The sequence below is a fragment of the Haliotis rufescens genome, unplaced genomic scaffold, assembly GCF_023055435.1.
Source record: "Haliotis rufescens isolate VD_foot unplaced genomic scaffold, xgHalRufe1.0.p SCAF_12, whole genome shotgun sequence".
In the NCBI taxonomy this organism is placed as follows: Eukaryota; Metazoa; Mollusca; class Gastropoda; order Lepetellida; family Haliotidae; genus Haliotis; species Haliotis rufescens.
Window position 1 is genome coordinate 33,975,243 of NW_025963802.1, and position 288,358 is coordinate 34,263,600.

The 288,358-nt window shown below is 40.8% G+C and overlaps 1 protein-coding gene across 2 annotated transcripts; it reads right to left on the reverse strand.

The window, feature by feature from the left end:
- Positions 1-13,672: 13,672 nt before the first annotated feature.
- Positions 13,673-215,699, reverse strand: LOC124112450 (neuropeptide Y receptor type 2-like). Of its 2 annotated transcripts, XM_046472559.2 has the most exons (3): positions 215,038-215,699; positions 135,553-135,589; positions 13,673-16,600 (listed from the first exon to the last, which is right to left on the reverse strand). In XM_046472559.2, the coding sequence occupies exon 3, from the start codon at positions 16,533-16,535 to the stop codon at positions 15,288-15,290; it is 1,248 nt and encodes a 415-aa protein (XP_046328515.1). In that variant the 5' UTR covers positions 16,536-16,600; positions 135,553-135,589; positions 215,038-215,699; the 3' UTR covers positions 13,673-15,287. The 2 variants fall into 2 exon arrangements, with proteins under 2 accessions (XP_046328515.1, XP_046328514.1); XM_046472558.2 differs by lacking the exons at positions 135,553-135,589; positions 215,038-215,699 and adding an exon at positions 64,701-65,079.
- Positions 215,700-288,358: the final 72,659 nt, after the last annotated feature.

Sequence of the window (288,358 nt, forward strand, 5' to 3'; positions counted from 1 at the left end):
TAGTTTAAGCGGTTTCACTGAGAACGATACAGACTGGTTCAAAGTGGTTTCACTGAGAACGGTACATTCTGGTTTAAGTGGGTTTCACTGGGAGCGGTACAGTCTGGTTTAAAGGGGTTTCCCTGAGAACGGTACAGTCTGGTTTAAGGGGTTTCACTGAGAACGCTACGGTCTGATTTAACAAGTTTCACTGAGAACGATTTAGTCTGGTTGAAAGGGTTTCACTAAAAACGATACAGTGTGGTTGAAAGGGTTACATTGAGTACGATAGTCTGGTTGAAAGGGCTTCACTGAGAACGGTACAGTCTGATTTAACGGGTTTCAGTGAGAACCATACAGCCTGGTTGAAGGGGTTTCACTGAGAACGGTACAGCCTGGTTGAAGGGGTTTCAATGAGGACCATACAGCCTGGTTAAAGGGGTTTCACTGAGAACCATACAGCCTGGTTGAAGGGGTTTCACTGAGAACCATACAGCCTGGTTGAAGGGGTTTCACTGAGAACCATACAGCCTGGTTGAAGGGGTTTCATTGAGAACCATACACCTTGGTTGAAGGGGTTTCACTGAGAACCATACAGCCTGGTTGAAGAGGTTTCACTGAGAACCATACAGCCTGGTTGAAGGGGTTTCACTGAGAACGGTACAGCCTGGTTGAAGAGGTTTCACTGAGGACCATACAGCTTGGTTGAAGAGGTTTCAATGAGGACCATACAGCCTGGTTGAAGAGGTTTCAATGAGGACCATACAGCCTGGTTGAAGGGGTTTCACTGAGAACCATACAGCCTGGTTGAAGGGGTTTCACTGAGAACCATACAGCCTGGTTGAAGGGGTTTCACTGGGAACCATACAGCCTGGTTGAAGGGGTTTCATTGAGAACAATACAGCCTGGTTGAAGGGGTTTCACTGAGAACCATACAGCCTGGTTGAAGAGGTTTCACTGAGAACCATACAGCCTGGTTGAAGGGGTTTCACTGAGAACGGTACAGCCTGGTTGAAGGGGTTTCACTGAGAACCATACAGCCTGGTTGAAGGGGTTTCAACGAGGACCATACAGCCTGGTTGAAGGGGTTTCACTGAGGACCATACAGTCTGGTTGAAGGGGTTTCACTGAGAACGATACAGGCTGATTTAACGGGTTTCACTGAGACCGGTTCATTCTGGTTCAACGGGTTTCACTTGGAACGGTACAGTCTGATTTAAGGGGGTTTAACCAAGACAACCAAGACAGCTTATAAACCACAAGGTTTTGTGTTTTAACAAAGGAGACTTTCTTCAATGAGTGAACTCCTATACATACACCAATTGGCCTGTGTTATTGCATAAATGTACAAATATTGATAATATACGTGTTCTAAGAAAGATTGAATGATTTTTAATTTTAAATAAATTTGTAACAATGCATTCCATCTAAAATTGTCACTATTCGGCCCAATGGCAATAGCAACGCTCTCAGACGTAATATAATTCCTTCAAATAAATAAGGCGTCTGTTCCAGACAAAATAAGTCAGAAACTATTAAAGAAAACAGTATCAGCATTTGTAGTGTTTTATGTGTGTTGTTCAATCATTCATTTACTGAAATGCACATCCATCAGAATGGAAAAGAGCGCATGTTATTCCTTAATATAAGAAAGGAGGTCCTTCAGTTGTGTAAAATTACCGACCGATATTACTCATTACATTTATTGATAAAGTGTTTTAGAGAGGTGTATTTATGCATCTGTATAACTATTTTCATGACAATAATTTGTTATATAAATAGCAGTCAGTTGTTCAAAGAGGCGTTTTCGCTATCGATCAATTAATTGAATTGTATATTCAAAGTTGTATATTATAGATAATCGAGAAACATATTTCATGTTTTTGTGATGTATCAAAAGCATTTGATCGCAACTGGCACAAAGGGTTCATGTAAAATAAGAAATGTATGGTGTGAAAGGGAATTTACTTCAATGTCTGAAATTACATAAGCAATCGTCCTCAGTCATTATTTGTAAGTGGGACTCTATCCAAGCCAGGGATTTGGTGTTCCACAGGGGTCGGTGTTTGGTCCCTTTTTATTCATTGTATTTGTTCACGACAATGCTGATGAAGTAGATTGCGTTACACGATTCTTTGTTGGCGATGAAGCAAAGCTTTGTAATTGGGCTAAGAGCTGGTTAATTAAATACGACCCTGATAAAACAGAAGCAGTTATATTTTCATTAATCAGACCTTATTACCTTGTACTTGTTATGAATGTAAAGATACGAATGTTCAAAGTCATAAAAATTTGGGTATAATGTTTGCATAGGACGTGAAGTGAGGTGAAATGGGATTTAACGACGCGTTCACGATTTTTATAGTACCAGTCCACTAAGATACCATGCCGCAGTCTAACATGAGTACCCCACTGAGACACAGTATACTCCTAGCCGACCAGTCCTTTATGCCGAGCGCAAGACTGGGTAACAACGAGCATATCTTTTAAGATATATTGGTTTGAACGGTCGGGGATCAAACCCCGGACCTTCCGCTCTCCGGGCGGACGCTCTACTACTAGACCAATGACTGAGTTAGTGAATGAGTTGGGTTTAACGCTGCTTTAAGAGTATTCCAGTTATATCACGGCGTTTCAGCTTAATGTTGGAGGAAAGCCCGAGGTGATGCAGGTCTCAGACGTGGACCACTTCGGTGAAACCAACGGTACTGACAAACCTAGAAACATAACCGGGGCGAATCGGGATTCGAACCAACAATCATAGGTTTCTGGCATGCCCAAGGAAATCGCGGAGCGAATCGCTGCACCTTAGACGACTGGACCAGCCTGCCCCCACTAGACCAATGAGGCGGTCGTATCAAACGGCATCAATGGATGTAATAATTCGGGACATTTCACAGAACGCCGCGAACAAAATTGTTGGCTTAGAGTTACGTTTGATGTGAATGTTTGTCCCTTATCGAAAATCATCATATATTTAAGGCAGTGCAAATGTTAATAAGTCATTCAAAGAGATTTGGATAACTCATAAATGTAAATACCAGTCTGTCTGTTTTAGATCCCTTTTATATCTAAACACCTAGGTAGTTAATAAATGTAAATACTAGTGTTTCTGTTGTAGATTCCTTTTATATCTAAACACTTGAGAAGTTAATAATTGTAAATACTAGTCTTTCTGTTGTAGATTCTTTGTATAACTAAACACTTGGGTAGTTTATAATTGTAAATACTAGTCTGTCTATTGCAGATTCCTTTTATATCCAAACACCTATCTACTTATCTGTTCTCCTTGTGAGTGGTTTCTGTAAATACCTCGGAGATTTGGATAACTTGTCTTTATATCTTGATGATCTTCTCGTTGATATGTCTACCGGCCTGGGGGTGATTTTCCTCAAAGAGACTGCCCAATGGAACCCGTCATGACATTTAGACGTTCTTGGCCTTCATGCGACGCTTCCTGTCGCATATTTTGGACATTTTCTCATAGTGTATTGACATTTGTTCGGCTTTGTTTTCGCATGTATTTGTTTCTTTAAATAATTATTTAACGTTGGTAATCCATGTGGTTATATTCAAAGGGAACGTATAGACTCCATGAGGATGTTCAAAACAACAATCGGGGTCCGTCCATACGCTTTCTGGATTAACGAGGTTAATCTCGACGGATCAACAAGGTCTGGAGTCTTAGGGCAAACGTATTTTCCGTACTAACGCGGATTCTGGACTACAATGTTTCCTGGACCGATGGAGTCTTCGCAGTAACGAGGTCTCCGGATTAACGCTGTCACCATACAAACGAGTTCCCCGGACCAACGCCGTTTCCGGACTAACGTGGACTCCGGACTATCGTGGTCTCCTGACTCACGCGGGTTCTGGACTAATGAGGTCTCCGCACGAACGTGGTTTCTGGACTATAGTGGTCTCCGGGCTAATGAGGTCTCCAGACTAACGTGATCTCTGGACTAATGAGGTCTCCGCACGAACGTGGTTTCTGGACTAAAGTGGTCTTCGGGCTAATGAGGTCTCCAGACTAACGTGATCTCTGGACTAATGAGGTCTCCGGACGAACGTGGTTTCTTGGCTAACGTGGTCTCTGGACTAACGCGGTCTCCAGACTAATGAGGTCTCCGGTATTCGGCCTAACGTGGTCTCTGGACTAACGTGGACTCCGGACTAATGAGGTCTCCAGACTAACATGGTCTTCTGACCAACGCAGGTTCTGGACTAATAAGTTCCCTGGACCAACGTGGACTCCGGACTAATGAGGTCTCCAGACTAACATGGTCTTCTGACTAACGCAGGTTCTGGACTAATAAGTTCCCTGGACCAACGTGGACTCCGGACTGATGGAGTCTTCGCAATAACGTGGTTTCCGGACTAACGTGGTCTCTGGAGTAACGTGGTCTGCGGACTCATGAGGTATCCGGACTAATGAGGTCTCCCGACTAACATAGTCTTGTGACTAACGCGGGTTCTGGACTAACATGCTTCCTGAACTGATGGAGTCTTCGCAATAACGTGGTCTCCGGACAAACTTGGTCTCTGTACTAACGTGGTCTCCAGACTAATGAGGTCTGAAGACTAACATGGTCTCTCGACTAAGTTGGCTCTGGAGTAATCATAATGAGGTCTCCGGAATAACATTGTCTCCGGACTAAGACTGGTTCTGGACTAACATGTCACCTGGACTAACGCAGACTGGACTAAAAGGTCGATGGACTCACGGGGTGTCCGGACTAGCGACCGGGTGCTTCAGTGTATACACGTGTGAAATGCATCAGCAGCTGCAGTGGCACATGAGACAAACACATACGTTGACATGTCAACCAACACGCCAGCATCAGGTGCTTTCACAGAGTAGACGGTAGTAAAGGTTCGTGTAGGGTGGGCTTGCTAAACGCCGTTTTGAGCAGTATTTCAGTAATGTTATAACAAGGCGTGTCATTCCTCTTCAAGCATATATATATAGTCCGGCAGAATGTTGACATGACCTTGCAATTTAGGTCCCACAGTTGTTTTTGCATGATTTCATTTGTTCAGACACTACATATGAATAAACTAATGGATGCCACTTTGGCACCCTTGAGGGTTTTGAAATTATTTATTTTTTTAAATTGGCCCAATTTTCAAAACCATTATGCATTATTAAGTTTGTAAGGTTGCCGTTCGTCTAGGCTTATCTACCACATACAAAAACGGCATCAACAGCCTTTCATGGCGATTGAAACCATCAGTAATAATAATGATGCCTATCGCGTGTCTATAATGGGATGCATGCTTCAGTGAATATAGTTTATGCCACGTAAGTGATTTAAAAATTAAATTGAAACTGAGTGAGTGAGTGTGGTTTTACGCCGCGTTTAGCAGTATTCCAGCAAAATCACGGCTTCACACATTGTACCCATGTCGGGAATCGAACTCGGGTCTTCGGCGTGACGAGCGAACTAGGCTACCCGACCGCCCAAATTGAAATTAAACATTGCATTAGCAAATAACACCACTTAAGAATAACGGACATGTATAACATGACCTTCTGATTTGAGATTTCCTTTGTAACGCAAGCCCAGTTTTTTCTGGAGCTGGCTAATGTATTACTGCCACTTGTCGCAATTGAATTTACAGACTTTACACGTATTGCACTCCCAATAGTGTTAGCCAGTAGTCCATAGATTAAAAACCGTGTGTTTTTCATCTCAGGCGACCACATGTTTTTTAAGGTAAATTGATAAAACATTTTTTCCACTTGGTTACTTCACTTCCAGGACGGCGGGTTGTGTCGAGGGTAACACGTTAACTCGTCACTCCGAATTCTTGGCCACAATGTGTCAGACATAAATTGTGTCCGTGACGCCAATGATGCTGTGATACTGACTTAAGTAGAGTTGCTATTTGAAAAGTCGTTGTGACACGTGGTAACGAGACTCGGAAGATCCTCGGAACGCCAGACGTATGATGTAATCCGTCCCTTCAGGACTTGAGCAACATTCAATCAGAGACGCGTGTGTGCTTGGAGATTATGTGTGTCCGTGTCAGAGATGCCATTGGAACAGGAAAAAAAGACGTCAAATGAATGTTTGTCCTGTCGATGTCTCTTAGATATCTGTAAACGAGTCCATTAAGCTGGACTTACTGTCGATTCATACCACTATGGTGGCGAATGCATGGCGAGATGGAACCTGTGACAATTGTGTTCAGATCCGTCGTCAACGTTTGTGACAGCAGAACTCATATCTACTGTAAGGACAAAGATGGCCATGTTGGAGCTCGGCTCGTCGTCACATCGACTGCGTGCAGGTTGTACGGCCTGCTCTTTTGTAAGGACACTTTTCTCCAGCCGAATCTCTCTTCCATCACATCGCCAATGTGAAGGTTGTACGGCCTGCTCTAGATATGGGAAGGGACACTTTCCTTCAACGGAATCTCTCTTCCATCACATCGCCTTCGTGAAGGTTGTACGGCCTGCTCTAGATATAGGAAGGCACACTTTCCTTTAGCCGAATCTCTCATCCATCACGTCGCCTTCGTGTAGGTTGTACGGCCTGCTCTAGGTATGGGAAGGGACACTTTCCTTCAACCGAATCTTTCTTCCATCACATTGCCTTCGTGAAGGTTGTACGGCCTGCTCCAGATATAGGAAGGGACACTCTCATTCAGCCGAATCTCTCTTCCATCACATCGCCAACGTTAAGGTTGTGCGGCCTGCTCTAGACATAGGAAGGGACACTCTCCTTCAACCGAATCTTTCGTCCATCACATCGCGTGCCCAATGGTTGTTGTTTCCAGTCTGGGGCATGTAAAGTCAACGCGTAAGCAACAGTTGTATATTAACATAACGATTTCGTGGTGACACGTTATGAATGAACGTGATCAGAAAGGATGATAGCCATGGGTGGACGTCCTTTCCAGGCGTCTATAGACAGTGTAACTTATTCCTATAATAATTAAATGGTGTTCATTGTAAATCCTGCATTCTGATTTAGCTGAATTTGTTACGTGTTATTGCTTTCATTTCCCAATGAATGTAAAAAAAAGACACGCCAACCGAAGCAGACTTCTTTTATAACTACGGAATGTCGGGGAATCCCAATATTACAGTCGAGGGTAATCCCTTTCTGCTCACGTGTATCGTCATGCACAGGACATTTAGCCAAATTCATGCATATTCATTGTCCAAACTACCCTTAGAGACCGAAGGCCGAGAAGGAATTAAACAGCAAACGGGCAGGCCCGCTCGCGACTATTTGTCCGCTCGCCTTGTTTCCACAAATTTCATGTCTTCGGGTTTCTAACCTGAATTTGTCCAACTGTGTCTTCCCGTTCTCGAGGAACTAATGTTTGAATCTCCCGGTAACTGACCATATCATGTGAAACAACCGCTTTCGCCAACACCCCTTATCTCCAGCACCATGTTATCTCGAGCACCCCTTATCTCCAGCATCCCCTTATCTCCAGCATCCCCTTATCTCCAGTATCCCTTTATCTCCAGCATCCCCTTATATCCAGCATCCCCTCGTCTCCAGCACCCCTTAATCTCCAGCACCCCTTATCTCCAGCACCATGTTATCTCCAGCACCATGTTATCTCCAGCACCGCTTTATCTCCAGCACACCTTATCTCCAGCACCATGTTATCTCCAGCACCATGTTATCTCCAGCACCATGTTATCTCCAGTACCCCATTATCTCCAGCATCTCTTTATCTCTAGCATCCCCTCGTCTCCAGCACCCCTTTATCTCCAGCACCCCTTATCTCCAGCACCGTGTTATCTCCAGCACCCCTTATCTCCAGTACCCCATTATATCCAGCATCCCCTTATCTCCAGCATCACCTTATCTCCAGCATCCCCTTATCTCCAGTATCCCTTTATCTCCAGCATCCCCTCATCTCCAGCACCCTTTATCTCCAGCACCCCTTTATCCCCAGCACCCCTTATCTCAGCACCAATTTATCTCCAGCATCCCCTCGTCTCCAGCACCCCTTTATCTCCAGCACCCCTTATCTCCAGCACCATGTTATCTCCAGCACCCCTTATCTCCAGTACCCCATTATCTCCAGCATCTCTTTATCTCTAGCATCCCCTCGTCTCCAGCACCACTTTATCTCCAGCATCCCTTATCCCCAGCATCCCCCTATCTCCAGCACCCCAATATATCCAGCATCCCCTCATCTCCATCATCCCCTCATCTCCAGCATCACCTTATCCCCAGCATCCCTTTATCTCCAGCACCCCATTATCTCCAGCATCCCTTATCTCCAGCATCCCTTATCTCCAGCATCCCCTTATCTCCAGCATCCCTTATCTCCAGCACCCCTTATCCCCAGCATCCCTTTATCCCCAGCACCCCAATATATCCAGCATCCCCTTATCCCAAGCATCCCTTTATCCCCAGCACCCCAATATATCCAGCATCCCTTATCTCCAGCACCCCATTATCTCCAACATCCCCTTATCTCATGCATCCCCTTATCCCCAGCACCCCCTTATCTCCAGCATCCCTTTATCCCCAGCATCCCCCGATCTCCAGCATCCCCTTATCTCCAGCACCCCGTTATCTCCAGCATCCCCTTATCTCCAGCACCCCCTTATCTCCAGCATCCCCTTATCTCCAGCATCCCTTTATCCCCAGCATCCCTTTATCCCCAGAACCCCATTATCTCCAGCTTCCCCTTATCTCCAGAATCCCCTCATCTCCAGCACCCCTTATCTCCAGCATCCCATTATCTCAAGCACCCCATTATCCCAGCATCCCCTTATCTCCAGCACCCCTTATCTCCAGCATCCCTTTATCCCCAGAACCCCATTATATCCAGCTTCCCCTTATCTCCAGAATCCCCTCATCTCCAGCACCCCTTATCTCCAGCACCCCATTATCTCAAGCACCCCATTATCCCCAGCATCCCCTTATCTCCAGCACCCCTTATCTCCAGCATCCCTTTATCCCCAGAACCCCATTATCTCCAGCTTCCCCTTATCTCCAGAATCCCTTATCTCCAGCACCCCATTATTTCCAGCACCCTGTAATCTCCAGCACCCCATTATCTCCAGCATCCTGTAATCTCCAGCACCCCATTATCTCCGGCACCCTGTAATCTCCAGAACCCCCTGTCTCCAGCACCCTGTTATCTCCAGCATCCCCTTATCTCCAGTACCAACAACCCCTGCTCTTGTAGCCAGACCAATGTGCATGGATTCAACATGCATCTGAAATTTATTCCACCAATTCTTCTAGAGGGAATACCGACAGCAGATGGTTTCCATTTGGGTAATACATGAATAATGTTACTTACACTATTATACTTTGTGATTCATAGTGAATTACTGAGGTAGGACATCCGTCCTAGATATTCGTGCATATGTAATCAGAATGAAGACACTAAACAATTCCTACATACTAGTGTTTATGTAATGAGAGTGCATGCTCACCGCTATTCCTAGATATTGGTGTGTGTAATCAGGGTGTATGCTCATCGTCATTCCCAGATATTGTGTGTAATGAGGGCGCATGCTCTACGCCATATCTAGATTTTGGTGTATCTGTAATGAGAGTGCATGCTCTACGCCATTCCCAGATATTGGTGTTTATGTAATGAGTGTGCATGCTCTACACCATTCCAAGATATTGTGTGTAATGAAGGCGCATGCTCTACCATATCTAGATATCGGTGTTTATGTAATGAGGGCGCATGCTCTACGCCATTCCCAGATATAGGTGTTTATGTAATGAGAGTGCATGCTCTACGCCATTCCAAGATAAAGGTGTTTATGTTATGAGAGTGCATGCTCTACACCATTCCAAGATATCGGTGTGTATATAATGAGGGTGCATGCTCTACGCCATATCTAGATATTGGTGTGTATGTATTGAGAATGCATGCTCCTCGCAATTCCCAGATATTGGTGTGTATGTAATGAGAGTGCATGCTCTACGCCCTTCCTGGATATCGGTGTTTATGTAATGAGAGTGCATGCTCTACGCCATTACTAGATATTGTTGTGTATGTCATGAATATGCATGCTCTACGCCCTTCCTGGATATCGGTGTGTATCTAATGAGTGTGCATGATCGACGCCATTCCTAGATATTGGTGTTTATGTAATGAGTGTGCATGCTCTAAGCCATTTCTAGATATCGGTGTGTATGTATTGAGAGTGCATGCTCTACGCCATTCCTGAATATCGATGTTTATGTAATGAGAGTGCATGCTCTACACCATTCATGGATATCGGTGTTTATGTAATGAGAATGCATGCTCTTCGACATTCCAAGATATTGGTGTTTATGTAATGAGGGTGCATGCTCCTCGCCATTCCTAGATATCGGTGTTTAGGTAATGAGAGTGCATGCTCTACGCCTTTCCTAGATATTGGTGTATATGCAATTCTATTGCATGCTCTACGCCATTCCAAGATAGTGTTGTTTATGTAATGAGGGCGCATGCTCTATGCCATTCCTAGATATTGGTGTATATGTAATGATATTGCATGCTCTACGCCATTCCTAGATATTGGTGTATATGTAATGATATTGCATGCTCTACGCCATTCCTAGATATTGGTGTATATGTAATGATATTGCATGCTCTACGCCATTCCTAGATATTAGTGTATATGTAATGATATTGCATGCTCTACGCCATTCCTAGATATTGGTGTTCATGTAATGAGAGTGCATGCTCTACGCCATTCCTAGATATTGGTGTTTATGTAATGAGAGTGCATGCTCCTCGCCATTCCAAGATATTAATGTGTATGTAATGAGAGCGCATGCTCTATGCCATTTCTAGATATCGGTGTGTATGTATTGAGAGTGCATGCTCTACGCCATTCCTGAATATCGATGTTTATGTAATGAGAGTGCATGCTCTACACCATTCATGGATATCGGTGTGTTTATGTAATGAGAGTGCATGCTCCTCGCCATTCCTAGATATCGGTGTTTAGGTAATGGGAGTGCATGCTCTCCGCCATTCCAAGATAGTATTGTTTATGTAATGAGGGCGCATGCTCTATGCCATTCCTAGATATTGGTGTATATGCAATGATATTGCATGTTCTACGCCATTCCTAGATAGTGATGTTTATGTAATAAGAGTGCATGCTCTACACCATTCCTGGATATCGGTGTGTTTATGTAATGAGAGTGCATGCTCAACGCCATTTCTAGATATCGGTGTGTATTTAATGAGGGTGCATGTTCTACGCCATTCCTAGATATTGGTGTATATGCAATGATATTGCATGCTCTACACCATTTCTAGATAGTGCTGTTTATGTAATGGGGGCGCATGCTCTACACCATTCCCAGATATTGGTGTGTATGTAATAAGAGTGCATGCTCTACACCATTCCTAGATAGTGTTGTTTATGTAATGAGTGTGCATGCTCTACGCCATTCCAAGATATTGGTGTGTATAATGAGAGTGCATGCTCTTCGTCATTCCAAGATATTGGTGTGTATGTAATGAGTGTGCATGATCCTTGCAATTCCCAGATGTTGGTGTGTATGTAATAATTGTGCATGCTCTACGCCATTCCTAGATATTGGTGCTTATGTAATGAGGGTACATGCTCTTCGTTATTTCTAGATATATAGAGAATACTACACTCATTCTCGTTAGATACCAATTTTACGAAACGAGTGGACTTTCTATGGTATCTGACCGAGCGAAAGCGAGTAAAAATGGTATCTAACAAGAATGAGTGTGGTATTTTATTGATTACCCACGTTAAATATATATTCAAGTGTAAATACATAACAACTTTCGTTCGTTGACAGACCAAACTGAAACCGGTTGCAAAATCTGGTTGAGCATGAATATTGATATATGCCCAAATATGGGCATTGTTGACATTTCTATGCATACGCATTAACAACATACGCCTGCAGTTGTGTTTGCAAACAAAACAACACTGACGCTCAAGATCCTTTTGGAAGAAATTCTTCAACTTATGGTAATTCAAGCGCCATGTTGTTAGTGCGAAGGACACCTATATGAAAATTTGAAATGTCACATTAGCGCCGCTCTTTAAAAAATCGGACTAACAGTCGGTCACTCGCACTGCCGGTGTCCCGTCTGTGCAATCAAAATGATTCGGTTTCCTTGATCTATCAGCTGAATTTATATCATGTTCGTACCATTTTGGAACAGGGAAATCCGAGTGTTCGCCAAAGATATTCATGTAAACTGTACCACCCTATACTGAAGACGTGAAAATCAAACAAACTCAAGTCTGCTTGCATGTCAGTGACAGCTTCGAACGATCGAAGGGCAAGGTCACCACCGGAATAAGAAAAGACAACCGTGATCTAGGCCAACCAGCAGCATTTTACGCGAGAGATAGGGAATGTTATTGTTCACATTTGGGATGTTTGGGGACACAAAATCAGAAGTTAGGCACACTTCCACTGAGTTTTCGAATGATTTGTATCAGAACTGTTCACTTTTAGTGATCTGGTCGTGCAGTCGTGTACGTTCATTCATGAACAACACATCCCGAAACAACGCCACAAAATACGCTTCGAAGGGGACACTGATGGCACAGCCGGATCATCCCAAGTAAGTCCAAATATCTGTCCAGATAGTTTAAACAGACTTCATTTCACCACGCTTATCCTTTACGTTAAATCAAATTGAAAGTTGCGAAAGTGGTCGGGTGCGTAACGCTCATGGGGACCCTCGCTCTATTGATCAGTAGTCGTACATTCTAAATGGATATAGCTCTATTATATTATGTCTGTAGAAGCTCTATGCATAACTTATATATAATGCAAACCGAATTTGATGCGTGTGACTATTTTGTTTGGTTTAATAAAGTGTTTGTAAATATCTCTCGTTCTCATTAATTTCTCCAGTTCTGCCTTGTAGTTGCAACATGAATGACGTCTCGCGATTTTTGATGAATGAAAAAAGTAGTCCCGGTGTGACAGAGGTCACGGTTATCCAATCAAAACGAATAAAACAAGGTCAACCTTGTACGACACACGTATGACGTACGGATTTAGTATCTTACGACCTGTATCTTCTACACGTGGGTAATAATGGTGTTCATGTAATGAGGGTGCATGCTCGACGCCATTCCAAGATATTGGTGTGTATCTAATGAGGGTGCATGCTCGACGCCATTCCAATATATTGGTGTGTATCTAATGAGGGTGCATGCTCGACGCCATTCCAAGATATTGGTGTGTATCTAATGAGGGTGCATGCTCGACGCCATTCCAAGATGTTCGTGTGTTTGTAATGAGGATGCATACTCTACTCCAGGCCAAGATATTAGCGTGTATGTAATCAGGATGCATGCTGTAGGCTCTTCACCGGTCCAATGTATTGGTTTGTATGCAATGGTAAGTTGTTGTTGCGATAGTAGAAGTATAAGTAGCAGAGGCATTCGTAATAGTAGTAGCAGCAGTAGTTATAGTAAGACAAGTAGTAGTAGTATCAGCAAAAGTAGGAGGAATTGTAGCAGTAGTAGTAGTAGTGGTATTAGTAGTAGTGGTGGTGGTGTTTGGAAACATTTCTCGTGTACATCGAGACGTCTTCAGATGCGAAAGTATCGTTGATAAATGTGTTGGTTTTTTTCATTTTTTTCCAATAAGGCACCAAAGCCTTTCTCACGGAAATGAGACGACAGAAAAGCTTCGGAACAATTGTGTGTTGTTTGATGACAATAACAGCATACAACGCAGTTGTGTAATTTAACACTTTTTACTCAACATCAATTATCATAGTGTGCTCAGAAACAAAGCCATGCAGACATCAACAGTTTCATCACCACCCCGGCCTTGGGGGCCATTTTACGATTTTTATAATTCAATGAAACAATTTTAACCAGTGAAAATATGAAACTGAATTAAAATATATATCACTGCCCATTGTTAAATCAAATCTAATAATTGATGCCAAACAAAATCATCCCAAAAAAACCTGATCAGATTCATCGTGATATTGTTCTCGATTTATGTTGTTTCAAAAACTAGAGAAAATCACTAAACATTAAAACAATGTATGCCAATAATGGTGAATAATGACAGGAACAGTTATACCCAAGGGATATGTACCCGAAACTGCGTCACAAAACTATATCATAAATAAGACTACACCAGATACTTATAACTGTAATACGGTTCATGTAATACAGGACTTCATGGTTCCACAACGACATCATGTTACTGCGAAAACGGGAAGCAGAATTTCAACGTGAAACCAAAATAGAAAAACCAACGGGAGTTACCTCCCCTTTCGTGTTCTTATTAGGGGTCAGTACAAGAACACGTACAAAGAGAGATAACTCGGCTATCAACTGTGTGGCTCTTATGACTTAGTACTATGGCATTCGATAGAATACTTTTGTTAAAAACAGACAAGACATTGTTCGAAATTTCAGGTTTCTAGTCCATTGTACAAAACATTTTTCAATATTGATTACTTTATAGTCTTAAACAGTGGCATGCTGTTTTCATTATAAAACATCTTAAGCTACGCCGGGAGCGTCCTGAAAGTATTTAAACAGTGTGAAGATTATGAACAAAATATCGACATTTCGACATGCTTGTGTGTTTGCCAGCAACACAGGCTAATTTCTATTGAGGGTTCACGTTGTCATGTTAGATCACTTTTATTTATTAGCACACGTCACATCGGTACACACAATCTATAGACACTAATGCATCATCACCCTCCAAGGGGTCAACAGCAGGTCACTGTATATGCTTTACATATCTCTGGCTTAATTAATCCCGAAGTAGAAGCGATATTCCCAGCTCAAAACAATCAACATGTTTTGCACAATATTGTTAATTCTCGGTCGTCAAATCCATGATCAGGCGTCCATGTGATCACAGTTTATTTGAGGAACAGAACGCTATGCTGGGCTTACGTACATGAATTGAGCAGCTGTCAACATTGTTCAAACACTTGGCCTTAAAGGCGCAATGCAGTCTGTTTTGATTCAGCCATCTTAAGGCTGTTTGACGCGGAAACGTGCAAGGTGACGTTCTCAGTCCTGTTAACTTCCCTGAGTCACCAGTTTCGTAATGATTGACATGTCCACCATTCACTTAACATGTCAGTGAAAACGATTATCAATGAAGTTTGAAATGTAGGTCTTTGGTATATATACATCTTGTTTTCACGAACCTAATATGTTTTTTACCCATGACTGCGAATTCACAAACTTGTCAAATCGTAGATCTAAGCGTTCAATGGTAGCCATCAGACGTCCCTCATGTCCAATCACAGTCGTCAGTTCAATTCAAAGGTAACGTTCAATCTGAGCCATTGCGTCATTCATTGAAGTAGTTCCCAGATCACGTGTCATCAACTCTATTGTCCTCCTCCGCAATGTTTAGGTGGACTTTTTCCGAGTCTGCATCGTAAACCGCTTTGGTTTCCTTTGCGCAATTGTCATTGCCATTTCTCACTGGAGAACGGTTGATAATAACTGATGGCTGTGTCTCCACGTTGGTGTATTGCGTATAGCTGTTCGAAGTACTGTTTTGACGTGAAGTAAAAAAGAGGCATGGTACTACCAGTTTGAACTCTTTCTTAAAGTTATCATTCATCCAGGCATACAGGAAAGGGTTATATATCGTTGAGCTCATTGCGATGACATGGGCAATGAAGAATATCAAAGTGAAATAGTACCACACAGCAATGGTAGTTTCATACTCCCGGACTAGATGGACTACGTTCAAGGGCATCCAGCAACACACAAATATCGTAACCATGGCAATCAACATTCTGTTGGTGCGCTTTTTCCGTTTAATTTCCAGTTCATCCCGCTCCCGCGTCCTTGACCCGCTGCCAATCTTGACCTTCGTCCTTTTCTTCAAGGCCAGGGACACCATCGTGTAGCAGAAGGTGATGATACTGCAAGGCACTATGTACTGTAAGACAAGACTGGTTACAGTGAAAAACTGTCGGGCTTGAACTCTCGGCCATTTCTCGGAGCATGCGTAGCTGTCCGTCTTATTGGTCACCTCAACTTCGTGGTATATTCCAAGCGGTAAAGAAATAGACACGGATATGATCCATATAGCGATTATCATCAGGAGACACATGTAGATCTTCATACGCGGTTTGAAGGGGTACACAATCACGAAATACCGGTCAACGGCAATGGCGGTGGAGGTCAAGGTCGAGACGTAAACGCTGATGCAGAGGATCATGGGAACGATGTGACAGAGCCCCTCCCCGAACACCCATGAATCCAGGAAATACGATATGGGAGTGAACGGTACAGCTAGAAGGGCGATCAAAATGTCAGATACGGCCAGATTGGTGATGAAGATGTTGGTGATTGTCTGCATGGCCTTGTTTCTGAGCACCACGTACACCACGAGGGAGTTGCCGGTGATGCCCAGGAGGAAGATGATACAGTACAGGATGATGAACAGGACCATCAGCCAGGTGAGACGCATTACCTGCTGATTGTCCTCGGGGTCCATCAGGGGGTAGTAGGGAGAGACGCTCTCATAACGGGGGGCTTGTTGGGTGGTGCTGTCACCCCCAAAACGACTTGCCACGTATCCGCTGGATGACGTAATAAGAGACATGGTGGCTGTGACGTCACTTCCGCTCAAGATAGTAGATTAGTGGGCAACACTGGTTAAGGGCATTCCTGAAACATATGAAAAGAATGAAAACGATGAAATATATGATTGCATACCAGTTTATATCTTACAAAAGTAAGTGATAATGATAGCGTTAATTAGTGTAAAAAAGATATTGTCCTGACAGATCAACAGTCGTATAGTCCTTGAAGAAACATTCGTTTTAGGGAATTTCTATAAATATAAAGCCACTATAGCTATCGTTGATGCATTAACATGAGTTCAATGCAATCAAGGTGTGTAAATGTTATAAATGAAATAGTAATATGGGCCAACCCACAACTTAATTTTAAAACACCACATATTTGCACCAAACACATCTTTGAGTGAGCTATTGAATGACAGACATCTACATAAGGAAACACAAAAGTCATTCGCACCGACAAACGATAGCACAGAATAGTCAACATGTCGTATTGTATCACTAAGTATGTAATTTCCCTCTTTTAAACGGGTTTAAACTCTCTCTTTGGGGTTATTCCGGGGCAAGGTGGCCCCATCTTCCCGAGGCAAGGGAGTCAATTGACTTTAACAGTCCAGTTTCAATCCTTGTCGAATTCTACTGGTATTATTGAGTTATACTTTGGCTAAACTAACGAGTCTATGCATAGTCCAGTCAAATCGCGTAACGAAAAAGAAATCAGGTTCGTAAACAACATGGCGACTGCTGTGAAGATTTCGTTCGATTGCAGTATTTGCAAAGCATGTGTACCGTCAACTTAGCGAAAACAGAAATTTTCCAAATCTTTTCTTGTTTCTCATCAATGTGCTCACGTGATTTTATGCACTTCGCGAAGTAAGACCCGTTTTATCTTGACTGGGGGTAGCGATTGACGTGAAGCAAATGCACGTGATATGAGAGGTGGAATCTGATTGGTCAATAGGAGCGACATAGAAGGAACTTTATCGTAATAGCCACCGGTGGCGTTACGATCGAGCCAAGAAATTTCAGTCTCGTTTGACTAGGGTGAAAAAGGGACTTTTACAGTTAACTCCCTTGTCTCGGAAGCTGAGGTGGCCCAGTCATCAAAGGAACCGACATTCGCCATAAAGAGTTGTCTCCCTTGTATGTTCCAGAAGCATGTGGTCAATGGGTCGAATCCAATTTGCCCTGATTATGTTTGTCAGTACCATTACCGAACCCGTGGTCTAAGGAATGCATCACTTCGGACTACTAGCTGACTGTTCGAGGCGGCAATAAACCCAACCCACATGCGTGTACGTCCTACATCACGCTGATCAGTTTAGGTGCTCAGCTGGGTAAGCAACGAACAAATGGACGTTCGAAATAGGTCAGTAAAATTTCAACACGTTCAAACAAAAGCCTAAAAAACTTCTAATGAGAATTTCTTCTCATGAAACGAAAGCCAAGTGTAGTGTAAGACCCTTAAAGTAGAGCAGGTCATGTAATGCCTTCCTGAATTACACGTATCCTTCCTGTTCCACGTATGTGATGACTCTTTGTGGAGGAGGTCTGACACAATTGAAGCTATGAACCCACATGGATCTTCTCAGATGAAAGCTCACGCACAACCACACACATGAAGACATCAAAGATCTCTACTGCTTTGAATCGTAAGAACTCAGTGTACTTCTAAATATAAAAGCCGTTCTTCTTATAACATTCGCACAAACACATATCTGTAGTACTAGTTCTTGTTCTGATGGTTCAGATTATCATCACATAAGTGAAAGTTTAACCCAAATGGTCCCACTCGCATTGTGAAGTGGTTCGGTTTGGTTTGGTTTGATGTTTAACGCTGCACTCAGCTGTATTCCAGCTATATGACGGCGGTCTGTAAATAATCGAGTCTGGACCAGACAATTCAGTGATTATTATCATGAGCATCGATCCACGCAATTGGGATTGATGGTATGGATCAAACAAGTCAGCGAGCCTGACCATCCGATCCTGTTAGTCGCCTGTTACGGCAAGCATGTGTTCAGTGCATCTTCAGCATCCCATGCTTGCCGTAAAAGGTGACTATGCTTGTCGTAAGAGGCGCCTAACGGGATCGGGTGGTCAGGCTCGCCGACTTAGTTGAAGCATGTCAGCGTATCCTTATTGCGTGGATCGATGCTCATGATGTCAATCACTGGATTCTGTGGTCCAGACTCGATTATTTACATACTGCCGTCGTAATGCTAAAATATTGCAGAGTATGGCGTTAAACAACAAGCAAAGAATAATCAAACATGCATACGGCGCGTATCAGTATTCAGTATAACCACATGAGGAAATAATACTAGTCCCAAAAAGTTCATTCGCCTCCTCATTTTGGAGAAAACAATTGGATGTTTTCAAGCGTTGAATAATCCCCCAGACTCGATATTTTCAAAGATTTAATGTATGTCAGAGTTAGACAAGACTTGGTGTATGTCAGAATCTGTTCTTTACTTATTGTTATAGTGCAAACCATTTCAATACTTTTATTTATAATTGTGCAAACCATTTCAATACTTTTATTTAACATTTCATTTATCTAAATACCTAACTGGTTCAATATGTTTCCAAGTGCACCGAAATTCTATGCCCTTTGTCTGTTTAATATATTCAGCAAACATTCGGCGTATCCCCTCTTATCATAAGCCCCTCCGGGCGGGACCCTTAATCTCCAGCGCTATCTATAAATTTCAATTAACACCTCCTAACGTCGCCGGATCTTACGTCTATACATACACGTGGGACAATGACCTTGCCACACGTTACGTAATACCTCGCTCTACAAAACCCGACTGACATGGTCAGTCAGGGAGACAGCCTGGAGACAGCCTAGAGAAGAGCCAGAAGGTAAGTGACAGAACGGTTCTCCCACCCGGGAACATTGGCCACTAGGTCCCGGTGTGCGTTCTGTCACGTTATTATCAACATGTACCTTTTCGACTCATTTCAACCATCAACAATAAATATGGCTGCTGTCGTCTAAACTTCACCCCTGAGTTTTGTCTTCCGTCATCACCCTGAGCTACCATCCGAGGGCCGAAACTTACGCCCTTGGACACTTAGAAAGTGTTATCCCAAATATAACATTTGTAACATTTGGCCACTTTCTAAATGACCATTGTGGGTTCATAGTTTTCGGTCACGGGAGCCATGCAGAGTAGAGGGATACACAAAGTACGTGATCTAGACTATCAGTCGTCGGACTTTCATATTGAGGAACCCCGGTGGCTGAGTGGGTCAGATCACTGACTTTGTGTGCGGGCGATAAGGCCCCTCACTCTTGCAGTGTGGGTTCGAATCCCGGGCGGGACAGAACCCCAAATAGTACTAGAATCTGAACTTTACTAAGAAAGTGTTAGACAAGACTCGATGTATTTCAGAGTACTCCGTTAGAGTTAGACAAGATTCGATGTGACTATGTCAGAGTGCTCTATGTATTTAAGGGGTAGACAAGACTCGATTTATGTCAGACTTAGACAAGACTCGATGTATTTCCGAGTACTCGGTACTTAGGAGTTAGACAAGATTCGATGTTTTGTTTGTTTGTTGTTTAACGCCGCACTCGGCAATATTCCAGCTAGATGACGGCGGTCTGTAAATAATAGAGTCTGGACCAAACAATCTAGTGATTGACATCATAAGCATCGATCTAGGCAACTGGAATACGATGATATGCATGAAACAAGTCAGCGAGCCTGACCACCCGATCCCGTTAGTCGCCCCTTACGACAAGATTCGATGTGACTATGTCAGAGTGCTCTGAGAATTTCAGGGTTAGACACAACTCGGTGTATTTCAGAGTTAGACGTGACTCGATGCGTTTCAGAGTGAAGGATATGTGCACTTATTAACATCATTTTTCGTTGGCAGATGACACTGACACAGCGATAGGGAAGAGGAAAATGACAGGTTCACTGGTTCAATACAAACTAAATTGATACCATAGTGACATCCAAGGTTCCCTATATCAGAGACAGTCATTCAGTGTGACAAGCAGAACGAAATCCAATCAAAGCAGTATCTCATTATTGGGATGAGACGAGTGACCCTGTCTTGCTGCTTGTTTCAAGGAAGCTGGGATTTGAGCTACAGGTGCCACACGTGAGGTCATCACTGTCACAGCGTGATACTCCATGCCGCAGTGGGGGATGGACCTATGCGTATAAAACACATTGCTCTGTTGTTGCTAAGGACATTTATCTTGTAATGGTTAGTGTATTGCTGATGCGATAGACACATCCAATAAACTTGGGACCACCAGAGACCATAAAATAAATTTATAGTCTCTGGTACGATCCGATAAATATGCAAATGAGGTCACCAAGCGGAAACTAATTTCAAGTTCTATACATCGATGCACTACATTCAAAATAAACTAAGCCTGTGAAGATCCGGGTTAGCATAGGTCTTCAGCAACAAATGGTTGGTTGGTTGGTTTGTTGTTTAACGCCGCACTCAGCAATATTCCAGCTATATGACGGCGGTTTGTAAGTAATTGAGACTGGATCAGACAATCCAGTGATTAATATCATGAGCATCGATCCACGCAATTGGGATCGATGACATGCATCAACCAAGTCAGCGAGCCTGACCACCCGATCCCGTTAGTCGCCTTTTACGACAAGCATAGGCACCTTTTACGACAAGCATGGGTTCCTCAAGGCCTATTCTACCCCGGAATCTTCACGGGTCCAGCAACAAATGCTTGCTGTGAAAGGTGACTATGCGTGTCGTAAGAGGCGACTAACGGGATCGAGTGGTCAGATTCGCTTACTTGGTTGATGCATATCATAGTATCCCAATTGCGTGAACAAATGTTCATGACATCACAGGATTATGTGGTCCAGACTCGATTATTTACAGACCGCCCTTATATAGCTTGAATATTGCTGAGTGTGGCGTTAAACAACAAACAAACAAAGCAAAGCATCCTACCCCGACGGTGCATCGCAATATCGATCACGAAATTCTCTGGTTTATACTCGATTATTTACTGGCCGTTGACATAAAGTTGGGATATCGAGCGTGGCTTTAAACCCCAAAAGCTGTATATATGTTAAACACGATTGCAGTGGAACTCAAGAGTTATCAAAACCAAATTGAATCAGCCATGATTCATCTATCTATGAAACGTATGGCAGCCCCGAAGACGTTATATGGAGTCGATCCCATCACGTGACTAATGTAATATAATTGCATCGTCTACAGGCCTAACGTCTCGCAATAAGAGACAGTTATAACGCTGATGTTTTGGTTTTTTTTAATGTCGGTCAAATAAAGTTTGCATAATGACGTTCCCCTGTGTATAATCCCATAAGACAGATTGGTCAAAGTTCACCAGCTTGAGCATTCAACTGGACTGGGGTTTGTGGTTATAGCTACTCAAGACACAGTCACGTATTTAATTATCACGTTGAGAGGGGTCAGTCAGCGACTTATCAGACGCGGCTGGAATGACCACCAACTGTTGTGGTCGTCGGACGTAGTTGCGTGTCCGTCTTTGAAATGTAGCTCTAGTGGAAGAATCACCCGAATGGCCAAGCTTGCTTCATAGGCAACTAGTTCTGAGCGACCAGATCGATGACAACAAAAGTCAGGTAATTGTACGAAGGAATGAGCAACGCCAGGCAAGGATACAAATAGTTGTCTGATTCAGCATGGACTTAGGCCAGTAGAATGAAGCTTCACAATCAAAAGACATTGATACCATGCCATGTATAGCAAAAGGTTGCGTGAGGACCGTATGAATTATTAATGACTGGAATTAGCCTGGTAGAGCTGCCTGGTAATCCAGGCTATGCCTGGAATCTAAACCTGAATTGACAATTTGACAGCCGCTGCTGTGGGGGTTTCTAATGCTGGGTTATCATAACACAATTACCAATTGCTACAACTGTAAGTTGGCCCTCTCCGTTAGTATTGACACCATGACATTATACATAGCGTATTGCCTTCCATCGCCAACTAAGATACGACTCCGTCAGACTAACATATAGACGCACATTACTCTCTCCTAATTTAATTTTCTGTTGCAGATTCCGGTATATTGCTAGCAGTTCTTGTCTATTTTGATGTGGATATTTTCATGGACTTGATTAAATTAAATGCATCTATTTCGCAGTCCTGCTGTTGGACTAAACCTCCATGTATACACCACCTCCAGGGGCATTTAGACAGTTCGTGACCAATGATATTCGTGATTGTTACTCCAGAGTAATTAGATCGATGTAGATATAACAGATTATTCCTTGACAACGATGAACTGATGTCCGCAATGAACTTATCTAACACAACGCACCTGGAGCATATCGCACGGTTTACTCCGTGGACCTCACATACAGACATATTTGCTTCGGGTTACTCTTCGTGTTGCTCACAGAGGTTCAGGAACCAACACGTGCCCGGTACTTTCGCGTGACGTGAGAGGCGAGCTGGCTGTGTCATCCTACAATTGTGCGTTGCCCGTGCTATGTACTACTGGCCTGCCTGGCCCGATTCTGTTACTTAACTGCCGCCGTGATATAACTGCCACCGAAATATAACTGCCGCCGTGATATAACTGCCACCGAAATATAACTGCCGCCGTGATATAACTGGGCATCTGGAGTAAATCTGCGTAAGACCAAATTCCGTCACTAACTCGACATGTATAGTAGTTTTTCATGGAAAGCCAGATATTGTTTCTGAGTATGTGGGTCCGTGCGTATGTGTTTGTGCGCGTGCGTGTACGTGCGTGTGCGTGTGTCTGTGAGTGTGTGTCAATGCTTGTATGTGTGCGTTTGCGTGTGTGGATGTTATTGTTGGATTAGTCGTTAGTTGCTTGGATTGTGTGCAGAACACGTGTTGCGTCAGTGTTGAGGACGATGACTCCCGGAACCCCCCATGAACACTCCTGAGACAATGTTCCAACGTTTTATCGTGAATGATAAAATAATGATTTTTTTTGCAGTATATAATAAATTTGGCTAACCTGTATTGAAATAAATGACAACCAGCGCTGCTAAAACACCTTCCACAACACTTTAACCACCGGCCACTGCTACAACGAATGCAACGAATACAACCAACCAATTAAACCAATACAACCAATACACCAGAGTCATTTCCGCATAAAACAAGTATTCAAAACAATGCCAAACAAAATACCATCATTGGGTATGTTCCACAAGTAAATGTGCCTTTGTTAGAACTGTTTCAATGACCATTAGTTACACGTTCTTTGTTACTGATTTATCACTCAGAAAAATATTTTCTTTAGCGCCCATTTACTTTGACAAGCTGTCATCACTCATGATAATACCTTGCACCAGTACCAACGGCATCACCTTGACGATAATGTCTTCGTCCACGGCCACATAACAACGGGAACTACTGTGACAACACCGCTACGTCTTGCACGTAGGAGTATCTGCAGCGTTGAGACACCCTGCTCCAGAGCAATGACCACCTTCTGGCTACCAGCATCTTCATCACCATGTTCCTTCAGGGTAATGAGTTTACATCTGTGGTCTCACCTAGGTCAGGAACCAACAACGTTACAATCAGCGCCACCTGCCGGGCATCTAACCAAGTGATGTCTGCACGTGTATGTCTCACGGTGTAGGTGGCGCTTTTGCCCGGGAAGGTGGTCTGACTCCAGACGTGATTTCCTGACCTCATTACTCACACAACGTTATTTGGACTGATGGATGAACGACAACAAACCAGCGAACACAGTGACTGTTTTGTAGCATGCACACTGCATATGTGATTCTGTTTTTTTGTTATTGCTGCAAATGGAAATGACATAAGACTTAATCTTTGAGGAACACCTGTGGCATTTCAATTATTAACACAAAAACTTAAATACTTGAATTAGGAGGTACGGATGGCCAAGTACTCGTCCAAGGCGCCGCGATTCGCTGTGCAGATTTGCGTCCCCTGGGCACGCCAGAAACCTATTATTGTAGTAGGTTCGAATCCCGGTTCGCCCCGATTATGTTTCTAGGTTTGTCAGCACCAAATCCGTGCCCGTGGGTTTCACCGAAGTGGTAAACGTCTGAGACCTGCATCACTTCGGGCTCTCCCCCCCCCCCCCCCCCCCCCCCCCCCCCACCCCCATATTTAGCTGATATGCCGTGATATAACTGGAATCCTGTTAAAAGCGGCGTTAAACCCAACTAACTCACTCACTTAATACTTGAATTGATAACAAAAACGTACAAGTAATTAAAACACTATTGTACTGAACCTTATATCTAACATTGAAAACAGTCGCTTAATTAGCCAAGCAGAAACACAATAGACTCGCGGTAATAATTTGGTTTTGGTACTGTTCTGTGGAGTTCAATATCCCTCATGGCAATTCCTCCATTTACATGGCCACACAATTACGATTTGGATGTTTGTTTGTTCTCAGTAAAGAGAGATTATTAGCGAAGTGCGTTTCCATGTTGTACAAATCATATGTTAGGAATACAATTTTTTTTATTTGAGCCTTTGACGAGTATGCATTGATAGTATTTCGTACTTCAAATATATGATATTTAGAATACGGAAATCACGAGGGTAGTGATGTCATGCTAAAAAATCGATGGTAATGGCCTAATTTCCTTCAATGAAATGTCATCCGTAACTGAGTGGGAATACACCATTTGAGTGATCCGCTCAATTTATCACATAATGCAAATGTCGTGCAGCGGCGACACATTGGGTAACACCTATCTTAGCGTAGCGGGAAAACTGGTCATTAGTTTATGGAGTTTTTGTTTTGTTTGTCTGTTGTTTGAAGCCACACTCAGCAATATTCAAGCTATATGACTGATGACTGTAAATAATCGAGTCTCGACCACACAATCCAGTGATTGACATCAACCAAATCAGAGAGCCTGACAACCCGTTCCCGTTAGTTGCCTCTTACGACAAGCATGGGTTGCTGAAGACTTTGATTATTTACAGACCGCAATCATGTAGGTGGAATATTGCTTCATGCGGCGTTAAACATCACACACACGCACGCACACACACAATCATATAATATTGTAAACTAAGGGATATGTTTTGTGAAGTGAACGCCCAGCAATCCCAAAGCCTCAAGTTTCATTTCAAACCCGGGAACAGACAACGCCATGACTGTACGACATGACACTGTGAACACGCACACGTCACTCAGACGCCGTAGACTCTTCCATAAACACTAGGCCGAGCGTATAAACATACAGAGGAGAGGAAGTAATTGCCATGGCTTGAACCATTAGTTAAACAGCTGTTGGTACGAAACAACCTTCATCCATTTACGTTCATACACCCATCATCCATCAATCTGGTCATCTATACAACCACAGACCAAAAAAAAAGATTTTTATTAAATGGTCTCTGATACAACCAGCTATCAATCACATCATGCACGGACGTCCACGTGATGTCTTCTACAGAAGGAGTATATCTGTGATAATGTTGAAACGCAGCATCAACATAAAACAAGACTGTATATTTGTTTGTTTGTTTGTTTGTTTATAGTTTAAGGCAAATAGTCCAGCTGTATGACGGCGGTCTGTAAATTATCGAGTCTGGACCAGACAAACCGGTGATTCATATCATGAGCATCGATCCACCCAATTTGGATACGATGACACGCATCAACCAAGTCAGCGAGACTGACCACACGATCCCGTTAGTCGGCTCTTTCGCCAAGCAAAGTAGGTTTTTACGGCAAGCATGGGTTGCTGAAGACCTATTCCAACCCGCATCTTCGAGGATCCAAGACTGTTTAAGGCATATTTTTACAACAAAACTTTGCATCATCTGCAGAAGGAATATATCATTCTATAGATGATAAAATGGAGCTTAACAAGAGACAAGACGTTTTAAGTCATATGATTGCGTGTCCACAAAAATCGAGGTCGAGAAAATAAAACACGCTGACGATTACGCTGTTGACAGCTACCATTGCATCAATACATCGCTGTCCCTCTCACCACTCACGGGGAGACAGCTTAAAAGCATCTTAGTCTCAAGGTATTATCACGGGGGTGGTCTAGGAAGAGCTGTAGACCGCGGGAATAGGAAGTCGGGGGGTGGGGGTGGGGGAGCACATGATGCGAGGCTTAAGCCCGGGGGGCAGGTTGGTAACAGATGTGTCTCGGTACTTACAAAACAATCAATTAAACACGTCAAGACGCGCTAGTAATATTTAATCCGTACCGCGGCTGACGTACGTCTTGCACGTGTTAGGTAATGTTAACCACGACTGATATATCCAGCGTAAGAGTGAGTGAGTGAGTTGGTTTATAGCGCCGCTTTTAGCAGTATTCCAGTTATATCACGGCGTGTCAGCTTAATGTGGGAGGACAGCCCGAAGTGATGCAGGTCTCAGACGTTTACCACTTCGGTGAAACCCACGAGCACTGGTATGGTGCTGACAAATCTAGAAACACAATCGGGACGAATCGGGATTCGAACCCACAATCATAGGTTTCTGGAGTACCCAAGGGACGTAACTCTGCACAGTGAATCGCGGCGCTTTAGACGACTGGGCCAACCGTCGAAACCCCTAGCTTGAAGAATAATATTGAATAATGCTAAACATCAAACAAATCAAACAAACTTATTTCCCTATTGCTTTATATTTAATTATCGCACCATGGCGCAATCCTTTTGATGTACCACAGACGAGCATCGCTTAGCAACTGATCCTTAATTCACGCTGATACAGATGCTTAACAATTAGTATGACTTCAAGAAATATTTTCATTGAGAACGAAATTGCGTAATATACCACAAACAACTAAACCGTTAAACCCTTAAAATCATCTTTTTGTGAATTGTTTGATAAGCATTACTCAGAAGTTGACGGGTGACAAAGTAGACACAATTTTATGGATAACAACTTCTTATTACAGCATTAAAGAAGTTGTTATCCATAAAATTGTGTCTACTTAGTCAACTTTTTTGTCTTTAAGCCTGCATATACACAGTGACTGTAAATTAGGCTGATTCATTTAACAACATCATGCCAACTGATGAATTTGACGATTAACAGATGAGTAAATATAAGCAAAAGTTCTACATACCCGTTTGGGGTTGAGAATATGTATATGTTACACTAAACCAGAGTTGGTGAGTTCTGCGCCGTCAAAGACTAATATCCTGAGAACAATACAATGTGTTAGTCAATCTATTCACGCTGTGTCGACAGACGGGGCAAAGACCGCTCAATCACCACCTGACGCAAAGGCGGATGAATTAACACGAGGCAGCATAAGGACACATCCACGTCAGGCGAAGCTAATATGTTGGCTTTCTGGTCATGCCAATAACAAAATGTTTGTTGGCAACAGTACAGTGTCCCGGTCAATTGTTTGCACGATAGGTGAACGTGCTAACATCATTTAGCCAACGACACGCCAGCGCTCTCGGATATTGCCTCGTCAAAACCAGACGTTGGAATACGGCAGCCTAATTTTGCGAAATGGTATTCATGTATCGCCCATTGCCGTATCACTTAAATCATTGTCGACACATGCCTCGTGAAGTGCAGTGTACATAAATGTCATAGTGGATATATTTAATGGCTGATGTAAGTGACTCGGGGATATTCGTATTCATATCATTGTCAAAGTAATAATCCAAATTCATATTCACAAATGAATCATATACGTGTCAATATGTGCACAACGTTCTGGGGTTATTAACACATGTCCTCTTTTACACACGCCTACCAGTAGAGTGAGTGAGTGAGTGAGTGAGTGAGTGAGTGAGTTGGGTTTAACGCTGCTTTTAACATTATTCCAATTATATCACGGCGTGTCAGCTTAATGTTGAAAGGAAAGCCCGAAGTGATGCAGGTCTCAGACGTTTAGCACTTCAGTGAAGCCCACGATCAAGGGTATGGTGCTGACAAACCTAGAAACATAATCGAGTCGAACCGGGATTCGAACCCACAATCATTGGTTTCTGGCGTACCCAGGGGACGCAACTCTGCACAGCGAATCGCGGCACCTTAGATGACTGGGCCACCAGTGCCCCGCTACCAGAAGAGCAGGACATGCTTACCCTTTTTGCGACCACTGATGTTAGTAATCCATTCATATAACAGTCATCACATTTGTGTGCCTTTACGCCCTATGGAATCCGTTTCGGCAGATTGGTTATTCTCTGGTGATGATATTTTTAGTAAACATGCTTATGACACTAGGGTCATTATTGTGTGTTTCAATAATTTATTATTACAGACTATCATTATAACCCTAATCTATATATACTGTTTGCCTTGGTTAGGCCATTAACGAACGCGTTCCTGATGTGACGACAGTACACAAGATGCACAAGATAGTACAATGCGACTCTTTTTAAGCAGCTGTTACAAATGATGAGCATCTTTCAAAAGAAAACTTTCGACTCGATTAATCGAAACTGATTCTGAAAGCACCAGTCCTTCACACCTTGGTTAATATGCAGATCGATGACATGCATCAACCAAGACAGCGACCCTGACCATCCGATCCCGTTAGTCGCCTTTTACGACAAGCATAGTCACCTTTTACGGCAAGCATAGGTTGCTGAAGACCTATTCTACTCCGGAATCTTCACGGGTCTCGATACAACGTGAATAGATTCATTTGCCTAGAGCAGTGTATTCTTCTAAGGACCAGATATTGGTCTTCCATGGCGCAGAACTCACTATCTCTAGTGGAGTGTAAGATACTAGTACATATTGCATACATCAATTCAGTTCAGTGCCTGAATTCGAAAGCCATGTAAACTTTTCAGTGATACTGCCAAAGGGAAACTAGAAGAAATCAGTGAGAAGTTGGAAATAACCAACATCTCTTCACAAGAAATTCAAACGGACGCCAAGAAGTCAAATAATGCACTGTGAAAAAATGTGGTGAAAAACATTAACGAAAACGGGACCAAAGAAAAAGCGTTCAACGAAGAACAACTTTTCAAGGTATGTGAAACTTAACTGGAAAACAACCTAACATTAATATGTAAACAAACACCTATGTCATCTTTGTCAGATGATAATGAGGCATATTTGAGACAGAATCGCATGTATTCCGAATGGCAAAGTAACCTAAGTGAATGAAGATTCTATAATGTTTACAGCACAAGACGCAAGGTAGAAAGTTATAAAGACTGGCTTAGCAAGGACGGGCCAGTACTCCTACGCAAATTGTGCATTAATAAGATCCTGGGTGAACAGACGGAAGAGACAGACACACGTAAAGAGTTGGCCGTTAAGAGGTTCCAACCGAAAGTAAAACTATTAGGAAAAGGTCTGTCGAGATACGTGATTTGCATTTCAGGACACTTCGCCTTAGGTTCGGACTTATAAATTATAGAAGGTAGACGCTGCAAAAAGTCGGCGGTAATATGGAGTAGGAGTGAGTGAGTATGGTTTTACGCCGCTTTTAGCAATATTCCAGCAATATCACGGCGGGGACACCAGAAATGGGCTTCACACTTTGTACCCATGTCGGGAATCGAACCGGGTCTTGTAAGTGACGAGCGAACGCTTTAACCACCGGGCTACCCGACCGCCCATGGAGTAGGAATTTAAGGAGACATAGTTCTGGCATTACTGTCAACTACTGCGGAGAAAGGAAAGGTGTGAAGGAAAAAAAGAAGCAGCAATCCCCACCCTAAAATTACAAAGAACATGAACCGAACTGCAGCATAGAACCCCGGCCGGAGTTACACAAGTGTGGTTAAGTGTGACGCGCAGCAGCCATTCCGCCAAGTCAGGTCAGGGCGAAGTGACAAACAAAACACTCATGAGGATCAGGTGATTTAAACCAAGGAAGCAACCACGTGGAAGATACATGTAGGGTCGATGCAACATAGTCACAAGAGGAAACAGTTGGGTTTCCCTCCTCGAGGTCAGCATCTTCCCGAGGCAAGCGTGTCCACTAGCCTATACCAAAGCCTAGTTTCTACAAGACTTTGATAATTGGATGCTCTTGCCTCGGGAAGATGCGGGGTGAGGGATTCTGTGAAAAGGTGAACCGCCATGGTCAAGAATATAAATGACAACAAAAGAGAAATAGAAATCATTCTCATAGAAATTATGAAAACAACCATACATTAAACTACTACCGTCTTCAAAGAGTGAGTGAGTATGGTTTTACGCCGCTTTTAGCAATATTCCAGCAATATCACGGCGGGGGACACCAGAAATGGGCTTCACACATTGTGCCCATGTCGGGAATCGAACCCGGGTCTTCGGCGTGACGAGCGAACGCTTTAACCACTAGGCTACCCGACCGCCCCCCGTCTTCAAAGAACCCGATACGGGTAAAACCAGTATCACCAGATTCCGAGAATCCCGAAGGTACACGAATTTATCCTAAATCTCTCCAAAAGAAATTTAACAGATACAGGGTCAACAAACAGTTCTAAGTGATATTGTCAACTCACAGCAAGGTGCGACACTAAACGTAAGTCATGATTGATTTGTAATCGTCCTTTATTAAGAAACCAAAGTGGATTTAATCCTAAACGAAATAGAGACAAATGTCTGGATGAATTTACGGATACTATCGAGACATTTCCTTTCAATAATTCCAACAGAGTAAAACACAATTTATCGTTTGAGGAGATAGAAGCACTAGCGGGAATTAAATACGTTTTAAATTCCATTGTGATCAAAGAGGCTGGTAAAACGTGAAGCGGTGGCATTATGGATTCTGCATTCTTGGAAAACTAAAGCGAATGAATTATTACATGACCGGGAATTCTATCGGGAAACTAACGACCGAGAAAATGCAAATAAAAAACAACATGAAACATAATTGTAATGAGCTCAATCAAAAGGAACACGATTATGTATGTAATTACAATCCTCAGACTGCATACTTTTATGGACTGCCAAAAATACACAAAAGTCAAGAAAAGAACTTGTGGAAATGTGGAAATCAAGATTCCGAAAAACTTATCATTTAGACCTATTGTTGGAGGCCCCAATAGGCCTTCTCACCGTTTGTCATACTGAAACCGCAAGTCATACCAACGGTGATGTTCCAGTGACCTTTGACGTGAAAAGTTTATATACTAACATACCCCATGATCTGGGACTTGACACGGTGTAATATTAGTTAAATAAGCATCCAGATGCTATTGACTGCAATTTCACACATACGTTCACCAAGATCTGGGGAAGAGTAGGTCTTCAGCAACCCATTTTTGTAAAAGGTGACTATGCTTGTCGTAAGAGACGACTAACGGGAACGGGTGGTCAGGCTCGCTGACTTGGTTGATCCATGTCATCGTATCCCAAATACGTGGATCGATGATCATGGAGTCAATCACTGGATTGTCTCGTCATGACTCGAGACCGCCCTCATATTGCTGGAATATTGCTGAGTGCGGCGTTAAACAACAAACAAACAACCATTGAATCTTTGAAATGCATACTGGAGATTAATACGTTCTATTTCAACAACATTTTTTATTTGCAAATAAACGGAACAGTTATATGAACTAAAGTAGCACCTACATACACTTCTCTGGTGATGGCATACATAGAAGAATGTCATATTCCAAAGTAGGATTCGATGGATGCAAATACAGCTACACGTATTCGTGAAACATGGAGAAGATATCTTAAAAATTAAAATATAAAAATTTAAAAAATATAAAGCAAGGAGACCAATTGAAAACGGATATATACTACAAGCCGAGGGACACGCATCAATACCTGCAGTTCAATTCATGTCCTCCGTGGCACACTGAAATTAATATTCCATGTTCCGTGGCAAGAAGAGTGTGTACTATTTGTTCTGATGTCCATATAAGAAACCTAAGCTTAGAAGAATTGAAGACCAAGCTCCAACCACAAGGATATCCATACGGAGTGGTTGAGTACGCTGTAAACAAAGCAAGGAAAATCCCACGAGAAACACAGTAAAACAAAAGAAACAGACACAGACACGAACATTCTTCCATTTGTGTGTACCTACAATCCTCGAAACTGTAAAATTATGCCCCTAATAAAAGCCAATCTTCCAATTTTACAACAAGGTAACACTGAAACAAATGTAACAGTTTTTTCTGAGCGTAAACTATCTACGCCGCACGAGAAGGACTAAAAATCCCAAACAATTCTTTGTCCATCTAAATACTCACAAAATACAAATACCGTCAGTGTAACAAAATGCCACACACCTCGATGTGGAACTTGGCCAATAATAACTGAAGACTGCAAATTTCAATTTTGCGAAGATAAACTATTTACCGTCAAAAACAACATGACCTGTCGCGGTAAAGATGTTATGTATGGGGAAACTGGTATGCAACAAAAAGACCGAATCACTGTACACAGACAGCAAACTCGAGATCCAAATGTATAAATGTAAGCAACCATATTTATGAATAAGGGAGTGACTATTTTACTGTCTTTCTGTTTTATAAATTGTTTAACAATGATATAAACACTTACGAATGGAAAAAGAACAGATGTCCATTATACTGTTGAAACCTAAACTTAATTCAAAAGTATAATTTTCAAAACTTTCCTGTGTAGTTCCATGTATGTTTGTGCACTCACACCACAATGTACTTACACCTTACACTATTGTCACCACTGTTACGTCATAGGTATTATGCCGACACAAATACTGCTGTTGTGCATCACCTATGATTGCATTTAAGTTTTAATTGCACCTGGGCGGCGAAAGATCTTGTGTACATAAAGGAGTTTTGCCATGCACTCATATCTGAACTGTTTTATTGAATATTTTGTGATCATCCACCTAAAGAAATCACTTCAAAAGAAATAGACGATGAGTGGGAGTTGATTATCCTACAATAAAACGCTGCGCCCCTCATGGTTTATTCCCTCTGCAGTGTTTTATTGTACGATAAACAACGACCACGAGTCGTCTATTTCTAATATAAGATATCAACTCAATTCGTTCAGCCTCTTTAAGGATGTCAATAAAAAGTAAACGCTTTAAAAATATTTACACGTATTTAAATATTGATGATTCCCAGAATAGAATCCGACTGCGGCAATGTCGGACAAGTTCATTTTTTTAACAGGGAGGGGTTACATATGGTCCTTCCCGCATATTCTCACAATTTTCACGTCGATAATCTGTACTTTTTCTCCCAGTACCGAATGCCATATCTCTCTCACTTTTGGAATCGATCGTTCGGCTATGGCGTTTAGCTACGTTTTCCGAGCTACATCTATGGGGAACAACTCTATAGATACTTCCCTATCAAATATACCGTTACGTCCATATCACCAAGCTGGATGCTTCCATGCCAAACACTCACCATATCCATATCAGTGTCAGCGCCATCAACAGAAGGCTGAGGTCGTGAAAGGCAGCATATACATATATATGTACAACCAAATGTCTATTGGGGCAACACAAATAACGCAAAGTTCCTGGTTAATGCGTCTGGTATTGTCTTGGAGTAGTCTGACATTTCAAGACTCGCAGTGGTTCCTTCCACATGTATGGTATGGACCCAGAAGGATGATGTGTTCCACAGAGCATTGTGCTCTAGCCGTATAGATTGTTTTCTACCCGTGCCATGGGTTGTTCATGGTTAACGTCCAAGCACGAACAGATGGCTTTGTAAACAAACACTTAAAACACACTTATCCTAATGTTTCCTACAGAACCGTTTCATGCCAATCAGATTTCTGAAACGTGTCTGTTTTCATATCAATACCGCAACCTTGTTTGCCATGTGGAGACTGGGAGTTGTAAAGAAATGTCAGTATATCCGCTCCTGGATGCCACGAGATGGCGCTACAACGGATAATTCAGTTATTGTTCAGGACAAAGCCGATGCTTCTTGCATTGTGCATTGCTATTAACTGAAAATGAGTTCAAATCTTTTTTTTTTTTTTTTTTATAATTTATTATTTTTGTTGCATTTTACATAAGTTGCGCATACATATTAGACTTGTCACTACATTTTCTAAAATAGTAAATGACAGCTTGACCAAAAGTTATTAAACATGCTAACATTCGAATTCAAAGTTGCTGCATATTTCGTTAAGTTGTAATAGGCGGAAAGCTCCCGTTGGATGTCTTTGAAATCTGGCTTTTTATGTTGTATTCTTTTATTAAATATGTAGTAGATATGTAATATTTTAATATCATTATCATTATGTTGAGAGGAGAATTGTTTGATATCAAAATACATTCGGGAGCGATTCTTTGTATATTTCCATCTAATATTTCACATATATTTTCATTCACACCGAACTAGGTTGTGTGGCAAGTTCAACCATATGTTTTACAAACCATAACTGGTAAATGAAATTAGGCATCGCTGGATCCCCCCCCCCCCACCCCCCCCACCCCCCCCACCCCAACACACACACACACACACACACACACACACACACACACACACACACACACACACACACACACACACTATCTCTCCCCATCATATGACTGAGCATGATGCCCCGTGATTGCAACAACCGCTAGAATCTTACTTCCATCTTCATCAAGCTGGATGCTCTCATGGTAAACACTCAGCAGCATCCATATCAGTGTTAGGGCTATCAACCGAAGGCTGAGGTCGTGAAAGGAAGTTTGTTATCTTCAATCAGCTGCAGCTATCTACTTGACTCCATGGAGCATAGTGATGTGTTTACAAAGATGGGATGAAATTGCAAGCACCTGATAATTTCACATATAAATCTAACCAGAACCCTCAGCGCACACGTCCCGAGCCATACATATTGGTGCTCGGTGGAATTTATTTTTTATCTTGGGAAACTAAAGATTTGAAAAGAAACAAATCGTTATTCTGCTTTGAAAACCATTGTCACAAATCGTCCCAAGTTATCTCTGTGACCTGCATCAACTCGTAACGCAAACTCGAACACTCCGACCTAAATCCAAACATCTACGGACCTAAGGTAAATGTCTCCACTTATGCACAAAGAGTTTTCTCCGCCGCTGAGACCTCTGAATGGAACAATCTACCCCTAATCTCCGTGAATGTCCTACCTACTCTGCTTTCAGAACATCAATCAAGATCAACCTCTTTCGCCATGCTTTTATAGTGAACAGCCCTCTCTTGTCTGCGCTTTGAGCATAACATTTGAGTATGGAAAATGCGCATTATACATGAACTACTATAGCATACCATATTATTTAACTGAAAGGGTCAAAAGGTTTGTCGAAGAAAGAGTGTGAGAGAATCAACATATATCAATGAAAGCAGAAGATTTTATTTTCCCAATATAACATTATTAAGGCCAGTCTGAATGTGTCAATGATCGCATATTGCACATAATGTCTCTTTTTTATAAGTTTTGTTTTTTAACTCTGTTCATAAAAAAACCCACCTGACTATGCTATTTCAGTACATCAGTAAAACAGTAAACTACGGATATAACGAACTCAAAGGGACCACTTAATTTAGTTCGTTATGACCGTAGTTCGTTATAAGCATATATACAACATAACTACAGCAATTAGTCGGGACAAAAAAGTAAGTTCGCCATATCCGTCAATTCGTTATAAGCGTGTTCGTTATAAACGTAGTTTACAGAACTGTTATCAGTAATACTCATTGGACACTGCTCTCTTCAACAAAGGCCAGCAGATGCATATATGATAGAGTCTTCAAAGAAGATGAAGAACACAAGCTGTTTGAATCCCAGTCTTACTGTGTGAAGTGAACAGAGATTACAGCGTGAATGATATTTTAATACGATTACAGGATTTTACAGGAGTCTTGTTGCAATTATTTCAACTATGACAGAACGCACTTACAAAGCAGTAAATACGAAAACAAATTGTACTTGGTATAACCATATTTCTCATTTGTCATCAATCTGTACTTTTGTGCTAGAAATACAAGATCAACGTGTATCACAACTGACAAAATTCCACCGCAATGTGTTGTTCTATGCCTGTGTGTCGACAAACATGCAGCTGATTTGCATCCCGCTGTTTCCGGACTATAGGGATATTTATGATTTAGATAAACTCGTCCCCATAGTAACCGTTCGTTAGCGCCAAGTAATGATCTTTAACACATTGTTATATATTGTTGTAATTGGGACCAATCTGTTGTGAGATGGTGATGGCTGGTGATGTTGTGGACACTGATTATCTATAGTCTAGCGGTGATTAGAGACAGCATCGTGTGGTACTGCAGTAATAATATGTATGTTATAAACAGGTTTCATTATCGGGATTTGTATTCCAGAAGAATAGGTCTTCAGCAACCCATGCTTGCCATAAAAGGTGCCCATGCTTGTCGTAAGTGTAGACTAACGGGATCGGGTGGTCGGGCTCGCTGACTTGGTTGATGCATGTCATTGTATCCCAAATGCGTGGTTCGATGCTCATTTTGTCAATCACTTTATTGTCTAGTACAGACTCGATTATTTACAGACCGCCGTCATATAGCTGGAATATTGCTGAGTGCGGCGTTAAACAACAAACAAACAAATCAATCCTGATTTGTTGCTGAGTTCCTTGCCGTTTATATCACTGAGACGCTTAAGTCAGCACGCGCAACTAGACTTCAGACCCATGAAGATTCCGGGGTAGGATAGATCTTCAGCAACCCATGCTTGCCGTAAAAGGCGACTATGCTTGTCGTAAAAGGCGACTAACGGGATCGGGTGGTCAGGCTCGCTGACTTGGTTGATGCATGTCATCGATCCCAATTATTTACAGACCGCCGTCATATAGCTGGAATATTGCTGAGTGAGGCGTTAAACAACAAACCAAACCAAAACTAGACTTCAAATCATTGACTTTATCCTATAGCGCCCACGGTTCTATTTCTGACATATGTATTACTCGTAGAACAGGTGATGCGTTAGCATAGCATCTCAGTTACATCCTAATTAACATTGTATTAAACAGCTAAAAAAGTGAAAATATATATAGAATGAAATACCACACGCAATGTAATGACATATGTATCGATTTCTTATATCATATACTTTTTTTGTAACAAAATTATTCCAGGGCAACAAACTGATATTATTTAAGTGGGTCAAAAATGAGTTGGGTGTCTGAATTTTTGTATACGTGTTTGGAAGACTCGGTAAACGAATGTCAATTTCTACCACTGGATTGATTTTGTTATAAGAAAGTTTAGCTACTCGTGAGTCTGTCGGTGACAACGATGCATGTATGATGTTCGACTTGCCAGAAGCATGACAATGCGGGTGTGTGTGTGTGTGTGTGTGTGTGTGTGTGTGTGTGTGTGTGTGTGTGTGTGTGTGTGTGTGTGTGTGTGTGTGTGTGTGTGTGTGTGTAATGGTGAATAGCGGGTGTCCAGTTAAAAGTCGTTGATCAATACAAAGATACAAACAAATTCCGGATAAACGAATCATAGCTACAGATTAACGTTCGCAATTGTAAATTAAAAACATATCGTTTTTAGTTTCATCAAAATCGGTAAACACGCTGCCGTGTGACTAGATTGTCTGATCCACTTTCACTGGATTGTCTGGTCAAGACTCAAATGTTGACATGCCGCTGTGGTATGGCAGGAGGACTGTTGTGCGGATTTAAATAACAAACACATTTCTTTTGAAAATCGTATGAGTGGAGAGTTCTATCGGTAGAGTAGGACAGCCTTACCCTTTCGCGAACACCCTGTGTCATTAACTTTCACCACTTTTGTGCCACTATTTTCACCAGAATCACCACAATTTATGACGTCAAAGCCAGAGATGAACCAGTCTCGATTACCCGACGAAACAGATTCCATTTGGCTTGGAAGGCAAAACAGCGGTGAGAACTATTACTGACAATCTATACAATCCTCTGTTGAACTCGTTTAAGAAAATGCAACACTTCTAACACATATTCATTGAAATCCTATGGACCCATGGACACGAGACGAGGATGATAATACATCATATAATTAAACGCAAAACAACCCGAATGTCTGTGTAGTAAAAACTTGGTCACACCGTCCAACTATCGTGATTCTCTCCAACCCTTCCGCCTGTTAACGCCATGGTACATTGTCCCAGCAAGATATATAAATTGGATCCAACAAGCAACCATTACGAGTTAGGTCTATAGATCCCTCCTCAAACCCCCTGCTTACCGTTCAGGTTTTCGAAGTGTGATTACTGGTTATTATCTTCAATTGCCGGGGTCTCACTGGTCCTACTTTTCACGAACGAAGCCTGTTTTTCTTGCTACTTATTCGTAGAAGGAAATTATCACAAACTTGTCCGGAGTACCCAAGTTCTCAACCTATTATAGCCACTGGTGACAGGAGGCACAGAGTACGGGGGTTGTTTCCCCGACGTGTTTATTTTAAAGAAAATAATACGTTTTCCCATATTAAGTAAAACTATAGGGTTCAATGGGTGTCTGGCTGAGTGTAAAACATTCAACGGACGCTTCACACTTATCGACTGATCGAAAGAAGGAAAGTAACGGATTTACTCGGAAGCAGTTGTTTACCAAGACTGTCCCTTCCTGTCCAGAATATAATAAAGGTAGCAATGCAGTGAACACTGTGTCTATTTTGTTGTTATATTTACAGGTTTTTCCTGAAGCAAACAAACAAACAAACGTTTTTTTGCTGAAATTCCATAAAGTCTGGCGGTTATATTTAGTTACAAACTACCTTTATTACCCCTTCCTGAAAGGGGTAAGGGGAGTCATGACAACAGTTACATGCTTAAGTAGCTTCACACACCAAGCGGCGTAATACAGGGGTCACAGAGTAAGACCTGTGGCGTCACCTTGCGACGTTAAAGAACGTCAGCGTGACAAGATATGCACGTGCTATCAGGCGACGTTAAATAACGTCAGTACAGCAAGGATTGCACGTTTTGTCAATCGACGTTAAAGGACGCCACCGGGTAGGAAGGAATGCACGTGTTGTCAATCGACGTTAAAGAACGTCAGTGTAGGAAGGAATGCACGTGTTGTCAATCGACGTTAAAGAACGCCAGTGTAGAAAGGAAAGCACGTGTTGTCAATCGACGTTAAAGTACGCCAGTGTAGGAAGGAATGCAGGTGTTGTCAATCGACGTTAAAGAACGCCAGTGTAGGAAGGAATGCACGTGTTGTCAATCGACGTTAAAGAACACTAGTGTAGGAAGGAAAGCACGTGTTGTCAATCGACGTTAAAGAACGCCAGTGTAGGAAGGAATGCACGTGCTATCAGGCGACGTTAAGAACCGATAATGAATAAAGAAATGGACGTGCTATAAGGCGACGTTAAAGAACGCCAGTGTAGGAAGGAATAAACGTGCTATCAGGCGACGTCAAGAACCGATAATGAATAAAGAAATGGACGTGCTATAAAGCGACGTTAAACAACGTCAGTGTAGGAAGGATTGCACGAATTTTTAGTCGACATTCAATGACGCCAGCGTAGGAAGGCATGCACGTGCTACCAAGCCACGTTAAAGAACGTCAGTGTTGCAAGGAATTCACGTGTTATCAGGAGACGTTAAAGCACGCCTGTGTAGGGAGAAATGCGCATGCGATCAGGAACTAAGTGATGTTTTGCAGTTTTGAATGGCTCAAGGTCCTGACCTTTTTTTATTTTAGGACATGTGTGTGTCACTATCAGTTTAGAATGATTTGTCAGTATATTGTTAAGATTGGTTTCGCTTATGGTCGAAGATGGGACACCTTGCCCGGGTGACCAGTGTTTAACCCTGTCAGCAATTCAAGATGACATGCCGCTCCATATGTTGATGTGTAGGTGAAACTCTCAATGTAATCGTAGATACAGATTGTTAAAAAATAATACAGAAATACATGTTGCATTAAATGGTAGAACGTGACGGCTGTCCAATATATGTATTGACTGAAGACCGCTCATAGTGTGTTTATTGGATACACATGAGCTAACGGCTAAAGGCAATCAGCAGGCGCAAAACACAATATTCCAATGTGGAAACCCAGGTTCTACATGTGGAGCTCGCTCCTTCTGGGTAGTAGCTGCGACTTAGTGCCCGAACACCTTGCCCGAACACCTTGCCAGGCAACCTTGCCAGAAAACCTTGCCCGAGAACCTTGCCAGAACACCTTGCCAGACAACCTTGCCAGACAACCTTGCCAGAACACCTTGCCAGACAACCTTGCCAGAACACCTTGCCAGACAACCTTGCCAGAACACCTTGCCAGACAACCTTGCCCGAGAACCTTGCCAGAACACCTTGCCAGACAACCTTGTCAGACAACCTTGCCAGAACACCTTGCCAGACAACCTTGCCAGAACACCTTGCCAGACAACCTTGCCCGACAATCTTGGCAGAACACCTTGCCAGACAATCTTGTCAGACAACCTTGCCAGAACACCTTGCCAGACAACCTTGCCCGACAACCTTGCCAGACAATCTTGTCACACAACCTTGCCAGAACACCTTGCCAGACAATCTTGCTAGAAAACCTTGCCAGAACACCTTGCCAGACAACCTTGTCAGACAACCTTGCCAGAACACCCTGCCAGACAACCTTGCCCGACATCCTTGCAAGAACACCTTGCCAGACAACCTTGCCCGACAACCTTTCAAGAACACCCTGCCAGACAACCTTGCCCGACAACCTTGCCAGACAATCTTGTCACACAACCTTGCCAGAACACCTTGCCAGACAATCTTGCTAGAAAACCTTGCCAGAACACCTTGCCAGACAACCTTGTCAGACAACCTTGCCAGAACACCCTGCCAGACAACCTTGCCCGACATCCTTGCAAGAACACCTTGCCAGACAACCTTGCCCGACAACCTTTCAAGAACACCCTGCCAGACAACCTTGCCCGACAACCTTGCCAGACAATCTTGTCACACAACCTTGCCAGAACACCTTGCCAGACAATCTTGCTAGAAAACCTTGCCAGAACACCTTGCCAGACAACCTTGTCAGACAACCTTGCCAGAACACCCTGCCAGACAACCTTGCCCGACATCCTTGCAAGAACACCTTGCCAGACAACCTTGCCCGACAACCTTTCAAGAACACCCTGCCAGACAACCTTGCCCGACAACCTTGCCAGAACACCTTGCCAGACAATCTTGCTAGAACACCTTGCCAGAACACCATGCCAGAACACCTTGCCAGGACACCGTTTTAGACAACCTTGCCAGAACACATTCACCAATATTCTGTCACTGATACATTACAAGTCACAGCTGAAGACCAATCATTTCATAATGTACTCTTAAAACCGGGACATGATTCGTTTATGCCAAGTGCTTGCTGGTAGATAAGTGAGTTGTTCAAAGTCTTCGCCAGTTTTGCAGAACACACAACTGTTTCCATACAACACCCTGACGCCACCCTCAAAGAATGATCCCTGTATGCGCTAAGAACACATACAGTGGATTTTGCGCAATATATGTGGGCATATTATAATATTCGGACAGACATTATGTATGCAGCGTGTCTGAACGTATATCTTATATGCACATATCTCAATTTGTCAACTCACTAATACAACTGAAGCACATTCAGAGCCACATTGTACACATCCATCACGTGTAATTAATAATGTTCTTAAAAAATATTTTACATATAAACATAAACCATATTTGCGTCCATATGTACATGTACTTGTATCATTTGGGTACTTTAATACCATGGGCCACAGAGTTGGTGCTGGTGTTTTTTCGTGCTTGAAGTCGTATACATATGTATTTTCGGAGGTGTTTTTGATCTGTCATTATCACCTGGTGCCGACATGAAGTCAGCATGACAAAGTCGACATGTAGTTAGCATGACAAAGTCGACATGTAGTTAGCATGATAAAGTCGACATGTAGTCAGCATGACAAAGTCGACATGTAGTTAGCATGATAAAGTCGACATGTAGTTAGCATGACAAAGTCGACATGTAGTCAGCAGGACAAAGTCGACATGTAGTCAGCAGGACAATGTCGACACTTAGTTTGCAGGACAAAGTCGACATGAAGCTGGCAGGACAAAGTCGACATGGATCTAGCCCAGACACTGTACTGACACTAATCTACTGCATGATATACATAATCCTGGGTTGTATGTTTACAAATGATCAATGGAGTCAATTCAAACGTTTGACAAAGTAGTCTTAATATACTTAATTTCTCTGTGGTCTATAGGCTAACGTTTCAAAGAATAGTTGTGCAAATAAGCGTCCAACACATGTTTCCATTGTTATGTTTTGGCTTTGTTCTAACCACATCTCATACAGCCTTGAGATATGCATTTACTTCATCGTTACGGTACAAAAGCGTATAATGGTTATTAGGTGTTCATTTTATATACCGTATTCGACGTAATAAGCGTCCAGGGAGCTCTCAAAATTAAAAATAGGAGGCTCTTATTAGAATATTATTTTGGTGGAAAAAACAGAGTTGAAAGATAAATTTCGTGGTCTATGCTGACAGCCTGAAATGTTTATATACGACATATATATTTTTCCAGAATTTAATTGCCTATAATTAAGGGTGCATATAACACACGAGTGCGTATTATACGCGAATAAAAAAGTCTACATAAGTGTACATTGATCTATCCGAAGGGGTGCTGATTGGGATTGTTCACTAGCCAATATATTAGGGGCGCTTATTAGAGCGGGGCGCTTTTTACGTCGAATACGGTAACCGTCTCCATGGTGTTATGGGTAGAGCCTTTGCCCGGGATCGGAAGGTCGGTAGTTCGATGCCCTGGTCACGTCATACAAAAACACGTTAAAAGATGGTACTTGTTGCTTCCCTGCCTGGCGCTCTGCATTTGGGAATAAAACAAGAACTGGCCGGTTCAATATAATGTATCTGATTGGGGTATCCACGTTAAACTCTAGCAAGGTATCCCAGTGGGCTAGCACTATAAAACCGGCATTGGTCTCGTACAAGCAGCCACGTGCATGTCGTTATATATCTGAAACAATCTTATACGCGACGTTAAACTTCATTTCACCTCACCTCATTTCATATAGACAATGGGCTTGATTTAGTTAGTACAATACGTGCATCTGGCGTATATATTAGCGAAGCTGTACATAGGGCCATTTTCATATTTCTAATTGATGACCCCAGACTCAACTGAGGAAAAACTGATTAATTTGTTCGTACCGAATAGCATCGACCAGGATATGCACTATTCTCGTCTCAATAATTAGTAAAAAAATCATTGAAACAAATAGACAGACGGAAAACCTTGGTTTATGGCAACAATATAATATTTACAAACAAAGGTTCATAGCGCGATAACATCAGCATCGACTGAGGTCAATATTTGCGATGTATTGTGCTGCCGAAGTAGAAACATATAATAATTCCTGCACTGCACAGTTCAAGGTTGTGATTAATTCATATCATGTGGCGGTAGAAAGAACAATACTACAAGCACGTGGAATAAAAAAGCAAATACAACCATTTCTTAGCTGAACAGGTAAATATGATTTCCTTTTATGTTTTTTTAGCAATGCTGGAAGCCGAAGCAAGACAGTACATTTTTTATTAAAAAACCGGTATCAATCTTATATTGAAAGTGTTTACCAGGAGGAGGGATTGGTAAATAGGAGGAATTAAACAATTGAACAACAGGTCGTCCATTCTTTCTATCTTGGAAATGTAAAACGTCAACGCTAGAGAATAACAAGTCTCGATTATTCAACAAAACAGATTCCGTTGGGCGGAAAAGGAAAAATAGCGTTGGAAATTACATGAATGGAGTCATTATATGAATGGAATTAAATTAACATCAGCAAAACCCGATAACCGATATATTCCATAAAATGACATATTTTTTAATACTAGTAATTATATGTGCACGACATTTTACCACTCGACCCGTGAAGATCCGGGTAGAATAGGTCTTCAACAACCCATGCTTTCCTTAAAAGGCGACTATGCTTGTCATTAGAGTCGACTAACGGGATCGGGAGGTCAGGCTCGCCGACTTGGTTGATGCACTTCATCGTATCCCAATTGCGTGGATCGACGCTCATAATATCAATCCCTGGATTGCGTGGTCCAGACTCGATTATTTACAGACCAACGTCTCATAGCTGGAATATTGCTGAGTGCGGCGTTAAACAACATTTTGTTATTGAAGACGAGGGTGAGAATGGTTTGGGCTATACGCAGAGGGTATTAAGATGAATGAGTCAAGATGGCTGCCACGTTTCTCATTGTATCTCAGACGATTGAAGAGGTGTGCCACTTTCACGTGTCTATCACCTGAATGTACAAGCGTTTTATCACGCCAGGCATTCACAGTGTATTTTCCTTCCCCAAGCAATCTACAAGACCGATGTAAATATCGCCTGAATTCAATAGACAAGGTATCGTCTTTGATCTCAAAGGAGTCCGCCCTGCACTAGTATGTCAATGATACACCCTCTCAACACTGATGGCTTTTAAGGATTGTACATAATGATCACGGAATGAGCTAACAAGCGTATCAGTTATTTCTTCACCCAGGGGCAAAGAGTGAAGAAACTATATAGGAGCACTCTTGAGAGGCAGGTGTGATAAATACCTTAATACCAACCTGTTCCTTGTCTCAGCGGTTACGGCGCACACAGCCGTGAAAAAACATGTGATTAGAATGAGGCTATAAGAGCTGGGATGAGGATGAGGAGGAAGACGGGAACAGTGATGGGTATGTCTGGGACGTGTGGAATCTGGAAGGAAACAGATTAAGACTTGGCATCATTCCTCTTGATGTTCACCACTTAATAGACTTTTGGTGTTTGGAGATCTATAAGACCGCCTCCGTGGTCTAGTGTTAGAGCGTCCGCCCGGAGAACGGAACGGAACGGAAGGTCCGGGTGCGACTAACAGGACTGGGTGGTCAGGCTCGCTGACTTGGTTTATGCATGTCATCGTATCCTAATTGCATGGATCGATGCTCATGATGTCAATCACTGGATTGTCTGGTCCAGACTCGAAACCAATGTCTTATCGATAAAGTCGATGTCGTTATGACTCGTTGTCTAAAAGACAAGGAGACAAATATATGGCGTCGTGTATCAATACTTGCAGATATTGTCAGTCATTGTTAAACAATGCCACTAAAATATGGATGTCTTCACATGATTAATATTTATCACTATATCTTAAGTATAGGGAAATAAGTATCAGATAATTCTATGCATGTTTTCACTGTCTGTGTGTCTATATACATATTTATTGTTTTGTGTGTATGTAGTAACAAGATGACGATGCTACTGCTGCTGCTGATGATGATCAGTGACGTCTATATATTAAAAAAACGACGAAGACGTCGAAGGTGATGATGATGATGATGATGATGATGATGATGATGATGATGACGACGACGATGATGATGGTATTAAGGGCAAACATATTCAAGCTATATGTTCATTATAAATGTACACAAAGTTACGACTGCCTCACGTGCGTGTTTCTCACATACAATACGGTATCGCAGACACTGCCCATTTTATTTTATTGTTCAACGCAATTAAAGGCAGAAAATATCGTGTTATCCTAATTGTCCAAATCGTGGCCCCTCATTAACTACGAAACTATAAACACATTTTTTCAGCAGCGATTGGAAAACAAAACTGAAAATTGCTTTGCCAGAAACACGCTACCGGTCATCGTGAACGTAAGAAATACCAGTATTGAAGTGGCTTCATATCTTACAAGGTTTGTTGGAAAACGTCGCAAAAGATTTTCTTTGAGTGTGTGCAGCAACGTAAATGAATATGTCACGAACCCATTAAGCGCGACTGAAATTCGCCAAACTAAAATAGAACTAGCATCGCCTGACATCTCACGGTCTCTCATCTAGGCTGGAAACATCAGCTGTCTGTATGCAAGCCGGCACTTCGTGTACACGATACGTGGAACTCTCGAGTTCATCTTAGTATCATCTTACTATCATCAACAGTTGAAATATGAAATATTCATCTGCAGAGGAGCGGTACACATCTATTTAAACTACAGGAGATCACGGGCGCGTCGACTATCGAAAGTAGTGCTTGGAATACTTGTCAGCGTTTCTATTCATGTAGATCATGTCATACGGCTTCATGTTTTGTCCATTATTACATTTTCCGTAAATCAAATATTTCATAAAAACCACCTGTTATTTAAATATGTAATTTAGTCAACATGTCAATCAGTCTTTAAATGAAATTCAGTAGCGTTCATTGTTTGCAGCTTTTGGAGCTTGTCAATCATTGTGTTGGTAAGTAAGTAACAGCTGTGAACATACAATGACAGTTGAGAAGAATTTCAAGCAATCATCCTGCATGCTTTTCATGAAGGCGTCCTACCGTGACCATCATGAAGGTATTCGAAGCATTTTCGTGAACGCTGAACAATAGCAACCACCACAACAATGAATAAGACTGACGCCTCTGGAAATACCTAGGTAACTGTGCTCCAACTGTTTATCATATTAATTTACATAATTGATCATACTCCTTCGAACAGAATTTAAAGCAAGGGGTGCGTGTGTGTTAACGGCTACATAACAGGGGAGACAACTGCTACGTGACAGGGGAGACAACTGCTACATGACAAGGGAGATAACTGCTACATGACAGGCGAGATTGGTACATTATTCATCCTTAATTACGCCGCTTCAGGTTCATCCGTGGAAGCTGTGAAAGCTGAAATCTGTAAGTTCATTCAATCAACGTTATCACCAGAAAGTCTTTTTTGAGTACATTTGCCACGAAGGCTCATCAACAATTTATACAATCTCATTTTTTCGAATGTCTGCCAATGAATGAAATTAGGTCGATCGATTTTAAGATTAACTTTTTGGATACGTACCTCCTAATTGTACTTCAGTAAGTGTGGGCTACATTTTGGATGATAACACAGTAATACACAAAGTAACATAAAATAGTACACTCCTCAGGGTGTTGAGAATATAAATAGAGTGCACACTGATCCATATTGACAGGGATAATAATAATGTAGCGCTTTGAACATGGAAATATAGCGCAATGAATATTTCATTATTATTATGTACAGATTAAAATAAAAAATGCAGCAAAGAGAGTTTGGGTGATGCTGGCACTGTCAGGCTCGTTAGGCTCACCATTAGCTCAGGACCCTTGCCCCTCTACACGCAGTCCAGACAGCGAATTGGACTTCTCCCAGGAAGCGCTGCCTAGTCAAACCCACCCAGAACTTCGGAGAATGTGAAAACTCCCCAACACTGCAGCCTTCTGCATTACCAAGATTGTCAGAAGGGTTGTATTCCTGGTATCAACAGATTGGGAGGTACCTAAGGCACCAAGGACAATGGGGAGTCGGACAACTTAGCACTTGGGATGCAAGCGTGACATTTCGAAAGCGAGGCCTGCATATTTGCCAGGTTTTTCCTTAATCTGTCAACCACATTAGTGTCAAAAGTGACAGAAAATTCAATGATATAAATGATTTCATTGGATTTATCAATAAGGACAAGATCAGGTTTATTATAATTATAGCTGTTGTTGTTAAATCTATAATGGACCCATTTATCCTCTGTTTGGATCATGGTATATCATCACTCCCGCGCAGTCGATGCAGTGACATTAGAATGTCTGTAACGAAGCTATTAGTGAATGAAGCCATACATCAGAAGTGAGGACAAAATATACATTAAGCAAATGCGCAAATGCGTTTCTATTTTAAAGTATCGACGAGGAATGGAAAATCGTCTATTTCTTCAGATCAAGTCGTGATGTACTGGCCATCGGGGGCTGCAGATGGCTTGATGTCATTGATCAGAATATCCAGTCGGATTTTACTGGACATCGCAATCACTACACCTTCCATGCCATGATAACGATCCACAGATAACGATCATCATGGTATTAGACGTGAATGTGAAATATTAATAATTAAGACGTAATTGCTTAATTCGATACAAATCAATGCATAATTGACAAAGGGATTTATATACTGGATCAGGCAGTTAAATGCTGCGTAGCCAGATCCTATCAATCTGCCCTGCAGCATCCGAGTTAGAGCATCACACACAAACCCTTTATGCACTATATGGCATGAACATACAATATAAATATACATGTACTGAGTTTCTGATAACGGACCCGTGAAGATCCGGGGTAGAATGGGTCTTCAGCAACCCATGCTTGAAGCAAGAAGGCGACTATGCTTGTCGTAAGAGGCGACTAACGGGATCGGGTGGTCAGGCTCGCTGACTTGGTTGAAGCATGTCATCGATCCCAATTGCGTGGATCGATGCTCATGGTATCATCCGATTGATTGTGTGGTCCAGACTCGATTATTTACAGACCACCGTCAAGTAGCTAGAATATTGTTGAATGCGGCGTTAAACAACAAACCGCATATATTTTTATTGTGTTACAAGTGCAAAGCATATTGTATTCTATTATTTTTATGAAACATAACAAATGCTGTTTTCAATATAAACCATATCGCTTACATGTTTATATTACTGTAAAAGATATGAGCTTATGTAGCGCATTGTAGCATATTGCCGAGAATGGAATCTGTACGCAAGGGGTGACATGAATATTTTTTACACTCTCCGCACATTAATTTATTTAACAATAACGAAAAAACAGCAACTGGAATAACAACGGGGCACATGGACATGTTCTGAATTATTTACGCTGACATCGAGCGGTTATTTTTATGCTACGTCATCGAAAGACTTTTTTCAATTTTCAGACCATATTTCAACAGCTGTCATCTAGACATTGACGCTTTGTTCGTTGCTTAAAGGGCGAATACATATTTACGTTTGAAACTGATACAAAACACCCACGTAAGTTCATAAAAAGACATATTAACAATGACAATACGTGTACAACGTTATTAATGATGAATCTATCAAAATGTTCGTTCTATTCCAGCATAGCGAATTTTAATCATTGCCTATTGATACAGAGCGATTTTTATTCAATGGCTACTACAGCATAGTGAGTTTAAACTCATAGGCTATTCTGCATAGTGAGTTTAATTCATTGCCTATTCATTCAGAGCGAGTTTTATTCAAAGGCTACTCCAGCATAGTGGATCTAAAGTCATAGGCTATTCTGCATAATGAGTATAATTCATTAGCTATTCCCGGATAGCGAGCTCAGATGCATTGACCATATTTTGCAATAACCCTACTGTAACACCTTATTGGATGTACGCTGCAACAAACCCAACTTTAAACCTAATTTGGAAATTCTACAAAACATGTAAACTAAAAACAGACAAAAAACATCCAATAGTTGAGGGTTTGAGTTCACGATTACCAGCGCGCATGCATCTCTCAAACAAATTAGATTTTATCACGTAACACATATATTTATCAATTAGATATTTACAAAAATAAAATTATAAGTATTGATACGGATTCAGCTAGAGTTGTTCCATTGTCTCCCTTTTCATTTGAGTGAGTGAGTGAGTTGGGTTTTACGCCGCTTTTAACAGTATTCCAGTTATATCGCGGCGTGTCAGCTAGTTGTGGGAGGGAAGCCCGAAGTGATGCAGGTCTCAGACGTTTACCACTTCGGTGAAATCCACGAGCACGGGTATGGTGCTGACAAACCTAGAAACATAATCGGGGCGAACCGGGATTCGAACCCACAATCATAGGTTTCTGGCATGCCCAAGGGACGCAACTCTGCACAGCGAATCGCGGCGCCACCCGTGCCCCCCTTTTCATTTGAAGTTTGAGCTCAGCAAGCAAGAGATCCTGTTATAGTTTAGTCCACATTGTGATGCTTGGCTTTATAGCATGTATTTTCGGTCTACGCCGTACACTTATTATGGTACTTGTATGGCCATTAAGGTAACAATTATACAAACATACCAGTTTAACTAACTTTAAACCGTCAATACCAGAGAATAATCAGTTTTGATTATCAGTCGAAACAAATTCCATATGACGAAAATCCCTTGGGCACGCCAGAAACCTATGATTGTGGGTTCGAATCCCGGTTCGCCCGAATAATGTTTCTAGGTTTGTCAGCACCATACCCGTGCTCGTGGGTTTCACCGAACTGGTAAACGTCTGAAACCTGCATCACTTCGGGCTTTCCTCCCACATTAAGCTGACACGCCGCGATATGACTGGAATAATGTTAAAAGCGGCGTTAAACCCAACCCTTTCACCCATATGACGTAAAAGGTAAAATAAAAGATGACAATTATATGAATGGATCATCAGCGAAGACACCAGATGTTCTCGAAAGGGTAAGCTTGTCCTGCTGTACTGGTCGCACCCGCCGTAGGCACAATTCCCCCCCCCCCCCCCCCCCCCCCAAATAGTGTTTGGATGTGGCCTAGAGTTCATACCGCTTACCTGCAATACTCCTGCCAAACGACGGCAGGTTGCAAATCATATCTGGATCAGACAATCCAGTCATTGGTATTATGAGCAATGCTTCACGTCCTCCGGCAACGTCTGACGTTAAAGCAAGTGCAGGGACGGTCGGGTAGCCTAGTGGTTAAAGCGTTCGCTCGTCACGCCGAAGACCCGAGTTCGATTCCCGAAATGGGTAAAATGTGTGAAGCCCATTTCTGGTGTCCCCTGCCATGGTATTGCTGGACTATTGCTAAAAGCGGTCTAAAACAATACTCACTCACTCACTAAAGCAAGTGCCAGTATGGAAGAAGGTGTGAAAACTCAATGTACGTGTCTCAATGTAAGATAGCATCGCGCATCATGTTGACAAATGAAGTGTCATATTTAGTGAATTCCTCTGAATATCTACCATAAAATTTCTGGAATTCTTTTAATGAACTTGTGACTGTGAAACCTTGATTGAAAAGCTTAGTTGTAACCAAAATGTGTCGTTTCATGAAATTTGAATACAATGTATCTGCTCTTACGCAAATGAGAGAAATGTCGACGCCATAAGCTGTAACTGATGTTCTATTGCTTGACACGAAGGAGATTGCAGATCGCAAACTGAATGTGGTTTCTTGATGAAGAAACTCATTAATCTTGGCATTGTTGAAATAAAAGCGACACAACCCTTTCACTATTCATAAGAAATCGCGGCTGAAGCCATTATGTCATCTATATATCTGAAACCGAGATGAAGCGTTTGGGAACGTGTCCTTTCCTTGATTTAACTGAAGTAGTAACAAAATCGATTTGTATGCAAAGAGAAACAGATCAGTTTGGAAGTTCTGGTTTGGTTTGTTGTTTAACGCAACACCCAGCAATATTCCAGCTATATGACGGCGCTCTGGAAATAATCGAGTCTGGACCAGACAATCCAGTGATTGAAATCATGAGCATCGATCCACGCAATTGGGATCGTTGACATGCATCAACCACCCGATCCCGTTAATCGCCTCTTACGACAAGCATAGTCGCCTTTTACAGTTTTTTTACCTACACTACCCTGGATCTTCACGGGTCAAGCTTGGAAGTGGATACAGGTAAAACCCATGGGGATACATACTACTTGCCTGCATGGTCTATCCACAAACTTAACAACGATACTGTCAATCAAGATATCCAGCCTCTCATATTCTGAATTTCTTTAGGAGAAGACTTACAAATTGAACACATCCATGAACAATAACAATTATCGTTTGTTCGCGGTTTGTCTGCAAGATAACGGTTTTCAAGTATCAATATTCATACAACCGAAACTCCAAAGATCAGTTTCTGGAACTGGACCTGGATGCCGAATCCGTGCATGAGCGATACCGCCTCCGTGGTCTAATGGTAGAACGTCCGCCCGGAGAGCGGAAGGTCCAGGGTTCGATCCGGGCCGCGTCATACAAAATGACGTTAAAAGATTGTACTTGTTGTTACCCTGTCTGGCGCTCGGCATTAAGGGGCTAAAACAAGGACTAGTCGGCTCGGAGTCAGTATACTGTGTCTGAATGGGGTATTCATGTTAAACTGCGGCATGGTATCTCAGTGAGCTAGCACTATAAATCGACATCAGTCCGGACTAGTACAAGCAGCCACACACACACATACACGTGCATGCACGTCGCTATATAAGTGCAATAATCTTGGACGCGACGTTAAACCCAATTTCACCTCACCTCACCTTGAATGAGCGAGTTTTAAAGACGTTTGAGCAATATTTGACATGTATCACAACGTGTCAGCCAAGCGTCCGCAGTACACAATGACACAAACTGAAGATTTGTATTTCTTTTGTGAAACCATGAGAGCCTGTGTGGAGCTGACGAACCGGAAGTCGTGGATTCGAACCTTTGAACAAGGGATCCTGGTATCGTTGAGGGAGGAAACTCTGATGAGCAAGTTACGGCGCCTCAGACAACTCAGCCAGCCTTGATTTGCCAATATCATCAGATTATATTATATTTTATAATATTATTTTTGTAAAACAGGTTTCATCGGAGAATAGCAGTTAAAAAATGATTGTTGTCAGTATGCTGAATGCGGCTTGAACGAACAAACAAACTAAAAAGAAACACCAAAGTACTGTCGGATATACAAGAAAACTGCTTTTTGCCTGTTAAGAAGGATGTCATTTTTCACAGACTGTTGTTAATGAAATATCGTGATCGACCTAACTGTGGTTTGAAGTATTTCAGTCACAAGGAGTCCTATCGACAAGTTTACAGGAGACAAATTCGAACGAAAACAGGAAGTTCATATTTATTCGAAGTCCAATGATGACAGTCTGAAATCACTATAGAAATATGCGCCGGTGACTCCGTTTTAATGATAATAATGTAATCTTCACAAAACATCTAATCCACACACAAAAATCATTTTGAGAAAAGTCTAGATGTACATGTGCATGTTCTAAAATGACAAAATGACGTTTTTTTTGTTAACATTGCTCCCATGATGCATGTTAAATTACACTTGCATAGCCATAACCATGGTACACGATATGGAGTCCTTACTGGGAAATGTATACAAGTTCTTTACACTTTTGAGAGATAGAGGGAAACCATTTATTAATTTAGATAGGGTGAATTACCGAACTGCCCAAGCTATGGGATTTTCAATTCATACCATCAAGTCTACGGTATGATAAGAAATCAAAACAGGTATAGGGGTTGTCTCAAAAACAAAACTGGGAAGTAAAAGGATATCAGACAGCTTTGATACAGGGTGATTAGGCGTATAGTGTACAAGCTTTATGAGCAGAAGGTAACCCTGACTTGTAGTAGAATTTGGGAGGAACTAAGGAACAATTAATGTTTCCCTGACTACAAAAACTATTGCACTCCAAGAGATGGGATTACGATACACTGCGCGTGGCGATGACCGAGCACTTTTCAGGGGAAAATATTCCATCCTGTCTTTGAGGTCACATTATCTCCGAGCTATCACAGTCAGGGCGTCCAGATAATTTACCTTGATGAATCATTCCACTGACTACATGTGGCTATCGGCAGATGGACAAAAAGTACCCATGTTACCATCAGGTAAAGGTAATCGTGTCATTGTTTTGCACGCTGCAACCCATGATATGGGGCTTATTGATGGATGTGTTCTAGTTTTCCAGGCGAAAAAAACCCTGGTGATTTTCAGAAGGAAATTACAGGAGATGTTGTGTTCATAGACTGGTTGGAACTTCAGCTATTGCCCATTTTAAACAACGCCAGTGTTATAATCATGGATAACGCCAGTTAATATAACGTCCGGAAATCAGATACTGTCGCCCAAACCATGAGTAGTCGACCATACAGGAATATATGACATTGTCGACTTCAGAACATATGAAACGAAAGTTTCGGCTGAATAAGAAACCAGTAAAGTACAAGACATATGTGCTGGCGGCACAACACGATTTCGTTGTCTTACGTACGCCATTCAGACATTGTGAGCTCAACCCTGTTGTGCCCATCTTGGCAAGACATAACACAACATTCAATACGTCATCAGCGTAGATAAATGTTACCTCAAGAAACCATCTGTAGAACAACAAATACTTCTTGATTCAAAAACCGCAACCTTCCAATACTCATCCCGTTTCCAAACTAGTCCATCACGTTTCAAAGCAAATATAATGCAGTACATATCCTAAATTCCCCCCTCCCCCTTCAACGCATGTCAATTAAGTACAATAACAGCAATATATTGAGACCACCCCCAACTGACATTTGCACCTGGGAAAATGCGCGGGACTGTGTGAGGTCATCACCTCGTGACAGGTGTCAGGTAAGTACCTCAGGTTATGGGCCGTTTCATACATGCACGTCAACACACGCATACCTTCTAAGTTTATCATCATTTTACCTGTAAAAGTACATTTTAAGGGTGATCACAATATCAGTTAGGACAGGCTAGATTAGGTCAATTCGGGTTACTTTGATATGCTTTCTTTATAGTCCTATGACCCGTATTTATTACATGAAGCCAGAGAAGCAGTTTTCTAGAATTTCCTACAGTACTTCAGTACAGAAGTAGCACAAGCCAGATGCTCGTAATGTCCACGGAGGTATATAGTTACGCCCACCCAATCTATCAGCTCAACATTCGCAACCTGCAGATCTCCACAAACTAAATTAGTGGTATTTATTCAGGCCGCACAATGTGCTTTAGCAGCTGACCGCAGATAACGACCTTATCAACGAAGTAACGCGGTTGATCAAATAAATCCTAGGTGTATAATTAGCATCGGTAGAAAAGGTCCATGTGATGACGTGCCCCTGTACAGCGTTATCCTCTAGTATAGTTCCAGCTTCATCCATCCTTCCATCAAACCTTCTTCCATCCTTCTTCTCATCCAAACTCCATCCACTAATGTGATCAGTGCACCTATCAACTATGATTATTTCTTGTAGTCCGTTATAGTCTATAACATATCTTAATATCTTTCACAGTCCATAACTAAACGCCTGTTTAACAAGGTCAACATTTAAAATCGTTTTGAATAGTTGTAGACTTAAAAATGAACCCCATATCAAACGGCTTGATGCAATTAAGCAGAATAATGTCTGATTTCTATCGGCATTACGGCAGTCTTTAATCTGCAAAAGCCGCCGGCACAAGCATTTAGGCATTATTAAGCCCGCTTGATAAATAGCTGACTCTGACAGCCTTGGACAAGCGCCATAACTAATGTCGTACCTTCCACGGCGTATTGATCAGTTGGTCTAAAGCCGTTATTGATATTAGGCTGTGCAGACCACCAGCACATACATGTATGTGATCTGACACAGGTGTACGAATGTAGGCACTCTTTGTTGACTCACAAACACATGGAGACGGTACATTGTACAATGTTGTATGATATTGAGTTATCTGACATTGTAGAAAAAGAAAGAGAATTTGGCAAGGTAATATTACATTGAGCGTCACAAAAAGTATTCATATTTTACGTTTTGTATATATCTAAAAAAACACACACAACATGGAAACGTAATTAGTTAACATGTAATATACACTGACACACTGTGAAAACGAATATTGGACTTTGTTGATAGGTAACAAAAGTAAAAGTCCCGGGATGACACTGTGAATGAGCATTCAAACTCGCACAACATGTCTTCACGCTTCCCAGCCACATACCAGTTTCATTGTTTTCTGTCAGCTCGCTTAAAGTTATTTCCTAGCTTCCCTATGCGTTTTCATAGTGAATCAATATACACACGTCCTCGCTGACGCCTCTCCGTTGATCACACCCCCCATCCCCACCCCCCATCCCCACCCACAGTTAGATGTCACCACCTGACACGGTGTGCTTGCTCGTCAATCTTATCTTTCAGATGTCCCAACGTATCATCGCACCATTACATACTCGCTAAATACTTATATATGGTTATTTTCGATTTCATGACCAAGCACTGGTAACACGGTATGAAGCGGTGTAGTAACATTCTATTGCCCTCAGAAATGCAATATACATTGAAACCACGGTTATGTGTTCCTGGTGGCCGTTCTCGTAGATTGTGGTACCGTTAGACAAAGCTAAACACACGCATCGCTCGAAACGGAACCTTTGTTGTGTTTACTAATAGCATTCAGTGTAGAGGTAAACCCTCATCAGATTAGCTCGATTAACTGCTCTACTTACGCCGTGCATGTGGCCGTCCCCAGAAATAACAATACTTGCATTAAACCATCCTAACGGTGCGGAAGGTAGCATGCATTAGCGACGTCGGTCGTGCTTGTCGGAGTGGTTGGCGATCGCTAGAGACATCCCCCTACCTGCGCTCCCAGGCTACCAGTTGGCCTATAACGGCCTGGAACGCTGTGTTAATAACATTAGAGCTTCCAGGACTGGTGATGCTTTGGAGCTAGCCTTATAATGAGACTATACGTACAAGCTAGTTGTTCTTGTCGATAGTGAGGTTAAAACGTAGTGTTATTTATCGTATTCAGCACTTGCACCCAATAAATGTTGGAGTGAGGTCAACCAGCACCTATATTGGTAGACAATCGTGATGTGATTATCAGAAACCGTCGGTCCCCTGTAGACACTGATGTATCAATCACCCAAGGATATAAATGAGATGTAATCACTAAGGTACGATATTGCAATGATGGAATCAAATATGCAAGACATATCTCAAACGTCATGAGTCCTTCTAGAACAGGGTAGTGACATGGAGTAGAGGCAACTTAAACACCATATGATTGTTCGCAGTTGGTTATGAATATTTCATCACATTTTTTTAATGGTTTCTTCGCATCGAACGATGAAAATAAATTACACACAGTAAAGGGATTTTTCTAATATCGTACAAATCTCTCCCATTGGTGACATGTAAATCTAATTTTCGGATCGAAATAATTCTGGTTTGCGCTCCTACCCTGATCTTTCACACAGTCTTACACCGACACTTCTATGTTATGTCATTAATCTGCAACACTTGTTACACACAATGTTTTTTCTAACTTTTTAAGCTTTAATTATTCATTCAAAAGTTCAGAGCTTCAGCTAATTTTAAAATACGAAAGAATCGATGTTGAATTCACTTGGTTGGTGTCGTTAAGGTATTCAGTTGGTTGGTGGTGTTAATGTGTTTAGTTGGTTGGTGGTGTTAAGGTGTTCAGTTGGTTGGTGGTGTTAATGTGTTTAGTTGGTTGGTGGTGTTAAGGTGTTCAGTTGGTTGGTGGTGTTAAGGTGTTCAGTTGGTTGGTGGTGTTAAGGTGTTTAGTTGGTTGGTGGTGTTAATGTGTTCAGTTGGTTGGTGGTGTTTATGTGTTCAGTTGGTTGGTGGTGTTAATGTGTAAAGTTGGTTTGTGGTGTTAAGTTCAGTTGGTTGGTGGTGATAAGGTGTTCAGTTGGTTGGTGGTATTAAGGTATTCAGTTGGTTGGTGGTGTTAAGGTGTTCAGTTGGTTGGTGGAGTGAAGGTGTTCAGTTGGTTGGTGGTGTTAAGGTGTTCAGTTGGTTGGTGGTGTTAAGGTGATAAGTTAGTTGGTGGTGTTAAGGTGTTTAGTTGGTTAGTGGTGTTAATGTGTTCAGTTGGTTGGTGGTGTTAATTTGTTCAGTTGGTTGGTGGTGTTAATGTGTAAAGTTGGTTTGTGGTGTTAAGTTCAGTTGGTTGGTGGTGATAAGGTGTTCATTTGGTTGGTGGTATTAAGGTATTTAGTTGGTTGGTGGTGTTAAGGTGTTCAGTTGGTTGTTGGAGTGAAGGTGTTCAGTTGGTTGGTGGTGTAAAGGTATTCAGTTGGTTGGTGGTGTTAAGGTGTTCAGTTGGTTGGTGGTGTTAATGTGTTCAGTTGGTTGGTGGTGTTAATGTGTTCATTTGGTTGGTGGTGTTAATGTGTTCAGTTGGTTGGTGGTGTTAAGTTCAGTTGGTTAGTGGTGTTAATGTGTTCAGTTGGTTGGTGGTGTTAAGGTGTTCAGTTGGTTGGTGGAGTGAAGGTGTTCAGTTGGTTTGTGGTGTTAAGGTATTCAGTTCGTTGGTGGTGTGAAGGTATTCATTTGGTTGGTGGTGTTAAGGTGTTCAGTTGGTTGGTGGTGTTAGGTTGTTCAGTTGGTTGGTGGTGTTAAGGTGTTCAGTTGGTTGGTGGTGTTAGGGTATTCAGTTGGTTGGTGGTGTTAAGGTATTCAGTTGGTTGGTGGTGTTAGGTTGTTCAGTTGGTTGGTGATCTTAAGGTGTTCAGTTGGTTGGTGGTGTAAGGTATTCAGTTGGTTGGTGGAGTGAAGGTGTTCAGTTGGTTGGTGGTGTAAAGGTATTCAGTTGGTTGGTGGTGTTAAGGTGTTCAGTTGGTTGGTGGTGTTAAGGTGTTCAGTTGGTTGGTGGTGTTAATGTGTTCAGTTGGTTGGTGGTCTTAAGATGTTCAGTTCGTTGGTGGAGTGAAGGTGATTAGTTGGTTGGTGGTGTAAAGGTATTCAGTTGGTTGGTGGTGTTAAGGTGTTCAGTTGGTTGGTGGTGTTAATATGTTCAGTTGGTTGATGGTGTTAAGATGTTCAGTTCGTTGGTGGTTTTAGGTTGTTCAGTTGGTTGGTGGTGCTAAGGTATTCAGTTGGTTGGTGGTGTTAAGGTATTCAGTTGGTTGGTGGTGTTAAGGTGTTCAGTTGGTTGGTGGTGTTAATGTGTTCAGTTGGTTGGTGGTGTTAATGTGTTCAGTTGGTTGGTGGTGTTAAGGTGTTCAGTTGGTTGGTGGTGTTAATGTGTTTAGTTTGTTGGTGGTGTTAAGGTGTTCAGTTGGTTGGTAGTGTTAGGTTGTTCAGTTGGTTGGTGGTGCCCAGGTTAAGCGTGATAAGGTGTGGATGGTCAGTTGACGTACTGAACTCGAGGAGATGAAACTGTGGGCGTTTTGTGTGGTAGGTCCCAGCGATATGGCAGCCCTGTAACTAAACATACGTGTGTCATGTTGAGCAATAGAACAAGTGACGAAATACCCGTGTTACATATTGATTCTAACCGTCTCATTACTTCCGTTGTCTGGACGAGGGTGTTGCCACTTTGAACATAATTTCGGATATATTATATATTTATAGATTTTTATAGATCTATGTTTCTGTTTCATTTATAGCCATAATGGGTAACCGTTACGGATGTTAATTTTGATGTTAGGAGGTGGCAACAGATTGCATTGAGTAAGGGAGCTGTTCTGGTGTGGCATTGTTGTATAAATGTGTATTTTCAGCGTTTTATATATATGTTTAACCTATTACTGTTTTGCATTAAATTGAATAAATTGAATTGAATAAGCCTGTTTTGTTGCTGTATTCTAGGGGCACGGGTGGCCCAGTCGTCTAAGGCGCCGCGATTCGCTGTGCAGAGTTTGCGTCCCTTGGGCACACCAGAAACCTATGATTGTGGGTTCGAATCCCGGGTCGCCCCGATTATGTTTCTAGGTTCGTCAGCACCATACCTATGCTCGTGGGTTTCACCGAAGTGGTAAGCGTCTGAGACCTGCATCACTTCGGGCTTTCCTCCCACATTAAGCTGACACGCCGTGATATAACTGGAATGATTGTTAAAAGCAGCGCTAAACTCAACTCACTCACTCACTCACTGCTGTATTCTATTTCAGCACAATAATGACATTCTGTGGAGTTTTCTCTTATTCAACTTCTACTATCAGTAGCGTAGGGCAGGTGGCTTGGTGCCAAGTTAGTTGGTCCTTTGCTTACGTCTGATTGGCCTTGTTTAAGATGCTAACACACAGCATTTTACCAGCACACCATCCACAAAACCTTGACCGTGTTGACAACCCACAATGGCCATTAGCTATGTGTCATGTTTCTTCTTTCAGATCGTCCTTACAGGCTAGTAATGTATTTTATACGCATTGTTATCAAGTACTTGTATCTATTTGTACGATCGGTAATAGTGTTACAAAGTTTAAACATTGATCTAAAAAGGTCAATACAAGTCATAGAATTGCTGCTTTTGAAATGTTTTTACTCAGTTTCTACAGAAATCCAGCACTATATATTTTCACCTTTCCTAAATCTTTCATTTGAGAATGAGTAAGCGAGTGCGTATTTACTTACCATATATGTGTTTGTTTATAACTGTTGTTTATGTGTAACGTAACGCGTCCTTCGGTATGTTATGAATAATACATAAGTGTTTGGTAAGATACAGAGATTTTCCTAATTGAGTATATTAATTTTTGTATTTGTATTTAGATGCAGGCATCATAGTCTTGTGAGCTCGTGTTTGGAACACTCTGTCACATTTTCACCCCTCGAGGTATGGTTGTATTGTTTGTGTATCAGTGTAATCAATAATATATTTATCATTACGCATGTATCGGGATACAAATGTAGATACAGTTATTGTCACTTATTACACATCTTTCAATGTATTTGTTAAAAATATGGGTTCAATCTATTTACATGATGTCGTCCGTGTGATGATGTGAATGAATATAACTATGACTGCAGGTGACCCTTTTATATTTAGGGGGCGGTGGGGTAGCCGTGTTGTTTAAGCGTACGCTCGTCACGCCGAAGACCCGGGATCGATTCCCCACATGGGTACTATGTGTGAAGCCCATTTCTGGTGTCCCCCGCGGTGATAAAATTTGCTGGAATATTGCTCAAAGCGGCGTAAAACCATACTCACTCACCCACTTACATATTTATCTACATGTATATATTTTATTTGAAGTATATGTTTCGGGGCGTTTGTTCTGACCCCTGTCAATAAAGCCTCCTTACATACGTACAACGACTCGTGTTATCATTAACACCTCCGGCCATACATGTACCTGGACAGACATATATACTCGAGATATATATATATAGAGAGAGAGAGAGAAAGAGAGAGAGGGAGAGAGAGAGAGAGAGAGATTAATAGATATATAGTGATGCCTACTTCGAACGTGATGTTTACTAATGAATGAAGTCAATAATAATAATAATAATCATCATCATCATCATCATAGTGTTGCTAATGACACAGAGTAAAAGTAGCAATGCCCCACGCCACAGGACATCACCTGGCTTGCGAAGGGCGTGTTGTATTGACATGGGATCACACAACGACCTCGCTTCTGACTGACATTAGCATCTCGGAAAAGACGTATGTTTCTTATTGTTGTTGTTACTGTGGCTCAACGCGACACTCAACAACAATCCTCCTATAATGAAGGTTGTCTGTAAATAGGATCTGGACCAGACAAACCAGTAATTGAGCAAGGTACGATGACACGCATTAAATCAAGTCACCGGGCCTGTTCACCCGATCCATTAAATCGGCCGATACTAAAAACATAGGTTGCTGAGGACAATCTCTCCCCACGGGGATAGGCGTAATTGGTCAACAACTAGGGATAAGAATGATTAGTGTGAGTAAACCGCCAAGAGTAACCGACACACAACAATCCAATCCAACATTACTATCAAACGCGCTTTATATAACTAAATACTGAGATAATGATGTGTTACGGCATTACCGAAAGGTTTATGTGCCATGTCGGGCTCGTCTGCACAAATAATTATTCAGGGTTGCATCACGTTTCTGCATAAAGGATGAATGTAGTTAAACCATGGCTTTTATAATTAGCTTCATGAATATATTCATAGACATAAAACATTCCGAGATCTATGCTTCCTGTCAAGTGTATAACACTGTTTCCCGCCCCGCGGGATTGCAGCTGTTGTCATTAGTTACGCGTACCAGACTGCTATTGGTACGATGCAGGTTGCATTCACATACACGATACATGCATAACGTCGTGTACAATATTTGTAATTTGCAAAACACATAAGAACAAGGAGGATTGTGTGTGCATACAAGGAGAATAATGAGCGTAAGAGAAGCAGGATTTGGAAACCATCAACTGGTACAACTGACTGCAAGGTAGAGTGAGCCCTACCTGATGTCACTATCAGGACAACCAACGACCACTGCTTACACTGGAGACAGCAACAGCTGAGACTGTCAAAACCACAGACTGAATTGGCTACAGTTGACAGTCAAGACAACAAACCAAATAGGCCACAATTAACAGTCGAGACAACAGAGTGAATTGGCCATTGTTAACAGATGAGACACCAGACTGAATTGTCCACAGTTAACACTCTAGACAACAGATTGAATGTGCCATTGTTAATAGTCTAGACAACAGACTGAATTGGCTAAAAAATAACAGTCGAGACAACAGACTGAAGTGTCCACAGTTAACAGTCGAGACAACAGACTAAAATGGCCATTGTTAACACTCGAGACAACAAACTGAATTGGCCACTGTTAACGGCCGAGTTACACATAACTATAGAACGTCAATGCCAGAGAGTAACCAGTCTCGATTATCCACCAAAACAGAATCCAATGGGCGCAAAAGACAAAATAGCAGTGAAAATGATATGAATTTAACACTGAACATCAGGGATGACACCAGCATGTACTGCCCTATCGGTAGCACCCACCAATAGGTAACGATGGAGAAGCACACATTCTATGGAAAACGATTACAATCAAATAAAACGTCGTTTGACATGGTATGAGAGATTTGCAATGAAATCTACTGTAACGTCTAAATATGTGCATACATCAACGCATGCTCGACACTACATCCCAACCACTTTGACACATTTGTCTGTCGCCAAAGCTGGACGCTGGAACGTTTCCTACAGTTGCTAGGACCGTCAGTGTCTGTCCCTTACTCCGACACGAAGCGCTTAGTTCTTACCTCCGCTAGCATAATGACTTAACACTTGCTTCAGGGAGTGCACCTCGAGTGTTTACCATGCTTCTTCGGATTGCCCTCTGGCAAATACTTACACATTCTCCTCAGGTTCTCGAGGGGTTCCTGAAGGCCAGTAACAGGGACTTATGTTCTTTGCCTGTCTTGAAAACAGACCTACTAATGCTTCCTGCTCAGTGACTTGGTTTGAACATTTCCACAGGCAGGCATGGTGCAAGTCGAGTGATTTCCCTCCCAGATATATAAAGGCTTATTTTTAATTTGACTGTCAGACTTGCTAAACCCAAACGAAGAAGAAAACATCTCATGTCTCGTTGACATATACTCTATCATTAGTTAATTAAGTTGCGAAAAGGGAGGTGTATTCGACTTTCATTTATATCAGGACACACCTGATTCCAGCTCAAGATGTTCCAAATTAATGTTTAAGAAAACCTGAACTGGATTAACCGTCCTGTACGCTCAGGAAATGTCTGCATTGAGCACCACTGTGTTGGTGGATCGGAACAGGGCAACAATTGTCTGTCGACCATTTCAGTTAATTGTATCACGAATGAGACTGCCCCCTGTCTCCCCTCCGCTAATATCTCTCTGCTGATTGCCAGGATAACTTTCATATCTTGATGCCGAAATGTTTAGTAGCTGGTTCTATTACTGAAACTTTGTACTGCTAAACGCCAGTTATATCAGTCTGAATCTAAACACCTGGCGCATAGTTAAAAACATCCTTTTTCACATATTCATATATATTACAAAAAAGCAAACAGCTTCTGTTGAAATATAAGGCTGGTTTATGAAATCCCGATCTACTTTTAAACAGATTATTATTCCGAAGACGTTGTTAGGAATGTGTGAGGGAGGATTAAACGTTCAAATAAATGGGACCATTAAGTTGCAAACATAGCCTTTAATAGCTATGTATTCACAAATCGATCAATATTATGAACCTAACATTAGTCATGGTTTTAGGAAGGATTAAGCGTTCAAATAAAAGAAGACATTAAGTTGTAAAACATGCAGCTAAATACACACTCCCTGATAAAAATAAGTCTTCATCGTGGCCTCGTGTATGCAAACCTTGCCATTTTTATAACAGCGATCCTAAAGGACTGGACAAGACATTCGAGAATGTCCACTATCTTGTGGACGCAATCTGTGCATGTCTTGAAACACGTAATACCTCTGCAGGGCGAGGGCCCATGAAGATAGATAGGAGTAACAAGTTCAGCATCCTCGCACTTCTCTGCTTCATTAAATTACTATCAGAAGCATCAGCTCGGGAACTAACGTCGAACCATCAAGCATGAGAGGTTCATTACAGAGCATTACAGAACAAGACAGAATATGACAGAACTTATACACCATGGAGTCGAAAAACCCTTTATCTCTTTATCCTGGCGGACTTTGTCGCACGAAACAAAATGTACTACCAAACGCAAAAAAGATCACAGTCCTCGTGTGAAGAAATACTATAGATGGTAATTAACAGCAAGCAACTATCGCTCTGTGGCATGACCGGTCAATACATTTAATCACATTTCGTAATTTTCATTACCCGAACAATCCAATAACATGTCCATCGTCTTCACCGGTCAATGCGAAGGGCAGCCTGCGCCAACTTTCGATCATGGTTGACGCACAAGCTACTTGGTTGATACGAACTCGTGAACATCTGGCCCGGCTGTCCGGGACATACACTGACATCCCCGGTGTGACAATAAGGACAACATAGTGTTGACTTACCTGGGAGGTGATCATGCTGGATCAGGCACCTGGAATGAGAGCAACCAACAGGTACAACCGAGGAGGGTCAAGACACACCTGTTTTCATCGTCTGTTAGCTGGAGATGATAAGAGCGAGTGCTGCAGAGCTTACATGGCTAAGCGAACAAAATGCTAATGAATTCGTCAGCGCCCTCTATGGGCTTCTGGTATTGATTTTGTGATCTTATCCCTTCTCCCCTTGTATCCACGGCTACGACAGAGCGCCCGTCCTCTCGCTGCCTCTCAGATCCCAGATAATGACGTTTTCTGATAAATATGGACAAATTGAAACTGCAAAGGAACAGATTGGGAGAGAAATATTTCCTCGAATGGCCGAGCTGAAATGATGCTTTCATTTGACCAATCACTGTGTGTGTTAACCTTGTGAAAGCGACTAAACGTATGTTGGCAGCCTGTGCGGGTTTCTGTGAAACTTCTCGACCCCCGTACTGGTGAGGCAGGGATCTGGTGATGCGGAAGAAGGGGGAAATGAAGCACAAGAACCAGTGTCGCTTCACTGACGCTGTAGGTAGCCGGTCAACAGATGATGTTCCCAGCAGCTATATCCTGTCATGCCGCGTTTCAGTAATTATGTTCACAATGCTCTGAATTAACAAACCACTCTCATAGTATAACACTACTCGGGTAAGACATGTTCTAGGCCCCCATACCCGGTCCAGGGTGGAAGAAGGGTGCGCACCCTTACTCCTTTCTGAAGTATACTGAATACTTATACATTCGAATTTATTTAAGGTATTTTAATTGTAAGCGTAATTGCAACACCATGAATTTTGATGATAGTTTTTTTCAAAACCATCACACGATTACTGAACGAATATTGTCAAATCGCAAAATACACCCCTTCTGTATATGCGCATTGATACGTCCATGCATTTGACAGCTACCCCTGTGTCGTGGTCTTCAATCATGTTTAGACTACGTGGGTGGGAAAGAGTTGGTGATATGTAGACGGTTACCAGTTTAGAAGAACAGCTACTATGTAAATCGTGCAGTCCAGCAATATGATTATCCTTCTATTAAAAAACACAATCAGTAAATGATCATCTTGGTAAAATTCGAAAAGGGGAGCCTTGTGTCACTGTGAGAACATTTATATATAGAGAAGGATGTCTATATTTTTTGCTTCGTGATTTTTAAGATTCGTGATACGCATGTCAATTGAAACGTAAAGACTTTAGGCTCATTGACAGTCATGTATCCTGTTTGGTTCGAGCTATGTGTGAGTGTATTCTATTCAAAATCCAACTGTTGCAATTCCTCGTCGACGTATATGACAATGACACCAGGTGTTCCTGTGCCTTTCACATCCGTGCACACAACACGTAATGCCCTCAGTCTCACAACTTTTATGACAACGGAAGCCCACAGCTCACGTCTGACCGGAAGCCCACAATTCATGCCTGACCGGAAGCCCACAACTCATGTCTGACCGGAAACACATAGCTTATGTCTGAACGGAAATACACAACTCATGTCTGACCGAAAAGACACAACTCATGCCTGAACGAAAACACATAACTCATGTCTGAACGGAAACACACAAATCATGCCTGAACGGAAACACATAACTCATGTCAGAACGGAAACAGACAACTCATGTCTGAACGGAAACACACAACTCGTGTCTGACCGGAACCATACAACTCATGTCTGACTGGAAGCGTACAACTAATGTCTGACCGGAAACACATAACACATGGCCGGAAGTAAATCAAAACGAAAGCCCACGCATGTAGAACCGGAATGACACAATTCATGGAAAACTCATGACTACCAGTGAAACTAAATGTGGAGTGAGTGAGATCGATGAGATTGTACGCCGCTGTGAACGCTAGTCTAATAGAAGAAAGACGCATCATCATACAGCGTCCGACAAACATACCCTGAGTCCTGATGCTTGGATTTATTAAATGCCGGAGACTGCATTGGCCTTGCTATGTCGAATAAATTACCTCACTTATCTCGAACCCCCAAATACGTTTATTGCCAGACTAACCTGAACTTTTATTGCCAGACTAACCAGAACTTTCATTGGCAAACTAACATGCACTTTTATTGGCAGACTAACGTGTACTTTTGTTATTAGACTAACATGAACTTTCATTGGCAGACTATGTAGTTTTACTGGCAGACTAACATTTGCTTTTATTGGCAAACTAACATGTAGTTTTATTGGCAGACGTACATGTGAATTTATTGGCAGACTAACGTGTACTTTTATTGGCAGACTAACGTGTACTTTTATGGCAGACTAATATGTAGTTTTACTGGCAGACTAACATTTGCTTTCATTGGCAAACTAACATGTAGTTTTATTGGGAGACTAATATGTAGTTTTACTGGCAGACTAACATGGGCTTCATTGGCAAATAAACATGTGGTTTTATTGGCAGACTAACATGTGAATTTATTGGCAGACTGTCATGTGCTTTCATTGGGGTATTGCGAGAATTTGCATATCTTTTAGGAAATTTCATGTTTTAGGATTCGCTTTGGATGATTATAGATATAAAGATAATATAAAACGCCAGAGAAAAAACATTCTTCAAAGCAGTTTCCATTGGGCCTAAAAGGTAAAATAGAGGTACAAATCATGTGAATGGATCACTAATAATCAGTGACGGCATACGCCATTCTCTAGGCGATCGGGTATTCTTAACGTAAGCGTTAACTGCTTAGCGTTCCTGGATATAGTTTATGTTGTAGATGTTAAGATACTTGTGTAGAACGGTACGTATGCTTCGCTGATATATTTCGCATCACAAATCATCTCTAATATACCACACCCTCATAAGGTATGTTGATGGAACAACGGTCGGTTATTTGAGTGAAGCCATCAGTGTCTGTCCAGCATCAGGAGGTTGACTCATGTCATTGATACATGTCTCCACAGGTGAGAGTTTCGATCGAAGTAACGTCTTGTCAGTTTTAAGTGTCAGACTTTCGTAATGTCCCAAACGGTTTTCTAATCATAGCGTGCTTCCGAACATGGATATTTAATGTTGATCAATGTGGTGATTGCAATTCCTCGTGTTATCAACCTTCCAGTCGTGGGATTTCAGCATTCCTACACCAACAGGGGCATCACAGCGTGAATACAAGTTGATCGAGTGTTGTCGACTGCGGTTAGAGAAGGCTTAGCATTACAAGCGTATTACAAGCATTTTGCTTCAGTTTTCAAAGGGGAAGAATGGCAGATTTACACCGAATTGATAGTGCAAATTAGATTGTTCAAATATCACCCTAAAGTTTTTTGTGTTTCTTTTAGATTAGCTCTTCCCACTGAAAACGTGCTTTGTGGGATTCAACAGGTTGAGACAAGATAGCTACAAATCTGCATTAGGTGATAGTCTAAGAAGGATTTCAATCGATTGAAATGAGATTTTCGTAGCGATTCAAGCACTGCAAAAGGATGTTTTGATGAGAATGATGTCGTAATCAAATTTACTGTTTGAATACATGTTATTCGTCCGGCCTGTAGAAACCTCAGCGGAAATAAGTCTCTAGTAAGATTACGACGGTTCACCATTCTCCTTGAATGGGACAGGTAGACAATGGACTTTCTAGCCATGTAATGTCATAGATTTTATTATTTGATTTGGAACTAAGTTTCTCAAATATGCCTTAAGTCCCTACTGGCATCATGAAAGGCCGCTGTAAGAATATTGCAGCATCTTCTGGCTGTACGGGTAGTTTCTTGTAGAAACTGCTCCGTGGGGACTTCATCTCTCCATCGGCCAAACCTAAATCTGCCATTAGGAGTATGTAATTGATTAATAAGAGGGAAATACTGAAATAATTCGTGTCTCGATGAGGTGCACAATTGGGACGGACGAGTCACGCATACTTATGTTAAATTGAATACAAACACTCACACAAGCTGGTGGGTCGCACACCGATAGTCTATACAAAGTTTGACCAATGCCAGGTAACTTCAAAAGTTTTCTTATTTTGCAAAATGTGATATGACGTTATTTCGAATCATGATAGTAAGTGTCTGACATATTGACGCAATCGCTATTTGATCGATTGTTACAGCGTCTCCTGTGCGGAGGGTTCCAGTCAAGAACAAATCACGTGATATATGTGCTGGATTGGCATGACAACAGCCATGAATATAAATAGTCACGTCCAGTCTCACAATATTCAGCTGATCACATGAAAGTGGTGAGGTGAGGTAAAAAAAGGTTTTAAAGTCGCGTCTACGACGTGCATGCACGTGTGTGTATGTATGGCTGCTTGAACTAGTCCGGACTGATGCCGATTAATTGTGCTAGCCACTGAGATACCATGTCGCAGTTTAACATGAAAACCCCACTTCGAGCCGATCGGCCCTTGTTTTAGCCCCTTAATGCAGAGTGCCAGACGACCCGTGAAGATCCGGGGTAGAATAGGTCTTCAGCAACCCATTCTTGCCGTAAAAGACGACTATGTTTGTCGTAAAAGGCGACTAACGGGATCGGTTGGTCAGGCCAGCTGACTTTGTTGAACCATGTCATCGATCCCAATTGCGTGGAGCGATGCTCATGATATCAATCACTGGATTATTTGGTCCAGAATCGATTATTTACAGACCGCCGTCATATAGCTGGGATATTGCTGATTGCGGCGTAAAACAACCAATCATCCACCCGAGTGCCAGACATGGTAACAACAAGTACCATCGTTTAACATCTTTTGGTATGGCGCGGCCGGGCACCGAACCCACGACCTTCCGCTCTACAGGCGGACGCTCTACCACTAGGCCACAGAGGCGATCGATCGCAAGAACAACAACACAGCTGTATGTATGCCTTACACTCGCTACCCATATTATGTTGTGAATGTTGACCCTATGACATGACGAAATGCACAGATGACCGTTAGCTGGAGTGTACGAGGGGCCCAGTCATCTAAGGCGCCGCTTGTCGCTCATATACGTACGGTGGCCCATAAGGGACATGGAGTCTGTTTTTCAATATTTTGATATTTCACTTACTTTTATCGTTACCTTTTGCAAATTAACACGATTTGTCTATCAAATATGTGATAAATCATGTGTAAAGAAGATATTGAATCGCTGAAAAGTGAAACGAAATGTCAAAAACTAAAATAAAAATGTCAAAAAACAAAAACGAAAATGTCAAAAACTAAAATGAAAATGTCAAAAACAAAAGCGAAAATGTCAAAAACTAAAATACAGAAAACTATTTCCCCCGCGGTGATAATATTTCCACTGCGGTGAAAACTATGTAATCAAAATATTGAAAAACAGACTCCATGTCTCTTATGGGCCACCGTATATACGCATTAGGCCAAAAAACTATAACTGTGTGTTGGACTTCCAAGTTCTAGGTTCAATTATTACCAAAGCTGTAAACGTCTGGGACTAGATTCATTTCGGGCTGTCCTCCAACACGAAGCTGGTACAACTTAGAAACTGTTCTGTCTACTTTATGTCTCTAAATGGCCAGCGAACCATTTCACGAACATCTTGACAGTTGATAGATGGCGTAAACACATACAGAGTTGTCCCCCTTGCATTACAATCGGATATGCTCGGTTACGTTCGCTATTTGCTTTTGATGAGCGCTTAGTTTCGAGACAATATAAACGTATCACTCTATTCGCATTGGTAAGACTTTCGGCAGTCCTAGCGGTGTCTGGGGGCACGGGTGGCCCAGTCGTCTAAGGCGCTGTGATTCGCTGTGCAGAGTTGCGTCCCTTAGGCACGCCATAAACCAATGATTGTGGGTTCGAATCCCGGTTAGTCCTGATTATGTTTCTAGGTTTGTCAGCACCATACCCGTGCTCGTGGGTTTCTCCGAAGGAGTAAACGTCTGAGAAATACATTACTTCGGGCTTTCCTCTCACATTAAGCTAACACGCCGTGATATAACTGGAATACTGTTAAAAGCGGCGTTAAACCCAACTCACTCACTCACTCATCCTTTAGCGGTGTCATGTACGTAAAATATGTATCTTTTCTGTCATCCCTACATTTTACAGTGTGTAATTACGGTAGCAAAAGATGTCGCTATTTCTTATTCACCTTCACGTATTATACCAACTCGGAGAGATAAGTAATACAAGCATGTTTGTCATGAAGACAACCAGTTTGGACATTTCGCACCTTGGTGATGACAGGGATATATATTTGAAAGAAAACTTCATATGCGTCATCCCAGTAATATTGTCGAACCAGGCAGAATATTTAACACTATTTTAACATGAGCATGAATGACGGTTTGGTACATGTAATGTACATTTCGTATGCTCCCCGCTTGAATTGCCGAACTGTAGGTATTACATTCGCAACATACAAACCGCAAGTTTGTGAATCGGATGAACGATGTATGACGCCATTCTCCGGATATTTACGATATGTTCACAATGAAATGATAAATAACTCTCAGTTTTGTTTCTGCCGCCAACTACAATTGTGGTGTTCTTACCGCCTCGGTCCAAAACATGAACGCATTTATAGGTTATTGTAGCGTAGAAGTGTGCGGTCGGATAAACTCATTGTCAACCGGTCCGTCACGTGACGTGTGTTGATGTACCATCGATATTAGTTTATGCCCTCCTCGACCCTTGAGGGTACAGGTCTCCAAGCCGCCTTTGGCGCCGCGTTTCGCTGTGCAGAGTTGTGTCCTCTGGGCACGCCAGAAACCAATGATCGTGGGTTCGAATCCCTGATCATATTTTAAGAGTGAGTGAGTGAGTTGGGTTTAACGCCACTTTTAACATTATTCCAGTCATATCGCGGCGTGTCAGCTTAATGTGGGAGGAAAGCCCGAAGTGATGCAGGTTTCAGACGTTTACCACTTCGGTGAAACCCACGAGCACGGGTATGGTGCTGACAAACCTAGAAACATAATTGAGGCGAATCGGGATTCGAACCCACAATCATAGGTTTCTGGCGTGCCCAAGGGACGCAACTCTGCACAGCGAATCGCGACGCCTTAGACGACTGGGCCACCCGTGCCCCATATATTTTAAGATCTGGCAGCACTATACCCGTGCTCCTTGGTTTTCACTTCGGGCTTTCCTCCCACATTAAGCTGACACGCCGTGATTAAAATACTGTTCAAAGGGGCGTTAAAACAAACTCAGTGGAGCAACGTCATTTATATTGCAATCTTCGTACATTAATCCTATGTTTTAGCTTTGTCAACATATTGTTATATTTGTACATTAATCTGCACTCTTGGCACTTATTCAGCATTCACCTGATAAAGGAGCAAGAAACAAATCTGAGGCGTCGTGGCAAAGAATTAAAGAACTTGCTATCCATAAAAGTGTCACGTATCCAATTATTGTCCTTTAAAACATATAGAAGAATACTTTTTTACTTAATCATTGAGCTAAACATTCCCAGCGGTTTCGTATTATTGTCTGCCATGTTTGTGTTGGTGATTAAATAACCAGAATGTGAGATCGTTCAGTATTGGTTGACATTATTAACAACTGACTTTAATACATTTCTGCCTTTTGCACACCTATTTTTACCTTTATAAACGCACAATTACATTGAAGTCCATTCGTAAATCAAATGTATGGTAAATGACAGCATTTTCCAGGTGTAAACGGTATACGGCTCCACAGAACGATCAACGTATCTCTTAGTTGCGCATTAATGTTGGGATTTGTTCAGTCGATGGCGAATTTGATGTGATTGTTGATTGTTAATATCATAATTCATAACAATGTCTGCTTCACACATTTCACCAGACATTTGAAACGTAAATATAAGACGTCAGTGCCAGAATGACGGTCTTGATAAACCGACGAAACAGAATCTTTGGGCGTAAAGTCGAAAAGGTGAAAGGATGAAACAGAACACAATGTCCACATTGAGGCTCTGGTTCTATGGACCGCCTCCGTGGTCTAGTGGTAGAGCGTCTGCCCGGAGAGCGGAAAGTCCGGGGTTCGATAAAATATGGTACTTGTTGTAACCCTGTCTGGCGCTCGGCATTAAGGGGCGCGGAGTCAGTATACTGTGTCTGAGTAGGGTATTCATGTTAAACTGCGGCATGGTATCTCAGTGAGCTACCACTATAAATCGGCATCAGTCCGGACTTGAACAAGCAGCCACACGAACACACACACGCACATGCACGTCGCTATATAAGTGCAATAATCTTGGACGCGACGTTAAACCCAATTTCACCTCACCACCTCTGGTTCTATGATCAATGTACATCTATTTCCAAACGCCCATGATCACAGAAAAAGGGTAACTAGTTGGATCGAAATACACAACACCTACACACAAGTCGATTTACAAGCAGCCGACGAGCAGGATACACATTTGTCTGATGTCCCGAAACAAACAAAAGATGCCAACATTATTTGATTCTCGCCATTGTTGCAGCCAGTGCTAATCACGGCTGGAAACACAACATGTCAATGCACGAGCTCTGTATACAGCCTGTCGTCGCAGACAAAGCAAACATAATCCAGCTCCACCTATCAATTTAGGACTTCAATCTGTCTTTCTGGTTTTGTTCCGATTCGGCCTTTAATTTACCGCCTTTTGTAAATCACTTTGTCTCAAAGTAGATCTGGATGGCTTAAAACATAAGCCCTTGTCTGAAAGCTACCACAGTTGTATTGAAAGCACGGTATACCAACACAAGGCTGGATGCACGGGATTTATGTGAAATTAGGTAGAACTGATGGTATTATGTGATGCTTCTCACTCAATAAACGCATCTTCCGAGTAGATGATGAAGCTGGCAGCGGCGTTAGTATTGGTTTCATGTTAATACAGAATTGCGTTTAGACTCCTTTTAAACAAGCTGAATCCGTCATATGATGTTAGCCCAAGGCTAAACGTACTAATCTGCATATTTATCAAGATCAATATATGTTTTAGAAGAAGAGAAATATGTTATTAATGTGTCATATGTTGTATGACGAACAATACACAAGAGATTATTAAAAAAATACATCTGGCTTTAGGCCTACGACACACACAGGTCATTAAAAAATCACACTCACACAGATGTAAGCGTACATACACACATGCACATTCATGCGTATTGCAGCTGATGTGTGATCAAATCACAGGTTTGCTGTAAATACCTGATGCAGTACGTGAGACCGCTAGAACATTTGAGATAGTAGTGCGGCGAGAGGCTTAAGAAAAGTAAGACTTGGCATTATGTATACAAGCTGTTCAAATGGACAAAGAAGGGATCTTCGGAAGCTGCATATACCGGAGATCTGAGTAAAATGTATATATTATACAATAACATAATCTTCAACAGTATTACAGCCTCTTACATTATTTACAAATTCGTTCTCGTAGCGGAACTACTAGTCGAGTAGGAATACACCGACCACATGTACATGAACCAAAAAGATATGTTGTTTAACTTACAGTTTCGTAATCCCCACAGTGTCCAGTAAATTATTTTTGATCTTCCCAAGGCGAATATTGTGTCCGCTGGTGTCCAATGGCAGCCATATTGGCGGCCAGATTGCATTTCCGACAAAAATATATAATCGGCATAACCTTTGAACAAGACATAGCACATAAGCATATGAGACCATTTTGTGAGTAATTTGAACAAAAGAAAGCTACTGAAGGGGTTATGATTAAAATATTATTTGAACAAGTTGTGGTAGCTTTCAGACAAGGGCTTGTGTTTGAAGCCATCCAGATCTTCTTAACAAAGTGATTTACAAAAGGGGGTAGATTAAAGACCGAATCGGATCAAAACCAGAAAGACAGATTGAAGTCCTAAATTGATAGGTAGAGCTGGATTATGTTTGCTTTGTCTGCGACAACAGGCTGTATTCAGAGCTCGTGCATTGACATGTTGTGTTTCCAGCCGTGATTAGCACTGGCTGCAACAATGGCGAGAATCAAATAATGTTGGCATCTTTTGTTTGTTTCGGGACATCAGACAAATGTGCATCCTGCTTGAGGGCAGCTGGAGGCATGTAAATCGACTTGTCTGAAGGTGTTGTTTATTTCGATTTTTCCAGTGTATGGGGAGTCCATCTTCCTGCGATCTATTAATAATAACACCACAATAGTATCCACCAGGTAAGCAGACCATAGGTATACAGTGTATTACAATTCTTAGGGCAGTAGGCCAACTATAGTGATCTAATGATAGCAACCACTCTTTTTTCAGAGTTAAAGTCTGTAATAGAAACATTAAAAACGTCCGATACAGGAAGCTGCGAAGAATATACATTGTAGTAGTAAAAGCATATTTCTATTTCACGATTTTTATAATTTTATCGACCATCTGCTAATGGACAAGCGACCCAAAGACCGTCTCAGTGTTCTAATGGTAGGACGTCCGCCTGGAGAGCGGGAAGTCGTGGGTTCGATCCCCAGCCACGTCATATCCAAAGCCGTTAGAAGATGGGACTTCTTGTTACCCTGCAGCGCTAGGCATTAAAGGACGAAAACCAAAACTGGTCGCCTCGGAGTCAGTATACTGTGTCTGAGTGGGTATTCATGTTAAACTACGGCATACTATTTCAGTAGGCTAGCAGTATAACCTGGCATCAGTCATGACTAGCACAAGCAGCAACACAAACGTTAAACAAACAAAGCAAGGAAAACTGTCATTATAATGGTATAATAACGTGTTCCTACCACGTGAAACCACATATCTACACCCAACACTTTGGGGTCTGTTTGGTACAACTCTATAAAGAGTACGTGTCGTATATGTTAATGCTCCCGATAAACTGCCCCCCCCCCCCCCCCCCCCCCCCCGCCAATAAAATAATTCAGGATATTCCTTTCCCAGGAAATCAACCTTGAATCTATTCATTATGATATATACAGACTGTCTTTTTGTTATATTCATAGCTGATATATTTTCATATACAATAACCTACGGTTATACCGAACTCTGAAGGGTCACTAATCTTATTTTATTATAACCGCAGTTCGTTATAACCATATGTACATACAGCAAATGAACGGGACCAAGAAATAGTTCGTTATATTCGTCAGTTCGTTGTAAGCGTGTTCGGTATAAACGTAGTTTACTGTAGTAAAACAATGAATCAGAAACCATCAACAGTTTGGGTCCTAAAAAATAAATAACATCCTCCCAAGGCAGCTGCGTTTGTAATATAGCTTCATCGGCTGTTTGATTAACTTTGACCTTCATTAAACACCCTAAGTAGGCGGATTATAATTGATTATAGAATGTATGAAACCAGATGGTCAGATTAGGGAGGAGTACATCTTCCCAACTGACCATTTGACCGGAATGTCACGTCGACGATCGCGGGATCAATACTGTCCATTTGGGGGGGACAAAGGCAAGCTTTTAAGCAATGTAGCCTTTTAATCAGATGGTCCATGAGGAGATTGAATCATTGCGCTGGAGATCTAGCTACATAGTGATGATACGCATTGCCTACCCCAGCCAGAACAGAACTTCATTCTACTGAGGATTTTAGTGTATCCGTATGGGATTTGGACGAAAACAACCCCGGTGCAAGTTCTGGCAACATTTCGGTCTTTTCAATACAGACGTGCTATACGGGCTGTCACAGTTTCTGATTGAGGTGTTGTAAGATTCATCGGCTTACAATGTAATTGACTCCTGGCACAAGGATCATACGATCTGGTGCTGTGACATAATAAATCAAGAGAAGCGGAATCTCTTGTAAGACATCCGGAACCACGAAGACGGGATGAACAGGTATTATTCACACTGCACGGTGACAGTAACGTCATACGGATTCATCCAACGTATGCTACAGGAACTAGTTTTGGTAACGCAGGGAGAGACGTCGAAGTTACTTTTGTGGAGATGCTCAATTTGTGTGCATGTTTCGCAATTAGAATTTGATTGACGCAGAGCTTGCTCCACAAGATGGGACTATTCTTGTGTATATGAATAATTACATAAAACACCAGACAGATAAAATATTCACTGTCAAGAACCACGTTTCCGTTTAACGTGTAATGGCCCATACGACATGTTCAACATGAGATTATGGACTGGTATTTTATAATAGGTGAGGTGTGTATGTGTGTGTGTTGGGGGGGGGGGGGGGGGGGGGGATGTGAGATTAGCGGAAGCGGAAAAGATATGGGCAAACTTTCTCACAACTATAAGGAGGGGGATAGGGGGGTTGATAAAGTTCTATTTCTTCAAGTATGTTTTCATGAATCGTAAATGTGAACGTTATTTAGGGGCTTTTAATTTATCATAGGGAAGGGGCGTGTGTTTGTGTTTGTGACAAACGCACACGCACACACACACACACACACACACACACACACACACACACACACACACACACACACACACACACACACACACACACACATACATACATACATATTGGAGGGTAAGAATACATACATACATACATACATATGGGAGGGTTGGGTGGGGTGGGGTGGGACTGCATAAATAATGTAACATATGTAATAGGGGGGTCTGTAAATTAAGATACAGTCCTTGGACCAACCTCACTCCCAGTCAACCACAGTCAACTACCTGGTGATGAAACAGAGGGTGCATATGACTTACACTAAGAACTGTACAAAAACCTTTCACAAGACATATCTTCTAAACGCAGGGTCCAGTGTGCGATTCCGACTGTATCATGAGCGTGTGTCCTCCGAATTACCATCAAATAGTAATGATACCAGGTGTTCGCGAAAAGGTGAAGTGATGGAATATTGCTCCACATAAAGGGAACGTTGACAATTGGAAATTTGAAGGCACCCTTCCCCCCTTCTCACACAGTCTTGTGAGGAGTTTTTGTCACCCCGAATATTTATGAATAGATTTTAATATGAAACAGAGGAGGCGGTCTCTCTGGTCTCCTTTATTTCGAGTTCAGGCTGGTAAATCAGTGGAATGGAATTGACTATTTGATTGTTATTGAACGATATCAGATCATTGACATATCTAAAACTAAAGTTACACTTCAAAGGAATTTAAGGAACAAGTTGGAACAGAGCCGGGGTGCATAAACATAACACATGCAACCTTACAACAGAGCCAGGATTCATACCCATCACTCATAGAACTGTAGAACAGACCAATGGTGTGTACCCATCACTCATAGAACTGTAGAACAGAGCAAGGGTGTATACCCATCACTCATAGAACTGTAGAACAGAGCCAGGGTGTGTACCCATCACTCATAGAACTGTAGAACAGAGCCAGGGTGTGTACCCATCACTCATAGAACTGTAGAACAGAGCCAGGGTGTGTACCCATCACTCATAGAACTGTAGAACAGAGCAAGGGTGCATACCCATCACTCATAAAACAGTAGAACAGAGCAAGGGTGTGTACCCATCACTCATAGAACTGTAGAACAGAGCCAGGGTGTATACCCATCACTCATAGAACTGTAGAACAGAGCAATTGTGTATACCCATCACTCATAGAACTGTAGAACAGAGCAAGGGTGTATACCCATCACTCATAGAACTGTAGAACAGAGCCAGGGTGTGTACCCATCACTCATAGAACTGTAGCACAGAGCAATGGTGTGTACCCATCACTCATAGAACTGTAGAACAGAGCCAGGGTGTGTACCCATCACTCATAGAACTGTAGAACAGAGCAAGGGTGCATACCCATCACTCATAAAACAGTAGAACAGAGCAAGGGTGTATACCCATCACTCATAGAACTGTAGAACAGAGCAAGGGTGTATACCCATCACTCATAGAACTGTAGAACAGAGCAAGGGTGTATACCCATCACCCATAGAACTGTAGAACAGAGCAAGGGTGCATACCCATCACTCATAAAACAGTAGAACAGAGCAAGGGTGTGTACCCATCACTCATAGAACTGTAGAACAGAGCAATGGTGTATACCCATCACTCATAGAACTGTAGAACAGAGCAATTGTGTATACCCATCACTCATAGAACTGTAGAACAGAGCAAGGGTGTATACCCATCACTCATAGAACTGTAGAACAGAGCAAGGGTGTATACCCATCACCCATAGAACTGTAGAACAGAGCAAGGGTGCATACCCATCACTCATAAAACAGTAGAACAGAGCAAGGGTGTGTACCCATCACTCATAGAACTGTAGAACAGAGCAAGGGCGTATACGCAACACTCATAGAACTGTAGAACAGAGCAAGGGTGCATACCCATCACTCATAGAACTGTAGAACAGAGCAAGGGTGTACACCCATCACTCATAGAACTGTAGAACAGAGCAAGGGTGCATACCCATCACTCATAGAACTGTAAAACGGAGCAAGGGTGTATACCCAACACTCATAGAACTGTAGAACAGACCAAGGGTGTATACCCATCACACATAGAACTGTAGAACAGAGCAATTGTGTATACCCATCACTCATAGAACTGTAGAACAAAGCAAGGGTGTATACCCGTCACCCATAGAACTGTAGAACAGAGCAATGGTGTATACCCATCACTCATAGAACTGTAGAACAGAGCAAGGGTGTGTACCCATCACTCACAGAACTGTAGAACAGACCAAGGGTGTATACGCAACACTCATAGAACTGTAGAACAGAGCAAGAGTGTGTACCCATCATGATCACTCATAGAACTGTAGAACAGAGCAAGGGTGTGTACCCATCACTCACAGAACTGTAGAACAGACCAAGGGTGTATACGCAACACTCATAGAACTGTAGAACAGAGCAAGGGTGTGTACCCATCATGATCACTCATAGAACTGTAGAACAGAGCCAGGGTGTGTACCCATCACTCATAGAACTGTAGAACAGAGCAAGGGTGTACACCCATCACAATCACTCATAGAACTGTAGAACAGAGCAAGGGTGTGTACCCATCACTCATAGAACTGTAGAACAGAGCAAGGGTGTGTACCCATCACTCATAGAACTGTAGAACAGAGCAAGGGTGTGTACCCATCACTCATAGAACTGTAGAACAGAGCAAGGGTGTGTACCCATCACTCATAGAACTGTAGAACAGAGCAAGGGTGTATACCCATCACTCATAGAACTGTAGAACAGAGCCAGGGTGTATACCCAACACTCATAGAACTGTAGAACAGAGCCAGGGTGTATACCCATCACCCATAGAACTGTAGAACAGAGCCAGGGTGTATACCCAACACTCATAGAACTGGAGAACAGAGCCAGGGTGTATACCCATCACTCATAGAACTGTAGAACAGAGCCAGGGTGTATACCCATCACTCATAGAACTGTAGAACAGAGCCAGGGTGTATACCCATCACTCATAGAACTGTAGAACAGAGCCAGGGTGTATACCCATCACTCATAGAACTGTAGAACAGACCAAGGGTGTATACCCATCACTCATAGAACTGTAGAACAGAGCCAGGGTGTATACCCATCACTCATAGAACTGTAGAACAGACCAAGGGTGTGTACCCATCACTCATAGAACTGTAGAACAGACCAAGGGTGTATACCCATCACAATCACTCATAGAACTGTAGAAGAGACCAAGGGTGTGTACCCATCACTCATAGAACTGTAGAACAGAGCCAGGGTGTGTACCCATCACCCATAGAACTGTAGAACAGAGCAATGGTGTGTACCCATCACTCATAGAACTGTAGAACAGAGCCAGGGTGTATACCCATCACTCATAGAACTGTAGAACAGATCCAGGGTGTGTACCCATCACTCATAGAACTGTAGAACAGAGCCAGGGTGTGTACCCATCACCCATAGAACTGTAGAACAGAGCAAGGGTGTATACCCAACACTCATAGAACTGTAGAACAGAGCAATGTTGTATACCCATCATGATCACTCATAGAACTGTAGAACAGAGCAAGGGTGTATACCCATCACTCATAGAACTGTAGAACAGAGCAATGGTGTATACCCATCATGATCAGTCATAGAACTGTAGAACAGACCAAGGGTGTATACCCATCAATCATAGAACTGTAGAACAGAGCCAGGGTGTGTACCCATCACTCACAGAACTGTAGAACAGACCAAGGGTATATACGCAACACTCATAGAACTGTAGAACAGAGCCAGGGTGTATACCCATCAATCATAGAACTGTAGAACAGAGCAATGTTGTATACCCATCATGATCACTCATAGAACTGTCGAACAGAGCCAGGGTGTACACCCATCACTCATAGAACAGTAGAACAGGTGCATATTAATGGTTTATGTAGTGGTTCAAGAAAATAAAATGACGTTTGTGACATTGATAACAGCCCAACATTGCCTCTCTTTGAACTGACGTAATGGTTGGCCGCGAGAGGGACGCCTCAACCACGACCGCTTTTATCATATGTTCCTCAATCTTCGTTAGCTGTTTCAGCCTCCATGTTTGCCCCCTTCCACTTGCCGCATCATGATCTACCCACTCCATCTCACTAGATCCATCTGTCACGAGACAGGAACTATATTTAGTGTTATTACACCTTCACACAAATTCAACAAAACCTGCTCGTTATTCCTTTCTTGAAATCGAAAACAGCACGTGAAACTGAACACACCACAACTCTTCAATCTTAAGCTATTTCCATAAACCAGGAATATGAATAATGCAAATTTGTAATGTCTTTCTTCATTTGTCAAGTGCAATTCAGATGACGGCTGAAGATGCTACTCGCCAATGACGAATAGAGTTGAGAAAATCACAAAATCTGTAAAAATAATCTCTGCATGAACTCAATCGATGCTACAAATACGTGTCCGCATCTGTTTGCCTAATACAGCCCTGATACAAGTCCACGGGTCCCGTTACGGCAAGTGGTGGTGTGTGTGAAGGGGAATACATATCCATGACCGGCGGAACGTGTTGATGAGACAAGCATGAACTTTCACATATACATTGAAGTTGATACTTTGTGGGAAACTGAGAAGGAATTGTTAATAAAGCATATTTTGATGAAGATAGTGATATCCGTTATGATGATATAGTTGGTCATAGCTGATTATTAATACATACATAAAGAATAAAAGCAACAAAACCCTTTCCATTATCACAAGAAATCTCTTCTGAAAGTTTATTGAGTTATCCCAACGATATCATAACCTTGGGTTTAGGAATGATTATGAAATAGTGAAGATGTTTGCGAAAAGGTGATCTTGCCCCGCCGATGACTTCCGTCACAAACACAAGCAAAGGCAAGGCAAAATAAAACACAGGCACGTATGGCACAAGTTAGAATAGGGAATGGCATCGGACATTATTGTTTTCACGGATGCGTCAAATTTGGAAATGTCATCCACATGTCTACCGACTTTCTGAAAGCTTTTCTATGGCCTTGGCTGTCGTGACACAAATAGGGCGGATGTAGCTGTGTAATTGGTCGGAGGAAAGAACATTGGAAGTCGTTAAGCAATTTTTATGTCATTCTGTTAATCGGCTGGCGCGTGTCATGTGCCGGGTTGCATGTCGGTCTGTCTGTCTGCTCTGGGTGATGAATGTCCGCTCTGGTTAAACTGACCTCCAATCATGAGGGAAAACGAGTAATTCTCTGTAAATGATATTTTATGAAAACACAGGAATCTTTAAAGAACTCACTTTAATATGAAACTATGCAACGAATGGAGCGACAGCTTGCACGGACAGTAGACAGTTGTGTTGGCTATTAACACTTGGCACACGTCAACACGTCGTTAAGCATCGGCTAAAACCATGTATCTGTCTTCAAATACTGACACCCATCTGTCACTGTTCGCATCCGGGCAGACAACATCAAAGACACGCTACAGTATGTTTATGACTTTGACCGCTGGTCACTAACGATTTTAAGGAATGTTTTGGCGCATCCATTGATCGTCATGTCGAGGTGGCAGGTACTCACTGTAGCATCATTACCAAGGAAGCTGGTTGACATGATGGTGATGTAGACTACATTCCACGGACATTTCATCAATGTATATCACAGACTCTGGAGGAAGCTCCTGTCAAGTCTTTAATCGGTATTTCAGAAACTGAGGATTTCAGTACGGATTTCAAATGCTCTATTCCTCCAATGCATTGAAAGAACAACATGGTTTAAATCAATGCATCGCAAAAAAGTAAGACTGAAATCCAAAGGTCATGTCATCATCGAAGCTGGTGGTGCGATTATTTATCTGAGGAAAATGAACACTCGTAGGACTGAGTAACGGGAACATGTCTGCCATCAGTAATTGTTACGTATTGTTTAAGATGGTCTGCAAAGTTTCCAAGTTATAATTGAACGCAGCACTGTATGCTGCGTGTTTTGTTCACAAGCAATCTAACTGAGGCTCTTAGCGTGTCCTAGTCTGTCTTACAAACCCTGATACAAATATATCAAATACAACCCATGCAAGTCTATAATGTTTGGCAAGTCTAGATTACTACAGTATCAGTATCTGAAAATAAAGAGAGTCTCTGGGCTCCCTTGTATTATATTTGTATTAAGATAATTGAACAACTGTTTCTTTCTGTACGATATGTTCATTTCAAAGACTAGATGTTAGTCTAAGCGTGTCCCTTAAAACCTGTATTGTCGGCATACGTTCCTGGAGAGTACGCCCTTCTAGTAATACTGCTGGTGTACCACAGCGCATGGGCCAGACAAACCTGTGATTAATAATATGACCTACGACGCAAGCCGTGGGATGGTACACAATCAGCCACGCCACACAACAACCCATCTTTGTTGTCAACTCTTAAAACATGGGCTACTGGAGACCAATTCTGCCACCTTGTGGGGGTCCGGGTTAGAACAGGTCCCCAGCAGCCTGTGTTGGTCGTAAGAGTCGGTTAAATAGATCGGATGGTCAGGTTCGGAGACGTGGTTGATTCCTTGACTTCGTATCCCGACAGCGTAGATCCAGTAAGATCATTGCTCCGGATATGAGTCATGGGATTTTCTGGTCCAGACTCGATATTTACAGACCGCCGTTATATAGCTGGAAAATTGCTGAGTGTGGTGTCACACAAACAAACACACACACGCACGCACGCAACGCAGGCACGCAGGCACGCAGGCACGCAGGCACGCAGGCACGCACGCACACACTCAGGCACGCACGCCTGCACGCAGGCACGCACGCACACACGCACGCACACTCGCACGATTAAGGAATTGACAGATAGGGGATGCAAGTAATAATTATATGGTGTAATGTCATAGTTGTTCTTTGAAATGAAGCATATTTCCCTGTTTTGTGGCTAGTCACAAACATGTAATGTCGGATCTTAAATTCCAACGGGCTTAATGTATCCATGCAGGAAACACAAAAATACATGTCTGGCGCTTCTTACATGTAATCAGTTTCTGAACACCCGGTGCCATTGTCGTTGTTAATTCACCTGAGCTGACAATCCGCGTTATCGATCTCGTTACGTGTAACATAAATACAGTGCGCTTCGTCTCAATGGAATAGACGTGTTAAAAGTTTGAATGCGTTTTTTAATAAAATTTACCCTAGGGGTACTCCAGTTCTCTGTGCGTGTTAACATGTGCTTTGAAAGTAGTTTCTTCAGACACGGAAGCTGCATTCGCAGTTCTCAAGGACTTTCACTGAACGCCTTTGGTGGAATTGCCTCATCCATTTCTACGTTTGTACGGCATGTGCGTCGGCGTAAGAAATATATATTATGCTCATTGAGTTTGATATTGCAGACATATTATATCTATTCATTCAGATAATGTTACCTGGGCCTAACTGGTCTTTATGTTGTGGCCTTGGAACACAATATATATTTCAGTTATTTTCTTTTCAAATATTTCACATTAATGATACCACTAACAAACGTAACCAAAACAAACTGTTCTACAGAACGTTAGAGTTAATATGGCCGATGGCTATCAACGATACAACATGAGTGAGTGAGTGAGTGAGTGAGTGAGTGAGTGGGTGGGTGGGTGAGTGAGTGAGTGAGTGAGTGAGTGAGTGAGTGAGTGAGTGAGTGAGTGAGTGAGCGAGTGAGTGAGTGAGTCGTCGCCTTGATCAATATTTCAGTCATAACACACCCTTTCCCCTTAAATGTGTCAGAAAGCCTGAAGTGACACTTCGGTGAAACCCACAGCACGGTATGGTGCTGATAAACCATGAAACATAACTGGGTTGCACAGGGATTCGAACCCACATTACTAATAGTTGTGGAAAAAAGTCACATATAGAATAAACCATTGTTAACCCAGTGTTGCTGAGAGATGTACCCGTGGGTGTCTAAGGTCAGGGAAGACACCAAGCATGCTTGTTGTAAGAGCAAACTAAAGTTAGGGTTTGGTTGTTCCGATGTACAACATGACTGAAGTCTCCTTGGTCTAGTGGATAGAGCGCCTGCCCGAGGAGCAGAAGGTCGGTGGTACGATCCCCGCACACGCACGCACGCACGCACGCACGCACGCTCTACATTAGTGCAGAAATCTCGAACGCGACGCTGAACATTTCACCTAATCTCATATTACACTATTTCAGCACTTCTGTTTAGTGCTTTATCCGGAACAACACTTTTATCCTTGTGCAACCGCATATTATAGTCCAGACATTCGCCATGGACATCTCACACGGAATTACCCCGGACAGCCAGGACGGTATGTCCTGACACTTACCATGCGCCCCAATGGGAACATCAGGCATGTTATTTGTGCCGTAAAAGACTCAGTGCTCTATAAACTGCCGATGTCACCATTAATAGATCGACCCTCTAAATAGGCTCTGCCGCTTTAGTACGCTCGGGGTTTTTGATATGTTGGGTCGTAGGAGCCTCGTTGGAGCCTCTTTGGAGCTTAGTTTCATTATTCTCCGGCCCGGCGAGCTACTGACACTCTAATCTGGGAAAATAATTATACGGTTGTATATATTGGCAACACACGCCTTCGCCATTAGAATGAAAAACAACAACACATTAACGTTATGGGCCCAAGGTAATTACTGTTCTGAATACCAAACATAATTTATACAATTAAACCAACACTTGTCATCAATTAATACATAACGATAGTTACGAAAAAACAAACATCTCGATATATAATTCTCGGTCAAATGAGAGGCGTTTCGTTTGAAGAGAATACGTGGCGAGTATGCCAAACTATTCCACAGTCCTTAGTTCCATTTGGCACCATTCCAAATCACCAGGATTAACTATACTTGAGACATTAAGGACCATGCGTTAGTCTGATAAATACACATCCATTAAATCAGTAAACAACGAGATTCAAAACGTCAACGCCAGGACATATTAAGATTCCATAGGGCGGATAGACACAAAAGCGATGAAAACTATATTCATGGAAAACTAAAAAATCAGTGACGACACACAACTGTTCGTGAAGAGCATGTCATGTAATCATGTCCTGCTCTATCGGTAGCACCCGTCAAAAAGTAAATGCCAGTGAGTAAGGAGTGAAGATTCCATGAGTGAGTGAGTGACGCCACGCCACGCTGCACCACCCACGGGAGTCAACGGATATAAATAAAACGTCGGCATACCTTCAGCATGTGGATCTGGCTACTAAATACTTTCAGCGTGTGGATCTGGCTACTAAATACCTTCAGCATGTGGGTCTGGCAACTAACATGCATTCCTTCAGCAAGTGGGTCTGGCAACTAAATACCTTTAGCATGTGGATCTGGCTACTAAATACCTTCAGCAAGTGTGTCTGGCTAGTAAATACCTTCAGCATGTGGATCTGGCAACTAACATGCATTCCTTCAGCATTTGGATCTGGCAACTAACATGCATTCTTTCAGCATTTGGATCTGGCTACCACATACCTTCAGCATGTGGGTCTGGCAACTAAATACCTTCAGCATGTGGATCTGGCAACTAAATACCTTCAGCATGTGGATCTAGCCACTAAATACCTTCAGCAAGTAGGTCTGGCAACTAAATACCTTCAGCATGTGGATCTGGCAACTGAATACCTTCAGCATTTGGATCTGGCAAATAACATGCATTTTTCAGCATTTGGATTTGGCTACCAAATACCTTCAGCATGTGGGTCTGGCAGCTAACATGCATTTCTTCAGCATTTGGATCTGGCTACCAAATACCTTTAGCTGTGGATCTGACAACCAACATACATACCTTCACTCTTTCACTGACTGTATGTCTGAAGTGTACATTTACATGTTTATATTTCAGTGTGAAATACACAGAAAGAAACAGTACCAGCTGATCACTGTTGTTCATTGTGCCATCAGACGGGGACACCAGTACATGACAAATTATAACTATCTACATTTCGTTTTTAAAGTGTTCTGTCGAGGATATTTCGAACGCACTTTATATAAGAAGAGACTGTATGAATTTGTATCCATTAAACATGTCATCCCTGACACCTATCTCAGCCTCTATAACCTTTTTATCAGTTCTGTTCGCGTTTTGAGTGTCCATCTGCATCTCCTGTCTTGGGGAATAACCATCAAGCAACTGTGAAATGCCTAAGCTACACTAATCATACGATGGTTGAACAAGTTTGTGTTAAACGACTGATGAAAATCGAAGCTCGTCCCAACTCAAACACTGATTAACCATAACTATTTCTGTCATTGACTTCCAGTAATCAAATTACCTCACACAGTATAATTATAAAAAATGGTCTACTGCAAATAACCAATGTTTCCTTAGGTGAACCCAAATCGTTTATATTGACAGTTTCGCTGTTTCCTAATAGGCTTGACGTGTATGTTCATGGCACGATCCCAACACGTTTGAAACTGAAGTTTGGATACTTAGAAAAGTGAGTGAGTGATACATTTAAGCTGAAGTTTGAATACTTAGAAAAGTGAGAGTGAGTGAGTGATTTACTGGTACATTCTTAACTGAAGTTTGAATATTAAGAGAAGTTTGTTTGTTTGTTGTTTAACGCCGCAGCAATATTCAAGCTACATGACGGCGATCTGTAAATAATCGAGTCTGGACCAGACAATCCAGAGATTGACATAATGAGCATCGATCCACGCAACTGTGATACGATGACATGCGTCAACCAAGTCAGCGAGCCTGACCACCCGATCCCGTTAGTCACCTCTTACGACAAGCATAGTCACCTTTTACTGCAAGCATGGGTTGCTGAAGACCTATTCTACCCCGGATCTTGAGTGAGTGAGTGAGTGAGTGAGTGAGTGAGTGAGTGAATGTCTTTACGCCGCAGTTGTCCAACTGTATCCGATCCTAGCCAATGTGACACAATGGCTCACAGTTAAAATAATGATCAACGTTATCAGTACCAGTGACACACAATCAGCCATCAGCGACTCTCGCTCCATGGGGTACTGGGGACACTTAACGTCACTGGATCCCAACGGGGTCATTAAATATGAAGTATATGTGACCATTCAGATACTGACGCCAATCAGCAACTCCTAGGTCATCAAGATTATCGATCTTCCTCGTAATGAGTGGCGTGTCTCTGTCACAAAAACATCACGCTGTTATTTTTGTAAATAAATTTTCAGATATTGCTTGAACGTCAATATTTTGAAGGATTGAGATCTATTGTAGAGTTGGAATGACGGGACGAGACTCCCCAAGCCACAATAGTCCCCGGCGTGTGATTAACCAATAAACTTTCTTCAAGCATGGTCACGTTAGAAATAAACCGTACCCTCCAACACACAAGCTAAACATGACAAATACATTGACCTCTGTTTGTAGAATGTCAATACTGAATGACGTTATGTGAGTTAAGATTGCTGAAACTGGTTTATGTCAATGGCGGAAGACTGACAGGGTTTCAACAAACCTTGCTGAACCACTACTGCTTGTAATGTTTAATGTTCTTCACCAGATTTGACAAGGTTACATGTTAATGTCGGCTAAATCGTGTTAGTGAAGCAAAGCCTCCATCAAAGACATTCTGTAAAGTCGTTTCTGGCTTTGATGAGAGAGCTTCACCTCAGATGTCAAGAATAGTGATTGTTTCAGGCCCGCTTCTACATCTAACTCTGGGGGAACGACAGATTATTATGCAATTTTTATTACAAAATGGACACGTCAACTTTTATGACACTTTGATCGGAGTATGTACTGATCGTTTTATAGACACAGACGTGGGAGTCGTAAGAGGACGCCAGGAGACCCCTGATCCAAGCAATGGGATCATAATCAGCTTGTCCAAGCTCTGGCATTATTTAAGTGATTTTACACTATCAATAGTGTTTGTTCCAACGCTTGAGAAATAATCAGGCAAGTCTACCCACATCCTAGGACATAATTGTGGAGTTGTTACCCGCGGAGTGAGCTGAGTATCAGATATGAACACCTTGACATGGGTTCAATGTTACCGTAGGATCAATGTTACCGTAAATCACCCCTGGTAGCTCGGCGGTTCATACTGATTAGACATGTGAATGTAACAATTGGCGTGTATAGATCACAGCGGTCGATATTTCGACACAGTGCTCAAATTGGAGTTGACTGCTAAATCAGAGCCGGTCGGTAAATACAATCCCCCATGTCAGTCCGAAGCTCCGCGTGATATCGTGACAATGATGGATGATTATCACTGGACCGTTGAAATATCCGTGAAGAGGTTTATGAGGGAGAGGTTACAAGTTCGAATCTCGTCTTTGCATCCACGCCAATAATTCTGCCTACGCAAACAGATTCATCTTAAGTGGACGCGGAACGGGGATAGATGCAGCAATAACGGCTCGATTGGCAAACAAACTGAACGACAAATAGATAAACGCCCATGCGCAAAAATACTGATGTGTGAGTGAGTTGGGTTTAACGCCGCTTTGGCTAATATGTCAATGAGAATCCGAAGCGAAGGCCTGAAGTAATGCATATTTCAGACGTTTGGGTGAAGGCCTAAAGTAATGCATATGTCATACGTTTGCACGAAGGCCTGAAGTAATGCATGTTTAATCCGTTTGCACGAGGGCCTGAAGTAATGCATGTTTAATACGTTTGCACGAGGGCCTGAAGTAATGCATGTTTAATACGTTTGGACGACGGCCTGAAGTAATGCATGTTTGAGACGTTTGGGCGACGGCCTGAAGTAATGCATGTTTGAGACGTTTGGGCGAAGGCCTGAAGTAATGCATGTTTGAGACGTTTGGGCGACGGCCTGAAGTAATGCATGTTTAATACGTTTGCACGAGGGCCTGAAGTAATGCATGTTTAATACGTTTGGACGACGGCCTGAAGTAATGCATGTTTGAGACGTTTGGGCGACGGCCTGAAGTAATGCATGTTTGAGACGTTTGGGCGAAGGCCTGAAGTAATGCATGTTTGAGACGTTTGGGCGACGGCCTGAAGTAATGCATGTTTGAGACGTTTGGGCGACGGCCTGAAGTAATGCATGTTTGAGACGTTTGGGCGACGGCCTGAAGTAATGCATGTTTAATACGTTTGCACGAGGGCCTGAAGTAATGCATGTTTAATACGTTTGGACGACGGCCTGAAGTAATGCATGTTTGAGACGTTTGGGCGAAGGCCTGAAGTAATGCATGTTTGAGACGTTTGGGCGACGGCCTGAAGTAATGCATGTTTAATACGTTTGCACGAGGGCCTGAAGTAATGCATGTTTAATACGTTTGGACGACGGCCTGAAGTAATGCATGTTTGAGACGTTTGGGCGACGGCCTGAAGTAATGCATGTTTGAGACGTTTGGGCGACGGCCTGAAGTAATGCATGTTTAATACGTTTGGACGACGGCCTGAAGTAATGCATGTTTGAGACGTTTGGGCGACGGCCTGAAGTAATGCATGTTTAATACGTTTGGACGACGGCCTGAAGTAATGCATGTTTGAGACGTTTGGGCGACGGCCTGAAGTAATGCATGTTTAATACGTTTGGACGACGGCCTGAAGTAATGCATGTTTGAGACGTTTGGGCGACGGCCTGAAGTAATGCATGTTTAATACGTTTGGACGACGGCCTGAAGTAATGCATGTTTGAGACGTTTGGGCGAAGGCCTAAAGTAATGCGTATTTCAGACGTCAACAACTTTGGGAAAACAAAGAGCGTGTGTATGTTGCTGACAAACAATAGGGATAAACACAGCGAATCTCATCTTCCCAAGGCAGGGGAGTTAACTGCTTGTCCAGTCCAGTTTCCACCCTTCTCGAACTACGTACGTAGACTGGACGTTTGTGTCTCGAACAAAGCGCAACACTTGGCTATTACGAGATATCTCCCTTCGACGTCCCTTCTTATGACCAATCAGATTGCACATCTCATATCACTTGCATTTGCTTCAAACAAAATGGCCGCGCCTAGGAAAGATAATCAATCGGTAATCAAGATCTATATTGTAACACGATAACCTTGAACCAGAGGATCAACACGGCGCAAAAAAAATGTGTAGCATACCTACCTATTGATGCAAGTACATAATTATACTGGGGGCACGGGTGGCCCAGTCGTCTAAGGAGCCGTGATTCGCTGTGCAGAGTTGCGTCCCCTTGACACGCCAGAAACCTATGATTGTGGGTTCGAATCCCGGTTCGCCCCGATTATGTTTCTAGGTTTGTCAGCACCATACCCGTGCACGTGGGTTTCACCGAAGTGGTAAACGCCTGAGACCTGCATCACTTCGGGCTTTCCTCCCACATTAAGCTGACACGCCGCGATATAACTGGAATATTGTTAAAAGCGGCGTTAAACCCAACTCACTCACTCACTCACATGATTATACTGTCATAAAGTGCACGTGCGTAACCAAGAAGATAAAACAAAATGTAGTTTGCATGTGGTACCTTCTGAATCAGGAATGAGAATATAACACATTTCAGTTTAAATATTTATGTCATATAAAAGTAGAAAAAAACATATTTTGAAAACAAAACTGGTAATATGATTTCACAACAATGACTTCCTGAAACATGTGACTGTGTTCATGGAACATGGCATATAAAGTTGACACAATCATAGTGGTATACATGATATTGTTGACATTGATATATTTACAGAGGTAAAATTAATTTTCTTTTCATAATTAATCTTTTCACATTAATAGCAACACTGTTGCAATATTTTAAAATGATTGAGAAGTAGATCTGAATATGTAGATATTGTTAAACTTAAAACCCACAACGTTTGTTATTTTTAACCACGAACCATACTTTTCTATGAGAGTTACCCCCCTAATGGTAATATTGTACTCCTGTAGCCTGATTCGTTAATTATTAACACTGTCCAAAAGTGCTAACATCTCTCTACACGGAAACTGGATCAACGTTTCACGCATAGCGTTATGCTGTACGCCTTTCTCCTTCCTCTCGACAGACAGACCCGCTTCACGGAAATGGGTCAACGTTTCACCACAACGAAATGCTGCATGTGGAGTGAGTGAGTGAGTTGGGTTTAACGCCGTTTTTAACAGTATTACAGTTATATCACGGCGTGTCAGCTTAATGTGGGAGGAAAGCCCTAAGTGATGCAGGTCTTAGACGTTTACCACTTCGGTGAAACCCACGAGCACGGGTATGGTGCTGACAAACCTAGAAACATAATTGGGGCGAACCGGGATTCGAACCCACAATCATAGGTTTCTGGCGTGCCCAAGGGACGCAACTCTGCACAGCGAATCGCGGCGCCTTAGACGACTGGGCCCCCCGTGCCCCCCGCTGCATGTGGAAATAGGCCCAGGTAGGATACAGCTAGACTGGTACCCGACCCCTCGCCTCATAGCGAAGGGCAGGCATTGGACAGGACGTGGCTCCCTGTTATGATTGTTGCCGAATAGCATAAACATGTTTTGTGTAATAATTACAGTTAAGGGTGTTTTAAAAAATATTTTCATTATTTTTATGTATTTCGTATGTACGCATATCATTAAACACATGTGAGACAAAGAAAAGTTGCTTTTAGAAGTTTGGTTACATCTTTCCAACGATTACCCATTTTCTCAAATCCATTCAAATAAAACGTGCTTTACCTCGTGAAGTCAATTTAGCACCTTCATTAAAAACATGAAAAGTTTGGAAAATGTCTGTCGACGTCGGTACACATGCTTTGCAAATCCTGCAGTGGACCGAAATCTGCAAGGCAGTCGCGATGTTAATAACGAACCGCAAGTTTATTTCGTTACTCGATGTTGATTGGACTATGCATAGACTCGTTTTTCTAGACAAATTATAACTCTAAAATTCCAACCTAGTTCGGAAAGGGAAGAAACTGGACTTTGCTTCGGGAATATGAGCGGATCTGCAATCCACGTCAATCTGATCCTGGCAAAGTTAAGGGACGTAACTCTGCATAAGGAGTGACGACGCATTTCTGGGGATTGAAACAGTTATTCATATTGGTCAGATGTGTATGTATTTTCAGCTCCCTGAGGAGAATACACACCTGCAACCAGTGAACTAATATGCGGAGTCACTGCCTTCACTCTCTCACAGGTACCCAGCATCTGATGTTGACGTGAAGAGATATTTCACTTGTCTCGGGTCCCGATATGAGGAGGAGATACGACAGTTAATTCCTGTATTCTGTGTTCCTCTTCCAATCTGTGTTGCTGCTCCCTAATTCTTCCACAGAGAGCCCAGACATGTGATACTTTGCTCCAAGATCAGTTCATAGTATCAGAAGGCGAGGTGAGGTGACAGGAGGTTGAAGGTTATTGAACTGATAGACTAATATAATTTAAAAATAAAATAACGGACATGCGTTCATATGTCTATGAGCCAGCTAATGCCGGTTTTATAGTGCTAGGCACTGAGATACCATGCTGCAGTTTAACACGAATACCCCACTTAGACACAGTAAAGTGGCCCCGAGCCGACCAGTCCTTGTTTTATCCCTTAATGACGAGCGCCAGTCAGGGTAACAACAAGTACCATTATTTGAGGTGTTTTGGTATCATAATTTCGACCTTCCTCTCTAAAACGCTTTATCCACCACACCACAGGGGCGGTCTCAAAGCTTTAGTAAGGAACTTATATCTCGAATGTTGAAAGAATATTTTTTGGTTTAGCATTTCTTGCAATAGGTCTGGCGTAATGTTTGAAATTGTACTTACAGGTTCAGTAGTGAGAGTCAGAGTCAGAACAAGGAAGACGACCCGTGAAGATCTGGGATAGAATAGGTCTTCAGCAACCAATGCTTGCGATAAAAGGCGACTTGATTATCGTAAGAGGCGACTAACGGGATCGGGTGGTCAGGCTCGCTGACTTAGGTGATGCATGTCATCGATCCCAATTGTGTGGATCGATGCTCATGATGTCAGTTACTGGATTGTCTGGCCCAGACTCGATTATTTACAGACCGTCGTCATATAGCTGGAATATTGCAGAGACCAGCGTTAAACAACAAACAAACAAACAAACAAACAAACAAACAAATAAACAAACAAACAAGGAAGACAACCAGCGAACTGGTATTCACGACAGCCATGATGGTTGGGACTAGTTTTCTCGCCACTCAGAGAAAGACTCCTGCTGAGAGATCGTCTAGTTGCAGATGCCTGTGGCGTTTCCGTCGGGCTGTCACCATCATGACACGCATCAGAATATGCGGCGAAGGTCTCAGACGATGGCCATTGCGTAACCTGAGAACTGCTGAAACTCACTTTCCTTACGTTTACGTTACGGTTTTTATTAGATTTCGAGAGTCGGTTGTTTCCATTCCAGCTGCGATCCTAACTATGTCTATATCAGTCTATGTTTGAAAGGATGTAGCGAATCATCGAATTATATATGCCTCGCATGTGTACATGACCTATTGGCAATACATGGATAGCAAGTTAAATAACCAACAGTTGACATCGATGCCATTATGCGCTCTCGGTAGTGTTGATAAAGGCAAAAACATAACAAAATAATGTTTACGTTTTCATTTTCCGTTTGTTTCGCACAAAACACACACTATTAGGCGACATACATGGAAATACATTCGAAAAGCGTCCAAAGCTTTACATCAGACAATATGACGTGGCATAGCACTAGTTAACCTCAACCCAATCGAACAGCTGTTTTCTATCAATTTTGAATTTGATTTAATTCTTTAAATGTCGTTGTAGCAGTATCACCCACGGTACAAGCGGTTTTATGCGTCCCGCGTTAGGCTTTATACCGTCTGCACCCTCCAAGCCCTTGCCACTACACAAGCAGCCCAGACAGCGAATGGGACTTCTCCCTGGAAGCTCGTCCTAGTCGAACCCACCCAGAACTTGAGAATGTGAAAATTCCCTAACAATGTAGCCTTCTGCATTACCGCGATTGTCATAATGACTGTATTCCTGGCACTGGTATTATTATTATTCACAGATTAAAATAACAAATGCAACAAAGAGGGTTTGGGTGATGCTTTCACAGTCAGCCTGGTTAGGCTCATCACCAGCTCAGGGCCCTTGCCCCCTCTACACGCAGCGAATGGGACTTCTTCCGCTGCTAAGTTGAACCAACCCAGAACTTTTCGGAGAATGTGAAGACTCCCAAACACTGCAGCCTCCTGCATTAACCAGATTGTCAGAAGAGTTGTGTTCCTGGCAGCAAGCCAGTCCATCATGTCGCTTTAGATACTGTGTTTGTTCCAAAGCTGGGCATCCACTGACAATGTGTTGGACAGTCTCATTAAATTCTTTGCATAATCTACATTAACATTTTGATGCAAAATCTCACATTGGCGGTTTCGAGTGGAAAATGACTGGTCCTGAGCAACAAACAGGAAACCTTCTGTTTCCCTTTTCAGGCCATCCGACTTTATTCAAGCGAAGACTCACCAGGGTTGTGGTTCATTTCCAAACACTGCACATAACTCAATGCAGAGGTCGTTCAGATAGCTTCTCCTTAAAAAGAACCGGGCGGATTTGATATAACACTTCACCCAAGCGAAGGACTATGCAGGGTTGCTGAACCTCTCAACACACTGCACATAAACTCGATGCAGTTGTCGTTCAGATAACCTCTCGTCTAGGCCGATTTCATAAGGCATTTCGCTTGGTTGACGCTCATTTCTGTACCGTCCAGCAGTACAGAAAATCAACAAAAATCAACACTGACATTGAGATTATGTCCCACGTCCTTGGCTCGTTTAAGAAAACTGTGGAATGTTATCTTAAGATATACATATATACGATTTGGAGGCTTCCTGTTTAGGCGTTGATAAATCTGTTTCAATCCATTAGTTTTATAAAGAAAACAGTGGAATCTGAAAAATAAAGTTTGGACAATTATTTAAAGTATGTTATACTTTTATAATATTTTACTGCTAAACGAATAAGACCTTACGTTTTCTTTCTTGAACAATCGATACATGAAGGATGAAGGATGGTGGAGGTATTGTAACACCTGCACATTTATAAAAGTATCGCACTGTTGTTCTCAACGATAAAGAGTAAGAGTAAAAGCACTCCATAGACCCTAAGTTGTCTTAGTTGAGTTGGGGTCTTAGACGCTAACCACTTCGGTGAAACCCACGAGCACGGGTATGGTGCTGACAAACCTAGAAACATAATCGGGGCGCACCGGGATTCGAACTCACGATCATTGGTTTCTGGCGTGCCCAAGAGACGCAAATCTACACTTTGAATTGCGGCGCCCAGGACGACTGTGTCACCGTGCGACGACACGGTTGTATGTGAGTAACTCATACCTTTGTTTGTTTGTTGTTTAACGCCGCACTCAGCAATATTTCAGAAAAATGACGGTGGTCTGTAAATAATCGAGTCTGGACCAGACATCATGAGACTCGATCCACGCAATTAGGATACGACGACATGCATCAACCAAGTCAGCGAGCCTGACCGCCCAAACCCGTTAGTCGCCTCTCACGACAAGCATAGTCGCCTTTTACGGCAAGTATTGGTTGCTGAAGACCTATTCTACCCCGGATCTTCACGGGTCACCTCATACCTTGATACACAGAACAACTTACTTGATTGTTGTGGCCAAATATTACAAACATTCGAATATGGTTTTTCAAAGTGTTTCTGTATATAATAAGCGTAAAAAACACCACCTTCTATCCTTATGTATTGAATGCCTTACGTTTGTTTCATTGGCCATTAGGCAGGATGCTATACAGATGAGTGAGTGAGTTAGTTTGGTTTAACGCCGCTTTTAACAGTATTCCAGTTATATCACGGCGTGTCAGCTTAATGTGGGAGGAAAGCCCAAAGGGATGCAAGTTTCAGACGTTTACCACTTCGGTGAAACCCACGAGCACGGGTATGGTGCAGACAAACCTAGAAACATAATTGGGGCGAACCGGGATTCAAACCCCCAATCATTGGTTTCTGGCGTGGCCAAGGGACGCAAACTCTGCACAGCGAATCGCGGCGCCTCAGACGACTGGGCCCCCCGTGCCCCCTCTATACAGATGAAAAACACAAATATATTTCTTCTTCTTCTTCTTTACTCGAGGCGTATTTCACCGCCATGAGGGGCGGTCGGGTAGCCTAGTGGTTAAAGCGTTCGCTCGTTACGCCGAAGACCCAGGTTCGATTCCCGACATGGGTACAATGTGTGAAGCCCATTTCTGGTGTCCCCCGCCGTGATATTGCTGGAATATTGCTAAAAGCGGCGTAAAACCAAACTCACTCACTCACTCACTCACCGCCATGTAAATCGCATGTGATAGTGAAAGTGAGATAGTATATTTCACTACTGGTACCACTAGAACATGCATCATCCCGCTGATGACTCCCACATCACGACAGAATCAAATCGTTCAGAAATAATCTCTGAATAAATCTGTGGTGCCAAACCTGTTCCTGGATGACCGCTGTGTCTAGACGTGTCATGACACCTATTGTTCGGCCATAAGGAAATACTAGTATCGGAAACATCAGCAGCTCTATGTATAGTGGGTCCAATACCAGAGCCAGGCAGGCAAACATACAGTAATGGCTTCAGAAACATGGGAACAATTGTGACATCTCCAAGTCGCGTGACCATGGTAACGGAGGATTGCTCTTTCCGAAGTTCCTCTTCAGTGTTGTCTGCGGCATATTAATAAATGTGTAAGTAGCCCAAATACTCCACCACTGTCGCGACATCTTCTACGTGCTGACCTTTCATACGAATTTTCAACATCATGTAAACAGCATATTTACAGTGTTTTCTAGATGCGGTCCATGTGCAATGGTAATGTCAATTGAAGATCTTGGATTTCAAGTATTTGTTGAGATGTGGGTTGTAATATCAAAGGTGTGCCAACAAGAACGCATGCACTCCACTTTTTATTCCGATTTTTGTCAACACATTACACTAAGACTGTGCAGAGTTGCGCCCCTTTGGCGTGCCCAGCATCTTTGATTGTCGGTTCGAATCCCATTTTGCCCTGATTATGTTGCTGGGCTAACATCTAAGACCATCAACCGTGATATGTTGTAAATACTATTCAAATCAGCGTGTGAAGCTCAACTCTCTTATTCAGTATATAGAAAAATATACATTAAGAACTACAATAAACTACGGTTATAACGAACACGCTTATAACGAACTGACGGATATAATGAACTTACTTTTTGGTCCCGACTACTTGCTGTAGTCATGCTGTATATGTACTTATAACGAACTACAACATGTTTGAATTCTTGAATATATATATTGTTAAATGGGCCTGTGGCCTGATTTACTGAAATAAACCACTACTACTATAACGAACTACGGTTATAACGAACTTAAAATAGTAGTCCCTTTGAGTTCGTTATAACCGTAGTTTACTGTACATCTTAAACGGTCACTAGTCCATTATACACCTCCGGCATCTGTGCGAATCACTGAATACTATTCATCGCTGACCTTACTTCACTTGATCACGCTCGTTGTTCAGATTGAGGTGATTTATCGGATACACCTTATTACACGATCGTCACTCGAGGTGCATCTAAAACCCCAACTTGCATCCTAGGCCGGGATTACTCCCCGTAAGCGGTCTTCGTTAATATAAAACTAACTTATCAAAATATTTTCACAAAGAGGATTAAATACCGTTTTTACAGCAAGTTAGTTTCAGATGTAATTCTGGGAAAGCGCTTTGATAATCTCTGAGATGGAAAACGTAAAGCTGGCTAAGTTTTTGTGAAGGTTTTCATTGATTTATTTTCGAGGTGTTATTACAAGGTAAATTCAAGTTTGTCGGGACTAAGCTGAAATTTAATAGGATCAACATATTACAGAGAGGTTTGCAAGTATTTATAATGATGCTGCCATTGTAACTCAAAGTCAATGAACTTGCACCGATAAGGTGCCTTGTTTCGTGGGCAGAATAAGTCTTCAGGAACCCATGCTTGCGGTAAAAGGCGACTATGCTTGTCGTAAGAGGCGACTTACGGGATCAGGATCTGGCCAAGACTCGATTTTTAAAAGACCACGGTCATATAGCTGGAATAGTGCGGCGTTAAACAAACAAACAAACTTATTTTAGTCTCTGTAGTTATGTAGACACACGGAAATATAGGTTGATTAGTATTAAAAAAAAACACATAAAAAGTTATCAGATGATAATTGCACAGTGTTCACTTCAACACCAAATGTTTCGACACGAAGGACACAGGTGAAAAAGCTGATTATTGATGTTTTCAGGATGCTTTCTTGCCCACATTTAACATGAGCAAGTCTTTGCACCAAGCTGACGTTCTTAAACTTTTTGTGCGTTAAGCAAATAAATCTTGTTTAACTTAATGTTGTGTCTTGAATTTTCGAAAAAATCCCCATCTTCTCTCGTTTTAGCAACACATTTATTGAAGTAGTGGGTGAATCTAGAAGTGAATGTAGTAAAGGAAAAGGCTAGTTGTCATCCACCTGTGCATGTGCAATAAGTTTCACGCCAGTATTACCTATATTTAGAAGGTTCATCCCTTTCGTAAGCGGTTCATGTTGTTATGTACTTGTTAAAGCCAGAAGAACAAAGTGTGTAGGTGTACATACATGTCCTTACATAATCATATCCCTGCTAGGGTCTGCAGCAAAGTCCTATGAAAGGGAGAGCGTGTCTTTTTTTCACCCAACAAATTTGCATGTAGTCAGATATTGATATTCACATGTGGTATTTGTCCATATAGACCTAATAACTTTTTAACAAACTGTAGATATTCATCAGCCCCTAGTTAATGTATCTTAATGAATTAGTTAATGAATTATTATGATAATAAAAAAACTGTGGGGCAAATGCAGCAGGCTAAGGGAGAAGGGGTCTTGCTCAATCGGTGGCACCCGTCACACACAGGTCATGCGTTCACGCGAACAAACGCGAGAACATTCAGCGCAATTCTACATAGGGAATTGCACCCGTCGTCCGTTTTATCCCTCAAATTTGTCATCCACATATCTGCTATAAAACGTTTTGAAAGCTTTACGAAGGCTTTGAATGTTGTGATCCGTATTAGATAACTTTTCAGCAAGAGTCGTAAGAAAGCAATCTTCGTAGAGAAAGCATAATCGATTGTACCTCAAATGTAGACATGAATATATAAACCAAATATATTTACTCGACATAAAGGAAAAGTTGTTTCTTGGAAATTTGACATCATATCTCTTGTATGTATATGTATGTATGTATGTGCGTGCGTGCGTGCGTGCGTGCGTGTGTGTGCGTGTGTGTGTGTACGTACGTACGTATGTATGTATAAACAAATGAGGCAAATGTACACTCGGTAACATGTTATATATTCGCTGAGTCCCAAACTCACGCCTGTTCAAATCCTACCTCGCCCTGATCCTGATACGTGAGGAACAATGCCTTGACGTGTTGCCACCTCTGTACCTCAACGTTGTAATGATTTCCGCTGATGCCTTTCAGATACTCAGCTAAAATCTGCACGTGTGATTTTCCAATAATCTCCCCCCCCCCCCCCCCCCCCCCCCTTTGTACTTGCCTACAATAGTATATGTATATTCAGTTATACTACGGCCGGTCAACTGTAAGAGAAAAACACAAAGAGATGCATGATTTGATGCTTATAACGTCGATGAAACCAAACGTCGATATTGTACACACAACCCTATCCGCAAAAGCATGGCAATCAGGAATTCCAACTCAGACAGTATTGCTGACTCTGACGGATTGCGGAATGCAATTCTGCATATAAAACAGCAGCGGACGGGACCAAAAACATACCATGATCTAAGTCGTGTGTTCTTGTTCTTGTCTGTAAGCAAAAAACAAACGTTTTAGCTTCTTCATGTCAACTGAATCATATGAATTAGGGGGACTTTTGCTGGGTCCAATTAACTCAGACTTATAAGACTGCATACGGGCAGCTTATGTGATCAGGCATACAGCAGCTTATAGGGTCTCTCCGTAGGACGACAATTGGCAAAATCAGTCGTTTACCTGTCAGTGGAAAAAGTCAAACATCGGGACATTGAGAATCACGATATCATTATTTTGCACTGCGATATGTCGTTATTGAATGACATACACATAATGGCAGCGCATCCCAAAAAATGCATATTTGTTCAAGATTACAGAAGACTGGCAGCGGAGACCATATGTCGTACAAGAACTTGCAGGAAAGGACAGTCGGTGTACTAGGATAAAAATAATATGTTGTTATGAACTTCGAAAATACGTCAGATAATTAACGGCATATTCCTTAGAGTTTCCAATAGCCGTTTATTAAAGATATGAGTGGCAGGAAGAGGTTCCCTCGCTGGCATTGCAATTGTTTCTAAAGTCTCTTGTCTGCTCCGGCGGAAATGCAGCACAGAATCGCGGCTCTCATAATGCACTTGTAATAATCCGTTCCCCTGTACACATTGTTGAACACAGTGTCTCATACATATATATATTATATATATCAATAATTAAATAAGTGGAGTAAGATTGAACACAATTTTAATTGGCTAGCGCTTTCAACTCGTATCACGTACGAGTCTCATCAGGCCATAACTGAATAACGGACATGAAGTAGTAACATAAAGTTACGTGACGCCATAACATTGAGGAGGACTATGACGTCACAATACCAAGGTGACAATTGACAAATAACTTACGCCTTTACATTTAACTTAGGCGCGTATTTATGAATGAAATGTTGCTCTTTTTGAAACAATGTAGGTTCATGATCAAAATTTAGCTTATATATATGTCTATATTATTATATATTCAAAATCAAATGGACTATGTCCTTTTAGTAGCGCGTTTTACTAAGTATGATTGTTCTCTGAAATTGGCTTTGTTACTTTAAATGAGTGGGTCAATATATCACCTAAATATTCATGTTTTTGTTCGATTCATATTAGGATGAACTGAAAACAATGAAGACAGAGCTGGATTTCAACTCCTTTTATTCTTTCAATGCGATGTTCCTGAACAGATGCAAGAACTTTGCTTGATACAGGTACTAGCATCTGTCTTCATTGTTAATACAGCTCCTAAAATGCCACTTGAAGATAAAATAATAGCACATTAAGCTAAGACATAAGGTTAGTCAGATAAATTACGATTTACGCAAACTAGGAAATAAAGACAGCAGAATGTTTATGTGGTAGAAAATGTGAAAATGCATATAAGTTTTCTTTGAATGTGACGTGATTTAGGAAGGAAGAGACAATTTACTTAGAAACATAAGCAATATAGACGAACATACAACTGATATCAATTTTATATTCAATGGAAATGGGCATTTATCAGAAAAAGATAACATAAACATTTTCAATCATGTACAGAGCTCTGTACGAAATACAAAGAGATTTATGAAAACTATTTTTTTAACACTATTCACTTATCTTTCCTATTCTTATTATTTTCCTTTGGTTCCGGTCATGTTCAGTACAAGCTGTAAATCAGTTGTGTAAATATCTGGGAGAAGGTATCCTAAGTTGGAGAACTCACTTTTTGTGAATAAAATATATTCAAATATAAACAATTCCTATTTATACACATATTTATATTGACACAGGTGTTACGGAGCATGACCATGTGTTGTTATCGTCACTGACGGATAATATATGGGACAGTGGTGACCTAATCCTAATTAAGAAAAGCTGTCCAGCGTCAATACTGGCATACCGGAGTGGGTAAGTGGGTGTAATTTTACCCCCCTTTGTACACTTTTAGCAATATCTAAGAGGGGTAGCCAGAAATGGGATTCACTCATTGCACCCAAATGGGAACCGAACCCAGACCTTCGACATGACGAGAGAACAGTTGAACCACCAGGCTACCCCACCGCGCCAAAACCAACCCGAAGCGCGTCCCGATGACTTTCGACTATGCTTGTCGTAAAAGGCGACTAACGGGATCGGGTGGTCAGGCTCGCTGACTTGGTTGATACATGTCATCGATCCCAATTGTGTGGATCGATGCTCATGATATCAATGACTGGATTGTCTGGTCCAGTCTCGATTATTTACAGACCGCCGTCATATAGCTGGAATATTGCTGAGTGCGGCGTTAAACAACAAAACAACCAACAACAACCAACCCGATGACTTTACTGTTGTATTCGTTTGAAGGTCTACGTGGTTTTGATCATAGGAGTAAACTGTAAATAGCATCTATACTACACGCAGTTCCTTGCCGTGTGCAAGGACATATCACTACTTCTGCCATTCTCTGTTACAGACTCCCTGCCTAAGTTATTTCATGAGCAAATGCACAACCAATCTTAACGACCGAAGCCATTCGAGTTTGAGTCAAATAGTAAGATTTCAATACCTTGAAATAATTGTACACACGTTAAGCCGTTGAGCCGAAGATCAGACACATTGTTAATTGTCCTTGGTAACGGATTTGAGAATCTACACAAAAAGGTCGCAAAAAAGGTAATACGGGTAATGTTAAAATATAGAATTCCTGAATCATTAGTACTAAATCCTCCCGGTGCCATTCCAACTTTCACATCTTTTCTCTTCAGGCTAAAAATGTACAGTCGATGGCATGTGGACATGAGGAATAGCGAGGTGAGCTCTCCAGATACAGAAGTGATTGTGTTGCCGCCTTCTAAATTCGCATTTATGCAAGAACATTGTATTTAGGAGGCGTTTCATTACTGATGGTCGTGAAGTATGTTTTTGTTTGTTTGTTGCTTAACGCCGCACACAGCAATAGCCCTGCTATACGACGATTGTATGTAAACAATCATGTCCAGGCCAGACAATCCAGTGATTGACAATATGTGCTCAAAGCAGTCCGGATATGATGACATTCATCAACCCAAAACAGCGAGCCTGACCAGCCGATGCCGTGAGTCGCCTCACACGACAAGCATGGTTGCTGAAGACCAATAATTTTAACCCGTATATTCAAGGGTCAGTGAAATATGTCATTATATTCAGATTTATTTGTTAATTACTGGTAAGTATCAGTGACATCAATTGACCATGAACAGATGCATCTTCTCGAGGCAAGCGAGTTAACAGACTATAAAACTCCAGTTTCCACCCTTGCCGAACTAGGCTGGTATTATGGAGTTACATTTTGGCTGGACTACCGAGTCTATGCATAGTGCAATCAAAATCTCGCAACGAAATCGAAATCCGGTTCGTAAACTGTCGTGCAGATTACGGTCGATTGCAGGACCCGTTTTATCACAATATTCATCTTGATTAACGATCAGATCGTCTTGACTGGGCGCCGCCATTTTGTTTGAAACAAGTGCAAGTGATGGAATCGGAATGGCCCATAGGAGAGGCTCAGAAGGTACATAACTCATAATAACCACTGGTGGCGGTACAATCGAGCCCAGGAATTCCAACAAAGTTCGGCAAATGTGGAAACTGGTCTTTTAAAGTCAGTTAACTCTCTTGCCTCGGAAAGATGGAACAGACGTGATCCTGACACGAAGTTTCTCAGTAGAATTGATTTCATATTTCAGATACCTTACACATGGATAGGTCAGCACATATAATCAACATTATTAACTGTGAGTGCCACCTGTTATAGCGAATAAGAGACAAACATATCGGTACTAACAATAGATGGACGAGGATGAGATTGCATATGACAGCCAGCTTCATCTCTGTTCGTCACAAGTGTCAGCCTGCAGGTCATCGCGTCCACAACACAAGCCCATGATTCATTCACCACGTGACCACCAACCTATGTCAGATGGTTGTTCATAATCTGAGCCTGACCCCACGATCTAGTCAGCCCCCCCCCCCCCCCCCCCCCCCCCCCCACACACACATATCGTCAAAGCATACAACACAATGAGCAGCTTATAATCCGTTTTGAGGCCCAAGAAAACAAATTCTCAAAACATTCACCTGTATAGTGAACATGTATTGTGTTATTTTTGGAAGAAATCTATGAACAATTATTGTCCCCAGCTTTCCACCCATTGTCCCATTATAAAATAGCCGCCCCAAAAGCCTGTGACTGGAGCTGAGACACATAGCTCCACGTACAGGCATGGAGGTAAGCATTCCCTCCACGGAGAAGAGCAAAAGGCTGGATTCACAGCTACACAGGGCCTTGCTTGGCAAGGACGCCTGTGTCCACGACCTTGGGGCATCATTTTCTAACTATATCCTGAAAATGAAAAAAAATGCAGAAAAAAGTGTACCCTCTTAAGAAGTCTCTTTGAAGTATTAAAGCCTTGAGGAGTCGGCAGATAGGAATGATTCATTACTCGTACGTAGAACAAAATGAAATGATCCGGCCAACCAGGAGATGTGGAGATGTGTGTGAAAGAAACATTGAACATATGTATCTAACATGATCTGTTTAACAACAAGTACGTAAATTCATTCATACATGCATATGATTTGTTTACAATGCATATACTACTACGTAATGTAAAGACCACTGATTCTTTCATGGCGTGACAGAATAAGTACATTGAGATGAAAGAAATCGGGCGGTCCTTAACTTTGTTAGTTGCATACTTCAATTTGGACATTGAAACAATCTGTTTCATATTTAAGGAAAAAACGACGCGGGGGAGTTGTTTGTTGTGCAGTAAAACACCACAGGGAGAAAACAAAAACGAGGAGCACAACACTGAGTGGTTTACTCTCCTTGCGGTGTTTTATTGCACGATCCAAAACGACCACGAGTCTTCTTTCAGTGGCATTTAGAAGTTGGTGTGATGAAGTAAGACAAGTTCTATGGATAAACAACTTCTTTATTACGGCCACGAGTCGTTTATTTCTAACATGAGATGTAAACACTATTTACAACATTACAAAATTACAAAATTTACGGGGTTTACATTCACCCGCATTTTAATAATGCTGACGTTATTCTAAATGTGCCTCTTTTCACCCAGAAGTTCCCATTAGGATGAGAGGGCCATGTGGCTGTTAACCTTCCAGCGCATCACATGCAACTTGGGTTGTATACTCCCCAGGGAGCTGAGAATGAAAATCGTGCGAACACTGATCCATTGACAGGTGTGAAATTTTATCACCTGGGGCAAGCTTTAGGGCATGGACTTGGTGCATTATATATGCGCGTTATTATTAATGCAATCCGATCTCGGCAATGTCGGACAAGTCCATTTTAAGAACAGGGGGGTAACGTTTGGTATTTCTTTGAATACTCTCTCAATTTTCACGTCGATTATCTGTTTACCCCATCTCATCCCATTTTGGATGTGATCGTTCGGCCATTGTGATTATCTGCGTTGCTCCATCTATTGGCTATAACTCACTGCCAACTCAAATATAATGTCGTCCAATTTACGACGTCATCAAGCGCGAGTGTATTTTCGAATCTAAATGACGTCATGACAGAACAATGTTTTATCGTGACATGGACCACAGCTCGTTTTTCGGTTGTCCCGTGCGATGTATTGCTTAACTATCTTATATATTCATATCAAACTTATACTGGGACGCTGGAACTATGTGACCAAATGTGTTGTTGGTGCAGTTTTAAGGGGAAGTAATAAAGGACCAAAAACCACCGAAGGACGACCATATTAGATATGACTTATCCCGGTAAGCGATACTTTATTGGTATTCATAACATTTTCTATTTTTAGTATAAGATAATACACTGAGTTGGAGGGTCGGGGAAGGTGTTGGTGTCAATTCTTGAATTATTTAAAGGAGAATTGTCCTTAGATCTAGAGTACATTTCTTGTTTCAATCTAGTTGTTATTAGTGACCGTTGTCAAACTGTGACATTGCCCCCCAGACAAAAACCTATGATCCTTGAATCGAGTCCCATTCACTCTGGTTATGTTTCCATGTTTGTCAGCACCTACCTTTCACTCTGGTTATGTTTCCATGTTTGTCAGCATTCACTCTGGTTATGTTTCCATGTTTGTCAGCACCTACCTTTCACTCTATTTATGTGTCCATAGTTGTCAGCACCTACTATTCACTCTGGTTATGTGTCCATGTTTGTCAGCACCTACCTTTCACTCTGGTTATATGTGTCCATAGTTGTCAGCACCTACTATTCACTCTGGTTATATGTGTCCATGTTTGTCAGCACCTACCTTTCACTCTGGTTATATGTGTCCATAGTTGTCAGCACCTACTATTCACTCTGGTTATGTTTCCATGTTTGTCAGCACCTACCATTCACTCTGGTTATGTTTCCATGTTTGTCAGCACCTACCATTCACTCTGGTTATGTTTCCATGTTTGTCAGCATTCACTCTGGTTATGTTTCCATGTTTGTCAGCACCTACTATTCACTCTGGTTATGTTTCCATGTTTGTCAGCACCTACCATTCACTCTGGTTATGTTTCCATGTTTGTCAGCACCTACCATTCACTCTGGTTATGTTTCATGTTTGTCAGCACCATACACTTGTTTGATGTTTGGCCAAAGTGATAACGTCTAAGACCTGCATCAATTCAGGTCCTCTTCCCACATTAACCTGACACGTCAAGACATAACTACCGTATTGCTTAAATCGACGATAAACCTACCTCACCAACTCACCCAGTCAAGGCCACGCTAAGTTTCTACGAAAGTTGCCAAACAATGGGCATGCATCTGTGGTGTGGGCTCTCTAAATCACTCATTGAATACCATCTTCCCAGAGATAGATAGCCAACTTTATTTCAAAGTCTCTACATAACGAAGTTTCCATAAACATTTCCTCTCAAACAAAGGTTGTATTGTCTGGAGATAGTGATAACTCAGCTCGCCATGTTAATCTCCCTCTCACATATATTATTTATCGGGCTTTACATAAACCGAGCCCCAATTAGTGCTTCGTTTCCATCAGAAGATAAGGTTCCGCTTTGATTAATCATTTTTCCGTTGAAGCCCTGTACGGGATACACAATGCAAATATATAGCATGTATCGTGAGTGCGAAACTGGACTGCTGACACACATCCAGATATCATATACAATAAACCCCCATGTAAAACAACTGCAGTTCTGAGAAGAAAATTATCCGCTTGCCTTGCAGACACCATTGTGCGCCTGGATATAAGCTACCATGTGTGGAATGGGAGAAGGAATATAGGGTAACACATTTTAGATTGCTGCATCTCACCGTCATTCATTTGAGCTTGGTGGAGTAAACATAGCTAGATTGAGGCACCTCTTGACATTTAAACGACAAAAGGCTTTTGGGAATGGACAAGGTAGAAATCGCTATCGAGTATTGGATTATCTGAGAAATAAAGTTACCTTTCTTTGTATGTTTTCCTCACGAAGACACTGAACACCTGTTTGACGGTTCTTCCCCAGAAGGAGCCAGCTCTGTTAGCAGTAGGCGATACAGTATGCAAAGAAATCTGATTCACTGTCTGGTGTAGCATAATACATTATTATAGCTTAGATATATTTTCGTTTTCTTTTAGGTATTTATTGCTCTTTAAAGAGAAGAGAAGGAGAGTCAACATATATCCTAAATACTACATACGCTGGTATGTTCGTCCAGCGATCCTGCCCGTGAGATCTTTCAGTTGTTATTAAGATACGCTATAGACGATGTGTAGACGTCTCATCTTCAGCCTGGGGCAGTCATATTACGATTCAATACAGTTATGTAGTTCTATATCAGTTATGTAGTTCTAAATATTACCCAAAGGGATTGTATAAAATCTTCTCATTGTATCACGATTACCATATCGCGCAATCAAGCCTGGTAGTTTTGATATTACCACACAGGCAGTTGTCTACATACATTAACACACTATGACGACGCGTTATGTAGTTAACAGTAAAACCCATGAAGATCCGGGCTAGGATAGGTCTTCAGCAACCGCTTGCCGTAAAAGGCGACTATGCTTGACATAAGAGGCGACTAACGGGATCGGTTGGTTAGGCCCGCTGACTTGGTTGATGCTTGTCATCGTGTCGCAATTGCGTGGATTGGTTCTCATGATGTCAATCACTGGATTGTCGGTTTCAGACTCAATTATTTACAACTGGAATATTGCTGTGTGTGGCGTAAACCAACCACCAAACAAACAGACAAAGGTAACAGTAAAGATAAAAAGTAAAACCCACAAGGAATTGTGCAGATAGACGACAAAATCATACAATGGAGGAAGTATTTTAGGATTTAAGGATGCAAGGTTGACCTGTTCGAGTTCTTTAACTAATGTTGTCCATCCTGTCGTAGGATTAGCGAGCCAAGAGCCGAATTATACCTATCAATTATTTGTTCCCCTTTCACGACAAGCATTGGTTGCTGGCCAAGATGTCCCTTTCTAACCCTTAAGCCCCTTAGGTAGATTGCTCTTAAAATAAAAAAATCCTCAATGCAGTTATGTCGTTAGCCTTTATACAGATGTAAGCGTAACCACCATTTGGAAACGACATAATGTAAGACGGCAACGATGATGACGTCACATATGACAAGATAGACACAATTTTATGGATAACAACTTCTTTAATACTGTAAAAAGCGACGTTTCGGTATAGATCCTTATACCGTTGTCAAGCAAGGTCACATATGACCTTTACTATTTGTGACACTGATAACGGATGAAGGTCAATGCCTATAAAGTTATCATTCAACAAACATCTGGATACCTCTATCCTCCACGTTTGTCCAGCTTCTGTATCTCGAGGCCGTTGGTGATAAAGTGTAGTGCCAAAACCGAAATAGTGTGCGCGTCTTTATGGAAATTTTGACGCCAACCGTCCCTCATACATCTACACGGCTCCAGGAGAGCAGGTCATTTTGTATAGTTCAGATTATCTTCGGGAGCACATAGAACAGAAAAGATGGATAAAAGAAGAATACAACAGAAAAACGATTAAGGACATATTAATTATGTTTCAAAGATTAGACATTTCCGGCTGTCGCTATTTCAAATGCTGTCTACGTCTACTTCCTATCATCATGCTTCTTTTTGTCGTGTTTACTGCCTAGGACCATACTAAGTTTTTTTTATGATTAATCAGCATTATTGGCAACATTGAAATATTACTACAAATAAGGGTTCAAACCCCATTTACCTTGTATTTAATTGGAATCCACTGTGTCCGCCTACACTTGACCTACATTTTCAATCAATCACATAAACTATGTATGTTAAATTTAAGCGTACTTTATCACTAATCACCTCTTTGGGAGCATGGAGTGCAGATTTGTGTTTTTGGTCTCAGAATTAATCAAACCGTCATAATTGGTCTATCAACACGGACTGCGTGCTCGGGAGACGCCAGGCAAGATTTGAATATCCTTAAAAGGACTTTACAGTGAAACACAAACACACCTTCCTAAAGCACGGGGTTTCCGTCTAGAACCAATACATTAACGAGATCAATCATAGCAACTTATTCTGATCCAAATCCCTGCACTCGGAACACACTTGATTCTGGTCGCTGAAGTTTGAAATAATCAGTTATACCATTTTATACATCACATGACAGCGAATGGTATGATCATATACGGATTTATCGTATAATGGTATAGATTTCCAATGGGAGATATCAAATGCAATTATGCAATTATTATTGTTGTAATCATTCTAAGTCTATCGATCCTTTCTCATTAAGCTAGGCGTGTACCGCTGGGTTTGTTACGAGGTGCCTATGGGAGTTCTAACGTAAGCAGAATAATGGTCCAACTGGTAGTCTGCGAACAGACGTACCGCTGAGGGCCAAACAAAGGAGAAGGTTGGATTGCAGTGATTTCCTCGCCCCCCCCCCCCCCCCCCCCCCCACCCCCCCACCCCTTACAACCTCCTCCCCCCTCCACACACACACACACACGCGCACCATCACCACACACACACAGACCGCTCTTATTTAGTGTGTGTGTTTTCATGTGCCCTTTGGCTTTCACGATCACTTAAATTATTAAATCAGAAAGTAAACTACAAACAAAATACATATAGCTGGACTTGGTGATGTATTTAATTTCTGTAGCCATTGTAATGTACCTATCCTAAATATTTTGTTCGACACATAACATATAAAATCTTACCTCCTACCGTCTGATGAGTGGTCGGACCACCGAGTCGCGGACGAGTGCACATTAAACACACTAAAAGGTATACTTAGAAATCCACTTTCAATTATATAGCAAATGCATTTTCTTACAATATTGCTGGAGTCTGAATGTATTTATGCACATACACAAACACATCCGCGCTTTGTGTGCAGCATAAGTCAATATTTCCTTAGCAACTGACGCAGACGGGGAATTGAATTGCCCACAATAAAAATAGGAGTCATTACCCTAATCTGTTGTATATAGATTAGTAATAACAAAATGTTAAATCATATCCATTTGATTTCATACATATTTCATGCCAGCCTTCCCCCACAAACCTCCCTATGGTTGAACGTACACACAGTCCTACAGCAATATTATATCAATGTGTATCTGTAATTTGGAACTGCAAGTAGAATCTTTCTAGATATTAGCATATCAGAGCGTCATTTATGAATACCGATAAGTACATTAGTAAATGGCAGAAGTTCAAAGAAATGGAAAACAGCACAATGTAGCTACGTGTATGGACGATATAACAATCTATGAAATATTGATAATATTATTAATGCATTATGAAACAACGTTAAGCTTACGACCCGACCGTTCTCTGATAAGAGCAGGAGTAGGGGTTTAGTTTTGTGGTCTGTGAGTGTGGCTCGAATCCTATTTTATTATCCTTGGTCTCTCAACACAAATGATTGTTAGTTTCAGCAACGTTGTAAACGTCAAAGATCGTAATCGCATTGTCTGTCCCTGGCGTCCATCGATGCAGGTGGCAGCCATCTTGGATTTTCGGATGACTAACGGCTTTGTATCTCTTTGAATACCAAAAGAACAATAATGTATGCTGGTGCGATCAGTAGAACACCTATATTTCTCATGTTATCCGCTCCACTATGTAGGTATTACTCCCAACATTGAGCTGTCGGTGGTACTTGAATACTGCCTAAAACGAAGTAAAACCGGACTCACTCACAAATAGTTTCGCTGATGCGTTGGTCTTTCTTTGAGCGACAAAACCTCTCGACAAGACTAAGTAGATCCACAATACCGGCGGAGACCGTATGCAGTGTAAATGAAATATGAAATGCTATTTAAATGACAGTTTGGTGAAGGCACCTCACTTACCCCCAGGGATACTAAAGGCGCCCTACCCAGACCAAGCGCGTCGCGAGATTTCCATTGATATAACGACCTTATCCAATTTAGACCCCAGGTCCTGACAGATCAACACCAGTGGTCTGTATAGGTCGCCATATGGTATAACTGTACCACTTTAGCGTGTCCAGACTCTATTCCGAAGACTAAAGTGCATTATCAACACATTCCTAATCCGTCCGCTATTACGCTGCGATCTCCCTCTGTTGCAGATAATCACTTAGCTCATTAAATGCAACTCCACCCATGTTTATTTACTCAGAAAACATATGGTATTGTAGACAGTGCCGCGCTGAGTCAACTGACCCTTGTCATGGTGAAGGGTTATCCAGACTCTCGCTCTCGGGAAACTAAACAATCTAATAACTGCAAGGGGTTGTAAATGTTTCTTAGAAGTTAAGTAGGATAATTGTTTAGTTATGGTGGACAAGGAGCTTCTACCCCTCTCATCCAAGAGCCAGGAAGGAAAACTACATTAAACATTCATGCTCAGTGGAAGCCGTGTATTGATTTCGTACCTTCGCTGTGTTGGTGAATAAACATGTATAACTTCTTGTTGCAAACTCGAGGATAGCTTTTCTTTATGTTTCTGTTTCCTGGGAATATATTGGATGTTGTAATAACCGTTATCAAAATTCGATCTCCCAATTTGCTCAATTGTGAAAAGTGATCCTTTGTCATTAATTCACGTTTATAAGCATTTCATGCGGTTTGTGAAGTATGAATGGCTGCAGGTGAGGTGTGATGAAATGTGGTTTAACGTCGCGTCCAAGATGATTGCACTGATATAGCGACGTTCATGCACGTGTGTGTGTGGCTACTTGTACTAGCCCGGACTCATGCCGATTTATAGTGCTAGCTCACTGAGATACCATGCCAACATGAATCCAAGCCGACTAGTCCTTGTTTCAGCCTCTTAATGCCGAGCGCCAGACAACGTACCAACAAATACCATCTTTTAACGTCTTTTGGTTTGGCGCTGCCGGGGATCGAACCCCGGACCTTCCGCTCTCCGGGCGGACGCTCTACCGCTAGACCACAGAGGCGGTCCACATAACGTTAATGTGAAGTAAGATTTTGAGTACACGGGGCGCTTCTTGTATATATTTGGTGCATAAATCTTCATATGAAGAGCAAGTCAGTAGGAAGTGGTATTCGTCGTAAATATGGCCATAAGTTTATTTACATAATCGATCACTTTCTGGTACCTTCCAGCTCCAATATGCAATTGATGTAAAATACATCGTAATTGTGGAAGGGCCACTCAAATTTCTTGCCAGATATCCATGCACAATTGAGGTACAGCTATATTCCGAAATTAACTTTAATCATTGAATATAATATATTGGTACTGCGTTAAAGCAGGCCATGCCAATCCTGCTCATTGATATACTTAAGGCGTGACAGGAAGTCTCATTTTGAATGGCGAATATACTGCAATTCCCAGATAAATCCGCAGACAAAGCCAATCTGACATTTACATAATCACATCTGGTTTTGTCCGAGCCGACCAATCCTTGTTTTAGCCCCTTAATGCCGAGCGCCAGACAGGGTAACAACAAGTACCATATTTTAACGCCTTTTGTTATGAAGCGACCGGGGATCGAACCCCGAACCTTCCGCTCTCCGAGCGAACGCTCTACCACTAGACCACTGAGGCGGACGAATGGCTACAGGGTCATGTCCCTGAATATCATGTGTAGTGCACATATGTATGTCATTTGTCACACGATTCAATTCATTTCTGATGTTCCCCAGCCTGATATTGCAGGAATAACCCATACTCTTATTCAATTCATTCTAACAATCGTAATCATTGCAGTACAGTAAACTAAGTTGAACACAACACAGTATCATTGGACGTTATCATTTTTTTTTCGAACACACTGTAGCTTGAGTTACGTCTGCTTTTCTGCCTCGGTGGATAATCTTGACTGTTTATTCACTGGCGTTGACGCTTTATATTTCTAACAAATACTATCTTTTCAAAGCACTATATAGCCCAGTAAAAGGGCAGGGACAACGTCCAATATATGTTCATAGATCCTGAAAGTCGACGTTTATTTTGACATTTACTTGCTTTTGCATGTGTTTGTGACTGGTACCACCGGTGAGACAGGATCCTTTTCACGAACACCTGGTGTCGTTACTATTTAATAGTGATTCACAAACACATGCTCATGGTATAGTCGGAATCGTGTAATCGACTCTTTTTGCATAGATTTCTATTGAATATAAAAAGGGTTTTGTCGCTTTCATTTGACATATCTTCATTAGCCACGTATCACATATGATATGACGCAAAGAAGCGGATGAAACAATCAAAAAAGTAGTTGAATAACTATATCGCCATTGAGTGAGTGAGTTGGGTTTAACGCCGCTTTTAACAGTATTCCAGTTATATCGCGGCGTGTCAGCTTAATGTGGGAGGAAAGCCCGAAGTGATGCAGGTCTCAGACGATTACCACTTCGGTGAAACCCACGAGCACGGGTATTGTGCTGACAAACCTAGAAACATATTCGGGGCGAACCGGGATTCGAACCCACAATCATAGGTTCCTGGCGTACCCAAGGGACGCAACTCTGCACAGCGAATCGCGGCGTCTTAGACGACTGGGCCACCCGTGCCCCCATATCGCCATTGAACCTTCACAAAACATGTCAATGAGGCCTTATGCCTTTCAGTGTCTGTGTGTCATTATGAGCTACATGTACGTCACCTCGTAAACAGAAACACCTTTATTCGTGAGAACTTTAATACAGGATACGATTTTAAAAAATGGCAATTTTATATGGAACTGTAAAGTAAATATTTCCAGGCATATATATTAAATCAATCCACATCAGTTTACAGCTGGCTGAGTGGAAACATACTCAAGCAAGGAGGTACTGCGTTTCCCAAGCTTTGTGCAAGAGTGAGTGAGTCAATGAGTATGGTTTTACGCCGCTTTTAGCAATATTCCAGCAATATCACGGCGGGGGACACCAGAAATGGGCTTCACACATTTTACCCATGTCGGGAATCGAACCCGGGTCTTCGGCGTGACGAGCGAACGCTTTAAACACTAGGCTACCCGACCGCCCCCTTCGTGCAAGAAGCTCATTGAGCTCTTGATGACCACGCATTTCAATTATAAAAGCTGTTGATGAACATCAAAGATTTTTAAAACAAATACTTCTGCTAACAACTAATTGTTGTCAGATGGTTTTTGTCACCATTCCTGAAGCATGACAACGTGACACGTGACGAATATCAGCAACATCGCATGCTGGCGAGGAATCACGTGCGTCACGTGTGGGTGTGCTGCGCCAACATCTCACGTGCACAGTTCTAATGAAACAATAACACATATAACAGAATTGAATATTTTGCACCCGATTCTCGGGACAGCGACGGTTCCAGATGTTTTCGTGATATTTCTGTATGAACATTAATCATAACTATAAGTGTTTCTCATTACTTGAGACCCGTGAAGATTACGGGGTAGAACAGTGCAATCCATGCTTGCCGTAAAAGGTGACTATGCTTGTCGTAAAAGGCGACTAACGGGATCGGGTGGTCAGGCTCGCTGACTTGGTTGGTGCATGTCATCGATCCCAATTGCGTGGATCGATGCTCATGATATTGATCACTGGATTGTCTGGTCCAGACTCGATTATTTACAGACCTGGAATATTGCTGAGTGCGGCGTTAAACAACAAACCAACAAACAACATTACTTGAACGCAGCAGAATTCAAAATCACTGGATTGTCTGGTCAAGACTGTTGTTTACAGGCCGCTGTCGTATGGCAGGAATTCTGCTCTGAGGCGTTAGGCAACAAACAAACATTTACTTTTTATGCCAAATGTGTAAGTGACAAGTGCTACCGGTAGATGAGAACATGTTTACCCTTTTCTAGAACACCTGGTGTTTTCACTGAAGTCCAGTGGTCTATTCAATTAATTTTCACCACCTCTTACGCCTAATGGAATATATTTCGGCAGATAATCGAGACTGATCAATTTCTGACGTTGATGTTTATGTATCACAATTCAAAATCGATTAATGTCGACTATAGCCATTTATAGGATCGGGGCGGTCGGGTAGCCTAGTGGTTAAAGCGTTCGCTCGTCACGCTGAAGACCCGGGTTCTATTCCCGACATGGGTACAATGTGTGAAGCCCATTTCTGGTGTCCCCCGCCGTGATATTGCTGGAATATTGCTAAAAGCGGCGTAAAACAATACTCACTCACTCACTCATTTATAGGATCTATGATACCATTGTTCGTAATGTGTGCCAATATGGCCCAGGTGGATACCCAAAAATCGCTAAAATGTCGCACCAGTTTTCTAAGGTGTCATAAGGTAAACAACTGACAAAGATTTAACTGTAAGGAAACAAAACAATCCCAAATCCATTTCAATTAAACACTGAACAGATGCCGGGTAATTGAGTCGTTCCTGCTGAGAGAGGGCACAGGTTGCAAAGAAATCAGCATTGATTCATTTAGTCTGATGTACAATTAAAGGTGGAGACATTGCCTGGGGTCTCAGCACACCTCCCAGACGCTCTCCACAAGTGCTTGGCGTGAGCAGACCAAGTGGTCAGTTGATTATTATCTTGGTTGACCACCGGGGATCTGCAAGACCAGACAAAACATTCCCCAGGGGTGGTCGTCGCTCCTGACGTTGTCGTAACGGTCATTTAAATGGATTGGTATAAAGTAACTGAAGGCTGACCAAACTTTCACACGCGAATGTGTAGACAGATCTATAAGGTTTCAATGCATACTGGAGACATGGTGGTGAACATCATTATGTTGCATATCAGCTTAGGTGTCAGTCAAGAAGGACATGATCTATCTAATTGTAATGAAGATCAACCACTTGTCACAAACGCATCAAACTGAACAATTTTTAAATCAACATCCCATTTGAATCGGTCGAGGCATGGTGCAGAGCTTGTCACAATTAATGGTCAATCAATAACGATACAAGTTCTCGTGACAGGCAGAGATGTAAAAAAAAGCCATCTCGAGTCAATGTGTCCTCGCTGTTTAAATACAACGACTCTACATCAGTGTTGAACAACATTTCCATGTCACTTTGAGTTCCATCACCTCGTGTATCATCACTTGGGAGGTCATTACACGACAAGTTGCATGACGGCCTTTGCAACAGAGTCGGAATCTGGAGTGCCGCAATGTCAATTGACTCTGTTCAAGAGAGCAACACTTCTTCCAGCTGAGCCGTGGATCCCCTACTGTAGCAACTGCCTGGACCTGTCTGCATCAGTCTCCAACTGTCTGCAATGCAATACAGCCTCAGAATATCCAGGCCAAACAAACTGATCTGGTCCTTTTTGATAAACCCAATACAATCGTATAAATCATTGAATTCCCTGTCCCTTTTGACATTTATGTCATTGACAAGATTCAGGGAAAACATGGCAAATGTGAGGAGCTCGTTTACGAAATGCCGCGCTTGCATCCCAAGTACCAAGTTGTCCGACTACCCATTATTCTCGGTGCCTCTCAAACTGTTGACTGACACTGGGAGAGTACCCGGGTTTGCTACCAGGGATACAGCCCTTTTGACAAGCTGGGTAATGCAGAAGGCTGCAGTGTCTGGGAGTCTTTCTCCGAAAAGTTATGGTTCGACTAGGCAGTGCTTCCTTGGAGTCCCATTCGCTGTCTGGGCTGCGTGTAGAGGGGGCAAGGCCCTGAGCTATTGTTGAGCCTAACCAGCCTGAATGTGCCAGGATCACCTAAACCCTCTTTGCTGCATTTTTGTAAAATCTGTAAATAATAGGTTTATTATTTATGCAGCAGATACCAAATATATGCCATATATACTGGGTCCCGAATGTCTTTGAGATTCGACAGCCTGACGCATATAATCTTGTATGTGACATGTCACGCATGTCCCAACGTGAATCATAATATACATTTCACTGTTTAGGTTTTAATTAATAATCATTATTTTATTTGGTGTTCTAAATACAAAGCCAGCAGATCTTTTAATTACCACACATCGTTGATATACCGATAACAGTCACCATACTTTTAAACGCGTATACTCCTATATTTTACCGAATAGAAGTACACCACCGGCAAAAGAAAACGTACACTTGAAAAGTGGATTTGACCAATAGGTTGCAAACGTTATAAAAACGTTACTGCACTGAAAAAAGTCGTCGAAATACTTAAGGTCCAAAACACAACTATGATACCCGTATCAAATCCATCAACTTGTTTGTTTGATATAAACCATCATCAATATCAAAGTATAGTTTCTTGGCACAGCAGTTTAGTACACATGAATGCGTTTAATGCTGATACTGATTCGTGCGAGATGAGGCGAATTGAAGATACCCATTAAAACTCAAACAATATTTCAATGTCGTCAGAATGTTCCTGCAAATGTTCAAGCAGGATCAAGTTCTTACCGCAGGCAATGTTTCTTTTTACTCATCTTTATTTTAATAATGTTAAAATATAAGATTTGTTTATTGGACTTGCCAAAGGCTGTGACGTATGTTATATTAATATTGTATTGATCGACATGCTTGCTTTCGACTGTCGACATCGTCACCGAACAGCTGTGTGTTAAATCAACACACGGACCAACTAAGCGCGCGCGCATCGAGGTGACGCAGCAGCTCTGTATTCTGCTAATGTCCCACAAAGATGATCCGTCCCCAAGTACAACCAATTGTCTGTCATATAAACAGAATCCCTTCTGTCTCAATATTGGTTTGATCTCACCTTCTTGCTATTTAGAATAAATCCCTAATGACTGCCATACAGACTTAACCCAACTGTGGGTCATTTAGGCTGTCCTTCAACTCGACTGAATCCTAATTTTGTGTCATAAAGACTACATCCCGACTGTCTATCCGGACTATCCATGCGCTTCGACAGACTGACGCATGCAGCTATGTATTGTGTGATGTGGCACATTCTGATGAATCATATTTAGCCTGCACCTGTTGAAGGGAAACATTTTCGAATGACAGCAATACAAACACATAGTGACGTAATGAAAGTTTCAAATTAAACATATTTTTCTCCATAAGTGGATTTAAAACAAACAAAATCATATAGTGACACGCTGAACGCACGGCATGAAATGCTGAATTCTTTTGTTGTCATGGTAACAACGTCTACCAATCAGTCAACGTCCATGTCGTACTGTAATGGCCCCAAGACAGAGAGTGGTACTGTAAGATAGCATCCCTGAGTGGAGACGCGGGGCAACTGCTACTGACAACAGATTTTACTATTCACACAGTCATTCAATCCATTAAGCTGCCCTTGCTGCGCGTGATCGTACTGCATAAGGAAGCTGAATGGTATTGCCCAAACTGTCGGGATAAACACCGAAGCTATGAGCCAGGTTATTATTGTGTATTATCACACAGACACAGTGTCGCCAATATATTCCTCCCTGACTCCAGCATATAATATATACACGAGACACATTGTATCCTTACAGCATGTATACACTATACCCGTATAGATCCGGGTAAGAATGGGTCTTCAGCAAAACATGCTTTCCGTAAAAGGCGATTATGCTTGTCGTAAGAGGCGACTAACGGGAACGGTTGGTCAGGCTCGCTGACTTGGTTGATGCATGTCATCGTATCTCCACTGTGTGGATCGATGCTCATGATATCAATCACTGCATTGTCTGGTCCAGACTCGATTATTTACAAACCGGAATAGCGGGAATGTTGCTGATTGTGGCGTTAAACAACAAACAAACAAAATATATACGGTGTCCCACACAAAACTTTCTTTTATTTATGCTTTCAAAATACACAACAGAAAGTGGGGTGTGGGGAAATGGGACATATTCCTACGTGAAATAATGAGACATTAGTAGTGGTGACGGCTGTGTCATAATTGTACTGCCTAAAGCATAAATTTGGCGAACGAAAAACGTAATATTTGCGATCAAGTGGAATGACGCATGTGGGCAAAATGAATATGTTCGCAATCCACAAACAATCATTTTATTAATGGCGAACATTTACCAACCCGCGACAATCGTGTCAACACGGGTGTTCCCCTAGCAATAAACTCGCATCTAAATTCACTACTGTTCTACTGTCGGCTAGCCACAATGGCTAGACTGGACCCTAGTGGAATGGTTCATGCCATAAAAGTCTAGCAACCAAACACTAATTAAGACGGGCCGACCTTGTATTTATGGTCTGGTGAACACAGCTCAATGGCCGCATATTTACTCAAATTTCACATCTCACTGTTTTGTTTTATCTCACTATTCATTTGATAAATTTGTCAACTTCAACTGGAACCCGGTCCCGTGTTACACATGCGTGTTACACGCGTTCTCAAGGCGTGTTAGGGGAATGAACTTCTAGGCAGTAGTGTACATGAAACACGTTGTTTGTTTGTTTGCATGCTTTTTCCACGATGAGGTCTACAACATTCACGGCCCCAGCAAAACCTTTAAACTGTTTAATGTTAGACATGTCTAGGACATTTCCAAATTTGATGTATCGATGACAAAAATGGTGCCCGATGCAATTCCCTATTTGGACTTGTACGATATGTTCCCATTGGTTTCGGGTGAACAGTTGAATTGACTTTACATATGTTTGTGATAGATGGAGCCATGGGAACAAAATAGAAGACTCTATGGGCGTATATAATAGGCATCATCCTTGACTTGGCGAAGATGCATTGCATCATTCGATTGAATTTCCCGACAGCAGTGAGCTTGACTTCTACTTGAGGGTATTAGAACATATCAATAAGTACTTCCGTAAATACATCTCAGTACATTTATTTGCACACTCGTGAACCATATGTCACATATGGCACTACAATTACCCGACTGCGTGCATATACATTATTGATTATAGTATCGTATGAACAGTGCTAGGTGTGTGTATTATACCCATGAGAAATATTAATCCAGCGTTCATATCCAAGTGGTATACTCGAGTATCTGCCCAAACTTATACAATCAAACTGAAAGCGAGTCGTAATTGAAAGTGGATGCCCATTGAAATGGACTACGAAACCATTACACGTGTCACTGGGAATAATAGTTATTCATTTCAAAACCCTACAGGTTGGCACTCCTAAAATTAATAATAGACGTCTCATGTAATGTACATACTCATTTGTAAAAGAATCTGAACAAATAGCCTTCTGTCCTTATCCCATTAGATGGGCATACGTCCACATACCGGTCATTAAAGTAAAGCGGCGATGCATCATTAAGTGGCAAATAAACAGCGAAGTTGACGTACGAAATTAAGAGGCTGTCCAACCTGAAGTCGTCCTGTTGCACGTGAGAAAAAACAGACAACCAGAGAAGCATCCAGATAGGCATAACAGTGAAGGCAAGAAGGAGAAGGTCTGAGAAAAGATTGAAAAAGGCGGTTGTTTGCTATCAGACATTTTTCGGGTAACAATTTCCGTGTCATTCACATGACAACACCATCATTAGTGGTCCTGACACCCTGTTGTATATTCGCATCCCAAAGGACATGTGTAAATGGTCGTTTTCAACCTTTGTTGCTTTTTATCCTTGAAATATTTCAGACCTTTATACCATGTCGTCGTACTTCTGAAGATGTACTCAATTCCATGCAACTCAATGAAATAAAATACAAAGTTAATAAGTGTTTATGGGCTAACGTCGATGTCAGAATGATTCTAGCCATTACGTACGTCGAGGAAACCAGGACTGGGCTCCATACGCTATGTTCTTGTAGGGACTCGCTACTGGACGTATATTGGATTCAATTTCACTTTACCAAGGTCCAAGCTCCTCACAGCAATAGTCCGTTCGCGGAGCTCTCTATACTATCGCTGCCACCAGTCAAAACTCCCCACTGTGATAGGTGGCCCCGAACCATGCTTGGAGTTGAACTCGCAACCGAATGACCGTTATGTTTACAAACAAGTGACGACTGTCGTGACGCCGAATACACTTACCGCTGCTAAATTACTTTCTTTGTTTGTCAACTTGAATTTCTATTTCATTACAACTATCATCTTTAATTGATATAGTAAGAATGTACGGGAGAAGTTGGTTGATTTTCCGTTAGTCTGCAATCTCGAACCAATCTGATTATTAAAACAAAGTAAATTCATCTGGAAAACATGGTCAGTCGTAAACCTTTTCAAAATGAAATATGATGGCATTCACAAAGACATGAACAAAAGTATAAACGGTACAACATTTGGGGTTAGAGGGCAAATTTCAAAATTCTTGTAATGGCCGCGCCCACACTGGTGGCAACGATGTTACCGAGAGTGTAACGAAGGGGTCACGCGCTGGCAAGGAGCTTGACCCCGGTCCCGACAAGGGATGCTACTCTTCACAGTAAATTGTGCTGAGTTCAGTTACTTCCACCACTGTGCTATCATTTTGTTGGCAGGGTCACGGGTGGCTCAGTCGTCTAAGGCGCCGCGATTCGCTGTGCAGAGTTGTGTCCCTTGGGCACGCCAGAAACCTATGATTGTGGGTTCGAATCCCGGTTCGCCCCAATTATGTTTCTAGGTTTGTCAGCACCATATCCGTGCTCGTGGGTTTCACCGAAGTGGTAAACGTCTGAGATTGCATCACTTCGGGCTTTCCTCCCACATCAAGCTGACACGCCGCGATATAACTGGAATACTGTTAAAAGCGGCGTTAAACCCAACTCACTCACTCACTCATTTAGTTGGTTACATGATATATAAGCTCATTCGTACACTGTGCGTAACCCGTGCTCATTGTCCCAAGCCTCTCCGCTTAAGCACTATGGATATATTAAACCTTTCTCTCTTATTTACGTGATGCACCATGGATATATCAAGCCTGTCTCTCTAATGCACGTGATGCACCATGCGATATCAAACCTGTCTCTCTGTTGTACGTGATGAATTATGACATATAAAGACTGTCTTTCTGATGTACGTGATGCACCATGACATATCAAGACCATCTCTATAATGTACGTGATGCACCAGGACACATCAAGCCTGTCTCTCTAATGTACGCTTTGCACCATGTGATATCAAACCTGTCTTTCTGATGTACGTGATGCACCAGGACACATCAACCTGTCTCTCTAATGTACGTTTTGCACCATGTGATATCAAACCTGTCTTTCTGATGTACGTGATGCACCAGGACACATCAAGCCTGTCTCTCTAATGTACGTGATGCACCATGTGATATCAAACCTGTCTTTCTGATGTACGTGATGCACCAGGACACATCAAGCCTGTCTCTCTCTTATGTACGTGATGCACCATGGAGATATCCAGGACTCCCGTCTGCATATCTCTATGTCAAGTAGTTAGCCTGTTCAAGCTTAATATCAATATTGCCGTTTTTCTTCTGGGAAAAAATGTAGCCTGAAAATACAGCCACATCTGTATGGCGTTTTTATTTCATAGTGGAGATTTAGTATTCAGTTCCGCAGCATCTGACACGCTGAGAGCCCTAATGTGAATCGTGTTATCAATCTTTAATGAACACAACACCAGCAGTGGCTGGACATGGAGTGATATAGGGCCTGTGCTACAGGTAAGATGAAGCGGCTACAGCAAGTTGAGCCTTCTACGCATAGATTTGACTCAGGCGTTAGAGTTGTCTCGTTCAATAGCTAGAGGTTCATAATTAGGAGCACATATTCCAATAATCAGAGCTCTTCGGAAACATTAACAATGTGTCCATTATTTTAGGTTAATAATGTGACTGTCTCAAATAACGGGATTAAATTCTGTAAATATACCCGACAATACCCTTACCACATTTATAAGACATTTCTGCCATAAGCAGAGTAGATTGAGTTATTTCAACTATTTCACGAGCATGCGTCAATGAATCACTATCAACCAGTGATGACACCAGGTGTTCGCGAAAAGATGAGCGTATATCTCACTACTGGTGACACCCGTCATAACACATGCAAAAGCAAGTCAATTGTTTACCTGAAAAATCCGGGAACATATGGTACAAGTATTCAATCGCTTTTTATTATTAAACATATTTTATTTTCCAAAAAGACAAAGGGATTGGACACAAGTGCAACACTTATTACCGCCTTCTCCCTACAAATCTCTGGTCTCCTTTATATTTAGTTCAGGTAAGTACATCAGGTAATTCTAGTTCAGGTGGTGGATAAATCAGGTAAAAGAAGGAAAGTAAAAGCCATTTGATGTGTGCAAGTTGTTTTAAATATCGTAAACAATTTATGGGTGAACAACCAAAGTTTAATGGTTTGAAGAAAGATAGCGTTACAATGTACAGAAAGAAGACGCGTTAGGATAATCCAGACAATAATAGTATTAATATTGCGCTGCGTCCAGCCTTACACTATAAGTTCGATCTTGTATCCTGGCGTATGTCATCATTGTGCAAGTCCAGCCCTAGGTTAAGGTCGGGCTTATGTTCTGGCGTATACCAATCGGATTCATATGTTCCACTTCCCAAATAAACGCTTGTTGTTTGCACAAGCAACATAATCGTGTCGGTTCCACCTCCTTCGCCAAACTGTGTTAGACGTCTGGCTTACAAACCGGGATAGAGATCAAAAGTGGCAAGGCCCCGTTACCAGAAGCTTTTCATTGAATGGCCCACATGGTATACAGGGTTACGTGGAGAATCAGAATGGAATCCACAGAGCTCACATACTTTCAATTATCTTGTGACCGACATTGGATTGTTTCAGCCACTTGATCTCATGTTTCCTGAATGTTAACAGCAAACATAACTGGACACTGCATCATCACACGATGCTGGCTATTCATGATGGGGAAAGCTGTGGCTCATGGTGTTGGTTATAGACACTAGCGCCGTGGGATTTAGGATTAGCTTCACCTATGCTGGTCATGATGGTCGAGTCACAGGGCTCTGGGGGGCACGGGTGGCCAAGCCGTCTAAGGCGCCGCGATTCGCTATGCAGGGTTGCGTCCCTTGGACACGCCAGAAACTTATGACTGTGGGTTCGAATCTCCGTTCGCACCGATTATGTTTCTAGGTTTGTCAGCACCATACCCATGCTCGTGGGTTTCACCGAAGTGGTAAACGTCAGAGACCTGCATCACTTCGGGCTTTCCTCCCACATTAAGCTGACACGCCGCTTTATAACTGGAATACTGTTAAAAACGGCGTTAAACTCAACTCACTCACTCACTCACACATTTTATATGGAACTGTATAGTAAGTATTTCCAGGTATATATATTAAATCAATCCACATCAAGGCTCTGTGAGTTAGGTAGTTGTTTGTCATCAAACTGGACGGCGTGGGTCGCTGCGCATGATATCAATCACTGGATTGCCTAGTCCAGCTTCGATTATATACATACAGCTGGCCATGGAATATTGTTGTGCTTTTGATAATATTTATTAATACTGCTTCTTTGAACAAAAACACACCAAATGCAATATGTCACTTCGCTTATCTAGTATTCATCAAAACTTCCCCAGGTGTTTGCAAACAATGTCTCACGATTGTGACAGTCACAGTATCCACTGTGTTCAGGAATAGTTTTAATGTTTGATTATACTGTTGTAATGTTAACTCGCCTGTCGATGTGCATTCAAATGTCCTACATTGGTATTTTCGAGTCAAATGCAACTAGACGAGACAGACATATGTCACAATGTCAACGTGTTTCCACCTATGTTTCATATTATGGAATTAATGTTTTCTCGGACAGTTATCACGTATTAATTTTAAAAAAATCTTTTAATTAACAAGACATTTCCACGTCAGTGGGCTGGTCCTTTTAGGAAATCGAAAAAAAAGGAAATCCAAGCTTTATCTTTTAATTTTCAAAACGAAACCAACACTTTAAACTATAATGACTACTTGGTTACCAAGTTTGTGATGCAAGATGATTCATCGTAACAAAAAAGGAATGTAATTGAAATGAATTGACTGCGATGTGTATCAGTATCTGTCTGGTTTCTCGGGTGTTTCCACATCGTACAAATCAAATTCAGCTCGAGTTCCGCTGGGAACATACGACCATTATGCATACAGAACCCGGTAACATAATGCACAGACTATTTGTGGATACAGTATCGATATTTTATCCGATTGCACACATTCAGTCACGTGTCCAACCATTAACTACAGATCCAGACCGAAGCAATTGGATCGTGTGTTCTAACCATCTTCGCATAAGGAGCCACACCTGCAATAGTATTAGGTTTCAATGCAGATGTGTACATTCTCATGTTAATTCAATCTTTTCTCGCTCTGAAAAATCCACTACAGAAATAGGCAAATAATGCCGTTCGTTTTTCTGTTAGTTTCCAGACATAATCTCGAACAAATTTTTGCCTTGAGACATATCAGTCATCTTACAGTAAAACCCAGACCTTTCTTTCCCAACTGACACGGAAGCCGTGTTACTTGAGACACTTACAGAGAACTCTGCTTCGCCAAGATGGTAAGACTTAAAGCAAAACAAAGAACAGCATGATAACGGATGTTCCTGCCAGCATCAATCAAGAAAGGGAAGCAAATTCCTGCAGGTTTTACACTGTTTGGTAATCAATTCTAGATAACCTCTTTAACCCTTGGCACCCACTGCATGAACACGATGAAGATGTTTGTCGACGCGCTTCCTTTTGTCGAAGGGACTCGGACAATAAATGCGTTATCTTTTGAACATGATGCTGTTTATCAGTTCGTCCGTGGTAACATTACACGGGAGAAGTTCGTGCACTACATGCAGCTAACACATCCATGCAAAGGTTTTGTCCAGCAGGTTGTCTGAACGTCACTTATCTGGACTCGTGCGTGTATTCACGGCTGCATTCACGGCTGTAAAACGACTGTATTCACGGCTGTATAATGACTGTATTCACAGCTGTATAACGACTGTATTCAGGACTATATTCGCGACTGTATAACGTCTGTATTCACAGCTGTATACCGGCTGTATTCACGGCTGTATTCACGGCTGTATAACGTAAGTATTCGCGGCTGTATTCACGGCTGTATACCGGCTGTATTCACGGCTGTATTCACGGCTGTATAACGTAAGTATTCGCGGCTGTATTCACGGCTGTATAACGGCGGTATTCATGGGTGTATTCACGGCTGTATAACAGTTGTATCCACGGATGTATAACGACTGTATTCACGGCTGTATAACGGATGTATTCACGACTGTATTCACAGTTGTATTCAGGACTATATTCACGGATGTATAACGGTGGTATTCACTGATTTATTCACGGCTGTATCCATGCCTGTATTCACGGCTGTATAACGGCTCTATTCACGGGCATATTAACCATTGTATTCACGAATGCTTGACACGTAAACAGGAAGACAACATTGTGTTAGGGAGAGGGTCTCACCAATTGATTTTTCTTAAATAGGAAGATAAAGTGATTCACATCTTTCAGTATTGGCCTTCCTTACGATAATTACGGAGATGTGATAAAATAGATTTTCAAGGTGTTCAGATTTACCAAATGATTTGCGTAAAATTGCACTGAACAAGAGAAAAATCAAGATCAGTTTTCTGGTCGTGGGAGACGTGATAAACTGTAAGTAAAATGAAAAATGACGTAATTTGATATGTTCCAGTGACATTTAACGTAAGGATCTGATGACTGAATTGAATTGAAATTACGTTTATGTCTGTACAACTGGCAAAGTATAAATAATTCCCCCAACCTCTTTCTCTCTCTCTTATTCGTGTGTGTGTGTGTGCGTGCGTGCGTGCGTGCGTGCGTTCGTGCGTGCGTGCGTGCGTGCGTGCGTGCGTGTGTGTGTGTGTGTGTGTGTGTGTGTGTGTGTGTGTGTGTGTGTGTGTGTGTGTGTGTGTGTGTGTGTGTGTGTGTGAATACCCAAACTTACTGAATCTATCTCAGGGTGAAACCGATTACACGAATAAGTCGCCTGAATAATTCCACCAGATGACCTCTGACTGTATATTTTGTTCGCATTCAAGACAACTAATTAAGTGTTGATGACAGATGATGATGTATGTACATTTTGAAATCCGTGAACAATTGATTATTATTATTTCTTACCCCTGTTCTAACACTTTCCCATTAATTATTGTAAGCGTGATTATTATTTTACGCCTTATTTTCCAATATTCACGGCGGGGGACAGACATGGGTTTCGCAAGTGCACATTTAGGGAACAGAACCCGGGCCTTCAGCGTGACGAGAGAACGGTTCAACCGCTTCACATTTTTACCCTGCGCCCATAGTTGAAAGAAAAGTAGACTTGCTCCAAGGCTGTACTGAAAGAAAAATCCATGGATGTGTAGTAAGTCTAGATATGTTGACAGTAAACAGTCCAGTCTCTTTTAAGGACAACTTGTTCTTATTATTTACATAATCTAGAAATTATGATTTAAACTAATAATAATTGCCTTATATACTTGTGCAAGTCTTTAAGATAAGTTGTACGGAGCGTCCTCAGTGAGATATGACCATGCAGGTGTCTACACATGAGTTTCGCAGGGCAGTGATGCTATCTCCTGACATGATGCAGTAGCCTAATGCCAGCCAGCAGCTGAAACCAATCCCAGGCATACACCAAATTACCCCTTCGTTAGTCGGTGTTTGAAATACAGAGAGAAATCCCGAACATGACTTTCCATATTTCAATAAATATACTGACAAAGTAAGAAGAACACTTATGTCCTTCAATACCATTGCCCTTTAAGAAACACCACAGTATAGAGACCCGTGAAGATCCCGGTTAGAATAGGTCTTCAGCAACCCATGCTTGCCGTAACAAGCTACTATGCTTGTCGTCAGAGGCGACTGACGAGGTCGGGTTGTCTGGCTCACTGATTTGGTTGAAGAATGTCATCGTATCCTAATTGGGCAGATCGATGCTCATAATATCAGTGCAGACATATTATTTATATAGCCTGAATATTGTTAAGTGCGACGTTAGACAACAAACGAACAAACAAACAAACCAAAGTATAGGTTATCTATAAGAATAGATTTACCTGGCTAAAAAGTACCAGACAAAGGCGCGGCCATGTTTCAGGGCATGTGTGTCGTCGACAGGCAGGTGCGGTGGATAAACGACTATATTTCGATTATGCTTAAACCCACTCTGGATAAAGGAAGACTACTTCAAAAGAATCTAAACAGAACTTGATGAAATAGCCGACAGCGTGTGATCTACATGCCCTGGGATCCTAGCTCGGTCAATGAAGGAACGCCACTAATCGCCTGCGAGGCAGTTAGCGTACTGTGAAAAACATGACGTAATTACGTGATCATAATATGATCATCTCGCCAACATCCACATGTCCAAGCAGGAATACAAGACTAGGGGTAACCATTGTTGAAAGTTGTTCTAAATGAGGTCTGTAGATGAAAGGTTCTTGAAGAAATATGAGCATCGGCTTGTCAAAGCTATCCAGAGCGCGATGCTAATCTGGAATTAATCTGTTACTGATGGTCGAGCTAAACACAGGTTATAACACGCATAATTCCTACACTGTCCTGGTTTGACATAAATATCGGTATTCCAAGGAAGTAAATTTGGAAGGAAACAAGTATTTTCCTGCGTAAATTGTTCAACATAGAAGATATTGATAACATGCATCATAGACTTCAGAATTGGAGACAATGGTGTAGAATAACAGACCCAACAAAGCTGTTTCCAATTTCCGGGAACGTTCTAGAAACGTGTCACTTTATTTCAGACTGTTTAATGGGGCGTTTTACAGAGAACGTGTTTCATGTACGAGACAGATGGTGTCTAATTTATCAGCCCACCCTTTTTATCTGTCAGAAGAGGCAACACTGGAAAGCGGTGTTACAAGTCGTTTGTCTGTCAGTAGGAACAACAATAGACTGTGGAGTTGAATGCCATTTGTCTGTCAGCAGGAACAACAATAGACAGTGGAGTTGAATGCCATTTGTCTGTCACTAGGAACAACAATAGACTGTGGAGTTGTATGCCATTTGTCTGTCACTAGGAACAACAATAGACTTTGGAGTTGTATACCATTTGTCTGTCAGTAGGAACAACAATAGACAGTGGAGTTGCCTGCCATCTGTCTGTCACTAGGAACAACAATAGACAGTGCAGTTGCCTGCCATCTGTCTGTCACTAGGAACAACAATAGACTTTGGAGTTGTATGCCATCTGTCTGTCACAAGGAACAACAATAGACAGTGGAGTTGTATGCCATCTGTCTTTCACTAGGAACAACAATAGACAGTGGAGTTGTATGCCATCTGTCTGTCAATAGGAACAACAATAGACAGTGGAGTTGTTTGCCATCTGTCTGTCACTAGGAACAACAATAGACAGTGGAGTTGTATGCCATCTGTCTGTCACTAGGAACAACAATAGACAGTGGAGTTGTATGCCATCTGTCTGTCACTAGGAACAACAATAGACAGTGGAGTTGTTTTCCATCTGTCTGTCACTAGGAACAACAATAGACAGTGAAGTTGTATGCCCACTGTCTGTCACTAGGAACAACAATAGACTTTGGAGTTGTATGCCATCTGTCTGTCAGCAGGAACAACAATAGTCAGTGGAGTTGCCTGCCATCTGTCTGTCACTAGGAACAACAACAGACAGTAGTGGTGTAGGATATATGTATGTCAGAAGGAACAACAATAGACAATTGAGTTGTATGCCCTCTGTCAGTAGGAACATAAATAGACAGTGGAGTTGTATGCTCTTTGTCATTTGGAACAACAATAGACAGTGGGCTTGCACGTCATCTGTCTGTCAGTGTGGAAAACAATAGACAATGGAGTTGTATGCCCTTTGTTTTTCAATTGGAACAACAATAGACGGTGGAGTTGCAAGACCTTTGTCAGTAGGAACAATAAAAGACAGTGGTGTTGCGGGTCGTTTGTCTGTCACATACGTTGTTATTTCGTAAGAATGTAGAACATCGGCCCAAATTCACAGCATACAGTGGTCCACCTGTGCACAGTAAAAACGTGATGTACAGAACGAAATTAAGAAATAAGGAACATAGTTTCGTAATAGCCTGACCTTAAGATGAATGTCCAAAAAAGCAAAGTCTTTAATTACCTTTACATAAGATGTAGACATTAACGAATTAAATTTAAACAATGTTGGATGAATAACGAATTTATTTGGAACATATCAGTCTCGTAACGTACTGTATTTAGAACAAATCAATATATCAATTTATCCTCCATTATTACGGTACAGACAAATACTTTCATGTCTTGGAATATTATGATACCGTCCCGTTTCTACGCGGAGATTATCAGAAATGCAATGGAACTGGGACACAGCTATTCTAAATGTTCTGAAGGTAATTTATTTCACATTTTACTCAACGTTATAACAAATGAATAAATTTGTGTGTTAGAAATGCTTTTATTTTAACATCTTGAGCTAGGATTGTTTGACATTGGGGAATGCCAGTCCTGTTCAAAAGCATATTTAAGTCTCATAACACATTCTGTAATACACGATTCTTTTAGTTTAACATCTTGAGCTTCCCATCCTAAACGATATGACGAAGATGTAAGCGTGGAAGTCCAGTACATTTTACCATGGCTTTGAATTCACATATTGTGACTGTTTCTATGGTATCTGGTATCTGGCATTGCTAATAACGTAGATCAGTATAAAAATACACGTTTAGCTGCTAATATGTAAAGGGGGAAGCGACCACATTCGCCTTTGACAACGTTGCAACATAATTTGGAGTAGATTTTTTTACCCCCAAAAACTTCTTACATGGCGTTAACTGTACAGATTCCAATTGTTCGCCATAAATTAGAACTGGTGCAGCCTTTGTTTCAATTATTTTTAACACAGGTCATAAGGGATTGGCTTTAATTTATATAGTGATCTCAAAACATTGAACAATATCTTCTTGTGTAGCCTGTGTACTAGTATTTTCTATATGTGGAACCGAAGACAAAGTTTTACTAGGAGTAACTCCCAAGTACTTATACATGAACTACGTTCCAATAGCTTCTCCTGGTAATATCGCTTTTAATTTCTCGCCAGAATACCTCCTTTCTGATCAGCAACAGTGTCAGAAATAAGAATAACACCATCGGCGAAATGTTAAGGAAACAAATATACTATGTCTGGATGTAACTGGATACTGTAACTGCAAGATTCGTGGATTTCTTCTGTTAACTCATTTATAAACATCTAAAATAGGTAGAGTACATAACCTTGGCGAACACCGATGTTACATTCTGAATAAATATTATTATATTTTAAACATGAGCGGACTTTAGAATAAATAGCCTGGACACGTTTCTACATTTTTGATGAACACCCTGTCTCTGTAGTACATTCCTCACTTTATTCTATTAACTCAATCTAATGCTTTGGAAAAATCGATCGATAAAACATATTTTTCTTTATAAAAAAACCCGATGAATAACAGACGGTAGTGCAAATTCATTATCAGTGGTGGAGAATCCACTGCTCAAACCTGCTTACGACTCAACTTTTTTTTATATATGCATCAGCCCAAAGCGTTAAAAGAGAACTCAGAATATAAATATATATCTTACTAAATATACTTAATACAGTAATTCCCCCTATATGTATTTGTAGAATTTACCCCCCCCCCCCCCCCCCCCCCCTATTTATAAAGTGGGATAATAATGTCTTCTGTCCACTTATCTGGAAAATATCCTTTGTCAGCAAAATTATTGAAAAGAATTAACACTTAAATATCAACTGCATTTTTAAACAATCACTTTATCATTTCCTGCTGTTTTGTTGCATTTCAGACCCACAATAGCTTTTACAATTTCCTCTTCAGTAATTAGACTATCAAGAATACCTAGAGATTATTACGCGAGTGTGTTTGGGAATGGTAAATATCCTGTATTAGGAATATACATTGTATTTTGTGAGCCTTGGCGATCTAAATTCATGGTGTTTATTCACAAGCCCGATAAGCTCTTTATCATATACAGTCATTCAATTCAGTGCTCGTAAAACCTCTTCCCATCTCTCGCAAACATTTCCTAATCATTGCAAGTTTTCCTGGAATGTGCGCATTAATAAATATTACGTCAGAAGGTAAGTGATGTGTCTTCGGACTGTTCAAAGAATCAGTATAGTTCCAACTGAAAACTGTTTCTTACACAGTGGCGTAACTACATATAGGCAAAAAAACAATGGCTTACCAAATTGTTTCTACTTGCCTTTCGTGGCAATCCATCGGTCTTTCCCCAAGAGTAACTCCCCTTTATCAAAGGGAAGCTACTCTAACACTAGTCTACGCGACGCCACGTGTGTTGACAGAGTCTGCCTGTAATAACGTAACGACGTGCAGTCAGATGTACACACAGCGACAAAACGAAACGGGAAAGGACTTTGTAATTTGGGTAAAAGGTTCCAAGCTATTGAGGTCTACAAGCACAGATATGGAAACTGATCCCTCTAGGCTAGTATCCTCGCTAAAACAAATTGCTATTTATATCTCCAAAGTTGCCAATTTTTTGCAAATGCCTTAGCTACGTCATAGTTAGTCACTGATTTTCAGTACATGTATATTAGATTATTGTTTTGATAATGATAGCAATTATCCCAGTAGTTTATGCCGCTTACGATGGTTAATTCTAACTCTGACGCCGAATGACAATTAAGACGCGTCCGCCATGTTTGTGTGTTAACACTGAAAGTAGTCCCTACTTGACCATTGATATTTGAATCTCTTTCCGCATAGGATCCCTACGGATATCGTTTTTATCCGCTGGCTTTATCACGCCGACGGAAACCTACCTATTTTATGATAAATCTAGTTATATCATCAAAGTCTTTATCAGTGACAGGTATATTATCATTTTTATCATTATCATCATCATCATCATCTGTAGACAACATAGCACTAAAATGTTCATGCCATTATTCAACAGATACAGTTGATTGTAAGGATGGAGGCATCCTGAAAAGTCGCTTAAATACAGACCAAAATTCTTTACAGTTGTTAATATTATACAACAAACTGTTGCATGTCTCATCGGAATACAGCTGTCTTTTCCTCCGCACCACAGTAGTTAACTTATTACGGGCTTAAGAAGTGATTCTCTCACAACGAAAAAACAAACACTCTTTATGAAACCTCCTCTGAGTTTTTGACTTACAAAAATGATAAGTTACGAGTCACGTGACGGCATGGAGCGTGTAATGGGAAGATGGCTGGAATCGGATCGGAATACAATATCAAAACATGTGCATAAAGAAAACACATAAATGCATGACATTACATAATCTACAACACCAGACCCATTCGTACTAATAAAAAAAATTAATTCACAATCACCAGTCCCAGTGTAAGTTCCACAGCGGCCATTAAACAAGACCACAATAAGAGATGCACACAGTTTCAATAGCAATGATCCAACGCGATTTAAGATTTTATCGCAGTAATGTAAATACTATAAAAATGTAGAAAACTAATCAGAGTTTAGTGGTCTGAAATATCAAATAAGTCTGACCCACCCGAGGCATATATAGACATCCCTAACTTTCTACATCAAGCAGTGACTCTTCCAAAGTGGAAATTCCTCATCTGCATTGCTCATTATAATTTTGCTTGATGAATGATTTGAAGTTTACCAAACAGCGTTTAACCAATACAGATATACCACCAGACAATCAGTTAAAGTCACAAAAGACAATGAAGTTGCATGCCCTCTGTCAGGAAGAATATCAATAGACAGGGGAGTTGTATGCCCTCTGTCAGGACGAAAAACAATAGACAGTGGAGTTGTGTGACCTCTGTCAGGACGAATAACAATAGACAGTGGAGTTTTATGCCCTTTGTCAGGAGGAATAACAATAGACAGGGGAGTTGTGTGACCTCTGTCACGAGGAATAACAATAGACAGGGGAGTTGTGTGACCTCTGTCACGAGGAATAACAATAGACAGTGGAGTTGCATGCCCTCTGTCAGGAGGAATAACAATAGACAGTGGAGTCGTGTGACCTCTGTCAGGACGAATAACAATAGACAGTGGAGTTTTATGCCCTTTGTCAGGAGGAATAACAATAGACAGGGGAGTTGTGTGACCTCTGTCACGAGGAATAACAATAGACAGTGGAGTTGTGTGACCTCTGTCACGAGGAATAACAATAGACAGTGGAGTTGCATGCCCTCTGTCAGGAGGAATAACAATAGACAGTGGAGTCGTGTGACCTCTGTCAGGACGAATAACAATAGACAGTGGAGTTTTATACCCTTTGTCAGGAGGAATAACAATAGACAGGGGAGTTGTGTGACCTCTGTCACGAGGAATAACAATAGACAGGGGAGCTGTATGCCCTCCATCTGTCAGTCGGAACTAACAATAGGTATTTGAGTTGCATGTTCTCTGGCTGTCAGAATAACAATAGGCAGTCCAGCTCTATGCCATCTGTCAGGGGGAATAACAATAGGCAGTGGAGCTGCATGCCCTCTGTCAGTCAGAACAACAACAGGCAGTGAAGTGATACATACATTTTAGATACTCCGACTGTCTGCTGCGTGGAGGCCTCGAAAAGCACTCACGTTCTACTTCACGTTAAAATGTGGCTGGTGATAAAAACATAGTAAAAGCTTACCTGTTAATGCTGATTTGAAGCTCCTTTTTCTCGATATCTGAAAAAAACACAAAAACCACTTAAATGTGTATTAGATATTCCCTAAAAGATCTTGTTTTTCATTACTGTGTCTGAGTGGAGTATCGATGTTAAACTGGACGAAAGGGGAAAACCTCAGCCATTACACCAAGAAACATCCTTAGAATAACATAAACGTGAGTGTGAACAGTTTATCACAGATCTTGTGCGCTTCTGTTTGACACAGATATTGTGCGCTTCTGTTTAACACAGATATTGTACGCTTCTGTTTAACACAGATATTGCGCGCGTATGTTTAACACATATACTAGCCACATAAAGAAACTGTGCACGGAGAAAATATAGATATAAGGGCACACCGTCCATATATGAAATATAGGTTTGAACACAGCAATTATTGGAGACATTCAAAAGCTCATGCACGTGCCATGCGATATGACGTCATTGATGGGGGCCTATGGACGTGCAATGTGTTACTGCACGTGCATCCTGTGCAGCTGGTACACATCATGTGCAACTTAAAATTCGCTGTCACTTTGGAAAGCATGATCTGTGGTCATTCAAAAATTCAAAGCTTCTCGGGCGCAGACACAAGCATATCACAAGCAAATCATGCCAAGATTGACAGCTGCACAGCGTCATGAAGTCATTGGAATGATCCGAGCGGGAATGAGGCAACAACAGGTGGCATGACATTTCCAATGCCATCGTAACACGATATCGGCATTGGTGAGGCGTTATCAGAACACAAATGACGTTGCCGACCACCCACGTTCAGGACGTCTCCGGGTAACGACGCCAAGACAGGACAGATGGATTCGAGTTACACATCTCCGACACAGGTTCCAAACGGCAGTAACGACGTCCCAGACAATTCCTGGACTGCGCCGTATCCATCCCAACACTGTCAGGAATCGTTTACGTCAGTACGGGATTCGACCACGACGCCCTGCCATACGTCCCATCCTGACACACCGTCATCGAGTCAACCGTCTAAGATGGTGTCGAAATCATGTTCGCCAACCTCGAATATGGTGGAGAAATGTTGTCTTTACAGATGAATCGAGGTTCAACATTTCCCACAGTGACGGGCGCCAACGTGTCTACCGGCGTTTGGGAGAACGTTATGCACGAAACTGTATTGTGGAGAGGAATCGTTTTGGAGGTGGCTCTGCGATGATTTGGGATGGGATAACACCACGGCACCGAACCCCTTTGTTCAGGGCAATCTCACCGGTGTGGCTACAGAGATCAGATTCTGAGGCCTGTGGTCATTCCTTTCCTGCAACGTCATGGCCCGGGATTGACATTTCAACAGGACAACGCTCGTCCTCACACGGCTAGGGTCGTGATGGATTTCCTTCACCATAACAATGTCATGTTACTGCCATGGCCTGCAAATTCTCCAGATCTCTCCCCAATAGAGTGGGATGAAATGGAGCGCCGTCTGCGTCGTCTACCACATCCTCCAGATAACGTCCGTGACTTGGCACAGGATTTGAGGAGGATATGGCAGGCCATTCCCCAGGCCTTCCATGCCCATTTGGTGGACTCCATGCGTCGCCGATGCACTGCTGTGATTCACGCACAGGGTGGTCATACCCGTTATTGACTTTGTGACTTTGTCGTTTGACCCCCTACTCCATTTTGATCTTCTGACGTCATCGTAACAGATGTTGTTCAGGTCCCGTTGACATTTTCTTATGGTCCGATCATTCAGCTGCTACAGCGTCTGCATCATTTTGTTCTTGCTGTGTTGTGTTTCAATCCAGAATATATTTTCTCCGTGCACAGTTTCTTTATGTGGCTAGTATATTTTGTGCGTGTCTGTTTCAGCCAGATCTTGCGCGCGTCTGTTTAACACAAATCTTGTGCGCGTCTGATAAACACAGATCTTGTGCGCGTCTGTTTAACAAAGATATTGCGCGCTTCTGTTTAACACATATTTTGTGCGCGTCTGTTTAAGCCTGATCTTGCGCGCGTCTGTTTAACAAAGATATTGTGCGCGTCTGATAAACACAGATATTGCGCGCTTCTGTTTAACACATATTTTGTGCGTGTCTGTTTAACCCAGATCTTGCGCGCGTCTGTTTAACACAGATCTTGTGCGCTTCTGTTTAACACAGATCTTGTACGCGTCTGATAAACACATATTTTGTGCGCGTCTGATAAACACAGATCTTGTGCGCGTCTGTTTTACACAGATCTTGTGCGCTTCTGTTTAACACAGATATTGTACGCGTCTGATAAACACATATTTTGTGCGCGTCTGATAAACACAGATCTTGTGCGCGTCTGTTTTACACAGATCTTGTGCGCGTCTGATAAACACAGATCTTGTGCGCGTCTGTTTAACACAGATCTTGTGCGCGTCTGATAAACACAGATCTTGCGCGCTCCTGTTTAACACATATATTGTGCGCTTCCGTTTAACACAGATCTTGTGCGCGTCTCATAAACACAGATCTTGTGCGCGTCTGTTTAACACAGATATTGCGCGCTTCTGTTTAACACATATTTTGTGCGCGTCTGTTTAAGCCTGATCTTGCGCGCGTCTGTTTAACACAGATATTGTGCGCTTCTGTTTAACACATATATTGTGCGCTTCCGTTTAACACAGATCTTGTGCGCGTCTGATAAACATGGATCTTCTGCGCGTCTGTTTAACACATATATTGTACGATTCCATTTAACACAGATCTTGCGTGCGTCTGTTTAACACGGACACGGTGCGCTTCTCTTTTAATTAATGGATACAATTAAATCGTTTATTACATCGTCAAAGTTTCACAGTTTATCGTCAGAATATAATTTAAAATGTGGTCCTCATGTTTGTACTATCAAGCTGAATTAGGGTTCGGGTTTTGTAATCTGGCAAAACTCTGTGGACTGTCTGTTTTACAGAAACAGCAAATAAATCTATTTTCCCATATTACGCTCGTTAAATATTGACAGTTATCTTTTAACTGATGCTTCTTTAAGCTACAAGTGCATGGCCGGCGGTGATATAACAGTTCTCTTTCAGCCTTTTAGCGTTGGGAATATTAAATGTTGTCGGCAGGAACATATAATGGCATTTTTGAATAAAACCCAACAACTGTGACAGCGCAACGTTATTTAACAGTAAAACACTAAGAGCTTCCATTGACACGCATGCATTACTAAAAGGGCATATTAGGTTTTATTATCTTTGCATTGTCACTCGAGGAAATACGTGTCACCAAGCTTATTAATATGACGACTGAGTGGGCGGGGGAAGACTTGTGGTAATTGGATGAAATAGTCTAAATGGTTAATATTAATCATTCTCGGTTAAAGCACCGCCTCCGTGTACAGTGGATAGAGCACCTACACGGAGAGCGGAAGATTGGTGGTGCGATCCCTTGCCATGTCATAGCAAAAGACTTGTTGGCTCGGAGTCCATATATGGTGGCTGAGTGGGGTATCCATGTTAAACTGCTGGATGGTATCTCAGTAGCCAAGCGGTATTAAACCAGCGTAAGTAAGGTCTTGTACAAGCACACATGCACGCACGCACTCACACACGTATGCACGCATACACAGACACACACACACACGCCTATAGGCACACAGACACACGCACACATTTACACGTGCATGCACGTCTTTCATATAAGTGCAATAATCTTGAACGCGACGTTAAACCTCCCCTCTCCTCACCTGGATGACGAAGGAAACGTCAGACATTACACGATAAAACATCCTTTATATGACATAAACGTGAGTGTGAAATGTTTATCGTCTGGCATGCTTCTCTTTTCATAACTTCACGTAAATATTACACCCTTACGATCATAGAGATTATCGTCAAAACTTATTTAAATGGTGTCATTATTCACCCAATGGCCGATGGTCATGCCCATGCAGGAAAGACCCAGAAGTAATTCTGACTCAGCCTGTTTGTTCTACCGCTCCTCGTGATACTGAGATGGAATTCTGACCCCGCCTGTGTGTTTTATCGATGCCCACTTTACTGAAAAGGACCCCGTCTTCGTATTTAACACCCCCTCACTGTAAAAAGAAGGAGGGGCGGTCGGGTAGCCTAGTGGTTAAAGCGTTCGCTCGTCACGCCGAAGACCCGGGTTCGATTCCCGAAATGGGAACAATGTGTGAAGCCCATTACTAGTGTCCCCCGCTGTGATATTGCTGGAATATTGCTAAAAGCGGCGTAAAACCATACTCACTCACTCACTAGTAAGAAGGAATTATGTACCCGCTTGTGTATTTTACCGCAACTCAAGGTCCTGAGAAGGAATTCCGACATCTGAATTGACTGACTGAAATGAGGGCGTACTTTGCCCAGACCCGGTGCTGAGGACAGATTGTGCTTACTTCTACTCCCCCGTAGACGTATTACGCCCCGACTCCTGTACTGAGGCCGTATTATGCCCCGAATCCTGCACTGAGTCCGTATTATGGCCCGCCCACTGTACTGAGAACGTATTTTGCCCCGCCCACTGTACTGAGCACGTGTTATGCCCCGCCCACTGTGCTGAGGACGTGTTATGCCCCACCCACTGTGCTGAGGACGTGTTATGCCCCACCCACTGTACTGAGGACGTGTTATGTCCCGCCCACTGTGCTGAGGACGTGTTATGCCCCACCCACTGTGCTGAGGACGTGTTATGCCCCACCCACTGTGCTGAGGACGTGTTTTGCCCCCACTGAACTGAGGACGTGCTATGCCTCACCCACTGTGCTGAGGACGTGTTATGAGGCCGTATTATGCCCCGCCCACTGTCCTGAAAACGTATTTTGCCCCGTCCACTGTACTGATGACTTATTATGTCCCATCCACTGTACTGAGGCCGTGTTATGCTCCGCCCACTGTACTGAGGTTGTATTAAGCTCCGCCCACTGCACTGAGGAAGAATTTTGTCCCTCCCCCAACTCTTGTACTGAGGATATATTATGCTCCGCCCACTGTACAGAGGACGTATTGTCCCCCCCCCCCCCCCTCCCACAACTCTTGTGCTGAGGACGTGTTATGCCCGCCCACTGTACTGAGGTCGTGTTTTGCCCCACCCACTGTACTGAGGAAGTATTTTGTCCCCCCCCCCCCCCGCAACTCTTGTGCTGAGGATGTATTATGCCCCGCCCACTGTGCAGAGGACGTATTTTGCCCCCCCCCCCCCAACTCTTGTGCTGAGGATGTATTATGCCCCGCCCACTGTGCAGAGGACGTATTTTGCCCCCCCCCCCCTCCCGCCTCTTGTACTGAGGATGTATTATGTCCCGCTCACTGTACTGAGGGCGTACTTTGTCCCGCCTCTTGTACTGAGGATGTATTATGTCCCGCTCACTGTACTGAGGGCGTACTTTGTCCCGTCTCTTGTACTGAGGATGTATTATGCCCCGCCCACTGTACTGAGGGCGTACTTTGTCCCGCCTCTAGTACTGAGGATGTATTATGTCCCGCTCACTGTACTGAGGGCGTACTTTGTCCCGCCTCTTGTACTGAGAATCTATTATGCCCCGCCCACTGTACTGAGGGCGTACTTTGTCCCGCCTCTTGTACTGAGGATCTATAATGCCCCGCCCACTGTACTGAGGGCGTACTTTGTCCCGCCTCTTGTACTGAGGATGTATTATGTCCCGCTCACTGTACTGAGGGCGTACTTTGTCCCGCCTCTTGTACTGAGGATGTATTATGTCCCGCTCACTGTACAGAGGACGTATTGTCCCCCCCCCCCCCTCCCACAACTCTTGTGCTGAGGACGTGTTATGCCCGCCCACTGTACTGAGGTCGTGTTTTGCCCCACCCACTGTACTGAGGAAGTATTTTGTATTATGTATTATGTCCCGCTCACTGTACTGAGGGCGTACTTTGTCCCGCCTCTTGTACTGAGGATGTATTATGTCCCGCTCACTGTACTGAGGGCGTACTTTGTCCCGCCTCTTGTACTGAGGATGTATTATGTCCCGCTCACTGTACTGAGGATGTGATGTGTACACTAACGTCAACAATCATTCCAATTTAGCGCAGAGTGATGGCCGTTTGACATGACACAATATTCGTCCGATCGATTTGATACAAACATAGGCAACAACCCCCACCCGTAACCCCCACCCAAAAAGCAAAAAGCTAAACACCAAACAAACAAACACACACAGATAATACCATGAAACAGCGACTTAGTCAGCTGTTTGCCAAAGGACGAGCGCATTTGTAGCCGCATCTGTATTCTATTTTCGTGTCTACTTTTCCTCACAATAAGAAATACAAGAACATCTTCACCTAGTGTAACGAACATGCTATTTGCCATTAGGAGGTTGTGGCGGTCACAAGCTATTATGGAAACCTATCTTCAAAACTGACGACCTTGACGGTCCAAGGTAGTTAATTTGGCAGCAGAATTCCCCAGAGTTGAGCGGGAGGTGCGTGCTGTACGGCCTCGTGGACGTCATTGATATCATCATAGCCTGGTGTCCACAACAGACTGCCGTCATGGGCATATTCAGACAAACAAGGTCGGGCGAGTTATTGTTCTTCTGTCGTGCTACCAAAATGCTGTTGTCTCACTTCCCTCATGCCATTTCCAACGACCGCCTCCGCTAGTGATGGAGCGTCCGCCTGGAGAGCGGAAGGTCCGGGGTTCGATCCCCGACCGCGTCATACCAAAAGACGTTAAAAGATGGTACTTGTTGTTACCCTGTCTGGCGCTCGGCATTAAAGGGCTAAAACAAGGACTGGTCGGCTCGGAGTCAGTATAATGTGTGTCTGAGTGGGGTATTCATGTTAAACTGCGGCATGGTATCTAAGTGGGCTAGCACTATAAATCGGCATCAGTCAGGTCTAGTACAAGCAAACACACACACACACACACACACACACACACACACACACACACACACACACACACACACACACACACACACACACACACACACACACGTGCATGCACGTCGCTATATAAGTGCAATAATCTTGGACGCGACATTAAACCCCATTTCACCTCATCACCTCACCCATTTCCAACGCTACTCATGAGGTTTGACTTTCTTGTACAATAGTGAGTTTGGTTTAAATCCGCTTTGTAGGGTATTCCAGTTATATCACGGTCCCTTAATGTGGGATGAAATCGCGAAGTGATGCAGGTCTCAGACGTTTACCATTTTTGTGAAACCCACAAGCACGGGTTGGGCGCTGACAAACCTGGAAACAATCAATCTGGTAGAACGGGATTCGAATCTACAATCATAGCTTTCTGGCGTGCAACAAAGCGAATTGCACCACCTCGCCAAATCGGCCAGTGGTGCCCCTCGTGCACAAAGCGATCGCTTTGAGCAAGCGGGCCCAGGTCTATATTTGAAATGAGACTAATGGATCCATAAACACTATGCGAGCTCTTCAGATTGATGTTTGGTGTTTCCACGCTGGGGCAGATATACAACCTGACATCCCCTGAACCTGTTGTTTACTCTCACCCGATCACCTGAAGCCAATGAGTGCGGAGACTCCCCACAGCAATGCCTCACCTACATAAACGACGACGTTGTATACATTCAGCGACATAAACGACGACAGTGTACACAGTACCTAAAATCAACATCCCCGAACTGTTGCAATAAATTATTCAGGTACATCTCTATCACGGAGGTTTGATCTCATCGTGAAATCACTGTGGTTACTGAAATTGTTTGCCAAGGACCATTAGCAATCAAAACACTTTGCCTTAAAGGTTTCTACTAAAATCGTACGAAAACAATTGAAATTATCACCTTGTTTACACTGCTCCAGTCTCCATGGGCAGTGATAATTTCTTAGCCCCAGAACAATCGGACGCAATTATTCAGGTATGAACGCCAGAGTCACATTAGATGCAAGTGCACGTTGTTGTCGAAAGATCTGTGTTAATGATATGTTTCGTTAATATATTGAACATGATCTTTGTGAAATTATTCGTTTTTATAGGACATCAAATGTGATAAGAAATATATACTGTAATTCATGAATGTTAATCGATGCGTTTTCAAATTATACCGACGATCCCTGGGTTAAATAACACAGGCAAGTAATGTGAGCAGCTCTATCATTTAGTGCAATGGGCAGCCCCCACGAAATCCATTTTCCTCGAGGGATAGATCTAGTTTTGAGTCACCATGACCGTCATATAATAAGGAGGAACACCATGGAACTTAATGGCAGAATGTAGGTGGCAGGTTCCTCGTCGACGTAATAAGAACACGGATTCCAAGTAGTTTACACTGGAGCCTATCAAATCCATCACACAATCCCCTGCGACCTTAGAGTGTAAGAATTTTTTACATTTACACAAGAAGAAACAAAATAAAGTCACCGAAACAAAAACAAAGTTTGGGACGTTCCTGGCGCTGTTAATGAAGCCTGTAAACATCGTGGAAACCGAGACAGAGGCGGTTCCACTGATGGTATTTGTTTTGGGGAATGGGGCAAGGTGTAGTGGGTCTTAAGCGTTTTAAAGACATAATGGTTGTATCTCTGAATCCACTTGGGAACACGGGGAAGCTATTTCCAACATCAACACGAACCGATTTTCCATCATAATCAAGGGTTAGGTTTGCTGTTCCTGTAGAGAGGACAATTTGGTGTTTGTCATTGGGTTGACATGTTTTGGATATTCCTCAATCCCCCTCGTACAAGGAGCCAAAAGGGGCGATTGTGATGCACCAAGGCCATCGCGCTGCCACCAAAGAAGGACACGACATCAAACTTGTGAATGCATTATCAGAGTTTCAAGTCGCGTGGCACAACTGCAGTAAAATCGCACTATTTGTGTGGCTAATAACAGGCATCCAATAGAACGTTTGACATGTTGCTATAAATGGAATTGGTATCTCACACAGAACAGGTTTATGGTGAGATTCAAAGGAAAGGAGAAAATATTTGGATTGAACTCTGTTTCATTGTTACAGACTGTCATATTTAATGATCGTGTTGCCATGTCATGTTTGTTTCTACCAATATCAACTTTCACATTAGATGTAGAACAATATCAAGGTTGTGTACCTCCATCTTACTTTGACATTAAGCATTTATTCCGTGTTATGGACATATGACTCTACCTAGCTTTCACATAAGGTATTTATTCCGCGATAAGGACGTGACTCGCTCCAATGTCCAGACTTCGGAATAATAGCGACAAAACTGATCAAATACTAAATTAGGCCCTGGCTCATGCCCACGAACATGCCTATGGCATGACCATACGTGATTATATGACATACATCCTCAATATATGTACTATACTTAGGAACCAAATTGAATAGACGTTTTCGGCTGATCTTTGAGATCGTTTAAGGTAAAGAGAAGGTACATTACTGGTCTCCATGATGTGATGACCTCCCAGACTACGTCCAGACATTGAAATTAGCACCTGAGTGAGGCTGATGCATTGTCCCTGATATGTTGTTAGGAATTCCAGTTACTGCTAGACTGAAGGAAACCAGGCCTCACGTTGTCCCCGTGTTGACTGCGTCGAGAGTTAGAAGATAAAGATGTAACAGCCTCCCTTGATAACATTGGTACTTACCAGATTGAAATATCCCAAAAGCTCAATTACATATCTGATGGGATCATTTGATCATAAAAATCACTAATGACCATCCATGCACGTGGGCAAAAAACCGTGCATAATTCCACATGACTACATATTTCACTTTATGTCTTATAATTGATGTAACGCCTGGAAAACTGCGTCTAAATACGTATAAAACATATGATTTGTAAATGTACGGGCGGAAACATGAATTCAATAGTTTTATCGATACACATTAAGGTAGGCGTTCCTCCCGCAATTATTGTAACGAATAGTTTGAGCGTTAAAAATTAGAATTGATCCGATTCCACTAATGACTGAATTGTTCTTTTCACAACATTTAATCCTAACTCCCCTGAAACCGCCTGGGAGTACATGCAACCAGTACTTAACGTGGAGCTGCATGTTTTTGCTTCATTATATCAGATCAACAAATTCTTAACAAACACGTCAGACGTGGGGGATTGTCCCTGAGAACCCAATCAGTCGTTTAGAAATGTGCAAAAAATGTTGAATAACAGACACAAGTATACTCATTTAAAACTATTTGATAAAACGTAAACTTCGACTCACAGTATATGAAAAAAGGACCAGGCTATAATGACTACGCAATGTGACTGCTTCGCCCCTGCCTCTATTCTGGCACTTCATCAACATCGCTATGTTGCCGGTCCTCCTGGCATTAAGACATTTAAGGAACGAGCAAATATCGGCTAATTGATTGATGCGCTGTTTGGCAAACATGGGGACCATTTGCTCCACAAATCGGATTTCAGCTCATAACTGTATGAATCTGTTTGTTAAAGACCCAAATTTGATCGCCTGCCTCTCAATTAGCACATCCGCAGCAACACGTAAGATCCCCCAAGGTAACCTTATTGACCAGGGCTTGCAGTCTGATAAAAAGATGTCATTAGGATATGTTTGAACAGACGTGGCAGGAGACGTAATTGATGGTTCGTCTTAATTATTACTGGTCTGTAAACTTTCTTACTTTTCAAACTATTTGCTATGTGGTCTGACTGGTTTGTTCAACGAATACGCGCCCTGATTGTGGAAGCAATGCTGTGTAATATATCGATGTTAGACTTGTGATAACGAAGATCGGATGACGGTGATGATGGTTAGGATGGTTATATGTATTGATTTTGGTGATGATGAAAATACTTGTGATCTTCATCAGGTAGCACACAACGTGATGCATTCTTATATAACAGCCGCTATAATTGTTTACAGAGGAAGAAATGGTGATAGGAAGTGCACAATCTTTCAAACACTATATCGACGTACAAAATGTGATTATTGTTAGCATATAACTGTGCATGTAAACACGGTTGGGATGATAGTCATGAACCCATTCTTCAGATTTCAATAAGAAATGTTTTTTTCGATGATGATGTATTTCATTGTTGTTTTTTGGCGGATTAGTTTACAGTGTTTCGGAGATTGTTTAGCAACGTTTTGACCCGGTTGCACTTTTTTCTGCCAAATCCATTTTTTAAGTGTGTACTTTCTTTTGTCCGGCAATTCAGTATATGGAAACATATTTTTATTTATGCACTTTCAAAGTTTTCTTTAGCTATAGTTTTATTTTTATAATGCTTGGGAAAATTAATTTGTCAAGTTTACACACACAAATTGTTCGCTGGCAATGATAAATGAGTTATAGATGTGCTGGGCTGAAACATCGATTGGCGTCTCCATTCAGAGAATGATTCAGAGAGTGACCAGGATATTATTCTTTCTACAACTGAAAACCCACATTTGAACGTGTTAAATGTCATGTAATAAAAGTGTGAATTATTATTGCAAATATGTTTCCATTCTCTGATAACATTGAATTGGAAGACTCCCAAGATCAATATGAAGGCACAACTCTGCCACCGAGGGGATATGACTGTCCGAGCTGCAAGTAATTAACAAAGACAAGGTGTGATTTCGTGTCATGTTAAGGACTTGTTTAGGACATGTTAAGGACTTGTTTAGGACATGTTAAGGACTTGTTTAGGACATGTTAAGGACATGTTTAGGGCATGTTAAGGACTTGTTTAGGACATGTTAAGGACATGATTAGGACCTGTTAAGGACTTGTTTAGGACATGTTAAGGACATGTTTAGGACATGTAAAGGACTTATTTAGGACATGTTAAGGACATGTTTAGGACATGTTTCCAACAATTCTGAATTTCAATGAACAACTATGATGCAATGTTTTACATTTTCTTGGCCATAACATTTTTCACTTTCCACACGACACCCACGATAAGTCTGATGCCATTGATCCATAAATCCTTCCATTGATAACCATCGCAATTATTTATTTCGAAACAGATCGCTTATTTCGTGCAACCGGTGGTTTTCCCTGGCAGCTGGGTGGGATGCAGCGGGTATCATTGAAGGACTTTCAGAATATTCTAGACATTTGACAATGTATTTTACTCATTATTTACGGTAAATGAATATATAAAACAACTACGCGATAAATCGCAAAGAAGAATGAAGAACGAAGTGTGGTTTATTTCACGATAAAACAATGTTCTATCATGGCGTAATTTCTGGAGATTCCAACATGCGCTCGCAACTTGACAATGTCATATATTGGACCACGTTGTTAGTAAGAGGGGAGCCTCTGGTAGGTTGTTCCCAATAGATGTAGCTAGGCAACGCAGATAAGCGCTATGGCCGAACGGTCGCACCCAAAAGCGGGAGAGATATGACAATCGTTATTGAGAGATTGTGACAATATGCGGGGAAAATCCATCTGTGCATAAAATGGTCTTGTCCGAGATTGCCGAGGTCGGATTCCATTCAGGGAGTCATCAATATTAAAATACGGGTACATATTTTTAAATCGTTACATTACTTCAACATACTTAAAGAGACTGTAAATAATGTTGATATGTCATACAGAAATAAACGACTCGTGTCCTCATGGTTTGTTCTCCTTGCTGTGTTTTTTTGTACGATAAACAACTCCCCCTCATCGTTTATTTCTTAAATACGTGATACACAGGGGCAGCAGACAAATCTAGCCAAAACGTTCACCAAAATATTAAACATACCCTCTAATGGCTGCTATGGCAGGTGACATCATGCGCATGTCCATTGAACCACGTGACGACACACTAAACGTGTGCATCACGAGGGTCGTGCGTGGCTTCGGTATACATAAAACTGTTGAATACAACCACATGAGACACGTTGGGGTGAAAGGGGAACAGCTTTTTCACAGGTGGATCGAGTGAGTCGGCCTGTCCGTTTACTATCGGCGGAATGCCCGTAGAGACGCAAATTGACCACGTTCGTAAAAGCCCACTGCCATGGACAAAAACGGATCACCATCGGGGTGAATGCTGGATTCAAACCGACGACAATCGAATCCTAGCAACCGATGCCTTTTAATAAAAGCATCGGCAGCTCTTTGCGTCAGTAATACCACAGACAGCAACAGAAACGAGGCATAATACATAAAAAGAGGAATATTATCCTTTCATACTGATGCTCAATCGTCATTGATGACATAAGGATGACCCAGTGTGCACTCCAGTACACAAAATAATACATTTCATAAATGACAGAGTCTGTGCATACAACAAAACATGACCATCCTGGATGATTAGAAGTTCCAAGGCCTTGCACGGCAAACAGACTCGTAAATCAATATGGGTAAGCGAGACAGATCAATGCCGGTCCTCATATCTGTCAGATTAATGAGCTATCGTTACTTGATCCCTCACTTGTAGTGATATGGCCCTGAAAGGCTGCCATACAAATTAATTATGGAGTGTTTCCGGGGCGATATTGCAAGTAAACTTTCTTCCAGGAGAAAGGACTAGGATCCCGTCTTTGTAATGGTATCTTAAATATCTTATAACTATAATGCTCAGGATGGGAATGATGGGGGTTGGGGGTCATGGGTGTCGGGGTGGTGGTTGTGGTTGTCGTTGGGGTGGGGGTAGGGGTTGGGTTGGGGAAGGAGCAGCAGTTCGCTGTGCAGAGTTGGGTTCCATAGACGTGCCAGGCACCTAGGATTGTGGGTTTGGTCCTCCCTGATAATGTTTCTGGGTTTGTTAGCACCATGCCCGTGCTCATGGGCTCCACCAAGAGATAAACATCTGCATCACTTTCATCCAACTTTGCCAAGGGCTTTCCCCCTACACAAACTGACAACCGTAATTTATCACTACTCTATTAACACTTGACGATATTCATAATACGACATCCCCTATAACCATAAACTTCTATGTATTCTATATGATGTACACTACGGAAAAAAGAATTGTTATTCATATAATGTTAAAAAAAAATATTCAGAAATGAAATAATGCATGTCTCAATAGTTTATGTTTCACATTTATGTGTTCCCGTGTTTTTTCAGGTTATTAATTGACTTGCCTTTGGATGTGTTTGTGACTGGTGTCACCTGTGGGGCAGGATACGCTCACCTTTTCGCGAACACCTGGTATCATTACTATTTGATAGTGATTCATAAACGCATCTTCGTGATAAAGTCGGAATCGTATAATCGACCATGCAGAGATTTCTCAAGTTTTGTCGCTTTATTTACAAAATAAACGTGCTATTGATCTATTGACGTTTATATATATTGCATGCCGTGTTAGTCACATTGCGTTCTGTGATTTTTAATCGTGAAAGTTACCATCGTCTGTGTGAATGTCTGCCCACAGATAGGCTCCCCGTGAGCCACTGACATTCTTCTGACCATCACTCCGAAGCTTACATTCTTCTCTAGGGCTGATCTGCAATCCATCACTTGGCGACATGTCGCAAAATCGACCTCCTTGCGACTTACCGGATCACCGACGCGGTTGCGGAGGGGTCCTGAAGATGAAACGTTGGACCAGACGGAGTACTAAACTCTTGGACCATTCTGGCTAGCCTCCGTCGTGGTCGATGCAGCTGCCTTTATGGCATCCATAATAACTGATATACATTTTCATAAGCAAAGGATAATGAGCCCAATAACTGGGATGAAACAGCTAAGCTTTTTGGCGATTCCTCTAAAGAAAATTATTCAGATGGGGCTATTTCTCAGGATCAGTAGTTTAATACGTAAGTCCGTAAAGTGGTTTGGCTTAAGAGGTAATGCATCAATAGTGTTAGTCTGGCTGGGCAGTGATTTATAGGATCATTGTTTCCAATACAGCAGTTTTACCTTGTGTTGGGGATTACACAGCGATCAGTGACATACTGCCTTATAGAACACAGGTTCTACATTGTGTTGGGGATTACACAGCGATCAGTGACATACTGCCTTATAAAACACAGGTTCTACATTGTGTTGGGGACTACTCAGCGATCAGTGACATACTGCCTTATAAAACACTGGTTCTACATTGTGTTGAGGATAATATAGCGTTCGGTGACATACTGCCTTATAGAACAGATGTTCTACATTGTGTTGAGGATTAGATAGCGTTCACTGACATACTGCTTTAAAGAACACATGTTCTACATTGTGTTGAGGATAATATAACGTTCGGTGACATACTGCCTTATAGAACAGATGTTCTACATTGTGTTGAGGATTAGATAGCATTCACTGACATACTGCTTTAAAGAACACATGTTCTACATTGTGTTGAGGATAATATAACGTTCGGTGACATGCTGCCTTATAGAACAGATGTTCTACATTGTGTTGAGGATTAGATAGCGTTCACTGACATACTGCTTTAAAGAACACATGTTCTACATTGTGTTGAGGATAATATAACGTTCGGTGACATACTGCCTTATAGAACAGATGTTCTACATTGTGTTGAGGATTAGATAGCGTTCACTGACATACTGCTTTAAAGAACACATGTTCTACATTGTGTTGAGGATAATATAACGTTCGGTGACATACTGCCTTATAGAACAGAGGTTCTACATCGTGTTGTTTTGTTGATTAAATAACGTTCAGTGACATGCCGCCTTAAATAGAACAGAGATTCTATATCGTGTTGAGGATTACACAACATGCAGCAAGTAATGGCATATATATGAATCTACCAGGGGTAACAGCTTTTCAGAAGCGTATCATGCAAGTGGTCAAGATCACGGTTTGCCAAGCCTAAACTTGAAGTGTTACGATACTTGGCTAATCAAGTATACGCTAATCGTGGATTGGAGTCCCTGATTCATTTTGACAATTTCATCGTTATTCTGTCAGAGCCACACCTGTTGTCTGTGGATTCAGCAAATTGGTTCATTACTGTCCGTGCACATGGATCTGGAGATCTTCCAGCTAACTGACCCAAACAGAAAAATCTGCTTTCACTTAATGAAGCAGAATCCAGGATACCATCCATCAGTGAATTATGTTCTCATTTCAAAATCCGTGACAAGAGGGGATATTGGTCCTAACAGTATAACTTGTTAAATGGATACCGTGCCACCGGCATTATTCGCAGGTTTACACTGTGACCACCATGTGAAGCGATGAATTAACATATCTGGTGATGAGGTCACAACGCCTGCAGGTGCTGCTAATGAGGCAACACTCCCACCAGCTCTTCAGATGCCTCTTCCACAAGACCTGTACATACATTTCCCGGGTACATTCCTCCCTCGCTGTGACCCTCTCACTGTTTGAACCGCCGAGGCGAGCTTAACGAATTTCAGTTCATCAAAGGTGAGGTGAGGTGAAATGGGGTTTAACATCGCGTCTAAGATTATTGCACTTATATAGTTCACGTGCATGTACGTGTGTGTGTGTGTGTGTGTGTGTGTGTGTGTGGCTGCTTGTACTAGTCCGGACTGATGCCGATTTATAGTGCTAGCTCACTGAGTTACCATGCCGCAGTGTAACATGAATACCCCACTCAGACACAGTATACTGAATCCGAACCGACCAGTCCTTGTTTTAGCCCCTTAATGCCGAGCACAGGACAGGGTAACAACAAGTACCATCTTTTAACGTCTTTTGGTATGACGCGGTCGGGATCGAACCCCGGACCTTCCGCTCTCTGGGCGGACGCTCTACCACTTGACCACGGAGGCGGTCCGTTCATCAAAGGCTACCACATTACTTATTTAGCGTTATCAATTATTTCTTTGTTATCTAATTGTTATAACTGTTTACCAACTGCAGAACAAAAACGATAATAAGAAATCTTTGCTGAAAGCTGAGTCGATTGTACGGTTTCGACCATAACACAAGTTGCCCAAAGAAAGACTACACCAAACTCACTCACAGTTCAAGGTCGCCGTGTTCATCTGTTGTCTTCGGTTCTGTCAACGTCAAGAACACTAGATCGAATACGTTTCATGTAGCCGAACCTCTGGTTACAATTCTTGGCACTGATAATTATGGTTTAGAGAACACAACAATAATGCTTCAGTAACATGAGAACATCACCAATCATCCTTGTGACTCTGTTGATTAGCCATATATTGCAAAATAACGTGCAGCTAAACGTATAACATCAAGAAAAACAAGAACAAAGCTACTTTAAGTAACACATCATAATAGAGAAACTTTGTTCATTGATTCATATATAGTTGGGCAGATTTTACTTGGTTGTTTATCCTGCAATATTGACCTGCATAAAAGACAAAACACGCTACATCCCACATGCCTGATAGAAATCTCCGTTTTATTTCAAGTAATTTATGTTAATATGAAATAATAGAGACGTGTGTGGTATTCAGTTTCAACTCCGCCATCCCGCCACCATGTAACAGGAAATTAACTTCCAATAATCTCCAACCCTTTTAATCTGGTTCCTTCAGATCAATTGTGATATATTACTTTGGATGTTTGCGTGTTTGTTGGGGACATGATACTCGCACATGTGTTTTTTTAATGTGAACAGCACACAAATATTGTTTAGCTATCGGATGGTCAGAATGACATATTTGCTGGACCATAAGTAACGCTTAAGCAAGCCAGGCCTTGTTAAAGATCAACGCCTACGCACCGTGGTATGCTACAAACAGGAATGGCGCAAAACGAATTTTCCAGACATATTAATGTTCAACGAAACGCAATATCATCTCTTGGGAGACGTTATCTACAGCAGAGCAACACCTATGACTTGCCTAGGGCGGTCGTCCACGTGTAACGTCACGTCAACATGACAACCATATTCGGTTGATGCATCTACGGAATCGATACCAAACTGCCTCATTAACAGCTCTGAAAATTCCTGGGTTGAGACCGATCAGTGGAAGAACAGTCCCCAACCGGTTGAGGTAGCACCATATCCGACACCGACGTCCAGCGATACGCCAATGGTTTGCTTCCACGTCTTCCTCAGGCACACAAAGCTTGATGTAGACAGCATCTGAGGTTCAGACGACAAGACTGAGACAGTTTACTGTTTACAGATGAGTCCAGGTTTCATCTAACTCTGATGGTCGCTCGTGCAAGGGTCTAGACGCGTCCAGGAGAACGTTTTAGCCACGCTTGGTTTACTCAACGTTGTCAGTTTGTGGTGGAAGTGTGATGGCATGGGGTTGCCTCACAACTTATGAGAACATGGGAAAACTCCATTGTTAATGGCAATTTGAAAACATTGAACAGACGAAAATGTCCAAATTAAATACAACGTTTTAATTTTCAATAACACAACATTTACACCACTTTATATGAAGCACAATTACTTTTTCCGTTCGTATATGTAAGCTTTGTCTTTTCCTTCCTGGTAACTTTGAATCTTGCCTTGCTTTCAAAATACAAGTATGTGTTGATATAAGAAGAGATAAAACTACAGTTGATTTCCGGATCCTGATTTACATTCTTAACTTCAGGATCCGCGGCTGTTACCATGCCAACTATAGTTGAAGGCGACTATCGCCGCCTTCAGGACGTAGCACACCGTGTTAAAGAAAACAGAATCCAGTGTCTATCCTTGATAGTTGTCATGAACATGCTTGCCACATAAACACTAATACACACCACATGTCATCATCACTGACTGGATCCCCGTGTCCTTGTCATTGGGCACCACATGTACCTGACCAAGTTCGTTCACAGAAGTTCCTGAAGACGATTCCGATGGACTCCCGATATAAATCGTTAAAGGAAAATATCTTCAAAACTAGAAATCCGACATTCAGAACCCTCCACGAACTCAACAAGTAACCCCAATCTATACGGAGTGATAAAAATCATGTTCTCTGTTCTATATGATCATGTCAGTTGTGTCTGCAATCGCAGGATGGAACAGGAGTTTTCTGGTTATGAGTGTCACTCGATAGACAAAAATGTTTACCGTTTGTAACCATGGCCATTTGTAATACAAGGACTATAGATGTAGGCACATTTCAGAAGTGTTCATTCTATTGTGTGGGCGTATAAGAACATTCAATAATCCAACCTCTGTGGACACTTGGCCACATGTGTTTAGACTGTTCACTGGTGCTTAAAATAACACTTCACTCTGTCCCTAGAGGAACCTGTATTGAGGAGCCTACAGAAGGTTAAATGGAGTTTTTAGACGTCGCATAGACCAGCTGTCAAATGCCTAATCACTGCACTGAATCAAAGATTTTTCTAGCTTGAAATAGATGGGAAACCATTCTGCAGCCTGATTAAATAGGGGGAGAGTTGCAATGCTCTTAGCTGATTACAGTGCCCCTGTCAACTAGATCATAGCTCGAGACAATTTGCGTCCGTTAGAGAGTATAACAAACCCTCCGCATGACACTGGCGGAGCAATACATAGGAAACTTCCTTAACATGCGCAGTCGATCAGGCATAATGGCCGCACCGGTCAACAATGGCGGTGTTGGATTTACTTCCTGGATGTGACGGGGTGTCATGTTTACGACCTCATTAAATTAGAGGATGAGGAGAAAAGTGGACGTGCCTTTTATCCACGTTGTAAATGCGCACGAGGGAGCAGGTTTCGTTTATTGCAATAAACAACACCTCAAAAGACCAACCCTGTATCAGGTAGTTAGTGTAATGAAGTTCTATATTCTTGATAATAACGCCTGTAGACCACGCGGCGTGAGTATAATGAGTTCTCGGGCTGAATCCAAAGCTTTATTAATACAAAGTATGTATCGTTTCGTGTCCTTTGGCTATAGATTCTCTCATAAAATATTATTTCGGTGTAAATTGAAGCACAGGGCTCAGAAATATTATCCCATGGTCGAGTCATTAAGCGGTAGTATCGTCCTGGATGGCTGGAGTCCCTGTAGAAGGAGTGTTTTAATGATACAGTCTCATCGCACGTCAAATGCCATTTCTCTTTCCTTTCTAACATAAACGGACATCATTAAAGTGTCTTATACGGAATAAAGGGCCGGCTGAGTGGGATCATATCCAGAGAATATCGTTGTATCATCCTGCCAGTCTCATGATGTGACATTTATGATGTTCCAAGTGTTGTAGCTTTCTGCTGAGGAGATCACATCGTGAAATGTTCATAAACATTCGCGAATGGCGCGCCACAGAAATCAATTAATTTAATATAAATTTAAGACCCAACGATATAATCCGATTATCATCTTTGGTTTGTCAGCGTCGGGAGCTATAAACGTGACCTGTGTCACCTCGGCCTTTTTGACACATACAACTGATATGCGGTGATGTAACTGTAAGTTCAAAGAGGCTTGAGCCGAGCTCAAATACTCACTAATCAGTTTATACGTCTCTATTTGCATCTATTAACAGATTTTGCGACAAGCATGACTGCAGAAGTAACCGCACCCACGAACACCATGAAAAGTGGAATTCAATGAAAAGAAGGCATTTGAAACTATTCATTTCAAAACGACAATATATTTCAGAAATCTTTTTCAATCGTAACACGTAAAACTGACTGGGGCCTAATGTTCCCCGAGGGCGGTAAGAGTGTGTATAGTCCTTTATCCATGGAAACAATTTATTAAGTTTTACATTGACTAAGAAATCTTACTCAGATACCGGATCCAATTAATGGCGCACTGTGTCACACTATCGCTATTGGGAGTAGTCTAATTTCGTTTCGCATCCTGCACAGTCCCGATATTGGTAGAACCTGAACGATTTATTACGGTTACAGCGTGGCGATGAATACAACCCGGTGTAGGACGTAGAAGAAACACGCTCCTCATGTTCTGGACTCCATCTTATTTTTCAATTGCAATCTGAGTTCAGTGTCGGGATCCAGAACTCAATTGCCCTACTTTTATGTTATCATCTCTACAACACGCAAGTCTGCTGTTTGTCTGTTGCTTCATGAATACCATGCCTGTAAGTAATGCTGTGTGATTATAGCGTGTCATCCAGAGCATCTACATGGAGGCGTGTTGTTTCCTTGCCAATAAAATCACGCAAATAAACACATTTCATATATATGTTAGTTAGAGTTTGAGTTACAAACCCAAGAGAAGGTAAACATTAAGCTTAGAAACCTAAACATAATTGGTTTAAATGCAGATGACTTTCGGTAAGCATACACCAGGTCAAGTACAAAGCTACACCTGGTGTATGTCATTATTATCGTGTACAAGCTCCATACGTTGGAATGTTGGTTTGATGGGATTCCTTTGAACGAGTATTTGAAGATGAATTTTCAGAGGTGTGTGTGTGTGTGTGTGTGTGTGTGTGTGTGTGTGTGTGTGTGTGTGTGTGTGTGTGTGTGGAGGGGTGGGGGTGGGGGGGGTGGGGGGTGGGGGGGTGGGGGTGGGGAGGAACAGTTCGGAGGATCCGGACCCTCTCCTCCCTCCTTTGAAAACCAGATTTAGTATTTTATAGGGAGTAGAATTATCTGAGAGATGATGTGATATTATGGACCCCCGCCTTCCAAAAAGGAACCTGGCACCTGATCATGAAGCAACTAGGCACATTTCGGGACTTTGAAGACCCTGTCGATTTGGCAGTCTTGTGATCTGTCTGCTAACCTGGTATTTTTACATAATATTTTCTGGTCCCTTTCAAATGAGTTATCAATTTGTTGTTCATCGGTTTGCTCCTCGAGTGTCTCGTCAGTTTGGCTAGGCGCTTATAATGTGATATATGTATTTACCGTCTTCCTCCACGTCGGCTGGCAGAATATATGACTACCCCACGGCCGCAATTTCCGCGCCTGTTATTTTATGTCATATAGAGTAACCAAAATTAATAATTGCAAGTTGCTCCGGCCTGGCAGGAATGAGGTTGTTGTTACATGAATAATCCATGACGCTTCCCGTAGTTCTCTACCTACAGGCCTCTAGCGTGTCCTATTTACGTTGCGTCACTCCAAGCGAGCCATCTGTGTCTCCGGGCACTTCCACGTCGTAATTGCCGACCGCTGTTGGAAGTACAGAGGCGATCCTCAGTGCACTATCTTTGTCCTGCCCAATCTGGGAACAGAAGCCTGTCATTTTCCTTGACCAGTGATGATGTCTTTAACGGCACAACATGGTCACTCATGCAGACAAATTGTGGGACGTGTTTTATACAGGTACAGGCTTGAGTTGGTTTTATTCTTTTTTATTCTCGTCACGCCAAAGAACTGGGTTCGCTTCCCCACAGTGGTACAATGTGTGAAGCCCATTTCTGGTGCCCCCCGCCATGAGATTGCCAGAATAGTGTTACAATCGGCGTAAAATCACTCATTCACTCACTCTCCGGAGAACGGTAGGTTTCGAGAGAGTGAGCTTGTGGTATATTGATAAAAGGTTCGATTGTGGACAAGGGTAAACTGGACGGAATTAGGCAATTATCCATGGGCCTGTTTAGAGCGTACACTGTAAACACACTGGACAGTTCCACAAGGTTCAGGGCCACATCGAACTGAGAAGTGAGAGAGACACAGCACAATGGCTGAGACACTCAACAGTCAATGAAGCTTCCGAGACGAGCATCACCAGTGTTGTTGCATGTCATATTATATTGATATACAGATCAACCTGACATTAGTTTGAAGCAACCGATCCAATATCGACATATGTAATCCATCGGACACAATGCGACAGGAATTGGCAGGGAATAAACAAAGCTTATCAAGCTTATTTGATATTTTGACCTGATAAGGAAAACAATGCCATCGGGAAAAGATAAGATATATGTGCTAATGACATGTTTATATTTGGGAGGTATCATAACATAGCTTCGTCTTCTCTTACAGACTTTGTTTTAAAAAAGACATGTGAGTTATGAGTTAATGTGTTCGCTCGGAGTCCATAACCAACATCGGTACGCTTTGCGTAACTAATTCCTTGAAATACCCACTGTGATGGTGACAGACATTGATTGAAGCGGCGTACACAAAAACCAACTCATTCAAACATCCAAAATAGGATTGGGTCATCTTAAATATGATCATTACATGTTAGCGATTGCAAATATACAAAGTACTTTAATTCTTGATAATAGCTGACCATTTATCTATTTTAAATAAAAAGCGACAAACCTTTTCTCTCTGTAATCATAAGTAATCTCTACTATATTAGAATCGATTGTACCATCCTGACTATACCACAAGCATGTGTTTATGAATACAAAAATCAAATAGTGATGATACCAGGTATTCGCGAAAATCCGAACATACCAAGCACTCGCCACAAACACATGCAAAGACAAGTCAATTGACCCAACAAAATACGGCAATATGTTGTAGGCAGTTTCCTCGCATGAACGTCTGCAGGTATATTTTCAAGGGTGACAACTTTAGAAAGGCTTAATAACCCCTATAACCAGTTGCTTTCAACAAACGGTCATCTCAATCGCTCATTGATAATAACTCGCTAACTGTGTGTACTCATCTGTGAAAGCCGAACTAATAAATTCCCTCAGTTTGTTTTGTATGTGTCCTCTGTGTGCCAGATAATGTCCTCCCTGTAACACGCTATGTAGGGAATTAGTACAAGAGTGGCTTGTCCACAGATGTAGTCTTCATCTCTCAACAAGAGGCCAGGATCCACAAACAGCAGTGTGCATCTAATTATATATACATTAACGATTACATTACGTTTCTTTCACCTGTGTGGGAGCTAAAGATACAATAATTAGCACCAGTCGTCCGCATACCTTTTTACAACTGCTACTCTAATGCCGCACGTTTTTTTGTTTTTTGTTTGTTTTGTCTGTGTATTTTGTTTCTTATTGTTGTTGTTTTCTGCGCTCTGGACCAATTCATTTGGGACACGCGTGCGTTCAACAGCGTTGTACTTGCCTTGCTTGGGTATGGAACATTTGTGGTCATTTTTGCGTCATATTTGCTTAATGTTTGGTGTGTAACATTTGTGTTGTGATGTGACGTGACGTCCTGTTGTTTCGCATCTGATTATTTATATTTACCTGGCCATGTGCATATTCCTTTGGACATTCCTTTGAACATTCCTTTGAGGTACAATATCTTTTTTTCCAAATCTTAGAACGCGACGATTTCTAGATGGTAACTATAGATGAAATCCGAGCCCATAAAAATCCGTTGGTAGCCTTCACTTTGCTGACATTGTTGTCTCTCAACTGATATGTTGTTAGTGTTATTATGTTTGTACTTAATTTTCTACATTTACCACATCTCTGTCAAACGAGAACACATAACCTGTTTTCACTGTCCACGTATCCCTTTTGACATCTCATGTATAGTGGCATGCCTTACAATTCTTCAAATGCATGTATGCCAGGCGTGAAATATTAAAGGGGTGACATACTGAAAATAATATCACAAAATTGCAGACATAGCAATGATAAAACTGAACGTAAAGAAATGTTTATATTTCTGAAGAAAAAAGAAAGCAAATGTTGGCAAGATGTAAATTTGACAAAAACTATGAAACAAAATATCAAAAAGACTGTAGAAACAAAATTTGCTATTTCAGCTCTTATTAAAGTCATTCTAGAGGTGTTGTCATACACTGAGTCGATAATTTTGACTGTAAAATCGAAAAGGAAATAAGCGATGTTAATTGCAATGTGCTTATTGTAGAAATGGACATTAACGATTACAAGCTAGCTATTGTTAACATTTTTGGACCAAATAAAGACGATATGGAATTCTATGACAATTGAAAGACAACAATTAGAGCTTTCAATAGTGACCATTTTGTTTTGTGTGGAGATTGGAACGTTACATTACACAAAATTATTCAAAATATGCATTCAATTACAAAAATGTAAACAACCCCAAAGCTAGAGGTAGAATTCTACAGCTTAAGGACGAATTGGATTCAATAGTTGTGTGGCGTGAACCCCATCAGTAAAAGATAAAACCCATCCCTTTGAAACAAGCGCGCTTGGACTACTTCTGAATTTCCCATAATATGTTGCCTTCCGTTATGAAAATCTAGTTTCAGATCGGACCACTCACCAATATCATTGACGTTTAAGCTTACAGGTCTCAAAAGGGGCAAAGGACTTTGGAAGTTCAGTAATTCTCTATTATAGACGACAATGAAAAAGTAGTTTCAGATCGGACCACTCACCACTATCATTGACGTTTAAGCTTACAGATCTCAAAAGAGGCAAGCGATTTTGGAAGTTCAAATATTCTCTATTATAGACGAAACTTATGTAACACTTTAAGTCTACCATTAAAGAAAGAATGCTGCGGTATATAATGAAGATAATAACAAAGAAACCGAATTTAATATAGACAATCAACTTTCGGGTAGAATACGATATTCCTGAAATATCTAATGAAAGTGCCCAGACGTTAGAAGATGAGCTGACCTACAATGAGCTACAAGAAGATGTTTAACACTTAGAAAATGACAAGAGTCCTGGGGAGATCAGTATACAACGGAATTTACCCTTTTTCATTGAATGACCTTAGTTAATATCTAATAAAAACCCTTAAATGACGCTTTCAATAATGGACAATTATCAAAATCACAATGACAGAGACTTATAACGCGTAGTTTAAAAGAAAATAAACATAACCAACGTTTGAAAAAAAACTGACGACCAATAAGCTTATTATCAGTATTCTATTAAATGTCAGTATTAGCAATATCACAAAGTGTTTAATCTGAGTGTGTTAAATATTAACGAGAATAAAAAAGGATTTATGGCTGGAAGATACATTGGTGAAATAACAAGACAAATCTATGATCAACTGGACTACGCCGATACCTATCAGATACCAAGTTTATTATTACTTATAAATTTTGAAAATGCATTTGGAATTAGAGACGAAACACTATTTATTTTGGTTTTAGAATGTCAATAAGAATATGGATAAAAAAATACGACAAAATTCAATCATGTACACAAGTTGATGATTTTGGATCTCTATTTTATCCATGGTTGCAGACAAGGTGGTCCTTTGTCTCCCTATATCTTTATAACATTTTATGGCTTAAAGGTTAACATAAACAAAACAAGGACACTCTGGATAGTATCCAAAAGGCGCCCTAGAATAAAACTATATTCCAAGAATGGAACATTGATATGAGGCAAGATCCGTTCGATCTACTTGGTATTATATGTAAATTCAGAACTGATCACGACGAAATGACTGACTGCAAATATGACAATGTATTTAGAAAATGTGAAACACTCATGTGCACTTGGTCTTCAAGGAACTTTACTCCCTTTGGGAGAGATACCGTGCTAAAATCCCTTATTCTACCAAACTGTAACCATTTATTCTCATCCCTACGAGATCCACCAGATACATAGCTTAAACGTTTTCAGAAGAGGTGTTTCTCATTCAATTGGGGAGGTAAACCCGGCAAAGTAACGAGAAGTCAAATTATATGTGAAACATCAGATGGAGGCATAAAATGTCCCAAAATACTACTATTGATATATGTGTAAAAAATACCAATGGTACGTAGAGCATCAACATCGATAGCAAAGTGGTGTCCATTATTCTTTTTACATATACCTCGTTCTGGATCCTATAATGCATTCGAAATTACTTACAAGACATTAAGAATACAAATGATTACCAAGATGAGTAATCTATAATGTAAGGACCTGTATTAAGGCCGAGTAAGAACATTTTATAGATGACATCCACGTGGAGCGTATAAATGACAAGAGTATCCCATCACTCTATATATGGTATAACAAGAACATAAAAATAGGATATACAAGTACATTTATGAAGAATGGTTTGTAAAAAGGATACGTTTCATTAATGATTTTTAACCTACTCAGAACAAACACAGAAAAGGTTCACAGTATTTGTTATTTTGGCTATATATAAAAAAATAACAATCCTTTAAACCTTATCATTATTTTGTCAAAACGAATCATTTTTAAAAGTATAATTAATCTATCCACCAACATTCCAACTTATACAGAAGAACCTCACTGACTTTTATAATATAAGTTAACAAAGTATACTTCTGTCAATAATTGTAATAGAAATTACATTAATAAACTTTGGTCAAGCTGTCATGCTTTATTTCTTTGTCCATATTGGTATGTAATACCGTGTAAATGCTTTAGAAAAATAAACAGATGTTGATAACCAAGTGTGCTACAATTTATGAAATTGTTACAAGATGAACGTCATAACACTGTTCCTACTTTATCTAAATACATATTTCATATTCTCAAAAGTTCATTATATTTTTATTGTCCACGAGCTAACTTTGAAATATAGTTGTTGTCTTATAATCATCGAGGGATGTGGGTCATGTCCTTTGGTGGGTTAGTGGGTTGGTGAAGTAGTAATTTGTCCATGCATTAAACATGCGCTTAGTGAAGTTTTGTTGTTATTTTGTACTTTGGTCTTTGGCCTGTATGGAATAAACTTCTCTTTTACACTGTGTAAACTATCATTTGTGCTTAAAGAAACACGTTTAACACTAAGTAATCAATTTTAAAGGTTTTTTGTACAGTTCCTTATTCGTTCGATAATCCTTAGCACAAGATGTTTTTGTTTCAATTGACGTCATTCAGAATACGTTATACTTTGTACATCTTTCTTCTTGCTTACGTTTTAGCCTTAGTGTTTGTAATGACATACGATGGCAGATGCGTGTCGTGGCGACATTGTGTTCCTGTTGAAGTTGCATACGTGATGATGACAGTGCTGCTGGTAAGTTGAGTTATGACCTGACAATTTCGAACTATTGAAGGGTGAGAGGGTGGTCCGCGACAAGTAGTACGACAGAAATGTGCGTGTCCTGTCTCGGCAAACAACAAGTTCTATTCGCGAGTTCTACAGCACATAATAGAACGTACCCGGTGACTGAAAACGGTGACAGCAAGTTTGCATAGATAACAACAGTTGAGAAGCATCTTGACAGGAATTCATTTGCTGTAAAATGGAATACTTTTTCTACCCCAGAGAGATATAATGAAGAGTGACTGCACGTGTTTGTGTGTGCGTGCGTGCGTGCGTGCGTGCGTGCGTGCGTGCGTGCGTGCGTGCGTGCGTGTGTGTGCTACCCTGAGCTTATCGCCTGACGCCAAATTACCAAATTCGGGGTTCTGACATGGAGTAGAAAACCGGATGGAACCGTTATAACATACATAGCTGTCTTAGGCGTTTTATCCTGAGTGAGTGAGTATGGTTTAACGCCACCTTTAGTATTATTCCATCAATATCACAGCTCGGAACACAAGAAGTAAGTTTCACACAATGTGCCAACGTGGGGTACGGAACCCGGGTCTTCGGCGTGAACAGCGACTACTTTAACCACTAGGCAACTCCATTTGGTGTTATAAAGAGTCGTGTAATATTGGGATTAGACCAAATATAACATACATATACGTGCTTTAAAGATAAGCCTAGTCACTGCTGTTGCAATGCTTGTTGAAATGTCTATTCGTTATTTACATTGGAGTCAATTGGTTATACATAGAAAATAGTTGAAATGAAAAGAGATTTCCACCCACAATATATGCGACTATGTCACAGTTTCAGAATGAAGTCTGAAGTCCTCTACACTGCGCCAATAACCTGACAACAAGAAAATGTCCCGAAGTCCATTCTATAAATAAGACAACCCTAATGGAAAGATACGGGTTTTCTTTCTTCGCCAAATGTTCCTCAACAAACAGAGCTGGTGTATTTCACTATAAATCCATAATCCTATGATCCGAAGGTACTTCACTATCATTCATCTGTAACATATCTTATGATCAACTGTCAATTACGGAACGTTAATGGATAGTTGTACGTTACAAATGAATGATGTCAGCAGCGTTGTTTGAATTAAGATAGGCAGCATTCAGGAATTGTCCTTTCCTTGCGATCGCGTGAATCAAATGACATCACTAATCTGCTGCTGAAGCTGGTCTGCAATACTTTTTACACTTAAACGCTGGTGATTGATTGGTTTGTTGGTTCATGGAATGTTTGGTAGATTGATTAGGTGATCAGTCTGTCGATCGACTAATTGACTGATTTCGATGATAATGCTACCCAAAAGCAAGCGACTGTGCTATAATAAATAAGTTGAGAAATCAATTAGATCAGCGTTGTTATCACCATGTCTTACCTGTCACTCATACAATGGAAGATTTCCAAGAAAGGACTTGTATGTATCAAACATTTATGATATGCGACAGATTGCAATGAAATCAAATATATAAATATGTGGAGGGTTATTTCATCATTTTGAAAAAATATGTATTATGTAATAGTTATTTTGAACAAGTAAAAAGTAATTCATCTTAACTCTATTTTTTTACATTTGTAACTACATGTGTCCCAATTGCTCCACGTTCTCAGATGGCTGGCCTATTTGCCCATTCCATCATCTCTTCGTTAGCATCTAGCACCTAGAGTGTATAAATGGAATGAAGATATAAAAACCTAGACGACCGAGGATCGTGTAGACGTAGCGATCATAGTAACTGCCAGTAATAATAATCATTTTGTTGTGGACGAAACCTGTTATTATTGTAGTTCTGGGAAAATAGAAATATTTGAATATTTAATGCAAGCAAATGGGAAATTTTCACACACACACACACACACACACACACACACCCAACCCACAAAAAACAACAACAACAAAAACAACAACAACAACAAAAAAACAACGATTGATTAATAGTATTACCTGTACATGTTGATAAAGTTCAACTTAAAACTTAAAGCGTTTTCGTAGTACGACTGTCCGTGTAGATTATTCAGAATTATACACATCATACTATTTAGGAAGCACTGTGGAAAATGTTATCTATGCAAGTCACGTGTTTAATGTCACAGAGCAACAAGTGACAGAAGGTCTTGAACCTCAAAGAGACTCTACATAGTTTTGTGTCTTTTGCAACATGTTCCAGAGAAATGTACAATAAAATATTCGTAGGACGACCCCCTCATAAAGCCTGTCAATAGAATGTGATACCGATCCGATTGAAAAGTGTCTACATGTCGCTTTGCATGTGTATTGATGTAAATATATGCTTGTTTGCGGCCTAAGGGAAAACATAACTTCAGATCCATTCATCGTGTATGATATAATTATTCGCAGACAATGTCAGAGGAAGAGACCGACCCAGTCACAGCTGGAGTCATCACTCTCGTTTAACTTTGGCGTTCGTGGAATTGGAGAGATCTAACTGCTTTAAACTGTGTGCCTTGTGTCCAGAAAGGTATGTTCAATATTTAGAATATATAAGTAATCATACTGTGGTCATTGGACCTAGACGTTTTAATGTCTCTAAAAACAGCTGTTGTTGGAAATATTTATCAGGGATATTCTGAATGTGTTCATGCTGGTGTAAGGTTTACTGAAATTGCATTTATTGCTTTAATTGTCTCATTAGGTAGTTGTCCTTCCACTTGGACTGATGAAACTCTTGATTTGATAATTATATAACTCGCAGAGGAAATTCATTTTTCGACAGACATGTGAACCGACTGCAGGCTTAACCATTAATGCATTCTGAGTTGCCTACGTTGCAGCGTTATTATCATTCCCGAAATAAATAATATCTTGCAGACTGAGTATATTCAGAAGCAGCACAATGAGATGCAGTTTCAAATGACTTCTACATATATGACAACTGACATTACTAATAGAAATTCTGAACCAAATGTAGATAAAAAGGTATGACTTTTCTCAGAAAAGTAATTAGCCTTTTCTGGTATATAAACATAGTACACAACGACAAAAGTGTCATTTGGCTGCCAAATAAGCATTGAAGATAAATTTAAAAAAACTAAAAGTAACAGATATAAGACATTTCGTAGTCTCAATGATCACAGTTATTGAAGATCAACATTTATTTGGGAAACAATTAGATGTCAATTTTATCACAGATATTCTTGTAAATGAATCTAAAAAAATGTTCGCAAGACGTTATTTGAACCAATGTAATTAGTTCTGCTAATGTGTCTTCTAGAGCTAATCCCAAATGTGTGGAGAATACTGATCTCATATTTGTCACCGTCCTTCCATACCTTGTGCTTCATGTGACAGATGTATGTGCATACACAATAAACATGTCGTCAGATAAATTGTGACATTATTATTATGCACCAATGTAATCTGACACAATGCCCTGTAAAATAACCTTTCTTATTAATTTACATCCTGGTGATTTACCTGATATTTTAGCTTTATATGTCATGAAACAGCATAGTGAAAGTATTATACATGGCTTTACAACAGTAGTTGTTGAGACTCTGTCCGATAACAAAGTCCATTGTAGAATTACGTACTTATATGATTAATCAAACATTTCCATTTGGAAGTACATTGAAACCACATGTACATCATATTCCTGTCATAATATTCATCATTTTCTACTTCTGTCGTCTTGAAAATCAACGGTGGTGACCTCGTGAATGTGCCAGAGGAAAGTAAATTGTCATCAGCAGAAACCACGAGTACTGAAACAGGAACTCTCCTTGCCCCCATGCACGTGGATGTATGCTTGTTACAAGACAAATAGTCAAGAGGCCATGACAAAAACAATCAAAGAAGATGAAGCATACAGACTTCAGTGTCAAACTTGTCTCTCTATGTTTCCTGCCAGCATCGGGATACCCTGCTGCATGGCCATATGTATGGTTTATTTTTTTCAAGCTCCAACTCTGTGAACTGACATTTTGGCATGTATGTCCGTGATACCATGCAAGCTATGGAAGGCCTGAAACGGTCACTGCCTCATCCCTTCAAACTACCATCACTCACGCCACAACTTCTTACATAGTAGTGACATGTGTCAGCGTGGAGTGATTTTCAATTTGTGTAAAAGAATTACACAAACTTCATATAACTTGATATACTTCATACATAAATACATGTTTTCCTCATTCTCCTCTCATTCACTCTCCTACACGACCCCTGAACACAGATTTAAGTATCCTTGACCCACAACTTCCTTGCACAGTTTTGTCCCAATGACTTCATAATAAATCATTGGACTTACAATGATCTTGTCACTAAAGCAACTTCTATCGCATTTTTTCAGCATTATATTAAGAATATTACTGTCATCCAGATTGCACTTCATCAATCTTGTTGATATGCCTATTTGGCATCGTTCACGTAACTTATACCCAATTCACATGCACATACTTCTCTAGTAATAACACCTCCAAATTGGATGTTATTTTCTATAGAAGCCAGCTTGTTCTACCACGAGTCAGGTGACACTATAAATTTCTTAACTGGTTGTCGACAACCTGATTAAAATTAACAAGTTATTTTTAAGATATTCAAATAACCAATTCTCACGTTTCAACAGCCTGACTGAGAATCTCCTCACTGAGTGTTACTTCTTGTTACTGGTACTTCATTGTTTGTGAAATTTTATTTTTTGTCTCTTGGAATGAGACGGAAGGCATCGTGATATATTTCTTTACTCGTTTGTATTGACTTTTATTTCGTTATTTGCGCTGTGCTATAGAGGTTTTGCGATATGGTATATATACGTTCAATGAGGCACCCTAATGATCAGATGCAGAGAAAGATGATATGGTATTGAAAATTGAAACAGAATTCGAATATGGTTGACGAACAACTTGACAAATAAATTACAACTACACAACCTACTTTCTCATATATAAATTACGCTTGTCTGGATCTGTTGTCAGTGGTTCTCTACAGCTGCCCCCACCCCTCTAATCCTCCGTTCTCTGCTGTCTTTCTCTCAGTGTGCAGAAACATTCCAGAGATAAGACAATTTGGGCACGGATAGTTAAAATCAGAAAGCGAACGATGATAAGATAAGGGCCTCTGGTGTTTAAGGCATGAAAGATAGCAGTCGCCCCAAACAATATCAACAAGCTCTAATTTCGTTCCGTATTTATTTTAATCAAGCTTACTAGGTCAAAACAATCATGAAGGTGATCACAAGGGAATTTGTTGGTATAAATTGTCAGTGATTGAATATAGGAAAGCGCGGTATATGTGTATAAGTTTTCATTTATTTTCTTGGTGATTGCACATAGGAAAGCGCGGAATAGGTGTCACAGGTTTTTTTTGTATTTCCTTAGTGATTGCATATAGGAAAGCGTTGAATATGAGTTTACTTATAGGTTACTTATGTGTATAATGTTTCTATTGTTTCAGTTCACTAAGATAGTTTTTATTTCGTTGGTGATAAACGATGTCCGTACATAGAGACATATGCATATGAACATCGACAATTATGCCGCGTTTGTAAACTATGCAAAGTATTCAGTATTATGTAAACTGCTTCTAAGAGAGTCGACGCAGCATTCTCGAGCTTCCAGCCATCAAGATCCAAGTATGAGAGGAACACGCGTGTCTTTGTGAACTATTTGTCCGTCTTTATCCACACACAACGAAGAGTTAACCGCCAGTTCTTCTTTGAAACAAAACTTTAGAGTGCAGGAGCCCTTGCTGCCTACGCCATTGCCGTACAGCATGTAGCCAAAGTAGTCAGCGTGTTTTTTTCCACTAATACGAGCCTGATAACGCGTTGACATTCATTTTCAATAGGACAATTGTGGAAATGTTTGATGTAAGGTCTAAGAGGCCTACTCTATGTGATATTATCGGAAAGTATGAGAGCCTTACCCAGACGTCACGAACGCAATGTCAATATTGTTCAACACTGCTATTTACTTTCCTCATATGCAACACAATTGCGATTACTTTTGCCCCCTATTTTATCTTGTAAAGGCCAAAGAATAACGCAGTACCTGGGACCAGATCTTTGTATTGCCATTACATTAGGAATCCATGATTAAGTTAAAATACTCCCATGAGGGCTAGTGGGCTGTCTGTTTAGCGTCTATTGATTACGTCTATATAAATGTTATCGTTGTCCGATTTCCGTAATGTTAGGGAGGCTGGCCTCTGGGAGCCTCCAACAAGGGGCTTATCGAACAGACGCAACACGCGGGTCTATGTACATCAATTTCCGTATCTGGGGTTATTAAAATATCGCGTTCATCATAGGATAAAAAAAAATTGAATTCGTGAATCAAAATTCCGTGATCTGAAGATATACCAAGTAATTCTTTCGGAATATGAAATGTTTGAAGTACTATGAATAACATATACATATCAATTATCCTTCGATCTGCTGTTTCATGTCGCTGAAGAACATTAAGACCTTTTTTGCCCGTGTCATCTAAACGATAGATCATTCGAACAGAGTGCTAAGTTTTCTTTCTTTTTCCTCGCTGAGCATAAGACATGTATTTTGCATTCGAAACACGTGCTTCCCTTGTTAGTTACAATTGCTTTAAAGACATTGATGGAATGAAAACCATTAACAGTTCCGAATATTCATTCATTAAAACCATCAACAAAAAATGCCATGAGTGTAAGAAATGACTTCCCTTTGGGGGAGAGTGTGTTGAATGGAATAGATCGGTTACTCAGCAACAGGCCAAGTGAGCAAGAGAAGGGCACTGGTGACTTAAGGCCTGTCTGAATTAGTATGAACCCTGACCTACTGCACTAATGTTCATGTCATCATCCCTAGGGCCCGCCTACGGTCTTTTGTTAGCCTGACACCAGTGGTGGTGTTTTCGGGTGAGCAAGTACTGATTGTAATATCAATGAATAGCCTCAATTCACCAGAGTGATTCGTGTGACCATTCCAAGGATCTATCAGTATTACTTACACAAATCACCAGCTTACCAATACCGTCGTGTGATCAGGCTGCAGGAATAAGGTGCCGAAAGGGTTGTTTCAACAACCCAGATCAATCCCATTTAGAGGAGTTTTATGATCGTTTGCTTTTAATGCCACCTTCAGTAAAATGTCAGACCGTCTGTGGAATTAGTACTACAGCTTCAGCTGACTCCGTGGCTATTCTTTACATAGCCCCAGGACCTTAAAACCAACTATGTTTTCCTTCCGGTTTTGTCGGTCACTTCTCGAATGATCATTTCAAGGAGCAGCACAACGATTCCAAAATGTCACTTCTATTTAGCGCTTGAAATTGGTCTAGAATCTTTGAGCAGCTTGATTGGAAGACATCTGGTCCCTGTCTTGCATGGAATCAAGTCAAGAGTTTCAGATTCGGCATGTCCAGTAATGCGTCTTCAGGAAGGTGGATGTTCTTTAGCGGAAATCACTAACATGTGCAGTGAAGACTTACTTAAGTCGAGTGGCTTTGCGACAAAATAAGGTACCTTGTCCAAGATTGTGTTAATCCCTCCCGAAGAATAGAATCAGAGGAAATGAGCAAGGTGCAGGGCCACATTAGTCTGTGTTAGCTCACCTGACTGAGAGTCAAATGAGCTAATGTATGTCCTGTTCGTCGTTCGCCTGTTTGACGCTTTCCTCCAGACGGATGACAACGGTCCCCCTGTTTCTGCTCATCGGCCGTTGTCTTCGAGCCAGGTCATAGCGGTCCCCGTGGTCGTCGTCTCAAAACATATCCAAGGAACCACTGGACCAATGAAGCTTAAATGTGTTTTGACCTCAGTGCTTTTACAATGGTCTTCAAAACGCTATGAAGGCTCTGTAAACATCGATTCCTTGGGAATTAACATAGAGGAAGTTGAAATTTGGTGTCTATTTTGATCCTTTTTGGTGACAGCATAACTTGTTCAATTGCATTTGTTTCTTTCTGCGCCACATCTTGAATGATATTTCGGGCAGTCCGTACTTGAGACATGCTAATGTCAATGACGTAGTTACAGTTACTGGGTGGCGTCATCCCCAAACCCACCCCCACCCCCATTCAACCGCCGGGACAGGTAGAGATGACGTTTTAAATGTGTGGGACTTTACTGAATGATTTTCGTAATCCACCAACGGTTGCCACTGCGGATGTTTTTCCCACAAAAGTCCTGTTTAATTTTGGTAAATTGGTTACAGAATGTGTAGCGATAGTTCTCCACACCTTGATCTGATGCCAAACATATTTTTTTCCATAATTGCGTTTATCTCATCATTTTCACATACGATGCTAATATTTTTTCGGATCCGTATTGTACTGAAACAACTGACTCGGAACTTCATTGCTAGGAATAGAGACTGATGTCAAAGTTACACGTGGGCACGGAGGCCGAGGATTTTATAGCTACATGTAGGCATGGAGGAGGCTGTCATTCCATGTAGGCATGGCTGAGGTTGGCATTGTTACATGCAGGGCTTGGGTCTGAGGATTTCATATGTTGACACGGACACTGAGGATTACCTGAAATAACGTGCGCACTTCATCCCAGGTTGAGATGAATAAGAACTATCACTTCACGTGGTTCATCCAATGCCATAGGGCTTGGCTTTCGTTCGACGGAGAGAACCACTCATGTCTGTAACGGCGTAGAACACCCGAACCTAGCTGATATAATACAGAAAGCACCAAGCCATGTTCCTTGTCGTCGTGACATGGCTCCATCCTTCATACTGTGTAATTTCCCGGCAGACAGGAAATTATTAGATAAAACTGTACTCGACCTAGCTCATATTCTCAAATTAACTCGCGTTGTGCATGCTCATGCCATGGATTCAGCTGATCATTTCACGTGAGACATAAATATTATACCCTCATATCACAGACTGACAAATTGTCTGTGTGTTGAAGGCATCTTGCTCGACATCAGTACCCAGTCGATGGAAAACCATCTATTAAATCAAATGCCTAAATAAATGTCAATTGCTTGTTGAGGAGTCCGAGACTACACTACATTTCGACCCAATCAAATTCTTTATCTTTTGATTAGGTGATACACGATTACAACTGAGACCATAGTCTTTGCTTGATAAAAGCTGTAACGCACGCAATCTCTCCTCAAGTTGGGCAACTGTGAATCCTCATTTCAAGGAATCAATAGCATCTCCTCCATCCGTAGCGATCCGCTGGCTTCATTTGCCAGCTCGATGTTTGACAAGGAGTGCCCATGTTTGATAACAATACAAACAGTGAGTGAGTTTAATTTAAAACCGGTTTGAACAGTATATCACAGCGTGTCAGCTTGATGTGGGAGGAAGTGATGCGTTTACCACGTAAGCTGGACGAGTCTAAGATTACAACTGTCGATCACATGTTTCAGGTTGGTTTGACGGATGCAACTGTGCACAGCAAAGTTTGGAGCCTTGGGTGACGGGATGCGGCGTCACTAGTTCAGTCTGGATCAGACAAACCAGTGTATCGTCTACAGAGAAACGACCTACGGGGACGGGCGCGGCGACTCGCAATCAACCATGCTGTGTGGTCAGTGAGTGGCGCTTTGTGGTCAGTGACAGATACTGACAGATGCTTCCTGTGTGGTCAGTGAGTAGCGTTGTCCTCAGTGAAAGGCGTTGTGTGGTCAGTGAATGGCGCTGTGTGGTCAGTGAGTGGCACTGTGTGGTCAGTGAGTGGCGCTGTGTGGTCAGTGAGTGGCGCTGTGTGGTCAGTGAGTGGCGTTGTGTGGTCAGTGAGCGGCGCTGTGTGGTCAGTGAGTGGCACTGTGTGGTCAGTGAGTGGCGCTGTGTGGTCAGTGAGTGGCGCTGTGTGGTCAGTGAGCGGCGCTGTGTGGTCAGTGAGTGGCGCTGTGTGGTCAGTGAGTGGCGCTGTGTGGTCAGTGAGCGGCGCTGTGTGGTCAGTGAGAGGCGCTGTGTGGTCAGTGAGTGGCGCTGTGTGGTCAGTGAGCGGCGCTGTGTGGTCAGTGACTGGCGCTGTGTGGTCAGTGAGTGGGGCTTTTGGGTCAGTGACAGATGCTGCCTGTGTGGTCAGTGAGAGCCGTTGTGTGGTCAGTGAGTGGCGTTGTGTGGTCAGTGAGAGCCCCTGTGTGGTCAGTGAGCGGCGCTGTATGGTCAGTGAGGGGCCCTGTGTGGTCAGTGACTGGCGCTGGGTGGTCAGAGTGTGGCGTTGTGTGGTAGGTGCAGTAACATGAAGATACCTTACCTGAACTGGTCTTCATTGTGAAGAATAGTTAGTTATAAACATGTCTATATAGCATGATGTTAATGTAATGGTCACACTCACAAGCAAGAAGCGTCAACCTCTTAAACGTCTATTTAAGATATCAATGCATTGATGTTTGGACGTCACAAAAACGAATATTTCATAAACATATCCAATGAAAACTACACACTTCCAGTTGCAAACATTACCACGATGGGAGCACGGGTGGCCCAGCCGTCTAAGGCGCCGCGATTCGCTGTGCAGAGTTGCGTCCCTTGGGCACGCCAGAAACCTATGATTGTGGGTTCGAATCCCGGTTTGCCCCGATTATGTTTCTAGGTTTGTCAGCACCATACCCGTGATCGTGGGTTTCACCGAAGTGGTAATCGTCTGAGACCTGCATCACTTCGGTCTTTCCTCCCACATTAAGCTGACACGCCGTGATATAACTGGAATACTGTTAAAAGTGGCGATAAACCAAACTCACTCACTCACTCATTACCGCGACACTACAGAAACTGAAGAGGTTAATATTAAACTTCAGCTCCAGTGTATAATTAATCTCGATTATCTGCCCAAAAAGATTCCACTGGACGTGAAAGGTAAAACAGCGGTGAACTTTATATGAATGGATCACTTAAATCTGTAATAACACCAGGTATACGCGAAAATCAAACGGAGACGACACAATAAGTCAGTCAGAGTACTGAATCCCCCAACGGGGTGAATTACCATCTCTATGAAGACAATTGAGTACCACAGGAGAATAAGCCGATGTTAATTTTGATCTGTGTGAATTTAGATAAAAACGTGTGGAATGTTCACATGACAAATATTGTGCATGTATTTATGTCCCGAGCACGGAAAGGATGGCTCAAATAACATCATTTTAACCACATCACTTTGTAAATTATCTGAAGCTGTCACTAAATCAAATATAAATTGGTCAAATTTGCTACGATAATTGCACAGCCGAAATCTCAGTTGAGCTTATTTCAAATTTCACTACGAAAATTAAGATTGATGGCTGTTCTTTCTATTTTGATGGAACAATAATTCCACACGGATATCAATCAAATACGCCGAACCTGACACAAGGCATAACAACTAATTTCTCCTCGCACCTGTGCCACCTGGGCCCAAGCGAGGGGATCAAACGAGATCGTATACGCCAAGTCAGCAAAGATCTAGTGTCCTTTGAGGATCTGTGGCCTTGGCGACCAGTGGTCAGCTGGACTTGTTCTGCTAATGACCGTCATCCTTTATGAGATTTAAGAGCTGCATATGACGGGAGGTAGGGCGTTTGAGTGTCGGAGAGCAGATTGGATTTCCAATCTTGTTTACAAGCAAATGGAAACTAATTGACATACATATATATTACTTCGTGGAGGAAAGTATGGCAAACGGAATTATACATTGCAAGAACTAGTATTTTAGAGCGCTTAACAACATTCAAGAGGCATCGCTTTATTGATCTGAAAGAACATGTGACATATCTGACTTTGGGAAAGGTGGATTCCATGGATGTCGAATCTATTCAAGTCCTTCGTATAAAATATAGAGAAAGTTTCAACGCAATATGAAGGACGCAAGTCCCGATTTTGACTTGGTGTAATTGATAGCTATTCATGAACATGCTTATGATATAGTCTGGATATAGACTAACATCTAGTCTCTGAAATGAACATATCTTCCCGAAAAAAAATATAGTTGTTAAATTATAGTTATAGAATATAATAAAATGGAGCCCAGAGACCTTCTTCATTTTCAGATACTGATACTGCAGTAATCTAGACTTGCCAAACATTATAGACTTGCATGGGCTGTATTGGATTTATTTGTTTCAGGGTCTGTATGACAGACTAGTCTGGATAGTACAATGGACTCTGCTTTAAGTAGAGATTTCTTATGGTAATGGAAAGGTGTTTGTCGCTTCAACTTGCATATTATAACTCTTGAACCTTTTGTTTTGGTTCGTAATACCCCTACCTGTCTGAACCCCTTTGTTATGAATTTATATGTTACTGATCTTCATATGATTATCGTCCCGTGAAGATCCGGGGTAGAATAGGTCTTCAGCAACCAATGCTTGCCGTAAAAGGCGACTATGCTTGTCGTAAAAGGCGACTAACGGGATCGGGTGTTCAGTCTCGCTGACTTGGTTGATGCATGTCATTGATCCCAACTGCGTAGATCGATGCTCATGCTATCATTCACTGGATTGTCTGGTCCAAACTCGATTACTTACAGACCGCCGTCATATAGCTGGTATATTGCTGAGTGCGGCGTTAAACAACAAACCAACCAACCAATCATATGATTATCATGTTAATGCATACAATATATAGAACATGATAGAATAAGTAATCTTTACCAAATGTGTATAGTTACTCGTCTGTAAACGCTTTGACACTTTTATACCAAAATGGTCGCTCCATAAAATACGAAAATGCAATCCATTCCCTTCTAACCCTCTCTTGAAAACCTCAGTGTTGAAGAACAACAGTTCCCGGCCTTGCAGCCTAGTCAACCACCGCCTAACCCACCCTGACTAACTAACCCCGTCATCCGTAATGCTGTATGACTTCAGACGCAGTGAAGGTGGAGTATACACACGCGGAACGCGGAAATGAAGGTCTATTTTCCAGTCTAGCCCCCACATGAGACGCATTCAATTCATTTAACTTAGACCTACACCTGCCCAGTGACCCAATATGAATTATGTGACCTCTCTGTATTGATTAATTATGGATTGAATGCCACAGAAAGTTGATCACAAAATCTCAGTGTTTATTACTAAACTTGCGTGATAATAACAATTTAAACTCCAGCGAGTTAGTCAGACCGTCGCCCCTGGACATAGATATTGGAAATCAATCCCGGGCTTCCTATCAGGGCATATTTTTGTAAGCATACAGTGGAAAGGTCAAGGTTTCCATCGCGAGACTAGGTCCTCACTGGTGGAACTCAGACAATTATACATGATCTGTGTGTGGCTTGGCAAGTTGCATCCCTGACCAAGTAACCCTCAAATAGATGAAGCTTTCAGTAATTGCAACTTCACGGGTCATTAACCATCGGAAGCGAAAATTCATGTCCTGCTCTACATGGAACTATTTCGAGTCTGTCTGGCAACGATCTTGAAACATCGGTTCTGAAACAACCGGCGGCAAGCAAGCGACATTCGGGCACAGTTTATAGGCCGTGTTAGTTGTTTGCTGATTACAAAAAGGATGCAAAGATAAACGATATATTTTTCCATGTCAAAATTGGTAGCAATTGTTCAGCATTTCACGAAAAGGATATCAATAAAATTAATTACGATATATCTTATTTTGGACATGGCATTAATTACATATTTATCTCATCAAGTGCTAGTGGGTTTCACCGAAGTGGTAAACGTCTGAGACCTGCATCACTTAGTGCTTTCCTCCCACATTAAGCCGACACGCCGCGATATAACTGGAATACTGTTAAAAGCGGCGTTAAACCCAACTCACTCACTTCTCATCAAACACTGGCATTGTTCAAACATCACAGATGCTAATTGTTTAACGTGTCCTTCATCACACACCGTTTGGTTCACAATAGGTCCATTTGTCATCCAACGCGGAGCCCGTTAACACAGGGTTATTTCCGATGGCGTGATGGAAGTATTTAATTATCTTTACATATCCTGTTTATCGAGGATGCTGCTGTATATGTCATGTTTTGGGGGGATGAGAAATGGAGGATGAGAATAATTACATGAGAAACTACTTTTGCAGCGGTTTTGAACATTTCTGAGAACTGCTCACGCAAATCACAGGATATTCAATTGATCCTCTGCGATTTGCGCGGTCTGTTGCTAACTCGTAGATGCCAGGACATATGCCAGAGGGTTAATCTGTCTACATTTCTCGATAAAATATCTGCTGTGGGACAAACATGACTGCGTGACAATCGCGGTTGGCTGCACGCACTCCGGTTGTACGACTTGTTTTGCATTTCGTCAAGCTGAGCTTCTTGTTTCTCCCGTCATGTGTTAAATTTGACGTTCTATTCATGTATTGAATATGAGAATTATATTACAAAATGGTTTTATAGCGTTCATATTTAGTCTTGGACTCAGTTGTCTGCGTTCTGATTAAGGCCAGAACTATAAAGCAATTTGATACCACTAAACTATGTTACCCATTTAAAACCACAAGACTGGATTCTATAGAGTACATTTAAGACCATACAGCTGCAAACACTAGTTTTCATTTAACGCTATAAATATCACCCACAGTACCCATTTAATACCACATGGCTTTAAACCAAAGCACCGTTGTAAAAACACAAAAATATCACGCAATAGTACCTCTGTAATACAAAAATAAATAATAGTGCCCATGTAATACCACATGACTATAAACCATATTACCCATGTAGTATCACAAGACTATAAACCATAATACCTAGTATGCAATACCACTTGACTATAAACCATATTACCTATGTAGTATCACAAGACTATAAACCATAATACCTATGCAATACCACATGACTATAAACCATATTACCTATGTAGTGTCACAAGACTATAAACCATATTACCTATGTAGTATCACAAGACTGTCACACATTGAATACCTCGACCTGTGTTGAATATAAGGTCTTAGGGTAATATCTTCACACATATTACCCAAACAAGATAAAATATCACTATTTCCTGATGTCTAGGCTAAATTAATGACGATTGGACACTTGAAAAATAAGACGATGTTGCCGCATTGTTTTGAACAAACGTTCCCAGATTGTATGCTTTGCGTGTATCAACATTCAAACAGGGAGAACACAGTTGGGTGTCTTTGTATCGGCATGTCCAGTATTCGTCTGCCCGTTAATGACAGTTGACAGTGCTCATTTCACCCTGTTTGGGAGGAAGAATTAAGTATCAACTGACCTCGCCAAAGGCTCACATTACAACATCCCGTCACTCTGGACAGATAATCCTTTATGCTCAAGAGCTTAGTTGTCATTTATTCGTTAAATAGAAGCGACAAAACCCCTTTCCATAATCATAAGAAATCCCAGTCTGCTAAAAGCAGAGTTCATTGTACAATTGCGAATATATTATTGGCTTGCCTTTATGAATGCTAATGATATAGTCTCGGTATCAAATAGTGATGATACTAGGTGTTTGCGAGAAGTTGAGTGTACCCTGCCACCTATGGCACTGTCACAAACACATGCAAAGGCAAGGCAAATATTTACCTCAACACACTCAGCACATATGCCCTAGCTCCACATGTCTTCATTGAAACTTTTTAACAGCTGCACGTAGGACTTGAATGGTTTAACCTTAATCAAAAAACTTTTGAACAAGAGTTGTATGACGACCTTTCACGTATCTTCTTTATAAGAGCATGCTCGAATATACTTCAAAACTTGTGAAATATAGACACCAAAGTCTGGAACTGCTGATATGTTGCTCGACATAAAAGGAAACCTGACTGTTGAAAGTTTTAGTCATCTCTTGTATTTGTCATAGAGTCTTGTGGATATTCCTTTGTAACTGTATACGCATACCTTCATATGACACAGATGATTTCTCCAGTCTCTTTTATTTTTAGTTCAGGCGGGTAAATCAGTGGAAGAGAATTGGCTATTTGACCGTCATGAAGGATATCAGATCACTGATACATCTGAAGCTTAGATTAAACTGCCTGGCCTCTGGCAAATGCCTGTGATTTGATTATGCCATGATGCCATACACCAATTCCCATTTCCATGCACACAAGAACAGCTCAACAAGGAAGCCAGCACGACTGGAGCCCATGACTCCCTTGAGGTGTTCTACTTCTTGGCTAAATATCCTATCCTATGTACGGTATTAGAGGATGGTGGAACCAGACGGTGGTATTGACAAACCAACTGAAATCAATATTAGAATAGTGGCTAAGATGAGGCATCAAGTGAGAAGATGACGACCAGTATTACATGTACAATCTACCACTGTTTACATGTTTAAAAAAAAAAAATACCTTTTCGGACTTTTCTTTGGCATGTGATCTGAGTATAATGAAGTCCAGTCTCAGGTCTTGTGATAGTGGTAACACCCATCTTATAATGATGCAGGCTGTTATTAAATGTCAATAACGTAGCAACGCCTGTAAGCCGACGGTTTGACCATCACATTTCTGGGCTTGTATTAACAGTTATATCCCCTGGTTAATTAGAAGGGGGGAATGTACTGATATGAACTCTGGAGAAGATTGATTTTCTTACTGTTGGAACCCTTGAAGCGAGCTCGGGGATTCATTACGCCCCGCAGTGCAACTTCGGGCTCCAACGGGGTTTTCCCCTGTGAGAACCAGAGCAAGTAGCTGGGTAATAAGGCAAGTTGGGCGTTACAGGTCTTTGATGACGCAAAGGAGGACCTGGACTCTGCCCGGCAAGTTTGAGTGTGAGTGAGTGAGTCGGGTTTAACGCCGCTTTTAACAGTATTCCAGTTATATCGCGGCGTGTCAGCTTAATGTGGGAGGAAAGCCCGAAGTGATGCAGGTCTCAGACGTTTGCCACTTCGGTGAAACCCACGAGCACGGGTATGGTGCAGACAAACCTAGAAACATAATCGGGGCGAACCGGGATTCGAACCCACAATCATAGGTTTCTGGAGTGCCCAAGGGACGCAATTCTGCACAGCGAATCGCGGCGCCTAAAACGACTGGGCCAACCGCCCCCCCCCCCCCCCCCCCCCCCCACCCCACCCCCCGGCAAGTTTGAAAATGGCACTGAAGAACTGCACTTGATGTTTGATCTGTTAGATCTGTTTGATCTGTAGGTTTCACTAATGTGGTCAAACGCCTATGTAGCAGCTTTCATCTACATTCTCAATTATAAAATTGAAATTCGAAACCACGGCCATGGAGTTTAAAATGACTCGACACAGGGATCCATGAAGCCACGTCGCTGTCGGTGTCTCCATGAGTTCACACTTCAGTATGTAACCAGGACGTCTTCATATTCGCTTTGACCTATGGATGCTGTCCACCATCTGATCTGACGTGATCATCTATTAATGATGGCCTTATGTCAAAGCAATTTCAATAATATTCGAAATACAACAGACAAACAGTGTAAACGAGAATGCTGTGAATCTTTAAAACGAAAAAGAAAAATCGATATTTTTCTATGTGATGTTGAATCAAATGCATCAAACATAATCAAACAGAGAAAATAAATATTTCTGTTTTAGAATGTCGAACGTTAGAAGCCTGGTTTCACGCAATGTTAAAGTATTCACTCTCTGGTCAGGAATACTACAAGCATGTCGAAACCACCAGGTTTCGTATATAGACTGATGTAAATGAATAATTTTAGACACAGTAAAATGATATACTATTGTTTCCCAGCCTTCTCTACCAAATACACGCTGGTAACAATGCACACAAACACATCTCAACATTTGATTTTGACATGTGTTGAATTTTTTATGCACACTGCTTCAAATGTACTGACAGTAAAGCTTATTTCCCTAATTTAATTTTCATTGATCCCTTGTTCGTTTCCATCAGGAGCTCTTTATTTCAGTAAATGTAGATCAACGGCCCATTTTTTACATTTAATTATAAACCTTGCATTATACATACACATTGTCAATAAAAGAGTCGGCAAAATATGGGATATATGACATTATACATACGTAATATTTATCTATTTGATTCGCAAGATATAGGTGCTATGACATTAAACAAACACAATATTTATAGGAAGGAGTCGGCAAGATAAAGGATTAATGATATTATATGTATACAATATTTATGAAATGGAGTCGGCAAGATATACATGTAGGCTTTATGATTTTATAAATACACAATATTTAAAGAATGGAGTCGGCAAGCTGTAGGCTTTTAACATTATGCCCTTTACGTTGGAGCATAAAATGATAAGGTGAGGTGAAATTGGGTTTAACGTCGCGTCCAAGATTTTGCACTTACATAGCGACATACATGCACGTGTGTGTTTGTGTGGCTGCTTGTATCAGTCCGGACTGATGCCGATTTATAGTGCTAGCTCAATGAGATACCATGCCGCAGTGTAACATGAATACCCCACTCAGACACAGTATACTGATCACTCCGAGCCGACCTGACCAGTTTTAGCCCCAATGCCGAGCGCCAGACAGGGTACCAACAAGTACTATCTTTTAACGTGTTTTGGTATGACGCGGCCGGGGATCGAACCCTAAACCTTCCGCTCTCCGGGCGGACGCTCTACCACCAGACCACGGAGGCGGTCCACATAATGACAATGGTACAAGCTAGATTTTGAGTACACGGAGCGCTTCTTGTCTATATTTGGTGCATAAATCTTCATATGAAGAGCAAGCCAGTAGGAAGTGGTATTCGTCGTAAATATGACCATAAGTTTATTTACATAATCGACCACTTTCTGGTACCTTCCGGTTAATATGCAATTGATGTGAAAAACATCGAGAGGAAGGGCCACTTCAAATTTCTAGCCAGATATTCATGCACAATTGAGGTACAGCTATATTCCGAAATTAACTTTAAACATTGAATATGATATTTTGGTACTGCGTTAAAGCAGGCCATGCCAATCCTGCTCATAGATATACTTAAGGCGTGACAGGAAGTCTCATTTTGAATGGCGAATATACTGCAGTTCCCAGATAAATCCGCAGTCAGCGCCAATGAGGATATACTGACATTTACATATTCACATCTGGTTTTGTTAGTAGGAGAACCTAGACAAACAATACGGGACCAAAGATATCCTCGTTTGCATTTTGTTATACCACATCATAATGATTTGAATATGTCAACGTTCAGCAAACGTCTCCTTTCCAAATGATATTACCAGCACCATGGAAACAATATTGCATCGCCCAAAGCCATTACACAGCTTGCTGACCCGCACGGTATCCTTGTCTCACGTGTTCACCGAGATCTGTCGACACGCTATGATGCAATAACACCATCTTCCCCCAATATAAACTGTCAATGTCTCAGAGCTATTCCTATTCGCATCTCTGTCACTGGGAATCGAAAATACATTATCCGAGATAGAACAAGTTATATTGGGCAGAGGCTGAGGTTGATCTGTCTGTATAACTACGGGGACCAGCTTCATTGTCGACACATATTACCAATAAACAGTGGCGGATGTTACCTGATGTGATGACATGTTGATTTGGGAGTTAAAGTGAAATTAATGATAGCTAACATATCGTGTTTGGGATCTTTTGGATGGACTCCAAATGGCCCGAGAGGAACACACACACACACACACACACACACGCACGCACGCACGCACGCACGCACGCACGCACGCACGCACACACACACACACGCACACATCCTTGATGCGCATGTAGACCCCTGAAAAACGGACAAATCCATGCCATTATGGATAATTTAAATACGGGACAGAGTGACGTGTTATCTAATCGTTGAATTGGTTTTACCACCTTGGCCCGATCCAGTTGACTCATGGATCATACATTTAAACCATGATCAACATTCATAAAACCTCAGCCCCTGAAATGTTCAAACAATCTTGGTTTGATATTCGTGTTTAAAAAGATCTTCAAGACTGTGTGAGTCGCCCCTGCGTGATGCACATGTACTATGTCCCCTGTGTCTTAGGCACGTGCAGCTCCCACGTGACTCGGCGAGTACATCGACGGCGAACAACTTACTAAACACTTCCCCCTAAAAAAATAACGTCGTCCAATATACAACGTCATCTTCAGAAATGTCGTCGTGATATAACAATGTTTTATCGTGAAATATACCACGCTTTGTTCTTCATTGTTCTTTGCGATTTATCGCGTAGCTATCTTACATACTATTTACCCATGCTGATGGGCCTGTTATAAGCATTCCTGGCCCTGATCAAGAAAAATGTAGCACTAATTACATCACAAATATCCCCGTTCATAAACGGATAATCCATTGGAACTAATCTTACTAAAAATGTCATTGGTAATATCACATGATTTCTTCGATGTCCCCGTGTCAGAAGATTACATTCGTTTAGTCTTCGGTGTGTTACTTGTGGCTTCTTATCCCGCTGGGGACACACGATTTTTCTTTTATCATAACAAACTATCCATAAGACTGTAGGACGAGAGGGGTGACTTCAACTTTGAAATTATCAACTCTCTCTTTATGTTGAGACCCGTGAAGATCCGGGGTAGAATAGGTCTCCAGCAACCCATGCTTGCCGTAAAAGACGACTATGCTTCTCGTAAGAGGCGACTAACGGGATCGGGTCGTCAGGCTCGCTGACTTGGTTGATACATGTCATCGATGCGTGGATCGATGCTCATGATATCAATCACTTGATTGTCTTGTCCAGACTCGATTATTTACAGACCGCCGTCATATAGCTGGAATATTGCCGAGTGCGGCTTTAAACAATAAACCAACCAACCAATCATTATGTCGAGCAATATATCAGCAGTATTCTTACCTTTCAGAACGTTTAAGGGAAAATCGATCATTTTCTTTCTACGAGGATTTCAAAGAATGCCATACGGTCCTTGCCCAACAAGTTGTTTGATCCGGAAATATATGATCGAAATATAAGAAACAAAACGCTTTCCGAAATCATAAGAAATATCTTCCCAAAGCAGTGTCCATCGCACGATTCCGATTGTATCACAACGCAAGAGAATAACCAGCCTAGATTTTCTGCGAAAACAGATTCCATTTGGCGTAAAAGGGCAAAATAACTGTTGGAATTATATGAATGGATCACGGAAAATCAATGATGACACCAGGTGTTCGCGAAAAGGGTAAGCATGTCCTGACCTACCGGTAACACCCGCCATTCATAAAAATTAACCTCGGGTTCAGTCTCGAAACTCCCGTTTCAGTGAGTGTCAAAGCCCCTGTCAGAGCTTGTTATCAAACTCCCGTTGCAGTGGCCCATTGGTATGAACGAATAACCACCTAGAACAACACATGGTCGATGGACACGCTACTCACTACGGGTTTGTCTGGTCCGATAGCGTCACTACAACCACTACCCCACTCCAACTGACAGTGTCATTATTCAAAGCCAGCACAAGGAGACGGAGAGTTTGTCAACTGTCGGTGGAACCTGGTTTTGTAATGATATCATACGCCACATTGAAGCATTGTGCACACATGTTTTTGAAGTGCATGATGCATGTCTTAGACATGATGTGATACCAAAGATGTTGCAGGCTCATTTAATCTCTATGTAAAGAAATAGTGGAGACAACAGGTTTCCATGTCTACGCCTGCCTATCATCTAAAACGTTTTCTCAAAACCTCTTTGTTCCACTAGATCTCTCTGTAATCCCCAAGAAGACGGACCTCCGTCTGGACACGATTTATGTCTCTTACAAAATCAAATAAAATACGTCATTACGCCCAACAAACAACAGCTGTAATACGACGTTCAATTTGGGGGGATTTTTTAAGTATAACAGACGTGAAATTGCTCATTTCGTCAACAAGTAATACCGTGAAAAATAAACGGAATCAAGAAATCAAGAAATCATTTCGACTCTGGAGACATCGCATCATCTGTACCTTCCAGAATAAATGTCTTGAAATTATCCAAGAAACTGAAAGACTTTCAAGAGATGCAATACCGCAATACCGCGAGAAACAGCATTAAATGTTTGATTTCAAAGTTCATATTTTTCCTAATTGTGGATTTGGTATAGGTAGGTTTCTCATTCTAAGTTTTGATGGTTTGAAACCTAAATCGGATGACAGCTTGAGACATTTTCGGTTCTGAGGCTTAAAAGCTGGTGCAAACGTGTTTTCTTAAGGACTGAATACTTAAATTTGCGGAATCATCACATTTACAATTGTCCTTCAATATGTGTCCTCAACCAAACCCTTTATTTAATGTGGTGAGTTGATCACACGCTACCATGCGGCAGATCACGCGATTCTTAAAACGCTATTGTGCGAATTTCCTCTAGGAATTTCTTCCCCATATTACAAAACATCATAGTCTTTACTTTGATACGCAAATAACATGTACATGTATAACAGTCTTAAACAGACCCATAGCATAAAATTAGATCAAGCTTAAACAGCGCAGTTCACGCTTGGCAGAGAACCACATATGTCTCTTTCTGCTTGTCATCCTAGTAATTGGGATTTGTAAAATAAATCCACAATTAAAGCAATTATGGTAAAATAAAATAATGATGTCATCTTAACATAGAAAAACCTAGATTCCCCTAATATCTTGCTAACAATACGCAATCCTTTATCTTGCTTGGGGCTAAAACAAATTGGTCAATTTTGTGAGTGCCGAAATAAGAAGGTAAAGATAAAAAATGGTAAGTTTTTTTTATCAAAGTGAGAACATTAACCAATGCTAATATTTATGAATTGAAGGAAAATCTGCTCGACACAGCATTGACGTGTGAATGTGTATGAAGAGTCAGCAAAGAGCGAATATGCTACTTGAAAATGACGCAATACACTACTGCTCAAAAGTAAGTACCTTGCTTAAACTGAATGAAGGTGAAGATATTCCAACCATCACACATGTTTCATCTTTTTTATGTTAACGCCGCACTCAGCAATATTCCAGCTATATGACGGCGGTTTGTAAATGATCGAGCCTGGACCAGACAATCCAGTGATTGACATCATGAGCATCGATCCACGCAATTGCATCAACCAAGTCAGCGAGCCTGACCAACCGATCCCGTTAGTCGCCTTTTACGACAAGCATAGTCGCCTTTGACGGCAAGCATGGGTGGCTGAACACCCGAATCATGAAAACCTATATAATCCTACCCGGATCTTCAAGGGTGTAAATGATGTCAATCGTCTTTTCCAAGACCTTATAATTGAAAGATGGAATGTAAGGATGTCTCAATTGTCAAGACATTTTGTTCCTCGGAAAAAAGGAGACATACATTAATTATATGATTAGAAAAGATTAGTTAGACGTATGACTCACAAACCACACAAAGTATATTATATCCCTAGACCCAGTAAGATGTATGACTCAACAGCCACACAAGGTATACTACTATCTCCTAGACCTGGTTTTATGTACACAGCACTTTTACGGGCGTAGTTAGTTAGTCTGTCGCCAGAACACGTTATTGATAAACAGTAGCTTAATGACAATCATGATACGGAACACCCGAATCATTAAGATCTCTCAAAGGTTCAGCAGGCAATTGTGTCTTTTAACGTGCCCTTGGATTCGATAATTACAGTGACATATACAGGTTAGTATCGAACGGAAACCCCACTGAATCCGCTAAGCATTTTAAACCACCTGTGGACATGTGGAATGGCCCAGATTTACAGCGGCTTTCTGGTTAATTGCACCAAAAACAGTGCGAGGATATTGGCGCTGCTCGTGAAGGGTATTTGATGCACTTTACATTGGAGTCGAACTTGTAAAAACTGCACATCTGACCTTCAAATCCCACGTTGAGGGTTCTCAGGAATATCGGTTAAGAAAACACTGAGAATAATCATTAATACAAACGATGCTTTTATGAGGAAATCGATACGTTTCTTAGGCTTTAGATGCAGTTAATTACTACCTTTGTGGTGCTTGTGTACAGTGTCTCCAGGTGGTGACGGGGACGCCGTTCACTCCTCCGACATGGACGATGATGTCGTGGCTACTTAGAGTGGACATACGCTTACAGTGTAATCCACGCCACGAAAAACGTGATACTCTTTAAGACTTCGCTTCTAAAAGGCATAATGTTTTTGGATAAATTTGATACATGTACCATTCTCAATGATGAGCATCTGTCATTTCGGTACGTCCATCGGCTAACTTATTTTTTCATTTTTATTTGTTTGCCCATGTGCAGTGAAGTAACTCTGCACAGAATTTGCCTTATAGCACGGGTCATAATTGCATCTTGCACATTTGACATATCTTGTTATGAACTAAGTAACTCAATATGATGGAATCGAATTGAAGGGTATCTAGAGAAAAATGCTCATTTGGGGCAGAAACATCTGTCACATACAGGGCATGTCACAGAGAGGCACATCCTCCAAGAAAGATCAAAGGAATAGGTTCTTCCAAGTGCTCCTGTCGAAATATCTAGTAAATAGCCTCTAGTTGACATTATCTTCAGCTTCCTGCGACCGCCGCCGTGGTCTAGTGGTAGAGCGTCCGCCTGGGGAGCGGGAGGTCCGGGGTTCGATGCCTGGCCGCATCATACCAAAAGACTTTAAAAGGTGGTACTTGTTGTTACCCTGTCTGGCGCTCGGCATTAACAAGGACTGGAAGGCTCAGAGTCAGTATACTGTGTCTGAGTGGGGTCAAACTGCGGCATGGTATCTCAGTGTGCTAGCGCTATAAATCGGCATCAGTCCGGACTAGTACAAGCAGCCTCACACGTGTATGCACGTCGCTATATATATATGTGCAATAATCTTGGACGCGACGTTAAACCCAATTTCACCTCACCTCATCTCAGCTTCCTGCAGTGTTATCATTGAAGAATACATGAGTGTGTATTGCATGACGCCGCGTTTAGCAATATTCCAGCCATATCATGGCGGGATACACCAGAAATAGGCTTCACACATTGTACCATGCATGGAATCGAACACGGGTCTTCGGTGTGACAAGCGAACGCTTTAACCACACGCTTCCCCATCGCCCCTAGAATACATGAATAAAGAGTTAACAATTAATAAATGAAATGTGAAATAGTAATATGATTAATGCAAGACGTACGCCTAGTATTACCAAGGGCCACTTTTAAAACAACACGTCGAGGGAAGAGCCTATCAACGATAGCTGAACTAAAAACAATGCGAAATGACGTCGGTGCTAGTTAAAATAACAAAATAACAATTTACGACAAAATGTAACATTCTCCTGAATACTTATCGTGGTACAAGTGAGAACTAAACGGGACGTTACCCACAGGGCATACTACATGTTTTGAGTTAATTCTTGAAAGCACTATGTCATTATTTTACAAATGGTCTCCTTGGCATTTGAATGCATTGGCAATAAAAAATGAAAGCCAGTTAATATTGGAAACATTTAGTTGCCGGAAATTATTTGGTCACTTTATTAGCTGATTCTGTTTTCAAAGAGAGAGGACACTTAAATTCACTTAACATCCGTTAAACCACCACCAGATGTTGATAGTTTGATTACGCCACTCCATTCAACAGTCCCCATGATTCCCTTCTGCATAAAGTCAGTTTGAATTTTAACAACATACGGCAACACGCATGGCAATAACCGTGTGTTATCGACCCCATGATGACGAGTGTGTCCACACACTACTAAAAACAGTATTCTGAATCCTAACAACTATCAGTTGCTCTGCCGCTCCTCTCGGAAAGAATAAACTAAATAATCATACCACACGTGGCGAGTCTCTACATTGTTCGGTAATTAGTCAAGCCTTACATCCACCACAGATTTCAACCTAGTTCCATACACTCCCCTCTCCCCGAGGCAAGGGAGTTAACTGGCTATAACAGTCCAGTTTCCACCCTTGCCAAACTAGGCTGGAATTCCGGAGTAACGTTTTGGCTGGACTAACGATTCTATGCATAGTCCAATCATAATCGCGTAGACATCTAGTTCGTTAAAAACACAGATTTCAACGTGCAGATTTCGGCCGATTGCAGGATTTGCAAAGCATGTGTACCGTCAAATAGGCATCGACAGATATTTTGCAAATATTTTCACGTCTTTAATCAAGGTCCTCAGGTGATTTTATTGCAAATTGAATATATATCTTGATTATCGACCTGAGCGTCTTGACTGCGCGCCGCCATTTTGTTGGAAGCAAATGCGCGTGATATGAGAGATGGAAACTGATTGGTCAATACGAGGGACATAGAAGGGACATAACTCGTAATAGCCACTGGTGGCGCTACGATCGAGCCTGGAAATTCTAGTCCAGTTCGGAAGGGTGAAAACTTACACTTTAGGTACTCGGCTAATATTTCAGCGAGTGCAAGCTCCCAAATATGGAGTGAGAGAGTGAGTTGTGTTTAACGCCGCTTTTAACAGTATTTCGGTTATATCGTGGCGTGTCAGCTTAATGTGGGAGAAAAGCCTGAAGTGATGCAGGTCTCAGGCGTTTACCACTTCGGTGAAACCTACGAGCACGGATATGGTGCTGACAAACCCAGAAACATAATCGGGGCGAACCGGGGTTCGAACCCATCACAATATGGAACTGAAGTGCATTAACATATATTGTACATAGAACATTTAGCACGATTCTGATATATGATACTGACACATTTTTATCGTCTATGTGACAGACAAATATAAGGATTACACCTTCATTAAACCGACCATGTATGGGGGATGGTACCACTACATATGGGGGATTGTACCACTATGTATGGGGGATTGTACCACTACTTGTGGGGGATTGTACCTCTATGTATGGGGGGTTGTACCACTACATGTGGGGGATTGTACCTCTATGTATTGGGGATTGTACCACTACATGTGGGGGATTGTACCACTATGTATGGGGGATTGTACCTCTATGTATGGGGGATTGTACCACTATGAATGGGTTATTTCTTCCACTATATATAGGGGATTGTGCCACATTGTATGGGGGATTGTACCACTATGTATGGGGGATTGTACCACTATGAATGGGGGATTGTACCACTATGAATCGGTTATTTCTTCCACTATGTATAGGGGATTGTACCACTTTGTATGGGGGATTGTACCACTATGTATGGGGGATTGTACCACTATGAATGGGTTATTTCTTCCACTATGTATAGGGGATTGTACCACTTTGTATGGGGGATTGTACCACTACATATGGGGGATTGTATCACTACATATGGGGGATTGTATCACTACATGTGGGGGATTTTACAGCTGTGTATGGGGGATTGTATCACTACATATGGGGGATTGTACCACTATGTATTGGGGATTGTACCACTACATATGGGGGATTGTACCACTATGTATGGGGGATTGTATCACTACATATGGGGGATTGAACCACTATGTATGGGGGATTGTACCACTACGTATGGACTAACAGCAGCTTGTTTTCATAATATTTGTTTGTCTTACATGTGTACATGCTCTTCGACGGATGTACTTCCCTGACCAGTGTGTCAGGAAATTATCGTCGCTCTGTTCACTATTTCTTGCATTGTGTATGCATGCTGTTTGTTGGAGTACGAGTGTTCCAGGTTGCCTAAACCCGCTCTGTCACTTACACGCAGCAGGATGTCCGACGGCACGTCTTCACCGTCGACGCCACGACCAGCCGTACAATCAGTTCTGTCGGTGATCTGGGCCCATCTCTCTGTCTGCCCAGTCAGTCAAGTTTTGTAGATAGAGGTATTACATAACGTGGGGCAAGGTCAGTGACCCACGCGCATGTGCATACGTAAGATCCGGCGACGTAAGGAATTGTTAATTGACGTTTATAGATAGCGTCAGAGATTAGGGTCCTGCCCTGAGGGAATGCGCCGATTGTTTGCCGGATACAAATGGGATTAAATTTCGGTGCTCTTTCGAAACATCTTGAAACAATTAGGTTTATTAGATAAACGAAATTAAAAACAAGCATAAAATACTCCTATCCGGTTGTGTGCAAGGCATTAGTCCGGAGATTGGCATCATGAGCATCGATCGATGCAATTGGGATACGATGACATGCTTCAACCAAGTCAGCAAGCCTGACCACCCGATCCCGTTAGTTGCCTCTGACGACAAGCATACTCACCTTTTACGGCAAGCATGGGTTGCTGAAGACCTATTCTACCCCGGATCTTCACGGGTCCCCCATGTCATTTATACTTAAATACAAAAAGTAATGCTGTCCGTCAATAACATTGAGTTCAGGGCGTCCAATTGCTTTTGTTTCTTCATGTGCTTTTTTTACCTTCACCTTCTGTAAAGCATTTCACTAACGAAAACTCTTAACTTCACAAAAAAGTGTACAAGTTGAAAATGCCAAGTCTCTTGACTTGGACATTGTGCAATGTTTGGGATGTTACAGCGCTCATCAACGTTCCGTTCAGATGAAATACCGCCTGATAATCGAGCTAAATGGATAGAGTATTTCAACACTCGGAACTGCCACAGCATATTGCCTTATTATACTTCAATCGAAACTTCCTTTGTCAATGTATTTCATAATAATTGCATCAGAGGAGCAAAAAACCAATCTAATGGGGAATGAAAATTGATCAAACTGCACAATATTTTACTCTCAACTCATTTGTAGCCAGTACTGTTATATAGACACGTGCGTAGCCACCATAGTTCTATAGACACGTGCGTAGCCAGTATAGTAGTATAGATACGTGCAAAGCCAGTATAGTGGTATAGACACGCGTATAGCCAGTTTACTAGTTTAGACACGTTCATAGCCAGTATAGTGGTATGGACACGTGCATAGCCAGTATAGTAGTACAGATACGTGCAAAGCCAGTATAGTGGTATAGACACGCGTATAGCCATTATAGTGGTATAGACACGCGTATAGCCAGTTTACTAGTTTAGACACGTTCATAGCCAGTATAGTGGTATGGACACGTGTATAGCCAGTATAGTGGTATAGACACGTGTATAGCAAATATAGTAGACTAGATACGTGCAAAGCCAGTAGAGTGGTATAGACACGCATATAATCAGTATAGTAGTTTAGACACGTGCATAGCCAGTATAGTGTATAGTCAGTACAGCCTCTCACTTAGAGTCCAAGGTTTCGTTCCATAATACGATGTTATCATATTGAATTTCATATATAAGGATATTTTTTTATGAAATCATCTTATTATTATTTGCTGATGGTGACACTCTTGTCGATGATTGTGTAATTGGACTGCAGATAAAATTAGATGCTTTCGACTCTTATTGCGACAAATGGGACATTGAAGTTAATTTAGATAAGACAAAAGTCATTGTTTTTAGAAAGGGTGGTTATCTGAGGAAAACACACAAGCTATTCAAGCAATGAAAGCTACTTTTCCTGTGTTAAATATGATAAAGAAATTCCCATCTCTCACATTTTCGACTGCTGCTAAAATATTTGATTCAAAGATTGCTCCTGTTCTTTAATATGGCTCAGAAATGTGGGGATGTGGCTATAGAAAAAGCATTGAAACGTTTCTGAAAAGAGTAATTTCTTTCAAAGTGTTCTTTCCGTTGGAAAAAGAACATCAACAAATGTGATTCTAGGAGAGCTGGGAAGAACATCATTCATTTGTGTGTACACTTTTTTAAAGTTTATTTGCAGAGCAACTTATCGCAAAATTAAGCAAGACACACGTTTAGGCACAGATAGTGGTAGTCTTGAATGGAAAGATGAAGCCTATGCAAAACAGCTTGTAAAGGACTTGAAAGACCAATACTCTTTGATTAACGTCATGTGCTACAAAGACCAAACCCTCTTCAACCGAAACACCACGTATAAACGTCGGGGGTGCGGGTGGCCCAGTCATCTATGGCGCCGCTGTGCAGAGTTGCGTCCCCTGGGCACGCCAGAAACGTATGATCGTGGGTTCGAATCCTGGTTTGCCCCGATTATGTTTCTAGGTTTGTCAGCACCATAACCGTGATCGTGGGTTTCACCGAAGTGGTAAACGTCTGAGACATGCACCACTTCGGGCTTTCCTCCCACATTAAGCTGACACGCCATGATATAACTGGAATATTTTTAAAAGCGGCGTTAAACCCAACTCTCTCACTCACTCATCAATGTCGTAAACGTTTGAGACATGCACCATTTCGGGCTTTCTTCCCACATTAAGCTGACACGCCATGATATAACTGGAATATTTTTAAAAGCGGCGTTAAACCCAACTTTCTCCCTCACTCATCAATGTCGTCAACGTCATCAACGGTTTGTAACCTGCTGACAATTCGAATGTCATGGCCAGAGAATAACTAGTCTCGATTATATGCCAACACAGATTTCATAGGGCGTAAAGTGCAAACTGGTGATAAAATAAAATGAATGGATCACATGATCAGCGATAACAGCAGGTGTTCGCAAAAAAAATGTACCTGCCACATGACTGCATTATCCTATGTATAGCTGCTTGTACGAGTCCGGACTGATGCTGATTTATAGTGCTAGACCACTGAGATACCATGCCGCAGTTTAACATGATCATGAATACCCAACTAAGACACAGTATACTGACTCCGAGACCGTTAGTGCCGAGCGCCAGACAGGGTAACAACAAGTACCATCTTTTAACGTCTTTTGGTATGATGCGGCCAGGCATCGAACCCCGGACCTTCCGCTCTCTAAGCGGACGACATCGACATCACGTTATTTACTGTACAAGCAGCAGAAGAACGAGAAACACCCCAGCTACCTTGTCAAATTTATTGTCTGTTGCATGCAAAATATATTTCACTAGTCTATTTGTCGGTTTGTTGTTTAACGCCGCAATCAGCAGTATTCAAGCTATATGACGCCGGTCTGAGTCTGAGTCTGAACCAGACAGTGAGGAGATGCTTCAAATCCCTGTAGAGATCATAGTTCAGAAGACCGCCTCCGTGGTCTTGTGGTAGAGCGTCCGCCCGGAGAGCGGAAGGTCCAGGGTTCGATCCCGGGCCGCGTCATACAAAAAGACGTTAAAAGATTGTACTTGTTGTTACCCTGTCTGGCGCTCGGCATTAAGGGGATAAAACAAGGACTGGTCGGCTCGGAGTCAGTATACTGTGTCTGAGTGGGGTATTCATGTTAAACTGCGGCATGATATCTCAGTGAGCTAGCACTATAAATCGGCATCAGACCGGACTAGTACAAGCAGCCACACACACACATACACGTGCATGCACGTCGCTATATAAGTGCAATAATCTTGGACGCGACGTTAAACCCAATTTCACCTCACCTCATAGTTCAGAATAGCATCGCGCATCATGTTGACAAACAAAATGTGATACTTAGTAAATTCCTTTGGATGTCTGACAAAAACATCTCTGGAATTAATTAACCCGGTCTTGGTGCTGAAGCCTTTCTCAGAATCCCACCTTAACCATCTTTTTGCCTTATATTTCGTCAGTTTGCCACATTGTCATCATCTTGCTCTGCCTGGTCAATTGATCAGCGACCAGTGAAGATTTCGGGGTAGAATAGGTCTTCAGCAACCCATACTTGCCGTAAAAGGCGACTATGCTTGTCGTAAAAGGCGACTTACGGGATCGGGTCGTCAGGCTCGCTGACTTGGTTGATACATGTCATCGATCCCAATTGCGTGGATCGATGCTCATGATGTCAATCACTGGATTGTCTGGTCCACACTCGATTATTTTACAGACCGCCGTCATATAGCTGGAATATTGCTGATTGCGACGTTAACATTAAAAAGATGAAACACGTGAGATGGTTGGAATATCTTCACCTTCATTCAGTTTAAGCAAGGTACTTACTTTTGAGCAGTAGTGTATTGCTTCATTTTCAAGTTGCATATTCGCTCTTTGCTGACTCTTCAAACAACAAACAAACAAACAAACAAACAATTGATCAGCATGTGTCATTCCGCAGCATCCCGTCCTCGTTATGTGTGTCAACATCTGTGTGATATTTTGAAATACTTATTAAAGGAAACAATATCATGTTATCCTTAACGCTCAATGCATGACCATTGATAGCATGGTGAGATACCCTTGAGGTATTTGCATTTGCTGTGAAGTTTATAGAATATTTATGAATACTTTAGATTAGTTTAAGACCTGCATAATATCCGATAAAGAAGAATACTCGGATGAAATATGCGTCCCTATGGAGCCTCTGGACATGTGTTCGAGTGGCCACGGCGCCACACACTGATATGAAACACCATCGGACTTCTCAGAAGAGTGCTCTTTGGTGTGACGGAGTGTTATTTCATTTCATTTTATATTGTGCAATACTATTCAAATGGTAATAAAATTTGCTATTTGTATTCAGCTAAGATTGTATTGCTCCAGACGAACAGCTATTTTCAAATGGAAATTCTTTTTTATGAATGTGTTCCATTTGGAATGATGAAACATAAACTGTGATCACATCATGTAAAACTGCAGGTAAATTAAAGCTATGAAAATAATGGTCATGTACCTGCTACGTGACTGCATTATCGTATGTACAGCTGCTTGTACTGGTCCGGATTGATGCCTATTTAAAGTGATAGACTACTGAGATACCATGCCGCAGTTTAACATGAATACCCCACTCAGACACAGTATACTGACTCCCAGCCCCCTAATGCCCAGCGCCAGACAGGGTAACAACAAGTACCATCTTTTAACGTCTTTTGGTATGATGCGGCCGGGGATCGAACCCGGCATGACGTTATTTACAGTACAAGAAACACAAGAACGAGAAACACCCTACTTTGTCAAATCTATTGTCTCATACATGCAAAATATATTTCACTAGTCTATTTTTCTGTTTGTTGTTTAAACAAAGCAATATTCCAGCTAAATGACGCCGGTCTGAAAATAATCGAGTCTGGGCCAGACAATCCAGCGATTGACATCATTACCATCGATCTACGCAACTGGGATACAATGTCATGCATAAACCAACCACCTGATCCCGTTAGTCTCCTCTTACGACAAGAATGGGTTGCTGAAGACCAATTGTATCCCGGATGTCAACGGTGTTTATTTATAATTAACACTTTTTAATAACGCTTTTTACAGGCTTTAACAGTTATTGTTAATATGACATGTACAGTTAACAAGACGAAACACACGTTATCATAATTTAATGTTCTTTCTAAATGTAATACATTTACGTAAATGTATGTAGAAATGTAAACCTATTTACATAAAGTAATATTTATGAGCACAATCATGTAAATGTTAAGAGACCCGTGAAGATCCGGGCTAGAATAAATCTTCAGCAACCCATGCTTGCTGTAAAAGGCGATTATGTTTCTAGTAACGAGATCGGGTGGTCAGGCTCGCTGACTCGATGAGTTACAGACCGCCGTCATATAGCAGGAATATTGCTGATTGCGACGTTCAACAAACAAACACACAAAATGTTAAGAACGTGATATTTTCGTCCAATGAGCAAACAACAAACATTTACTCTAACACATATGTGCTACATTTTCACAAGATGCAAGCGACAGAATATTAATAGCATTAATGATGTTGGATCCGTGTTACATGTAATCTTTTCTGTTGTTCAAAATTATTTTAGATCAATAAATTTCTTTCATTGAAGGTAAGGTTCCAAACTGTCATATACCCGAGAACGTTACTGTTGCATTAAAAGCAGACCATTTGACAATCTGTTCGTGAAAATGTTTTAGCCCCAGGTTTTATCAACAAAAAAACTGGATGGTGGTATTCTTAAAACATGCTTGATGTTCTGAAAAATGGTGTGACCTGTGTGAAAAGTGGTTGTCTCTTTCAGAAGAAAGATGTTTCTTTTGTAGCTGAATGAAAAGTATTTTTTATCTCTAAACAAAGCATCAGACCCTCCCCACTGCTGGAAATTAAATGGCTGCGCCAGCTACAGACATGATCATGCAATGTTTCAACGGTTTGCTTACCGTTTAGACGTTACCATTGGAAGTGTGTAGGAATCGAAGATAGAAAGAAATCCATCAGAGTTTGGTCTTTCATGCTACTTTTTTAATCACCTCAAAGGATGCGAAATGAAGATTAACTCCCGAGTAATGCACCAGTGCCATCATACAATTGCTGGAACGAGTGATCAATGCTTCGGCTACCTTTCATGTTGGTATTACTATGATGTCAAAATAGGGACTGTGGAACGAAATAGAAACATAGTATTCGTCGCAATATTACGCAGTCCTCTTGCGATCAAATTAGACGGCGATTGATGCGTCATGATGCGTCATTGCAAGTCCTGTTTACGTATGGGATTGCTTCCGCGGCCGAGTTCATAGCATGGACACTGATTCCCAACCGTCAGCTTATTAAAGGTCGTGCATTTGTCGCTCTATATGTGAAGTAAGTAACGTTTGATCACCACTTACGTGAAGTCCTGGAGAAGTCTTTATGACCACACGTCGTCTGATGACAATGAAACAGCGGGAATCGCGTATCTTTCATCTTCCCAAGGCAAGGGAGTTAACTGACTTTAAAAGTCCAGTTTCCACCCTTGCCGAACTAGGCTGGAATTCCAGAGTTACATTTTGGCTGGACTAACCTAAACAAAATCGAGCAACGAACTGGACATCCGGTTCGTAAACAACGTGGAAATAAACGTTCAGATTTCGATCGAAATGTAGAATTAAATTTGTCTCATGTATATTCTTTAAACCTAAGGTTTTTTAATATTTACCATGTTTACTGAAAAAAACCTTTAATAATGCAACTGTTATATTTTCATAGCAGATAAAGAACCCCAATATGCATAGCTAGCTTAATTTTAAAGATAATTATTCAGCATTCCTTTGGGTGATAAAATGGACATATGAAAAAATAAGAAATGTACTTTTGCTGTATTATTCTCCCATTAAAAGGTGTACAGTGGTTTCTTTTTTTCACACAATCTTATTGGCTGCCTGAGAGTGGAAAACTATGTTGCTATTTTAACCAGAGACCTTAGATTATTCTATTGTGTAATGTGTAAGTTTTCAGAACTTGGTAAGTAAAGAAAAACTCAAATTTATGGATGATGAAACGACCAAAAAGAGGCCCATCTTATAACATTTACCATTAACCTCATTTCTCAATGTCAAATTAATTTTAATACTTTTTACAAACAATTCACATACATGTATCAGGTCAATAAAATATATATTTATTATGAGTCTTGTTTTCATGATGATAAAAAGAAGAAGATGTTAAATTTTAATTACCTGTCATCAGTAATTCTTAATTTTAATCTGATAAAATGAGAAAAACATAAAGTTTGGATGTAACTGTAGCAGTAAAATAACAACGTAATATTACAAGGATATCCAAATAACGTAAATATTTTCATAACTATTGAAATGATAATTTACTGTTTACATATATCCTATGTACATTGTTTCTATGTTTCACACTCAATAAAGTATTGTGCTTGTCAAATTCACATTGTGTCATCCACAAATATGGGAAAAATAGATAACTCATTTAGTAACATTTTTGGTATTTTTACAATTCATTGATAGAGTTGAGAAGATTTACCTAGCAGTAATCAGCTGATCAGTTGGTATTTATAGAATCTAGCCTGATCAATCCTGCTGACAGTTCATATGGCCCTTGTTTTTCGGCAACGATATGTTACAAAAAAGACAATATTTAATTTCCTCATATTTGGGTTTATTACATTAGTTTCTAACGGACAAATAAACGAATAATGTATTTACATATACTAAAAATATGGGCCTATTTAGTGTTGCGCATTGAGAATGCGAGACGAAGCAAATAAAGTTATGGGCCGAGTAATCCAAAGCCATCAACAAATATCAAATCACATTAATTATTCTCAAAACGTTACTCCCATAAACTTTTAATAGTTAACAAAGAACATAACATGAATGCTAACAAGTGGCTTGCCTGTCACGGGAAAACTCGTGTGGGTTGTCTTCGCTAGATCCTTTTTACCTGTTTATGGTGCAGTTGTCTTACTGAGCATATTCGAAAACGAGAACGAGGCTTTAACCACTGTGTTCGGTTGTTACCGAAACATCTACACGCTCGTGATTAATCTGCCACGATTAGAACGAGGCTTTCGAGTTCTAATCGTGGCAGATTAATCACGAGTGTGTGAACTTTTCGGTAACAACCGAACACAGTGGATGATCCTCTATAGTATGGTCAAAACTCGGCTGTTTGCACACCGCCGTCGTACTCAAATTGTGTAAGTGACGGGTTCAGCTTACCCATCCATGAACACTAAGGACGACTATGCACGTGTGGTCAGATGTCGTGAAATGAGCCTCAAAGACGCCGTCTCACAATTTTGAACTCATTTTCCTAGTCAAATCTATTTGCATCTGTATTTGCTAAAACGTAATATAAAATATGATATAATTATATTTTTTATATAACAGTTGTGGGATAGCCGCGGGGTGAAAGCGTTCGCTCGTCACCCCGAAGACCCGTGTTCGATTCCCCACATGGGTACAATGTGTGAAGCCCATTTCCGTGATATTGCTGGATTAAAGCGGCGTAAAACCATACTCACTCACTTTTGGATAACATCAAGTTCTATTACGGACGGTCTTTTAAAAAATGACAACATGTGGATAAAGATTGTGAAGACCATTTGACAGACTCCGGCAGCGTTCATTACTTGATGTCTTTAACTATGAGATAAACATCTTCATTGGACGAAAATAGTTTGGTAAAAATGTACTGATTACAAAATATAAAGTACACCTCTTTACGTACGTGCCCTCCTCTTAAATTACAATTTAACCCCCGTAAATAGAAGCATACGAGTCTTGCTTTTCTCCGCTAAAGATATTTTTTCTGATTAAGTCCAAAGTCTTCTGACCGTACAGGAAGCCAACATCATCTAATGTATATTTTAAACGCTCTTTTGTGGCATAGACATCTGACTTAGCTTAAATATAGGCAAGCGTGATGCAGCAGACACGATCTCGTTAGCGTTGATTATAATGATAGCTGATTGAATACATGTAACAACGTTTATGTACCTGTGTGGACAGGAAGTCAAGAAGTCACAGAGTTCAGGGAAATAGGTTCTCAACTTTAGAAAAGCCTGGACTTCTTATCTTACACATTAAATACACTGCCAATTGCCATACGTAACATCCAGCTTGTCGTCGTGAGCGTAAATCATTTTGTAAACACATTTATATATAATTACATCCGGTGATATTTATCAATTCTGACTTATGCCCAGACATATATATGCCTTAGATTTAGGCTGTCAGACGGTTTCTAAGGTTGTTAATGATGTTTCTGAAACAATCGTAGAACATAAAGATGGATGCGCACTATCATACTGTGTTACAGCTTCACACGTGTTCTCGGAGCAGTGGGTAGTCCAGTGGTTAATTCGTTCGCTTGTCTCACCGAAAGTCCGGGTTCGAGTCTCCACAATGTGCGGAATCCTTATTGTTCGTGATTTATAAACACATGCTTCTGGGTGAGTGGGTGAGTATGGTTTTACGCCGCTTTTAGCGATGTTCCAGCAATATCACGGCAGGGGACACCAGAAATGGTCTTCACACATTGTTCCCATGTCGGGAATCGAACCCGGATCTTCGGCGTGACGAGCGAACGCTTTAACCACTAGGCTACCCGACCGACCAACACATGCTTCTGATATATACTAATCGGAATCGTATATTGGACTGCTTTAAGCAGACAAATGGATGTTTATGGAAATGTTGTTTTTTTTCGCTTTTATTGTTTTATAGCACTGAAATGAGTCAATGGTTTCGTGGTATTGTTTCAGTTCCTTTTGTTTAAATGGTTTTAATACGCAGTCTGTGAACCTACTATTGTTGATTTAAACCTAAAGCCATTTCCATACCTCTTTTATACTGCATTCCAAAGCTCCAAAGCAATCTTTGTATTACAAAGAGGATTTATTGCTTGGTCAAGCAAATGTATCACCACATCGCTGTTGCAAAGATTAAGCATAAGCCTTAATACTAACAAGCTTGGATTTTTGTTATATTCACAAACTCTATTTGAGACTTCAACTTTCCAATAGTCAACTTTCCCTTTATGGCGATCAATATTCCAGCAGCTCCAGTCCTTGGTGACTTTGGTGCCTTTGCATGCTCTTTCAAAGACCCGCCGTGATATTGCTGGAATATTGCTAAAAGCAGCGTAAAGCCATACTCACTCACTCACTCTTTCAAAGAACGTCATACGACCCTTGCTCAGAAGTTGTTTGATCAAGGTTACAACATTCAAGTCTCAGTAAACCTTTCATAAAGATTTATGTAGGGCCTTTTTGTCGCATTAATTTTTTGAAAAAAATGATATGCTTCATGTCTTTGAAACAAAGAAATTGTCTGCCTAGAAAAATAACATTGTTTTGAGATGCTTTGTTTAAAACAATTATTTAGGCTCATAGTTTAAATGAATGCACATATCATGACCATGGGGCATGAGTTCTATGGTGAACGGATAGTCTGGTTGGAACAATGAAACACTCTCCTGACTATAGAAACCTAGAACCACTGGCAATTACAGCCTTTCATATGACTGACACTTTCGGACGATAGGATCCATACATCAGAGCTGGGTTATTTAGAAGGAACTTCCTGGGAGCTACACTAAATAGGTCAAAGAATTACGCTTTCGTTAGGAAATAGACATTTGATTTTCTGCACCACTGGTGAAGGATCTAGCATTAACTCGCTCAGGTCATAGCCTGTGTCTTGTGTCTGGGTGAGTACAGTTGATTCATACACAGGGGAAGGGTAAAAAGAGACGCTTCGCATGGAAATATTGGATATTAACGTTCACTGCTGTGATTATTACAAGCCTTCCATACCGCCATGCCTATGACATCTGGAGACTGATGTAAATATAACTGTCGGGAGTGGGAGTGGTAAGAAATGATTGGACTACTGGTGAAACGTTCGGGTATTGTCGTGGCTAGTGCGAGTGGTAGCAAATGATTGGACTACTGGTGAAACGTTCGGGTATTGTCCTGGCTAGTGGGAGTGGGAGTGGTAGCAAATGATTGGACTACTGGTGACACGTTCGGGAATTGTCGTGGCTAGTGGGAGTGGTAGCAAATGATTGGACTACTGGTGAAACGTTCGGGTATTGTCCTGGCTAGTGGGAGTGGGAGTGGTAGCAAATGATTGGACTACTGGTGACACGTTCGGGAATTGTCGTGGCTAGTGGGAGTGGTAGCAAATGATTGGACTACTGGTGAAACGTTCGGGTATTGTCCTGGCTAGTGGGAGTGGGAGTGGTAGCAAATGATTGGACTACTGGTGACACGTTCGGGAATTGTCGTGGCTAGTGGGAGTGGTAGCAAATGATTGGACTACTGGTGAAACGTTCGGGTATTGTCCTGGCTAGTGGGAGTGGGAGTGGTAGCAAATAATTGGACTACTGGTGACACGTTCGGGTATTGTCGTGGCTAGTGGGAGTGGAAGGGAGTGGGAGTGGGAGTGGTAGCAAATGATTGGACTACTGGTGAATCGTTCGGGTATTGTCGTGGCTAGTGGGAGTGGTAGTGGTAGCAAATGATTGGACTACTGGTGAAAAGTTCGGGTATTGTCGAGGCTAGAACAGCAATCAGCATCAGCGGTTGGTGCGATCCGGCTCGTTTGTACTAAAACTTGGGTTATCTGTCCTTGTTGTGAACATTCACATGGCAGGCTTGAATGTTCTTGACATTTCTGGATGGGACAGTTCCTAAAACTGTGGCGGTAGTTATTTAAGAGTGACATGAGGTCAATTCTAGGCTTTTGTTTGACCTGACGTGTCTCTAGTCTACTTGTCCAGTGCGGTTGGGGTACCTATTTGGAAACGCCGATTTTCTGCCAGCTTCCAACACTATTCTGGAATCAAGAACTGAGACCATCTTCCCGAGGCAAGGGAATTAACTGACTTTTAAAGCCTGGAATGTCTGGACTCAACGTTTGCTTGATCTGGGATTGATCGTAACGCCACGAGTGGTTATTAGGAGTTATGTCCCTTCTATGTCTCTCCTATTGACCAATCAGATTGCACCTTTTATATCACAAGACGAACTCATCGATAATAAAGACCTGTGTTTAAATAAAACGGGTTTTACCTCGCGAAGTGCATCATATCAATTGAGCACCCTGATTAAAAACATGAAGGGAAAATATGTCAAAGCCTAGTTATATACATGCTCCACGTATCGTGTAGTCACGATATGGCTGAAATATTGCCGATGTGACTTAAAACTTAACTCACTCACTCACTCCACGCATCGTGAACTGTGGTCAACAACGTTGGATTGAAAGCCTATCTCAAAAATCAAAACTTAAAACATATTTAACTTTCAAATCGGTATTAACAATAGAAATGTACCTTCAGGAATTAAACAAGAAGATCTATCAAGAAACCCTAACAAGATTCCGATGCAGCTGCCATAAACTTATGATCGAAACTGGACGTCATACCAATATAGAAGAAAACAAAAGATTTTGCCCACAATGTCAAAAATTGGACTTCCAGTACATTGAAAATGAATATCATTTCCTTCTTATTTGTACTTAATATTCAACATTACGTTTACATTTTATTGATACATATTTTCACACTAATCCCACATATGAAAAATTTGTAAATCTTATGTCTTCTAAATGTAAATACAATATTACACAACTTGTCAAATATATCTACCACGCTTTTAGATTACGCGAGTCACTCACAATTCACTGATGTATTATTTATGTATTATATTATTTTCATTGCATACACTTTATTGAGATCATGTATGTTCTATGGGCCTATGGCCTGAAACTTTGAGGAAATAAACTCTATACAAAAGATGCTCTGACAATCCTGCAATCGAACGAATTCGGCACGGCAGTTGCCATGTTGTTAACTTTATGAACCAGATCTCGATATCGTCACGGGATTTTGATTGGACTATGCATAGACTCGTCAGTCCAGCCAGAATATAACACCATTGTTCCAACCTAGTTCGGAAAGGGTGAAAACTGAACTTTTAAAGTGAGTTAATTATCTCCCTTGCCTCGGGAAGATGAACGAGACAGGCCCCTTTACATTCAACAGTGACACACTACACTGACAGAGCACCTACATTAGTTTTAGAGCATGCAGATAGTGTTGCCGAGGGTTCTCATTGGTTGTCAACCTAAACCTGTGTGTTAAAATATCATGAGGATTTATTCGTTGATATGATGTAGTTATGTACTGATTTCACAATTCAGTTTTGTGGCTAATTTTAGGTTTGCCTGAGAGTACCGTGTGCATCCTTTAGAAACCATCCGTATGATACACCAGTATGATACATCAGAATGTGACATCACTACAACACACCAGTATAATACTAAAGTATGATCCATCACCACGATACATCAGTATAATACATCAGTATGATACACCAGCATGATACATCAGTATCATACAACAACATAATACATCAGTATGGTACACCAGTATGATACATCAGTATAATGCATCAGCATAATCCATCAGAATAATACATCAGTATGATCCATCACTACAACACACAAGTATAATACATCAGTATGATAAATCAGTATGAAACATCACTACAACGCACCCGTATAATACATCAGTATGATACATCAGTATGACCCATCACCACGATACATCAGTATCATACATCTGTATGATACACCAGTATGATACATCAGCAATATCAATGAAAAAGGTTACACCAGTATGCTACATCAGTGTGATACATGAGTATGATACATCAGTATGCTACACCAATTTAATACATCAGCATAATCCATCAGTATAATACATGAGAACGATACATCAGTATGATATATCAGAATGATACATCAGTGTGATACACCAGTATAATACATCAGTATGATACATCAGTATGGTACATCAGTATGATAAACCAGAATGATACATCAGTGTGATACACCAGTATAATACATCAGTATGATACATCAGCAATATCAATGAGAATGATACATCAGTATGATACATCAGTGTGATACATGAGTATGATACATCAGTATGCTACACCAATATAATACATCAGCATTATCCATCAGTATAATACATGAGAATGATACATCAGTATGGTACATCAGTATGATAAACCAGTATGATACATCAGTGTGATACATCAGTATAATACATCAGTATGGTAAATCAGTATGAAACATCAGTATGATACATCACTACAATACACCCGTATAATACATAAGTATAATACATCAGTATGATACATCTGTATGATACATCAGTAAGAAACGTCAGTATTATACATCACTACCACACACCCGTATAATCCATTAGTATAATACATCAGTATGATACATCAGTATAATACATCAATATGATACATCAGTATGGTACATCAGTATGGTACATCAGTATGATAAATCAATATAATGCATCAGTAAAATACATCAGTATGATACATCAGTTAGGTACATCAGTATGATACATGAGTGTAATACATCAGTATGATACATCAGTATGATCCATCACTACAACACACCAGTATAATACATCAGTATAATACATCAGTATGATACATCAGTATGGTACATCAGTATGATACATCAGTATAATACATCAGTATGATACATCAGTATCATACATCAGTATCGTACATCAGTATCATACATCAGTATAATACATCAGTATGATACATCAGTATGATCCATCACTACAACACACCAGTATAATACATCAGTATAATACATCAGTATGGTACATCAGTATGATCCATCAGTATAATACATCAGTATGATACATCTGATCATACATCAGTATGGTAAATCAGTATGAAACATCAGTATGATACATCACTACCACACACCCGTATAATCCATTAGTATAATACATCAGTATGATACATCAGTATAATACATCAGTATGATACATCAGCAATATCCATGAGAATGATACACCAGTATGATACATCAATGTGATACATGAGTATGATACATCAGTATGCTACGACAATATAATACATCAGCATAATCCATCAGTATAATACATGAGAATGATACATCAGTATGATACCTCAATATGGTACACCAGTATGATAAACCAGTATGATACATTAGTGTGATACATCAGTATAATACATCAGTATGGTAAATCAGTATACTTCATGAGTACTTCATACTTCAGTATTATACATCAACAACTTACATCAGTATAATACATCACTTCAAGACATAAATATAATAGTAAGAGGATATTTGTCAAGTGACATGTTTATTTTATCGAATGTTAACTTTTTCTGGTCACGAGACGAGTTCAACATGTTTTTTGACAAGAAAATCCAAATGTTCTGTTCTGTTATTATGTTTTTTCGGGCAGATTGGAAGTAGTTCCGGCGAAATGTGCTATGTCCTTCGAGTGAAATAACAGTTTATTTCACTGACTCAGTGTGTATCAAATATCACCTGTTATTCTATCTGTACAGGCGTTCCATATAACTTGTAGAATCTGAAGGTAAATATTGGGAAAGTGAAAAAGTTACAGTTTGGCCATTCTCTAAAGCCTGCACTAGTCTGGTATTGGCAGAGAAATTATCGAACAGGCACGCAATGGAGTGATGCTAGTGCGTGCCAACACACCATACTGTGTCTGTATGGAGCCTATTAAGTCATGAAGTGTCACTGGGACGAAATAATGATGCCACTGTCCTTAAAATTCCCACCAATGAATTCGGACGGACCGCCTAATGTCACCTTGAGATGTCTCATTATTTCATGTAAGAAATGTTTTTTAGCGAATGGAGGGTTAGATTTAAACATAACACAGACCATTAACATTCGACTATGGCCAACTAGTGATTGTGGTAAACATCACGTATTTATATATTCCATTGCCGACATTTCACAGGTCACCTTTACATCAGAACGTATAGACTCGAATGAGGTCAAGATGGCCTTTTGAGTTTGCTGCGTCTGCTTGTAAATTGTGTCTGCTATGTTTGTCTGAAACATCCACATACATCAACTGAGTTAAGTTAGGTAAAGATGGCCACTTGTGTCTGTTGGGTTTGTTCTGTCGTTTGTGTTTTGCTCTGAAACACCCTACATTTGACATGAGTCGAGTTAGTGTTGGTAAATTACATGCATGTCGTGTACATTGTGTCAAAACTAATGATGTCTGTCATCTGTCAGTGTAGCGTCTAATTCCCCGAAGAGGTCGTAGCTCTACGGGTCATTCGTGACCAACTCATGATATTCGGGGACAAGCCGAATAGCGACTCGTGCCCCTCGCGTGGCCATTTGTGTGACCGGGTTCCGTCTTAGCGTAAACGGGCATACCTAAAACAATTATCAACTCGTTGCGTAATGGTTCACATATATTTCCCCATATATTATATATATTTCAGATGCAATTTAAAGCAAACCGGGACATGCGGAATTATACAGTATGGTAGAACACATTTAACTGTGTCTTGGCTATATTTTTAGATGCAAGACATATGTAAAATCAAAAATTATTTCTGAGGGATTCTTTGACGAAGAACTTGAAATCATACGCGCATTCTGATTGGTTTGTCGTATTTTCGCAAATAACATTCATCGATAAGGGGACGAGTCTTCTTGCAGGTTACGGAAAGGGCCGAGTGGTAACGAATGCTCTACTAGTGTTACAGTCTGGGCGTTGCGATAGCCGCGGTGAAGCCTACCTCTCATGCTGCTGTGGTGCCATACTTCTGGTTATCCTTTGGAAGAGTATTTTGCAATTGTGTTCTCATGTGGCATTCTTTAAATCTGAATTGTTGTTGTGAAACTATGCAGTGTATTCGACTTCCTTGTATCCCGAAATGAGTATGCATGTTTGTCAGAGATTGAGAAGTATTGATGGCTGAGTCAATTGCTTTATAAGATTATGCAATCTACAACATTTGCATCTCCATGGCTATAGATTACAGATTACCGTAATAGCTCCATGGTTATAGCCTACAGACTACCGTAATATCTCCATGGCTATAGCCTACAAATTACCGTAATATCTCCATGGCTATAGCCTACAAACTACCGTAATATCTCCATGGCTACAGCCTACAGACTACCGTAATATCTCCACGGCTATAGCCTACAAACTAGGACATAGCAACAATACGCACTGGGTGACACAGGACATAACACCAATGCGCACCTGGTGACACAAGACATAACACCAATGCGCACTGGGTGACACAAGACATAACACAAATGCGCACTGGGTGACACAGGACATAACACTAATGCGCACGGGGTGACACAAGACATAACACCAATGCACACTGGGTGAAACAGGACATAGCGCCAATGCGCACTGGGTGACACAGGAAATAACACCAATGCGCACTGGGTGACACCGGGCATAACACTAATGCGCACTGGGTGACACAGGACATATCACCAATGCGCACTGGGTGACACAGGACATAACACAAATACGCACTGGGTGACACAGGGCATAACACTAATGCGCACTGGGTGACACAGGACATAACACAAATACGCACTCGGTGACACAGGACATAGCGTCAAAGCGCACTGGGTGACACAGGACATACCACAAATGCGCACTGGGTGACACAGGGCATAACACTAATGCGCACTGGGTGACACAGGACATAGCGCCAATGCGCAATGGGTGACATAGGGCATAACATTAATACGCACTGGGTGACACAGGACATAACACCAATGCGCACTGGGTGATACAGGACATAGCGTCAATGCGCACTTGGTGACACAGGACATAGCGCTAATACGCACTGGGTGACACAAGCCATAACACCAATGCGCACTAGGTGATACAGGACATAACACCAATACGCACTGGATGACACAAGACATAACACCAATGCGCACTGGGTGATACAGGACATAACACCAATGCACACTGGGTGACACAGGACATAACACCAATGCGCACTGGGTGACACAGGACATAACACCAATGCGCACTGGTCGACACAGGACATAGCGCCATTGCGTACTGGGTGACACATGACATAGCGCCAATGCACACTGGGTGACATAGAGGAGAGTAAGTGTCACCGACAGCATCCTGCCGTGCGGAGTAAAGACAAATGTCCCTGTACACTAATTTCAAAGCCATTTCTCTAACTGTAGGGCTAATCTTCTCTCGGGACATGCCCCGTATTTGAGAATTTCGTTTAATGTAATAACAAAAATTCCCAGGGCAGAAGTTGTATCGCGACACAGTCCCTGGGCGACTAGATATGCCGTTAGGCTACAGTTTGTGTGAAGAGGATGTTCACCTCCCTCTTTATTTCGGGAAATATAGGCCAACGGCCCATGTTTACATTTGATTACATGAAGTGCATAATACACATAACATATTTATATAAAATAGTTGACAAGACAGAGGATGAATGACATTATAAACCCTCAGAATTATTTTACGTAGTATCATAGCGTGATAAAAGTACAGATTTTGAATACACGTACCGCTTCTTGTGGCCATTAGAAGATAAAATTCATTCTTATTGCTTGTCGTAAAAGGCGACTAACGCGATCGGGTGGTCAAGCTCGCTGACTTGGTTGATACATGTCATCAATCCCAATTGCGTGGATCGATGTTCATGATGTCAATCACTGGATTGTCTGGTCCAGACTCGATTTTTTTACAGACCGCCGTCATATAGATGGAATATTGCTGAGTGCGGCGTTAAACAACAAACACACAAACAAACACACTTTTTGGGATAAAGGCTATAGGTTACTGTATATATTTTGTACGTAGATGTTTGAACGCAGAGCAAACTAGTATGAAGTGATATTCGTCCTAAATATATCCATTATTACATTTACATAATCGACCACTTTGCTGTAAAGTAACATATCTACCAGTTTCAATGTGCAATTGATGTGAAAAACATCGAAATTGCGCTGGGGCTACTTTTAATGTCTTGACAGATAAACGATTGCGGTACAGCTCTGTTCTAAAACAAAAATCATGATGAGATTTTAGTACCGTTTGGGAGCATGATATGCCAATCTTAATCATAGGTATATTTTAGGTGATATGAATGTAGTTTAGATGGTGAATATAGTGCTGGTACCACATGTATCCGAAACCAAAGCTAAACTCGATATATTTACATTTCTAAACCCAGTTGCGTTTGCCTTTATTAGATGCGGGTAACGTCAAAGTGTGACACTTTTTGGGATAGCGGGATTCATGCATAAAAACAAGCTTATCCAGTAACCAATACATCTTTTAAAAGCCCAAATAGATATTGGACATCGGCCGCACTCACCACGCACGTATGCTTAGGATGTCAAATACTGTATTGGTCCAGACTCGATTATTTACAGACCGGTGTCATATAGCCGTAGAATTTCTGAGTGTGGCGTTTAACAACAAACAAACAAACAAACAAACAAACAAACAAACACGCCCCATATTCAAAGTAAATACCTGGAATGAGTATTTCTGGCTAGAACAGTTCCCCAGCACCATATAGCAGTTGTAGGATGCGACCAAATCGATCGGTGGTCAGGCAACTTGGTTGATAGCTTGTCATCGTACCCCCGTTTTGTGGATCGTTGTTCACAATATCAATCACTGGATTGTCTTATCAAACTTATTTTATCATAGCTGTCCTAGAACTGGAATACTGCTGTTGGCGAAGTTAAGTAACAGACCACCAACGAATGATATAATACATTACGCAAATAGATTTTTAGTAATATTATTACTACCTCCAAACCGTTTTAAGTATTTGTTTACCATCTGTTTACATGTTTATCCGACACTGATTCCCATGCGCATCTAAACACACTCATACTCATACTGCATATCGAGTTACATCTCTCCATTTACAAAAAAACTATTTATTTTTCAAAAAAGTTGTCACGTTAGACGAGAAGACCCACCGCAGTTAATCAATACTGGAATCGTAGACAAGCGAATCTGATAACCCATTAAATATAATAAAGCCAGTTGGGTAGTGTGTACATCATCCCACGCCGACTCTATCAGCAAGTCGTAACCTCTGCCGTAGACCGTCACGTAAGTACTTCAATCATATAGATTTCACTCGTTTGCGAATGGCTGTCTGGCACCGCGTTATTGACACCTAGTGTGCCAACATCTATTGCGTTATTTATCAACCACCGTATGAAATTGACTCAAACCATCCCGTGCATAAGAACCTCAGAAATACGCCAGAGCGACGTGAGCTGCTAATTATACAGTGTCGTTACATTTTCTCTGATCAACGGAAACCATTAAGAACATTGCAACTCGACTACTTGAACGGAGGCTGCTGTGCTGCGTGTCTGTCATTAGTTGAACCGTCCTACCCGAATGCTGTTTACGTAATGAATGAGAGGCAGATTTCTTGCTATCAATCACATGCCCGATGGATCAATTACTTGATTTGCCTAACGTCGTGGAAGTCATTCCGCTTGAATTCACGTTACAGAAATAACTTGCGAAACCTCATCTCTGTGTACAGTACACTGTAGTATAGTATGACGATTCCGGGAAAATGTTTTCATCATTATAGAGAGAGACACATGTATTAAGAAATATCTATTATAATTTAAAGTCAATGTCAGTCCATCCCAAGAAAACCGAGGAAGATAAGGGCCTCTTTTTACAGATGAATGTAACTAGTTACATGCAACAAGCTTTATTTTTGCATGCTTGGGAACACGTTATTCGTGATGAGAATAGTTTTCCATTCAGTGGCCAATTGCACACGAGTCCTTTCATTGGCTGGGACACACGAACAAGCAAAAACACCCGAAAAGAAAAATCATTTAATGGGGGCCCAAGTTATTTTTTTCATTCTGAAAGTACATTATGTCACGATACATGTTAGTTTATCCATGTATGTGTATACTAATAAGACGTCATTAACCTAGTTTCTGAGAATCCATGGATGCAATACTCGTCTTGACGCGAATAAAGCAAATACGCTGCTGAAAGAAGTTATTAAAAGCCACAAAACCCTTCCTACATTCATAAATCTCTGCCAAAAGCAGTGTCGTTTGTACGAATCCAACTATATCATAAGCATGCGTTTATGAACCACTATCACTTAGTGCAACGGCAGATTAACTATAGTAATATGGATGATTTGGGTGTTCTTTAACTTCTTTTAAGTAGTAGAGGGGCGGTCGGGTAACCTAGTGGTTAAAGCGTTCGCTCGTCACGCCGAAGACCCGGGTTCGATTCCCAACATGATTACAATGTGTGAAGCCCATTTCTGGTGTCCCCCGCCGTGATATTGCTGGAATATTGCTAAAAGCGGCGTAAAACCGTACTCACTCACTCTTTTGAGTAGTAAATGTTTTAATTCGCCTGTTTTTTTGTTTATCGCCGCACCCAGCAATATTCCAGCTGTATGACGGCGGTCTGTAAATAATCGAGTCTGGACCAGACAATCCAGTGATTGATATCATGAGCATCGATTCACGTAGTTGGGATACGATGACATGCATCAACTAAATCAACGAGCCTGACCACCCGATCCCATTATTCGCCTCTTACGGCAAGCATGGGTTGCTGAAGACCTTTTTCTACTCCAGATCTTCACGAGTAGTTTTAATTTGCATTGAACTTGGAGTATCTGTGGTGTTTGTTGGCATGTACCACGTCATTGACGGTACCGTTTCTCAGCGTCAATCTCATTGATATATGTCCATTGTTGTTAAGCTATTATTCGTAACATATTCAAAGATTCAATGTCGTAATAATGATATAAATGGCAGTCAAAGTAAAAATGTGGAATCAATGGTTGCTCAGGCACTGTGTCAACATTCACTAGACTCAATTGAATGTATGTTACTTTATATGAGAAATAATTAGCCTTTCATCGCGCATCTGACCCTTTACTTCGCATTTATTCCTTAAGTAGGAAAAAACTATAACTGCAAATAGTGTTGCAATCTTGTTTGACCCAGCTGTCACAGAGTGAATTAAGCCTACTTCTAAATAGAGTGATGTATGTTTGGATCGCACGTTGGGCAATGAGGACTGCATCGATTTCATATCGATTTCACACATGCCTTTTACAAGTAACGGTTTTGAAACCAGGAAAAGATGATATAAATTCACGGGATGTAATAAAAAAGTCGTGTAACCCTATTTAAGGATTTGATAAATGGATTGGTTGGAGTCCTGTGCCACCAGTTAATATAAATACCATCATGATATCCAGGTTAGAATTGAACTTCAGCAACCCATGCTTGTCGTAAGAGGCGACTAACGGGATCGGTTGGTCAGGCTCGCTGACTTGATTGATGCATGTCATCGTATCCTAACTGCGTGGATCGCTGCTCATGATGTCAAACACTGGATTGTCCGGTCCATACTCAATTATTTACAGACCGCCGTCATATAGCTGGAATATTGCTGACTGCGGCGTTAAACAACAAGCAAACAAACAAAAGTCATTGTCCCATGTATTCAATGACCCGGGGGTCAACGTGAATCATTGTCCCGGTCAGTGTATCCTAGTTCACATTTTCCCTGGACATTGTTCCACGGACAATCATTGTCCGGAGTTAAGTTACAGTGTATCAGGATACGTTGTCCGCCAAGTTCTCATTATGCTTGGCGTACATATACCAGGACTCAATGTCCGGGCAGGACAATGTAATCCAGTTGCCACTGTCCTACGTTAATGAGACCTCTTACAGCGGGTCCCAACGGAGTCCACAATTCCAGTGCAAACGTTATCAACATCAATAGCCAACGTACGTTTACGGTGTACGCTTATGAGCCAAGTCGTTGTCATAGTTCCTGGGTGGTGCGAGGCGAGGTGGGGTGGATTCAGGCGACTAGGGGTGGGTGGATGGCCGGGTGGACTGAGGTGGAGTGGCCAGAAGGACGTGGATCAGATTGGCTGGGTGAATAAGGTTGAATGGGACAGGTGAAACAAGGTTTATGATTGGGTGTGTGAGGTAATATACCCGCATACGTGTTTTATCTGTATGGCATTGTGTAATTCCTACAGTTGTCAGAATTCATGAAGCCATAGATCTGAGTGTTGAAACTATGATTAAAATATTTGCTAAAGTAAAATAATTACGCTCAGTTCAATAGATGTCGTTTAAACAGCCACGTTACGTGCACCCGAGGCAAACTCAACCTTTTATAAGACATCATATTTATGTGTGATTAATACTTCATTCGATGAGGGGCCGTCGGGTAGCCTAGTGGTTAAAGCGTTCGCTCGTCACGCCGAAGACCCGGGTTCGATTCCTGACATGGGTACAATGTGTGAAGCCATTTCTGGTGTCCCCCGCCGTGATATCGCTGGAATATTGCTAAAAGCGGCGTAAAACCATACTCACTCACTCACTCACTCATTCCATGAATGCTTATGTATTGACACACAAGTTATCACTGCAATGCATGTTATCATTAATGTACATCAAGCATAGACAAATCCCTTGACAATCGATGGAGAGCCACAAGATTGTATCACCGTCTATACAGTTATGCTGCTAAATGGCTATTTCAAAACAAGGGCTGTGGTCTTACGCCCTCTCACTCAACAGCATACAATGAATTGATGGGCAAATGTGTTGAATCGTACAGGAATTCCTTGTGATGTGCCAACGCATCAAACTGTGAGCTTAGTCATCGTTCACGAAATCGGAAGAACGAGATAGAAGGAGGTGTCCCCCTGCCTTATAAACACACAGATGAGCTAGTAAGTGTTTCAAAGAGCGGAGTCTCATGACATATTAACAATACGACTCACATGAGGAATAAATGTGTATCATTCAATTGCCTCCAGGGAACAGTGTTGCTTCACCGTGCGTTGCAGATCACAGAATGAACTAGCTTTGATTGATTTTTTACTTGCAAGAACAAGATGATTACGCCTATCGTTGGTGCACAATCGTTTATCCTGGCTTCATGTTTTTCAACCTTATCGCTTTTAGTCTTTAAACACGTGGATCAAAGAAAAAATATCAAATTAGCAAGGACGTTATCAAGACACACATCAATGTCAGATTTGGCAAATGAAGTTCAATGATGATCAGGTACCCGTTTCCTTGCTCGGCAATGCGATATCACAATAGGTATATTAATAAGGAACATACAAAGAACAAAGGACAATATTGATTACGAAAATTGTGTAATGGCTTGATGCAGCACGATTATACCTTCTGGCACGTATCGTTGTAATGTGCTGATACAGCTGGAATAATGCTGACAAAGCATTACCAACAAATACATCACATCAATGTGTATTTGTCCTCTACAAGAAAAGAACTCACCTTTACGATCTTGTAGCAGGGGGGTGGGGACTTCTGTTGGTGACGTCCTCGTGGTCAGTGGGTCATACGGCATTCACAGTACTACGACAACTACACGACTATCAACAATACACGATACGTCCATCAAATGTCACAACAGTGTCAAACAAATGTCACCTGGGGTGCTGACAACAACGCAAACTGGAGCAAATCACACACAATATATGTCATGTTCTAACACAGGTTATATCAAATTCCCCGCAGTCTTCGCAAGGACCTCGTTCATAATGTACACGTACACCTGTGCGACACGAGATATACACCAGTAAATATAACCCCGGGGTAATGAGTTCAATAGGAATCGATGCAAATCACAGGTCAGTGCAACAGTTAACATCCAGATCGAACAGAGACCAATGCCCAATACAGGAAGGGCTTACAGTACCCAAAATGTCAAGGAGTCGTCCAAAGCTGTGTCACCAGGGTGAGTAAACTGGCTCCGAGATTGAGATGGTGGATGTCTAGATCTCCAAAGCTCGTCTCTGCCTCCTTGTTGGTCTGTGCCAGTGAGTAGCAGCGAGAGTACTATAGAAGATCAATATAAATCACCCGAGGGATCATTACCTTTCCACGACCGCGCTCTGCGACCATTTTCTCCTGTTTTCGTTCCAGACTAGGATGCCGTAACGAACTGTCTGTTTTCCTTCCAAACCGGCACGTTTCTTTGAGACTAGGACAAGCTGCGTTATGATAAGGTTTATCTAATCAACGTCAGGCTTCACGAATCTCGCTGGAACATTTCCCGCATCGTTATGAGGTTGGCTAAGGAAAGTGAAATGAATGAAATCGTTTTTGCCTGTATTGAAATTGTTCTATTCAAAAAGGGCTTAAGGAATTGGGATTCTGTCCTCATTATTCATCATTATGTCTTCAAGCTTCGAATATCAATGTGTTTTTTTCTGGTGTGACGTACACATTTACTTGCAATGAGATTTTTGCGTCGCGATAATACCATATCACGGCATCGCTTAACTGTCCATATGTTAAACCTCTTAAGTGTCATAGTCCTATATAATTGAGAGATAATATTTAAAGTTTTGATTTGCAGCAAATATTATAGCAAAATGAATCTCTGCCAACTCTCAAATTGTGGTTACCCGACTTAACTAGTGTCAATGAAGAAGTATATATTTTAATGCAACGCTTAAGGGAATATTGAATGGCTTATTTTGGTTAATGAACTGTGTTCGTGCCTGCTCTCTCCTGTAGAGGAATGATGAATATCGATTTCGTTTTCTTGTAAATATCGATCAAGACATAACTTTCTCATATTGCAGACAGCCGCGTCAGTGAATTCATAAATGGATTCGTGTTTTCAAAAATATTTGCTATATTCACGTTTTATATTATTCCATGAATTCTGATTCAGTTACAACATGCATCTGTGTGTTCGTGACAGTAGACGGTATTTCATGGAAATTTCATAGATAGTATACGCGTAACATATATAAAGCATTGTCTCAAATCATCTGCAAGTTCCATGTTTGTATGAACACGAAGCTGGTACGAGTAGACGTTAGAACACGAATCTATATCTGCGGCACTCTACTGACACAAACCATCATTGCACAGAGGAGAAACACACAGAGAGGGGACACAAGTTTAACATTTGACAAAATAAGATTTAAATTCAAACTATCATGTTTCAAATTTAAAAAGAAATATATCCATGAAAAATAACAATTAAAAAAATAGTGTTAGACAAGCGCAGAACACGTCACTTCTAAAACCTTTAAATCATTTTGAACAGAAAAGGTCTGACTAGTGTTGATGAGCAGGTTTAGGTTAAGAGCCCTGTCTTATCTGACTTACAAATTCGTTAAATCAGTTGAGCGCATGACTGGTCGGCGCCCAGTAAAGCGCTAAGATAGATCACCGTTTGCCTATCATTAACATTTGGCTGGCCTCGAAAACTGGACGCACACTGGAGAGAATGATGTTCTTCCATCGTGGCACGAAAACAATTACTTATGTTCTCAATAGCAGCATGGAGTGTTTGTCTGAGACGAAACTGTCGGTATGTTGATTTATGTGTTATTTGCTTCATATACATGTTATGAGAAGGTGAAGTGATGCATTAAGGCTATCTGTATGAGTGATGATGATATTGCTGTATATGCTGCCTCCTTGATGCCAACCATATTTATTCTGTATTACACTTGCATACGATGTAGATGAGGCACAGGAGTGGGTGATGGAATATTAACATTGGTTGTTTGAGTGAAGGATCGGAACCGACAGATGAACAACCGCTAGTACAGGACTCAACAACACAACAGATTGAAAGAAGATTGGAGGTGAGGTGAAATGGGGTTAACGTCAAAGATTATTGCACTTATAAAGCGGCGCGCGTGTGTGCGTGCATGCGTGCGTGTATGTGTGTGTGTGTGTGTGTGTGTGTGTGTGTGTGTGTGTGCCGCGGCAGATGGATGGTTCATGTCTAGATGTATATAGATGTATTGTCCGAGACGGAATCAAGGATCAACACGACTCAACCCTCACTGTGATACATCTCCACTGCACAAATCCGACTAAATTATAAGCATGTGTTTATAACTCTCACTGTCAAATGGTGATGATACCAGGTATTAACGAAAAGAAGAGCGTATCCTGCCCTACTGGTGGCATAAGTCACAAACACATGCAAAAGCAAGTAAATTGTTGAACATAATGGTAAATTTGCCAGTGCGTCAAATTTAGAAATGCAATGCACACGTCTACAATCTAATATCGTTAAATAATTTTGAAATAGCCATTATACTTCAACTACTTTACGCACCTAAACGAGAAATATAAGAGACCAATAAAACCGCCTCATCTGTATTATATTTTATGTCAGAAAAAAAGGTAAACAACTCAAGCAAGTCTGTGTGACAATTGAAGATAATTCAATAGTCAAATTTCACTTTGTGTCGAGCAGTATTTCAGCAGCTCCGGCCTTTGGTGTCTACATTTCAAAAATTTTGAGGTACAACCGAGCTTGCTCTGTCCAGTTCGATTTCAAACAGCGTCATACAACTCTTACTCAAATTGTGTGAGTGAGTGAGTTGGGTTTAATGCCCCTTTTAACAGCATTCCAGTTATATCACGGCGTGTCAGCTTAATGTGGGAGGAAAGCCCAAGTGATGTAGGTCTCAGACGATTACCACTTCGGTGAAACCCACGAGCACGGTGCTGACAAACCTAGAACCATCATCGGGGAGAAACGGGATTCGAACCCACAATCATAGGTTTCGCAACTCTGCACAGCGAATCGCGGCGCCTTAGACGACTGGGCCACCCGTGCCCCCCTCATGCTCAAAAGCTGTTTCATACTGGTTACATCACTCAAGGCCTTAATCAATGTTTCAAAACATTTTATGTCATACATGTGCCGGACCTTTCTTAATATGCACAAGTGGCCATAAAAATCCCCCATTTGACTTTTACAGTATGTTCCCTTGTTATTTCCCAGGTGAACACTTGACCTGGCTTTGCATGTGTTTCTGACGTGTACAATCGATGGGGCAGGATACACTCATCGTTTTATGAGTATCATCAGGTATCATCCCCATTTGAAACGCACGCTTGTGATATAGTCGGAAACGTTCAACGGATTCCGCTTTTAGCAGAAATAATTACTATCTTAAGAGTTTTGACTTTTAGATATGCATATATTGGTTATGTTATCTGAGGCCTTGTTGGCGGTAACAACCAGAAACTGTTCTTGTAGAGAAGCCAGAAATTGGATGACACGTGACTGGAACAGACTCGATGTGTGCCAATTCTCTTTAACGTTTTTTGTTGTTGTTGCATTCTTCCACAACATCACATACTCTGAAAGGTTCATCTTCCCTCTTGGTCCAATTTGTGGCATACATTTCGTCACAATGCACAATAACTTTAAAGTTTGGTGCCAATTGATAGCAGAGAGATCACAATATGTTGGAATAACCGACAGAGGTTGTCCACAGCGGACGAGAACTAGCCTGTCATTTTACGACCAACAGGTTGGCAGCAGAATTATGAGTCTTTGCAATCACAAGTATATACATAAGGAAGAAAACGTATGGATGTCAACTTCTTTATTGACGTCCATATATAAGGTCTTTGAAAGGCATTTAGATGTGAAATACACATAAAGAAGAGAATATATGGATGCCAATGAAGAAGTTGACATCCTTATGTGCTCTTCCTTATGTATATATATGATATACTGATGCATAGTTTGTAGATAAAAAGACAAATGGATATTACATACATGTCGCCAAATGAATGAATGCATGAATGCATGAATGAATGAATGAATGATACATACATACATGTACATACATACATACATGTAGCTACAGTGGGGTTTATAGAAGAATGAATGAATGAATGAATGAATGAACGAATGAATAAATGAATGGATAATACATAGCTTCAGTGGTGTATTGTTGCAAAGTTTGACAAACAGTTTTTTTTATCCTGTACACGTTTATTCTGTTGTCCTGATGTATTGTGACACTTGAAGACATATGCTGTGGTACGTTGAAACGTTTCAGTCTGATCACAAAAACAAACAAAAACTTAAGATAGTTTTCCCGTATCTCAATCGGCCTATTCAATGATACATTCACTGATATTCTATTTAATATTAATGTTAGCACAGTACTTAAGAACAACTGTGTATAACGTATTTACCAGTATATCACGAAAATAGGTGACACTAAAATATAACGCACGTGCTCAAGAGTTATAACAAATTAACAATTTAATACATTTAGCATTAACACAAGTCAAACCATACCAACATATCCCTAACAACAGAAAGACAATTCAATGACATATATTGTTTATATTCTCACACAATTTCTTGGCCCCTATCGTCACAAATAATTTACATTTTGTGAACCGCAGTGCCACTGTCAACTTCAGCTGACATACCTGTCGACCCCGGCTTGTCCGGCCTTGACCCTACATGATATCCGCTCCACACACGCACACACACACACACACACACACACACACACACACACACACACACACACACACACACACACACACACACACACACACACACACACACACACACAGCTGAAGTTGACAGTGGCATATATATAACAATAAACTGTCACTCACAGTGGTGGATATATGGAAGAATGGTGGCTATATAGATGAATGGATGATACATGTTGGTAGCTACAGTGATGGATATATGGATGAATTAATGAATGAATTATGGATATATAGATGAATGGATGATACATGCCTGTAGCTTCAGTGGTGTATATATGGATAAATGAATGAATGAATTAATGGTGGATATATAGATAAAAGAATGATACCTAGCTACAGTCGTGAATATATGGATGAATATATGAATGAATGATGGATAACCATTGGTGCGTCTAGAAAGTTTTGCGACACCCTGTTGAGATTTCCAAAGACTAAAGCTACTTTTACACGTGTTATTTTGTATAAGTATGAAGCGACGTGATAAAATGGTTGCTCACTGTCACTCAGAAATTTTAAAACTGTTGAGGCATGTGTTGTAATTGACAAGGAAGGTTACTTGTAATAAGAGTAGCGTATAGAGGAATGGGTGATGCATCACTACAATGATGGATGGACGAATAAATGATACACAGCTACTACAATGAGTATACGGATGAAGGGATGGGTGAGGTGAAATTTCGTTTAACGTCGCGTCAAAGATTATTGCACTTATATAGCGACGTGCATGCACGTGTATGTGTGTGGCTGCTTGTACTAGTCCGGGCTGAGATACCATGCCGCAGTTTAACATGAATAACCCACTCAGACACAGTTTAGTGACTCCGCGCCGACCAGTCCTTGTTTTAGCCCCTTAATGCCGAGCGCCAGACAGGGTAACAACAAGTACCATCTTTTAACGTCTTTTGGTATGACGCGGCTGGGGATCGAACCCGGACCTTCCGCTCTCCGGATGAAGGGATGGACACATACAGATGTACATGCAGTGATGGAGATTCGAGAATGGATGACACGTGGAAGCAGTGGGTGCAGCGATGGATGGGAAATGTGTTTTCAATGATAGATTGATGATGGGTGGTTATCGTGATGGATAATGCAGGAGTAGAAGGATTAGGTTCAATTAAGCAGAATTGAACAAACCTGAACAAATTGGCCTTGATGACCAACTGACCAGCTGATGACCAGACAGGGCCTCAGACTTGTGTCCGCACGTTATAGCTCTCATGTATTATCAACAGACACGCCAAATGTGGATTCATTCATATCGATACTCCCTCGCAATTATCTGGTCTCGATTGTGTTGTGTGCTAGGGTCATATTAACTAAGTCATTAAAGGGGAACGATGAACTCCACTGAATAGCTTCATGACTGTGTAACGTGATCGCAGAATTGAATTCCCATAGAGGATTGGATACGGGGAACCGTGTACTACCGTGTGCCATCAGATGTAAGTAGGTTGTTGTCTACTGCCACACCTGGTTACGTGCACTATACATACAGTCTACATGGGATGGAGCCAAATTGGATATCAGATTAAACAATCCCTTAGCGTTGTTCTTCTCATGCACAGCTAAATTGGGTTTCAACTGACTAGATTTTAAATGTTATTGGAGTCCGTCCAACCTGAGTTAAATCAACTATTTAAATGAGACAAGGCTGTTTATATTTGTTGTTGTTGTTGTTGTTGTTGTTTAACGCCACACTCAGGAATATTCCAGCTGTATGATGACGGTCTATAAATAATCGAGTCTGGATCAGACAATCCAGTGATTGACATCATACGCAATTTGGATACGATGACATGCATCAAACAAGTCAGCGAGCCTGACCACTCACACACGTTTTTCGCATTTTACGACAACCATGGGTTGCTGTAGACCAATTCTTCACGGGCTAGGATGTTTACACAATCATTAGGTGAATGGAGGGAGCAATACACGTATCTGTCGTTTCATGCCGTTTCTCGTAGTACCATGCATGTCGTAAACGAGTGAGTGAGAGTGAGTACGTCCGTCGATGCGCAGAATTTCGTCCCTTGTTGAGGCTTAGATTCGTTGGTTGTCGGTTCCACTTCCTGATTCTTCGTGTCTTCAAATCCGGCGCTTGTCGATCAATGTGGGAGACATCAGTTCGGGCAATGAGGTTTGAGATAACTAAATAATCAGCTGTGAATTAACATTAATACCGTAGATAGGTTACTCTATGTCATCTCAGTGGAATTGCATCGCAGCTAAGCGTCAGGGATGGGGGTGGTGGGGTGGGGTCGCAGCGTTGCATCTCAAATAGACTAGATGATAACTAATGTGGAATGTGTGACATTTAAGATGGACGATGACGTCCACGGTTTCGGAACTCTCCCACCTCCTCACCTCCCCCTCTCCCATTGCGTCCACTCCTGTTATTTCATGTACAATTATTGCCAGTCTACAAAAAGGAACTCCAGCTATGGATCATTAGTTTCGACTATACTGTATGTAAACACGATGTGTCAAAGTAGAGGTGTCTAAGTAACTTGACTCATTGTGTGTTATCGTACCTTGAAAAGAGAGGAGTTGATCATTCTTCCAGTCAATTGCTTGTCTGGTCCAGACTCGGTTCATTCCAGTCCACCGGATTGGCAAGACTATTGAGACTCAGGCCAAATGTGTTCACTTACGCACTCTAAAGACATTGCGGGCATTGTACATTACAAAGATTGTTTGCCTACGGTTCTACCCCTCTTTACAGACATTCCATTTTACAGCCATTCCATTTTACAGACATTCCATTTTGAAGACACTCCATTTTACAGACATGCCATTTTGCAGATAGGTACATGAGATGGGACTGACAGGTTCACCCCACAGTGCAATGGATTCTTCCAGAATACAGATTTTATCTTTTCAGATTTTGTTACAATGTAGAAGAGTAAGATTTAACCCATGCTTGGATCAGAGGGATTATCATCAGTTCTAAGTGAATTGACCTCCTCCCTCAAACATAATCCTGTTTATGTGTTTACTTAACGGAGTAGACTCAGCACAGGAATGGCTGCTCGTGAACATGCTCTTCCTAACAATACTGAACTGTTATCAAAAGTAGTATTAATATATGCTTTTTTATAATGACAATAGCAGTAATTGACAGTAACTGAGTAAACACGTTATATTCAGTGGAGATGTTACGACAATATTTGCAATATTTGCAATATTTGCAATATTTGCAATGTGCTGTGGTGACGGGGTTTCCCCAAGCAAACGTCAAAGGCTGCTTCTTTCACTTTTCAAAGGGAGTTTTGCGTAAAACCAAAGAACTCGGGCTTATGTTCATTACCACGGAGATCCTGAAGCGCAGCAATGGATTCACCCTGCAGCAGCCTGAACACTGCTTTCTGTTGCTGAAATTCGAGATGCATGGCTTGATGTCATGAACTCTGCCACTGATGTCCCCAGTGAACTGAAGACTTCAACCACTACATAATCAATTGGTAGACTACGAGGGCAGGTTTCCTCTCCACATCTGGAACCAATACCCAACCTTCAGCCCTATGACAAACAACATTCTCGAGGGCTTCCACAGCCTGTTCCGTTTCATTTGTCATCATTAAGAACATTGAGAAGGGAGAGAAGATCAAGATAGCCCAGCTGGACCTAGGTGCCCCCCCCCCAAAAAAACAAAAAAACAAACAAAAACAACATACACACACACCCCACACACCCTCTTAGGAAGCAAGTGTATCGTAATATAGACAATCGTTACGGTCGACTAAAGGTGAAGTATGCTCAGGGACTGACAATCCGACCTGACTTCTCGGATGCTGTTGGCCACCTTGTTAAGTTAAATTACGTGATCCCGTGTTATGTGTTATCCTGTGATGTTATCCTGTAATAGGTTATCCTGTGTTATATGTTTATCATGTGACATAAGTTTTCTCCTTTGCATACATCCAACAATCACAATTTAGTTCGCAACTGTTTTTCTTGTTTAAATAATGTGGATTTAGATTAAAGTGGTTCGTGCAATCTTTTTTTTGAAGAAACACTAGGCTCAAATGGATAATAGCTTACCTTTTACTATAAACCATCTGTCTAAATATTTGTCCGACGCAGAGAAAGACTCCTTACAGTTCTAGTACAAAAACGTAATTGCATGGAGGCCAGAAACTTGTTTATTGTCACAAGATCCATCTAAAGTGTCACAAAATGGCGCCCTGTGTACATGCTGGCTCCGACACACGCACTGCACGCACTCTGGGCACCACCAGGGTCTGGATTGATATCATCTGTGAAGGGGAATTTTGATGTGCGTCTGACATTTTCTGATGCATTCCAGTCGATGAAAGAAGGGACGTGTCATATTCAGGAAGTTCTTTTATATATCTGACCATTCCACTTGGATGCATGTCAGCCAGTCACAATGATGGGATATCAATATGTTCGCCATTGTTATACTTTTCCCTGTAAAGCACAAATCAATACTTGTTGAGCATTTTCTGTGAAATGTAAATGAAAGGAGGCCAATAGCTTTGGTTTCGTTCAATATTCAAAGTAATTTCAGAATATGAGCAGAAGAAACATCCTGACATATGAGTGAGTGAGTGAGTTGGGTTTAACGCCGCTTTTAACAGTATTCCAGTCATATCACGGCGTGTCAGCTTAATGTGGGAGGAAAGCCCGAAGTGATGCAGGTCTCAGACGTTTACCACTTCGGTTAAATCCCACGAGCACGGGTATGGTGCTGACAAACCTAGAAACATAATCGGGGCGAACCGGGATTCGAACCCACAATCATAGGTTTCTGGCGTGCCCAAGGGACGCAACTCTGCACAGTGAATCGCGGCGCCTTAGACGACTGGGCCACCCGTGCCCCCTCCTGACATATGATTGTTCATGACGAAACATTTAGGAATCTTAGATATTTTTACTTCACACGTGTTTACGAGCCTATTTTCACCACGGAGGTTGTATATATTTCACATGCCTACATCTCTATATATTTATTGTCTTGTTTACTCTCATGTACACACTTCGGTTTTACGAGGAATATTATTATCCAGAGTCATAAGGTTTGGTATGTCAGCGTTTTTATATAAATGTGTTATATTTTCAATGGATAATTAAAAAAACGCCGGGCAATAGAAAGGAGACACTCATGTTTGAAGGTGGCTATAATGGAACAAACAAAAAATGGCTACTGTGTGGTAATGTTTTTGATACGGATTGACTGTTGTCAACCTGGTAACTTTTGGATAACGTACGTTTTTGGTCAGATGCAAATTTCAAGTATATATATATACTTTATTGTGGTTTATTTTGATTTCAAGCTAAACAATTCACATGTAATGTTTCTTATGATAGTTTGATTTTTTTTTCAAACCGCTAATATTTCGAATTTGCAATGTTGATATATACAAGTAATATCGACTTCAAACAAACATGACACAGACACACTGTTACAGACACGACACGAACATGACACAGACATGACACAGATACGACACTGTGCGAATGTCTGAATTTATCAAAACGTCCAAAGCCACGGCGATCACCCGTTTGTTTGACCATTGGGTGGATGAACCGAAATGATATTGATGGTGATGTTGGTCTTTCTAGGAAGTAACACATTTAGCTTGTACTAATTACTATGCCATTACCGAAATGCCATCTCAGAAATTGCAATATCGACAACTGATTAATACGATAGAACTACACATTAGAAATAACGACTGAAGATATTTGACAATTCCAAGCGTTAGACGTCATCGTAACTCATCATTCTGAGTAAGATGTAGGTTCCACGTAACCACTTCAGTCATCTTCAGTGCCAATTTGAAAGTTGCAATCAAGATCGTCAATCTTTTCAGTCGGCATTTACACTGACAACAATAGACCATTCATGGGGACCGTGAATGTATGGTGATCCATTTCCGCTAAATCGTTTCTTGAACGACTGTGTACTTACCAAACTCAAATCTTGATCGGAACACCGCGTTCATTCCACGTTCCAATAAAGTGTACGTGACCAACGTCATAAAGAACAGTCACGTTACAGAATAAATAAGAAAGAAGTTACACTAACACGTGCATATTGAGTGCCCGATCATAAAACTGTCATCTTTGTCCACCGAGTCAACTGATGTGGTCTTTGTTTACTTTTATGACAAATGAAGACGACACTTATCCCGTACACTGAGAACAGAAGCGGCAACATTTGTTATTAGCTATCACAAAGCGACTGCAGCCAGTTCGGAAGTATCAATCTTGTCAATGGACCTTCGGCACGCAGCTCAATAAATACTATGAATAAAAGCAGAGATCGATTTTTGTCGGTATAATGATCATGGTCTATTGAATTCGGGAAGTAATCATTAATGAACAGCATAACCAGAGCGTTCCAAGCCTGACTCAATTCTTTTAAATAAAAGCGACAACATACTAATGTCTTGCCGTGACAATACTGTCCATTGTACGATTATCTAATTATAAGCAAGTTCACACGAAAATAAACCTATTTTTCTTGTCCTTTTTCATCATGAAAAATATTTACCTAGTAGTTTCTGAGGCAAAACAATACAAATATCACGAGTATCTAATTTATTTTATTCATTAAATCGGTTCATATTTCTCACATTTACCGAGAGTTCTATTTCAATAATAAACACACAATGGCTTATTCCCCTTGCAATATGACGTCATTGAGCAAATTGATAAAGGAATGACGTCATAAGACTTTATTAGACCCGTTTCACGTGGTGAAGGTACAGGTGTGTGATTTAGCTCCTCAGATGCGCAACCTACTGTTGTGTTCGGTGCCGCGCTGTTCAAAATACATCGGTAAGCACACTTACTCTAAAATTTATTCGTTTTCCGAAATCGCGACTGAGAAGACAACAGTAGGCCTACATACTGTATTTGCTGGGGGAGACGCCACTGTGACCAAGGTGAGTGATGATGCAGCCGTAGCAGTCAGAAGTTCATGTATCAAGTTTGTTACTGATGAGAGCACAGCTAATCTGCCTTGGAATGCATACCCACACAGTAACAAGTGCACCTGTGAAATTATTGCATCAGGAAAATAATATAGTAGTCAACATATTATATCTCTTAATTTATATAATTGATCCTTATCACCACAATCGCTTAATTATGTCAAAGTACATATATAACAGAGTTATACTGTACACATAATTTTGTTATGAAATTGAATGTTTGTCACATGATATAATTTATGTTAACATTTAGAACACACTGAACACAGGTTATGGGGTTGATCTGCATGTGATTATTTTCAGTCAGTTAGGACAGAGTTTTAGGGGGTGGTTGTTACAAATGTTTCGCCCCAAAAAGTCCGGTCAGGATGTCCAAATTTCCAAACAAAAATTTCCAATAAATAATAATTCTATTAATTTTCAACAAGTTTTAATTAGAGTTTCTTAAATAATTTATATATATTGATAGTGACAGTAAATGAACTTTTTGTAAACAATGTTTTTAATAATTAATTATAATAAACATTTCATTTTTTTCGTTACATGGTTAAAGCATATGGCCTCATAATAGATAAATAGTTTCCCTGCAAAGTTGCAATGCATTTTCTATGAATGGTTGTCAGAACAAACCAATAACCAATTATCTATTTAATAGATGTAGGCCAGCTGCAGTAACTGGTTTCAAACACTAAACACATCCATGTAGTTATCTATCGTTTCACTTTCAAATAGGGACGGTTTTGTTCTGCAGGTGCTGGTGTGAAGTAAGACATCCAGTTACTTATCCATAAAATATGGCAGTTATTTTGAATTTGGATGAGAAAAAATCAAAGAGAATTTTCATCGTTTCCATACCGCGAAACTTGCTCGTGTTGGTTCATAAGCGTATGGTTTTGCGATTTTTGACGGGTCAAGGAATCTTCTTCGGATCAATTAATGTATCGGATGCAATGTGGTCTCACCATAAACTGGTACTTGAAATCTTTTGCGTTGTTACAAGACAGGGACCCAGTTAAATTGGCACCAATTACGTCATAATCTAAGGGGGATAACTCAGACCTGTTTAGCTCGGAAAACGAAGGCCTCATAACGGCATGACATTTTCACATTAATTGTGAGCTTTGTCCTTTCACTGTGAGAAAAACAAGTGTATATTTTCAAACACTGATACTAACTAATTCCAAAATTGCGTTTTGATAAAAATAAGAAAGAAAGTGTTTTTTGCGTGTAAACTTCCCCTTTAAGAATCATTATCAAACAGTGATGACAGCAGGTGTTTTAAAAACTTTTAAATTTCTCCTGTTACCGTTCATAGACATTCAGTAAGTGTTAATTTTATTTGTTGAAATGTTAAATCAACATGTCAATTGAAAAATACGTTACCGCGTATTTGCGGTAAACAAAAAGACAACAACAAATAAATAAATATAAAAAATATAAAAAGTCTTTATGATCCCTTACTTGTTCAGTTTAGTTTAGTTAGACGGTGACATAGATTGACATGTTTCAATGTTGTTATGCAATATTCATAGCTGGAACATACTGGAATGTACATTTATTGTGATGATGCGGAGGGTTATTTATTAAACTTTGAATAATTGAACATTTTTCTGTATATTCTTCTCTAACAATGACGCCTCCGGTGTGCTAGACATGTTTCCAATTGGACAGGACCTGGTCTCTGCAGACAGTAAATTACTTTTTGAATTTTGTAGTTGTAACAGAGTGCAGTTTGAATTTTAGGGTTATATCAGCTTCAGGAAATATCCGAGAGTACCGTCTGAAATATTTGGTTTCAGTGAGCGTAAAAAAAGAATCAGAGTTACGAACAATCAATGACATATATTGATAAGATTTGTCAATTTCGGTTTTTTGTATGCTTTGTGTATACTTTGCCTGGTGGCGCTTTGGTATTCCTGTAAGACAGGGCTTTGTATGAGATTTTATCGTGGGCTTCTGTATTGAATATTCAGCAGACATCTAGCATTTGATATGCTCAACACTGCAATTGACAGAGCCTCTTGTGAGTTGTATTAAAGGAATTTATATTCTTATATTTCTGTTAACGCGATCTCCGTCAGACTGAAACCGTGTTATGTCAGAAGTGGGGTCACGTGGTCCGCCAACAGGGGACCAACCTGACAGAGGTTCGCGTGAAGCTGTCACGTGTTTCTATTTACACTTTCGTTGATGTAAGAGCTCCCCAGGATCCGCTTCCGCGGTGAAGTGGCTAGGGCGTCTGCCCGGAGACGGAAACATCTGTGGTTCAATTCCCGGCCGCGTCATACCAAACTACGTTAAAAGATGGTACTAGTTGCCAGTCTGTCTGGCGCTCGGAATTCAGGGGAAGAAACTGGTTGGGTCGGAGACAGTATACTGTGTCTGTGTTGGGTATCCATTTCAAACTGCGGCATTGTATCTCAGTGGGCTAGCACTACAAACTCGGAATTTGTCCGACCTTCTACAAACAACACACACGCACACACATTCACGTGCATGCACGTAAGGTATGGTTGTTTTTACGCCGTTTTAGCAATATTCCAGCAACATCACGGCGAGGGGCACCAGAAATAGGCTTCACACATTGTACCCACGTCGGGAATCGAACCCGGGTCTTCGGCGTGACGAGCAAACGCTTTAACCACTAGGCTACCCGACCGCCCCTGTGAAAGCGCGTGGCTATATAAGTGCAACAATCTTGAAAGCGACGTTTAACCCGATGTTAGCACACTTCACCAGCGTGTACTTATTGCTTTAATATTTCTTATAATTTACGAATAAAAGTAAACAGTCGAATAAGTGAATCATTCGAACGAATATTATGATTATTCACGTCAACATCAAATGTTATAATCATCATGATATTTCCTCCAACTAAACCTAATCCATGAACATATGTACATCATGTTTTGTCACCGATATTGTTTTTCTCCCTCATAAGAAATGATCGGGAAACAAATCGGAGCATTCTGATCTAGCCAGTGTACCACATACCATCAATGCGACGAGCATATTAAACATTTCCCAAACGTGGACCGATACATTGACAGAAAATATGATGTTTATGCATTTTTATATTTACAAATAATATAGGTTGCATGGTTCCCTTGTCCCGCCGGTAAAGTTGTCAACGTAATATTTTTCATCCATTAATATTTTGTCATTTCTGAGTTGTGTAATACAGTTTCAACATGTCCCCTTCTGAAAGAGGAAGCTCCGGCCAGGTGATAAAAGATGGTAATGCTGTTTTTTTGCTGTCGGGACTTGTATTCTTCTCAATGACTTCAAGAAGACGTTTTGGTTCTGGTATACGTCCCACTGGTAAGCTAGTCGTCGTAGTGCTACGTCCCTGTGTGGATTCCGGTACAGAATACGCCCCCATTACCCCTTGCTCGTCGTTCGAGCCAATTAAATAGCGGAATCGAGTGATCAGGTTCACTTACCTGGCTGATGTCGCATCATTGTAATCTGATGACGTCATCATGCCTTAAGTCACTGGTTAACCTGACTTGGTTATTTACAGAACATTGATAAAACGTCGTTAAACATTATTCGTTCGTTCATACCGCTGCTGTTACTTTATGTCTATATGTTAAGGAATGGCAGTTATATAATTATTATACTGAACAAAATTCGTTAGTGATCATGGACATTGTTTTGGATATATTTTTTTATTTTTTGGAAGTGAAGACTGAGCACCCTATTTTTATAAAAATATATATCCCCAAAGGATTCATGATCTCTGACTATTTTTGTTCAGTCAGTGTTTGTTCCCTGTGTACAAGTGAGACAAGCCTCACACGACCATGACAACGTTGTTTCCCATAATGTTTTCAGATATATGACGGAGTGTCCAGCTTATGATGAGAGCAATGGCACATGTGACGCACGTACTAGACGTCTCCCTTGTTGGTAAAAATCGAGCTCGGGTATGGTGCTGAACAAAAACAGGAATCCAAAACAGGTAAAGTTTGGTAAAAAATGAGGACAGCTCGGCTACCTCTTGCGAAAATAGAATATTTCGGAGACATGTTATTGAAGGATGACACATTTTAATGCCCCCCTTTCACTACGACCACGAAAATCCCGAATCACCCCGAATCGGAAACTTTCGACATTCCTGATGATTCAGCCGATAATGCAAAGTTTCGTGGAGAATCGGTCGGAGGTACGAAGTAGTTACGACAAACGTACGACGGAGTTACGAAAACTCGTGGCTAATCGGGTTGAAAAAAATGAAGAACGCCAGGAATGGGTAAAGAAACATGTGCGAATTAAAAGATGTCTAGTGTTGATCACGTGATCCGTTGTTTCCTTTCAACATGGGCTGACGGTGTTATCCCTCTTAGCTTTCAGGACTGACCTTGGTACATGTATACTACTACTACTACTACTACTACTACTACTACTACTATATGCATTTGTATAGCGCATGCATTCACTGCGCATAAGTTCTCTGTACGCTGCAATGAAAGTCAGTGGGAGTGTTTTTTGAACAGGTGGGTTTTGATGGGTTTTTTAAAGCAGGAGAGTGATGAGGAAGTCTTTATGGAGCTTACTGTTTAGGCGAAGGATCTCATGCCGAATTATGATGTCTTCACGGGTGGCACTGTCAGAAGGGGCTGATTTTGGGACCTCAGAGAGCGCACATTCTTGTAAGGTGGAATCAGTGCTGTCAAGAATCGGGGTTAAATGTTCAAATTTGCGGGCTCTTGTGACGATTCTTGCAGCGGCATTCTGTAGTAGTTGAAGTATGACAGGCGAACGTCTTACTGCAGTATTGTTGTTGACATGGCGTTGTTAACTCTGGTGCTGTAATCTGCATCAGGTTAGCAAGGACAATCAATGTTAGCATAATACACGTGGTAATTTATATGTCAACAGTTTACGCAAATTAATCTTTGAACAAGACTATTCGTATGTGGTTTAACGCCGCTTTTAAAAGTATGTCATGCCATCATCCTAACGTGAGATGAAAGTGATGTCGGCCTTAATTAGGAGTATATAATTCCTCCTTGTCTGAAGTCATGGGTATTCCTCTGACAAACCTAGAAACGTAATCAGGGCGAATTTAGGATTCGAGTTTATTCATAGGTAAATATCAATGACACGAACAACTGAAGGTGACAGACACTGTCACGTACCATGGGACAAAGTTGTCATGCACAAATTATTAAAGCTCCATTAACTGACAATTATTAATTTTTTTCACAATTGTTTACGGCCATTTTTTCCACTCACCAATTATCCGATCAATTGTGGCACCATTACACCAAGGCTCATTATTTCAAGGCTTACTTTCCAGCCTCATGCCTGTGCGTGACGAAACAATTCTGTACCGTCTCACAACAGTTCTTGTATATTTATTACCTCGTTAAAACTAACTAGCCACTACAATCATCACTGTGGATAAACGTTGGCACACGTGTTGAAAGTTATTGGTAGCAGCCTGCTGTTATATTAAGCTTGCTGTCTAAAAGATATTCCATCGTCGTCCATTTTAGGAAACCCCAGTTGCCCATCTAGAAGAGCTAAGCTGAATCTTGTTGAGAACAGGATGTCTTCGCTTCCCCTCTACCATTCATGGATCTGGCCTTGTTATGAATGTCGGTCTTTCCCTCCAATAACTGAAGGGGATTGTCGGCATAATATCTGCATGTTATCTTAAAACAGGCAATTGCACTTTTCATGAGGATAGAGCTGTTTGGTGGACAACGTGTGAATATCTACCAAGGCCCTAAGCGATAAATCCATTGTGATACGGTGCTTCACATGTTTGTGTCAGCGTAGCGATTTAAAATGCAAGCCACTTAAAAATAAAACGTCAACTCCCGGGAATAACTAGTGTCGCAGTTCTTCGCCGAAAGAGATTCCATTTAGTGCAAAAGGAAAAATAACGGTTAAAACTATTTGAACGAATCACTGAAAATCAGTGATGACACCAGTGTTCGCGAAAAGGGAAAGCATGTCAATCCTTCCGGAGGCATCTTCCACTCAAACATTTTCCATAACAGATAAGGGATTATTTGTTGTCTGACTACATTTCCGATTGTTCAATATATTGATTTTAAAACACTGTCACAATGGTTGGTGGCTGTTAAGTCTGAAACATAAAATTATATAATTGTTTCTAAAATGGTGATGGTCCAGAAAATACTCCGTGTGTATAAATGCGAAGAAAAAAACATTATTTTAGTTGCAGCCTTTCCGTTTTGATATTGTCAAATTGCTCTTTTGTGTACATCATGACGTACGATGGCCCATTGGGCTATGCAACGGACATGGTTACAAACTTGGCTTTCGTCCAGGTTTGTTTGACTTTGTTTCCATGTAAAACATTTTGTAGACTTCCTTGTTACGACAAGGGACGATCATCCTGTGACTATGGTTACTGAACACACAGCTCAAAGCGAACAAATGATATGCCTTAAAGTTTACAAACAGCAAATACATTATGTGTGTACGAAGCTTTTTCAATTCTAGTAAGCGTGACTTTTTTCTTGATTTTATTTAGCTTTGTTACAATCGACAAATTCCAAAATCGAATGCACGCCCCTGGTGGTATACTGAACGATTGATAACATCGAACCCATGTAGGCCTATTTATGTTAATGATCAAGTTACATTTTTGAAAATTTTCTTGAAACAAAGCCTATAATATTTTATCTATCACTATCTGAAATCGTATAACATCGTTGCTGATTTGAAACTGGTGAGGAATATATTCGTCAAAACGTAATCTATCGTTGACGAAAGATGAATTCGTTTGTGTTTGTACCAATTGTGTTTTATAGCGTTTGTACCTATTGTGTTTAATAGCGTTTGTACCAATTGTGTTTAATAGTGTTTGTACCAATTGTGTTTAATATTGTTTGTATCAATTGTGTTTAATAGTGTTTGTACCAATTGTGTTTAATAGTGTTTCTACAAATTGTGTTCAATAGTGTTTGTACCATTTGTGTTTAATAGTGTTTGTACCAATTGTGTTTAATAGTACTAGTACGTTGACGTCAGATGAATTCGTTTGTGTTTGTACCAATTGTGTTTTATAGCGTTTGTACCAATTGTGTTTAATAGTGTTTGTACCAATTGTGTTTAATAGCGTTTGTACCAATTGTGTTTAATAGTGTTTGTACCAATTGTGTTTAATAGTGTTTGCACCAATTGTGTTTAATAGTGTTTGTACAAATTGTGTTCAATAGTGTTTGTACCAATTGTGTTTGATAGTATTTGTACTAATTGTGACAGAGGTGAAATTGAAGATGCATTCCACGTCCACAAGTATTCCAAGTTAAGATCTGCATATCTTTCTTTCTTAAAAAAAAGAACTATTAATCTGAAATTTTAGTGATAAATGTTATCAACTCACAAAACAAACATGTTATCCCTTCAGTGGCTACTTTTATAAAACATGCTTTAATATCAGATTCAAGAGGATGTATATTTTTGTATATCCACGTGACAATATATCATGAGTTAGCATTTACAAAATCTATAGGACCGACTTCACAACACAGCTCAGTTAGCAGTAGAATTACGCTGAGTCTCTGAAAATATATAATGCTAAATGAAACAAGCAGCTACATTTAGATTGAAAAAAGAGACCCATTGAGACGGGAGATTTATACCTGTAGAAATCTAGACTTACTTTATATAGTGCCATGGCATTACAAGGGCTCGGAGGAAGGGAAGAAAATATGCATCAGGGACTGTGAGAAAGACTAAGTCAGCAGATATCAGTGCGGCATTCGACAGACAACTCTCCGGCCTTTTAGCTAATACACAAAAACGCAATTTTGAATGCCAAAACTGTGTTTTTGTTCGATCATGAATTTAAATTCCTTGTAATACCACTGGCGACGTATTTCTTTTGCCAATTGTTTTCATTCAGCTATGGCAAGTGTTTATCGCACACATTTTCTAAAGCACGTCCCTTACAACAAGCTGATAACAAAGACAGCTCCCAGAAACATTCGCCCAGGAGACTGAAAACTTCACATGGTTTAAGGTGTCCTAGTTTCGTGATATACAGCACGTGCTACACCTCGCGACCTTTGGCATTAACATATGCCATCCAATGATTAAAATGCTGGCTCGATGATCTTTCCCTTGCCATTTAAAGGAGTATGTGAACCAATATATATTGCATCCATTTTTCCCATACCCATGCTCGTGAGTTTCACCACCATACCTGCATCACTTCAATCTTTGTTCGCACATCAAGTTTTATTTGTTTTGTTAATTTTTGTTTGAAGCCGCACTCACCTATGTTCCAACTATATGACTGTGATCTGTAAATAATACAGTGATTGACACCATGAGCATCGATCGACGCAATTGGGATACGATGACGTGCATCAACCAAGTCAGCGAGCCACCCGATCCCGTTAGGCGCCTTTTACGACAAGCATTGGTTGCTGAAGACCTGTTCTTCCCCTGGTCTTCACGGGTCTGACAGGCTGGAATATGATGGCAATCGATGGTGCATGAACATGAAGTGTCATGTCTTCAACTGCAATACTGTCCAAATCGACGTCAAACAAACCTCACTCAAGCTAACACTCTGTAGACAATATACTTTACACGTGTGCTATATATCCTTTAAACAGACACCCAAAAATATAATATATCTCTTTCTGTCTCAGTCGGGTAGCATGTCCACATTATTTTCACTTTATAAAACTTTGTGTGGTGAATCTTTTGTGCTCTGGTACTACGAAGTAATGGTTTTATGTTGCAGGAAATGATAACAGTGTTTTCACGACCTGAAAGAAACTTGCCGCTGGACCATTCCGAAACTCTTTCCACCCACACAGACTGACCTTCACCTTATCTAAAATGATGACCTTGACATTATCTTTTCACAATCACGTATAAAATTTGTTATTCCTTCGTATCTGAAACATTCACGCACTAAATGTACAAATGTAGGTCACACCCATTAGCGGACTACTGTACAACAGTTATGTGGTAGTTTAATGTTGTAATTGTGTTACATTGTCTCTGTTAAGACCTTGCGAGGTCAAGTGTAATCTAGAATCGTCTTAAATGTTCTAATACAGCTAGGCTAACCAGCACTGTACACGTTTCTGAAATATACTTAGACAATGTATAGGTGGGCAAACACGTGCCTATATCATCTCACATTTCGTCTCATATTACATCAAGACCAACGGTTGTGTGAAGATCACTTTTCACCCTGAATATCCAGCCCAGGTCTTTTTGGAAAGCTGGACCACCATTGCTGCTAGGTGAATATTATTTCCACCGCTTTTATATTTTACCTGCATTTGTAATTGTACTGCCATTGAATTAATTACTGCCACTCTATTGTGTACTGCCATTGTAATTGCTGTGTAGTATAAATTTGTAAAGCTAATTAATTTTATAATGTAATTGTTAATCGTATGCCATGTCACCCGTGAAAATCCGGGTAGGAATAGATCTTCAGCAACCAATGCTTGCTGTAAAATGCGACTATGCTTGTCGTTAGAGGCGACGTATTGTCGCCCTGAGTGATATTCTATCGTTGTCTACAGTTTAAAAAGCAGTCTGGGAAGTGACAGTTGTTTAACCTATGCACGTGCAATACATGACAAGTAACAGTCAACGTGGGTATAAAATAATGTATTCCAGATGCTCCTGAACTACACTCTTGGAACTTAAAAATGAGACATTATATCTCTTATTATCTGCGTGACCTCTCAGGAACGACTCCGAATGTACAGTTTAAATATACCTCAATCGTCAAAGGTTAATGAAAGGGTTTTAAACTGAAAGCAGATACCACATGAGGTGTACTGAGAAAAGCAATATGTAAAATGCAGAACTTCTTCTTTGATGACAGTTATGTGAAGTTTGGTGATAAGACATTCCGGCAAAAAGTAAGCATCCCCTTGGGCACCAATTGTGCTCCCGCCTTGCTCGTCTGTTTTTTATGCATATGAATTTCTGCTCGGTTTGGCAAAATCGATGATCTTATATCGTTCTATAATGGTCAAAAAGCCAATTACCTTCCACTGATTTCCCCACCTGAACTAGGAATAAAAAAGACCATTGAGACCCCCGAATAAGTTTCATATTTACATTTATGCATGAAGATTCAGATTGACAAAAAGAATAGCCACAAGCCTGTATGACAAAAGCCTAAGTCACGTTTACCGTTATGCCTTGCAATATTCCAGCTTTAATTATTACAGAAAAAGTTTTTATAATGTCGACAAATAAATATAAATATGTGAGTGAAGAACATGAAAATGGTAAGTAGGTGAACGAGCCATAAGATCTTGTGCGTTCATTTCTGAATCTAACCAACTCCATGGGACCAATAAACAGGGGATCGTTAAACCGGTAGACGTCATTGAACGTCGTTGTTATCTTAAAGAACATCCGTTTACGGCCATCGACAAGCATCGATCAACTCACGCTTCACTATAAGCTCCTGCACTAGCTCCCTAGTGACTAGATGGCTGAGACAGCATTCCTACCAAACCGCACGAAGTGCACATTAAACATAGTCTACACCAGTGAGGGCCTGGTTTAGAATAGGCCCCCAGCAACCCATTGCGAGTCGTCAGAGCCGACAGAATTGAATCTGGTTGTCAGTCCTTGTGACCTGGCTGATTGCGTGTCATCTTGCCCAATACCGATGATCGTTGCTTATGATTTCAGTTATATTGGTTTGCCCAATCAAAATAGAAACATACGCTTGGCATGATGTAACTTGACTATTGCTGACTGCTGTGTAAAACAATATTCACAAAAGTGTAAGAGTGAGTGCGTTGGGTTTAACGCCACTTTGAACAGTGTTCCACCCATATCACGGAGTGTCAACTTAATATGGGAGGAAAGCCTGAAGTATTGCAGGTCTCGGACGTTTACAACTTTGGTGAAACCAACGACCAAGGCCAAGGTGCAGACAAACCAAAAACATTATCGGGGCGAAACGGATTGCTAACTCACAATGAAGCTGCATATCGAATTGCGGCACCGTAGACGACCAGATGACTGCGCCCCCTGCCCACTTATGTACTAGTTGTTTTGAAATAACTACCCGCAAACAGTAATACATTTTCATACATGACTATATGTATGAACTGAGTGTGTCACAATTAGAAAGAAACTACCCTGGAAAAATAGTAGAATGCAATAAACAAGGTCCAAATCACAAAACCGTTGTAATCTTCCAAAACCCAAAGTTACATAACGAGAGTGTTCTCCCTTTTGTTACAACCTGTAGTCACTAAAATCCGGAAATCGTTGGAATATTTCGGGAGACACTGTATTCTTTAGATAAGTGTAACGGACTAAAACCAAAAATGTTGATCAATAAAACTATTAAAAGAAAAGGACAGAGCCATAATCTTAAACATATTCTTACTGGGGTTTCTTTATCAAAAGAAAAACAAGAATGTAAAACAGTACAAAAGTGTAACAGACGCAATTGTTGTACTTGCCCTCATGTTTTTTCATGTTGCTCTTTTACATTCAAAGACGGAAAAACTATCTATGTCCGTGAAAACATGAATTGTGCTTCCAAAAACTTGATTTATGTCATACAATGTGCTTGATGCAAAAGCGAATACATTGAACAGAAAGGGGATACCCTAAGAGCGAGAGTGAGAGTCCAAAGACAACAAATATGGGACCCCTCTTGCCGGTGTATCCCACTCAGTCAACACATTGATCATTGTGCTGGGCACAAAGCACCTCAATTTGTTATATTTCCGCTTTACAAATGTGAAAATTATGCACTGAAAAAGATAAAAGAAAGACGTTTTATTAATATTATGAAAGCAAAATTAAATCGCCTCAAATAATTGAATTACTTGATACAATTATTGTACATTTTCCTGCCACTACAATACTTATATCTGTATTTCAGTATGTGTCGTACGCCGGTCCCACACAATGTTATGCGTCTCATTGCGACGTCACAATGTTAGATCTACAACCCTAACTTCAACATGGCCCCAGAACCTGTAATAGTTATGTTGTTCTTCACCGCCAATTGAGTAGGATATGCCCACCTTTCGAGAATACCTGGTACCATCACTATTTGACAGTGATTCATAAACATGTGCCGATGATATAATGGGAATCGTACAGTCGTTAAGACATTTCTTATGAATATAGATAGATTTTGTGGCTTTTATTCAATGATGGCTTTATCACAACGTATGATGTCAATCGAATCCGGCTTATACCACGTTATAGAATATCACACGAATCCATATATTGTTACCGCTAGATCCTGTCAAAATACTTGGTCATGGTGATAGTGCTTTTTTCAAGAATTACATGAACACAGAGAACAACCCCGATCTGTAATTAAGTTCCTCATTCACGTGAAGACGTATCACAGGAGAATCTGTGAGACTGCTAATTTTTTGTGACCGATAATTGTGTGGCCCCGACACAGTGGTGAGCGTGTGTTCGTTCTACTTAATTGTGTGTGTGTGTTCTGAAACTGGTATTATCATCTTTCATAAGCTGCTGATTTAACGTAAACAATTCTAATAGTTAGCGACAGTCACTGTTATATACATCGGTGCGTAGACTGTCGAGGGATCGAGGATTTCATATACAAGATGTTTGTATATTCATTTGAGGTGAGGTGAGGTGAAATTTGGTTTAACGTCGCGTTCAAGATTATTGCACTCATACAATATGCACATGTGTGTGGCTGCCTGTACTAGTCCGGACTGATACCGATTTATAGTGCCAGCTCACTGAGATACCATGCTGCAGTTTAACATGAATACCCCACTCAGACACAGTATACTGACTCCGAGCCGACCAGTCCTTGTTTAAGCCCCTAATGCCGAGCGCCAGACAGGGTAACAACAAGTACCATTTTTTAACGTCTTTTGGTATGATGCGGCAAGGGATCGAACCCCGGACCTTCCGCTCTCCGGGCGGACGCTCTACCGCAAGACCACGGAGGCGGTCTATACATTTGAGGTGATGGATGGAATAAGATGCCTCAATTTGACTGATCAGAATAAAGCATTCCTCAGTGTCATGGTAGAGCTTCACAAGAATGCTTTTGCACTTCATTGGGCCATAACCTTTTCCACTGTTGTTTCGGCTTTTGACTTGATTAGGATTAGGACAACGGTTAGCCAACTGGAGATGTAGTTCCAGGTCCTTTGATATATGATCCATACATCACCGACAGATTTGTGGTGATGTGGATTGATATGGTGTAGTCGGAGTAGTACAATTGACTCTGCTTTTAGCAAAGATTTGGTATGAATACGGAAAGGGTTTTGTAAAGGTAATTGATCCCATTCTTATCGATGAGGTTAGTTTGTTCTCATCTTGTTCAAATGTTCTTCAAAATTACATATTGTTTCCTTTTGTGTGACCCTGCCCTAGGAGGGTTCATCGGCACTTCTCGAATCATTGAAGTTCTGGCATTAGGTGACCGTTCCAGTGTCTGCTTGTTTTTTCATGTGGCGCTGATCAAATGATAATTGATTTCTAGGTAAGATCCATTTATATTTTCACAGATTCAGATGGATGTATTATTGCCATCAAACTTTATATGATTAATTGTGGATAAAAACAACCCTGCACGCTTCATGTTTTCCGTGTTTCCATAAAAGAGCATGCCTTGTGTTAATTGCGTTACAGACCCCTATCGCTGTCTCTGCCATCGATCATAACAAAAAAAAACATTTCAAAGAGGAATGAGATGTCTTACAATATTTTTTTTCAATTATGCATTGCACCGTGTTGGAAAGAATCAAATTAGATTCTACCCCGTTACAACTAGTTAAGATATATCATTCTTTATTTTTTACCCTCCTAAATTCTTGTTATTGAACAGAGGAGTGTTCAATACTGCACGTACTGAAGCTGTGCAAATGTCAGGGCTTTAAAAAACTTCGTGTGGAAATATTGATTGCAAGTGTCAACCCGTCTGGTGGATTCCATGAAGAGCCATACAGCCATTTTGTATCCTCGCCAACACGGTCTCAATGACAATGTGACGTGACAGTTCGGATACAGAAGGAGCTTCCGTTATTTCTGTCTCTACCTCTCGTAGTCTTTTACATTCCGGTCCACACAACTACAGAACATGTCTCCAGGAAGACGTCCTCGCTAATGCTACACTATGTAAAACGATGGGACTCGGGGGATAATGTCGTGATTTAGAGAGAAGTGGTGCGTGTAGATCATTTAACTTTGTTCCTTGTTGTATTATGCAAGGTTTGTCCTGGTGGACAGATGGATATTAGGCAGACGCGACACTATTACACACATGTAAAGTACGGTTATAACGAACTCAAAAGGAATACTAATTTTAGTTCGTTTAACCGTAGTTCGTTATAAGCATATATACAGCATAACAACAGCATATAGTCGGGACCAAAAAAGTAGTTCGTTATATCCGTCAGTTCGTTATAAGCGTGTTCGTTATAACCGTAGTTTACTGTACATGTATGTCAGGCGGACGTGGTACTATTAGGTGGACTTGATAGATAGATATGTGTCAGGCGGACTAGATAGACAGATGTACGTTAGGCTAACGTGATGTAGAAATCGACGGAGTAGATGGGTGTATGCTAAACGGACTGGATACAAAAGCGTAATGTAAGATTCTGTTGGACAGATCTGTAATAGGCGTACTTGATAGACACTTATATGTCAGGCAGGGCAGACCTTTTACTATTAGACAGACTTGATAGACAGATATGTGTGAGGTTGACCAGATAGACAGATGACAAAATTGTTTACGGCCATTTTGCCACTCTCCAATTATTCCATTAACTTTGGCATTATGCACCAAGGATAATTATTTCAAGGCTTACTTTCCAACAAAAGCTAGTTTGTTTATGTTACCAGCCTCATGCCTGTGCGTGACGAAACAAATCAGTACCATTTCATAACAGTCCTTGTATATTTATTGCCTCGTTAAAACTAACTAGCCACTACAATCATCACTGTGGATTAACCTTGCCACACGTGTTGAAAGCTTTTGGCAGAAGCCTGCTGTTATATTAAGCCTGTTTCCAAATGATATTCCATTGTCGTCCATTTTAGGAGACCCCAGTTGCCCATCTAGAAGAGCTAAGCTGAATCTTGTTGAGAACAGGATGTCTTCATTTCCCCTCTACCATTCTTGGATCTGCTCTTGTTATGAATGTCGGTCTTTCCCTCCAATAACTGAAGGGGATTGTCGGCATAATACCTGTGTGTTATCTTATAACAGGCAATTGCACTTTTCATGAGGAGAGAGCTGTTTGGTGGTCAAAGTGTGTGTATCTACCAAGGCTCTTAGCGATAAATCCATAGTGATGCGGCGCTTCACATGTTTGTGTCAGCGTAGCGATTTAAAATGCAAACCACTTAAAAATGAAACGTTAACTCTCGAGAATGATGTCTCAGTTATGCACCGGAACAGATACAATTTAGTGCGCAAAGCAAAATAGCGGTGAAATTAAACTATTTGTGAAAAGTGTTCGCGAAACATGTCAGTCCTACCGGTGGCACCTTCCACTCAAACATTTTTCATAAAAAATAAGTGATTATTTGTTGTCTGACTACATTTCAGCTTGTTCTATATATTTTTTCAAAACCCTGTCAAAATGGTTGGTGGCTGTTAAGTCTAAAACATAAAATTATATAATTGTTTCTAAAATGGTGATGGTCCAGAAAAATACTCCGTGTATAAATGCGAAGAAAAAAACGTTATTTTAGTTGCAGCCTTTCCGTTATGATATTGTCAAATTGCTCTTTGGTGTACATCATGACGTACTATGCCCCATTGGGCTATGCAACGGACATGGTTACAAACTTGGCTTTCGTCCAGGTTTGTTTGACTTTGTTTCCATGTAAAACATTTTGTAGACTTCCTTGTTACGACAAGGGACGATCATCCTGTGACTTTGGTTACTGAACACACAACTCAAAGCGAACAAATGATATGCCTTAAAGTTTACAAACAGCCAATACATTTTGTGTGTACGAAGCTTTTTCAATTCTTGTAAGCGTGACTTTTTTCTTGATTTTATTTAACTTTGTTACAACCGACAAATTCCAAAATCGAATGCACGCCCCTGGTGGTATACTGAACGATTTATAACATCGAACCCATGTAGGCCAATTTATGTTAATTATTAAGTTACATTTTTGAAAATATTTTTTAAAAAATGCCTATAATATTCTATCTATCACTTTCTGAAATCGTATAAAATCGTTGCTGATTTGAAACTGGTGAGGGATACATTCGTCAAAACGTAATCTATCGTTGACGTCAGATGAATGCGTTTGTGTTGTACGTACCAATTGTGTTTTATAGCGTTTGTACCAATTGTGTTTAATAGCGTTTGTACCAAGTGTGTTTAATAGCGTTTGTACCAATTATGTTTAACAGTTTTTGTACCAATTGTGTTTAATAGTGTTTGTACCAATTGTGTTTAAGAGTGTTTGTACTAATTGTGTTTGATAGTGTTTGTACCAATTGTGTTTAATAGGACTTGTACCAATTGGGTTTAAAATTGTGACAGAGGTGAAATTGAAGATGCATTCCACGTCTTATGTGAGTGTAACAAGTTTTCCAAGTTAAGATCTGCATATCTTTCTTTCTTAAAAAAGTACTATCAATCTGAAATTTTAGTGATAAATGTTATCAACTCACAAAACAAAGATGTTTTCCTTTCAGTGGCTACATTTATAAAACATGCTATCAGATTCAAGAGGATGTATATTTTTGTATATCCACGTGACAATATATTATGAGTTAGCATCAATACAATTTATAGGGCCGTCTTCACAACACAGTTTAGTTAGCAGTAGACTTACGCTGAGTCTCGGAAAATAAATAATGCTAAATGAAACAAGAAGCTACATTTCAATTGAAAAAGAGACCCATTGAGACGGGAGATCTAGATTTATACCTGTAGAAATCTAGACTTTCTTCATTTAGTGCCATGGCATTACAGGGGCTCGGAGGAAGGGAAGATGAGACTGTATGCATCAGGGACTGTGAGACAGACTAAGTCAGCAGATATCAGTGCGGCATTCGACAGACAACTCTCCGGCCTTGAAGCTAATACACAAAAAAACGCCATTTTGAATGTGTTTTTGTTCGATCATGAATTTAATTCCTTGTAATTCCACTGGCGACGTATTTCTTTTCCCGATTGTCTTCATTCAGCTATAGCAGATGTTTATCACACACATTTTCTAACAACAAACTGATTAGAAAGACAGCTCCCAGAAACATTCACCCAGGAGACTGAAAACTTCACTTGGTTTAAGGTGTCCTTGTTTCGTGATATACAGATGTGCTACACCTCGCGACCTTTGGCATTAACATATGCCATCAAATGATTAAAATGCTGGCTCGATGATCTTTCCCTTGGCATTTAAAGGAGTATGTGAACCAATATATATTGCATCCATCTTTCCCATACCCGTGCTCGTGAGTTTCACCATCATACCTGCATCACTTCAGTCTTTGTTCGCACATCAAGTTTTATTTGTTTTGTTAATTTTTGTTTGAAGCCGCACTCACCTTTGTTCCAACTATATGACTGTGATCTGTAAATAATACAGTGATTGACACCATGAGCATCGATCGACGCAATTGGGATACGATGACGTGCATCAACCAAGTCAGCGAGCCACCCGATCCCGTTAGTCGCCTTTTACGACAAGCATTGGTTGCTGAAGACCTGTTCTGCCCCGGGTCTTCACGGGTCTGACAGGCTGGAATATGATGGCAATCAATGTTGCATTAACATGAAATGTCATGTCTTCAACAGCAATACTGTCCAAATCGACGTCAAACAAACCTCACTCAAGCTAACACTCTGTAGACAAAATACTTTACACGGGTGCTATATATCCTTTAAACAGACACCCAAAAATATAATATATCTCTTTCTATCTCAGTCGGGTAGCATGTCCACATTATTTTCACTTTATAAAACTTTGTGTGGTGAATCTTTTGTGCTCTGGTACTACGCTGTAATGGTTTTATGTTGAAGGAAATGATAACAGTGTTTTCACAACCTGAAACAAACTTGCCGCTGGACCATTCCGAAACTCTTTCCACCCACACAGACTGACCTTCACCTTATCTAAAATGATGACCTTGACATTATCTTTTCACAATCACGTATAATATTTGTTATTCCTTCGTATCTGAAACATTCACGCACTAAATGTACAAATGTAGGTCACCCCCATTAGTGGACTACTGTACAACAGTTAGGTGGTAGTTTAATGTTGTAATTGTGTTACATTGTCTCTGTTAAGATTAATTAGAAGATCATAGCATTGAGTTCAGGAATGTATTACTATCTAATGTAAGCAGTGTTGTGGAAGTCACTATTCATATCCTTGCGTGGTCAAGTGTAATCTAGAATCTTCTTAAATTCTCTAATACAGCTAGACTAACCAGCACTGTACACATGTTTCTGAAAGATACTTAGACAATGTATAGGTGGGCAAACACGTGCCTATATCATCTCATATTTCATCTCATATTACATCTCATATTACATGGTCAAGTGTAATCTAGAATCTTCTGAAATGTTCTAATACAGCTAGACTAACCAGCACTGTACACGTTTCTGAAATATACTTAGACAATGTATAGGTGGGCAAACGCGTGGCAATATCATTTTATTATCATTTCGTCTCATATTACATCAAGACCAACGGTTGTGTGAAGATCACTTTTCACCCTGAATATCCAGCCCAGGTCTTTTTGGAAAGCTGGACCACCATTGCTGCTAGGTGAATATTATTTCCACCGCTTTTATATTTTACCTGCATTTGTAATTGTACTGCCATTGAATTATGTACTGCCACTCTATTGTGTACTGCCATTGTAATTGCTGTGTAGTATAAATTTGTAAAGCTAATTAATTTTATAATGAAATTGTTAATCGTATGCCATGTCACCCGTGAAGATCCGGGTAAGAATAGATCTTCAGCAACCCATGCTTGCTGTAAAATGCGACTATGCTTGTCGTTAGAGGCGACTTATTGTCGCCCTGAGTGATATTCTATCGTTGTCTACAGTTAAATAAGCAGTCTGGGAAGTGACAGTGGCTTAACCTATGCACGTGCAATACATGACAAGTAACAGTCAACGTGAGTATAAAATAATGTATTCCAGATGCCCCTGCACTCTTGGAACTTAAAAATGAGACATTATATCTCTTATTATCTGCGTGACCTCTCAGTAACGACTCTGAATGTACAGTTTAAATATACCTCAATCGTCAAAGGTTAATGAAAGGGTTTTAAACTCAAAGCAGATACCACATGAGGTGTACTGAGAAAAGGAATATGTAAAATGCAGAACTTCTTCTTTGATGACAGTTATGTGAAGTTTGGTGATAAGACATTCCGGCAAGAAGTAAGCATCCCCTTGGGCACCAATTGTGCTCCCGCCTTGCTCGTCTGTTTTTTATGCATATGAATTTCTGCTCGGTTTGGCAAAATCGATGATCTTATATCGTTCTATGATGGTCAAAAAGCCAATAACCTTCCACTGATTTCCCCACCTGAACTAGGAATAAAAAAGACCATTGAGACCCCCGAATAAGTTTCATATTTACATTAATGCATGAAGATTCAGATTGACAAAAAGAATAGCCACAAGCCTGTATGACAAAAGGCTAAGTCACGTTTACCGTTATTCCTTGCAATATTCCAGCTTTAATTATTACAGAAAAAGTTTTATAATGTCGACAAATTATAAATATGTGAGTGAAGAAAATGAAAATGGTAAGTAGGTCAACGAGCCATAGGATCATGTGCGTTCATTTCTGAATCTAACCATGGGACCAATAAACAGGGGATTGTTAAACCGGTAGACGTCATTGAACGTCGTTGTTATCTTAAAGGACATCCGTTTACGGCCATCGACAAGCATCGATCAACTCACGCTTCACTATAAGCTCCTGCACTAGCTCCCTAGTGACTAGATGGCTGAGACAGCATTCCTACCAAACCGCACGAAGTGCACATTAAACATAGTCTACACCAGTGAGGGCCTGGTTTAGAATAGGTCCCCAGCAACCCATTGCGAGTCGTCAGAGACGACAGAATTGAATCTGGTTGTCAGTCTCTGTGACCTGGCTGATTGCGTGTCATCTTGCCCCAATACCGATGATCGTTGCTTATGATTTCAGTTATATTGGTTTGCCCAACCAAAACAGAAATATACGTGTTTACAGCTTGGCATGACTATTGGAGAATTGCTGATCATGACTGCTGTGTAAAACAATTTTCACAAAAAGTGTAAGAGTGAGTGCGTTGGGTTTAACGCTACTTTGAACACTATTCCAGTCATATCACGGAGTGTCAACTTAATATGGGAGGAAAGCCCGAAGTATTGCAGGACTCGGACGTTTACAACTTTTGTGAAACCTACGACCAAGGTTAAGGTGCAGAAAAACCAAAAACATCGGGGCGAAACGGTTTTCCAACTAACAATGAAGCTGCACATCGAATTGCAGCTTAGACGACCAGGCGATTGCGCCCCCTGCCCACTTATGTACTAGTTGTTTTGAAATAACTACCCGCAAAACAGTAATACATTTTCATACATAACTATATGTATGAACTGAGTGTGTCACTATTAGAAAGAAACTACCCTGGAAAAATAGTAGAATGCAATAAACAAGGTCCAAATCACAAAACCGTTGTAATCTTAAAAAAACCCTGTACATAACGAGAGTGTTCTCCCTTTTGTTACAATCTATTTAATCCCTAAAACCCGGAAATATTTGGAAATTTTCGGGAGACACTGTATTCTTTAAATAAGTGTAACGGACTAAAACAAAAAATGTTGATCAATAAAACTATTGAAAGAAGGCAGCCATAATCTTAAACAGATTGTTACTTGGGTTTGAAACAGTACAAAAGTGTAACAGACCTAATTGTTGTACTTGCCCTCATGTTTTTTCATGTTGCTCTTTTACATTCAAAGAAGGAAAGACTTTCTTTGTGAGTGAAAACATGAATTGTGCTTCCAAAAACTTGTTTGATGCAGAGGCGAATACATTGAACAGACAGGGGATACCCTAAGAGCGAGAGTGAGAGTCCAACGAGAGTCCAACACATTGATCATTGTGCTGGGCACAAAGCACCTAAATTAGTTATATTTCCGTTTTACAAATTTGAAAATGATGCATTGAGAAAAAAAAGAAGAAGTTATTTTAATAATAGTTTCAAACCGATATTAAATCGCCTCAAATAATTGCATTACTTTCTACAATTAGTGTACACTTTCCTGCCACTATATATATATCTGTATTTCAGTATGTGTCGTACGCCGGTCCCACACAATGTTATGCGTCTCATTGTGACGTCAAAATGTTAGATCTACAACCCTAACTTCAACATGGCCCGAGAACCAGTAATACTTATGTTGTTCTTCACCGCCCATTGGATAGGATATGCCCACCCTTCGAGAATACCTGGTATCATCACTATTTGACAGTGATTCATAAACATGTGCTAATGATATAATGGGAATCGTACAGTCGTTAAGAGATTTCTTATAAATATGGATAGGATTTTGTTGCTTTTATTTAATGATGTCCATATCATAACGTATGATGTCAATCGAATCCGACTTATGCCACGTTATAGAATGTCACACGAATTCATATGTTGTTACCGCTAGATCCTGTCAAAATACTTGGTCACGGTGATAGTGCTCTTTAAGAATTACATGAACACAGATAACATGATTGATTGTGGATAAAAACAACCCTGCACGCTTCATGTTTTCCGTGTTTCCATAAAAGAGCGTGGCCTTGTGTTGATTGCGTTACAGACCCCTATCGCTGTCTCTGCCATCGATCATCACAAAAAAAACATTTCAAAGAGGAATGAGATATGTCTAACAATTATTTTTTTCAATTATGCATTGCAACTTGTTGGAAAGAATCAAATTAGATTCTACCCCCTTACAACTAGTTAAGATATATCATTCTTCATGTTTTACCCTCCGTAATTCTTGTTATTGAACAGAGGAGTGTCTCAATACTGCACGTACTGAAGCTGTGCAAATGTCAGGACTGTAAAAACTTGGTGTGGAAATATTGATTGCAAGTGTCAACCCGTCTGGTGGATTCCGTGAAGAGCCATACAGCCATTTTGTATCCTTTGCCAACACGGTTTCAATGTGACGTCACAGTTCGGATACAGAAGGAGCTTCAGTTATTTCTGTCTCTACCTCTCGTAGTCTTTTACATTCCGGTCCAGACAGCTACAGAACATGTCTCCAGGAAGACGTCCTCGCTAATGCTACACTATGTAGAACGATGGAACTCGGGCGATAATGTCGTGATTTAGAGAGAAGAGGTGCGTGTAGACCATTTAACTTTGTTCCTTGTTGTATTATGCAAGGTTTGTCCTTGTGGACAGATGAATATTAGGCGGACTCGACACTATTACACACATGTAAAGTACGGTTATAACGAACTCAAAGGGACTACTAATTTTAGTTCGTTTTAACCGTAGTTCGTTATAAGCATATATACAGCATAACTACAGCAAATAGTCGGGACCAAAACAGTAGTTCCTTATATCCGTCAGTAAGCGTGTTCGTTATAACCGTAGTTTACTGTACATGTATGTCAGGCGGACGTTGTACTATTAGGCAGACTTGATAGACATATATATGTCAAGCGGATTAGACACTTATATGTCAGGCAGGGCAGACCTTTTACTATTAGACAGACTTGGTGGACAGTTATGTGTTAGGCGGACCAGATAGACAGATTACAAAATTGTTTACGGCCATTTTTCCACTCACCAATTATTCCATTATCTCATGATCATTATTTCAAGGCTTACTTTCCAACAAAAGTTAGTTTGTTTATATTACCAGCCTCATGCCTGTGCGTGACGAAACAGTAAGTACCATCTCATAACAGTCCTTGTATATTTATTGCCCCGTTTAAACTAACCAGCCACTACAATCATCACTGTGGATAAACGTTGGCACATGTGTTGAAAGCTATTGGCAGAAGCCTGCTGTTATATTAAGCCTGTTGTCTAAATGATATTCCATTGTCGTCCATTTTAGGAGACCCCAGTTGCCCATCTAGAAGAGCTAAGCTGAATCTTGTTGAGAACAGGATGTCTTCGTTTCCCCTCTACCATTCATGGATCTGGCCTTGTTATGAATGTCGGTCTTTCCCTCCAATAACTGAAGTGGATTGTCGGCATAATATCTGTGTGTTATCTTATAACAGGAAATTGCACTTTTCATGAGGATAGAGCTGTTTGGTGGACAACGTGTGTGTATCTACCAAGGCCCTTAGCGATAAATCCATTGTGATACGGTGCTTCACATGTTTGTGTCAGCGTAGCGATTTAAAATGCAAGCCACTTAAAAAATGAAACGTTAACTCTCAGTGTCTCAGTTATCCACCGAAACAGATACAGTTTAGTGCACAAGGCAAAACAGCAGTGAAATTATACTATTTGTATGGAACACTGAAAATCAGCAGGGGTTCGCGAAAAGGGTAAGATCGTCAGTCCTACCGGGGCATCTTCCACTCAAACATTTTTCATAAAAAATAAGTGATTATTTGTTGTCTGACTACATTTCAGCTTGTTCAATAAATTCTTTTCAAAACCCTGTCACAATGGTTGGTGGCTGTGAAGTCTGAAACATAAAATAATATAATTGTTTCTAAAATGGTGATGGTCCAGAAAAATACTCCGTGTGTATAAATAACACCATTATTTTGGTTGCAGCCTTTCATTTTGATATTGTCAAATTGCTCTTTGGTGTACATCATGACGTCCGATGCCCCATTAGGTAATGCAACGGACATGGTTACAAACTTGGCTTTCGTCCAGGTTTGTTTGACTTTGTTTCCATGTTATACATTCTGTAGACTTCCTTGTTTCGACAAGGAACGACCATCATGGGACTTTGGCTATTGAACACACAGCTCACAGCGAACAAATGATATGCCTTTAAGTATACAAACAGCTAATACATTACGTGTGTACAAAGCTTTTTTAATTCTTATAAGAGTGACTTTTTCTTGATTTTATTTAACTTTGTAACAACCGACAAATTCCAAAATCGTATGCACGCCCCTGGTGATATACTGAACTATTTATAACATCGAACCCATGTAGGCCTATTTATGTTAATTATCAAAACATGTTTTTGAGAATATTCGTAAAAACAATCTATCACTTTCTTAAATCGTATAACATCGTTGCTGATTTGAAACTTGTCAGGAATATATTCGTCAAAACGTAATTTATCGTTGACGTCAGATGAATGCGTTTGTGTTTGGACCAATTGTGTTTAATAGCGTTTGTACCAATTGTGTTTAATAGTGTTTGTATAAATGTGTCTAATAGTGTTTGTACCAATTGTGTTTAATAGTGTTTGTACCAAATGTGTTTATTAGAGTTTGCACCCATTGTGTTTAATAGTGTTTGTACCAATTGTGTTTAATATTGTTTGCATCAATTGTGAAAGAGGTGAAATTGAAGATGAATTCCACGTCTTATTTAAGTGTAACAAGTGTTCTAAGTTAAGATCTGCATGCCTTTCTTTCTTAAAAAATGACAATAAATCTGAATGTTATCAAGTCACAAAAGAAACATGCTATCCTTTCAGTGGCTACTCATATGAAACATGCTTTAATATCAGATTCAAGATGTAATTTCTGTATATCAACGTGATATGTCTGTCTGTCTGTCTGTCAGTCTGCAACAAAGCTCAACCACCAGAAAACCCAAACGCCCCTTCTGGTTGACTACATGTAGGCATCTGGATCAGTCATACAGTATTTTATTGGGATGTTCATACGGTAAGTAGACACAGGAGTTTTAAATTCCTAGTTACATTACACGAGATAAATAGGACCGTCTGCACAGCACAGGTCAGTGAGCAGTAGACTTACGCTGAGTCTCGGAAAAAAAATAATGCTAAATGAAACAAGAAGCTACATTTCAATTGAAAAAGAGACCCATTAAGACGGGAGATTTAGACCTGTAGAAATCTAGACTTTCTTCATTCAGTGACATGGCATTACAGGGGCTAGGTGGAAGGGAAGATAATATGCATCAGGGACTGTAAGACAGACTAAGTCAGCAGATATCAGTGCGGCATTCGACAGACAACTCTGCGGCCTTTAAGCTCATACACAAAAACGCAATTATGAATGTGTTTTTGTTCGATCATGATTTTAAATTCCTTGTTATTCCACTGGCGACGTATTTCTTTTCCCGATTGTTTTCATTCAGCTATAGCAGGTGTTTATCGCACACATTTTCTAACAACAAACTTATTAGAAAGACAGCTCCCTGAAACATTCACCCAGGAGACTGAAAACTTCACTTGGTTTAAGGTGTCCTAGTTTCGTGATATACAGCATGTGCTACACCTCGCGACCTTTGGCATTAACATATGCCATCCAATGATTAAAATGCTGACTCGATGATCTTTCCCTTGGCATTTTAAGGAGTATGTGAACCAACATATATTGCTTCCATCTTTCCCATACCCGTGCTCGTGAGTTTCACCAACATACCTGCATCACTTCAGTCTTTGTTCGCACATCAAGTTTTATTTGTTTTGTTTAGTTTTGTTTAAAGCCGCACGCAGCAATGTTCTAACTATATGACTTTCTGTAAATAATACTGTGATTGGCATCATGAGCATCGATCGACGCAATTGGGATACGATGGCGTGCATCAACCAAGTCAGCGAGCCCGACCACCCGACCCCGTTAGTCGCCTTTTACGACAAGCATGGGTTGCTGAAGACCTGTTCTAACCCGTATCTTCACGGGTCTGACAGGCTGGAATATGGTCGCAACAGAAGTTGCATGAACATGAAGTGTCATGTCTTCAACAGCAATACTGTCCAAATCGACGTTAAACAAACCTCACTCAAGCTAACACTCTGTAGACAATATACTTTACACGGGTGCTATATATCATGTAAACAGACACCCAAAAATATAATATATCTCTTTCTATCTCAGTCGGGTAGCATGTCCACATTTTTTTCTCTTTATAAAACTGTGTGTGGTGAATCTTTTGTGCTCTGGTACTACGCTGTAATGGTTTTACGTTGAAGGAAATGATAACAGTGTTTTCACAACCTGAAACAAACTTGCCGCTGGACCATTCCGAAACTCTTTCCACCCACACAGACTGACCTTCACCTTATCTAAAATGATGACCTTGACATTATCTTTTCACAATCAGTTACGTAACATTATCTTTTCATAATCAGTTACGTATAATATTTGTTATTCCTTCGTATCGGAGACATTCACGCACTAAATGTACATATGTAGGTCACACCCATTAGCGGACTTCTGTACAACAGTTATGTGGTAGTTTAATGTTGTAATTGTGTTACATTGTCTCTGTTAAGATTATTTAGAAGATCATAGCATTGAGTTCAGGAATGTATTACTATCTAATGTAAGCAGTGTTGTGGAAGTCACTATTCATATCCTTGCTTGGTCAAGTGTAATCTAGAATCTTCTTAAATTCTCTAATACAGCTAGACTAACCAGCACTGTACACATGTTTCTGAAAGATACTTAGACAATGTATAGGTGGGCAAACACGTGCCTATATCATCTCACATTTCATCTCATATTACATCAAGACCAACGGTTGAGTGAAGATCACTTTTCAAATTGAATATCCAGCCCAGGCCTATTTTGGAACGCTAGACCACCATTGCTGCTAGGTGAATATTATATCCACCGCTTTTATATTTTACCTGCATTTGTAATTGTACTGCCATTGAATTATGTACTGCCACCCTAATGTGCACTGCCATTGTAATTGCTGTGTAGTATGGATTTGTAAAGCTAATTAATTTTATAATGTAATTGTTAATCGTATGCCATGTCACCCGTGAAGATCCGGGTAGGAATAAATCTTCAGCAACCCATGCTTGCTGTAAAATGCGACTATGCTTGTCGTAAGAGGCGATTTATTGTCGCCCTGAGTGAAATTCTATCGTTGTCTACACTTTATAAGCAGTCTGTGAAGTGACAGTGGTTTAACCTATGCACGTGCAATACATGACAAGTAACAGTCAACGTGGGTATAAAATAATGTATTCCAGATGCTCCTGAACTACACTCTTGGAAGTTAAAAATGAGACATTATATCTCTTATTATCTGCGTGACCTCTCAGTAACGACTCCGAATGTACAGTTTAAATATACCCCAATCGTCAAAGGTTAATGAAAGGGTTTTAAACTCAAAGCAAAAACCACATGAGGTTTACTGAGAAAAGGAATATGTAAAATGCAGGACTTCACAGTTAAGTGAAGTTTGGTGATAAGACATTCCGGCAAGAAGTAAGCATCCCCTTGGGCACCAATTGTGCTCCCGCCTTGCTCGTCTGTTTTTTATGCATATGAATTTCTGCTCGGTTTGGCAAAATCGATGATCTTATATCGTTCTATAATGGTCAAAAAGCCAATTACCTTCCACTGATTTCCCCACCTGAACTTTGAATAAAAAAGACCATTGAGACCCCCGAATAAGTTTCATATTTACATTTATGCATGAAGATTCAGATTGACAAAAAGAATAGCCACAAGCCTGTATGACAAAAGGCTAAGTCACGTTTACCGTTATGCCTTGCAATATTCCAGCTTTAATTATTACAGAAAAAGTTTTTATAATGTCGACAAATAAATATAAATATGTGAGTGAAGAACATGAAAATGGTAAGTAGGTCAACGAGCCATAAGATCATGTGCGGTCATTTCTGAATCTAACCATGGGACCAATAAACAGGGGATTGTTAAACCGGTAGACGTCATTGAACGTCGTTGTTATCTTAAAGGACATCCGTTTACGGCCATCGACAAGCATCGATCAACTCACGCTTCACTATAAGCTCCTGCACTAGCTCCCTAGTGACTAGATGGCTGAGACAGAGTTCCTACCAAACCGCACGAAGTGCACATTAAACATAGTCTACACCAGTGAGGGCCTGGTTTAGAATAGGTCCCCAGCAACCCATTGCGAGTCGTCAGAGACGACAGAATTGAATCTGGTTGTCAGTCTCTTGTGAAATGGCTGATTGCGTGTCATCTTGCCCCAATACCGATGATCGTTGCTTATGATTTCAGTTATATTGGTTTGCCCAATCAAAACAGAAATATACGTGTTTACAGCTTGGCATGACTATTGGAGAATTGCTGATCATGACTGCTGTGTAAAACAATATTCACAAAAGTGTAAGAGTGAGTGCGTTGGGTTTAACGCCACTTTGAACAGTATTCCAGTCATATCACGGAGTGTCAACTTAATATGGGAGGAAAGCCCGAAGTATTGCAGGACTCGGACGTTTACAACTTTGGTGAAACCTACGACTAAGGTCAAGGTGCAGAAAAACCAAAAACATTATCGGGGCGAAACGGTTTTCCAACTCACAATGAAGCTGCACATCGAATTGCGGCGCCATAGACGACCAGGCGACTGCGCCCCCTGCCCACTTATGTACTAGTTGTTTTGAAATAACTACCCGCAAACAGTAATACATTTTCATACATGACTATATGTATGAACTGAATGTGTCACAATTAGAAAGAAACTACGCTAGAAAAATAGTAGACTGCAATAAACAAAGTCAAATCACAAAACCGTTGTAATCTTCCAAAACCCAAAGTTACATAACGAGTTCTCCCTTTTGTTACAACCTATTTAATCCCTAAAACCCGGAAATATTTGGAAAATTTCGGGAGACACTGTATTCTTTAAATAAGTGTAACGGACTAAAACAAAAAATGTTGATCAATAAAACTTTTGAAAGAAGACAGCCATAATCTTAAACAGATTGTTACTAGGGTTTAAAACAGTACAAAAGTGTAACAGACCTAATTGTTGTACTTGCCCTCATGTTTTTTCCTGTTGCTCTTTCACATTCAAAGATGGAAAGACTTTCTTTGTCAGTGAAAACATGAATTGTGCTTCCAAAAACTTGTTTTATGTCATACAATGTGCTTGATGCAGAGGCGAATACATTGAACAGACAGGGGATACCCTTAAAGCGAGAGTGAGAGTCCAACAAGAGTCCAACACATTGATCATTGTGCTGGGCACAAAGCACCTAAATCAGTTATATTTCCGTTTTACAAATTTGAAAATGATGCACTAATAAAGATAAAAGAAAGTTATTTTATTAATACTTTCAAACCCATATTAAATCGCCTCAAATAATTGAATTACTTTCTACAATTATTGTACACTTTCCTGCCTCTATATATATATATCTGTATTTCAGTATGTGTCGTACGCCGGTCCCACACAATGTTATGCGTCTCATTGTGACGTCACAATGTAATATCTACAACCCTAACTTCAACATGGCCCCCGAACCAGTAATACTAGTGTGGTATTCACCGCCCATTAATTGGTATCATCACTATTTGACAGTGATTCATAAACATGTGCTCATGATATAATGTGGATCGTACAGTCGTTAAGAGATTTCTTATAAATATGGATATGATTTTGTGGCTTTTATTTAATGATCGCATTATCACAACGTATGATGTTAATCGAATCAGACTTATGCCACGTTATAGAATATCACACGAATTCATATATTGTTACCGCTAGATCCTGTCAAAATACTTGGTCACGGTGATAGTGCTATTTAAGAATTACATGAACACAAAGAACAACCCCGATCTGTAATTAAGTTCCCCATTCACATGAAGACGTTTGACAGGAGAATCTGTGAGACTGCTAATTTTTGTGACCGATAATTGTGTGGCCCTGACACAGTGGTGAGCGTGTGTTCGTTCTGCTTAATTGTAAGATATTTGTGAAAAGGTATATACATTAGAGGTGAGGTGAGGTAAAATTTTGATTTAACGTCGCGTTCAAGATTATTGCACTTATACAGCGACGTGCATGCACATGTGTGTGGCTGCTTCTATTTGTCCGGACTGATACCGATTTATAGTGCTAGCTCACTGAGATACCATGCCACAGTTTAACATGAATACCCCACTCAGACACAGTATACTGTCTCCGAGACGACCAGTCCTTGTTTAAGCCTCTTATGCCGAGCGCCAGACAGGGTAACAACAAGTACCATCTTTTAACGTCTTTTGATATGACGCGGCAGGGGATCGAACCCCGGACCTTCCGCTCTCCGGGCGGACGCTCTCCCACAAGACCACGGAGGCGGTCTATACATTTGAGGTGTTGGTATCAGTATAAAGCATTCCTCAGTGTCATTGTAGAGCTTCACAAGAATGCTTTTGGTCTTCATTGGGCCATAACCTTTTCCACTGTATGGTTGTTTCGGCTTTTGACTTGATTAGGATTAGGACAATGGTAAGCCAACTGGAGATGTAGTTCCAGGTCCTTTGATATATGATCCATACATCACCGACAGATTTGTAGTGCTGTCGATTGGTATGGTGTAGTCGGAGATTTGGTATGAATACGGAAAGTGTTTTGTAAAGGTAATTGATCCCATTCTGATCGATGATGTTAGTTTGTTCTCATCTTGTTCAAATGTTCTTCGAAATTACATATTGTCTCCTTTTGTGTGACCCTGGCCTAGGATGGTTCAACGGTATTTCTCGAATCATTGAAGTTCTGGCATTAAGATGACCGTTCCAGTGTCTGCTTGTTTCTTCACGTGGCGCTGATCAAATGATAATTGATTTCTAGATAAGATCCATTTATATTTTCACAGATTCAGATGGATGTATTATTGTCATCAAACTTTATATGATTAATTGTGGATAAAAACAACCCTGCACGCTTCATGTTTTCCGTGTTGCCATAAAAGAGCATGCCTTGTGTTAATTGCGTTACAGACCCCTATTGCTGTCTCTGCCATCGATCATAACAAAAAAATATTTCAAAGAGGAATGAGATGACTTACAATATATTTTTTTCAATTATGCAATGCAACGTGTTGGAAAGAATCAAATTAGATTCTACCCCCTTGCAACTAGTTAAGATATATCATTCTTCATTTTTTACCCTCCTAAATTCTTTTATTGAACAGAGGAGTGTCTCAATACTGCACGTACTGAAGCTGTGCAAATGTCAGGCCTTTAAAAAACTTGGTGTGTAAATATTGATTGCAAGTGTCAACCCGTCTGGTGGATTCCGTGAAGAGCCATTCAGCCATTTTGTATCCTCGCCAGCACGGTCTCAATGACAAAGTGACGTCACAGTTCGGATTCAGAAGGAGCCTCCGTTATTTCTGTCTCTACCTCTCGTAGTCTTTTACATTCCGGTCCTACCCAACTACAGAACATGTCTCCAGGAAGACGTCCTCCCTAATGCTACACTATGTAGAACGATGGGACTCGTGGGATAATGTCGTGATGTAGAGAGAAGTGGTGCGTGTAGATTATTTAGCTTTGTTCCTTGTTGTATTATGCAAGGTTTTCCTGGTGGACAGATGAATATTAGGCAGACGCGACACTATTACACACATGTAAAGTACGGTTATAACGAACTCAAAGGGACTACTAATTTTAGTTCGTTTTAACCGTAGTTCGTTATAAGCATATATACAGCATAACTACAGCAAATAGTCGGGACCAAAAAAGGAGTTAGTTATATCCGTCAGTTCGTTATAAGCGTGTTTGTTATAACCGTAGTTTACTGTACATGTATGTCAGGCGGACGTTGTACTATTAGGTGAACTTGATAGATGGATATGTGTCAGGCGGACTAGATAGACAGATGTACGTTAGGCTAACGTGATGTAGAAATCGACGGAGTAGATAGATGTATGCTAGGCGGACTGGATACAAAAGCGTAATGTAAGATTCTGTTGGACAGATCTGTAATAGGCGTACTTGATAGACATATATATGTTAAGCGGATTAGACACTTATATGTCAGGCAGGGCAGACCTTTTACTATTAGACAGACTTGATAGACAGTTATGTGTTAGGCTGACCAGATAGACAGATGACAAAATTATTTACGGCCATTTTTCCACTCACCAATTATTCCATTAACTGTGGCACCAGTGCACCAAGGATCATTATTTTAAGGCTTACCTTCCAACAAAAGTTAGTTTGTTTATATAACCAGCCTCATGCCTATGCGTGACGAAACAAATCAGTACCATCTCATAACAGTCCTTGTATATTTATTGCCCCGTTAAAACTAACCAGCCACTACAATCATCACTGTGGATAAACGTTGGCACACGTGTTGAAAGCTATTGACAGAAGCCTGCTGTTATATGAACCCTGTTGTCTAGATGATATTCCATTGTAGTCCATTTTAGGAGACCCCAGTTGCCCATCTAGAAGAGCTAAGCTGAATCTTGTTGAGAACAGGATATCTTCGTTCCCACTCTACCATTCATGGATCTGGCCTTGTTATGAATGTCGGTCTTTCCCTCCAATAACTGAAGTGGATTGTCGGCATGATATCTGTGTGTTATCTTATAACAGGCAATTGCACTTTTCATGAGGATAGAGCTGTTTGGTGGACAAAGTGTGTGTATCTACCAAGGCCCTTAGCGATAAATCCATTGTGATTCGGTGCTTCGAATTCACATGTTTGTGTCAGCGTAGCGATTTAAAATTCAAGCCACTTAAAAATGAAACGTTAACTCTCAGTGTCTCAGTTAACCGCCGAAACAGATACAATTTAGTGCACAAGGCAAAACAGCAGTGAAATTAAACTATTTGTATGGAACATTGAAAATCACCAGGGGTTCGCGAAAAGGGTAAGAATGTCAGTCCTACTGGTGGCATCTTCTACTCAAACATTTTTCATTAAAAAAATGTGATTATTTTTTTCAAAACACTGTCACAATTGTTGGTTGCTGTGAAGTCTGAAACATAAAATAATATAATTGTTTCTAAAATGGTGATGGTCCAGAAAAATACTCCGTGTGTATAAATGCTATAAATAACAACATTATTTTGGTTGAAGCCTTTCATTTTTGATATTGTCAAATTGCTCTTTGGTGTTTATCATGACGTCCGATGCCCCATTGCGTAATGCAACGGACATGGTTACAAACTTGGCTTTCGTCAAGGTTTGTTTGACTTTGTTTCCATGTAATACATTCTGTAGACTTCCTTGTTTCGACAAGGAACAATCATCATGTGACTATGAATATTGAACATATGATATGCCTTAAAGTTTACAAACATTTAATACATTACGTGTGTACGAAGCTTTTTCAATTCTTATAAGAGTGACTTTTCTCTTGATTTTATTTAACTTTGTAACAACCGACAAATTCCAAAATCGTATTCACGCCCCTGGTGATATACTGAACTATTTATAACATCGAACCCATGAAGGCCTATTTATGTTAATTATTAAAATTATTATTTTTGAAAATATTCTTGAAAACAATCTATCACTTTCTGAAATCGTATAACATCGTTGCTGATTTGAAACTAGTCAGGAATATATTCGTCAAAACGTAATTTATCGTTGACGTCAGATGAATGCGTTTGTGTTTGGACCAATTGTGTTTAATAGCGTTTGTACCAATTGTGTTTAATAGTGTTTGTATAAATGTGTCTAATAGTGTTTGTACCAATTGTGTTTAATAGTGTTTGTACCAAATGTGTTTATTAGAGTTTGCACCCATTGTGTTAAATAGTGTTTGTACCCATTGTGTTTAATATTGTTTGCATAAATTGTGAAAGAGGTGAAATTGAAGATGAATTCCACGTCTTATTTAAGTGTAACAAGTGTTCTAAGTTAAGATCTGCATGCCTTTCTTTCTTAAAAAATGACAATAAATCTGAATGCTATCAAGTCACAAAAGAAACATGCTATCCTTTCAGTGGCTAATCATATGAAACATGCTTTAATATCAGATTCAAGATGTAATTTCTGTATATCAACGTGATATGTCTGTCTGTCTGTCTGTCAGTCTGCAACAAAGCTCAACCACCAGAAAACCCAAACGCCCTTTCTGGTTGACTACATGTAGGCATCTGGATCAGTCATACAGTATTTTATTGGGATGTTCATACGGTAAGTAGACACAGGAGTTTTAAATTCCTAGTTACATTACACGAGATAAATAGGACCGTCTGCACAGCACAGCTCAGTGAGCAGTAGACTTACGCTGAGTCTCGGAAAAAAAATAATGCTAAATGAAACAAGAAGCTACATTTCAATTGAAAAAGAGACCCATTAAGACGGGAGATTTAGACCTGTAGAAATCTGGACTTTCTTCATTTAGTGCCATGGCATTACAGGGGCTAGGCGGAAGGGAAGATAATATGCATCAGGGACTGTGAGACAGACTAAGTCAGCAGATATCAGTGCGGCATTCGACAGACAACTCTGCGGCCTTTAAGCTAATACACAAAAACGCAATTATGAATGTGTTTTTGTTCGATCATGATTTTAAATTCCTTGTTATTCCACTGGCGACGTATTTCTTTTCCCGATTGTTTTCATTCAGCTATAGCAGGTGTTTATCGCACACATTTTCTAACAACAAACTTATTAGAAAGACAGCTCCCTGAAACATTCACCCAGGAGACTGAAAACTTCACTTGGTTTAAGGTGTTCTAGTTTCGTGATATACAGCATGTGCTACACCTCGCGACCTTTCGCATTAACATATGCCATCCAATGATTAAAATGCTGACTCGATGATCTTTCCCTTGGCTTTTTAAGGAGTATGTGAACCAACATATATTGCTTCCATCTTTCCCATACCCGTGCTCGTGAGTTTCACCAACATACCTGCATCACTTCAGTCTTTGTTCGCACATCAAGTTTTATTTGTTTTGTTTAGTTTTGTTTAAAGCCGCACTCAGCAATGTTCTAACTATATGACTTTCTGTAAATAATACAGTGATTGGCATCATGAGCATCGATCGACGCAATTGGGATACGATGGCGTGCATCAACCAAGTCAGCGAGCCCGACCACCCGACCCTGTTAGTCGCCTTTTACGACAGGCATGGGTTGCTGAAGACCTGTTCTAACCCGTATCTTCACGGGTCTGACACGCTGGAATATGGTCGCAACAGAAGTTGCATGAACATGAAGTGTCATGTCTTCAACAGCAATACTGTCCAAATCGACGTTTAACAAACCTCACTCAAGCTAACACTCTGTAGACAATATACTTTACACGGGTGCTATATATCATGTAAACAGACACCCACAAATATAATATATATCTTTCTATCTCAGTCGGGTAGCATGTCCACATTTTTTTCTCTTTATAAAACTGTGTGTGGTGAATCTTTTGTGCTCTGGTACTACGCTGTAATGGTTTTACGTTGAAGGAAATGATAACAGTGTTTTCACAACCTGAAAGAAACTTGCCGCTGGACCATTTCGAAACTCTTTCCACCCACACAGACTGACTTTGACCTTATCTAAAATGATGACCTTGAAATTATCTTTTCACAATCAGTTACGTAACATTATCTTTTCATAATCAGTTACGTATAATATTTGTTATTCCTTCGTATCGGAGACATTCACGCACTAAATGTACATATGTAGGTCACACCCATTAGCGGACTTCTGTACAACAGTTATGTGGTAGTTTAATGTTGTAATTGTGTTACATTGTCTCTGTTAAGATTATTTAGAAGATCATAGCATTGAGTTCAGGAATGTATTACTATCTAATGAAAGCAGTTGTGGAAGTCACTATTCATATCCTTGCTTGGTCAAGTGTAATCTAGAATCTTCTTAAATGCTCTAATACAGCTAGACTAACCAGCACTGTACACATGTTTCTGAAAGATACTTAGACAATGTATAGGTGGGCAAACACGTGCCTATATCATCTCACATTTCATCTCATATTACATCAAGACCAACGGTTGAGTGAAGATCACTTTTCAAATTGAATATCCAGCCCAGGCCTATTTTGGAAAGCTAGACCACCATTGCTGCTAGGTGAATATTATATCCACCGCTTTTATATTTTACCTGCATTTGTAATTGTACTGCCATTGAATTATGTACTACCACCCTAATGTGCATTGCCATTGTAATTGCTGTGTAGTATGGATTTGTAAAGCTAATTAATTTTATAATGTAATTGTTAATCGTATGTGAAGCAATCTGTGAAGTGACAGTGGTTTAACCTATGCACGTGCAATACATGACAAGTAACAGTCAACGTGGGTATAAAATAATGTATTCCAGATGCTCCTGAACTACACTCTTGGAAGTTAAAAATGAGACATTATATCTCTTATTATCTGCGTGACCTCTCAGTAACGACTCCGAATGAACAGTTTAAATATACCCCAATCGTCAAAGGTTAATGAAAGGGTTTTAAACTCAAAGCAAAAACCACATGAGGTTTACTGAGAAAAGCAATATGTAAAATGCAGGACTTCACAGTTAAGTGAAGTTTGGTGATAAGACATTCCGGCAAGAAGTAAGCATCCTCTTGGGCACCAATTGTGCTCCTGCCTTGCTCGTCTGTTTTTTATGCATATGAATTTCTGCTCGGTTTGGCAAAATCGATGATCTTATATCGTTCTATCATGGTCAAAAAGCCAATTACATTCCACTGATTTCCCCACCTTAACTTTGAATAAAAAAGACCATTGAGACCCCCGAATAAGTTTCATATTTACATTTATGCATGAAGATTCAGATTGACAAAAAGAATAGCCACAAGCCTGTATGACAAAAGGCTAAGTCACGTTTACCGTTATGCCTTGCAATATTCCAGCTTTAATTATTACAGAAAAAGTTTTTATAATGTCGACAAATAAATATAAATATGTGAGTGAAGAACATGAAAATGTTAAGTAGGTCAACGAGCCATAAGATCATGTGCGGTCATTTCTGAATCTAACCATGGGACCAATAAACAGGGGATTGTTAAACCGGTAGACGTCATTGAACGTCGTTGTTATCTTAAAGGACATCCGTTTACGGCCATCGACAAGCATCGATCAACTCACGCTTCACTATAAGCTCCTGCACTAGCTCCCTAGTGACTAGATGGCTGAGACAGCATTCCTACCAAACCGCACGAAGTGCACATTAAACATAGTCTACACCAGTGAGGGCCTGGTTTAGAATAGGTCCCCAGCAACCCATTGCGAGTCGTCAGAGACGACAGAATTGAATCTGGTTGTCAGTCTCTGTGACCTGGCTGATTGCGTGTCATCTTGCCCCAATACCGATGATCGTTGCTTATGATTTCAGTTATATTGGTTTGCCCAATCAAAACAGAAATATATGTGTTTACAGCTTGGCATGACTATTGGAGAATTGCTGATCATGACTGCTGTGTAAAACAATATTCACAAAAGTGTAAGAGTGAGTGCGTTGGGTTTAACGCCACTTTGAACAGTATTCCAGTCATATCACGGAGTGTCAACTTAATATGGGAGGAAAGCCCGAAGTATTGCAGGACTCAACTTTGGTGAAACCTACGACTAAGGTCAAGGTGCAGAAAAACCAAAAACATTATCGGGGCGAAACGGTTTTCCAACTCACAATGAAGCTGCACATCGAATTGCGGCGCCATAGACGACCAGGCGACTGCGCCCCCTGCCCACTTATGTACTAGTTGTTTTGAAATAACTACCCGCAAACAGTAATACATTTTCATACATGACTATATGTATGAACTGAATGTGTCACAATTAGAAAGAAACTACGCTAGAAAAATAGTAGACTGCAATAAACAAAGTCAAATCACAAAACCGTTGTAATCTTCCAAAACCCAAAGTTACATAACGAGTTCTCCCTTTTGTTACAATCTATTTAATCCCTAAAACCCGGAAATATTTGGAAAATTTCGGGAGACACTGTATTCTTTAAATAAGTGTAACGGACTAAAACAAAAAATGTTGATCAATAAAACTTTTGAAAGAAGGCAGCCATAATCTTAAACAGATTGTTACTAGGGTTTAAAACAGTACAAAAGTGTAACAGACCTAACTGTTGTACTTGACCTCTCGAGAATGATGTCTCAGTTATGCACCGGAACAGATACAATTTAGTGCGCAAAGCAAAATAGCGGTGAAATTAAACTATTTGTGAAAAGTGTTCGCGAAACATGTCAGTCCTACCGGTGGCACCTTCCACTCAAACATTTTTCATAAAAAATAAGTGATTATTTGTTGTCTGACTACATTTCAGCTTGTTCTATATATTTTTTCAAAACCCTGTCACAATGGTTGGTGGCTGTTAAGTCTAAAACATAAAATTATATAATTGTTTCTAAAATGGTGATGGTCCAGAAAAATACTCCGTGTATAAATGCGAAGAAAAAAACGTTATTTTAGTTGCAGCATTTCCGTTTTGATATTGTCAAATTGCTCTTTGGTGTACATCATGACGTACTATGCCCCATTGGGCTATGCAACGGACATGGTTACAAACTTGGCTTTCGTCCAGGTTTGTTTGACTTTGTTTCCATGTAAAACATTTTGTAGACTTCCTTGTTACGACAAGGGACGATCATCCTGTGACTTTGGTTACTGAACACACAACTCAAAGCGAACAAATGATATGCCTTAAAGTTTACAAACAGCCAATACATTATGTGTGTACGAAGCTTTTTCAATTCTTGTAAGCGTGACTTTTTTCTTGATTTTATTTAACTTTGTTACAACCGACAAATTCCAAAATCGAATGCACGCCCCTGGTGGTATACTGAACGATTTATAACATCGAACCCATGTAGGCCAATTTATGTTAATTATTAAGTTACATTTTTGAAAATATTTAAAAAAAAATGCCTATAATATTCTATCTATCACTTTCTGAAATCGTATAAAATCGTTGCTGATTTGAAACTGGTGAGGGATACATTCGTCAAAACGTAATCTATCGTTGACGTCAGATGAATGCGTTTGTGTTGTACGTACCAATTGTGTTTTATAGCGTTTGTACCAATTGTGTTTAATAGCGTTTGTACCAAGTGTGTTTAATAGCGTTTGTACCAATTATGTTTAACAGTTTTTGTACCATTTGTGTTAAATAGTGTTTGTACCAATTGTGTTTAAAAGTGTTTGTACCAATTGTGTTTAATAGTGTTTGTACCAATTGTGTTTAAGAGTGTTTGTACCAATTGTGTTTGATAGTGTTTGTACCAATTGTGTTTGATAGGACTTGTACCAATTGGGTTTAAAATTGTGACAGAGGTGAAATTGAAGATGCATTCCACGTCTTATGTGAGTGTAACAAGTTTTCCAAGTTAAGATCTGCATATCTTTCTTTCTTAAAAAAGTACTTTCAATCTGAAATTTTAGTGATAAATGTTATCAACTCACAAAACAAACATGTTTTCCTTTCAGTGGCTACATTTATAAAACATGCTATCAGATTCAAGAGGATGTATATTTTTGTATATCCACGTGACAATATATTATGAGTTAGCATCAATACAATTTATAGGGCCGTCTTCACAACACAGTTTAGTTAGCAGTAGACTTACGCTGAGTCTCGGAAAATAAATAATGCTAAATGAAACAAGAAGCTACATTTCAATTGAAAAAGAGACCCATTGAGACGGGAGATCTAGATTTAGACCTGTAGAAATCTAGACTTACTTCATTTAGTGCCATGGCATAACAGGGGCTCGGAGGAAGGGAAGATGATATGCATCAGGGACTGTGAGACAGACTAAGTCAGCAGATATCAGTGCGGCATTCGACAGACAACTCTGCGGCCTTGAAGCTAATACACACAAAAACGCCATTTTGAATGTGTTTTTGTTCGATCATGAATTTAAATTCCTTGTAATTCCACTGGCGACGTATTTCTTTTCCCGATTGTCTTCATTCAGCTATAGCAGATGTTTATCACACACATTTTCTAACAACAAACTGATTAGAAAGACAGCTCCCAGAAACATTCACCCAGGAGACTGAAAACTTCACTTGGTTTAAGGTGTCCTTGTTTCGTGATATACAGATGTGCTACACCTCGCGACCTTTGGCATTAACATATGCCATCCAATGATTAAAATGCTGGCTCGATGATCTTTCCCTTGGCATTTAAAGGAGTATGTGAACCAATATATATTGCATCCATCTTTCCCATACCCGTGCTCGTGAGTTTCACCATCATACCTGCATCACTTCAGTCTTTGTTCGCACATCAAGTTTTATTTGTTTTGTTAATTTTTGTTTGAAGCCGCACTCACCTATGTTCCAACTATATGACTGTGATCTGTAAATAATACAGTGATTGACACCATGAGCATCGATCGACGCAATTGGGATACGATGACGTGCATCAACCAAGTCAGCGAGCCACCCGATCCCGTTAGTCGCCTTTTACGACAAGCATTGGTTGCTGAAGACCTGTTCTGCCCCGGGTCTTCACGGGTCTGACAGGCTGGAATATGATGGCAATCAATGTTGCATTAACATGAAGTGTCATGTCTTCAACTGCAATACTGTCCAAATCGACGTCAAACAAACCTCACTCAAGCTAACACTCTGTAGACAAAATACTTTACACGGGTGCTATATATCCTTTAAACAGACACCCAAAAATATAATATATCTCTTTCTATCTCAGTCGGGTAGCATGTCCACATTATTTTCACTTTCGAAAACTTTGTGTGGTGAATCTTTTGTGCTCTGGTACTACGCTGTAATGGTTTTATGTTGAAGGAAATGATAACAGTGTTTTCACAACCTGAAACAAACTTGCCGCTGGACCATTCCGAAACTCTTTCCACCCACACAGACTGACCTTGACCTTATCTAAAATGATGACCTTGACATTATCTTTTCACAATCACGTATAATATTTGTTATTCCTTCGTATCGGAAACATTCACGCACTAAATGTACAAATGTAGGTCACCCCCATTAGTGGACTACTGTACAACAGTTAGGTGGTAGTTTAATGTTGTAATTGTGTTACATTGTCTCTGTTAAGATTAATTAGAAGATCATAGCATTGAGTTCAGGAATGTATTACTATCTAATGTAAGCAGTGTTGTGGAAGTCACTATTCATATCCTTGCGTGGTCAAGTGTAATCTAGAATCGTCTGAAATGTTCTAATACAGCTAGACTAACCAGCACTGTACACGTTTCTGAAATATACGTAGACAATGTATAGGTGGGCAAACGCGTGGCTATATCATCTTATCATCATTTCGTCTCATATTACATCAAGACCAACGGTTGTGTGAAGATCACTTTTCACCCTGAATATCCAGCCCAGGTCTTTTTGGAAAGCTGGACCACCATTGCTGCTAGGTGAATATTATTTCCACAGTTTTTATATTTTACCTGCATTTGTAATTGTACTGCCATTGAATTATGTACTGCCACTCTATTGTGTACTGCCATTGAAATTGCTGTGTAGTATAAATTTGTAAAGCTAATTAATTTTATAATGTAATTGTTAATCGTATGCCATGTCACCCGTGAAGATCCGGGTAAGAATAGATCTTCAGCAACCCATGCTTGCTGTAAAATGCGACTATGCTTGTCGTTAGAGGCGACTTATTGTCGCCCTGAGTGATATTCTATCGTTGTCTACAGTTAAATAAGCAGTCTGGGAAGTGACAATGGCTTAACCTATGCACGTGCAATACATGACAAGTAACAGTCAACGTGAGTATCAAATAATGTATTCCAGATGCCCCTGCACTCTTGGAACTTAAAAATGAGACATTATATCTCTTATTATCTGCGTGACCTCTCAGTAACGACTCTGAATGTACAGTTTAAATATACCTCAATCGTCAAAGGTTAATGAAAGGGTTTTAAACTGAAAGCAGATACCACATGAGGTGTACTGAGAAAAGCAATATGTAAAATGCAGAACTTCTTCTTTGATGACAGTTATGTGAAGTTTGGTGATAAGACATTCCGGCAAGAAGTAAGCATCCCCTTGGGCACCAATTGTGCTCCCGCCTTGCTCGTCTGTTTTTTATGCATATGAATTTCTGCTCGGTTTGGCAAAATCGATGATCTTATATCGTTCTATGATGGTCAAAAAGCCAAGAACCTTCCACTGATTTCCCCACCTGAACTAGGAATAAAAAAGACCATTGAGACCCCCGAATAAGTTTCATATTTACATTAATGCATGAAGATTCAGACTGACAAAAAGAATAGCCACAAGCCTGTATGACAAAAGGCTAAGTCACGTTTACCGTTATGCCTTGCAATATTCCAGCTTTAATTATTACAGAAAAAGTTTTATAATGTCGACAAATTATAAATATGTGAGTGAAGAACATGAAAATGGTAAGTAGGTCAACGAGCCATAAGATCATGTGCGTTCATTTCTGAATCTAACCATGGGACCAATAAACAGGGGATCGTTAAACCGGTAGACGTCATTGAACGTCGTTGTTATCTTAAAGGACATCCGTTAACGGCCATCGACAAGCATCGATCAACTCACGCTTCACTATAAGCTCCTGCACTAGCTCCCTAGTGACTAGATGGCTGAGACAGCATTCCTACCAAACCGCACGAAGTGCACATTAAACATAGTCTACACCAGTGAGGGCCTGGTTTAGAATAGGTCCCCAGCAACCCATTGCGAGTCGTCAGAGACGACAGAATTGAATCTGGTTGTCAGTCTCTGTGACCTGGCTGATTGCGTGTCATCTTGCCCCAATACCGATGATCGTTGCTTATGATTTCAGTTATATTGGTTTGCCCAACCAAAACAGAAATATACGTGTTTACAGCTTGGCATGACTATTGGAGAATTGCTGATCATGACTGCTGTGTCAAACAATATTCACAAAAAGTGTAAGAGTGAGTGCGTTGGGTTTAACGCTACTTTGAACACTATTCCAGTCATATCACGGAGTGTCAACTTCATTTGTGAGGAAAGCCTGAAGTATTGCAGGACTCGGACGTTTACAACTTTTGTGAAATCTACGACCAAGGTTAAGGTGCAGAAAAACCAAAAACATCGGGGCGAAACGGTTGTCCAACTAACAATGAAGCTGCACATCGAATTGCAACTCAGACGACCAGGCGATTGCGCCCCCTGCCCACTTATGTACTAGTTGTTTTGAAATAACTACCCGCAAAACAGTAATACATTTTCATACATAACTATATGTATGAACTGAGTGTGTCACTATTAGAAAGAAACTACCCTGGAAAAATAGTAGAATGCAATAAACAAGGTCCAAATCACAAAACCGTTGTAATCTTAAAAAAAACCTGTACATAACGAGAGTGTTCTCCCTTTTGTTACAATCTATTTAATCCCTAAAACCCGGAAATATTTGGAAATTTTCGGGAGACACTGTATTCTTTAAATAAGTGTAACGGACTAAAACAAAAAATGTTGATCAATAAAACTATTGAAAGAAGGCAGCCATAATCTTACTAATTGTTACTAGGGTTTGAAACAGGACAAAAGTGTAACAGACCTAATTGTTGTACTTGCGCTCATGTTTTTTCATGTTGCTCTTTTACATTCAAAGATGGAAAGACTTTCTTTGTCAGTGAAAACATGAATTGTGCTTCCAAAAACTTGTTTGATGTCATACATTGTGCTTGATGCAGAGGCGAATACATTGAACAGACAGGGGATACCCTAAGAGCGAGAGTGAGAGTCCAACGAGAGTCCAACACATTGATCATTGTGCTGGGCACAAAGCACCTAAATTAGTTATATTTCCGTTTTACAAATTTGAAAATGATGCATTGAAAAAGATAAAAGAAAGTTATTTTATTAATACTTTCAAACCCATATTAAATCGCCTCAAATAATTGAATTACTTTCTACAATTAGTGTACACTTTCCTGCCACTATATATATATCTGCATTTCAGTATGTGTCGTACGCCGGTCCCACACAATGTTATGCGTCTCATTGTATCGTCACAATGTTAGATCTACAACCCCAACTTCAACATGGCCCCCGAACCTGTAATACTTATGTTGTTCTTCACCGCCCATTGGATAGGATATGCCCACCCTTCGAGAATACCTGGTATCATCACTATTTGACAGTGATTCATAAACATGTGCTCATGATATAATGGGAATCGTACAGTCGTTAAGAGATTTCTTATAAATATGGATAGGATTTTGTTGCTTTTATTTAATGATGTCCATATCATAACGTATGATGTCAATCGAATCCGACTTATGCCACGTTATAGAATGTCACACGAATTCATATGTTGTTACCGCTAGATCCTGTCAAAATACTTGGTCACGGTGATAGTGCTCTTTAAGAATTACATGAACACAGATAACATGATTGATTGTGGATAAAAACAACCCTGCACGCTTCATGTTTTCCGTGTTTCCATAAAAGAGCATGCCTTGTGTTAATTGCGTTACAGACCCCTATCGCTGTCTCTGCCATCGATCATCACAAAAAAAACATTTCAAAGAGGAATGAGATATGTCTTACAATTATTTTTTTCAATTATGCATTACAACTTGTTGGAAAGAATCAAATTAGATTCTACCCCCTTACAACTAGTTAAGATATATCATTCTTCATTTTTTACCCTCCTTAATTCTTGTTATTGAACAGAGGAGTGTCTCAATACTGCAAGTACTGAAGCTGTGCAAATGTCAGGACTGTAAAAACTTGGTGTGGAAATATTGATTGCAAGTGTCAAGCCGTCTGGTGGATTCCGTGAAGGGTCACATAGCCATTTTGTATCCTCGCCAACACGGTTTCACTGACAATGTGACGTCACAGTTCGGATACAGAAGGAGCTTCCGTTATTTCTGTCTCTACCTCTCGTAGTCTTTTACATTCCGGTCCAGACAGCTACAGAACATGTCTCCAGGAAGACGTCCTCGCTAATGCTACACTATGTAGAACGATGGGACTCGGGCGATAATGTCGTGATTTAGAGAGAAGTGGTGCGTGAAGGTCATTTAACTTTGTTCCTTGTTGTATTATGCAAGGTTTGTCCTTGTGGACAGATGAATATTAGGCGGACTCGACACTATTACACACATGTATAGTACGGTTATAACGAACTCAAAGGGACTACTAATTTTAGTTCGTTTTAACCGTAGTTCGTTATAAGCATATATACAGCATAACTACAGCAAATAGTCGGGACCAAAACAGTAGTTCCTTATATCCGTCAGTAAGCGTGTTCGTTATAACCGTAGTTTACTGTACATGTATGTCAGTCGGACGTTGTACTATTAGGCAGACTTGATAGACATATATATGTCAAGCGGATTAGACACTTATATGTCAGGCAGGGCAGACCTTTTACTATTAGACAGACGTGGTAGACAGTTATGTGTTAGGCGGACCAGATAGACAGATTACAAAATTGCTTACGGCCATTTTTCCACTCACCAATTATTCCATTATCTCATGATCATTATTTCAAGGCTTACTTTCCAACAAAAGTTAGTTTGTTTATATTACCAGCCTCATGCCTGTGCGTGACGAAACAGTCAGTACCATCTCATAACAGTCCTTGTATATTTATTGCCCCGTTTAAACTAACTAGCCACTACAATCATCACTGTGGATAAACGTTGGCACATGTGTTGAAAGCTTTTGGCAGAAGCCTGCTGTTATATTAAGCCTGTTGTCTAAATGATATACCATTGTCGTCCATTTTAGGAGACCCCAGTTGCCCATTTAGAAGAGCTAAGCTGAATCTTGTTGAGAACAGGATGTCTTGGTTTCCCCTCCACCATTCATGGATCTGCCCTTGTTATGAATGTCGGTCTTTCCCTCCAATAACTGAAGTGGATTGTCGGCATAATATCTGTGTGTTATCTTATAACAGGAAATTGCACTTTTCATGAGGATAGAGCTGTTTGGTGGACAACGTGTGTGTATCTACCAAGGCCCTTAGCGATAAATCCATTGTGATACGGTGCTTCACATGTTTGTGTCAGCGTAGCGATTTAAAATGCAAGCCACTTAAAAAATGAAACGTTAACTCTCAGTGTCTCAGTTATCCACCGAAACAGATACAGTTTAGTGCACAAGGCAAAACAGCAGTGAAATTATACTATTTGTATGGAACACTGAAAATCAGCAGGGGTTCGCGAAAAGGGTAAGATCGTCAGTCCTACCGGGGCATCTTCCACTCAAACATTTTTCATAAAAAATAAGTGATTATTTGTTGTCTGACTACATTTCAGCTTGTTCAATAAATTCTTTTCAAAACCCTGTCACAATGGTTGGTGGCTGTGAAGTCTGAAACATAAAATAATATAATTGTTTCTAAAATTGTGATGGTCCAGAAAAATACTCCGTGTGTATAAATAACACCATTATTTTGGTTGCAGCCTTTCATTTTGATATTGTCAAATTGCTCTTTGGTGTACATCATGACGTCATGATTAGGTAATGCAACGGACATGGTTACAAACTTGGCTTTCGTCCAGGTTTGTTTGACTTTGTTTCCATGTTATACATTCTGTAGACTTCCTTGTTTCGACAAGGAACGATCATCATGGGACTTTGGCTATTGAACACACAGCTCACAGCGAACAAATGATATGCCTTTAAGTATACAAACAGCTAATATATTACGTGTGTACAAAGCTTTTTCAATTCTTATAAAAGTGACTTTTTCTTGATTTTATTTAACTTTGTAACAACCGACAAATTCCAAAATCGTATGCACGCCCCTGGTGATATACTGAACGATTTATAACATCGAACCCTTGTAGGCCTATTTATGTTAATTATTAAAACATGTTTTTGAGAATATTCTTAAAAACAATCTATCACTTTCTTAAATCGTATAACATCGTTGCTGATTTGAAACTAGTCAGGAATAGATTCGTCAAAACGTAATCTATCGTTGACGTCAGATGAATGCGTTTGTGTTTGGACCACTTGTGTTTAATAGCGTTTGTACCAATTGTGTTTAATAGCGTTTGTACCAATTATGTTTAACAGTTTTTGTACCATTTGTGTTTAATAGTACTTGTAGCAATTGGGTTTAAAAGTGTTTGTACCAATTGTGACAGAGGTGAAATTGAAGATGCATTCCACGTCTTATGTGAGTGTAACAAGTTTTCCAAGTAAAGATCTGCATATCTTTCTTTCTTAAAAAAGTACTATCAATCTGAAATTTTAGTGATAAATGTTATCAACTCACAAAACAAACATGTTTTCCTTTCAGTGGCTACATTTATAAAACATGCTTTAATATCAGATTCAAGAGGATGTATATTTTTGTATATGCACGTGACAATATATTATGAGTTAGCATCAATAAAATTTATAGGGCCGTCTTCACAACACAGCTCAGTTAGCAGTAGACTTACGCTGAGTCTCGGAAAATAAATAATGCGAAATGAAACAAGCAGCTACATTTCAATTGCAAAAGAGACCCATTGAGACGGGAGATTTAGACCTGTAGAAATCTAGACTTACTTCATTTAGTGCCATGGCATTACAGGGGCTCGGAGGAAGGGAAGATGATATGCATCAGGGACTGCGAGACAGACTAAGTCAGCAGATATCAGTGCGGCATTCGACAGACAACTCTCCGGCCTTGAAGCTAATACACACAAAAACGCCATTTTGAATGTGTTTTTCTTCGATCATGAATTTAAATTCCTTGTAATTCCACTGGCGACGTATTTCTTTTCCCGATTGTCTTCATTCAGCTATAGCAGATGTTTATCACACACATTTTCTAACAACAAACTGATTAGAAAGACAGCTCCCAGAAACATTCACCAAGGAGACTGAAAACTTCACTTGGTTTAAGGTGTCCTTGTTTCGTGATATACAGATGTGCTACACCTCGCGACCTTTGGCATTAACATATGCCATCCAATGATTAAAATGCTGGCTCGATGATCTTTCCCTTGCCATTTAAAGGAGTATGTGAACCAATATATATTGCATCCATCTTTCCCATACCCGTGCTCGTGAGTTTCACCATCATACCTGCATCACTTCAGTCTTTGTTCGCACATCAAGTTTTATTTGTTTTGTTAATTTTTGTTTGAAGCCGCACTCAGCTATGTTCCAACTATATGACTGTGATCTGTAAATAATACAGTGATTGACACCATGAGCATCGATCGACGCAATTGGGATACGATGACGTGCATCAACCAAGTCAGCGAGCCCGGCCACCCGATCTCGTTAGTCGCCTTTTACGACAAGCATTGGTTGCTGAAGACCTGTTCTTCCCCTGGTCTTCACGGGTCTGACACGCTGGAATATGATGGCAATCAATGTTGCATGAACATGAAGTGTCATGTCTTCAACAGCAATACTGTCCAAATCGACGTCAAACAAACATCACTCAAGCTAACACTCTGTAGACAATATACTTTACACGGGTGCTATATATCATGTAAACAGACACCCAAAAATATAATATATCTCTTTCTATCTCAGTCGGGTAGCATGTCCACATTATTTTCACTTTCTAAAACTTTGTGTGGTGAATCTTTTGTGCTCTGGTACTACGCTGTAATGGTTTTATGTTGAAGGAAATGATAACAGTGTTTTCACAACCTGAAACAAACTTGCCGCTGGACCATTCCGAAACTCTTTCCACCCACACAGACTGACCTTCACCTTATCTAAAATGATGACCTTGACATTATCTTTTCACAATCAGTTACGTAACGTATACTATTTGTTATTCCTTCGTATCGGAAACATTCACGCACTAAATGTACAAATGTAGGTCACACCCATTAGCGGACTACTGTACAACAGTTATGTGGTAGTTTAATGTTGTAATTGTGTTACATTGTCTCTGTTAAGATTAATTAGAAGATCATAGCATTGAGTTCAGGAATGTATTACTATCTAATGTAAGCAGTGTTGTGGAAGTCACTATTCATATCCTTGCGTGGTCAAGTGTAATCTAGAATCGTCTGAAATGTTCTAATACAGCTAGACTAACCAGCACTGTACACGTTTCTGAAATATACTTAGACAATGTATATCCGGGGAAACGCGTGCCTATATCATCTCACATTTCGTCTCATATTACATCAAGACCAACGGTTGAGTGAAGATCACTTTTCACCCTGAATATCCAGCCCAGGTCTTTTTGGAAAGCTGGACCACCATTGCTGCTAGGTGAATATTATTTCCACAGTTTTTATATTTTACCTGCATTTGTAATTGTACTGCCATTGAATTATGTACTGCCACAGCTAATTAATTTTATAATGTAATTGTTAATCGTATGTCATGTCACCCGTGAAGATCCGGGTAGGAATAGATCTTCAGCAACCCATGCTTGCTGTAAAATGCGACTATGCTTGTCGTTAGAGGCGACTTATTGTCGCCCTGAGTGATATTCTATCGTTGTCTACAGTAAAATAAGCAGTCTGGGAAGTGACAGTGGTTTAACCTATGCACGTGCAATACATGACAAGTAACAGTCACCGTGGGTATAAAATAATGTTTTCCAGATGCTCCTGAACTACACTCTTGGAACTTAAAAATGAGACATTATATCTCTTATTATCTGCGTGACCTCTCAGTAACGACTCCGAATGTACAGTTTAAATATACCTCAATCGTCAAAGGTTAATGAAAGGGTTTTAAACTCAAAGCAGATACCACACGAGGTGTACTGAGAAAAGGAATATGTAAAATGCAGAACTTCTTCTTTGATGACAGTTATGTGAAGTTTGGTGATAAGACATTCCGGCAAGAAGTAAGTATCCTCTTGGGCACCAATTGTGCACCCGCCTTTCTTGTCTGTTTTTTATGCATATGAATTTCTGCTCGGTTTGGCAAAATCGATGATCTTATATCGTTCTATAATGGTCAAAAAGCCAATTACCTTCCACTGATTTCCCTACCCGAACTAGGAATAAAAAAGACCATTGAGACCCCCGAATAAGTTTCATATTTACATTTATGCATGAAGATTCAGATTGACAAAAAGAATAGCCACAAGCCTGTATGACAAAAGGCTAAGTCACGTTTACCGTTATGCCTTGCAATATTCCAGCTTTAATTATTACAGAAAAAGTTTTTATAATGTCGACAAATAAATATAAATATGTGAGTGAAGAACATGAAAACGGTAAGTGGGTCAACGAGCCATAAGATCATGTGCGTTCATTTCTGAATCTAACCAACTCCATGGGACCAATAAACAGGGGATTGTTAAACCGGTAGACGTCATTGAACGTCGTTGTTATCTTAAAGGACATCCGTTTACGGCCATCGACAAGCATCGATCAACTCACGCTTCACTATAAGCTCCTGCACTAGCTCCCTAGTGACTAGATGGCTGAGACAGCATTCCTACCAAACCTCACCAAGTGCACATTAAACATAGTCTACACCAGTGAGGGCCTGGTTTAGAATAGGTACTCAGCAACCCATTGCGAGTCGTCAGAGACGACAGAATTGAATCTGGTTGTCAGTCTCTGTGACCTGGCTGATTGCGTGTCATCTTGCCCCAATACCGATGATCGTTGCTTATGATTTCAGTTATATTGGTTTGCCCAATCAAAATAGAAACATACGCTTGGCATGATGTAACTGGAATAATGCTGACTGCTGTGTAAAACAATATTCACCCACGTGTAAGAGTTAGTGCGTTGGGTTTAACGCCACTTTGAACAGTATTCCAGTCATATCACGGAGTGTCAACTTAATATGGGAGGAAAGCCTGAAGTATTGCAGGTCTCGGACGTTTACAACTTTGGTGAAACCCACGACCAAGGCCAAAGTGCAGACAAACCAAAAACCTCATTATCGGGGCGAAACGGATTTCCAACTCACAATGAAGCTGCATATCGAATTGCGGCACCGTAGACGACCAGACGACTGCACCCCCTGCCCACTTATGTACTAGTTGTTTTGAAATAACTACCCGCAAACAGTAATACATTTTCATACATGACTATATGTATGAACTGAGTGTGTCACTATTAGAAAGAAACTACGCTAGAAAAATAGTAGAATGCAATAAACAAAGTCAAATCACAAAACCGTTGTAATCTTCCAAAACCCAAAGTTACATAACGAGTTCTCCCTTTTGTTACAACCTATTTAATCCCTAAAACCCGGAAATATTTGGAAAATTTCGGGAGACACTGTATTCTTTAAATAAGTGTAACGGACTAAAACAAAAAATGTTGATCAATAAAACTTTTGAAAGAAGACAGCCATAATCTTAAACAGATTGTTACTAGGGTTTGAAACAGTACAAAAGTGTAACAGACCTAATTGTTGTACTTGACCTCATGTTTTTTCATGTTGCTCTTTCACATTCAAAGATGGAAAGACTTTCTTTGTCAGTGAAAACATGAATTGTGCTTCCAAAAACTTGTTTTATGTCATACAATGTGCTTGATGCAGAGGCGAATACATTGAACAGACAGGGGATACCCTTAGAGCGAGAGTGAGAGTCCAACAAGAGTCCAACACATTGATCATTGTGCTGGGCACAAAGCACCTAAATCAGTTATATTTCCGTTTTACAAATTTGAAAATGATGCACTAATAAAGATAAAAGAAAGTTATTTTATTAATACTTTCAAACCCATATTAAATCGCCTCAAATAATTGAATTACTTTCTACAATTATTGTACACTTTCCTGCCTCTCTATATATATATCTGTATTTCAGTATGTGTCGTACGCCGGTCCCACACAATGTTATGCGTCTCATTGTGACGTCACAATGTAATATCTACAACCCTAACTTCAACATGGCCCCCGAACCAGTAATACTAGTGTGGTATTCACCGCCCATTAATTGGTATCATCACTATTTGACAGTGATTCATAAACATGTGCTCATGATATAATGTGGATCGTACAGTCGTTAAGATATTTCTTATAAATATGGATATGATTTTGTGGCTTTTATTTAATGATCGCATTATCACAACGTATGATGTTAATCGAATCAGACTTATGCCACGTTATAGAATATCACACGAATTCATATATTGTTACCGCTAGATCCTGTCAAAATACTTGGTCACGGTGATAGTGAGTGAGTGAGTGAATATGGTTTTACGCCGCTTTTAGCAATATTCCAGCAATATCACGGCGGGGGACACCAGAAATGGGCTTCACACATTGTACCCACACGGTGATAGTGCTATTTAAGAATTACATGAACACAAAGAACAACCCCGATCTGTAATTAAGTTCCCCATTCACATGAAGACGTATGACAGGAGAATCTGTGAGACTGCTAATTTTTGTGACCGATAATTGTGTGGCCCTGACACAGTGGTGAGCGTGTGTTCGTTCTGCTTAATTGTAAGATATTTGTGAAAAGGTATATACATTAGAGGTGAGGTGAGGTAAAATTTTGATTTAACGTCGCGTTCAAGATTATTGCACTTATACAGCGACGTGCATGCACGTGTGTGTGGCTGCTTCTATTTGTCCGGACTGATACCGATTTATAGTGCTAGCTCACTGAGATACCATGCCACAGTTTAACATGAATACCCCACTCAGACACAGTATACTGTCTCCGAAACGACCAGTCCTTGTTTAAGCCTCTTATGCCGAGCGCCAGACAGGGTAACAACAAGTACCATCTTTTAACGTCTTTTGATATGACGCGGCAGGGGATCGAACCCCGGACCTTCCGCTCTCCGGGCGGACGCTCTCCCACAAGACCACGGAGGCGGTCTATACATTTGAGGTGTTGGTATCAGTATAAAGCATTCCTCAGTGTCATTGTAGAGCTTCACAAGAATGCTTTTGGTCTTCATTGGGCCATAACCTTTTCCACTGTATGGTTGTTTCGGCTTTTGACTTGATTAGGATTAGGACAATGGTAAGCCAACTGGAGATGTAGTTCCAGGTCCTTTGATATATGATCCATACATCACCGACAGATTTGTAGTGCTGTCGATTGGTATGGTGTAGTCGGAGATTTGGTATGAATACGGAAAGTGTTTTGTAAAGGTAATTGATCCCATTCTGATCGATGATGTTAGTTTGTTCTCATCTTGTTCAAATGTTCTTCGAAATTACATATTGTCTCCTTTTGTGTGACCCTGGCCTAGGATGGTTCAACGGTATTTCTCGAATCATTGAAGTTCTGGCATTAAGATGACCGTTCCAGTGTCTGCTTGTTTCTTCACGTGGCGCTGATCAAATGATAATTGATTTCTAGATAAGATCCATTTATATTTTCACAGATTCAGATGGATGTATTATTGTCATCAAACTTTATATGATTAATTGTGGATAAAAACAACCCTGCACGCTTCATGTTTTCCGTGTTTCCATAAAAGAGCATGCCTTGTGTTAATTGCGTTACAGACCCCTATTGCTGTCTCTGCCATCGATCATAACAAAAAAACATTTCAAAGAGGAATGAGATGACTTACAATATATTTTTTTCAATTATGCAATGCAACGTGTTGGAAAGAATCAAATTAGATTCTACCCCCTTGCAACTAGTTAAGATATATCATTCTTCATTTTTTACCCTCCTAAATTCTTGTTATTGAACAGAGGAGTGTCTCAATACTGCACGTACTGAAGCTGTGCAAATGTCAGGCCTTTAAAAAACTTGGTGTGTAAATATTGATTGCAAGTGTCAACCCGTCTGGTGGATTCCGTGAAGAGCCATTCAGCCATTTTGTATCCTCGCCAGCACGGTCTCACTGACAAAGTGACGTCACAGTTCGGATTCAGAAGGAGCCTCCGTTATTTCTGTCTCTACCTCTCGTAGTCTTTTACATTCCGGTCCTACCCAACTACAGAACATGTCTCCAGGAAGACGTCCTCCCTAATGCTACACTATGTAGAACGATGGGACTCGGGGGATAATGTCGTGATGTAGAGAGAAGTGGTGCGTGTAGATCATTTAGCTTTGTTCCTTGTTGTATTATGCAAGGTTTTCCTGGTGGACAGATGAATATTAGGCAGACGCGACACTATTACACACATGTAAAGTACGGTTATAACGAACTCAAAGGGACTACTAATTTTAGTTCGTTTTAACCGTAGTTCGTTATAAGCATATATACAGCATAACTACAGCAAATAGTCGGGACCAAAAAAGGAGTTAGTTATATCCGTCAGTTCGTTATAAGCGTGTTCGTTATAACCGTAGTTTACTGTACATGTATGTCAGGCGGACGTTGTACTATTAGGTGAACTTGATAGATAGATATGTGTCGGGCGGACTAGATAGACAGATGTACGTTAGGCTAACGTGATGTAGAAATCGACGGAGTAGATAGATGTATGCTAGGCGGACTGGATACAAAAGCGTAATGTAAGATTCTGTTGGACAGATCTGTAATAGGCGTACTTGATAGACATATATATGTTAAGCGGATTAGACACTTATATGTCAGGCAGGGCAGACCTTTTACTATTAGACAGACTTGATAGACAGTTATGTGTTAGGCTGACCAGATAGACAGATGACAAAATTATTTACGGCCATTTTTCCACTCACCAATTATTCCATTAACTGTGGCACCAGTGCACCAAGGATAATTATTTTAAGGCTTACCTTCCAACAAAAGTTAGTTTGTTTATATTACCAGCCTCATGCCTATGCGTGACGAAACAAATCAGTACCATCTCATAACAGTCCTTGTATATTTATTGCCCCGTTAAAACTAACCAGCCACTACAATCATCACTGTGGATAAACGTTGGCACACGTGTTGAAAGCTATTGACAGAAGCCTGCTGTTATATGAACCCTGTTGTCTAGATGATATTCCATTGTAGTCCATTTTAGGAGACCCCAGTTGCCCATCTAGAAGAGCTAAGCTGAATCTTGTTGAGAACAGGATGTCTTCGTTCCCACTCTACCATTCATGGATCTGGCCTTGTTATGAATGTCGGTCTTTCCCTCCAATAACTGAAGTGGATTGTCGGCATGATATCTGTGTGTTATCTTATAACAGGCAATTGCACTTTTCATGAGGATAGAGCTGTTTGGTGGACAAAGTGTGTGTATCTACCAAGGCCCTTAGCGATAAATCCATTGTGATTCGGTGCTTCGAATTCACATGTTTGTGTCAGCGTAGCGATTTAAAATTCAAGCCACTTAAAAATGAAACGTTAACTCTCAGTGTCTCAGTTATCCGCCGAAACAGATACAATTTAGTGCACAAGGCAAAACAGCAGTGAAATTAAACTATTTGTATGGAACATTGAAAATCACCAGGGGTTCGCGGAAAGGGTAAGAATGTCAGTCCTACTGGTGGCATCTTCTACTCAAACATTTTTCATTAAAAAAATGTGATTATTTGTTGTCTGACTACATTTCAGCTTGTAACATGTATTTTTTTCAAAACACTGTCACAATTGTTGGTTGCTGTGAAGTCTGAAACATAAAATAATATAATTGTTTCTAAAATGGTGATGGTCCAGAAAAATACTCCGTGTGTATAAATGCTATAAATAACAACATTATTTTAGTTGCAGCCTTTCATTTTTGATATTGTCAAATTGCTCTTTGGTGTTTATCATGACGTCCGATGCCCCATTGCGTAATGCAACGGACATGGTTACAAACTTGGCTTTCGTCAAGGTTTGTTTGACTTTGTTTCCATGTAATACATTCTGTAGACTTCCTTGTTTCGACAAGGAACAATCATCATGTGACTATGAATATTGGACATATGATATGCCTTAAAGTTTACAAACATTTAATACATTACGTGTGTACGAAGCTTTTTCAATTCTTATAAGAGTGACTTTTTCTTGATTTTATTTAACTTTGTAACAACCGACAAATTCCAAAATCGTATTCACGCCCCTGGTGATATGCTGAACTATTTATAACATCGAACCCTTGTAGGCCTATTTATGTTAATTATTAAAACATGTTTTTGAGAATATTCTTAAAAACAATCTATCACTTTCTGAAATCGTATAACATCGTTGCTGATTTGAAACTAGTCAGGAATATATTCGTCAAAACGTAATTTATCGTTGACGTCAGATGAATGCGTTTGTGTTTGGACCAATTGTGTTTAATAGCGTTTGTACCAATTGTGTTTAATAGGGTTTGTATAAATGTGTCTAATAGTGTTTGTACCAATTGTGTTTAATAGTGTTTGTACCAAATGTGTTTATTAGAGTTTGCACCCATTGTGTTTAATAGTGTTTGTACCAATTGTGTTTAATATTGTTTGCATCAATTGTGAAAGAGGTGAAATTGAAGATGAATTCCACGTCTTATTTAAGTGTAACAAGTGTTCTAAATTAAGATCTGCATGCCTTTCTTTCTTAAAAAATGACAATAAATCTGAATGCTATCAAGTCACAAAAGAAACATGCTATCCTTTCAGTGGCTACTCATATGAAACATGCTTTAATATCAGATTCAAGATGTAATTTCTGTATATCAACGTGATATGTCTGTCTGTCTGTCTGTCAGTCTGCAACAAAGCTCAACCACCAGAAAACCCAAACGCCCCTTCTGGTTGACTACATGTAGGCATCTGGATCAGTCATACAGTATTTTATTGGGATGTTCATACGGTAAGTAGACACAGGAGTTTTAAATTCCTAGTTACATTACACGAGATAAATAGAACCGTCTGCACAGCACAGCTCAGTGAGCAGTAGACTTACGCTGAGTCTCGGAAAAAAAATAATGCGAAATGAAACAAGAAGCTACATTTCAATTGAAAAAGAGACCCATTAAGACGGGAGATTTAGACCTGTAGAAATCTAGACTTTCTTCATTTAGTGCCATGGCATTACAGGGGCTAGGCGGAAGGGAAGATAATATGCATCAGGGACTGTGAGACAGACTTAGTCAGCAGATATCAGTGCGGCATTCGACAGACAACTCTGCGGCCTTTAAGCTAATACACAAAAACGCAATTATGAATGTGTTTTTGTTCGATCATGATTTTAAATTCCTTGTTATTCCACTGGCGACGTATTTCTTTTCCCGATTGTTTTCATTCAGCTATAGCAGGTGTTTATCGCACACATTTTCTAACAACAAACTTATTAGAAAGACAGCTCCCAGAAACATTCACACAGGAGACTGAAAACTTCACTTGGTTTAAGGTGTCCTAGTTTCGTGATATACAGCATGTGCTACACCTCGCGACCTTTGGCATTAACATATGCCATCCAATGATTAAAATGCTGACTCGATGATCTTTCCCTTGGCATTTTAAGGAGTATGTGAACCAACATATATTGCCTCCATCTTCCCCATACCCGTGCTCGTGAGTTTCACCAACGTACCTGCATCACTTCAGTCTTTGTTCGCACATCAAGTTTTATTTGTTTTGTTTATTTTTGTTTAAAGCCGCACTCAGCAATGTTCTAACTATATGACTTTCTGTAAATAATACAGTGATTGGCATCATGAGCATCGATCGACGCAATTGGGATACGATGGCGTGCATCAACCAAGTCAGCGAGCCCGACCACCCGACCCCGTTAGTCGCCTTTTACGACAGGCATGGGTTGCTGAAGACCTGTTCTAACCCGTATCTTCACGGGTCTGACACGCTGGAATATGGTCGCAACAGAAGTTGCATGAACATGAAGTGTCATGTCTTCAACAGCAATACTGTCCAAATCGACGTTAAACAAACCTCACTCAAGCTAACACTCTGTAGACAATATACTTTACACGGGTGCTATATATCATGTAAACAGACACCCAAAAATATAATATATCTCTTTCTATCTCAGTCGGGTAGCATGTCCACATTTATTTCTCTTTATAAAACTGTGTGTGGTGAATCTTTTGTGCTCTGGTACTACGCTGTAATGGTTTTATGTTGAAGGAAATGATAACAGTGTTTTCACAACCTGAAACAAACTTGCAGCTGGACCATTCCGAAACTCTTTCCACCCACACAGACTAACTTTGACCTTATCTAAAATGATGACCTTGACATTATCTTTTCACAATCAGTTACGTAACATTATCTTTTCATAATCAGTTACGTATAATATTTGTTATTCCTTCGTATCTGAGACATTCACGCACTAAATGTACATATGTAGGTCACACCCATTAGCGGACTTCTGTACAACAGTTAGGTGGTAGTTTAATGTTGTAATTCTGTTACATTGTCTCTGTTAAGATTATTTAGAAGATCATAGCATTGAGTTCAGGAATGTATTACTATCTAATGTAAGCAGTGTTGTGGAAGTCACTATTCATATCCTTGCTTGGTCAAGTGTAATCTAGAATCGTCTTAAATGCTCTAATACAGCTAGACTAACCAGCACTGTACACATGTTTCTGAAAGATACTTAGACAATGTATAGGTGGGCAAACACGTGCCTATATCATCTCACATTTCATCTCATATTACATCAAGACCAACGGTTGAGTGAAGATCACTTTTCAAATTGAATATCCAGCCCAGGCCTATTTTGGAAAGCTGGACCACCATTGCTGCTAGGTGAATATTATATCCACCGCTTTTATATTTTACCTGCATTTGTAATTGTACTGCCATTGAATTACGTACTGCCACCCTAATGTGCACTGCCATTGTAATTGCTGTGTAGTATGGATTTGTAAAGCTAATTAATTTTATAATGTAATTGTTAATCGTATGCCATGTCACCCGTGAAGATCCGGGTAGGAATAAATCTTCAGCAACCCATGCTTGCTGTAAAATGCGACTATGCTTGTCGTAAGAGGCGATTTATTGTCGCCCTGAGTGAAATTCTATCGTTGTCTACACTTTATAAGCAGTCTGTGAAGTGACAGTGGTTTAACCTATGCACGTGCAATACATGACAAGTAACAGTCACCGTGGGTATAAAATAATGTATTCCAGATGCTCCTGAACTACACTCTTGGAAGTTAAAAATGAGACATTATATCTCTTATTATCTGCGTGACCTCTCAGTAACGACTCCGAATGTACAGTTTAAATATACCCCAATCGTCAAAGGTTAATGAAAGGGTTTTAAACTCAAAGCAAAAACCACATGAGGTTTACTGAGAAAAGCAATATGTAAAATGCAGGACTTCACAGTTAAGTGAAGTTTGGTGATAAGACATTCCGGCAAGAAGTAAGCATCCTCTTGGGCACCAATTGTGCTCCTGCCTTGCTCGTCTGTTTTTTATGCATATGAATTTCTGCTCGGTTTGGCAAAATCGATGATCTTATATCGTTCTATAATGGTCAAAAAGCCAATTACCTTCCACTGATTTCCCCCACCTTAACTTTGAATAAAAAAGACCATTGAGACCACCGAATAAGTTTCATATTTACATTTATGCATGAAGATTCAGATTGACAAAAAGAATAGCCACAAGCCTGTATGACAAAAGGCTAAGTCACGTTTACCGTTATGCCTTGCAATATTCCAGCTTTAATTATTACAGAAAAAGTTTTTATAATGTCGACAAATAAATATAAATATGTGAGTGAAGAACATGAAAATGTTAAGTAGGTCAACGAGCCATAAGATCATGTGCGTTCATTTCTGAATCTAACCATGGGACCAATAAACAGGGGATTGTTAAACCGGTAGACGTCATTGAACGTCGTTGTTATCTTAAAGGACATCCGTTTACGGCCATCGACAAGCATCGATCAACTCACGCTTCACTATAAGCTCCTGCACTAGCTCCCTAGTGACTAGATGGCTGAGACAGCATTCCTACCAAACCGCACGAAGTGCACATTAAACATAGTCTACACCAGTGAGGGCCTGGTTTAGAATAGGTCCCCAGCAACCCATTGCGAGTCGTCAGAGACGACAGAATTGAATCTGGTTGTCAGTCTCTGTGACCTGGCTGATTGCGTGTCATCTTGCCCCAATACCGATGATCGTTGCTTATGATTTCAGTTATATTGGTTTGCCCAATCAAAACAGAAATATATGTGTTTACAGCTTGGCATGACTATTGGAGAATTGCTGATCATGACTGCTGTGTAAAACAATATTCACCCACGTGTAAGAGTTAGTGCGTTGGGTTTAACGCCACTTTGAACAGTATTCCAGTCATATCACGGAGTGTCAACTTAATATGGGAGGAAAGCCTGAAGTATTGCAGGACTCGGACGTTTACAACTTTGGTGAAACCTACGACTAAGGTCAAGGTGCAGAAAAACCAAAAACATTATCGGGGCGAAACGGTTTTCCAACTCACAATGAAGCTGCACATCGAATTGCGGCGCCATAGACGACCAGGCGACTGCGCCCCCTGCCAACGTATGTACTAGTTGTTTTGAAATAACTACCCGCAAACAGTAATACATTTTCATACATGACTATATGTATGAACTGAGTGTGTCACAATTAGAAAGAAACTACCCTGGAAAAATAGTAGACTGCAATAAACAAAGTCAAATCACAAAACCGTTGTAATCTTCCAAAACCCAAAGTTACATAACGAGTTCTCCCTTTTGTTACAACCTATTTAATCCCTAAAACCCGGAAATATTTGGAAAATTTCGGGAGACACTGTATTCTTTAAATAAGTGTAACGGACTAAAACAAAAAATGTTGATCAATAAAACTATTGAAAGAAGGCAGCCATAATCTTAAACAGATTGTTACTAGGGTTTAAAACAGTACAAAAGTGTAACAGACCTAATTGTTGTACTTGACCTCATGTTTTTTCATGTTGCTCTTTTACATTCAAATATACATTTGAGGTGAGGTGAGGTAAAATTTGGATTTAACGTCGCGTTCAAGATTATTGCACTTATACAGCGACGTGCATGCACGTGTGTGTGGCTGCTTCTACTTGTCCGGACTGATACCGATTTATAGTGCTAGCTCACTGAGATACCATGCCCCAGTTTAACATGAATACCCCACTCAGACACAGTATACTGTCTCCGAGACGACCAGTCCTTGTTTAAGCCTCTTATGCCGAGCGCCAGACAGGGTAACAACAAGTACCATCTTTTAACGTCTTTTGGTATGACGCGGCAGGGGATCGAACCCCGGACCTTCCGCTCCACGGAGGCGGTCTATACATTTGAGGTGTTGGTATCAGTATAAAGCATTCCTCAGTGTCATGGTAGAGCTTCACAAGAACGCTTTTGGTCTTCATTGGGCCATAATCTTTTCCACTTTATGGTTGTTTCGGCTTTTGACTTGATTAGGATTAGGACAATGGTTAGCCAACTGGAGATGTAGTTCCAGGTCCTTTGATATACGATTCATACATCACCGACAGATTTGTAGTGCTGTCGATTGATATGGTGTAGTCGGAGTCTTACAATTTACTCTACTTTGAGCAAAGATTTGGTATGAATACGGAAAGGGTTTTGTAAGGGTAATTGATCCCATTCTTATCGATGATGTTAGTTTGTTCTCATCTTGTTCAAATGTTCTTCAAAATTACATATTGTTTCCTTTTGTGTGACCCTACGTACCCTAGGAGGGTTCAACGGCACTTCTCGAATCATTGAAGTTCTGGCATTGAGATGCATTCAAGTTTCTTCACGTGGCGCTGATCAAATGATAATTGATTTCTAGATAAGATCCATTTATATTTTCACAG

What these genes read in the sequence shown, in the direction of transcription:
- LOC124112450 (XM_046472559.2), bottom strand. Translation starts at nt 16,535, where the DNA reads ATGTCTCTTATTACGTCATCCAGCGGATACGTGGCAAGTCGTTTTGGG.